At 33.7% G+C, this 288,358-nt stretch overlaps 21 protein-coding genes and 1 pseudogene across 26 annotated transcripts in view; 11 read left to right on the top strand and 11 right to left on the bottom strand.

The window, feature by feature from the left end:
- LOC125818911 (ATP-dependent 6-phosphofructokinase 5, chloroplastic-like) overlaps positions 1-1,944 on the bottom strand; it is an 8,362-nt gene extending 6,418 nt beyond the window's left edge. Inside the window, exons 1-2 of the mRNA XM_049498420.1 lie at positions 1,401-1,944; positions 96-186 (exon numbers count right to left, since the gene is read on the bottom strand). Coding sequence (XP_049354377.1) covers positions 96-186; positions 1,401-1,723 — 414 coding nt within the window. The 5' untranslated portion in view covers positions 1,724-1,944. The remainder of the gene's footprint in view (positions 1-95; positions 187-1,400) is intronic.
- LOC125818922 (uncharacterized) overlaps positions 1-11,425 on the top strand; it is a 196,224-nt gene extending 184,799 nt beyond the window's left edge. Inside the window, exons 2-3 of the mRNA XM_049498432.1 lie at positions 10,162-10,180; positions 10,888-11,425. Of these exons, the coding sequence (XP_049354389.1) occupies positions 10,896-11,396 (501 nt within the window). The 5' untranslated portion in view covers positions 10,162-10,180; positions 10,888-10,895 and the 3' untranslated portion in view covers positions 11,397-11,425. The remainder of the gene's footprint in view (positions 1-10,161; positions 10,181-10,887) is intronic.
- Positions 11,426-20,883: 9,458 nt separating this feature from the next.
- On the top strand, positions 20,884-23,181 carry LOC125818918 (zinc-finger homeodomain protein 2-like). Its single transcript, XM_049498429.1, has 2 exons — positions 20,884-21,435; positions 22,701-23,181. The coding sequence occupies exons 1-2, from the start codon at positions 20,907-20,909 to the stop codon at positions 22,898-22,900; spliced, it is 729 nt and encodes a 242-aa protein (XP_049354386.1). The 5' UTR covers positions 20,884-20,906; the 3' UTR covers positions 22,901-23,181.
- A 7,205-nt stretch (positions 23,182-30,386) lies between these two features.
- Positions 30,387-36,932, bottom strand: LOC125818915 (GLABRA2 expression modulator-like). The gene is made up of 4 exons (XM_049498426.1): positions 36,378-36,932; positions 35,813-35,914; positions 33,628-33,899; positions 30,387-30,880 (listed from the first exon to the last, which is right to left on the bottom strand). The coding sequence occupies exons 1-4, from the start codon at positions 36,715-36,717 to the stop codon at positions 30,692-30,694; spliced, it is 903 nt and encodes a 300-aa protein (XP_049354383.1). The 5' UTR covers positions 36,718-36,932; the 3' UTR covers positions 30,387-30,691.
- Positions 36,933-37,776: 844 nt separating this feature from the next.
- LOC125818720 (mediator of RNA polymerase II transcription subunit 4-like) lies at positions 37,777-38,778 on the bottom strand (annotated as a pseudogene).
- Positions 38,779-43,789: 5,011 nt separating this feature from the next.
- LOC125819017 (ras-related protein Rab11D) lies at positions 43,790-182,625 on the top strand. Of its 3 annotated transcripts, none has more exons than XM_049498529.1 (3): positions 43,790-43,794; positions 176,888-177,150; positions 181,961-182,625. In XM_049498529.1, exons 2-3 carry the CDS (start codon positions 176,924-176,926, stop codon positions 182,400-182,402), a joined length of 669 nt encoding a protein of 222 aa, XP_049354486.1. In that variant the 5' UTR covers positions 43,790-43,794; positions 176,888-176,923; the 3' UTR covers positions 182,403-182,625. The 3 variants fall into 3 exon arrangements, with proteins under 3 accessions (XP_049354486.1, XP_049354487.1, XP_049354485.1); XM_049498530.1 differs by lacking the exon at positions 43,790-43,794 and adding an exon at positions 43,795-43,799; XM_049498528.1 differs by lacking the exon at positions 43,790-43,794 and having other exon boundaries at positions 176,831-177,150.
- On the top strand, positions 55,632-56,874 carry LOC125818884 (protein MIZU-KUSSEI 1-like). The gene is made up of 2 exons (XM_049498395.1): positions 55,632-55,978; positions 56,526-56,874. The coding sequence occupies exons 1-2, from the start codon at positions 55,632-55,634 to the stop codon at positions 56,872-56,874; spliced, it is 696 nt and encodes a 231-aa protein (XP_049354352.1).
- LOC125819010 (RING-H2 finger protein ATL54-like) lies at positions 69,657-70,926 on the bottom strand. The gene has a single exon (XM_049498520.1). It carries the CDS (start codon positions 70,917-70,919, stop codon positions 69,825-69,827), a length of 1,095 nt encoding a protein of 364 aa, XP_049354477.1. The 5' UTR covers positions 70,920-70,926; the 3' UTR covers positions 69,657-69,824.
- LOC125818978 (ATP-dependent RNA helicase DEAH12, chloroplastic-like) lies at positions 75,520-83,740 on the bottom strand. Its single transcript, XM_049498487.1, has 3 exons — positions 82,889-83,740; positions 77,480-80,606; positions 75,520-76,935 (listed from the first exon to the last, which is right to left on the bottom strand). Exons 1-3 carry the CDS (start codon positions 83,738-83,740, stop codon positions 75,725-75,727), a joined length of 5,190 nt encoding a protein of 1,729 aa, XP_049354444.1. The 3' UTR covers positions 75,520-75,724.
- LOC125818885 (probable LRR receptor-like serine/threonine-protein kinase At3g47570) lies at positions 85,597-164,483 on the top strand. Its single transcript, XM_049498396.1, has 5 exons — positions 85,597-87,745; positions 92,928-93,062; positions 104,790-104,866; positions 163,309-163,993; positions 164,137-164,483. Exons 1-5 carry the CDS (start codon positions 85,597-85,599, stop codon positions 164,481-164,483), a joined length of 3,393 nt encoding a protein of 1,130 aa, XP_049354353.1.
- On the top strand, positions 170,040-171,843 carry LOC125818886 (LRR receptor-like serine/threonine-protein kinase EFR). The gene is made up of 2 exons (XM_049498397.1): positions 170,040-171,767; positions 171,835-171,843. Exons 1-2 carry the CDS (start codon positions 170,040-170,042, stop codon positions 171,841-171,843), a joined length of 1,737 nt encoding a protein of 578 aa, XP_049354354.1.
- LOC125818887 (receptor kinase-like protein Xa21) lies at positions 171,921-173,600 on the top strand. Its single transcript, XM_049498399.1, has 2 exons — positions 171,921-173,079; positions 173,254-173,600. Exons 1-2 carry the CDS (start codon positions 171,921-171,923, stop codon positions 173,598-173,600), a joined length of 1,506 nt encoding a protein of 501 aa, XP_049354356.1.
- Positions 182,626-184,947: 2,322 nt separating the features above from the next.
- On the top strand, positions 184,948-194,186 carry LOC125818979 (serine/threonine-protein kinase VPS15). Of its 3 annotated transcripts, XM_049498488.1 has the most exons (11): positions 184,948-185,287; positions 185,643-185,765; positions 185,993-186,038; positions 186,146-186,306; positions 187,100-187,179; positions 188,874-188,979; positions 189,234-189,410; positions 189,494-192,661; positions 193,252-193,499; positions 193,580-193,679; positions 193,791-194,186. In XM_049498488.1, exons 1-11 carry the CDS (start codon positions 185,015-185,017, stop codon positions 193,965-193,967), a joined length of 4,659 nt encoding a protein of 1,552 aa, XP_049354445.1. In that variant the 5' UTR covers positions 184,948-185,014; the 3' UTR covers positions 193,968-194,186. The 3 variants fall into 3 exon arrangements, with proteins under 3 accessions (XP_049354445.1, XP_049354446.1, XP_049354447.1); XM_049498489.1 differs by lacking the exon at positions 185,993-186,038 and having other exon boundaries at positions 185,017-185,287; XM_049498490.1 differs by lacking the exons at positions 184,948-185,287; positions 185,993-186,038 and adding an exon at positions 185,297-185,547.
- A 2,344-nt stretch (positions 194,187-196,530) lies between these two features.
- On the bottom strand, positions 196,531-200,620 carry LOC125819012 (serine/threonine-protein kinase SAPK2-like). The gene is made up of 9 exons (XM_049498521.1): positions 200,360-200,620; positions 199,392-199,466; positions 198,530-198,631; positions 198,256-198,309; positions 198,057-198,149; positions 197,878-197,970; positions 197,679-197,783; positions 197,332-197,430; positions 196,531-197,253 (listed from the first exon to the last, which is right to left on the bottom strand). Exons 1-9 carry the CDS (start codon positions 200,477-200,479, stop codon positions 196,960-196,962), a joined length of 1,035 nt encoding a protein of 344 aa, XP_049354478.1. The 5' UTR covers positions 200,480-200,620; the 3' UTR covers positions 196,531-196,959.
- A 9,135-nt stretch (positions 200,621-209,755) lies between these two features.
- LOC125819022 (54S ribosomal protein L37, mitochondrial-like) lies at positions 209,756-212,417 on the bottom strand. Of its 2 annotated transcripts, none has more exons than XM_049498538.1 (2): positions 212,329-212,417; positions 209,756-210,295 (listed from the first exon to the last, which is right to left on the bottom strand). In XM_049498538.1, the coding sequence occupies exon 2, from the start codon at positions 210,283-210,285 to the stop codon at positions 209,887-209,889; it is 399 nt and encodes a 132-aa protein (XP_049354495.1). In that variant the 5' UTR covers positions 210,286-210,295; positions 212,329-212,417; the 3' UTR covers positions 209,756-209,886. The 2 variants fall into 2 exon arrangements, with proteins under 2 accessions (XP_049354495.1, XP_049354494.1); XM_049498537.1 differs by having other exon boundaries at positions 209,756-210,304.
- A 1,379-nt stretch (positions 212,418-213,796) lies between these two features.
- Positions 213,797-215,350, top strand: LOC125819015 (14-3-3 protein 5). Its single transcript, XM_049498526.1, has 4 exons — positions 213,797-214,349; positions 214,605-214,727; positions 214,848-214,964; positions 215,053-215,350. Exons 1-4 carry the CDS (start codon positions 213,873-213,875, stop codon positions 215,101-215,103), a joined length of 768 nt encoding a protein of 255 aa, XP_049354483.1. The 5' UTR covers positions 213,797-213,872; the 3' UTR covers positions 215,104-215,350.
- Positions 215,351-219,324: 3,974 nt separating this feature from the next.
- On the bottom strand, positions 219,325-222,884 carry LOC125818889 (probable LRR receptor-like serine/threonine-protein kinase At3g47570). Its single transcript, XM_049498401.1, has 2 exons — positions 219,836-222,884; positions 219,325-219,671 (listed from the first exon to the last, which is right to left on the bottom strand). The coding sequence occupies exons 1-2, from the start codon at positions 222,882-222,884 to the stop codon at positions 219,325-219,327; spliced, it is 3,396 nt and encodes a 1,131-aa protein (XP_049354358.1).
- Positions 222,885-225,250: 2,366 nt separating this feature from the next.
- Positions 225,251-227,347, bottom strand: LOC125818890 (receptor kinase-like protein Xa21). Its single transcript, XM_049498402.1, has 4 exons — positions 226,816-227,347; positions 226,657-226,728; positions 225,760-226,587; positions 225,251-225,597 (listed from the first exon to the last, which is right to left on the bottom strand). The coding sequence occupies exons 1-4, from the start codon at positions 227,345-227,347 to the stop codon at positions 225,251-225,253; spliced, it is 1,779 nt and encodes a 592-aa protein (XP_049354359.1).
- Positions 227,348-253,812: 26,465 nt separating this feature from the next.
- Positions 253,813-257,369, top strand: LOC125818891 (probable LRR receptor-like serine/threonine-protein kinase At3g47570). The gene is made up of 2 exons (XM_049498403.1): positions 253,813-256,846; positions 257,023-257,369. Exons 1-2 carry the CDS (start codon positions 253,813-253,815, stop codon positions 257,367-257,369), a joined length of 3,381 nt encoding a protein of 1,126 aa, XP_049354360.1.
- Positions 257,370-262,969: 5,600 nt separating this feature from the next.
- On the bottom strand, positions 262,970-264,327 carry LOC125818892 (BURP domain-containing protein BNM2A-like). The gene is made up of 2 exons (XM_049498404.1): positions 264,280-264,327; positions 262,970-264,199 (listed from the first exon to the last, which is right to left on the bottom strand). Exons 1-2 carry the CDS (start codon positions 264,325-264,327, stop codon positions 262,970-262,972), a joined length of 1,278 nt encoding a protein of 425 aa, XP_049354361.1.
- Positions 264,328-269,486: 5,159 nt separating this feature from the next.
- LOC125818893 (BURP domain-containing protein BNM2A-like) lies at positions 269,487-270,541 on the bottom strand. Its single transcript, XM_049498405.1, has 2 exons — positions 270,494-270,541; positions 269,487-270,401 (listed from the first exon to the last, which is right to left on the bottom strand). Exons 1-2 carry the CDS (start codon positions 270,539-270,541, stop codon positions 269,487-269,489), a joined length of 963 nt encoding a protein of 320 aa, XP_049354362.1.
- Positions 270,542-278,353: 7,812 nt separating this feature from the next.
- Positions 278,354-279,225, top strand: LOC125818894 (transcription factor bHLH104-like; the record flags this gene model as incomplete). The annotated part of the gene is made up of 3 exons (XM_049498407.1): positions 278,354-278,406; positions 278,686-278,842; positions 278,989-279,225. Coding segments are annotated over 3 exons (447 nt in total), but the record flags the coding sequence as incomplete, so codon positions are not given.
- Positions 279,226-288,358: the final 9,133 nt, after the last annotated feature.

Consider the following 288,358-nt stretch of genomic DNA (forward strand, 5'->3'; position numbering starts at 1 on the left):
TACTAGGAAAGGATGCATGTCACCTTCTACTATCATAATCAACAGGAAACTGAATTTGGACGGTGAAAAGCTATGCAGAACTAGTAGAGACTTACTTTTAATAGAACTCTGTCATTATTATTAACGTAACCATGCCATTTTTCATCTGAGGGGTAACCTTCTGCAAACGTTTCAGTTATTGGAGTCCTGTAACAGGAATGATGCATTAATGTTAGTAAAACTACACCTCAAGCAAAAATTTCTGTCCGAAATCTTCATTATATTAAGCAAGGATATTTCTTTCCATTTGATTACCAGACCACCTGGCCAAGTGCATTCACACAAAATATGTGAGAAAACTAGCAATACTAAACTTTGGAGAATCAATAAAGCCAGGCATAGAGACCTGAATGTCGAAGCAGTAGTGGTAGATACAGCAAAGTAACTAATGCTACAAAACAAAAGGATAATCAAATTCGAACTGAATACTCCTCCATTCCAATTTAATGATACTCAACAAAGCATTTGACACAATTCCAATTATATATATATATATATGTATATATATATATATAACTTTCCAACTCATCGAATTATTCGAGATTTTAAACTTTCATATGATATTTGGTCCAACAAAATTTCACTGTTCATATTTAATACAAGTACTTTCTTTCTTCACTCTTGAATGGTGTCTCTCTCTTCTTCTATTTTCCGAAAATCAGGTGATTCTGTCTGAAGCAGCTCAAGTTAAAGTATTTATGTCCAGTTAAATACGTTATGCAAAAGAAATGGATGGAATATCCATATAGCACCTTACTCCTTAGTATCAAATTTAAACTCCTAGAAGTTGCTACAGCCTACAATTCTTCACTAAATAAATCTAAACACTTCACCACTATTACCAGTTCATCTACCAATTCAACACATAGTTCCTTTTTTTCTAACCATAGTGTCCAAGCCAACTTGAGGCACCTCGACTAATTTAATCAAATACCTGACACCTCCTAACTTTGTCCACCAAGTCGCGTTTTTTTGTCTCTGCTAAGAATTGAACCTGAAACTTTACGATGCTCAACGCACTTCATTGATCACTACATACCCACAAAAAGGAGAAAACTATTCCTTTTGCCCCAATTTATGTGACATAGTTGAAATTTCAAGATTCAAAATTACAAGCATTGAAGTAAATTCAGACCTAAGAAACTTCAAGTTTTTTGAAATAAAATTTATATATTTGAAAACTAGTTAAACAATACTATAAATCACCATAATTAACTACCTAAAAATATATAAAAAGCATACCTTAATAGAAAAACTTGATTGACTTTCAAAATTTAAGTGTACCACATAAATTGGGACGTAACTAAGTAAAGTACACTAAAATTTAAAAAAAAAAGGCAATTCTTTAACAAGGACATTACCTCATTTTTAGACAAAAAGTAGAAGGATACGAAACGGCGTCGGGGAATACATCAGTCATATGAGGAATGTTAAAACGAGCTTCAAATTCTCTAGAATACTTTAACTTCCAATCAGGATCACTAAAATCGATGCCGACGCCGGCGGCAGCATTTTTCGATACCCCGTTTCCAGCTTGCACTCGAATTCTCAATCTCCGGCAAGCTCTATTCAAATTCCGTACAGTTCTCAACCTAACGGGACCTGAAAAGAGATCATGATCGGTGTAACCAGTTGTCGACGGAAAAATCGCTTTCTGTCCGATCACCGGCGAAAGCGACTCCATGAATAGCAACAGTATGCGTGTAACTACTGTGTTTGTATATGTGGAAGATATATATAGAGCGATGGAGAGATCGGAAACGGAGAGTGACGGAGAAAGAGAGAAGAGAGAGACAAAAAACAGTAGTAGAATTTAGCAGCCAGCCGGAGAAAAGAGAAAGCAATTATTTTTAAATTTTTTTATTTTTTGGGTTTGACCTTTTTTTTCTTGTTTTCTTTCTAGGTTTCAGCCGTCCAAAATGTATATAATTTTTGAAGTTAAACTTAAAATAGATTAATTTAAAATTTAAGTATTCAAAATTTATACTTCTCATATTAATATATTAAAAATATTTCTTAAAATATTGGTCAAACTTCATACCGTTTGATTTTCAAAAATTGAAATGTAATAAGTAAAAGTGAGAGCAGAGAATAATAGTTAAATTTAGAATTTCAAAACATCAGTTTCACGTTAACTAGAGGTTTCAAGTTCAAGTCTTGGGTATAGAGAAAATCTTGTTAGGAGCGTCACCCCAAATGGATCCTGCAGTGTGCGATTTAAAGTAGTCGAAGCTATAATATGGACTTCAAACACTGAGTGAAAAAATTTAAAAATTTAATAAAATATTATTAATTTTTTCTTAAGAGATAAGTAAGATCAATGAGACTCTATAATACAAAACGGAGGAATTAATCATTAAAATGTTAATATAATGCATGGTACTTTAGCACTCTAATTGCTCAAGAGACTTCCAAACTTTTATTCCAAGGGGTACTTTGGTTCATGAACATTTGGGCAAGGGTGTCCTCCTATCAATCGGATTGGGTTGAATTTGAACGATCGCAAGTGTTATATGAATGAATTGAATTAAATTTAGATGATCAAAATAAATTTAATTAAAGAAGTAATTTGTTCAAAAGTTATTTGTGCTGCAATAAATTGAGCTAAAATAGGTTAGAAATGCGTCATAATTCAATCCATTCAGTTCTTATTAAATTTTAATTTTGTTTTCTTGTTCTTTTATAATGTTTTAGTACATAATAAAATTATTTTTCTTTATTATAGTTATGTATACTATATCAATAAAAATATTATTTTCTTGAAAATATTTTGACAATTTATCATTGATCAATTTAGGCTACATATTAATTTAACAGGAATTACCTATTTTAAAATTATTATTTTTCCTGTTTCTAAATATTCTCAAAAGCAAATTTAGAATTTTTATTTTTTGAATTCTGGATAACAATAATATTTTTGTCAACCGGACCTTAGATAAATTATTTACATATTATATAATTTTTTTAACAAAAATATATGATATCAGTAAAATAATTAGATTATGTCGAACAAAGATAGAGCTAAGATTTCAACTTCATGTGTTAGTAAGTTTTAGACAGCCCATTTTAAGTGCTAATAAAAAAGTTTTAAATTTAATATACATATTTAAATAGCTTCTTGCTACAAATATATTATTTGAGACATTTATAGGTGTAGTCTATTGTCTATAAAGTGAGTTGAGAATTATGAGATATTGAATTAGTTTAAGTGCACGTAAGTTGGCTCGAACATCACAATTATTTAAAATGTATATTTATTCTTAAACAATAATTATCAACTTCAATCAAATCTGTGTATATATAGACCAAGCTCGCGAGAAGCTGGTTAGCTAATTGATGAGACAATAGCTTACTACCTTAGCCCGACCACCCCCAGTGCCATACCCCTAACTTTAACTATGGCTCCGCCACCCCTGAATATTCTTATTTATTTTTTGTTTATATAAATATTCTTATTCCTTATATCATTTGGGGAAAAATGTCTTTTCATGTCATAAAAGCAAACTTTTGATTATAAATCTTATCTATTACGACATAAAAGTAATATCAAGAATTTTACATATTCTACTTCCTTTTCTTGCTTTTAATTAGTCAACTTTAAATTTCATTTTGTAAGGAACAAGAGAGGACAAATCAATACTCTTTTTGTTTTTAATTACTTGTCCATTTTTCATTTTTTAGTTGTTCCTAATTACTTGTTCATTTTGACAAATCAAGAAATGAAAATATTTTTTTACATATTATACATTCAATTAATTACTTTGAAAAAAAGTACTATAACTTTTTGAAAATCTTAAGTTTTTAACTAACCCACTTCATAATTAATAGGGGTAAAATAGTAAACTCGTTATGTCAATAATTGTTTTCTTAATAGATGTGTCAATTCAAAAGTGAACAAGTAATTTGGGACAGATGGAATACAATAAATTCCTAATCACCCTATTAATTAATTAGAAGAAGAAAAATAGCGATGAATGTGACGTGTGTTTTCAATAAACATTTGAAAAATGAATATTTAATAGTTAAAGTGTGTTTCAATAAATATTTTATCAGAGTTCAAGCAAAATACTCATATACTTAATAATTTAAATATCAAAATAAAAAAGGAGATATTTTCAGTAAGTTTTTGACCGTTTATCCAAAAAATAAAATAGTGTTGACATTTCAAGTTGAATAGTTTTTGCATAATTATTAATTGCACTATGTCATGTCGAATAATAATGTGTCGTGGCTGACTCAATTAGTTCTCTTACAAATGGAATATTCAAAAACCAAATATTCGAATCTATTATTTTGTTAGGTTTATTCTTTTATCTCATTTCTAATACTGAATTTCCCTTATTCTGATCCTAATTTTAATAAATTTTATTTTTATACATTGATAATATAAAATTATCACAATATTAATAAAGTTGCAAAAAGAGATAATTACTGATAACTGTTCATGATAAGTTTAGTTATATGAAGAATAAAGTAAATTAAATGACCCGCTATAACTTATTACTATATAGTTATTAAAATAGTATAAAAATCTTTTAAATTGGATAAATATTAGTTATATTAATTTTCGAATTAGTTTTTAAATGAACATAAAAACTTTGACTTTTTGTGTTAATTAATTCCATAACTATATCATCCTTGAACTTTAGAGAGAATGATTACTTACCTATAAATTGTAATAATATTTTAGATTAGACAATGATCCCACATCATAATATCATTAGAATTAATTGATATATCTATGTTGTCAAAATCATAGTCTTAACTTTAAAAGAACCAACAAGAACAAAAAAAAATAAAAAATAAAAAATAAAATATATATATATATGGTACATTGCATGTATAACAATTTGCATCTTCTTGGATGTATAGTATATAAATTGATCAAACAATTTAAGGACGAAAGCTCTTCGTTTATCACTTAGATTATAAAGATGTTATCGATTATCTTCGATTCTTCATATCTTCTGTTCAAATATTGTAGAAGTAATTAAATCGGGGAATTGATGTTCATGAGCTGATGCCCGTCATATTTATTAATATGAGATGAAAAAGGTAATAAGTTTTTTTAATCAAATTTTATTTTATTTTAAAACGAAGAAATAATTACTTTTAGAGTTATAAAAAATTGATTAAGTAATGTGACATTAGAGATATCTTTCAATAAGGATATTAAATAGTAAATTAACACCGTAAGTGAAAGAAATATATAATTTTTCTCTGTTAACTTATGATATTCTGAATAATGACAAGCTAACTCATAATCTACTCGCAGGAAATCAAAAATGAAGGAAATCAAGCAGCCTGCAAATCAAGAAGGCATGAAGATTAAATAAGGAAATGATCCAAGCAGGGGCGGATCTACTCAGGCAGGTGGGGGTGCCATGCCACCCACGAGCTTCGACGGAAATTTTATGTATATAGGTATATATATACACAGTCTATATATAAATAATAAACCCGCCACCCTCGGTACCAAAGTACTTTGTGGTGCCCGTTGTAAAAGGCCAAATGTTTGAGCCTCAGGTCGCGGGATTAAACCCGTTTTGACACATTTTCATTTTTTCTTTTTTAAAACTTAAGGCTCCTCTCATAAATCATACTGTAATAGCTTTTCGACCTTTTTCTTTTGTTCTTTTTTACCATTGTTTCAAATTATTTGCTACTTTCTTTATCTTTAAATAATTTTATAAGTATGAAATTTAGCCTAATTCATCCTACTCCTAACCTTAGATATTATTTTTCTATCCTATATTAATTATTTACATTTTACTAAAATAGTTATTAAAAATTATTTGTCAATTAACAAAATTAAACAACAATTTGTTAATTTTTTTTCATTATCCAAACAAGTAATTTTTCTTGAAAGTGTAAACAGAATTTGTAAAAAAATAACCAAAAATGTTTATCTTAAAGATTAATATAGTAAGCTATCATTTTTATTTATAATTTCCTAAAGAAGTAAAAGAAAAAGTTAATATATAGTTAATAGAAAGAGCTATAAATTGTTTTTTTCTCTTCTCAATAATTTCATAAACACTTAAACGCATCAAATATTCTACAACAAGAAAATATAATAGAAAGATCATCAGTAAATTTAACCAATAATTATATAAGTTTTGGTACTATTTTCATGTAACCCAAAATCGAAAATCATCCATAAACTCCTACATATATACATACTCTCTCAATTTATATGATATTTTTTTATTCTTAAAATTCAAGCTACGTGAAATTTAATTAGAGTATTAGAAAATATTTATTATTATTACATTAGCATGATAAGAATTGCAACTTATATTTGTTCATAAATATTACCTTCTCGCTAAGTTGCAATTCAACCAAAAACATTATTAGTTGTGATTCTTATCATGTTTATATAATTTTAAAAAAAGGAACAAAAAAATACACCTTATAGCTTGACTTTCAAGAACAAAAAATAACCTATAAATTAATGGAGAGAGTAAAATGAAAAAAAGAAAATTTTGGTTAATTATATTTATATTTTGTTGATTGACAAGTAATTTTAAATAACTATTTATGTTATCCTAAAAATAATACAATTGATTTTGTATGAGGTTAAACACAGATATCTTAATTTATCTTAGTTTAACTCTTTTTTAAATACATAATTATTTGACTTTAAATCAAAATTAATATTAATATATTTATCTTTATTTGATTTTTGACAAATGAACATTATGAACCACCATAATTTTTTCGTAAACAACCTACAAGCACTTTTTAAAAAATTTATACATGTTGTTTATTCCTATTTTATTGATTGATTTGTCATATAGATTGAAAAGACGAGTAATTCGAATCAAACATAAAGTTAATTTAGGCGATGAGTCTGTTTGGCACCCAAAGACTCTAAATCTTGGATCCGCCTCTGGATCCAAGTAGAACAACACAAACATGGAATGAGATATGTTCTAATCCTTACAACTCTACAAAAAGGGAAGGGCATAATCAAAAGAATTAAGAATCAATAACAGACAACTTAAAGCTGGCAGCAGATCAATCAAGCAAATTGTGATTGATAGGATCAGATCGAGAAAATCATCAATCAAGCCAAAAGTCAAGATGAATTGCTGGCAAATCATGAAATCATCAAGCAAGCCAAGAATAGAACTAAGCTGTCAAGAGAAGAAAAGAAAGCAGATCAAAGCCAAGAGTCAAGATGAATCCTCCAGCCAAGCACATAATCGAGTCATATCTATTAAGAAGGAGAGAATGTGATTTACCATGCACATATCTGATATGGACATGGATCAATAAATCACCTCAATCAAGGGATTCCTCAAATCCTTGATTGAAGTAAAACTCCCTTGGGCTGTCCTTACAAGAGCACAAATATGTTCATATAAATACCCTCTCAGACTTAGGAGTAAAGTACGCACTTCACTTGAACTTATATTGTAATCTTCTTTTATCTTTCATAAAACTTTGTACACACTTGAGTGAACAATTGAAAAGAAAAGAGAAAGAAAGATCTGAGTGTAGGTTATACAGGTAGAGGTTGTGTCGAAGAAGAAGATCTGATTTGCATATCAGACAGAGCTCTCAATTGTAACATTCTGCAACACCCAAGTTCTCAACAAGCTCTAAAGGAAACCCTTGAAACCCAAGGGGACTGGACTAGGCAGTAGGCACCACATCGGTGTTCCAAACTAGTATAAAAACTATTTGTGTTATTTACTTACTGCAATATTTATTACTGTTTATCTATTCTACTAACGTGCAGGTGAGTCGATTGACCATTACAGGAAGTCGATTGAAGGAAATTTTAATTCACCCCTCCCCCCCTCTTGACTTTCATTCTCAACGTTATTTTTTTCTTCAAGGAGTCGTTTGGTTCAAAAATAGGTTATCACAAGATTATATTTTTATCGTTATAATTAGGGTTTATAACCAATATAGATATAGATAATTCTACCTTCTTTATGAGTAGATAATCTCATGGTTTTGATATACATTTCATTCTTATTTTAGCTAATATCCACAATTAATATTGGATGAATTTAATTTCAAATTTTAAACCGGAATACACACCCTAATACCTATAATCAAACAGTCCCTAATTGAGGGTATAACAATATTTTTTTATATAAACATGTGAAATGTTTACGTAACGTTGACAAAATAAAGGTGCAGGGTACGATGACATAATCCATGAAGTCATTATCCTAACATTTGATAGAGAAGCCAAGAAAATAATGGTATTTTTAATACATAATTTTATTATATGGTATTTTTAATACATAATTTTATTTTTTTATATAAACATGTGAAATGTTTACGTAACGTTGACAAAATAAAGGTGCAGGGTACGATGACATAATCCATGAAGTCATTATCCTAACATTTGATAGAGAAGCCAAGAAAATAATGGTATTTTTAATACATAATTTTATTATATTTGTGTATCTGAATATTTTTATTTTAATAGTGGAATCTATTAATTAAATTTGAAGTTTAAACCTTTCACTTCAACTATGGAAGACAAAGATTTCCATAATATGCACCTTTAGTAATATTATTTCACTAAGATATCTTTATTTTATAATAGTCATTTTCTATAACAATATTTCAATATAATGATCAAGTTCTTTTTAAAATAATTGTTCTTGTTATGTTATGTCATTATAACAATATGCATGTCATTATAACATGTAGCTAAACGATGTTGTTATAGAAAAATTTTATTGTATATATAATTAAGAGTAAATTTTAGGTTTAGCAAATATAAAAATCATATTTGTATGCTATAACTACAGTCTGCATAATTGCGCTCCATAGCAAATTTTATGTTTGCTATGGAGCATCAGATTGTATAACTCGCTGACAAGAGCATATTTGTATAAAATCACTGACCGGCCTCTCGTTTGTATAAAAGCGCAACAATTGTATATGTATATCGGTTAGATAATTGTATATATGTAAGTACTATGTATATGTACCAATTATTGTGTTTTATCTGCATAAAATTTGAATTTGTAGACAATTAAATCGAAATAAAACATTTGTATATCAAATCTCTCTCTCACTTTATACAACACAAATTATACATTGTAATTTGTATAATCTGTGTTTGTATAAAACGAGAAAGAAACGGACTTGGGGGAGAGAACTGGGCAAGGGAAGATCTGTATTTGTATAATTATAAGTGTATAGGATGAAAATATATGTATTTAAAAAAAAGGACTCGGGGGAGAGATTTTAGGAGAAATTGAAAGAAACTGGGAGAGAAAAGATAGTGAAGGAATTTGTATAAAAATAAATCTTCCATTTTTTGAAATGTGTGGGGCCCAACCGATTAAAATAAAACTGATTTGGGGAGAGATTTTAGGAGAAATTGAAAGAAAATGGGAGAGAAAAAATAGTGAAGGAATTTGTATTAAATAAATCTTCCATTTTTTTTTAAAATTCATGGGTCCCAACTGAATGGCAAAAATGGTGTAACATTAGCTGCACGTTTGCTGCGAAATACAAATATATGAAACAGTAGCTATATGATTTATTTTGATTTAAATGTTTGCTATTATGTACAATTTTCCCTATAATGAATAAGTTTTCCTCTACTTAAGGCCCAAAGCATGAATTTCACCAATTAATTCTTGTGAATATTACTTAAATAACTCTAGTAAGAATAATATTTTAGAAAGTGATACATCACCAATTACAAACTAAGCTTGAGACTCAAATTTGTGAATTTCAAAAGCTTCTTTCAATAGTGAAGTGTACATATATTCACAACACCGTGTGATAAAATAGTTTACTACAAAAGAAAAAAAAAACATGATTTTACTTTAAGTTGACACCAAAACAAATGTCTTTCAAGTCAAGTAGTTAGAGAAAAAGATACACAAGCTTTCTAATAAAATCCATAGATTTATTTTTAAAAATCCCTCCAAAATTCCAATTATATCATGAGATATTTGGCACTTAATTTTGAATCATCCAACTGAAATAACTACCTTTAACTGTCATTTCATGTTTAAAAGGCTGGTGGCCAATCAAAACTCTAAAAGTCTACATCAATTTTTAGTCATATAAAAATGTACTAGAAAACCAACAAACTTTATCATAAGATTTTGTATGAACCATTAATGTGTACAGTACTCCAAAAGTTGTCTATGTAAGTGCATTTGGTTCATGTATATATCTAACTTCTCAATTTCTTCACATGGGCTTAATTAGCATATCAGTATCGGTCTATTGTCACAATTTTTCTTATAAGTTGGTTTGGATCTTGATGAGCTTGTTGAGTTTAAATATATTTACTTTAATATATGACATTATTCTATTATCACAATTCGACTTGTAAGTAGATCTGAAACTTAAACGATGAGGTTTTCAACACTTACTTTTTTGTCACAAATTGATATTTACTTTGATATATAGCAATATCGATCTATTATCCTAATCTCACTTGTAAATATATTTCATTGGAAACTTGAACTTGAGGGTTTCAACACTTGCCTTTTGTCTCAAATTGATAGTTACTTTGATTTATATTAGTATCGATCTGTTATCATAATTTGACTTGTAAGTGCGCAATTCTTGAACTTGAACTATGATGGTTTTAATGCTTAATTTCTTGCATCAAATTGATGTTTACTTTAACTTGTACCTTTTTAAAATAGTTATATAATAGCATCGATAGTTTCAAGAATCGTCCGCTTATTTGTCCCTCGAATTATGTTACACTTTTGGTTTCACTTTTTTTATTGCATATTATTTTTGGCATATTAATTGGTGATGGATTTATTTTGTGATTATGATAATAAGCTACGTAACTAATAAGTTATAATTAATACAAACTTTTTTCTTTGTAGCATTTAGTTGAAAAGATGAATTCAATTGAGATGAAGATTAGAGGAGAGCTCGAAAGGGATGTTGAGAGGGATTTAGAGGATGAAATTAAAGAAGGAATTTGCCAATTAGCACTAAGATTACATAGGCTTTATAAACACCAAGAGGAAAGGAACACAAGGAAATCAATTGATGATCATGGTACAAGAGATAAAACGCGAGGTACAAACACTAAAGCACTCTCTGAAGTGAACATAAATATAAAGATGGAAGGAGGGACAAAGATTGAAATAAAAGAAACCAAGAAAGAAGCACGTCGTCCGATTTCTAATAAGGCGTTGAATAACATGCAGAGAATGGTTAGTAGTACTCGTCCACCAAAATTTGACTGGACACAGAGTTTAAGGTCTGGACAGACTCACATCACTGGTTATGATAAGATCGATACTTCCAGAAAGCAGGTTACAAATAAGAATGGTCAACAAAATGTTAAATTCATCGAAAGTGCGGGGAAAAAATCTACTAGAGGTTTGAAGTAGAGGGAAGGGAGTTTAAAATTTGGAAGTCAATAACACAGATGTTTTAAGTTTTATTGTTGTTTGGTTTTTTTCTTTGACCTAACTTTGGGATTTTATTCTTGTTTGATTTAGTAGGGTTACTATAATGTTGTGTTATATAATAAACCTCAAGGAAGGGCATTGACGATGATACATTTGTTGTGGTTTTTATAGGATTTGTGGATTGAAGTACTAATAGGTCTCGAACATAGCGATTCAATATATATTTAAAGTTTATGAGTTTTGAATTTGTAAATTAATAATTCTGAAATTTATTATATGTATATATATTCAGTGAATCTCTCAAAAAAAAAAAATATAGGATTTAGATTAAGATTGTTGTGTTCTACCAAACCATTACTTCTCACGATAGCTCCGAGTCCGACCATAATCTCAAAATATCATTTTCACTTTTTTTTAAAATTAGGTTTGCAATAAGAGAACCCTTGCACTAAAGGAATGTGTATATCAAACTAATAATTGCACGATATGCGTTTGTTTATAAACTTCTACTCTTATCAAAGTTTAATTAATATGTATTTATATATCATTAAATCACATAATCATAATAAGTTGATATCATTTCAACATGTTGATTTTTAGCATAAACAAAACATTTTTTTAAACCCAAAACTTTCTAAAGTTTCCAATTCAGCAGCTAAAATAAGCTCTTGCAAACATAATAAGACCATTTGGGCTTGGAGACACAATTAGGTTAAGTTTTGGGCTTAATTGGTCTATGCAACCAGCCCAATGGGCCTTCACTCTGATGCTGTGGTGGAGGCCGGCTTGAGAAACAATCAACCACCCCTACCAAGTAGAAAAGTTGACAAATAAACTCACTTTATAGAATCGTACATGAGATTTCACTTCAAACGACTCATCGTTTAATTCTTTCATAAAATTGAAATCATTTTCACATTCGAGAACCCCCTTCCCCTTCTTCCACTCCTCCAACCCCCATTCCCCCAACAAACCCTATCTCTTTCTTAAAAAAATAATTTTCTTCTTGTTTTTTTTTTTAACCCCACAACATTCTAGAAGAATCAATAATGTTCTCATTCATTTTCCACAAAACATGAATCTCTAAAGTCAAATTACTAAATTGACATTTAGCGATTTCAGAATTTAAATTTTGTGAATTTTAGTATTATATCTATTGTATTTGTTCAAAATTATGAATTCAGAAATATTATTTGTTGTAAGTTTGCATCCACCCTTGTTGGTTACTTGTGGAGGTCACCCTAGAGCAAACCCGACCCCCACTCATCATGATAACAAAAAATTACTTTTTTATGATTTTATTCGCTTGGTGTTCAATATTTATATTAGGATTATAACTAATTGACTTTTAAATAGCGCCAATAAACCCATTTATCCCGCTACGATTTTGACAGTGCAAATCATCCTACAAACACCAAACTAATTTTATTAAAATAACGTGATGTGATTCATTGGATCAAGCATGTTAGTAATTACTCCTTCCGTTTAAAAAAGAGTGACCTCCTTTCCTTTTTAGTCTGCTTCAAAAAGAATGATGGTAACATTTTAATTTTAGTTTTTCACGTGACATGTTTAAGGCCATAAGATTAAAGGGCAATTTTGTACATTTGACATAACTTTAATTTAGGATCACAAGATTCAATTTTTTTAAATTATTTTCTTAAACTTCGTGTCAAATCAAACTAGATCATTCTTTGTGAAATGAAGGAAGTATTGAATTCTTGTCGTAGCATCCACGCTTAGAGGTCTATAAAGTGATTTCCATGCATAGATAGACCTTAGGGCCTTAGGCTCAAAAGACTATAAAGAGTAAAGCAAACAAGGACACATGTAATCGTTGAAAATTGAGTTTCTTTTTCCTCAGATGTTTGATATACGTATTGAATTTCGATTAAATTTGGATTCGCGTTGAATAATTTAACATTATAAGGTGAAATACTTTCTAACAAAAATAATTTCATACTCAGAGGTTGAACCCGAAATATCTGATTAAGAATTTTAGAAAAATAATGGAAATCCTAAAATAAACATTGTTGTTAACAACCTAACCACAAATTTCTAAATTATTTGATTCATTACCTATTATAGGAGATGGAGCAACAAATACATCCAATTTTTCTTCTTTAAGCTGAAAAGTTTCCTATTTCAAATAACCAAGAAGTCACCTTGGAAACTTTAATTTCTCCAATAGTAATTAACATCACATTCACAAGAATAAATGAAATGATTACAACAACTAGGAGGCACAGTAAAATATGAACTAACACATCAAACTTACTATTCCTTTCAATATAGCAAAATATTACTAATATTAATCAATTGTAGTGTTTTATTTGGTAGTTAGATTTATTTTAGAACTATGTAAAATTGAACAAAAATTTATTCTCCGAAAATAGTTGGGAAAATATGTTCTAATCGTTAACCAATAAATATTTTATCTTAGTTTCAATTTAAGCATGTGATATTCTTTCTTTTTTAGTTCGTTAAAAAGAGATAACACAATTTTATATTTAGTAAATTACACTTTCTATTTTACCCTAAATGAAGTCATGTGTAAGGAAAAGTCACACATTATTTATGATTTGTTTTAGGTCAATAAATTCAAAAACCTTTCTTTCTTTCATTCTTAAATTTATACCCAATCAAATATCATCGCATAAATTGAATCGAACAAAGTATATAACTTAAATGTCTATAAAAATCAAAAGTGCAAATAAAGATAATGGTTCAAACCCTATCCACAAAGAAGTATCCGATATTCATATTCAAACATAATTAAATTTAAATTTATATATTACAAAATTTATTTTGAAGCACAACACTTTTCAACGAGAATTCTTTCATTTCTAAAAGACTAAACTTGAAATCTATAATTAAAAATGACGAAATTCAACTATTTCATCACAGCTTAGATAAAACTATTTACTACTAGAAGACAATAAGTAGAAGAACATTAAATGTAGCATAGCAGTTCGAAAGTAAGTCAACAACTAACCCCTTTTTTCTGTCTTCAATCTCCTACATACCGACACCTTATAATATATCCCTCCGTTTTTATTTATATGTCATCATTTTTTATTTCACTTATATTATAAAATTAAGTAAGTTTATCATTCTATTTTTGTTTAAATTTTTTTTGAAGTCTACGTTTCAAATATGAAATTATTTATTTTGATTAATTAATTTGACCAATGAACATGAATTATTCATTTAATTTTTCTATGTTAATCATATGTATATTTTCAAGGCTAATAACTCACAAGGGTAAAATAGGAAAAATATTATAATTTATGCATTGATTTTATGAAATGATAAATATTATAGTTCAATTATTTATAATAAAAATGACATATAAAAAGAAACAGAGAAAATAATAAAATAATAAATGTCATGAAATATCCGTGTTTATCCATCTCTTTCTTCTCACCTACAAACACATAAAAGAATTAATGCACTTAACATCACATATTATCATGAGCACACACTAACGTGTGTATATTTTTAGTGGACCACAAAATTCGTCGCAGTCGCTATTAGCTTATTCTTTGGATATTATAAAAATATTATTTTACTGTAATAGCTTTTAAATAATTCTAAGTGAGGTAAATATTACACTAGTATAAATTGAAGTATTTACGATTTGGATAAAAATTGATCTAAAACGAAAAATTTAATCAATTACATAAATTAAGTTTATTTGGATTTGGTTTTATATTTTTTTTAAATCGATTGTATGTGGTTTGAATTTGATTTTGTTCGAGAAAATCAAAGAAATAATCGAATAAAATCGACAAATTATATACATATATCTTATCAATACATACATAATATATTATTTATATAAACAATTTTAAAAATCTTATTAGAATTGTCGCAATCTCTTCCTTCTAAGCCAAAATGATGGATTTTGAAGTTGTCCTCACAGTAAATTTAATGATTGAAAGTTCTATAATGTTAGTCGTTCTAACTATTTTTCGTTTTAAATGGATTGTTGTCATAACTTTTTTCTCATTTTGAGTGAATCGTTTCTCTTATTTTTGTGTTTGGTTTATAACTGAATAAACGAACTAAACCAATAAATATATATTATATTTGATTTGATTTTGAAAATTCAAAAACCGTTTATACTGATTTGATTTTGATTTTAACCAATAACCAATTCAAATCGAATCATGAACCCTCCTACTCACAGAGCTTGACAAACTTGATTGAAAGGGCATATGGAGAGTTTTGAACCTTAAACCCCCTTACTCAATCAACTCACATTACCACAAAAAAGCATTTTTTAGCGGAATGAGCATGCTTATTAATAGTGTTAATTTTTTAATCGATACTAATCAATTGTCATTGGGTTCAATGTCACTATATATGTTTTAGCAATATTTACAAAGAGTGCTAAACTTCTAAAATAGCATTATCACTAGTAATTGCCTCTAAAAATATATACTACCTCCGTCCCTATTTAGTTGTCCATATTTCCTCTTTTAGTTGTCTCTATTTAGTTGTCCATTTTGACAAATCAAGAAAGAACAATAATTTTTTTTTCCTATTATACCCTTATTTAAATAAAGTTCTCATAAATAAAGTAAATAAACTTACGAACTTCCCAGCATTGATTAGTTATCTTGAGTGAATTTATTTTGGAATTGTAAATTGTACTATAAGGATAAAATTGTAACTTCCTATGCTAATCATTGTTACCTTAGTTTGTGCGTCATTTCTAAAATGGACAACTAAATAGGGACGGAGGAAGTATTTAATAACAATTAAATTATTATTATTAAAGATTATTTTTAGCGTAGTGTCAACTACTTTTGCGACTACACTAAGATGTGTATACATAAGGGCATAATTCGAGTATATCTAATGGTTTGGTAAAATTTAGTAAGTTTAGTTTGGGTTCATATGTCTTAAAAAATTCAATAATCATTTGTACAAACATTAATTTAAAATCCAATAATAGCTTAATTTTGATTAAATTCCTAAGATTCAAATCTTAAATCCAATTATTATAAATATAATTTCAAATGTAGGGCCGAGTCAAATCTCACAAGAAATAATATCTAAAAATTACTTAATTAGGAAAAGTGAGGAATTGTTGGTTCAAAACTAGGATTATCCTTACTTCTATATTGAACATGCAACTAATAATTCTAATTACCTATCACACCGAATATTTATACTAAATCATATAACAAAATTAAAAGCGACAAAAATGTACTTGCAAATAAACACTTTTATGCCTTTATTAATTCATGGAGGAATAAATTTTTATCAAATAGTGTTTGATTAAAAATGTGGAGTACTCTGCTGCTTTGCAGAAGACACAGTGTACTGCTGTGCTCTTCTTGAGCAACAATATTTATGGCCCCCTACCCAACCCACTCCTATGCTTTTATACTTTTACTATATGGTCAAATTAAATGAACAATTTGTTCGGATGTGCTCGCTCCGTTTTATATTATTTGACTTTAGTTAACTTAATTGTATATAAAATTTAAGTAGAGGTGTATTTTTTTTTTGAATTGTCTTTATTAATAATGTTTTGAAGTATTAAATTTGACGATTATAATTTATATAGTTATTTAATATTAAAAATGATATGAAAAAAATTACTCTTCGAATTTAAAATGAACAGATGAAATATTATATTTATTTTTAATTTAGAGGCCAATAAAACGAAGAGGCCAGTAACAGTTTTTTTGGTAAGAGAGAGAAATTGAAGTTAGAAATATGAAAAAGGTAATCAACACCCATGCAAATTAAAGAAAATAGTACCTTTTTTTTTGCGTTGTGTTTGAATTTAGCGGACACGAATTTGAATTAAGTATTGTGTGAATGAAAAATATAAAAAAAGAACTTTTATTTTATCTCTGAAATAACTAAATAATTTCTTTTAAAAGATAAGGATGATATAAAATAATCAAGATTTGAAGTTTATCAGTTGAGATAGTGATATTATAACTAGATTCTTTTGAACTTGATTTATTTGATATAGAGCATAAATTATAATTTGATTATTGGTTTATCGTGTAAACTCCTCCTATAATGCATGTCTCTATAATCGGATACTTTTCTTGGCACTAGTTTACAATTTTTTTTCGATCGGATCGTTTAATTTGCTTTGATTATTGGTATATTGTATGTCATTGAATTCATAACTCATTTTATTTATTAGAGTCCCAATTAAATATTATTACAAATTTAATATAAATATACAATATCTCAATAAAAAATAGTGAATTTGTCTAAATCTATATGTAATATTATAATTAACAATAACAATAATTACTTATTTAGTATAAGTAAGGTTTGAAGAGAACAAAATCTACGTTATAAACATAGAAAAACTATTTAAAAACCCTCGATTCAAATAAAGCAAATAAAAAATAAGTACGAAAATAATAAAAGTCAAATATATAAATTTGTTGGTATATGAATAACATAATTGGTTTAGATTAGGGATATTTAGTTTGGGAAATTTTAGGTTAAGAAAAGTGTGATAGTTTTACATAGGAAAAAGCCAAAACTTGATAACGTGCATTATTTATTGTGCAAATGGAAGAAAGAAAGAAAGAGGGTTCTTCAAGCTTTGTACAATTGTGCAAAAGGGGAAGAATGTGATTTATCATGAATATAATAAAAATATGTAGACGTAATCATCAAAGATTACGGTGAAATGATAATATTGTAAGAAGTTGAATTTTGAAAATTATTATTTTAAAATATAAAAACTAGTTGAGTTTTAAAGTATAATTCAAATATTAAATATGTAATCCAATAAAAAATAGAAGGCAAAATATATTGCAAAAGTAAATGACTCTTCGCCTCGAGCTGAATTTTATTATGATCTTTAAAAAAAAAAGTCTATGACTTGAATTAAATCATAAATATTATAAATCTAACCTTCTTTTTAAATCAGAGATGGAGTCTAAGATTCTAATAGTTCTTTTAAATTATTAGATCTAAATTAATAGTTGATATATACACTAAATATATTTCTTAAAATAAGTATAAAATTTGTTCAAAATTTAATAGGCATAATACATATATAAATATCTTAATTAGATTTTAACTGACAATTATAAATACCAACGCCAATGTTATATTTATTTATGTAAACACAATTCAACTCTTATTTTTAAATTATGTGTTTAATCAAATATCACGGCATAAATTATATGAGAAAGAATTTTTTTATTAATTAAAACTACTACTACACAACTCAACTGAGAAATTAGTTACTGCGTACATACAATAGTAGTAATAAATAAAAATCCAGAAATTTACAAGGAAAACCGGCATTTCATAGTTGCCGGCAACTTTTTACTCTGTTATGTTTCCTTTTTTGAAAATCAAATTGGAGTATAAATTTTGATTGATATTCTAAAATGCGTCTTTATTGTATTAATATGAGAAAGATTATATTTTTTGTTTAAATTTATATGATTTATTTTTTTTATAAGTCAGTCTAAAAAAATGATATATTTGTATATTTAATATTTTTCTCTATTTCAATTTATGTGATACATTTTCAAATTTCGAGATTCAAACAACTTTATTTTTTTCATATATCTTTTAAATATTTTGAATTGACAATTATTATGACTTATAATATTTTTTACATAGTTTACAAATATATAAATTTAATCTCAAAAAAATTGAAGATTTCATGCACAATTTTCGGTCAAAATTAACTTTTGACTCTCGAAAAAAAATGTGTCACATAAATTGAGACAAAGAGTCAGAGTAACAATTTAACTTTAAAATATTTATTTTATCCTTAGGGCCCGTTTGGCCATGCGGTATGATATCATGATATGAAATCATGATATGGTATCATGATATGGAATCATGAGATGAAATTGAAGGTTTGTTTGGACATGCGATATGGAATTTTTGTGTTGTATATTTTCTCATAAACATAAAAATCTCATAAGTTGTAAAACTATTAAAATAACCCCAATTGTTTATTCAATCTTATCAAATAAACAAAAATTATGAAATCGCATAATAAATGATTACAAAGTTATTTGTTCTTCAGTTAAATAATTGTTTCATCTAACTTTAATTTAATTAAAAAAAATTGAACATAAATTGTACTTGATATGTTCATATCTCTCAACTACTCTTACAAATAACCTATAAAGTAGAAAAAAAACATACATTAGTGAGTAAATATTAACTTAGAAGTTAAATGCACTAAGATAAAAATTAACAAACATCACTAACTTCTAACTATTTACAAGAAAAATCAATAGTTAAATATTATTGAATAACGAAATTTTAAAAAGTTACCACAAGTTTGAGTCAAAAACACTTCTAATAAAATTTAATCAAAAAAATTATAACTAGTCCACTTGACTAAATATTAATAACTAATTGATCAAATTTTCCTAAGTCCTCAATCAATTGGACTTGATATCCTTCAATCATGTGAACGAACATTTTGCAAATACTAAGATTAAGAAAGTGCGGCACCGCCAATGAAAATTGTCTTTTATCAATATTATGCTTAGTCATAAGATTAAGACGTTTTTTTTATTATGAAAAATAAAAAAAGTATTACTCCCTTTGTTCTCATTTATATTCACCAAATGAATTTCTACTTTATCATTTATATTCACCAAATTTAAAGTGATAATAAATTTTATATTGGTGAGAATAATAAATTTTAAAAAGTAATGATGTCATTATAAATTTTATTTACATATGAAACAAATGATTAGTAGATATAAATGTGGGGTTGTTTTAACAAAATATAAACTCATGGATCAATTATTGTATTAAAATATCTCAAATCATGATATGAAATCACATGGTGATTCCATATCATGGTTTTTGGAGAATATGATATCACCTCTCATGATATGAAATCGTGAGATGAAATCAGCGTAAAATCGCATGTCCAAACGCTGATTTCATCTCACGACATCATATCGTGATATGATATCGCATGGCCAAACGCCTACTTAGTAAAATCATTTACGATCACACGAACTGCCAAACATATATGTCTTAATTTAGATTACAAATTTCAAAAATTCTTTTTTTCTTAAACTCCATATACCAAGTAAAATTACATCACACAAATTGAGACACAAAAAATAATACTCTTCATGTAGTTTCTCAAATATCTAAATTTAGCTCTAAAAATCAATCATATTAACTCGTGAAAAGTAAAATATGACAAATAAAAACAATACATACAACAATATTTATTCAGGGAAAAATGACAATTCAATGCACAAAGTATTTTCATCAACCGACTTTGGAAAAGAATCATAGAAATACAATAACAAAAATATATCAAATGAAATCTCATAAGGTAAAAAAAAGATAAATCCATATATGTATTTTTTTTTACTATCTCTTCGAGATAAAAAGACTGTTTTCGAAAAACCTCATAGAAGCTTAGAGATAAGTGATAACCTTCATTATTTATACACTCCATATGATTAAAGTGGTGAAATTTAGCTAAAGAAAGTTATGGAGTTTGAGGATCAAGAGAAGCAAAGAGATGAAGAAATAGCAGCTTCACCGACTCACAACGACAACTCCGACTCAACAACAAAAATGCCGCCGAGTCCTCAACTCGAGCTCGAGCCGTTAACAGCCGTTCAGCTCTGGACCAACAACAAGCCAAAATACAAAGAGTGCCTAAAAAACCACGCCATCGGTGTCGGCGGCCACGCCGTAGACGGCTGCGGCGAGTTTCTCCCCGCCGGCGAAGACGGTTCAATTGATTCACTCAAATGCGCCGCTTGTAACTGTCACCGCAATTTCCACCGGAAAATTGCACCGCCGCCTCTCACCGCCGCCGCCACCGGCGGTGAGCCGGTTCCGTTTGTTTACCACTCACATAATCAGCTGCCGACTTACTACAGAACCTTACCGCCACCTTGTGGGTATTTACAGTACCACGTGGCGCCACATCAGAGGCCGTTAGCTTTACCGTCGACTTCCGGTGGATATCGTGAGGATCAGGAGGACATTTCCAACCCAAATTATAGCGGAGGTACTAATTTTTCTTAGCTCGAAGTTCTATTTTCTTAATTCTCGCTCGATGTTTAATATCTATAATAAAGTTCGATTAAATAAAAATAATTCTACCAAAAATGATTAATTTCGTACACATTTTGTTTCCTATAGTGCAAAAAGGCACTTTGATGAAAGTATAATGTTTAAAGTAACTTAATTATACATTTAAATTATCTACATCGTCAGTATTTTAAAAAAATGTGCACCATGTATGTTACAACAGGTAACTTATCTAATTTTTAACATTATAGAGTTATAATTTTTTTTTATAAGTAAGATGACACGACTAATTAAACTATAATCCTCGATGATAATAGAATTATGTGACTAGTTTGTCTACAAAAATTGTGGTCAGAGGCGTATTCATGATTTCGTAAGAATGGGTGCATTATTACGAAAAGATGTATTTAAGATATAAATTTGATCGATTTAATCTTTACGTTCTTAACACTGAACTGTTAAACTTTAAAAATTATAGGTCCAACATATATAATACTACTAGTTTAAATTTTAATATACACATTTGATTTGATTTAATTATATAAAAATTATACCGTGCTAGTTTTTTTTAGGAATTTTCAATGTTACACATTTGAAAATTTTGAAAGATTAAAGCAAAAAAATAAAAGAAAAATTGATTGAAACACCAAAAGTGCTACCGATAATCACTCTGAGGGGTGTTAGTAACAAAAATAAAATAGATATAAGATTCAAATTTCTATATTTGCCTAAAGAGGGGCACCCAATCTTTATTGTATTAATATATGTTACTTTTAACGTGGGTTCACACTTCTATATTTAAATATTTTTTTAAAAATATAACACTACTATTTTTTATATTTAATCTAGAGAGGGAAGCATGGGTTCGGACCATGGAACCCCTCTAGATACGCCTCTGAATTTGTGGTAGACTACGACTATACTATAATTGTTTGAGTTTGTTGCGTTTTGCACCCCTAACGTATTTAATTTCCTCTGTAGAAGTTTATGATTCGCACCCTAGATAAACTTTGATTTTCGGCTAACCAGCACCCCAACTCTTCAATAGATTCCTTGTTGGAGTTCCATTTTTTTAATTAGGCAAATTGTATTTATTTTAATTGATGATTTCTCATATTCAACCTCTATAAAGTGTGAATCATAAAAGAGGACATATACGTTAGGGATGCAAAATGCAACGGTCCTAATAAGTGGTAATGGTGATAAAAATATTTTTATTTACTTAATTATATCTTTTAATAGGTTCGAAGAAGCGTTTTCGGACAAAATTTAACCAAGTACAGAAGGAGAAAATGCAAGAGTTGGCTGATAAATTAGGGTGGAGGATACAAAGGGAAGATGAAGAATTGGTGCAGCAATTGTGCAATGAGACTGGAATTACAAGGCAAGTGTTCAAAGTTTGGATGCACAACAACAAGCATACACTTGGTAAAAAACCCTAGAACCAAAAAAAAAAAATCCCATTATTTTTAGGTATTTTTGTTAATATTAATGTTAGATATTGAGTAATTAAGTACTTATTTTGTATTTCGGAAACTATGTATGTTAATTAGCTGGGTACAATGATAATATATTTAGTATAATCTCACAAATAAGGTCTGGAGAATGATAGAATGTACGTAGATAGACCTTATTTCTGTCTTGTGAGGTGAAGAGACTTGTTTTCGATGTTTCATATTTCTTAGTAGTAGTAAATTTTAGGCTCTTTTCTTCTAATTCCACTCCACTTGTTTAATTGGAAATTAATTAAAGTGCATGTTAACGGTGGGAATGTCAAATGTGATATTGTCTTTTACTTCTTCTGGAGTTCTTATGTGTGCACAATATATGTCAAAGGGTAATGACATCTAACGATGATTTGCAATTTCTTCATTCTTAATCGGAATAATTTTTGGTTTGATGGTTTCAAGCTCTTAGAAAGTTCTTTTTTTTTTGTTGAAATCGTCACCCTCAAAGTTAAATGCGTGAATTTGAATTTACTTAACCAAAGTTAAAACTTTCTTAAGCTTGTTTCCCATGGCAAATTAAAGTAAGTTCAACTTTTAATCAAGGCCAAACACATGTACAGCCCCTTTAACTTGTTCATATTTTTTTATTTTGGCACTTTATTTTAGCCTTGTTCCATTTTAATCATTTAACTCTATTTTTTATGGACCATTTTAACACGAAATGCTATTTTTATGATTTATTTATTTTTATATATATTCTTCAATTGCAACTTCTTATTTTAAATCGACACGTGTCAGTTAATTTTAGTTAAGAAATTAAAAATTAACAAAAATAATTCTTTTTAAAAAATAATAATTTCTTTTTAAGAGTGTTATGTATTTTGTGTGAAAAATAACCGACGAAATTGTGTTGGTTTTCTTTCTTTAAAATCACTGACAACCTAACAAAGTCAGTCAAGTTTTAACATTGTTTAGTAGTGTTATTAACAATGAACAAGAGTCTTTTTTAGTAGTGTTATTAACAAAGTCAGTCGAGTCTTTTTGAAGATGATTTTTTTATTCGTATTGATTTATATTAAAAATAAAAAATGAGTATTTGCGTTAAATTTAGATAACCTAGATGATAAGAAAAAATAAATAAGTAGTGTTATTTAATTTAATTGAATGTTTAAGAAAGAAAATCAAAGAACTTTCGTCAATTTATTTTCATGCAAAAATACAGAGTATCAAAAAATAATATTATTATTTGAAATTTTTTATGTTCGTTCGCGAATGTTTAATTTTTTAAATTAACAGGCACACGTCTATTTTTTTAAAATAAGAAATTGCAATTGAAGAACTTAAATAAAAATAAATCATAAAAATTAGTATAAGTATTTAAATGGTACAGGAAAAATGGAGTTTAAGGGTTAAAATGGAACAAGACTAAGTTGGAGTGCCAAAATGAAAAATGAGAGCAAGTTTAAGGGGTTATATATGTGTTTGGCCTTTAATCAAAGAAAAGAATGGAACTCAATTGATTATTATTTTTATAATGATGGTGTATGTCTGGTTAGTTTGCGAACACCTCGAATTAATGGTGAAACATATTATGTTTTCTCTCATTATTAGTACATATATCAAATAACTTTATCGATAAAAAAAAATTTCAACTATTTTCTTCTCTTGAAACTTTTTGGCATTCTCAGATTAGTAGATTATTTAAAAGAAAACTTATTATTAATATTTTATTTTGAAAGAATAAAAAATGATTGATTTTGTCATAGATGAAGGAAGAAAGTAGAAAAAGAACAAAAATTGTTTGATCATTCATGAATGTACATGCAGTTTTCCTAGGGAAGGTAAGAGCTGAAATAAGCATAGTAATAATATTAATTGTTTTTTCATTTTATAATAAAAAAATATTTTTTTTTGACATATTTCTTGGAAATGAAAATTTTGGAAATTAATATAATTACAATATATTCTAGAAAGTCGATAGATCCAAAGCTTGATTCCATTTTTTTTAAATAACTTTAATCTTCTTTTTATTCTCCTTTTTTGCTTCTTCTTCTCATTCCTTAATAACTTTTTCTTTTTTATGTTTTAAAAGAAACATGTGGGCACTACTGCAACATATCAGTAGCATGCATTATAATATTCCTACATAATTTAATTTCTTCTTCTTGTACTTTTGTGCATGAAAGATCCCTATATATTGTGGTTTGGGTTATATTTATTTGTCGTAGCAGATAACATATAGAGTTATAACCATCTAAATGTCTTATAGGTCTAATTAATTCAGATGCGTATCATATTAATTTGTTAAAAAAAGTGCTTTTCGTTCGAGATATTTGATTAAAAGTGAATTCATTCCATTACTTTCTTTTATGGTGTAGAAATTTGTCGATAGAGAAATACAAAAGTTGTACGATTCTATAATTGAAGACTAAGTAGGTATTTGGACATGCGATTTCATATCGCGAGATGAAATCAACGTTTAGACATGTGATTTTACGTTAATTTCATATTGTGATAGGAAATTCCAAATTCTTCAAAAATCATGATTTGGAAATTTCAAATCAAGATTTGAATTTTTTCAAATACAAAAATTGACTCACAAATTTATATTTTGTAAAAACAACCCACATTTATATCTACTAACAATTTATTTCATATGTAAATAAAATTTATAATTCATATCATTACTTTTTAAACCATTTATATCTCATATAATGACTACTCTCACGAACATACAAATTATTATTATTACTTAATCAATTCCTACTTTACTATTTATATTCACCAAATTTATTATTTTTATCAAATTTATTTACCAATCAAGTTGACCAACAAATGACTCAGAGTAATAATGTTGGTTTGTCTTCTCTATCATCTAATAGAGAAATGTAAGTTCAACATGAGAAGATTTGTTCATACTATGTGAAATGATTCTATTAAAGAATGTTCAATTTTTTTTATTGAATTAAAGTTTGATCGATAAATGTTGTAATTTTTTTAGAATATCTTTGTGATAGTATATTATGCGATCTTATAAAATTTTGCTTATTTGTTAAAATTGTATAAAGAATTGAGACAATATTAATAATTTTACAACTTATGAAGTTTTATGTTTATGAGAAAAAACATACAACATAAAATGTCCAAACTGCATGTCCAAATAAAACTTCAACTTCATCTCATGATTTTATATAACAGGGCCAAACATGACCTAAATGAGAGAGAGACGAATTCAAAATTTGAAGTTTGTAGATTCAAAATTTTAGTCCATTTAAATTACTGAGTTCTAAATTATGCATATTTTATAAATTTTTCGAGATAAATATAAATTTTTAATCAAAATTATTGAGTTCAATCGAACTCATAATTCGTATACTAGTTCCGCCCCTATATATTAGTATTATCTATTAGATGGTTATTGTCAGTTCCCAATCTTCCCAATTAATTAAGGACCATTTTGTTCATCATTTTTCTCGAATATAAACCCTAATGAATTGTCAACATCAGGCAGGGACACTATTCGAGGACTTTCTTATATGGTTTGAGGAATCTTTCTCCTTTTCGAACTATATTTTTGGGACATGAGTTAAGTCCAAAGTCCATTTAATATAAATTCTTTTGAATTGTGCGAGAAATTATAATATACTCTTAATTCATGATCGTGTATGCTCCAGTCCGTACATTAATTATTTGAACATCAGTGTGTGAGTGATAAGAATGCCCCTTATCTGACCTAGAAATGTAAGATCAATCTCGAAACTCCTAATTATATGATTTGAATAATCCTCTCTTTTTTGAGTTATCTTTCATTTTAATTTGATTGAACCCAAATCATGTGAGGATTGTGAATATACTCATGGTCCACGATTGTACACATGGCTCTAGTCCGGACATTATCTAGTCTAGTGGCGGAGTCATAAATTTCACAAAGGATGTCCAGAAATAGCATAACCAAAACTCTTTTAAAAAAGTAAAACTAGTGAGATTGAACACACAAGTGCTTCCTCATTCCAAGGAGGTGAAACCACGTTATAACAACTTGTTATGTTAAGGGTGTCCAAAATATGTTATTTTATCATTTTGTGTATCATTTTATTTGTATACACATGGTGGTTAGGGTGTCCAAAATATTAATTGGACACCCTAACCACCATGTGGCTACGCCACTGATCTGAACGTGACCCACATGATGTTGGGTTTTAAGGGTGTGAACATGAAATGAAGGATTGTGACTCTTCCGAAGGGTTGTGACCTTTATGAAAACAACACATGCGAAACTCCTTATATGACTTGAATAATACTCTTTTTTCAAATTAACTTTTGGGAGGTAAGTTAAACAAAAAATTACAAATAATTCTCATGTACATGTGCTCTTACATGTCCTTGATTAAATACTAAAGTAGAAGACAACAAATAAGAGTACAAAAAAGCTATAAAGAGGCAGAAAATAATTGTGTAGTATACAAGTCAGCAAGAATTGCAGAACTGCAAAAACAAAAAGTCCTCTAAAGCACTGACGGAATTCATGTGATCCCTTAAAACATGTATAGCCAACTCGGATTGAAAGACACGTGACTAGACAATATGTTCCATCACAAATAATTCGTAAATATTTAAGTCAAATTAATGAATATTACATGCATATAAATATTTATATTCAAGAGTTTAACTAGTAGTTATCGACAGTGTAAATATATTTGCACTATTAAATTATTTTTACTTGTTATAATAAATAATTTGTCTTATTTTTAGGTTAAAAATCTTATGTTTGAAAAATTTCTATTGATATTTTTATTCAAATATCCTTCTGATACTTGTCGCAGAATGGAATACGTAAGGATATTTTATGAAATTATTTATCTCATTTTTTATATGAAATTAATAGCTAGAAATTTCACTGTTTTAATTAAATGGTGGGATAAAATAATTTTGAAATTAGCTAAACCTCAAATCAAATATGAGATAAAGTTAATTCTGATCTCAAATTTATTATCCTTATTCATATGTACCAAACGATTAGGGTAGAAGCTTAGTACTTCGAAGTGTGGTAATGTCCATATATACTAGTAGCTACGTAAGAATGCATTGCCTTGATGTACCAGTAGTAATCGTAGTATTGATCTTATTATTTTCCGTGCTTCGATTTTTCTTATTATATGTAATTTGTGTAGTTTGGTAATAATATTATATTGTTATTGTTTTGTTTTGCTAATATATGTTGTTTTCTGTATTTATATAGCCTTTTTTTTCTAGACCGTTTGTTTTGAACCAAGGATGAGAGAAGTAGTATTGAGAACATCCCTAATTAACTTGATGTAAATTATTAGTTTCGTGTCTAAATTATTGACAACCTTAAAAACACATCTTTATCTTGATTAACTGAACTTAAATACATGTTTGATCTTTCAACATGCGTGAAATACACCTCTAAATTCTCACCAAGTTTAGAGATGTGATTTCAACACTTCTCTCAACTTTTTATTAAGTGCTCCATGCTCCTACAAGAGTTTGAGACCACTTGTTATGTCATGTGACAGATTGAAGGTGTATTTATAATCTTAGTTTAGTTAATCAAGTAGAATGATGTTATTAAGGCAATCAATAGTTCGATGACATAACTAATATTATGTGGCAAGTTCAAAAGTGTTTTCAATACTTCTCTCACTAAAAATCTATCGAAAAACACTCTCTTTATCTATTAATTTTGAATAAGATCTACGTATAATCTACCGTCTTCCAATATTTTATCCAACTTCCAAGTACCAAACAACCTTCCCCACTTCCACTAGTACCTACCCTCTTAGGGTTTGCAGACTCACAAATCATAATTTTCTCAGTATTTCTGTTCTATTGTCAGCTGGAAGGAAACCAATTATACAAGGCATATATTTCTGTTTTTGGAATTGTTGAAACAGATAGAAAATCACATCACTCCTTTTATATTGTTAAGTCACTATTACCCCAGTCCAATATTAGTTGTTCCTATAAATAAAAATAAAAATAAAAATAGTTATGTTTTCTTGTATTTTACTTTTACAATTAATTCTTGTAAAAAGTGTAAATAAATTTTAATGGTACAACTTTTTTAAGGAGTAAATTAATAAATTATTCTTTTTATTATGATTTTTAATGAAAAGTGGAGAAAATAAATATTCACTCTCCGTCTATTTTATGCAGCACCCTTGATTTGATACATGATTAAGTAAAAAAGGAATACTTTTGAAAGCTGTGATCTAAAATGATTCTTAGATATTTGTGTGGTTGTAATTATTTATCAAGGGTAAAAAGAGGAATTTTAAAGTATTTTTTTCTCTAATTATAGTAAAATGATATTCTTTTTTGCGACCAATTTTAAAAGAAAAAAATGTCAAATAAAATAAGACGGAGAAACTAATAACTAAATATAAAACGAAAATACTATTTTTTTAGGTAGTGATGTTAAGTCATTATACTTCACTGTCATACGTTACCCTCTTCACTTCAATAATTACTATTTTTCTCTTTTCCCCTCTTTTCTTGTGCTTGATTTAATTTTAAATTTGCAAGAGAGTTAAGAAAAAACATAAAACTTCATAAATTTACGGCATTAAATATTTGAAATAAGCTTATAATAACATAAATGTAATATACTTATCTTAGATCTACTTATATAGTTATATTAGATCTACTTATCTTTCTTTAACTACATGCCTAATTAAACTAGTTCATAGGGGGATTTCCACAAACTATTTATGCTAATGAGTTCGTAAGTGTATTATATGCGGGGATAGAGCTAGGTCATAAGTGTGTCATTAAGTCTTCTTGTAGTATGAATGTCCACTTATAATATACATAAAATATTTAGTTTTATGGAGAACATGTCTCGCATATTTTTTCCTATAAATTATTCTTTGAGATAGAAAAGACGACTATGTTCGATAAACTCTCCGCTCAAAAGAGATGAAATGAAAGTAATAATAACAAGCTAGATAATAAGATAAAACGAAGTGACTATTCAAGTAATGTACTCCAATTAATGTGAACATGAGTTGTTCGGGGGGGCATGTGAAGGCAACAATAAAATGCTTAGGGTATATAAAGATGACTTCATTGAAGTAGGTTTTGGCCCCACTTTATGCATGGTGTGTAGTAAATGAGTGCTAAAAATAGTATGACAGTGAGAAATGCTTTCCTCCATTAGCCCTCCAGCTTGCACACATACAGAAAAACTACTTTTTTCTTTGACATTTTAATACTATACCCACAAAAAAGAACATCCTAGTTTGATACATCATTACTTTATTGTTTGATGTGAATTTGAATCTTACATACTTAAAAGAGAAAAGGGTTAAAAATACCCTTCAACTAACTAAAGTAAACCTAAGATATCATGATTCTCAACTCACTTCATTGGCCTGAGTCACACCCTCGACTATAGAAACGCAATAGTGATCAATTGTAGACAGCACAAGTATGAGTTAATGACGAGGAATGAGAGAAAGAAAGGCAAATGCAACCTTTAACGTAACACAACAAAAGGTGTAGGTGCTATTATAAGTGTGCTTCACATTCTAAAGCTCGTTAAACCGATAATATTTTTTTCATCAATGGATGTTATACAATACAACAGAGACTAGAGACGGAAGCAAATGATACCATAAAATCCAAATTCACTACCGTTCTTTCTTTTACGATATTTTTCTTCAGTATCTTCAATGGCGACCAGATGGAACTTAAGGGAAGTCCAACTTTCTGTATGATGAATCACGCCCTCTCAGGTAACGCGTTTTAAGACCAACAACAGACTCACACAGAATGTAAGTTGCGTGCTTGTAATGCCTCCTGCAGGCAATTCACTGCACCACTGTAATTTAGAAATCCCATAAACCAAAATTCATGGTTATCGACTGATATAGTCTGGACATATTTTTCAGATGGATTAGTCCTGCTTGATGAAGAATTAATTGCCTTAAGCTGGTGTAATGGGATAACTACCTGCAGATATCATGGTAAAACAGAGCGAAATGTGAGTACAAACATAATTCCTCAAATGAGTAAATTTAGTACAAGATCAAAGATAAATGAAACCTTACAGAACTATTTACAGATATTTATGTTCATTGTTTAAATGAACCACCACTTAATGAATGAGACATGAATGCTCAAAAGTAACATAGCTTAGAGTTCCCATCACCAAAGATAAAAACTGGTGCAGGAAGGAAACATCCAAGGTGCTAATTGATCGTAATACTTGATATCAAATGAACCAAATAGAAAATAAAATGGATACAAATGACACTTCAAGAAGAGAAAGTCCATCAAATATTAAAGGAGATATGCAAAAGAGAAAATAGATATGTGAACACTAATGAATTGACTCTCTGATACACAAACCATGAGTGAAAAACATTGTTTTCCACTATAAAACAGCTTTTGCAAGAGCTACCAATGGAGAATTTTTCACATCTCAACCACTGTATTTATGGCTTCTCAACCAAAGTTTCGGCGTCTCCATGCTTCCTACGTCTTCAAATTAATCATAGCAATCTAACACTATATAGTGCAATAGATGACTTGGGCACTCTAGACTATCTAGATTCTCTAAAATGTTTAAGATAGTACAATCTTCCCAACAAAGAACTGCGGTCAAGAAGAAGAAAGTGAACATTTGCTACACAAGCATTTAGCTGGGTTAAGGACAGGTTTGAGGATATTTTCTTTTACTGAACTCAGGGAAGAGGAGGTTATCCTGATGCACAGTGAGGCCGGTCAAATCAAAATAACATGAACTAGGTAGCATGGCGACACAACTATCACAACCACCCAGTCCTACAGTCTATTAATGGATAACAAGACAAACCCTCCACTCATGAATACTCAATTATTTGATCTTGAAAGATTTCTTATAAGCAATCAGTAAGATATAATTAAAGATGCTATGTCTGTCGAGGATACAATAATGTCTATAACTCTGCTCACTGAATGCAAAATAAAAACTCTGTAAATACCAAATTCATTGCATGGTTATCATCTAAGTTTCAAGAATGTGTATTACTTAAAAGTATATTGGTGGTTCATGTTCAGCAATGTGACTTTAATATATTATTAGGATTACCCAGGAAGAGTTCTCTCTTCAAAATGAAAAGTATGTCCAGATAAATTCACATTATAAAATATGTAATCAGGAATTCTTTGTAAGAAACAAACAATAAACTGGCCCACAGAATGAAGATGTGAATTCACTGTAAGTGTTTTTTTTTTTTTTTTTTTTTATAAGAAAAGAAAATATTAAGAGCAAATGGAACAAAATGCTCTTGAACAACTTCGAGAACAGTAATATGACTAATATCATCCCTAAGCTGCTAACTGTAAACCCCGTAGTTCCAATTACCGCCATTTGGCAGTCCTTTTGCTGCTTGCTTCTTTGTAAACTTGGCCACCAAAAGGGGTGAGCATTAATAATATGATAGAATAAAGGCAGCTTAATGAATTATCTCGTTCAAATTATCTACAGAGAAGCAGCATGTGACCCCTTTTTTCTTTCATTGCCTCGTCAATACTGCATCCTCTCCAATTTCTAACCAAACCTCCCACCCCACTCTGCCATCCTTCCACCTTCCATAGAACTCCTATTGGACCCACTTTCATCTTCCCAGATCATCTTTTCCCTTCTGAAACCTTGTAAGACACTCACATGCAATAACAGTTATTTCCCCTTTCCAAGTAAGTGACACAAGATTCCGGACCCGGTACCTATGTTGGTGGGAGGTAGCAGATACCCGATAGAATAGTCAAGGTGCGCGCAAGCTGCATGGACCCACCCTCATAAATTAAAAAAAGCAAGTGACACAAGATCCATAAAAATGGGTAGAATGATCCTCTGACCCTATCTGATGGTTCTTGTGGCTTCTGAATTGGCAAGAAATCACTAATTGCATGTAAGCTTCTCGTTCTCCAATTAATTTTCAACCAATTTGTTAATGAGAGTAGATGATGATGATTAGTGTGTGCAATAAGCTGCACTCTAGATTATTTGGACCAGTGAATAAGATGATTCATAAACATGTGACAACAATATGTTTTCAAGACCCAAGTGGTGCCAGTACAATGATTGGAAAGTGAAGCTGGGAGATATAAGTGGATTACAAGTTGCAACACAAGAAAAGTATAGTGAGTAAATTATTCTGATCCAAGCTGCAGAAATATCGAACCTATAGCTATGATTGACATCCCATTTACAGATCATCACTGTGTAAGCACGAAGGTATCCTTCAAGCCTATTTGGATTGGCTTATTTTAAGTAGCTTTTAAGCACTTACTATATTCAGAATTACCTGAAAGTCCAAGTTTCTTGCATCATATTTTTAACCATATGACATAAATTTTCAGGCAGATACATTGAACATAAACAGCACCATATTTTGTGCGACAAACTACAACTAGAAGAGATAGGTTAAGTAAAATAAATCATGCTTGCTCATCCTTTCATCCAGGAAGGGATGACCATCGATTTTAGCATCCACATTTTCCGGTGGTTATAGGAAACCTACACCAAGGTGGTATTGAGTGGCGTTCTCCAATCTAGCAATTACCTCTCAAGTTTAGCAGTAACTACTGAAAAGGCTGTATTATGACAATCACTAGTGCTACTAATGGCTGACAGATAACTTATAGAGTCTGAGAGATAACAAATAGACAGAACACTCTTGGAGCTTCAAGTACTGAAAGACAATCTAACATACCTTATAATAGCTCCACTCAGTCTTATCTTCGGCTTTATAGGAGAGAGGGTTATCACTAGAAAAGGCAAGCTTAGCTGTGGAGACATATAATACTCCCATAACTGGACCAGCTGATGTGGACAGGTAACATGCAAATGAATTCTGAAGTTGCTCCTCAGGAACAGTCTCAAATGTTTGCCGAAATATCTTATCATAGCCACCTTCTGCCAGAACCTTCGTTCCCTGAGCAATTCTTCCCAAGGCGGCATCAGCAAGACTAGGACCCGTTTTCACTATATCAGCCAATGAAAGAAACAACAGTTATTGTATGAATGTATTTTTCTTTTTTTGGTTAGGGGGTGAGTGGGTGGGACAGGAAGATAACTTCATTTAAATGTTTATTGTATATGGCATAATGTAGTAACTATAAACAAAGCTTGCAAAATAGGAAACACATTTGAGTTTAGACATATATAAGTCCTCCACATCCTGTCTGCAGCCTTCACCCTCTCACCTCCACAAAGGAAATAAAAAGGTTAAGCTATTACTATCCTATATAGGAGTAGCCCCAAGAGAGAAAAATAAATTGACTGAAGCAGCACAGAATGGGGAGAATACTGCACTTTTGAAATTCAAATCATATATATATATATATATATTGTCTCTCTGTAACAAAAGGATTAGCTAGAAGGCATTTAGAAGGATCATATCCTCAACATAAACTCACATGGAGTTGCACCAAAGTCTGTGCCGGCTCCTGAGAGGTGCTAAACATTGAGGTATCACTCATCACTGTGCAAATGACTTAAAAAAGAAGTCCACATAGACGATGTGCATGTGAAAGACTTCCTAAACTACATTTTAAGTAAAGTGAATAGATTATTTTTTGGTAAATGACTTGTGAATGCACAGGCACATTATCTCCAGTGAAGATGTGAAAAAATTCTGCCAGTACTGTAAGAATGGAGTAGCTTTAAGCTTCACAGCATTGAGCCAGTGATACAAATAGAAGTCTCTTGTTAGACAAAACCTCTTACTTACAACTCATAGTAATACTATTTTTTGTGTGTGATGAGACAAAACCTCCTACTTACAAAAAAAAAAAGATCCGAAAACATCTCATCCATAAGTCCAACTGTGGTTCTTTTCCACTTTGATCCTTTGTTGACTCGAAATTACTCTAACCCCAACTTCACCACACATTCATAGAACCTTTTCTGTTCCTTTCATTTTTTGGGGTAGTTCACTTACACATGCATATCGCTGCTCAAGTATATCCTTAATTGGTGTTATTTTTACCATACTGCACCCATACTTGTCTTCATGTTGTAAGAACCAACTTCTTAATAGAAATAACTAGAGTACGATAACAGTAACTGAATTTTGAGAAAGTAACACTTTCTGATTTCTCCGTATTCCAAGGATAGCCAAAATGAAGAGAATCACAGATAATTCCATCTCAAAAGAAGAGAAGAGAATCACAGACGACGTTCAAGTGAGAGTCTTGGAAAGCATAGGAACTGGACTCCGGAATTCTCGACTATTAGCATGAAATATGTTACTCAAGTACAACTTATGTGCACTATACTAAATGCAAGTTTAAATCTATGAATATAAAATAAAGCCTTAACTTTCTTTGAAGGTCCATTCTAAGTGCACTGCTAGCTTTCCACAAGTTACAATCTTTCTTTCTATATTTTTGTTTGTGAAACTGGTAATGTCAACAAGTTAAAATCTTTTTGAGCTTGAGGGAGCTATGTTTCATATGCATCATCTAATCAAGATAAATTTCAGAACAATATAATCTCAAGTTCATTTTATCATGCACCAAGACTAGGGGATTCTCCACTCCAAAGCTATGGCCACAATTTATTGTAACTTGTGTTACACTCTGCTTGTTAAATGTGAAAAGTGGAAGCATAGGACTGCAGTAAAATTAAAATATTTCAAATGCTTTTTCACTCATGAGATACTTAAAAATTCACATCAGTTCTCTTTTGTGCCACTAGTACAAGTTTTCTCTTACTAAATGCCCAAACAAACAAGGTCTATGTCATCTCTTTAGTTCTTCCAAAGATTCATCCATAGGAGGAGAAAGAATACATAAGCATGGAGGACCACAATACATTACCGTCTACACCTCTTTTCAAACTAACACATACACACAACTCAGAGATCCCCATAAAATGAAAGAGGAAAGACTTACAGTGTTGCCATGTGTTGCCAGCAAAATCCTCAGCTTTCTTAGTTGCTTCACCAACCTTCTTCCCCCATCTACCAAGCACACCTTTGACGCTCTCCATTGTGTCTGTTAAGCAAGTTATAACATTGCATTACTTCCTTTTAATCATTTCCCCCCTCAAATTATGTTCTTTTGCGAGACATTCTAACTTTTAAAAGCTCTCAAATCAAACTTGTTCATGCAAATGAACATACTACACTTCACATCAACCATCCAATTCAAATGAACAGTTTGGTCCGAAGGAAAATGTTCCAATTAACATTTTGAGAGCTATAAGATTGCTCAATTTTTCGAAATTTCAGAGTTGTCGAGTCGAATTCTAATTGCGTTTGCTAATTTAAAAAACAATCCGAGATCGTTTCCCACCTTAGGGTGCAAACCTCTGCCCTATCTGTTCCTGTTCAGTTCAAAAACCTTACGAAAGGCGATAACTAGTATAGAGAAGGATTTCGCAGCTAGAAGAGAAAAACTTTTGTCCAAATAGAAATTAGATCTCTATTTTTACACGAATAAAGAAAAAAATACTGACCTTTCACATTGAAGGAAGACGAATTGTTTTCAGGAGCAGGAGTATAAGCCACATAAGGATTCAAACCACGGTCATCAGACGGCATAGATCTCGGCGCCGGCGATTCCGCCACCAATTCCTCGCTCCAGCTCACCGATTTCCTCGACTTCATCGAACCATTCTCCGACTTGCTACTCTCATTGATAACAGGAGTTTTATCCAGCTGTTGAAGTTGCTCTACATCGGATCTCGGATCCGGTTTCATAACTCGATCCGACTCCTGACCCGAATTCTTCTGCTCTGTCTCTATCTCTATTACTTTCTTCGCCGCATTCTCTTCTACACCGTTTGACTGCTCCATAAAAGAGAAGCGGTTTCCTCGCCGGTAACTTTTTAACGTTGAGTTATCTCAGCCGTGATGGCGGTGGCGCGTGGATTACCTCGGGGAGAAATAACGACTTATGATGTTGAAATGTGTGATCTTCAGATAATCATTGGAGGTTTTATTACGTCGACGGTGTTACCGGTTATGCCGGTCATGTCCGTACGATGGAGCAGTGCGAGGGTGACCGGCTTATTTAAAGCGGGAAGACGCAATATGACAGTTTTGTGTTCACACGTAGGATTTCGCATGGGAAAAAGTGAATAGCTGGGACCCGCTGTAGCCAGAATTCAAATTCTTTTCTTCATATACAGTCCTTCGTTATTTTTACTTGGTTAAAATAGTAGAAAATAGCGATAGATAAATTCTATACTTTATATATAAAATTTGTTAGTAATTTTTTTTACTTGTTATATTTGCTTTAGTTGTTTGATTTGTAGATATAGATGTAAGATTAAATAAAAATACATTTTTCAGACTTTACTCGTAAGATTATACCTAATATATTGTTGTGTTGATATTGACGAAAGCAAAAATCGAGATTAACTTGTTGGTTAAGTATACGGAACTTGTCAATAGTTCTTTATCTTTTGATAAGATATAGTATAATCTCTGAATTGACTTCTTTTATCATTGCTCAAATCACAATACTTGATATTTCCTTCTTCTTTTTCCCTTACTTTACTTTTGTGAAATTTTCAGGGTTATTAAATGAAAAAAAAATTCATGCATAATCTTGACATCACACTTTATAATAGGTTTGAACATGAGATTTAAACAAAACGTTTTCTTCAAAGTGCAAATCAAGGCCTCTTTGACAAGTTTTTGATTATGCAGTCAACACAACAACAACAACGCCACAGCCTTTGAAATCGGCTTATATGAATCATTATTTCCTCATTTAAGCTCATATCTTACAAGTCAGTATCTTGTCTAAAACCAACATATGTTTTTATCATTGATGATAAAATACGAACTATAGAGCTATAGATTCTTGCTGATAACCAAAAAAAAAAAAGTTGACTGGTATGGATAATATCTACTATCATCCTTGATATCCAGTTGCACATATTGAGCCTGTATTAGGTACTCATTAGCAAAACTAGATCAATCTTCACTATCAGAGTTGGCCTCATCAGAACTATAATCGCTACTATCATCCTCAATATCAAGCTGCACGTGCCAAACTTGTATTGGCTATGGCATTCTTGACAATATGTCGGATAATTTCAACTGAGTTGCCACAGTTGTTACTGAAGATTCTTCGGTATCATTTTCCAACTTGGCCTGTTTGGGACGACGGTAATCGAAATAATCATCAACAAGCATGTCAAGAACACGCTCAGCTCCTTTGAGTTTGTTAGCAAAAGCAAGAATTGAAGAATCTTTTGACCTAACTTTGCGGATGAGTTTTTGCTTCTCGTCTTGAAGATCAAGAATTTCTTGCAGTTCAACAACTGCTTCAAACAAATGCGTCTGAAGAGAAGTAAACACATAGAAGATTTCTTTTGATGATGAAGGGCAGGAATCTTGTGGAACCGGTGCCACAGAAGGCAGAAATGTAGGAAGAGAACCTCGAAAAGCACTAATTAAGCCAATGGGACCGATTAGGTGAGACTTCAAAGAGTCTTAAAGCAAGAGATGCCATTTGAATGAGAAGAGACTGAGCTCTCGAGAGAGGCGGGAGAAGAGGAAGGAGTGTCGATGAGGTGGTAGTGGTAGTTAATATATTTGCCTGTTGATGAGGTTGTGACACTTGCGAGGAGAACTTAGGAGCAGTATTTGGGTTCTGAAGAGACGGTGAACTGGGAGTTGGAAGGCCCAGACGGGCTGGCGATTGCAAAGGTTGGTGCGGAACATTCTGTAGCATCTTCAGAACGCCAGGGTGAAATACTAGAAAAGGCATAAAAGAAATGTCAATAAACAACCTTAGCAAGGAAAGACAAACTAATAAACTATAGAAAGAACAACATCCTTTTATTGCCATACACCAAGAGAGGGGGAGAGAGACTAGCAGGGGGAGGGGCAAAGACATAAGCTCATGACACATATGAAAGACGAGAAAAGATTTTTAAAATTCACAACTTAAAGTTAATCTATCAAACATGTAAAATAGTTCATATAAAGAATATATGAATGAACCAATTTGCATGAAACAATGCACTTTAGGACCATGCAATCATTTCCTTATTTAACTAAAACAAGCACTTTTTGGGAAATTAACTAAATAAGCTTTGCATCAGTATGCAACAACAACGGAAATTCTGCCAACTTCATGCATGTGTTATAAGAAAAGAATGACTATAATTTATGAATTATAAAAGAACAAGCATAGCAGAAGGAGAAAAAACATTAAGTGTCATTAGCAGTACTGAAGTCAACTTTGCTCGAATTATTTAGAGGGTTGGATTGGGTGGAGTATTGTCATCAGCAGTGAAGTTAAAATACAGGGTCTGGTAGAATACAACAATGATGTTCACTTGATTTCAACTGATTAATGGAACATTTTGGTAGTCTATTGCCTTCATAAATGTCTCCCCATCTATTGCCTAACCAATAAAGTATAAAAACACACATACATGAAGATCTCATAGGAAAATCGAAAAAATATATAAAAAGCACGATAAGGGAAAGTTTTTAACTGCTACAGCTTATGCACAATCATGATACATGAATAGATACAGCTGCGGCTCTTTTTTCCCCTCTTATCTTCTCCCTTGCCACCATTGCAACTTTTAGCCAAGTATTTTTCATTATTAGGACGAACACGATTAAGAAGAGACTTAAATCTATGTCCTGCTATTATCTTCCAGTAAACAGTGACTTGTGCTTCATATAATCACCACAGTAGTTAGTTTCAGTTTTTCAGCTCAAGATTTAAAAGGGCATGATTTGCCATTAATCCACTTGTTGAAGTGTATTCCCCATCAAGAAACAAAGTGTTGTAAAAAGATCAAATCATCATAAGTTGGAAGAAAAGTGCATCATTTCAATCAATACTTTAATATTTGATATAAATCGAATTAACATACTAAACTTCATTGGCAGTCAAAAACTATCACATAAACAGGACGGAAGGTGTAGTGTACACCCCAACCCCACCCACCCCTCCCAACCAAAGATTTCTGATGCCGAACACACTAAAGCAAAGCAGTTGAAACACCTCAACTCAAAACGAAAAAAAAAATAAAAAATTTACCATATCATATTTCATTTACTCAAACAAACCATAAGTACTGAAACTAAGACAATTGAAGTACGAAAAAACTCAAGAATTTCTGCAAAATTCTCAGTTTCTACTATACACTATATAGAATTGCAAAAACAAACAGAAAACACAACAAGTAAGAGACAGAGTAGAAGAAACCTGCGAGATTTATCGGAAAACGGGCGACGGGGAAATTGAAAAATTGCTAGGGTTTGTGATTTTGAGAAGAACACAAATTATTTTCCCCAATTTCTTCAGTCAATAGATTTTGCGGTTCAGTAACTACTTCAGTTAAACCGCCGGTTCTCCACCCCTAGGGCCTAGAGGTTAATCGGTAAATATTTTTTATTTTTTGGTTTCCCATCCGAGTTCAATGACTACATTAGGGCTCCAACTAAATTCGAATCGTGTAGCCAATAAATAGTACTATAGTTTATATTTGAGGTAAAGGAATATTTTTTTTTTAAGAAAATATTTGTAAAAAAAATATAAGTTGGTGCTTACTTATTTATTTTTTTAGTTTTTAATTAATTTGAACAAAAATATTAACTCAAGGATATTTATAGGTAGAGTGGGATGAGATGGAGATAAGAATGACAATGGAATGAAGCAGATTTGAATCATGTGTGGGCGGGACGGGTGGATCTATACGGGTGGGTGGATCTATTTAGGTGCGGGACGAAACGGGTTAGAATAATATTTTAGAAAATTTATGTAGAGCAAGACGGTTATGGGTTATAAAATTACTTTTAAGTTCAAAATACACTATTTCTTTTCAACTAAAAACAAGTTTTCTTATTTCTTTTCTTTAAATTATTAAGTTATAGTTGCATATTTTATTTTCTTATCAAATTTTCTCTTTAAGTTATTTTGCTTAGTTACTCTGTAACCTATATATTCTAATTTTTTTTTATGAAGATACTGTAAGCTATTCAAAGATTTGCTAGGCTATTGAATAACTTTTGAAAAATGTCATTTGAATTAACTGGATTTTTTTTATAGACGTTTCAATTATCTTAATAGATGAATAAGTTTAACATTGAAAAATGATTATAATTTTTTTTTTAAAAAAAGTTAGGCAATATATTTTCCAAATGATAGTAAATTAATTACGTGGGCGGGTTCATGAAGGGCGGGGCTGGGAGAGTTGAAAAATAAAATAATATGCCTTCCAGGGTAGAGTGCGGCAAGTCGAAGCTTTCATGGGCTTAAGCGGGTTTGACCTGCACTGCCCCACCCCGTTGTCATCTCTAGATGGAGACTGGGGGTTCAGGGTGATGAAGAACGGAATAATCAAGGAATTTGAAGCTCGAGGTGTTGGGTAAACTTAAAATATCATTGATAAAGCTTATTTTCCTACTTATTGGGAAGTCATTTTGCCAAATTTTAAAAAAAAATGTTTTTTAGAGTAAATATTTTAACCAAGAAAATTGTCGGAAGTACTAAAAATTATGTGCAAACACATGTTATGTCTATATTAATTTGACATGAATTCCATACAAGTAAGAATTGATAGTCACTTTTTGAACTGTTAATTTAGCTTTAGGCCTTTAGCCATTTCAAAGCTACTTAAATGTCTAGTCAATCCTTAATATAAAAATATCATTTGAAGGATCATATTTCTAAACTAAAATACGTAAACGTTTAAACGCAAAAACAACTATTAAAAGGTACACCAACTTAGTATCGCAATCTTTATATATTTAATTTAATACACAAATCAAAATTATTTTACAATGTCTTTTTTTTTCTTAAATCTAAAAAGACTTTTGAAATTCTCTGCAAATTGCAAATTTTGTACCGCCCCATGCCCCACTCTATTTTAATTGTCGTTCCTATCTACAACAATGTAGTCGTTGTATTTTTTTATTTTTTTTAATTACATTGTGTAATGCGATAAAATTTATAACATGACAAAACAGATACATCTCAAAATCACAATAGAGCGTAGTGAAATAGTGAAATGACTATATAATCAATATAAAGTACTTCTATTTCGAATATTGGTTACTTTTATCAATTTTATTGCAATATATATGAATTGGATGCGACCATCTATATTATTCAAGATTTTTTTAATCTACATTCATGCAGAAGAAAAAAAAGAGATGAACAATCTAACTAGTGTAAAAGAAATAAAATTATCAAAAGAATATATTCTCTCTATACAAAATTATATAACCCTAAAGGATTACATTGTGCTATTATGTCATGAGAAAGAAATAAAATTATCAATTTGTAAAGAAATCCAAAATATATCATCTTTGAAAAAAGTATTAACTTTCTTCTGTTGTCAATATATGTATGCTATATATGGGTCGAGTCATAATAGTAGCTATAAATTCAATAAAGTCGAATAATTTTGATATAAATTTTATATTTATGGTAAAAAAAAATCATGTAAACAAAAATATATATATACTAAGAATAATTAATGAAATCTTTTGATTCCCTCTATATATTTGCATAGATATTCTGTAAAATAAAGGGCAAATTATAGAAATCACATACTTTTAAGGCAAAATTATAATTTATCCTTTAAAAGTTTATAATTACAGAAATCCCTCAAACGGATACAATAATATAAGCGTTGATACATTAATCTGATGCGTGAGATTCAATAATATAAGCGCTGATACATGCGCGAGATACAATAATATAAGTGATGATACATTAATCTGATGCGCGAGATACAATAATATAAGCGATGATACATTAATCTGATGCGCGAGATACAATAATATAAGTGTTGATACACTAATCTGATGCGCGAAAATGAGGAATTTTGGAAATTTGTAAAATTTATAAGGGATAATGGTAATAAGTAAACTAAAAGGTAGATTTCTATAATTTTTTCTAAAATAAAAGCAGATGTATATCATATGGCATGACCAAAGAAGAAATTAAGCACCAAAATATATATGGACCACATGTGAAATTGTCCAAGAAACAAACCACAAACCACTTTGCTCTCTTTTGTCTTGTTCAACCAATTTCTCCCATCATTTCTACCACAATATAAGGGAATTGTTTTTTCTATCTTGGTTTCATTTCATTAGCATCTTTTTTTTTTGGTGTGTGTAGAGGTGGGGGTGGGTGGGTGGGTAGGGATTTTGGAGTTATGCACAAATGATTTAAAAAAATAATAAGTACATAATGAGTTTATTTATAAGGTAGTTGATTTGTGTTACTTTTTTGTGGGTTCATATTAAATTCATAAATTATAAAGTTGATTATTAACTTTAATATAATTGACGAAACTTTAAATTGAGATTGTTTAGAGGTGATTTCGAGTTGATCGAGTAATCAATGTATACTTCATATATGGTTAAGCTATATATATTTAGTTTTTTGAGTGTATCATAATGTATAGTCAATGTATAACTCATGTATATGTACATTATATTATATAATCAATGTATACTTTCTATGACTTTTGACAAACTATAGTGTATAGTCAGTGTATATACTTCCTATGACTTATGACTATTTTTATGTAAATAAAACATGGCTATATTTGTTATAAACTAATTACTTTATTGTATATATTTAAAACCATCCCATTATTTTATCTCATATAGAAGGTGGGATAACTAATCTTATTATTAGATACAATTAAATCTTTCCATTATAGTCATTCTTTATAATAACATTTCACGATAACAATGACCAAATTCTCTTTGAAAACGACTTTTATATTATGTTATATTAGTAGTATGTTTTTTTATAACAACACTTTGCGATAACAACAAAAAAATATATTCAAACAAACAACAACATTATAATTTTTTTTTTACTCTATATATTGTTTTAAATAATGATTACTTCTCTAGTCTTCTCTTCTCTTCTCTTCTCTTGTCACTTTCTCAAAAAAGTTGACAGCCAAGAAAGGAAAATTTAAAAGGAAAAGGTGAAGGACATTAGTGGAGAAACCAGGCTAGAAAGCAAATATCTGAGAATTTGTTTTTATTTTATTTGTCACTTCTCTGTTTTTTGTCTAAGAGTCAGTCCAAAGGATAAAGCTAGAAATTAATTGCAAGTTTATAATAATTATTTTAAAAAACAATTAAAAATTGTGAAGTAAGTGAGACCTCATTTACAGTTTTGTACGGTATATGATTATTTTATTTTAAAAAAAGGAGCTTCACCCTTTAAATGAGAGGTCCAACAAAAAAGAAATCATTTAATTTTATGTGGCATTGCTTAGTTATAAGAAAAAGCTTAATGATAGAAGAAAAAAGAATTCAAACAAATATCCTCTTGACATTTATTACATTTATATTAAAATATCATGTAAGAATTTTATTTTATATTATTAGATCATGTTACTCACAGTAATATGATCATCCATCTTAATTCTTAGGGACTACTTAGAAATTGATTCGAGAAAAAACTTTCTCGTTATAGTAGATACTTTATCTTTCTTTTTTGTTACACTGAAGTATATAACTTAAACTCAATTGCATCGTAACAAAATATGGAATAATTCGATGCAAAATACGGAATAAGTTCGAATTATGTCCTCGAAAACTAGTTTCTCCTCTATCAAAGTTAATAATAGATGAATGTTTCTAAAAAGGAACGACTAGCATATGTGCAAATTAAAGGTCATAAATAGCTATTTTTAGGAATCTCCAAATTTATAAAGTTTTTATAAATATAACAATTTCATAATCAACTTTTGATCACACATATTAGGTTTGATGTCACGATCCAGACCGTCGTGATTGGCACCCACACTAACTCTCCGGTGGGAGAACCAGTACTACAATCCAAACCAAGCAACTAAAGCAATAACTAAGGCATTTAAGTCAAACACTAAGGAAATAAAAATAAAGTTCTCATAAACTCTAACAAAAGTTTACAATAATAACTAACAATGCGGAAGAATAACCTAGAATCTGAAAGTCAATGTACCAAAACATCTAAAGTTCAACAAGTCTAAACAAGAAGGGATACAACCCCTACTAATGAACTAACTAAAACAAATGTCTAGGTCCGGAAATAGTGGACATAGACGAAAGAGAATTCCATGGTAGCCCGGAAGAATTGGCTCACCCTTGAATTGGAAGCGACGATCACTGATCTTCTAAGCGAGGTCTGTCAATAGCCACTTAAAAATGCTTTGTACTCAACAAAATTAAGAGCAAGTGCAGAATCAGAACATAAGATCATGCAGCTATCACACTAGTGCAACATAAACAAGTCAAACAATATTATAATCACATGCATATATATCAACATATACAATATTATCAACATTCACGAACAACGAACAACTTCACATTTATATGTCAAATCATTAGACCTCTCATGGAATCCAAACCCAAATAGTTAGCATGCCGGAACGTGGCAACCGATCCCATATTTATGTCGAAATGTGGCAACTGATCCCATAGTTATGCCGGAACGTGTCAACTGATCCAAGTTAGTTATGCCGGAACGTGACAACCGATCCCATTCACACACCACAATCACAATTACAAGTATATCATCAAGATCATACATTTAAGTCATGATTTCATGACATTCATCAATTCTCTATCTCATTTACAACAAGTGTGATCAACATTGCAACATTCATACATATACGAGTATCATAATGAAACAAGAACAAGCCTACATCACACAATCATAGAATCACAACAATCACATACCTCGAAACAAGCTTGAAACCCTAAGAAACTTGATCCTTCCCTTTCTGAATTCGTTCCGCTTGTTCTTGATCTACAAACAATCAATATAATACGAGAATCAATAAACAATCATTAATTACCAGGATTACTAATAATTTTAAGAACCCTAGATCAAACCCATGATCCCAATTATCCAAATTAAAGTTGTTTCCACCATATAATTTATAACAAAACCCTCCCCCATCAATATTCACCCATTCTATTACGTTCTACATATCAAAAAATAGATTTGAGGAGTGAAAAACTTACCTTTAGCATCAAGAATGGTGAAAAACGAGTAGGAGTCACCTGGGGTTTGTTCATTAGCTCTAAAAGTTGAAAAGTGCACATAATGAGGTCATTTAGGGGTTTATTAACGACTTTAATCCGCGTCGAGCCCGCCACAACGGCCACCACCGCGCTACAACGTTCCCGCCAGAGCGGTAAAACCCATCGCCAAAGCGGCATTCTCGAGACAGAGAGCTAATTCAAGAATTTCAAAATTTCCATTTCACAACACACCTCTAACCCACGACGCTCAGTAAATACCCTTTACGCTAAGATCGATTTCGAAAGTTTTACTCGCCCGAATTCAATTCCGTAAAGTCGTAAAAGATTCTTTAACGAGTTATCTAACTACTCATTTAATCAAAATCATAATTACTTCACCCGATCGTTACCAGATTTCCCTACACCTCAAGGACTCCGATTTCGTCCAAATCTGGACAAGATTGGGAAAATCCAAATACTACAAAAAAGTTTTCGGCCCCAAATTCCCCCCCGTTGGCTTTTCTATACGATGGAAACATGTCGTTACAATAGATACCAATTTACCCATCACTCGTCCCCGAGTGACAAAACTTAGGAAAATAGGCTAATGAAGGAATGAAGTAGTACCTGAATCGACGAATAATTTGGGGTACTTTTCTCGCATATCCCTCTCAGTTTTCCAAGTAGCTTCCTCAGCTGGACGATGCTTCCATTGAACTTTCACGGACTTTAACTCCTTGGTCCTAAACTTGCGCACATCATGATCAAGAATTGCAATCAGTTCCTTCTCTTATTGGAGGTCATTGTCTAACACAATTGAGTCTCACTTAATGATATAATCCTCATCACCATGATACCTTTTCAACATAGACACATGAAATACCAGATGAACACTTGATAAATTGGGAGGTAAAGCCAATCTATACGCTACCGGTCCGACGCATTCACGAATTTCATATAGACCAATGTATCTAGGACTTAGTTTACCCTTCTTACTAAATCTCATCACCCTTTTCATGGGTGATACCTTAAGAAGAACATTTTTACCGGATTGAAACACCATGTCTCTTACCTTATGATCCACATACTTCTTTTGTCTACTCTGGGCTGCTAGAAGCTTAGCTTGAATACTCCTAACCTTATCTTGAGCATCTTTCACTAAATCCACCCCCAATGGTTTCACATCTCCAGCCATCCTATGAGTGATCTACATCCCCTCCCATATAATGCCTCAAATGGTGCCATATCAATGCTGGAGTAATAACTATTATTATAGGAGAATTCACACAAAGGTAAGAACTTATCCCAATGCCCTCCAAAATCAATCACACATACCATCAACATGTCTTATAACACTTGAATAGTCCTCTATGACTGTCCGTCTGTCTGTGGATGGAAGGCTGTACTAAAAGTGAGTTGTGTTCCCAATTCATCATGCAATTTCCTTTAAAACTTGGATGTGAATTGGGCACTACGGTCTGAGATGATAGAGAGGGACACCCTATGCAACCTCACTATCTCTTTCACATAAACTTTAGCCAATTGTTCATCATTATAATCTATTTTTACCGGAATAAAATGACCGACTTGGTCAATCTATCAACCACTACCCAAAAAGAATCAAACTTTCCAAAAGTCTTGGGAAGACCAACCACAAAATCCATGGCTATTCTTTCCCACTTCCATTCCGGAATTAGTATTCTTTGAAGTAAACCTGCAGGCCTTTGATGTTCATACTTCACTTGTTGAAAATTTTGACATTTCGCCACAAACTCCGATATGTCTTTCTTCATGCCCGGCCACCAATAAATTTGCTTCAGATCTCTATATATCTTGGTCACACCCAGATGAATAGAATACCGCGAACCATGAGACTCTGCCAACAATTTCTCAATGAAGTCATCTACTGTAGGAACACATATTCTTCCCTTGAAATTTAGCACACCATCCGTATCAATCGTGGTCTCTTGTGCCTTACCAATCATAGTCTTCTTTCTAAGTTCCTCCAAATTCTCATCTTTAAATTGTTTGGCCTTGATCTCCTCAATGAATGTAGCTCTCATTTCAACACTAGCTAGCACCCCGCCTCTTTCTAAGATGCCTAATTGCATGAACTTAGACTCTAAGGTCTGAATTTCCTTAGCCAAAGGTCGCTTGGATACACTCAAGCAAGCTAAACTACCCATGCTTATCGCTTTTCGACTCCAAGCGTCTGCCACCACATTAGCCTTGCCCGAATGGTATTAAATGGTCACATCATAATCTTTAAGTAACTCCATCCACCTTCGTTGTCTCAAATTCATATCCTTTTGAGTGAAAACATGCTCCAAACTATGATGATCAGTAAACACTTCACACTTAACATCATAGAGGTAATACCGTCATATCTTGAGAGCAAACACTACCTCTGCCAACTCTAAATCATGCGTTGGATAATTCTTCTCATTTACCTTCAATTGACGCGAGACATAAGCTATAACATTCTTATCCTGTATCAACACAATACCCAACCCAGAATGAGAAGCATCACAATAAATAATAAAATCTTTACCCTCAACCGGTAATGCTAGAATAGATGCGGTGGTCAAAAGAGTCTCGAGCTTTTGAAAGCTCTCCTCAATTTTTCAGTCCATTCAAATGATATCTCCTAGCCTTTTTTGTCAAATTAGTCAAGTGAGTGGCAATAGAAGCAAACATTTTCACAAATCGACAATAATAGCTAGCAAGCTCCACAAAACTCCTAACTTCAGTCACAGAACTTGGTCGGACCCAATTCTTAACCGCCTCAATCTTTTGAGGATCTACCATCACCCCTTCTTTTGAAACTACATGCACCAAAAATACAACCGATTTCAACCAAAATTCACACTTATGAAGTTTAGCATATAACTTTTGCTTTCGAAGAACACCCAAAACACTACAAAGATGGTCGACATGCTCTTTCTCACTTTTCGAATAGACTAAAATATCATCAATAAACACTATAACAAACGAATGAAGGAACGATTTGAACACCCCATTCATCAAGCTCATGAAAGCTGCAGGCGCATTGGTCAAACCAAACGACATAACTAGGAATTCGTATTGCCCATAGCGAGTTCTAAACGCCATCTTGGGCACATCCTCATGCCTAATTTTCAATTGATGGTAACCGGATCTTAAATCAATCTTTAGAGAAAACGGATGCACCATGCAATTGGTCAAAAAGATCATCTATTTGAGGCAAGAGATACTTATTTCGAATAGTGACCATATTCAATGGCCGGTAATATATGCACATTCTCATACTACCATCCTCTTTCTTAACAAACAAAACCGGAGCACCCCATGGGGAAGCAATAAGACGAATAAATCTTTTATCAAGAAGTTCTTAGATTTGAGCCTTAAGCTCTCTTAATTCTGCCGGAGCCAAGCGATATGGAGGGATAGAAATGAGGCGCGTACCAGACTCTAAATCAATGTAAAAATCTATATCTCTATCTGGAGGCATACCAGACAAGTCATTAGAAAACACTTCACTAAATTCAGACACCACAAGAATAGACACAATGGATGGAGCCTCAATCTCAACATTCCTAATATGAGCCAAATAAGCCAAACAACTCTGCTCTACCAGTTTACTAGCCCGAATGAAGGATATAATCTTAGCTTGCTTAGGCATGTACACCCTTCCCACTCTAATTTTTCCCTTCCCGAAATTTCTAGAGTTACAGACTTAGTATTATAATTAAGCACAACATAATAAGGGGACAATCAAGTCATGCCTAAGATTATGTCAAAGTCAATCATATCCAAAATCACTAAATCAGCCTAAGTCTGAAATCCCATAAACAAAATAGGACAAGCACGATAGATATGGGTAACTATGACTGACTCTCCAGTTGGGATAGAAACACGAATATGGGCATCAAGAATATCACAAATCATATCAAAATCTGAGGCAAATCTCACGGATACATATGAATAAGTAGAACCCGGATCAAATAACACATTAGCCATCCGATTAAAGACAAGAATAGTACATGTGATCACCGCATCAGACGCCTCCGCCTCATTCTTGCTTGAAAAAGCATAACACTGAGCCCTATCATCATGACGAACCACTTCCCTGCCTGATTGCTCATTACCCCTACCTCAATTATATTACCATTTCTTCTACCTCCACAACCTCGTTGATTACTTCCTCGTCCACTTTGTGGACGTCCTCGATCATTATTACCATTTCCCGCAGGTACCACTGCTCTAGACTGCTGCTGTACGGAATCTAACACACGTGAGTGTGGACAATCTCTTCTCATATGCCCAGGTTCTCCACAGTTGTAACAAGTACGATCAAAAGATGGTCTGCTGTCGTTGAAGACGCGACTCCCTGGCTATCCTAAAAATTATGAGATGGAGCTTCCGAGTAACTACCTATAGAGACGGGCATAGCAGGACTGAATTGGCTTGGCAACAAGCGTTGGTCTTTCGGACCCCTTGGAATAAGAACCTTGAAAGTTACCCCGAGTTCTTGGCCCTTTTTGCCCATTCCTTAGCTTGATCGTCTTGCCTCACTCCTTCCACTTTCTTAACATAGTCTGTCACCTCATTAAAGCTTTTTTTCTGCAAAAGTCATATGAACAGATAATACTTGCAACTCATAATTTAATCCCTTAAAAAAAAATCAGATTCTCTCTTCCTTAGTAGTCACCAATTAAGTAGTATATCTAGACAAAACATGGAACTTGGCCTCATAAGCAGCCACAGTCATACCACCTTGCTCCAAAGCCATGAACTCATCTTTCTTGCGATCAAGAAAGTGGAGGTAAAGTAGAAGATCTACATTCCATATAAACTCTCCACCACTGCTTAGCCTCACCTTGAAGTTGGAAAGACACAAACTCAACCCCATGCTGATAAACAATACCCAGTTTATAAAGCCTCTCATAACAATCCAGAATGAACTTATAAGCATCCTCATTCTCAGAACCAAGAAACACAAGAAGCTTTAGCTTTAGAATCTTAGTCAACATTTCATGCTCATTACCCGCCATAACAAAACCCAACAAAGGACGGAAGAAAACATCATTACCTCCAATCCCACCCACGTTAGGCGCAATGCTAGCAACATGAAAAATAGTAGGAGCTTGAGTTGCTTGAGCAGAAGGAAGCACTCCAGGACCAACCAACCCTTTCAAGAATGACATGATCTGTTGAGCTAACACTGGATCCAAAGGAGGAACACCTGTAGTCTCAGTCTGCACCTCTCCCTCTTGTCCCAAATCCTCAACATCAACATCAACATCAACATTATCCTCTATCTCTTCATGATGCGCATGAGGGTTTTCATTAATAGGAGCATTCTCAACATGAGCTCTATTTCCAGCATTTTCTACTCTTCCACGACCTTTACCCCTAGCTCTTCCTCTACCCCTGCCTCGACCGCGACCTCTTGCTGCAGATTCCTCAACTGGAGCATTGACAGGAGCTACGGGGCTGACTCCGTTGAATCTAATATTAATCATCTGCGGACAGAAGAGTGAATGAGGTTAAATACTAATTTGAATTGTCAGATACCAATAGGAATTAGGTCATAACACGAAAGGAGACAAAAGAAAACTTAGAGATTTCCTAAAGTCCTATAGCCTATCGAAGAAAATTAAAGGCGTCGCCGTACCGTTCCGCGAGACTCTACTAGACTCGTTTTGGTACATTGAGATCAACAAATTTAGGCTCTGATACTAACTTTGTCACGACCCAGACCGTCGTGATCGACACCCACACTAACTCTCCGGTGGGAGAACCAGTACTACAACCCAAACCAAGCAACTAAAACAATAACTAAGACATTTAAGTCAAACACTAAAGAAATAAAAATAGAGTTCCCATAAACTCTAACAAAAGTCTAACAATGTGAAAGAATAACCTAGAACCTGAAAGCCAATGTACCAAAACATCTAAAGTTCAACAAGTCTAAATAAGAAGGGATATAACACATAATAATGAACTAACTAAAACAAATGTCTAAGTTTGGAAATGGTGGATATAGACGAAAGAGAATTCCATGGTAGCCCGGAAGAATTGGCTCACCCTTGAATTCGAAGCGACGATCACTGATCTTATAAGCGAGGTCTGTCAATAGCCGCTTGAAGATGCCCTGTACTCAACAAAAATAAGAACAAATGAAGAATCAATACACAACCACAGTGTACTGGTAGGATCACGCGACTATCCCACTAGTGCAACATAAACAAGTCAAACAACATTATAATCACATGCATATATATCAACATATACAATATTATCAACATTCACACACAATAAACAACTTCACATTTATATGTCAAATCATTGGTCTTCTCATGGAACCCAAACGCAAACAGTTAGCATGCCGAAACGTGGCAACCGATCCTATATTTATGCCGGAACGTGGCAACCGATCCCATAGTTATGTCGGAACATGGCAACCGATCCAAGTTAGTTATGCCGAAACGTGACAACCGATCCCATTCACATAACACAATCAAGATCACAAGTACATCATCAAGATCATACATTTAAGTCATGATTTCATGGCATTCATCAATTCTCTATCTCATTTACAACAAGTGTGATCAACATTGCAACATTCATACATATACAAGTATCATAATGAAGCAAGAACAAGCATACACCACACAATCATAGAATCACAACCATTACCTACCTCGAAACAAGCTTGAAATCCTAAGAAACTTGATCCTTCCCTTTCCGAATTCGTTCCGCTTGTTCTTGGTCTACAAACAATCAATATAATACGGGAATCAATAAACAATTATTAATTACCCAGATTACTAACAATTCTATGAACCCTAGATCAAATCCATAATCCCAATTATCCAAATTAGGGTTGTTTCCACCATAAAATCTATAACAAAACCCTCCCCCATTAGTATTCACCCATTCTATTACGTTCTACGGATTGAAAAACGGATTCGGGGAGTGAAAAGCTTACATTTAGCCTCAAGAATGGTGAAAAACGAGTATGAGCCACCTGGGGTTCGTTCCTTAGTTCTAAAAGTCAAAAAGTGCATAATGAGGTTGTTTAGGGGTTTATTAACGACTTTAATCCGCGTCGAGCTCGCTACAACCGCCACCACCCCTCTACAGCGTCCCTGCCAGAGCGGCAAATCTAGCGCCAAAGCGGCATTCTCGAGACATAGAGCTAATTCAAGAATTCAAAAATTCCCATTTCACAACACACCTCTAACCCACGACGTTAGTAAATACCTTTTACGCTAAGATCGATTCCGGGAGTTCTACTTGCCCAAATTCAATTCCGTAAAGTCGTACGAATTCCTTAACGAGTTATCTAACTACTCATGTAATCAAAATCATAATTACTTCACCCGATTGTTACCATATTTTCCTACACCTTAAGGACTCTGATTTCGTCCAAATCTAGACAAGGTTGGGAAAATCTAAATACTACGAAAAAGTTTTCCGGCCCCAAATTTTCCTCCAATTGGCTTTTCTATACGACGGGAACAAGTCGTTACATTTGAAAACTGAAGTTATAATCACAATATTTAAATATTTCTATATGAAGTTAAATTATGCTAAAACATAAATACATAATCACTTCAGATCCCATGTTAGAAATTCAAGTTCAGACTTCAGACTTGGAGTATGAAGTAATTAATATTACACTTTGGCAAAATCAATTTCAATTATAACTTTGTTTTTTTAAATATGTGACATTCAAATATGAAGTTAAAGCTTTATCGAAGACCGATTAAAAGTTTGTCAAAACTTGCTAAAAAAATAATTATTTTTTAAAAAACTAGATATATTGACATAAACAATAGCTAATTAATTAATGAAGCCTTATATATTACCTCGATATTATTATTGAATAAGGATATATAGGGTGTTAAGATAGGCCACGTTACATATTGAATAGATAATTTTGTCGATGTTTATGCTAGCTCATGGGAAGCTACTTGATTACAAGTATTATCACTTAAAAAAGTACTCATTTCCTATGTTTATGGTGGTGGGGTTCAGTGAGGTTAGGGTAGATCTATAATTTTGCTTACGAGTTTCGAAAAATTCAATAATTTTAGTTCAAAATTTTATATTTATATTAAAAATATACTTAATGAATATTTATAACTATTAGACAAAATATTTATAAAGCAAGTAAGTAAAGTTCTAAGTATTAAACCAAAATTTATATATATATGATTTCTTAATAAATCTTTTTTTTCAATGTGAATTTGATACGACATATATACCAAGCCATGAGAATAAGAAGTCTTCTCTGTTTTTATTTTATTTGATTGGCTCTTTAAGATTTCAATTGTATAGTCGAGGTAGCGCAGCATTTTTTATTTTTTTAAATTCAAGAAAAGATCATGAAAAGATTCATATATGCAAACTTCTTGAGTTTTGTCATCAAAGACCTCAAATTTAACCATTAGATTTTTTGCATTTGCTTGGCTCTTTAAGATTTCAGTAAAGTAATACAATCGATCGAGATAGCGATAAATATATAAAGTGATAGCTTTATTTTTTTAAAAAATAATCAAGAGAAGAGATCACGAAAAGACTCATAAATGCAAATTTCTTTGAGTTTTATCGTCAAAGACCTCAGATTTTAACCCTAAGAAAGAATATTTGTGGATGTTTTATATTCAAAGTATTTTGGAATTTTTTGCAAGGTTAGCTAGACGAGCACCACAGTAACAGACAATAATAGTTGCAAAATATATAATAGTAATAATACTATATAAGTAGCACTATGTTATATTATAATAATATAAGTTCTTAGATTCCATGTTCCCTACCAAGGCACCAAACCCCATTATAGCTCTTCTATTTTTAATTTATATTTTTATTGACACTTTTAAACACTACTACTATTTAAACAATTGCTTTTCTCATATTTGAGTCCATATTTGAGTCGAGTTTCAAGATATTTCGTAAATAATTTCTGTATCTTTAAAAGGTAGAGATAAGGTGCATATGTACATTCTATTTTTTTTTTATCCACTTATGAGATTATACTGAATATATTATTGTGATTATTATTAAATTTTTTTCTGAAGTTTATCATACTATATATTGATAGTGTGAGAGAAAAAACCTTACAATATATATCAAATTAAATTAATCTAAAATAAAAATTTATATATATATAAGATAACTATATCTATCTAAATAGTGTAAAATAATTTTGACATCCACGATTTATACAATTTAAGTCTATCAAAAACATTCTCTTTGTCTCTATCAATAGGCATAAGTCAATAACGTATGCATATATGTTTTGCTTTCCAAACCTCACTAATAACATTATTATACTCAATGTGTCATTATTATGTATTTATACAACTTAAAATAAACTTTAATAACATTGATTGGGAACCTATAATAAGTCATAAATAACTTCATATAACAAGTTAAATTTTTAGAAGTAGTATAAAAATTCATTCACTATATATTAATGTTTAAAAGCTACTTTGTGATACATTTTTCTTTTTAGTTAATTGAAAAAGAATAAATATCGTTTCATGTTTAATTAGTAATAATTAATTAGTTTCAAACTTTTCATTTTATAAAGGCTTTTTATATTTGATCAAATAGAGTTACATAAATTGAGACAGAGTGGAGTAATTCTTTTAGAGGCCAAAAGTGGTACTTTATGACTCTATATAAACTATAGTCATCCTTCAAACAAATTCGATGAGCCTCAAAATATTTTTCTGACCATTACCAAAATGATCAGTTCATACCCTACAACCGCCGGCACCACCACTATCACCACCGTTGACTGCCATAAACAAGTCCGATCGTGGAGGCTCCTCCGCTCTCTAGTGGAGCTACTCATCCCCACTTGCAACTGCACTTTCATTGATAACTACGAAGAAAACTACAAGAATATTCCCTCCAACTTCAAATACAATCACCGTCATCAGTCATCACTATCATCAATATCCTCGGTTATGACGGGGACAATCTTTGGCTATCGCCGAGGAAAAGTCAGCTTTTGTATACAAACAAACCCTAAATCCACCACCCCGATTATCCTCCTTGAACTTGCTGTCTCCACTTCTACTCTCGCCAGGTATTGAACTGTACTGTGTAATCATCTTATCTGACAACTTAATTAAATGGTTTTAGAGATAATCCTCTTTCAATTATTTGACTATACTATATATGTCTAAACACGTCTCACGTGTGGAGTCTAGTTTTTTTTTATGAGTCAAACACGTGAACTATTTTTTAATTTTGTGGGTGACATTGAGAATTATCGGTGAAATCAAGAATTTTGTTAAGAATATTCAATAAAAAATAATTTTAACCTATACATTGAAGCATGTGAGAGTGACAACAGAATCATAAAACAAACTAGTATTTTAAAAAAATAAAAAAAAGCATGTGAGAGTGACCATCTCGTATACTAATAGTTATAAGTTGTTCGAGAACTCTCATTTACTTATTTAATTATATTATGTCTTGACATATGAGCCTATTTTTTTTTATGAATGCACACATGTGGAATATATTATGCTTTTTGAGTAATGGTATAATTTGAAATTAGATATTTTTGCCTACTATGATCAAGCACATTTATTTAATTAATTTAATAATATTATGTCTTAATATACCAGGGAAATGCAAGGAGGTATTGTGAGAATTGCTTTGGAGAGTGGTAATTATGGTGGAAATCAATCCATTTTGAGAATGTATTGTAATGGGAAAAAAGTAGGATTTGCTGTGAAAAGAAAACCTACAAAAAGTGATTTACAAGTATTGGGACAAATAGAATTAGTAAATATTGGAGCAGGGATTATTCATGGGAAAAAGAATACTAATTGTGATGATGATATTATGTATCTTAGAGGAAAATTTGAGAGGGTCCATGGATCTTATGATAACTCAGAATCATTTCATTTGATTGACCCTGAAGGAAGTATGGGCCAAGAATTAAGTATTTTCCTTCTATCCTCTCGGTGCTGACGTGTTTGGGACTGAGACGTATATAATTGATATAGTCCTCCTCAATTATTGCATATATGTATGAGGATCAGCGTATATATTTTTTTTGGGCGATCACGTTCATTCAAGTATCAAAAGGTTTCAAGTTTGAGCTATGAAAATGGAAATTGACCGATTTGCGTACCCGTTCAATTAGCTTATTCCAACATCAGATGGATAAACAAGAAAAATGTATCAGATTTGGAGTGTTTTGGAGTTTTTCATGCATGGGATATAGAACTATTGCATGGTGTTAATTGTTACTTGTCATTTTGTAATTTTTCTAGTTTATTTTATGTCCTTTATTTGCTCATGAGTTTATCCTGGGTAGCCATGAAAAACCCCTAAATTTTTTTTGAGTTATGCATAATTGCATGACTTTTTCCATGTGGGAATATTTGTATGGGGTGTTTGTCATCAACCTAAGATCAATATTGTAAGAAAAAAATAAAAACAAAAGGAAGGATCTTTTATTTTATTTTGTTTATTCTCATTATTTCTTAGTTTGTCATTAGTTCATTTAGTGTCCTATTAATTATTTTATAAAAAAATAATTTTCTAAGTATTATTGACAAAAGTATTGATAAGAGGGAATTGCCTGGGTGGTAAGCACTCCTCACTTTCAATCCAAAGGTTGTGAGTTCAAATCATCAAACGAGTAAAACGGGTGGGGGAGCTCCTATAATTTTATGTTTGTTTGGATGCTATTATTAATTTACTAACGGAAATTTACACAACATTAAGGCAAAAGCCCATCCCACATTCAGTAGGACACCTTTCTGGTGAACAATTTAAACAAACAACCATTTTTTTCACTTATTGTAACTAGTATTTTCCTATTATATATAGGAACTCATCAAGAAAAAGAAGAGAGGAAAACAGTGGAAAATGAGAAAGAGTAGTTGAAACTCTTGAACTCAAAATGAAAAAGAAGTACTAAAAAAAATACCTTTCTGTACCATCAAAGTGAAGAATCTCTACAAAATTCTCAGTTACATTGTATAGGACTGCAAAAAGAATATTGAGCAAAATTAAATATACCAATCATATAACTAGTTGTTTCCTCTCCTCCTTGACTACAGACAGGGCAACTCAATGCCTTTAAAAATGAGGCATACACCTTAGGCCCTCAAATTTGAAGGGTCTAATTTTTAGTAATAATAAAATTAGGGGAATTTTTGCATATAGCCACTCAGAAATAGCTTAATTATGCTCCATAACTATAGTTTGCTAATTACGATTCGTAGCTACATGTTAGAGACAGAGGAGAGAGGCGAGCGAGATTGGAAGAGGGAGGAGAGAGGCGGGTGAGAGAGGGCAGAGAGTGGACAAAGGCAAATTGTATATGTATATCTTGTCAAAATAATTGTATATATGTAACTGATACACATACGTATTTGTATATCTGGCGAGCGAGATTGGGAAAGGGAGGAGAGAGACGAGCAATATTTAGAGAGGGAGGAGAGAGACAAAAGAGTGGAGAGAGACGAACTATATATATATATATATATATCAGATAAATTGTATATATGTAACTGGTATACATATGTATTTGTATATCTGGCGAGCGAGATTGGGAGAGGGAGAGGGAGGAGAGAGGCAAGCGAGAGAGGGCAGAGAGTGGAGAGAGACTAATTGTATTTGTATATCTGTCATATAATTGTATATTTATATATATGTATACTTTGTATTTGATAATTTGTATTTGTATATGTATAAAAGAGGAGAGAGGAGAGAGGGGAAGAGAGGAGACATACGACGAAAATATAGTTAAAATTAAGCTGCGAGCCGTAATTAATTCAAACTATAGCCATGTTAGCTAATTAACTAGTATATGTTTGCTTATCCGCGTAATTTTCCTATAAAATTATTATAAGCTTTTTTTTAACCAAAAAAATATACTCCCTCTGTCCCAATTTATGTGACACATTTCGCTTTTCGAGAGTCAAACAGTTTAAGTTTGACCGAGAATTTGCTCATGGAATCTTCAATTTTTTTAAAATGAAATTTATATATTTGTAAACTACATAAAAAGTACTATAAGTCACAATAATTGATAATTTAAAATATTTAAAAGATATATGAAAAATTTACGGTCAAAGATAGACTTGTTTGAATCTCGAAATTTGAAATGTGTCACATAAATTGGGATAGAGGGAGTACTATATTTTAAAATTTATTTGTCTTTTTCCAGTTTGTTTCGAAACATTATAGAATATTTCTTTTTTTTGGATCAATTTTTAAATTTAATTCCATATGATATGTTTAATAGAGCCCAATATTAAACATATCAAAAATTAATAGAGCCCAATATTAAAAATTACCCATATCAAAAAATTATAGAGAGATAATGTTTAGCAGAAAACATACACTTTTTTACTTAAGTTTCCTCTCCAGTCTTTTGGGTCAGTGAAAAATTCTCTAGTTTTAACGTGTTGTTCACCTCTTCAAGGCTAGAGCAACAAAACATTAAAATGTTGGTTGGACTCAAATCACAATGTATGAAATCATTTTGATGAACTTGAACTATAAAATTCAAGATTTGATAAGCATATGATGCCAAGTGCACTTGGCTTCCATAATCGACGGTTCCAAGAATCTGAATCTTTTTTTCCAATCTTTGGTCATCTCTCACTTTTCTTTGTTTTCTTTGATAGTTTTCTAGAAGAAGAAACAAAAGAGAAGAAAATAATAAGTTACAGTTTACTAGCGGCACACTTATATACTTTTTTACAACTTCTAAGTGCCAAGTTTATTGATGAACCCATTAGTATTTTAGGATGATAAATTTTAACGGCGGTTAATATGTTTTGGAAAAAACTTAAAGAAAAATTTGGCCTTATAATTTGCCATCATTTTGCAAATATATTTGACAAACATTCCAAGTTCTCAAGTTCTAGAAATAATTAGAATTTGGGTCAAATTCTAGTATTTGATTTTTTTTTTAAAATTTAAGAATTACCCTCAACTTTTATATTTTATAGAAAAAGATAAATATATCACGAGCTATCATATATGGTATATCGATACCCTTCATTATAGTTTAAAGTTATTCACGTTCTTACCGTCAATATTTTAGGTTGTATATACCCTTATGGCAAACGGAAGGACATGTGGCATCATCTAAACAACTTGCCTAAAATTAATCATCTAAATAACTTACCTAAAGTTAATTTAATTTTTACCCTACAAATTAAAATCCACCCCATCTACCCATAATCTAACCCACCCATGACCCGGATAAATTAAATCCTCCGTTTAAGTTTCTTCTTGCGACCTTTTCCTCTATGATTTTGCTAGTTATATTGAAGTGAACGATATATAGACATACAACAATATAATTCTGAGGCAAAATAAATGCATTTCCATAATAAGAATCCTCACAATCTAGTGATTTTCAAATAACATACAATAGAAAGCTTCACTTAACATGACAACATAAGATCATTTCACTTTATCTTTCTGTAAACACCAAGACATAGTATACTCCTGATCTTGATCTAAACAAATACAATATCTTTGAAGATGGGTTTTGAAAAAAAAGAAAAACTTAATACTTGAGTCTAAAATTTTAATTTTGTACCAAATAGATTGAAAGTGTATTTTCCATGAGGGGTAAGCAGCTATCAATACTTGGTTGGATTGATAGCCTATCTTGTAAACTTACTAGCCAATCTTACGAACAGAGGCAAACCTACATGTATAGTTGGGGCTGCACGTGCACCCATTAACTTTAAGAAAAATTCATATGAATATATATATATATATTGAGAAACTAGCAGAAATAGGGAATATAACAAAGAGTGCACCTTTAGAAGGTACAGAGCTGCATTTGGTCCGCTGGTAGAAGTAAGGGAATCCACCCTGCGACTTGGGGTCAATTTCGGCCAACAATCCAGTTTTTACTCTTTTTTATTACAAGTTAAGGGTTTATTTATAATATTAAAATTGCTAAATAGGGGGATTCGAACTCATGACCATCCAATTGCTATTAGTAACTAATCAAATACGACATTATCCGTCAGTGGTCATTAAAAATTTCGCTAATGCTTAAATTAAGATAACTTGATGCACCCAGACTCTTCAAATCCTAAGTCCGCCTTTGCTTATGAACAAAGCTACACGAAGGACAAAAATTTAATACTTGATTGGATTATATACTAAACAATTCAATACTTGATCGGATTTTAAACTGCACATAAAAGAAATATGAAGAGGGAATTGTTAGGGTTTTGTCATGATTTTCTTACCTTATTTGAAGTTTATTTTTTCCTAAAAGAAAAGATAAAACATTACCATAAATGTTTTTAGTTTTCATTGAAAGGAAAATATATTTTTCTTTTATATTTGGTTTATTCTTTCCTTAGAGAAAAAGTTTGGAGATCTATAAATTAAAGATCTCTATTCTCATAGTATAACACAATAGCTTCCACAATGTAGACGCTTAAGAATTTAATTATGGGGAGGTTTATTCTCTCATCAGTTTTAATATTTGGGAAAAGACATAAGCTCCTCGGCCCTGAATTTGTTTTAAAAAGTCAATTACACTCTTAAACTATTGTGATAACCTATTACACACTTAATCTTATTTAAAGTGATATTAATACCCCCTTAGAATGTGACATGACACAGAAAGTGTGTACACCTTCCTTAAGGTGCGTGAGAAGAAGAAAATTTATGTTAAAATGACAAGTTTAAACACGTGGCATTATTTTATTGGTCATTATACAATTAAGTATTATAATTCTAATATATTAATTATGTCATTTTTTTTCTTTTTTATTGGTGACCCTAATTTCTTTAAAGCTTTTACATTTTTAATTTTTTTTTAAAAAGTTTTTCTTCTTTACAAATTCTTTGTCACAATTGATGATTTCTTCAAATATCCATCACTCTATCTTAAAAAGAACTAAAAAAATAGTGGGGAGGATGTTCATGATTTTTATTTGAACTCGCCGGAGGATTCACCGGAGAAGAACACCGAAAAAAAATATGAGAAAGATAATGGCTTATATTGAAAATCCTATGACATTTATGCATAAAATTCATGATTCATTGCCTACATTTTTCAAAAATTCATGGAAGAAAATGATTTTCTATCTTTATCTTCTTTATTCTTGTCGGAGCACCACCCACAACCATCACAATGTTATTTTTGTCTCAAGTCATCAATAGCATATTTGATTTTACAAACAAAGAATGCTAATGAAATGCTTTAGTTTCATCCATAATTATCAAGATTTGAAAAGAACTTTTACAGATCTAAAAGTTCTTATTTGTTTTGCCGGCAACAATCCGCCTATCGCCGCCGCCAACATCACTAAACTTCACAATCGTCTTATTGACTCACGTTCTCTCTTCAAAATTCTTGTTTTCCCTTCAATTTATGAATGATGAAGAAGAAAGAAGAAATGGATTTTAAGAAGAAAGAAATGTAAGGTGAGAGGAGGAAGAAAACCTAGGTTTCTACTTTTTACAAAAGTCTAAGAAAATACTAAGCAAAAATGATTTAAAAAAAATTAAAATAATCTTATTTATGTGTCAAAACGCGTGTATAACACATTTTCACACAAAAACTGATATTGTATTCGAAAGGGGGTATTAATTTCACTTTAAACAAGATTGAGTGTGTAATAGGTTGTCATGATAGTTTAAGCGTGTAACTGACTTTTCGGAACAAGTTCAGGGGAGAGTTTATGTCTTTTCTATTAATATTTTTTCATATGATTTGCAATTGTAAGCTTCCGCGTGATGCCCTAATTACTTTTGAACCCAACAAGTAGTATCAGAGCACATGGTTCAATGATCTAATGGAACGAGGTTGAAAACAGGTTCAACGAGGTTTCAAATGAATTTGCAATAAATTTGATGATAATAAAGATTTTTGTGCTACTACATGTGGAAAAAAATTTCAAGTATATTTTCAACAATATCCCGCTGCTCCATCCTTTAAAACAAAATCAATTTTCAACTCATGCTTATTTTAGATCATGAGCTCCAACTTCCAACCTATGCAAACTTTGATGCTCGGGCTCCACTTTTAACTCATGTATCTTTACTTTTAACGCATGAGCCCCACTTTAAACTCATGCATCTTACTTTTAATGCATGAGCTCCACTTTCAACTCATGCATATTACTTTTAACGCATGCGCTCCACTTTCAACCCTGGTCATAACTTTTAACACATGGCTCCAATTTTTAACCCATATCAATTTTTAAATTATGGTAAGCAGCAGTAATACATGAAGATTTTGTGAAGAACAAGATTATCAAGCATAGGAAGAAGGCAGATCAAGTTTTGTCAAGAAAATTCAGCCAAAAGGGGAGATTTGTTAGGATTTTGCCCTGATTTTCTTACCTTATTTGAAGTTTAATTTTTTCTAAAAGAAAAGATAAAACATTACCATAAATGTTTTTACTTTTCATGAAAGGAAAATATATTTTTCTTCCATATTTGGTTTATTCTTTCCTTAGAGGTAAAGTCTGAAATCTTATAAATTGAAGACCCCTCTTCTCATATCAAGTATAACAATAACATCCACAATGTAGTCATTTAGAGAGTCTTGTTTATGGGAAGATTTTCTCCTAAACATCTTTATGTTTTTCAATATCAGTTTTATCATATGTAGGTCGTTTCACCAAACCATATCAATAATATGTCCTTCGGATACTTTTATTTGTCGTCTGATTTGTTAATCCGCATGATGCCCTAAGCACTTTCGAACCCAACATGAACTTTTATGTTCTTACCTCACTCCAACCACTGATCATGAGATAGAGTTGGTTGGATTTTACACTAAACAATTCAATATTTGGTTGGATTTTTAAATAAAATAACACTAAAACGTTAATGTCAAATACGTTTGTTCTAGTTCTATAAATAAAATAAAATAAAATGTATTAGCCTAGTGAGTTGATTTAAATAATGGCTTACTTCCGTCAAAAAATTATCAATTGATCTTGTTTGATCCACCGAAGATATGTCGGATTGACGACATCTTGTTTGCCATCTTTGCCTGCAATATGAGGGGGAGACATATATAATTTGTAGAAGTTAATTTTATGGAGATAAAGTGATGGACGTTGTTGAGAGGAAAAGGAGATGGGTTGCTTGCTTGAATCATGGTTGTCATTTGAGAAGTGGATGATGAGTCCGAAGTATGGTCTAATACCATGTTAGTTCGTCATATTCATTAGAAGTAAGAACCAAATGATATATTATTTAGGGAAAAAGGACAAATATACCCCCGAACTATCACAAATGGTATATTAATACCCTTCGTTATACTTTAAGGTTGTATATACCCTCACCGTTACTCGTTTGGGTTGTGTATACCCTTAAAACTAACGGACGGACAAGTGCTTCATCTCAGCCATTTACTCGATTTTATTTATTTATTTACCTAAAATAAAAGATTCACCCGACCCACAACCAAATACCCTTCATCTTTTTTGTGAGAGAATATCACTGATTCCTTGCTAATCCAAAAAAAAAGAGAAATAAAAAAAAACTTCATCTACAATAAACTTAATGCATCCTCCTTAAAGTTTAGACAACAACAATGAATCAACCGCTTTCAACAACACAATTTTTTCAACTTTGTGCAAAATTAAAATCAAAAGCTTTCCAACAACAACCACAAAAATATGGTGCACTTGGTTCATTTCATCAAAATCTATTTCAAGAATATTTTTGAACCCTTTTAATCACAACAAATCAATTTGAGCTCAATTTTTTTTTATTCAATTGCAAATTTAATTTAAAGCTTGAAGCTTTATCTGTCAATGGTGGTAGTATTTTTAACCCGTTTCAACAGCAACTAATTAATTTAAGTTAAAATTTTCTTATTTGATTGCAAACCCACTTTTCTTGAAGCTTTGTCTATCAATGGTGATAGTATTTCCAACCCCTTTCAACAACAACAAATCAATTTAAATTCGAATTTTTTATTCTATTGAAGACCCACTTTTAAACTTGAAGTTTCGTCCATCAATGGTGATAGTATTTCCAACCCCATTCAACAACAAATCGATTTGAACAACAAATTAAAATGGGTCTCTTGTTTTTCAATGAAATAACAAGCTACTGTGTCTTTGTTTAATGAGATTTGAAAATGAGCTGAAAATGAAGATGTATTGAAGAACGATTTCTTGTTTTGTTTGATTTAAAAGGTTTTGGGTTATGTTTTAATGGAGGAGGGCTCTTTGTTTTTATTTTAATTTAAAATGTCATGGTGTTTTAATTTGGGTCATGGGTGGGTAAATGAAAGATGGGTGGGTTTTTTAATTTTAGGTAAAAAATAAATAAAATCGGGTGAATTGTTGAGATGAAGTCACGTGTCCGTCCGTTAGTTTTAAGGGTATACACAACCCAAAAGAGTAACGGTAAGGGTATATGCAACCTTAAAGTATAACGAAGGGTATGTACGTACCATTTGTGATAGTTCGGGGGTCCTTTTTCCCTATTATTTATGTCGCTCTTCAATGTGTTATGTCGACTCCTTGTTTATTTTCATTATAATTGATTAATTTCTTGTCATTAGTTCATGTGAAAATTGAACAAATGACATATATAAATATTCTTATTATTAGTCTTAACAGGATTCTTAAGTTTGCAAGTTCTAACATTAGAATACTAACAACATCTAACATATTTAATTTTATTTAAAAAATGTGTAAATAATAAATAAATTAATAATGGGTTGAAATAGTATACACTTTCAATAAATATAGGAGTGTATAATTTATGGAATATTGCATTCCATTAATTTCTCTCAATTAATTTGTTTTTATCTTATTAATCAGGAAATTTTATTTTTCTTCCGTCTATTCTGTTAACATTTTTAAAATATTAGTTTGTTTTTCTCCTATTAATCAGAAAATTTAATTTTTCTTTCATCAATTTTGTTCACATTTTTTGATTATATTTTTTCGTGGTAGATGGGAAAGTGTAGTATGTTTTTTAGTATCTAGATTGATCTTTTTCTTGTTTTTTTTTTTTTTTTTCTGAAATAATAAAATAAACTTTTAAACAAAGCAAAATATACAGAAAATTAAGATAAGGTAATTTTAATGACATTATTGTATATAATTGGTATAATGTGAATGAAAACTGTTTGTATATAATATTAATAGAAATTGTCTCACTAAGTGTATAGTATGTATTATGTAATATAGAGTATGTAATTGATATTAAAATAGGTTTCTTGTAATTCACTAAGTGTATTACTTTGGTATATAAATTGATAACAAATGATGAACTAAATTTAAACAATTTAAATATAATTTTATACACTTTGAGGAGGTGTTAGAAATCTTTTTCAATATAGATTCCAAACATCATACAAATATTTAATACCTATTGAATCTAGTAGTATGATTCACAAATTATGACTTATATGTAATGTGAATGAAAATTGATTTACAAAGGATATGATAGATTATATATTGTAGAGTATATAATTGATATTAAAATAGGTTTCTTAATCATTAATAAATTATATACAGTGTATAAATTTGATACATAAATTGGTGTAACAAGTGATAAATCAAGTTTAATCAATTAGGAGTTAATTTTATACTTATACAATTTGAGAGAGGGTTAGGAGCCTATATTAATATAGATTTCACACATTTTACTAAAATCATAAGTAAAAGTAATAAGAATGCACTTTTCATACCTACTTCATACTCATATCCATCAAATAGTTCACATTGATGTATAAATCAACTTTATTAAAATAAAATAATAAAAATGTACTTTTAATATCTACTTCACATTCACATCCACCAATAATAAATGTGATTTTTATGCCTATTTTGCAAACAGATGAACATAATTGAAGTTCATTAATAATTCGTACAATAAAAATTGCGTGTAGAATATATATCACTTAATAAAATTATAAAACACAACATACAAGTTCTAAAAAATAAAAATCATCAAAAAATGAAGAAAAAAAATTGAACTATTAATACATTTGGAACAACATTTGCTTTTTAGACTTGAAATTCTTCAAATCGTTCTTCACCCAAATACACTTTGACTTTTTTGTTTTGTGAAGTCTCACTGTTCACAAATTTTTTACCTCTTTTGTGATGTATTTCTGGTACAAAATCTAAGTTAGAATCGTCTGACGGAGGAGATACAACATTCTTGCACTTCTTTTCTTGTCGAATTGTTTTGTAGAACTGATTTGAATGATAACATATCTATTTTCATATTATCAAAATCTATGAATACAGAATGAAGATGGTTATGAATTTTTTTAAAGAAGATTATGGGGAGAGTTTTTCGATTTTACCTTTTTTCTTCAAATTAACCTTATGCGAAGAACCTTAACCTTATGCAAAAAACCTTAACTTTAACGATAGTCATTTCTCAAGAACAATAGCTAAAAGGCCTGATATTTACTACTTGGATGTGGAATGTATGAGTTGATGTTCACTATTTCAATTTTCAATAGCACTAGTGATTTGGAGGAAATCTTTAAAAAGTATTTAGGGTACGCTTTGTTCTATTTTCCATCTTTTTTTTTTTTTTTGGCTAAGCAACATGTATTTTCAAGATGCTCATTTTTCTAATTTTGTGTCATTATCCGTTAAATTTCTTTTCTAAATAGATTTTGAGTTGTGGACTTTTTAAGTAGTACTCCATATAATCTTTGTTACTGTTGCTTGTCATGTTAAACATAAGACTTAAATATTATAATTAAAAATCATTTTAAAATATTTTATTTTTAAGAATGTTGAAAATATGATTGAAACTTATTCTATTCATTTATAATATTTTTTCTATTCATATATAGTATTTAGATAAAAATCTTTATTATTATCAAATTGATTGCAACTTGATTTCAACTTACTTCGCTAAATTTTTTGCCTTGTTAAACCATCGACTCTTACCACTTGTTGGGGTCCAAATGATCAGGATGTAATGCGAAAGTTAATACTACATGAAAAGTAGTCAAAGCTGACCTCCGGTAGAAAAGTGCTGGTCAGAAAAATCGTAGATCGGACCTAAAATTGTATATATCGAAAAAGTTCTAAAGATCGATTTTATAAATTATAAAATTATAAAATACTCCATCAAGTGCTGAAACGTTGATTTTCTTGAGGTAGACTCTATTTTTACCACTAGATCATTGATGTTTAAGGGTAAACTATGTTTTTTTTTGGTAATCTTTAAATTTATATTTTCGTGAAAAAAATGGGCCTCACGTCAAACTATTTTATTTGCATACTTTTTTTTCTACATTTTTCAAATGTATATTTTCAAGGCTAATAACTTTCAAAGGGTAAAATATGAAGAATAATATAATTTATGCATTGATTTTGTGAATGACAAATATTAAACGACATGTAAGTGAACATGAAGATCATCTGGAGGTGCTATTTATAGCTTTGTGAAAGAACTTGGACAACTCCTCCAATTATTGGAAGCTCTTACTAATAAGCAAGTGAAATCAGAGGCGGAGCCAAGATTCGAAGCTTATTAATTCTAAATTCTATTGTATTTAAGTTGTTGGGTTCTAAGTTACTAATTTGTACATATTCAAATAGATTTGTAAGACAAATACAAAATTAGAACCAATGTTATTGAGTTCAATCATTTGTAGCCGACACGAATTTTTACTCGACACAAAATTTAATAAAGTAATGAAATTTTTTAAATCTTGTTTAAACTAAAAATACATAGAATATACGCATTTGTTTGTATGATTTTAAGTTGACACAAAATTTAACAAAGTAACGAAGATTTTTAAATCTTGTTCTAAACTAAAAATACATAGAATATACCAACATAACGTTTAATCTTGTGGCCTTAAACGTGTCATCTAGAAAATTAGACTTAAAGAGTTGCCAAAAAAAGAAAGAAATATTTTTTTTAAAAAGGCTAAAAATAATACTCCCTCCGTTTCATAAAGAATGACCTGGTTTGACTTGACACGGAGTTTAAGTAAATAAAGAAGACTTTTGAATCTTGTGGTCCTAAATTAAAGTTATGTCAAATGTACAAAATTGCCCTTAATCTTGTGGTCTTAAACATGCCACGTGAAAAGCAAAAAGTAAAACGTTACCAAAAAAGGAAAGAGGTCATTCTTTTTGAAACTAACTAAAAAGGAAAGGGGGTCATTCTTTGTGAAACGGAGGGAGTAATAAATATAGCAGGTAGATACGGTAAACATTTCCTTAAACATAGCCTAATAGAACAACTAATTCAGCATTGTTAATGCCATATGCATACTATACTCAATGGCGGATCTAGGATTTTAAGGTTGTGGGTGCTCGAGTCAAAAATATAAAAAAGACATGTTAAAAGTGAGATTCGAACTCGGGTTCAGCAACACAAAAAGAGCCTTAAGCACCCACCCAAGAGCCAATGGACTAGTTAGATCATTTGATCATTGGGTGCTCTATGTTAGTTTTATACAAATACCTCTTAATTTCTACATAAATATATATATATCGAGACGAGGTTAATGGATGCTCGAGCAGCCGAAGGATACCATGTAAATGAAAATATTTGCTGTCTAATAAATAAGGAAAGAGCAAAAGAACACTAACACCAACGAAATAATGTGGTAATTAAAACATAATAGACGACAGACGGTAACACACACCTTCATCAGTATCTTTTTCCTTTTAACAAAGTGAAATTCCTGAATTTGATTGTGTTTATGTCAAGAACCTTACATATCTATGCTTGTTAAGTGCATCAACAACATTGACAAATGAAACTTAAAAGACAATTTATAATTCTCTTTTGAAGTTTGTGAATCAGCTCAATTCAGCTGTTCATTAGTTCTTATTATGTGGATACTATTTGCCAATATGATTTCGATACATTTCCAAATGCAAAAACTTGAACTCCTATTGAAATTCAAGAAGGCAAAGTCTTAAACAAGCTTCACTTACATTGATTGATTGTCACTTGTGAATACCACTACTAGAGAAGGACCTCTTCAAACAAATTGGCACTTTTTGCAACGAACGACCAAAGGAAGAACACTTCATCGCTTCATATAACCTTGAATTTCTGTTTCCTCTCTTTGCAGCTGCATCAGAATTTTCAGCCTTCCCTTCAGCAAGTTGATCTTTCGAATTAGAACACCCTTCACCTCTATAATCCAAAGTCATTTGACTCATAGCACGACGAACCACTATAACAGCTGATGGATCCATTGAAACTGACCTCATTTCTGTATGCATTACGTTGTTTCCTTTAGCTCGATGCTCAGCTAAATCACTACATAATCCCTTTGGCTTTTCATCAACAACTTTCTCCAAAAATCCCACAATTTCCCCTTCTTCATTTGACAAGGCAACAATATTTCCCCCCTCATCAAATTCTTGACTTTCCATTTCACTCGCCATACGTTCATTCTCCACCTCATCTCCACTAGAACTATCCACATCAGTTAAAGAAACTTCCACATTATTTATCCCTAATGCAGCATTTAAATCAGACACAATAGGAGCACGACAAACCGGGCAATTCATATGTGAACTTAACCAAGTATCAATACAAGTCACATGAAAAGCATGACTACATTTAGGCAACAACCTAAGACTCTCATCTTCTTCAAATTCACTCAAACAAACAGAACAATCAATCCCATCAATCAAAGAATCAATCTTTATATACTTAAACTCGGGTATCGACTCAATTACAGATCGTGGTAGTCCAACTGTATGTATATACCAAATTGGATGATCCATATCTGACTCATCAACAAAACCATCATCATTTCCACTCAAATTATCACCACTTCTCCTCATATTCATGTTGTACTTCTTAAGAGTAATCATATAACAAATGAACACAAACATTGCCCCAAGAACACAAAGCAAAATAACAAAAAAATAAGGCATAGGATGATTTTCACTTCTAATAGGACTAGAAGGAGGAGGAAAAAATTGACTTATCCTACATTCTTTAGGACAGCTTTCTGCTGAACAATTCAAACAAATAGCCATTCCATCTTTAATTACAACTATCATCTTCCTATTATACCAAGCCATCAAAAATGAAAATCAGTTCACTGAAACTAAACTACCTTAAAAAAATTCAAGAAAAATAACCCCTTTTTGAAAATTTCCAACAAAATCTTTCAAGAAATCAAGAAAAATAACTCCTCCTAGAAAATATTTCAAGAAACCAAGAAAAGTAACCCCTTTTGGAATTATTTTTTAAAAAAACAGAGACAACAACAGAGGAAGATGAAAAAAATGAGTAGAGTGAAACTAAAAGTACCTTAAAAAAACAGAAATTCAAGAAAATATATCAAGAAATCAAGAAAATTATAACCCCTTTTTGTAATTTTCTCAGTTAAGCTACATATGAGCTGTTTAAAGTAAGATAAATTTTTGGGTCTGTTAGTGTTTGTTAGGTTTTTTAATTTTTAAGAGAAGAATTTGCAAGAGATTTAAAAGATTTGTGGTGGATTTGTGAGAGTCAAGAAATGTTTCCCGTACTATGTTGCGTTAAAAATGATATCGTGGAGGTTTACATCACGTAATTAAAGGATTAAGGAGACGAATTGACTATTATTGTTACTATGGATAAAGCTATATTTAAAAAAATTATTAGGATTTTTGTTTATATTTGATTGGTGACACTCCGTTTGGATGATTATTACATATTGTATTGTACGATAATTTTTAATGAATACAATGTTTGAGTAGATTATATTGTTATTCGTCATTATATAATGTTACATATCAATAACTTGAACGATAAAGCTATAAGCAAAATAGGTTATGAGGGTAAACCTACTAAAAAAAAGACAGGACAAAGAATAAAATAACGACTGTTACACAAAATAAGATTTTTCAGTTATATTGCGATAAATTTAAATGATATGATACTATACAATTTAAGTAGCAATCAGGAAAAAATTGTAATTAAACTAACATTCTAACAATATCTTACAATACATGAATAACGATCATTCAAACAAGGTGTTAGAGTAAGATTTTAAACAGATCTGAGAAATGATATTTAAGTGAATGTTAAAAAAAAAAAGAAAAAAAAAGATATTTAAGTGTATGTGTTAATAAGGTATTGTAACACCGTTAAGCAAGTTAGTTAGTAAAATTAAATTAATTAATCAGTGACATATTAGGTATTAGTGGCAAGGGGTGAATCTAGCTACAAGTGTGAATTTGATAGCGTTCAATAATTTTGTACTCAATTTTTATATGTAAAAATTAGGCAAATGACATAGTATAAGAAAGAAATTACTTTCTTTCCCTACTCTTTCATTAATTACCAAAAATCCCTTTTTTTAGTGTTTTTCGGATACATAATATAGCAGTGTGGATACTTAATATAGCAGCGCGGATACTTTAATTAATAACGGGCATATACTTTATTTATTAAGTTGTTAGCAGCACAGATACTTAATTAACGGGCGGATGCATAATATAGCAGCGCGGATACTTTAATTAATAACAGGCGGATACTTAAATTATTAAGTTGTTAGCAGCATACTTAATTAACGGGTGGATGCATAATATAGCAGCGCGGATACTTTAATTAATAACGGGCGGATACTTAAACTAATAAAGTATCCGGTTAAGTTGAATTGGGGGAAAATAAGGGATTTTTGTATTTTAGTAAAAGAGTAGGGAAAAATTGAGAATAAGTAAAGAAGTGTTGTGTATTTAAGTAATTTTTCCTTTTTATATTTGTGTTAAGAAATTTATCGTAGATCCATTTAAAAATCACAAGATCTTGAACTCATAATTTTAAGATCTTAGATCCGTCTTGATGGGTAATTTAAAAGTGGTATGTCTTTCTTTTTGTTTGTTGATTAAGTCGTTATTTTGTTTGTTCTCGAGGTATATATTATATCTTTTTATATTTCAAAATAATTTAATTTTAAAATTTTCATTCAACGCCTAACACTGTACAAATATCAAGATAGATTTAAGATTAGACGTTTCGAATAAAAGAATCAGAACTCGTTGATAGGAAAGACGAAGAAAAAAAAGCAATGTCAAGAGCTCTACATATTGAGACTTTCCTTCTTGGTTTGGGAGGTAAGTTATGTAAGCGTATAACTCTTCTTAGATTATATTTGATCACGAATTATCAAAGAATCAATTAATAATATGCATGTGCCAGATCTTTTATTTTATTTTACTTTCGTATCGAATTAAACTCCGTTAGATAAATTAAAATGGAAAGTGCTAATGACTAAACTCAAGAAGATGCTTATCATAAAATTTACTTTTAGACTAATAAATTTCACATTGAAACGAGAAGGAAATTAGTTAGGGGTAATATAAGAACATTTATGAATTCAATTATTGAGGCTTTCTTTTAAGTTATAAAAATTCGAGTATTCAAAGTTTTGAGACTCAGATGCTTAAAGATGAATTAAAGAGTTAAAATTATATCAAATAATATCTTAACCGTTGAATCAGATTATCAGAAGCATGGACCATGCTGCATGGCCAACATGACTATTCAATCAACAAAAAAACTGGAAAAAATGGCATTCACAGTATCTCTTAGTTTACACTTGGCCTTTGGTCCATCACAAATAATAATACCTACTAAAGGGTAGGTCAACTAAATATAGAAACTAGTGTTTATTTGGTGAAATTGAGCTTGTAAAATGATCTTTATTTAAACACATTCTCCAACAATTTATTTGTTCAATATAAACTTTACATGTCCCTTTAAAAATAATACTAATTGGTATGAGTATTTTATTATAATATCTATATTAATTAATATGCATTAGGTCTTGAAGAATACATATATTAAATAAAACATGATTGGTTTTTTATGATATGTTACAAATGACAAGTAAAAATGAAAATCTATTTTTAGAATAGCTGACAAATAAAAATGAACATAGAAAATATATGGGGAGATTTTGTCTTTTAGTCTCTTTTCAAAATTTATGTGACACACTTTCTTTTTTAGTTTGTCTAGAAAAGAATGTTACATTTCTATAATTAAAATTATTTAAGTTTAATATCTCTTTTTTTTTTACACTTAATAAGATGATTTACAGTCATAAATATTTTAAGGCTTATTTTAAATTATATATTTTAAATATTTTTTAACAAAATATTATGTCTAATCAAATGAGGTCACATGAATTAAGAATGACGGAACAATAATTTGGCTTTTATTGGAAGGGTGGTAGTGGGCGGTGTGGTGTGTAGTGTTGGACTGTGCATTGGTAGGGCCAATTATTCAATCTTTAAAGAAATTCAAACTTATTTTGTTAATTTTAATTTTAGCTTTTCATACAATGAAAGGGAAAAGGAATGTGACATAAAAGGTCCAATTAACATTTTAAAAGTCAATTATTTGACCTTCATATACTTGATTCTTTTGTGTGATTCTAAGAGTAATATAAAATAAAACGAGATTTAGGATGTATTTGGCATGGAGGAAAATATTTTCAAATGTTTTTTTTATATTTAATTGATTAAAATTTTTAAAAAATATTTTCTAGAGGAAATAAATTTCTTAAAAACAAGAAAAATAACAACGGAAAGGAAAAACGAGTTCCACAAGTGACATTTCATTTTGATTGTGTCCTCCACATCCTGCAACACACCTTATCTTCAGCTTCACCCCCTATAGCTGAGTAGCTCCCATCCCCGTCTTCAAAAAAACATATATTTATCTTCGTACTGAACACACCTTAGGTGGTGCGTCTTCCCAAAAACAATACTCCCTCCGTTTCAAAAAGATTGATCTGGTTTGACTTGGCACAAAGTTTAAGAAATTAAAGAAGACTTTTGAATCTTGTGGTCCTAAATTAAAGTTATGTCAAATGTATAAAATTGCCCTTAATCTTGTGGTCTTAAACATGCCACGTGGAAAACAAAAAGTAAAATGTTACCAAAAAAGGAAAGAGGTCATTTTTTTGAAACTGACTAAAAAGGAAAGGAGGTCATTCTTTGTGAAACGGAGGGAGTATTTGTTTTCGTACCAAACACACCTTAGGTAGTGCACATTTTCAGTATCTACATATCAAATTCCTATAATGGACTATGATGACTTTCCAGTCAAAGATATATATATATATAAAAGAATGCTTTTAAAAATAGACTATTGGCCCTACCTGCACCGACTACTGTGATCACCATTCAATGAATTAATGCCAAAATATTAAAAGAAAACAAATTCTTTCTACTATAGAATATAAATATATGCTTTAAAATAACAATTGTTGAAGAATGTGTTCTGCAGAAGCCCATTTCGTCACTTAAAAAAACTAGTTATTAGTTGACCTATTATTTGTGATAGACCAAAGGCCAAGTGTATATATAGGGAAATACCATTTTTAAGTTTTGGAAATAAACCAAAAAGGAAAAGAAAAAAGGTGTGGTGTGGGGTGGGGTGAATGATTAGGATGGCAATATTTGTGGTTATGAACTTCTTAGTCCTTTTTAAAAAGTTTTTATTAGAATTAAACTTGTCACGTCATTAATTCTTCGAAAAATACAATCTGAGGAAAATGACCATGGAAGTGAACTAGGTAAAGTAAGATGACATTTCGAAAAGCAAAAGAAGTAGATGACTTCGATAGCCAATTACTACGAGTTGAGTGACCATTCAAGCAATCAACTCTAAAAGAACAATCAAAGTAGGCAACTAGCTTATCAATGAAAGAAAGTTAAAAAGAGTTAAGTTATGAACACATAATTACATAAGTGTCTATACAAACATACTTATAAGGGGAATATTTAGATGGCTTACTTATTGTATATACTGCATTCATTTGTTTATATATTCAAAGCTCCAGAAATATATACACAAGCAGAATATTTACAGAGTTTTAGTTCTTTGTACCTCACATAATGGCCTGGTGAAGAGACCTCAAATGGTTATAGCAGTCGTCGCTGCTGCTGAAGAATACCAAACAAACCCAGCAAACATGTTTTCCGCACTTGCACTCGATATGATTGCAGCCATCTACCTTCTCTATCGTGAATCCGCAAACAGGACATTTCTTCACATTCTCTTTCCCCTTGGCCCATTCCTCTAGAGAGAAATCCGGGTTGTTCTTGAACTCCTTGTACTTCTCGCATGAGATGTAGGGGTGATACTCCAGGTGGCAACTCGTACATGTCTCCACATAGCATGCACCACAGACAAAAGGTGCACCAACTTCTCCTGATTCAGTAACATGATAAACTGAAGGGCAGTCAGGTGAGGGGCAAAACCGGTAGAGACCCGCACTTGCTGCTACAAATGCCCCTAAAGAAGCCCTGAAAAGTTCCTCCAACTTATCACTCGACAACAGAGACCTCAAATCAGAAACCAGAATATGTGCCCCACAACCTTTATGCATACAGCATAGCGGGAAACCTTCCCGGCTTCTGATTGCAGACTCGCACTGCTCCAGCAAGCACGACCGACAGAAGGTGTGGGTACAACCTTCAAGTCTGTAAGCATCCTCCAGTTCACACAAGCAAATGGGGCAGTCAGTCTCATCGTCCATCATTCTACTTGGAAGACCACTTTGAGCAATTTCGGAAATTATCTCCTCAACTTTTTGCTTCATGTCTTTGGTACCTTTGACAGAGATGCAATGGCGCTTGGTGTTCAGAGAGAATTCTGCATCGGGCACCTTTAGTTTGAGACCACTAAGATCTGGTCCAAAACTCTGAACAACTCTTTTCATCAGGTCAAGAGGCAAAAGTCCTCCACGAAGATGCACTTCAAGCTGCTTGCTTTCATGTAGTGCCAGAAGGGAGTTAACAAACTTCCGCTCAGCCATCTCAATCTTGTCGGAGGAACCAAAGATTCTAACAGAAAGGCTATGCCTGTCAAAAAGAATATAGGTTCCTGTTTCCTGCTGAACCATCTTCATGATATTATTCCCTTCCCTAGAAAATAGAAGTTGAACAACAGTTAGAGAAATTCCCACATGATCCACAATCTTGCCTTTCATCAGTTGCTCCAATGGCCTTCTCAGTTCTGCCACAATCTTTGTAGCACTTGCAGCTATTTTTACCCTATAAGAACCATTCTCATTTCTCTCCAGATTGCACTCCACACCTGCAAAACAATCCCAAAGTCTTCTCAGCAGTCAAGTACCAACTGATCAACTTGTCTCCGAAAATTTTGTACTGTTAAAAGTTTATTAAAAAAATTGTTTTAATAAACCTTGTTCTAATTATATCCTATATATTTCTGCATCACCAGAATGTAACAGGACAGAAATGTAGAGAGGGTAATCCGTAGAATGCAAGAATGTTTTTTTCCAATAACCGTTTAGAATTTCACCAGACAAAAGGTTATTTCTCCGTACAAGGCAAGTAATCCTCAGATCAACATCGAATCTGGGAGATAATTTCATTCTGTTCTAGGAAATAAGGAAACAAAAAAGTGACAGCAGCAATTTGGATCAGTGGAAGTAATAAGGTACACTAACTATGTCACCTAAATTAAATACCATATAAGCCACTGCTCAATAGTTTATTTCCCACTTCGCCATGCCTTTTTAAAGAAGCAATTCAGCAAAGATGATCATTAATTAAATTAAAATTTTCAAAACAAAAAATACACAAAAAATAAAAATAATATAGAGAAGTTAAGATACCATTTCTTCGCTGGAGGCATGGGAGTAAAGAATCCAGCTGGTTCCTAATAACATGGTAAACAGGTGCAGGACAGGAAACAGAGCTGTGGAACTGTTGCTGACATCTTATCTTCTGCCAGGGAAGACATCCAGATAAAACCTTGCCATCAATATGCTCCAAAGCCTTAGCTGCTTCAAGATGAAAACTTCCATCAAACATGATAGATGCTCGCATGTAAGTGTCCTTTGGTTCTGGTTGGAAGACCTGAACACGAATAGACTGGACATTTTTAGGCATGAAGGGGGAGATTTCTCTCCTAAGTGCTTCTTCACAAGCTGCAACTGGAGGATTTTCCACAGCACTTCCTCTCACAAAGAAAAAATCTAGAATTTTCCCATCTGTTACTCCACTCAAAACCTCGAGTACCTCTGCCTCAGAATGATCGGTATTAAGTCCTGATATTACTATGCTGTCAGAGTACTTATTGCTTGGCTTTGAGCGGATGGTGTTTCCACCTATCATTACGACAGAGAAATCTTTTACCATAAAACCAACATCATTTGGCTCACATTTTACAATAGCTACACCGTTACAGCATCTACGAGGCCAATTTACTCTAGTTCTGAGGACAGAGGAGAACTGCTTTTGATCATTACAAAATACACTCCTTGAAGGAACAACTTTTAGAAAGCCACCACTACATTCTAGCTGATTCAACAACATAGCTTGTTTAGCAGCATCAGGGGAAAGAAATGTTACCCTGCCCCATCTGTTCTCCTCATTGTCGTGGCCAGTACCTGAGGACTTGTGCACTGCACAAATATCACCTGATGTGTTTCTCTCCAAAAACATCAGCAGTTCCTTATCATCAACTGCTTTTGTATTTGAATGAAATATGTCAACAGCCAAGATTCTCTTCTTAAGCTCCAAATGTTTAACAATTGCACCAGCTCCAAAGAGGGCAACTGAGGCCGATGCAGCCGATCCACCACTGAATAGGCATTTCTCCAAGCATTCATTCTGCAACAACTTGCTTTCATACTCTAGTGCATCATTCACTTGACCCAAAACACTCTCCATGTCACTGGATGAAGCATATAACAGAACCTCATTCTTACCAACATTAACTTGAATGCCAATCCTTTCATCCGTATATTTAGTTCTAATGCGTGAAACAAGGTTATTGACACTACTGTTAGATTTTCCACAGAATCTTTTCAATAGCATGCTCCCGAAACCTGTCAAAACTTTTTTTTCCAGCTTTTGGGCATCCATCACCAGAAAATTAAACAACGGGGAAGGACTAAGAGCAGAAAGAGAACTAAACTCAAATGCAGTAACACAGACCAGATACTCATTAGCTGCAGAAAGGATTTCACCAAACACTACCCAGGTTGGTCGTCGATCAAAATTTAACAGCGAACAGGACGGATGTAGTTGGATGTACTTTTCACTGAGTGCAACCTCATAACCTAGTTGATCATATCCAGAATACATAGCAACATTCTCTGCAAGTGAAGAAAGTATTATTCTTTTCAAAGTTTCATCATGCTCGGTATGCATCTGAGGATCCCAATGCCAGTAGCTTGCAACAATGATATTAAGTTCGCTCTTAAGGCAAGCTTCCAATTCTTGCACAGTCTCCTGGCATCTTCTCATGGATTTGGCATTGATGCTATTATCCCAACACCAGGCATTCTTTCCTTCCTTAGGCACAGCCTCCCATTCCTTGTAAACAGAAAGTAAAGTGAAGAGATCACCATTTGGATGGCAAAATTGCACCTTCAAGCAATCGGATTTTAGCTTGTCTCCTTCAGAACCAACCCTACAAAAGATGCTGCTGGAACTAGCCATAACAGCAGCAAGAACAACACCTTCTCTACTCAAATGTTGATTAAAACAACTGAGGATCAATTTGCCTAACCGAGGTTCAATACCCAACTTAATTATTTTGTGCCCTTCTATAGTTAATTCATAAGCATCGTCTTTTTTCCAAACAGCTCCTAACTGTACCAGATTTCTGGTGGCCATCTCAATAGCTTTAGGGCTAGGTGCGTCAACAAAATCAAAATCGTGCACATTCTTGATGCCCAAGGCAAGAATCCTCAGCACTGCAACACCAAGATGAACCTTGCGAATTTCAGGTTCCTGATGATGAGACATACCTTCAAAATCACTTTCTGAGTACAGTCGATAACATCTTCCTGGTCCAGTTCTCCCAGCACGGCCAGCCCGCTGCTTAGCTGAGCTCTGGCTGACTTTGCATATCCTGAGAATATTCATGCAAGTGCCAGGCTCAAACCTGCTTTCTTTGACCATGCCAGAATCAACAACATATTTAACCCCTGGAATTGTCAATGATGTCTCAGCAACATTTGTAGTGAATATTACCTTTCTCTTTCCCGGATAGCTGAGAAAAACTCTATGCTGCTCTTCATAGGATAGTTTGCCATGTAAAGGTAAAGAAATAGCTGACAATGTTTGAAACTTCTCACAAGCCCACTCAACTTCAATCTGAGAAGTCAAGAAAGCTAGAATTGTTCCCTCTCCCTCGGTTTCATGGATTTCAGTCACCATCTTGACAACATCATACACATAGGAGGAGATTGGGCCAACACCAAGACATCCAGTGGATTCACAGGGAACATATTCAATATCAACCGGAAAAGTTCTACCAGCCACGTGGAATGTTCCGCAGCCAAAGAAGTAATCCGCAAGCTGGGCTGCATCAGCTGTGGCAGACATAATAACAAGCCTCAGATCAAGCCTCTGAAGGAGAAGATTCTTTATCAATGCTAAAAGTAGATCAGTGTCTAGGCTTCTTTCATGTGCCTCATCAACTATGATACATGAAATCTTGGACAAAGTCTTATCGACCATATAGTGCTGTAGAAGGCAATGATCCGTCATAAATACTACTTTTGAATCAAACTTATGACCAGATGAATATGACGGATAGCAGATGATCGAGGTATCTTCGTAACATCCCTCACTTTCCTGTTTCACCCTTTGTGCCAAAGAATTCGCAGCAAGTTTCCGAGGTTGAGTGCAAACTATAGACCCATTACCAGTTACCCCACAATCAGCAAGGAATTGAACCAATTGCGTACTTTTTCCTGCTCCAGTTTCGCCAATTAAGACAGTCACCTAAAAGATACAACCATTTAGATTATAATAGTAAATATAAAAGAAAAATAAAGAAAGAAGCTCAAACAATTTAACATTAATGACTGGTAAATAATTAATATTACACAAGTATGCTAGGAGTAATTGAAAGATCTTTGGAAATAAGGCATTCAACAGTCTAAAATATCCCTCTTCACAAGGTCAATATCAATAAGGCATTTGTGAAATTAAATGTTAGATTGGACAACAAGAATGAGGAGGGGAATACAGAAAAATAAATACTTCTTCAGAACCCGCAAACAGCAAACAACAACGATTCAACACAATTTAATAAATTTTCTTACTGAGTAATATAGCTACTTCACCTAATGTTCCAGCCAAAATACTACAAAATCAACAATATCTTCATTTCAAATGGTAGCTCAAAATTTCCTATCAAAAAAATCGCCAGAAAAAAGTTTAAGATAATTATTACTCCCTCCGGTCCATATTAAGTGGTGCTTTTAGCTTGGACACACCCCTTAAGAAATTTACACACTCCTAAAAAGTAAAAAGCATTTTTACTAACTTACCCTTAATTAAATAGTACCTATTTAAGACAGTTCCTTGGTAACATAAAAATTCACTTATCTAAATAGGGGTAAATTTGAAAGAAAACAATTCACTTATCTAAACAGGGGTAGATTTGAAAGGAAACAATTCATATCTTCTTGATAATGTGAAACACTACTTGTTTTGGACCAAAATGAAAAGGTAAAAGAACCACTTAATATGTCCCTGAGGGAGTACTATTAGAGACCTCCCCTCAGGTTTCTCTTTATAACACTGACCTCCTTCATGGTTTACAATATTACACTTAGCTAATTTATTTAGATTTTTCTTGTAACAATTCCTCTAATTTATTATTATGAATAATAAGAAATTAAATTTGACTAATTTACCCTTACTAGTATATTTTAAATTTAGTAGATGTTTTTAGAATTAAAAAACTAAATGAATTGGCAATTCGGCTGTCTCCTTACTCTGGGAACAATGTTGCCTTCCACATTTTTCTTCTGGTGGAAACAGTGGAACGAAAAACTTTTATAATGATGATGAAAGACCTAATGTTACTGAGAACAGAATTCCTTGGATTTGTTGGGTTCAGTTGTTCGCACAAAAAAATATCTGGATTGGAACTACAAAAGCATATACTGATAATATAGTCATTATGGTACCTAGTCGGAACTTACCCGTTGACGGTTATATAGCGCTACCAATGCCGATATCTGTTACCACTGAAAACAATAGCTTTAAAGTAGAATAAAAGGCTGCTGCTTCGGTTAGGGCTACCCCTTCTCACTGCTAACCTTTTCATCATTTCATGTGCATAAAGTTGTAATATCCACCTTGATAGTAGGAATTCTTCTCATATAGTAATGGCCTCTTCACAAAAATCAATTACTGGAGAGAAACCAACAAGAATGGGACATTCTGCATCTATGAATCCTCAGGCTTTTTCTTTGCAGAGTAATGGAGAGGACACGCCCTCACACAAGGTATAGTTGCTCTAAGGCATCCTCTATGTCACAAATTTGTGAATTCTCGTAAATGCAAGGGGACGGGGAAGGGAGGGGACCGTTTGGTTGGTTTGCGTACATGTCTGCTCTCCCCGTGCCCAGGAAAAAAAATAATCCGACCTGGTGCATGAACCAACTATGAGCCTGTTTGGATGGGCTTATAACTTATGGCTTATAAGTCAAAAACCATAAGTTAGGATTTCTAACTTATGACTTTCGACTTATTATTGTTATTTTGCCTTAAAAGCAAATGTTTAAGAACACTTTTATATTTCAACCGAACACTACAAAACTGCTCAAAAGCACCTAAAATAAGTCAATCCAAACAGGCTCTATGTTAATTTATCATAGTTAATGGAACAGTTTAAGGATAAAAGTGAGGTAAGAACGCAGATAAACCAATCATGGTTAACTGATAAAACTTATGCACAAAACACATGTCATGCACTTATTACTTTGGCTAATGAACTACGGTGCAAGTAAGTATTCCTGCTCCTACTATTCAACACAGTGATAACGAGAAGATTTTAAGTTTTATACATATTCAACAGGGTAATAATGGATCTACGTACACCAACAATGAAAAGATTTCTTTTTACACCATCAATGATTAAACTGCAAGTTAGTTATCATTTTTTACTTGGTTGCCAACTAATTCTTATAAGGAGATTTACATGTAATCACCAACAAGTGACCTGATTGTCTAAACTCTAATGAGATTAAAAACGTGAATAGATTGAGCACCTGTTGATAATGTATTTGCCTCAGTATCTGCTGCCGGAAAGCGAAAATTGGCAAGCCATCATCAAGCCTGCGACACTCCCTCATCATCAAACAATGCATTTTACTCCAATCAAACACTGTCCCAATCTTAAACACCCTTGAACCACCCTCCTCCTCCTCTAAACTCGTCTCCTCCAACTGTTGAATAATACATTCAATTCCTCTTTTAAACTCCTCTATCCTCTTCCTTATCAAATCACTCTCCTTCTCAAGACCTTCCCTTTTCTTCAGAAACTCATTACACACCCTCAAATTATTCCTATTCTTCAGTAATCTCGACAATTCACAAATTTCATCGCGCAACAATTCCAATTTTTTCTCCCACTTTTGTAACAATTCACCCTCTACTAACAACCCTTTCAACTCCTCCAAAAATACCATTTTTACCCTAGCTTTTAATTCATCCTCATCAGATGGAACCTCAACGTTTCGTTTAACCCATGGGGTAAACGAATGACTGCCTGAAAGCCTCATTCTCCATAATTTCACAATCACTTCAAGCGTTTCGCTCCATTGATCATACATCAGTGACCCAGAAAGGAACCCTTTGCTAAAAACAAACGAACTTCGAGGGGCAAACGGTAATTTCTCAATTAGATCATCTAATGCGTACCGGTTGATTCTCCGGTTACCGGAACGAAGCTGGATTACGAAATTCGGCGACTTGTGCGAATGTCCTGGCGGTCGATCAAGCTCGTAACTCGAAGAATAATAACCCGGACGACATGGCCGGTTATTTGACTGACGATAGCTGTGCTCGTGATATATCGCCGGAGCCGGGAACCGGCGATTGCAGGAGGAAGAATCATGCATTTTACTGTAGAAGGGTTTACAGAGTAGAGTCAGTGGAAAAAGTTTCTAGAAAAAAAAAAAAGTAAGCATGAAAAAGAAAATGGTGAGAAGCCCTATGAGCTCCTTAATTCAAATTAGTCAAATTTTAATATGAATATTATATAATCAATGTAGGAAAATGATAAATATACATTTAGAACTCTAGATGTGATGATCCACATTAAAAAAAAAACAACTAAATATCAGGTTTTGCCATGGGCACACTTGTATATATAACTGATAAAAATGATGTAAACGTTAGTTCTTGCTTAGATAAAGTCGTGAATATAGGAAATCTTCGCCTGTGGCTCTTTTTAGAGATCATACAAAAACAATTATATTTGAATTTGGTTAAATGTATTATATTTTGGAATTAAAACAAAATCATATTATATTTTTTATATTTTATATTAAAAGTAGGAATGTTTTATGTTCAAAGTTGAATTACGAAAATGCCCTTTATTAATATTATTAATTCAAAAATGCCTTTTACCAACTTTTAAAATTATCTTTAATTCAAAACTGCCTTCTACCAACTTTTAAAATTAAAGCAATAATTATGATTAAACTACACTTGATACATGATTAGATGTTACAATTTACCATTTTCCATTTCTCAATGAGCTTTAATTGTTAATCCAAAATACCCTTTTTAAAAGTTGAATAACAAAATTATCCTTTATTTAAAGTAAAAATTCTATGTATTATCCCCGGCTGAATCAATTAAGAATATTTTTTATTGCAGACTATCATGGTCACTTTAAGTTTGTGCTTAGAAAAACATTTCAATGGTTAATGAATTTCTATTAACATGTCAAATAATCGTTGTACTAATTGAAAGGCTTTTTAAATCATACGTTGCAAAATTAGACTATTTGCTTTCAGATGAATATCAATAGGGTATCAAATTTAATGATGTTCTTATTAAATGATAAATAAATGTTGAAGTAAACAATTATGCCTTTTCACTTCCTCTGAGCATTGCAATTTTTTGGTTTTTGTTAAATTATCAAATTAAATAGACGATAAATTATCTTATACTTATACGTCAAAAATATGATCATCACTGGAAAATATAATAGAGGAACAATGTAAATGTACCAGGTATGTTCATTTTTCTGCTAAACTATTTTTAATACAAGTTTATTAATAGATTTATAATATTAAAAATTAAAATATATTATAAGATTCTCCAAATAAATTAGAACGGATTAAAATTGCAATCTTTCTTTTCCCTCTTTGGAACAACGTTTGATGTGTTGTGTATGTGTAATGTATATGCGAGTTACTTGTTGGTAAGTTTCTCTTTTGCGTTTCATCATCTTATAATATTTATGTAATTTTTTAATTTATTTATCAATTATTTATTAATGTATTGGTTTGTTTAACTTTTTTTTTTTTTTTTTCACTTTGTCTGATATGATGACATGTAAATTTTATTACTTTTCATGTTAATTGATTTAATATAAGGAATATTTTTTTTTTAAAAATGTGAAATTACACATATCAGCGCGCGTGTAGCACGCTTTATTTCTTCTAAGAAAATCTTAAAATTTCTTCCAGTTTGTGCTAATTAATTAGTGAATGTGTTTGTGATTTATTTTCTTTTGTGTAACACATCCTTACAAACTTGATTTGCTCTTAACAATATAAAATATAATGAAAATTGATAGCAACATTTCTTCTTTATTTAATTTCTATTATGACTTCTATTTCATTTTGTGAAACACAACCCAACTAGTGTTTTGGTATTAAAACCCAACACTATATATAGTGTAGTAACTTGATCGTTGGAAATACCACACACAAATTAATCCCCTACAAACATTCTATATCATATGGAGAAGCACATTTTCTTATTGATTCTTCTATTTTTTATTCAATTTTCTGTATCATTTGCTACCTCAAATGAGACAGACCAACAAGCTCTACTAGCTTTCCAAAATCTTATTACAAGTCCCAGTCATTTTTTGGCCAATAATTGGACCAAAAATACTTCTTTTTGCTTTTGGTTCGGCGTCACTTGCAGTCCAAAAAGGCAAAGGGTTGTAGCCTTGACTCTTCCTAATTTGCAACTTCAAGGCACAATTTCCCCGTCTTTGGCCAATTTGTCCTTCCTCAGTGTTCTCAATCTCCAGAACAACAGCTTCCACGGTGGCATCCCTTATGGCATTGGCCACATGCCTCGCTTGCGAGTGATTGATGTTAAAAACAATCAGCTCAACGGGAGTATACCAACAAGTCTATTTCAAAACCGTAGAGTTCAAGTAATTTCATTGGCTTTCAATGAACTCAGTGGTGAAATGTGGAGAGGGCCATGGTATGTACCCGAACTCAGAGTCTTAAATCTCACCAACAACAGCCTCACGGGTATGATCCCACCTTCTGTTGGAAATGCCACAAAAATGATGAACTTCAGTTTGTCTGGGAATAGAGTCAGCGGCAACATTCCAAAGGAGATCGGTAATCTGAGCCAACTTGCAGATTTGTACTTGACTGATAATCAATTAACAGGTTCCATTCCAGCAGCACTGTTTAATATCTCGTCACTACTTTCCATACATCTGCGATACAATACACTTTCTGGTCCTCTCTTGCTAGATGAAGGGAACATTGTGTCAAATCTGAAGTTTTTAAGTATATCTAACAACCAAATTTCTGGCTGCATTCCTTCCAACATATGCCAACTCACAGAGCTCAAATGGTTGTCTTTATCTTTCAACAACATAACTGGAGACATACCCAAAAATATTGATTGTTTATCTAAGCTCGAGGGGTTCTATATTGGCGATAATCCAATAAAAGGGACTATTCCCACTTCATTGGGAAATATTTCCACTCTGCAATATCTTTATTGTGGAAACAATCGCATAGTGGGGCAAATTCCTCCGCAATTAGGGAAGCTATCAAATTTGAGGCAATTAAGCTTTGACCATAATTTTAATCTTATTGGTCAAATTCCAGAGGCTATTTTCAACATATCTTCTTTCGAAAGGATTGATTTCAGTTTCAATAACCTCTCGGGGAGAATTCCAACCACTACAGGTCTTCATCTTCCGAACCTTAAAGGACTTAACTTGGGATTCAATCAGCTCGAAGGAGAAATTCCATTGTTCATAACAAATGCTTCCAAGCTTGAGATACTGGAGCTAAATAATAACTATCTGACAGGAACTATTCCTACTAATTTGGGAAATCTTCATGAGCTGCGATATCTGATCCTACATGATAATCAACTTACCAATGAACCAAGAGAGCATGAGTTGCGATTCTTCAATTCTTTGGCGGACTGTAGAATGTTGCGATATCTACAAGTGGGTAACAATCCGTTGAATGGCACTCTGCCCAATTCAATTGGGAATCTTTCATCTACTATTGAAAACTTTAATATAGTAGATGCACACATCAATGGCCTCATCCCCACAAGTATAGGCAACATGAGAGGTCTTACAGTCCTAAGCCTTGGAGGAAACAACTTGATGGGAAATATTCCTCCTGAGATTGGTAAGCTTAAACAACTCCAAGGTCTGTATCTACGTTACAATAAATTGCAGGGACATATTTCTGAGGCAGTATGCAATTTATCTAATTTGGTTCAATTATATCTGGAACATAATAAGCTCACTGGAATGATCCCAGAATGTATAGGAGATCTAAGCATGCTACAACTGCTTTATTTAAATTCTAATAGATTTTCATCAAAATTTCCATTGAGCCTTTGGAAAATGAGTGGTCTTCTCTTACTAGACGTGTCACTAAATTCTATAGAGGGAGAAGTTCCATCAGATATTGTAGGATTGAAAGCCATTGTAGAACTATATCTTTACGGTAACCACTTTTCAGGCATGATACCGACCAGATTGGGAGAACTCCAAAACCTGTTGTCTCTTGACCTATCAAACAATTCATTTTTTGGCCAAATTCCATTATCCATTGTCAACTTGATAAGCTTGGAATTCTTGGATTTGTCTTCAAATGCATTGTCAGGTACTATTCCTAAGTCATTGGAAAAACTCTCTTACCTTGAAAGCATTAATGTTTCATTTAATGATTTAGAAGGTGTAATACCGAGTGGTGGTGTGTTTGCAAATTCCACTCTGCAATCATTTCTTGGTAACAAAGGTCTTTGCGGAATGCACATATTTGGGATTCCTGCTTGTGCTATCAATAATCCTGGAAAACAATCAAAGCTTAAGGAGGTTGTGATAAAAATTGTTACTCCAGTGGTTATTTCATCTTTTATGATATTCTTGTTCATTTCAATTTGGATAATGAAACGACAGAAGAAGGGGAAGTCCAAAGATGTGGAGAAGGTACTGGAGATCAAAACTCATCAATTAGTTTCTTATCACGAGATTCAACAAGCAACAAATAATTTTGATGATGAATCAAATTTAATTGGTGAGGGAAGCTCTGGCTCTGTGTACAAAGGCATTTTATATAGTGGAACTGTAGTGGCCATAAAGGTTCTGGATTTGGAAAATGAGCAAGTATGCAAGAGGTTTGATACCGAATGCAAAGTGATGAGAAATGTTAGACACAGAAATCTTGTTCCAGTGATCACTACATGTTCTAGTGACTATATAAGAGCCTTTGTTATGCCAATTATGCCCAACGGAAGTCTTGAGAATTGGCTGTACAAAGAAGATCGCCACTTGAACCTTCATCAAAGAATAACTGTAATGCTTGATGCAGCTATGGCAGTTGAATATCTACATCATGGTCATGTCACTCCAATAGTTCATTGCGACCTAAAGCCAGCCAACGTTCTTTTGGATGAAGATATGGTGGCTCATGTTGGTGATTTTGGAATCTCCAAAATTTTAGCTATAAGCAAGTCCATGGCCTATACCGAGACATTGGGTACTCTTGGATACATTGCACCAGGTATAAAAAATCTACCCTCTTTGATTTTCTCTTATCATAATTAAGCGTCTCCAAATTCTACAAGTAAGAAAAAGCAAGGATTTATTTATGTAGAATTATTGTTGTATTTCAATTGAGTAACTTTTCTTCAATCCTTTTCTAAGAATATGGCTCGGAGGGAATAGTGTCCGCTAGTGGTGATGTTTATAGTTATGGCATTATGTTGATGGAGGTTTTGACCAAAAGACGGCCAACAGATGAAGATATATGCAATGAAAATCTTGACTTGAGGAAATGGATAACACAATCATTTTCAGGGAGTATGATGGACGTTGTGGATGCCAATCTTTTTTCTGAGGAAGAACAAATTACTTGTAAAAGTGAAATGTGCATAGCCTCCATGATAGAATTGGCTTTAGACTGCACAAAGAAAATGCCAGAATCAAGAGTAACCATGAAAGAAGTAGTCAAGAGGCTTAACAAAATCAAGAACACATTTTTGGAAATGTAAAAGTGATCAGCATCTCATTTGGTGATGTTCTTTCTGAGCTGCAAGTTAACTTATTGCTTTTTGTTTACTGGTTTCTTTAGTAAAGGCGTATGTACTACTCGGAGTCATGTATTGTTTATACTTTAGAGTGTTGCATTTTGGAGAAGAAGGGCATTGTTCTGAGGAAGTGGTAATATATCATCTCTTTATAGGTTGGTTGGTGCAATTGAATTTTTAGATTATTTTCTATAAATTTTGCTCACTTGTTTGGAATTGAGACGTAATTATTATTATTGTTTGAATATTCTGCTCTCAGATATTGCAATATTAATTTATGATCAATGCAAGTTGTGATGTGGTCAGGGGCAGATCTAACTTATGTGATATGTGTTCACGTCAATCCACATAAGTTAGATGGGCTCACAGGAATTACAATGTGCTGAATCAAATCCTCACCAATAAGGTGAAAAAGTTAGTAGAAAGTCAATCAATCGAGATAGTAAGATTCCCCCACCTTTTATTACTTCTCCTTTTTCCCATAGTAGAAAAAATGAATTTCTTTGAAATTTCAAAAAGTAGTACATAGAATTGACAGCATTAAAGAGGGTTGTTAACATATTTATAGCAATAAAGAGGGTTGTTGACATTAGTTGGACTAGGTAAGTTTTAATAATTGCATAATGAACGATTGAAAATATGTGAATAAAGTCAGTTTTTTATAATTTCAAAAAAAGTAACTTACTGTTTGCTATTTTCACTAAAAAAAATGTTATACTAGCTGGAAGATGCATCTCGGACACTATTTTAGTGATGTGAGACCTGTTGAAGGCCGGAAACTTGAAAGAGATAACCAAAAGAACTAAGGATAGATGCAAAATGTGTTTGGATGAAGTGGAAAAGGGAACAGAACTATATAGGAATACAACAGACAGATTTGATGAATCAATTCAATTATATTCTTAGAATCAGTATAAACTTAGCAAAAAATCAAGAGGTAATTGTAAAAAAAACACCTAAATGTATACTTTTCTGCGAGTTTTGTAAAGTAAAGACCTTGAAATAGATTCATGGATATCATTAATGTCTTGGAGGAGCAATAGAGGTAAAAATAAATACATCTTGATATTGAATTTGATTGACACAAAAATGAACTGTCTCTTGTACTTCAAACCCCACATTCTTTAGTGTGTTGAGCGAATGATTGTGTTTTCATTCAAGTCTAATGTAAGGAGGTATGCAAACAAATTCTATATTTGGGGACCACCAAGCAAGAAGAATTGAAGATAAAAGATATATAAAGTATCAATTTCCTTGATATTGAAGCTCGAAAAGTCCATAAAATGTGATCTCAAATTACTAGTTATTTGTATTGAGAAATTAACAAAATAATTATAAACATTTGACTATGAAAATCCATTTGTTATTGTATATTAATTTAAATCACCATAAAAATTTATAAATTTTATATCATGGATCCGCCTCTAGATATGGTTGGTCAAGCAACATGCTTTTTTCCAAACTTGTCTTAGACTGCATGACCTCCCGTTCACTTGGTTCGGTGTGGTTTCTATAAGAGTTCATATGAATTTGTAATATAGTTGCTATATCTTGAAGCAATATAATACATTTGAAAAAAAACAAATCCAAGTGCATAGCATAGTAACAACATGAAGAACATTCTCTTATTGATTCTTCTCTTTCAAATTCAATTTTCTATGTTAACTGCTTCATCAAATGAGACTGACCAACAAGCTCTACTAGCTTTCCAAAATATTATTACAAGTCCGAGTCATTTTTTGGCCAGTAATTAGACCAAAAATATTTCTTTTTGCTCTTGGTTTGGTGTCACTTGCAGTTCTAAAAGGCAAAGGATTGTGGCCTTGGATCTTCCTAATTTGCAACTTCAAGGACAAATTTCCCCATATTTGGCCAATTTGTCCTTTCTCAGAGAGCTGAATCTTAGGAACAACAGCTTTCACGGTGGCATCCCTTGTGGACTTGGCCACTTGCCTCACTTGCAAGTGATTGATATTCAAAACAATCAGCTTAACGGAAGTATACCAACAAGTCTATTTCAACACCGGAGAGTTCAGAAGATTTCATTGGCTTTCAATAAACTCGGTGGTGAAATGTGGAAAGGTCCATGGTATGTACCCGAACTCAAAGTCTTTGATCTCAGGAACAATAGCCTCACAGGTATGATCCCTCCTTCTGTTGGAAATGCAACAAAGTTGCTGAACTTCAGTTTGCATGGGAATAGAGTCTGCGGCAACATTCCAAAGGAAATTGGTAATCTCAGCCAACTTGCATCTTTGTCCTTGGACGATAATCAATTAACAGGTTCCATTCCCGCAGTACTGTTTAATATCTCGTCGCTACTTGAAGTGCATCTGGGAATCAATAGCCTTTCTGGTCCTCTCTTGCTAGATGAAGGGAATACTGTGTCAAATCTGAAGTTTTTAAGTCTATCTAACAACCAAATTTCTGGTTGCATTCCTTCCAACATTTGCCAACTCACAGAGCTCGAAGTTTTGTCCATATCTTACAACAACATAACTGGAGAAATACCCAGAAATATTGATTGTTTATCCAAGCTCAAAAAGTTCTTAATTGGTGATAATCCAATAAAAGGGACTATTCCCACATCATTGGGAAATATTTCCACTCTGCAATATCTTTATTGTGGAAACAATCGCATAGTGGGGCAAATTTCTCCGGAATTAGGGAAGCTATCAAATTTGCAGCAATTATGCTTTAGGAATAATTATAATCTAATTGGTCAAATTCCAGAGGCTATTTTCAACATATCTTCTTTGGAAGTTATTGATTTCAGTTTCAATAACCTCTCCGGAAGAATTCCAACCACTACAGGTCTTCATCTTCCAAACATTAAGGATTTTCTCTTGGGAGTCAACCAGATCAAAGGGGCAATTCCATTGTTCATAACAAATGCTTCCAAGCTTGAGATACTGGAGATAAATAATAACTTTCTCACAGGAACTATTCCTAATAACTTGGGAAATCTTCATGAGCTGCAAATACTGCTCCTACATACTAATCAACTTGTCAATGAACCAAGACAGCGTGAGTTGCTATTCTTCAATTCTTTGGCGGACTGTAGGATGTTGCGATATCTACAAGTGGGTAACAATCTGTTGAATGGTGTTCTGCCCAATTCTATTGGGAATCTTTCATATACTATTCAAAACTTTTATATAGCAGATGCACACATCAATGGCCTCATCCCCACAAGTATAGGCAACATGAGCGGTCTTACAACCCTAATCATTGAAGGAAACAACTTGATAGGGTGTATTCCTCCTGAGATTGGTAAGCTTAAACAACTCCAGGGGTTGTATCTAACTAACAATAAATTGCAGGGACATATTCCAAAGGCAGTATGCCAATTATCTAATTTGGTTAAATTAACTCTGCAAGGTAATGAGCTCTCTGGATTAATTCCAGAATGCTTAGGAAATCTTAGCATGCTACAATATCTTTATTTGGGTTCTAATAAATTTTCATCAAAATTTCCATCAAACCTTTGGAAAATGAGTGGTCTTCTCTTTCTAAACGTGTCACAAAATTCTTTAGAGGGAGAAGTTCCATCAGATATTGGAGAACTTAAAGTCATTATAGCGCTAGATCTTTCCAGTAATCACTTTTCAGGAATGTTACCAAGCAGATTGGGAGAACTCCTAAACCTGCAGTCTCTTGACCTATCAAACAATTCATTTTTTGGACAAATTCCATTATCCCTTGCCAACTTGATAAGCTTGGAATTCTTGAATTTGTCTTTAAATGCATTGTCAGGTACTATTCCGAAGTCTTTGGAAAAACTCTCATACCTTAAAAGCATTAATGTTTCATTTAATGATTTAGAAGGTGTAATACCGAGTGGTGGTGTGTTTGCAAATTCCACTCTGCAATCATTTCTTGGGAACAAAGGTCTATGTGGAGTCCACATATTGGAGATTCCTGCTTGTGCTATCACTTATCCTGGAAAACAATCAAAGATTAAGGAGGTTGTGCTAAAAATTGCTACTCCAGTGGTTATTTCATCCTTGATGATATTCTTGTTGGTTTCAATTTGGATAATGAAACAACAGAAGAAAGGAAAGTCCAAAGATGTTGAAAAGGTACAGGAGATCAAGACTCATCAATTATTTTCTTATCACGAGATTCAACTAGCAACAAATAATTTTGATGAATCAAATTTAATTGCTGTGGGAGGTTCTGGCTCTGTGTACAAAGGCACATTATCTGGTGGAACTTTGGTGGCCATTAAGGTTCTGGATTTGCAAAGTGAGGAAGTATGCAAAAGGTTTGACACCGAATGCGAAGTGATGAGAAATGTTAGACATAGAAATCTTGTTCCGGTGATTACTACTTGTTCTAGTGACTACATAAGAGCCTTCGTTCTGCAATATATGTCAAATGGGAGTCTTGAGAATTGGTTGTACAGAGAAGAGTCCAACTTAAACCTTCTTCAAAGAGTCGCCATAATGCTTGATGTGGCTGTGGCAATTGAATATCTACACCATGGGCATAACACTCCAATAGTTCATTGCGACCTAAAGCCAGCCAACGTTCTTTTGGATGAAGATATGGTGGCTCATGTTGGTGATTTTGGCATCTCTAAAATTTTAGCGATAAGCAAGTCCATGGCTTATACAGAGACATTGGGCACTCTTGGATACATTGCACCAGGTATAAAAAAAATCTATTCTCTTTGATTTTCTCTTATCATAATTAAGCCTCTCTAAGTTCTAGAAGTAAAAAGAGCAAGTCTTTATTTATGCAGAATTATTGTTGTATTTCAATTGAGTAACTTTCCTTCAATCCTTTTCTAAGAATATGGCTTGGAGGGAATAGTGTCTGCTAGTGGTGATGTTTATAGCTACGGCATCATGTTGATGGAGATTTTGACCAAAAGAAGGCCAACAGATGAAGAGATATGCAACCAAAATCTCGACTTGAGGAAATGGATCACACAATCATTTTCAGGGACTATGATGGATGTTGTGGATGCCAATCTTTTTTCTGAGGAAAAACAAGTCACCTGTAAAAGTGAAATATGCATAGTCTCCATGATAGAATTGGCTTTAGACTGCACAAAGGAAATGCCAGTATCAAGAATAACCATGAAAGAAGTAGTCAAGAGGCTTAACAAAGTCAAGAACTCATTTCTGGAAACATAAAAGTTAACATGTTGCTTTTTGTTTACTGGTTTCTTTAATATAGTTGTAATTTGTACTACCAGTAGACATGTACTGTTTGTACTTCAGAGTGTTGCATTTCCCTCATTTTGTGATTTAAGATTTAAGAAGTCTTTAATATGTTCTGAATGCTTGAATAAAATTAAGAAATATTATGAATGTGCTTAGCTGCACTATTTTACTTTTTATTTACCTCTACTTCATGTTATGAATGAGCCACATCGACCATATGCCACATGGGCAGAATGTAGTTGTCTTCATTGATAGCAACCAAAAATCTCGGGTGTATGTATGGTATTCTTAGAATTCATGTACATTAGCTGTTTACTGCAGGAACAGGCCGTATAATCCATTTCTGGTATAGATCTTTGTAGACTTTTAATAAAGTCCCTATGTGAGCTTATATAAGTCAGCAAACAGTAAAATGTGAATTTGACAGATGGTATATTGTAGGACAAACATATATTTTATTTACTATCATCATCAAAAGTATACTCGAAAAACAGAACACAGATACAAGTCATTATTAGTACACGCATAAGCAAGCAATAACAAAGCGTTTCATGTCCATTGGCAATTGTTTTTGGAACCCACACTAGATTATCTGATGGTAAAAAGTGACAGACTGGTGATGTTCCTGGTAATATACCGAGCACTCGGAAGGATACATGGGATGGACTCCATTGAGAGGTATCCAAGTGACAAACAGCAATTGCTTCAACTTTATCACCATTTGCATCATTCCTTAATTCAACCTTCAACACCTTGCTTTTGCTGATTGTGTAATGACAGTAGAAAACTGTGTAAGCAGAAGGCATGGTATGGCACACCACCGTCTTAGGAGCATCCAAAATAGTTTAGTTTTGAGGATGATTCAGGGGAGTAGTTGAGTACTCTTCTGAAAAATCATGAGTCGTTGTGGTGGTGAGGGCTTCGATTTGGGTTTTTTCTCCCATAATTCCATGCACAAAATTGAGCATTGCCTCCACGGATGTGGCACAATACTTTGTCTATCTCTTTATGGGTGAATCTTCACATACTCTTAATGTTTCTTCCATGGCTTTTGCTTGTGGAGAGTCTTTCGAGAAAGTTAGTATTTAAGACTAAAGGAGGATTAAGTGAAAATTAAATTACCAGCAGAATTAGGGATACTAGGCTAATTCTCTAATATTTCCACATAGTATGAACAATCTCCTCACATTGAGCATGCATTTCTCAAAAAATACAATATTTGTTGATTTAACTTTAGTTAAATATAAAAAGGGATAATGCATAAATAACCCCTGAAAACTTCTGACAGAACGGAGAGCGATTGCCACCGCCCGACTTCTGTTGAGAATAGTCTACACTGCTTGTCCTTGCCCTTTTACTCTCCCTCCCACATTTCTTAACTTTCTCTTCCTCAATCTGCTGGGCATGAGTCATCAATCTGGAGATTTCCATCTCCTTAATCAACATAGCAGTCCAACATTCCTTAACCACGGTCTCAAAAACTCCTGAAAAAACTTACTTATACAGGCCCTTGAGTCGGACACTATTGATGGAGCGTACTTAGAGAGTTGAGTAAAACTTAAGAGAATACTCCTTCACAGTCATGTTACCTTGCTTCAGTTTAATAAACTCTTGTACCTTGGCTTCACTTAGCTCAAGTGAAAAGAATCTATCCAGAAATGTTGTCACAAACTTATTCCAGTCCACTGTGCCTGCATCAACACCCCTATCTTCCTTCCATTGTTTGTACCAAACCTTAGCCACTCTATTAAACTGGTAAGCAGCTATGTCTGCACTCTAAACTGGAGAAACACCCATAATCTGCATAACCTTCTGGATGTCATCAATGAATTCCTGCGGATCCTCCTCCACCCTAGAACCATATAATTCAGGTGGATTCATTCAAGTAAAATCCCGGACCCTTGCCGCTGCTGTATTTCCATTTGGGTTAACCTGAGCAACAACTCGTTGATTTGACCTAAGAAGTCATAGCCTGAGCTAGCACCTAGAAAGCAGCCCAGAACTCGACATGAGAGACTTGTTCATTCAAAGGGTGTGTTGGAGCTGGTGGTGCTTGTTGGTTTCCATTTGCGTTTCTTCTTCTATAAACTCTTCTGGGAGGCATAATTCTGTAAATGCGTAGAGCACAAGTTAGAAGGAGGTTAGATAGAGTTCACACTCTTTCGCACGATAAGCATCATGAAAGAAGAGAAATATTTTCTAAAATGTTTCATAGCCTCTCATTCATAAGTGTGGCGCGCTTCACACCTATGAATAAGACTCTACTTAACGTGACTTACAGACATCCTAGGACACTTTAAACCTGAGGCTCTCATATCAATTTTGTCACGATCCGAGACTACCCCTAGTTGTAACACGATTCTTAGAGTCACCAGTGACCCTAAGCAAACCATGGTCTGTCTTGACACTAAGGGCCCGTTTGGCCATGCGATATGGTATTATGATATGGAATCATGAGATGAAATTGAAGTTTTGTTTGGATATGCGATATGAAATTTTTGTGTTGTATATTTTCTCATAAACATAAAAATCTCATAAGCTGTAAAACTATTAAAATAGCCCCAATTGTTTATTCAATCTTATCAAATAAACAAAAATTTATAAAATCACATAGTAAATTATTACAAAGTTACTTGTTCTCCACTTAAGTAATTGTTTCATCTAACTTTAATTTAATAAAAAAAAATTGAACATAGATTGTAGTGTACTAGTCTTTAATATAATCCTCCCACATAGTACGGACAATTTCCTCACGTTGAACTTGCATTTCTCAATTATGTGACCGAGAATATGAACCAACATTGTTACTTTGAGCCGGTCAATATCATCCGCAACTATATTTTCATGCTCATAGACCATAAATATTTCATCACTTTAACAATCGATTGGTGTGAGTTAAAGTGACTATATGTTGGTGAGAATAATAAATTTTATGTCGGTGAGAATAATAAATTTTAAAAAAGTAATGATGTGATTATAAATTTTATTTACATATGAAATAAATGGTTAGTAGATATAAATGTGGGGTTGTTTTAATAAAATATAAACTCGTGGATCAATTTTTGTATTAAAATATCTCAAATCATGATATGGAATTACCATATAATTCCATATCATGATTTTTGGAGAATATGAAATCACATCTCATGATATGAAATCATGAGATGGAAACAGTGTAAAATCGCATGTCCAAACGTTGATTCCATCTCACGATACCATATCATGATATGGTATCGCATGGCCAAACGCCTACTAAGATTCATACATACAATAACTGAATATGATTGTTGTGGAAGCTAAACTGAGATAAATCTAAAACAACTGAATAGTAAAATAGAAATCGTTTGAACAAACCATAAAGCTGAAACTACTGTCTGACTGTCTAAAAACCTTTACTAAGATGAGTTGTTGGGACAAGCCCGCAACTAACTCTAACTGTCTGAAACTGAAAAATTAACATAAAGAAATAACAATAGCTCTTATCCTCGAAAGATGAGGACTTACCAAGCTCAGCTGCTGAGATGATATGAAAATCATACTAACCACGAGATAGATACCGAGGGTCTGAACCTATATTATAAAACAATATGGCATAAAAGAGTATGCCGTCAGTACTTTGAATGTACTGAATATATGAGATAAACATAATAATCTAACAAGTTGAACATGATAAATCTAAGATGCTAAACTGAATATAAAACTGAAACTAATAAGCCGATGCAATGACCAAGTAATAAGCATGTAAGTAATCAACACTGTGCTGAGTAAACTAGAATACAATGTCATCAAATATCTGAGATTGAATTGTGGGAGATACTATTAACCGACTTTATTCCACTTGAGCTAAATGGAGTCCAACCTATACCCTAGCTAGAAAGGCGCTCTGTACTTTACCAGGCTACGAACACTGTCTAACGTGGATCCACTAAGATGATGTCCAAAAAGGACTAAGGTGTCGGTCCTAGTCTGATAGGTGACCCTTAAAATCTATGTTGGCGCGTAATTTTGAGACTTAAAAATTGCTACTAAAGGTGTCAATCCTAACAGACGGGTGAACCTCCATCTCTACGTCCGCTCGGTGCTAAGTTATACTCCCAACTGGATAACTCAATTATACTAAAATCTGAGACTGAAATAATAAATGCTTTATCTGAAAGCATCAAATACATATGGAACTGAGAGATTGACAGTACAACTGATCATAACAAATTATGTCATCCCCAATAAAACATGAAATTTAAGCAATGCAATTTCAAGGACATGAATTTTCCCTATTCTGAATGCTTACGAAAATAACCATATAAGAATATTGAATTTTAGGTTGAGACATATATTCATGGGCTATTCATGAAGAAAAATTGAAATAAGATGCAATTCATGCTTTTCATATGAACCCTAAGTTATGTAGAATTTGATTAACTGAAGAATAAGGTTTTCTTTGGAATTTAATGGATTTAAAGATATTCATCAATGAAATCTCACATGCCTGAAATGGGAAACCTTGCTAAATTTTATGAATTCTTGGAGAAATGCTTTGGACTTGGATCTTTTATAGCTTGAACTTGAGAAACCCTTCTATGGAGTTCTTGGATATGAAATTTTTTGTAACTTATGAAATCTGATTGACTTAGGCTTTTGGGGAAGTTAATATTCATGGGTAAGGGTTATGGGATGAGGAAAAGACAAAAACACCCCTCCTAAAACGTGAAAAAAAAGAGAACTAAAAGAATTCCGAAGAAACGTGCGCGGTTGTGCAGCTGAAAACTACTTCGCGCAACCTTAACAGTAGCACTGCCTGTTAGGACCGAAAATAAGCAGGTGTAGTGCGGAAGCTAGCAAAGCAAACCTCGAAAGACCATGAGTAAGAAGACAAACAAGAAACACACCAAAAGAGACAGATTTAAACGTGGTTCGGTTAATCGACCTACGTCCACAAAGGAGATGAGCAATCCACTATATAAATATGAAAGTACAAAACATAGAGAGAAACAACCTCAACCAATTCACTCAGAATACATGGGAGGTTCACACAAGTGATAACGTATCAAGCTTGTGTCCCACAAATTCTCCCCTAACCAAAACTCTCAAAGCCCTTAAGACTACATTGTGAATGTTGATTAAGTTAGAAGGAACATGTCATTATTTATAGAGTCCTAAACCTTTTCCTACAAGAAAATGACTAGCCAATCCAAAACCTTTTCCTAAAAGGAAAACCTATTTATGGTAAGAAATTCAGGGAAAATAACCCCAACAAATCTCCCGCTTGTCCTGAATTTCTGACAAAATAAATTTGTCCACCTTTTTCACACAATCTTCGACAGCTTGCTTCTCCTCTCCATAATCTCCTCCATCAAATCTATGTATCAACACAGAGAACCTCTCTGAAACAATTTCTCCAACAAAAATCTTCATTACTATCAAAAAAGTTACGGCTAGAACTACACCCGCCAAGATGAACACCCATCTTCTAACCCGGTTCAATCATCGATTATCGAACCACTGAACCTGACTCCATCATTAAATCTGGCTCTGATACCACTTGTTAGGACCGAAAATAAGCAGGTGTAGTGTGGAAGCTAGCAAAGCAAACCTCGAAAGACCATGAGCAAGAAGATAAACGAGAAACACACCAAAAGAGACAGATTTAACGTGGTTCAATCAATCGACCTACGTCCACAAAGGAGATGAACAATCCACTATATATATATGAGAGTACAAAACATAGAGAGAAACAACCTCAACCAATTCACTCAGAATACATGGGAGGTTCACACAAGTGATAACGTATCAAGCTTGTGTCCCACAAATTCTCCCCCTAACCAAAACTCTCAAAGCCCTTAAGACTACATTGTGAATGTTGATTAAGTTAGAAGGAACATGCCTATATTTATAGAGTCCTAAAACTTTTCCTATAAGAAAAGGACTACTCAAAATATTAAAACCTTTTCCTGAAAGGAAAACTTATTTATGGTAAGAAATAAAGGCAAATAAACCCTTGCCGCGCAACGGACATCTACTTTGCGCGCGGATCACACAGAATATGTAGTGCCTAGTAAAATAGGCATAACTTTTAGCATAAAGCTTGGATTGACGAACGGTTGAATGCGTTGGAAAGAAGGCTTCACAACCTTTCATTTTCTTGGTACTAGGCCACAAAAACTCTTCATACACTAGGAATCCCTTATGACCCTTGTTCACATGCATCCAATACACTTTACACACTTATTATTGGACCTTTACACCAAGTCAAACTTAAATTTGGTGGGTTCAAATCGATACACATATGGAGAATGGTACATACCTTTATTTAGAAGTTGCGAGGTATTATAGATGTAGTCAAGAGGCTTAACAAAATCAAGAACACATTTTTGTAAACAGAAGTTTGCATATCTTCCGGTGGTGTTTTTTCTGAGCTACAAGTTACCATGTTGCTTTTTTGTTTACTAATTTCTTGAATAATATAGTCGTTGTTCGTTCTACTTGTAGACATGTACTGTTTGTACTTTAGAGTGTTGCATTTCCCTCAATAAGCTACTTTTATAACGAGAGATATATCAACTTTAAATCGCAAAATTGGTGGCTATATTAGACCCTTTTTTCCTTGTATATATGTATGATTTCAGACTCACTGTTGTGTTCATTGCAACCTAGCTCAGTCTATAGACTATTACATTACTGATGGCGTGATCAAAGGTAAATTCAGGATTACTTTTTAAGATTCCTAATTAACATTAAATACATTATATTTTTAAGGCATAATACATATATTGGACCCTAAACTTGGCTTCAAATTTTAACTTTGACCTCTAACTTTCATAGTGCACAAACAAGCACTTTAACTATCCAACCTTTTACTAAATAAACACGCGAACCCTACTTGGCAAAACGAGTGATGTGCACGTATTCTGCGCGAGTTAGGAGCAATTTTTGAGTCCCACAATAGTAAAAAAATGTTGAAATGACAACTCTACCCCCCCCCCCCCCCCCGGATTCCGGCAACCCAAAACCCCCGTTCATTTTCTTCTTTTTCAGGCAAAACGCCACCACCAAATGACCCCAAACAAGTACCTCCAACCCAGCCGTTCTCCTTCTTCCTCCACACCGGAGCACAACCCATGAAGCGAACGAACTTCGAGCTCACTAAACCCACCAAATACCAGACCCCAAACCCATCAGATTCGCCATCTCCGGCGAGAATCATCACGAAACAACACTGCTGGTTGCAGCAGCTAGAACCAGACACAAAACAGCAACCAAATGACCCCCCAAACCCCATGAAAACAGACCCAACAACCACAAACACCTATAAATTAAAATTAATTTTGATTTTTTTTAGTTCTAAAATGACGTGTAAAATATTTAATTAGTTGGCAACCATTGAGTGGCTCACTAATACACGTTGGAGCGTTTACATTTCACACTCTTTGGCTGCAAAAATTGTGTGTTTATTTATTTAAAAGTTGGATAATTAAAGTGCCTGTTTGTGCACTATGAAAGTTGGAGGTCAAAGTTAAAATTTGAAGCCAAGTTTAGGGTCCAATATATGTATTATGCCTATTTTTAAAGTTATAAATTCATGTTCACTATTTATTACAATCTTAGTAAATTTTTCCACATAAATTTTGTACTGACCCAATAACAAAAGGTCAAGCAATATGCTTTTTTCTTAACTTATCTTACACTACGTGGACTCCCATATTTGACTTGGTTCTAGACCATATAATATATATATATACATACGTTTTTCTATTTCTTTCTTAATAATGCATGTAATTAACTAATCATATTATATAAATATACTTTCTTTCTTGTGTCAATCAATTCACCTGTCTTTTTGTGCTTTTGCCTTTATAAAGTTGGCCAATGTATTCCTCAATTTGATGACATAAAAGGTTGTGGAAATCACCTTTATTAATCTGTTCAAAAAAGTTTAACAACCAATTTACTTTTATCTAAAAGCAAAATTACACTTAAATAATTTATTTCTACTAATTAATGATAACCTTTTCTTTTCTTGAAACATATTGTTTTAACCTCTCATAGTTGAAGAGTTGTTGTATAGGTGGGTAATGAAGAATTTTGTAGTGCCTTTAAGGCTTTTTCATAATCTATAAATATAACAATGAGCTTTTTAATTACCACACATACAAACATTCTATTTCCAATGGAGAAGCACATTTTCTTATTGATTCTTCTACTTGTAATTCAATATTACTCTGTTGGTTCCTCAAATGAGACTGACCAACAAGCTCTACTAGCTTTCAAAAATCTTATTACAAGTCCTAATCATTTTTTGGCCAATAATTGGACCAAAAATACTTCTTTTTGCTCTTGGTTTGGTGTCACTTGTAGTTCAAAAAGGCAAAGGGTTGTGGCCTTGGCTCTTCCTAATTTGCAAATTCAAGGCACAATTTCCCCGTCTTTGGCCAATCTGTCCTTCCTCAGTGTTCTCAATCTCGAGAACAACAGCTTCCGCGGTGGCATCCCTTATGGACTTGGCCACTTGCCTCGCTTGCGAGTGATTGATATTCAAAACAATCAGCTCAACGAAAGTATACCAACAAGTCTATTTCAAAACCGGAGAGTTCAAGTAATTTCATTGGCTTTCAATGAACTCAGTGGTGAAATGTGGAGAGGGCCATGGTATGTACCCGAACTCAGAGTCTTAAATCTCACCAACAACAGCCTCACGGGTATGATCCCACCTTCTGTTGGAAATGCCACAAAAATGATGAACTTCAGTTTGTCTGGGAATAGAGTCAGCGGCAACATTCCAAAGGAGATCGGTAATCTGAGCCAACTTGCAGACATGTCCTTGACTGATAATCAGTTAACAGGTTCCATTCCCGTAGAACTGTTTAATATCTCGTCACTACTGTACATACATCTGCGATACAATAGCCTTTCCGGCCCTCTCTTGCTTGATCAAGGGAATATTGTATCAAATCTGGAGCATTTAATTATATCTTTCAACCAAATTTCTGGTTGTGTTCCTTCCAACATATGCCAACTCACAGAGCTCAAAGTATTGTCCATAGTTTACAACAACATAACTGGAGAAATACCCAAAAATATTGATTGTTTATCCAAACTCGAGATGTTTCTTATTGGTGGTAATCCAATTAAAGGGACTATCCCCACTTCATTGGGAAATATTTCCACTCTGCAATATCTTTATTGTGGAGAAAATCACATAGTAGGGAAAATTCCTCAAGAATTAGGGAAGCTATCAAAGTTGAGGGTATTAGTCATTGAGGACAATTCTAATCTTATTGGTCGAATTCCAGAGGCTATTTTCAACATATCTTCTTTGGAAGTGATTGCTTTCAGTTTCAATAACCTCTTGGGGAGAATTCCAACCACTACAGGTCTTCATCTTCCGAACCTTAAAGAACTTTACTTGGGAGACAATCAGCTTGAAGGGGAAATTCCATTGTTCATAACAAATGCTTCCAAGCTTGAGAAACTGGAGCTAAATGATAACTTTCTGTCAGGAACTATTCCTACTAATTTGGGAAATCTTCATGAGCTGCGATATCTCTTCCTACATCATAATCAACTAACCAATGAACCAAGAGAGCGTGAGTTGTTATTCTTCAATTCATTGGCGGACTGTAAGATGTTGAAATATCTACAAGTGGGTTTCAATCTGTTGAATGGCGTTCTGCCAAATTCTATTGGGAATCTTTCATCTACTATTCAAAACTTTCATATAGGTCATGCACACATCAACGGCCTCATCCCCACAGGTATAAGCAACATGAGCGGTCTAATGACCATATACTTTCAAGGAAACAACTTGACAGGGAGTATTCCTCCTGAGATTGGTAAGCTTAAACAACTCCAGGGGTTGTATCTAACTAACAATAAATTGCAGGGACATGTTCCAGAGGCGGTATGCCATTTATCTAATTTGGTTAAATTATTTCTGAATGGTAATGAGCTCTCTGGATTAATTCCAGAATTCATAGGAAATCTTAGCATGCTACAACATCTTTATTTGGATTCTAATAAATTTTCATCAAAATTTTCGTTGAGTCTTTGGAAGACGAGTGGTCTTCTCTATCTAAGTGTGTCACGAAATTCTATAGAAGGAGAAGTTCCATAGATATTGGAGAATTGAAAGCCATTGTAGGACTATATCTTTGCAGTAACCACTTTTCAGGCGTGATACCAACCAGATTCGGGGAACTCCAAAACCTGCAGTATCTTGACCTATCCAACAATTCATTTTTTGGCCAAATTCCATTATCCTTTGCCAACTTGATGAGCTTGGAATTCTTGAATTTGTCTTCAAATGCATTGTCAGGTACTATTCCCAAGTCTTTGGAAAAACTCTCATACCTTAAAAGCATTAATGTTTCATTTAATGATTTAGAAGGTGAAATACCGAGTGGTGGCGTGTTTGCAAATTCCACTCTGCAATCATTTCTCGGGAACAAAGGTCTATGTGGAATGCACATATTGGAGATTCCTGCTTGCGCTATCAATAATCCTGGAAAACAATCAAAGCTTAAGGAGGTTCTGCTAAAAATTGTTACTCCAGTGGTTATATCATCCTTTCTTGATATTCTTGTTGGTTTCAATTTTGATATTGATACGACAGAACAAAGGAAAGTCCAAAGATGTTGAAAAGGTACGGGAGATCGGGACTCATCAGTTAGTTTCTTATCATGAGATTCAACAAGCAACAAATAATTTTGATGAATCCAATTTAATTGGTGAGGGAAGCTCTGGTTCTGTTTACAAAGGCACATTATCTAGGGGAACTGTAGTGGCCATTAAGGTTCTGGATTTGGAAAGTGAGCAAGTATGCAAGAGGTTTGATACCGAATGCGAAGTGATGAGAAATGTTAGACACAGAAATATTGTTCCAGTTATTACTACTTGTTCTAGTGACTATATAAGAGCCTTTGTTCTACGATATATGCCCAACGGGAGTCTTGAGAATTGGTTGTACAGAGAAGATTGCCACTTGAATCTTCATCAAAGAATCACCATAATGCTTGACGTGGCAATGGCAATTGAATATCTACATCATGGTCATGCCACTCCAATAGTTCATTGTGACTTAAAGCCAACCAACGTTCTTTTGGATGAAGATATGGTGGCTCAAGTTGGTGATTTTGGCATCTCTAAAATTTTAGCCATAAGTAAGTCCATGGCACATACCCAGACATTGGGCACTCTTGGATACATTGCACCAGGTATACTACTTTCTTTCTTTCTCACTTATATAATAACCTTTCTATTTGATTTTTTTCTTATCTAAATCAAGCCCTTGCAAATACTAGAACTAAATAAAAAGAATGTCTTTGTTAGTACGCACACTATTGTTATATTCAAATGAGTAATTCTTTTTCATTTTCATTTGTTTAAGAATATGGCTCAGAGGGAATAGTGTCCACTAGTGGTGATGTTTATAGTTATGGCATCATGTTGATGGAGGTTTTGACCAAAAGAAGGCCAACAGATGAAGAGATATTCCATGGAGATCTTGACTTGAGGAAATGGATAACACAATTATTTTCAGGGACTATGATGGACGTTGTGGATGCCAATATTTTTTCCGAGGAAAAACAGATTACTTCCAAAAGTGAAATCTGCATCGCGTCCATGATAGAGTTGGATTTAGACTGCACAAAGGAAGTGCCAGAATCAAGAATAACCATGAAAGAAGTAGTCAAAAGGCTTAACAAAATCAACAACACATTTCTGGAAACATAGAAATCTCTTTCGGTGGTGTTCTTTCTGTGCTGCAAGTTAGCATGTTGCTTTTTGTTTACTTGTTTGTTGAATATAGTCGTCGTTTGTTCTACCTGTAGACATGTACTGTTTGTACTTCAGAGTGTTGCATTTCCCTCATTTTGTGATTTAAGATTTGAGTAGTCTTTAATATGTTTTGAATGCTTGAATAAAATTAAGAAATATTATGGAAGTGTTTAGCTGCACTAATTTTCTTTCTGTTTGCCTCTACTTCATATTTTTGATTCATTAGCTTCTTCCGATTAATATATTCAACTATTTAATAAATGGAATGCTTAGTTGGACTTGGTGAGTTTTGCAGGTGAATGAAAAACCGGATCCTAATTATCCAATAGTTTTTACACCGTAAGTACACATAATTAAACTCAAGCTTAACTTTGATCGCCCTGTTTTTTAGTATCAGTCAAAGTATAAGCTTAACATATACTGACGATTATCAAGTACTAAAAATGAAAGTGCAAGTAAAGAAGAGATTTATGTAGCTCAATCCGAAAGTTGAAGTGAAGACAAGGATTATAAGCTTCAAAAACTTTATATAGGTTGAAGGAGGTCCTAGTGAAGTGAAAACACTCACTAAGAAATTGTTAATATGTGTGAATAGCAATTTATGTTATTAAAATTGCATATTAAAGATGTGTTCTTGGTCCATTATTTATAGATGTGTTACATTCCCTCATGTTGTAATTTCATATTTGAGTGGTTTCGTATGTATTTTATTTTGATTAATAACTATGATTTGAACTCTTGAATAAATCAACACAAGTATGGAAATGTCTCTTCCACCTCATTTCTTATTTCCTTCATAAATAGGAAAGAAATTGCTAGAGATAAAAGAAAAGAAATCGAAAGAGATAGATTAGAAACAATGTAGACCGTAGAGTAGGAATTTTATGAACATCAAATAATTTAGGTACGAAACTTGTAAAATAATGATGCTTATAAGGTTTTCATGTATTTAAATTTAAATCATTGTTTACATATCCGGTAATTAATCATAATAAACAAAAATTCTTTGTAGTGTTAATAAGAGGGGGAAGGGTTAAAGATATATCAGATGTTTGAGGAACGCTACATGTTGTTGGAGTAAAATATCATCATCAGGGGTGTTTTAATGTGTTGTATCGATTAAGTTCACGAATTGGAGATAAGCAAACTTGAACCGCTAACATTCGCCATAGAGATAAACCATTGCTTTTCAGGTCCCTCGACTAATTCTATTGATCTATAATATTATTTTTGAATAAAAAAGAGTGAAGAGGGGAATAAAGAAAAATAAACACTTCTTCAGAACCCGCAAACAGCAAACAACAGCGATTCAACACAATTTAATAAATTTTCTTACTGAGTAATATAGCTACTTCACCTAATGTTCCAACCAAAATACTACAAAATCAACAATATCTTCATTTCAAATGGTAGCTCAAAATTTCCTATCAAAAAAATCACCGGAAAAAAGTTTAAGATAATTATTACTCCCTCCGGTCCATATTAAGTGGTGCTTTTAGCTTGGACACACCCCTTAAGAAATTTACACACTCCTAAAAAGTAAAAAGCATTTTTACTAACTTACCCTTAATTAAATAGTACCTATTTAAGACAGTTCTTTGGTAACATAAAAATTCACTTATCTAAACAGGGGTAAATTTGAAAGAAAACAATTCACTTATCTAAACAGGGGTAGATTTGAAAGGAAACAATTCATATCTTCTTGATATTGTGAAACACAACTTGTTTTGGACCAAAATGAAAAGGTAAAAGAACCACTTAATATGTCCCTGAGGGAGTACTATTAGAGACCTCCCCTCAGGTTTCTCTTTATAACACGGACCTCCTTCATGGTTTACAATATTACACTTAGCTAATTTATTTAGATTTTTATTGTAACAATTCCTCTAATTTATTATTATGAATATTAAGAAAGTAAATTTGACTAATATACCCTTACTACTATATTTAAATTTAGTAGATGTTTTTAGAATTAAAAAACTAAATGAATTGGCAATTCAGCTGGCTCCTTACTCTGGGAACAATGTTGCCTTCCACATTATTCTTCTGGTGGAAACAGTGGAAAGAAAAACTTTTATAATGATGATGAAAGATCTAATGTTACTGAGAACAGAATTCCTTGGATTTGTTGGGTTCAGTTGTTCGCACAAAAAATTATCTGGATTGGAACTACAAAAGCATATACTGATAATATAGCCATTATGGTACCTAGTTGGAACTTACCCGTTGACGGTTATATAGGGCAACCAATGCCGATATCTGTTACTACTGAAAACAATAGCTTTTAAGTAAAATAAAAGGCTGCTGCTTCGGTTAGGGCTACCCCTTCTCACTGCTAACCTTTTCATCATTTCATGTGCATAAAGTTGTAATATCCACCTTGATAGTAGGAATTCTTCTCATATAGTAATGGCCTCTTCACAAAAATCAATTACTGGAGAGAAACCAACAAGAATGGGACATTCTGCATCTATGAATCCTCAGGCTTTTTCTTTGCAGAGTAATGGAGAGGACACGCCCTCACACAAGGTATAGCTGCTCTAAGGCATCCTCTATGTCACAAGTTTGTGTATTCTCGTAAATGCAAGGGGACGGGGAAGGGAGGGGACCGTTTGGTTGGTTTGCGTACACGTTTGCTCTCCCCGTACCCGGAAAAAATATAAAATCCGACCTGGTGCATGCACCAATTATGACCCTGTTTGGATGGGCTTATAACTTATGGCTTATAAGTCAAAAGCCATAAGTTAGGATTTCTAACTTATGACTTTCGACTTATTATTGTTATTTTGCCTTAAAAGCAAGTGTTTAAGAACACTTTTATATTTCAACCGAACACTGCAAAACTGCTTAAAAGCACCTAAAATAAGCCAATCCAAACAGGCTCTATGTTAATTTACCATAGTTAATGAACAGTTTAAGGATAAAAGTGAGGTAAGAATGCAGATAAACCAACCATGGTTAACTGATAAAACTTATGCACAAAACACATGTCATGCACTTATTACTTTGGCTAATGAACTACGGTGCAAGTAAGTATTCCTGCTCCTACTATTCAACACAGTGATAACGAGAAGATTTTTAAGTTTTATACATATTCAACAGGGTAATAATGGATCTACGTACACCAACAATGTAAAGATTTTTTTTTTACACCATCAATGATTAAACTGCAAGTCAGTTATCATTTTTTACTTGGTTGCCAACTAATGCTTATAAGGAGATTTACATGTAATCACCAACAAGTGACCTGATTGTCTAAACTCTAATGAGATTAAAAACGTGAATAGATTGAGCACCTGTTGATAATGTATTTGCCTCAGTATCTGCTGCCGGAAAGCGAAAATTGGCAAGCCATCATCAAGCCTGCGACACTCCCTCATCATCAAACAATGAATTTTACTCCAATCAAACACTGTCCCAATCTTAAACACCCTTGAACCACCCTCCTCCTCCTCTAAACTCGTCTCCTCCAACTGTTGAATAATACATTCAATTCCTCTTTTAAACTCCTCTATCCTCTTCCTTATCAAATCACTCTCCTTCTCAAGACCTTCTGTAACATCCGACAATTTAAAAATGAATATGAAGAAGCTTGAAATTTGGAAATAGTCTTTTTTTTTGAAAAAATTTAAAATCTGGAAATTTGGCAGTCCAGAATCTGGAAAATTTGGCTAAGTTCAAAAATTTGGAAATTTGGCCAAGTGTGGAAATCAGTGAGTTTTTGGCCAACTTTGAGCAGTCATAACTCCTAGCTCAGGATGAGTTAGGAGTATTTCCAGTTATGGTTTCGAAGCTTGTGGAACGATCTTTCCAACGCCACTGAGTTTGCTCAATTCCGAGTTCGTATGAGCGAGTTATGATCTTTGAAAGTTGGGCAGTTGGCAGGGATTCCGTTCCGGAAATTTAAGGGCGTTTTGGTCTTTTCACAAATCATTTCTTTTGAGCTTATATTGTTGTATTAGGCTGATATTTGGATCATTCTGTCCCATTTTGAAAGAGAAAGAGTTAGGGTTCAAGAGAAGAAGAAGAGAAGAAGGAGAAGAAGAAGAGAAGAAAGAGGAGATCAACAAGATTGGTCAAGATCATTGTGGATTTTCGTCGGGGGTGATCCCTATCAAGGTATGTGAGTCTTTAGTGTGGGTTTATCCTTTCCCCCCACATACCAAGCTCGTTTTTATGATTTGAGAAGAGATTGGATTTGTTGTTGAAGTTGTTGAAGTTGTTAGTTGTTGTTGATGTTGTTAGTTGTGTTGTTGAAGTTATTGTTGGTTGTGGGACAGGATTGGGCTGTGTATTTGAGTTGTGACCTATTGTATATTGAGGGATTTTATGATCCTTAGTGTTGGTTGGTTCATACCCCCACACACCAACTCGTTTTTAAATCCAAGAGAAGATTTATTGGTTGTTGAAGTTGTAGTGGTGTTGTGTTGAAGTTCTTGCTGATTTAGTACAGATTTCTGGCTGTGATTTTTGAGTTGAATCTATTGTATAATAAGGGTCTTTATGGTTCTAAGTGTTGCTGCTGAAACCTTGAGGTTGAGAGGGTTTAGAATTGGAAAGAAACAAGGGGAAAAAGTCGAATTTTTGGGGAAAAAGGGGCTGGGCTGTTGCACCTCTCCTAGTGCCAAGGACACCAATCCTTCCCTTTCATTCACCATTTCTTTTTTCATACATGTTCCTAGGTATTATACCTATGTTTCCTAGTTGTTTCCAACACTCCAAGGTACTTCCAAAAGTCAAGTAAAACTACAAGTCAAGTGAAGTTAGTTTCCAAGTCAAGTGAAGTTAGTTTCCAATTCAAGTGAAGTTAGTTTCCAAGTCAAGTGAAGTCAAGCTTAGAAGTAAGTAAGTCAAAGCAAGTCTTTAAGGTTTTCCAAGAGTCTTCATTGAGCGTTTTAACTTCATTCTAAGGCTCAAGTTCCAAGTTAAGTATTGAGTTTCAAGTCAAGTCAAAAGTTAAGAGTTTCATGTTAAGTTAAGAGTTTCACATCAAGCCAAGAGTTCAAGTAAAGTAAAGAGTTTAAAGTTGAGTTCTTTTCTCAAAGTTATTAGGGAACTATGTATTCCCAAAGAAGTTTTAAAGAAATGTTTTTACATTTAAACAAGGTTGGAAACTGAGATTTCCAAAAAGCCTTCGGGCTAGTTTTTGAGTAATTATCTCATATCAGCAGGAAGAAATATGTTTTAAAAACATAAGAGCCAGTACATTTTTGGGAGTAGTATCGAGCACCGAATTGGGGGAGCGTTCAAAGAACCCACAGCCCCCATAGAACCATGTTAGCCACCATGGGTAGAAAAGGATCATACTTTTTAGATGAATCCTTTTCAGATTAGACTAGTGGATCCATTAGGCAGTTCAGGTCTTATACCTTTGGCCGGGTATAAGATGCTCTGGCAGCGTGAGGTCGATCGCTGTATCATCACTATAGCTCTTATGTGATGGTTGTCGGTTAGAGAAGCTCCCACAGCAGTTATTGTATTTTTCATACACAGAGATTATTGTATTTTTATATACATCAGTTCATTGTATTTCTATATACATTTCAGGCTTATTGTATCTTTGTATACACACAGAGTTTATAGCATGTTTTAAACAGTCTTTCTTTATATCGCACTTGTTTTAAATTGCCTTATATTGAAAGAAGTCAGTCAGGTTGAGTTGAGTTGAGCCAGGTAAGCTATTCAGTTTCTTCCAGATTTCCTTCTAGCCTCTGTTGCTTAGTTTTCCAGCTTGCATACTCGTACATTCCATGTACTGATGCCAGTTGGCCTGCATCGTTTGATGATGCAGATTCAGGTACCCCGGATCAGCATCCTGCACGTCGTTGATCCAGCTGAGCACTCCAGAGTCAGTGGTGAGCCTCCTTGCATTCCGGAGGACTCAATTATTTTGTGTTCTTAGTTTTTGTTTTATTAGGATGTTGCGGGGTCTGTCCCAACATCCATCTCAGTATTTTAGAGGCTTCATAGACAGACAGTCAGTCAGTTAGTTTTGAGTCTCTCATCTATATATATATATATGTAAATATTCTATTTTGAGATTCGAGTTGCCTTTATGGCCATATTTTATAAGTTAAGTTGTTTTGTAATATTGCATTGCATTGAGTTATTCTGTTGAGGTTTCCGCTGAGTTAAGAAAGCCAGGCCAAGGGTTCGCTTGGGGCCAGAAATGGTCTCCGGGTGCCGGTTCCGCCCAGGGTGTAGGCTCGGGGCGTGACACCTTCCCTTTTCTTCAGAAACTCATTACACACCCTCAAATTATTCCTATTCTTCAGTAATCTCGACAATTCACAAATTTCATCGCGCAACAATTCCAATTTCTTCTCCCACTTTTGTAACAATTCACCCTCTACTAACAACCCTTTCAACTCCTCCAAAAATACCATTTTTACCCTAGCTTTTAATTCATCCTCATCAGATGGAACCTCAACGTTTCGTTTAACCCATGGGGTAAACGAATGACTGCCTGAAAGCCTCATTCTCCATAATTTCACAATCACTTCAAGCGTTTCGCTCCATTGATCATACATCAGTGACCCAGAAAGGAACCCTTTGCTAAAAACAAACGAACTTCGAGGGGCAAACGGTAATTTCTCAATTAGATCATCTAATGTGTACCGGTTGATTCTCCGGTTACCGGAACGAAGCTGGATTACGAAATTCGGCAACTTGTGCGAAGGTCCTGGCGGTCGATCAAGCTCGTAACTCGAAGAATAATAACCCGGACGACATGGCCGGTTATTTGACTGACAATAGCTGTGCTCGTGATACATCGCCGGAGCTGGGAACCGGCGATTGCAGGAGGAAGAATCATGCATTTTACTGTAGAAGGGTTTACAGAGTAGAGTCAGTGGAAAAAGTTTCTAGAAAAAAAAAAAGTAAGTATGAAAAAGAAAATGGTGAGAAGCCCTATGAGCTCCTTATTTCAAATTAGTCGAATTTTAATATGAATATTATATAATCAATGTAGAGAAATGATAAATATACATTTAGAACTCTACATGTGATGTATCCACATTAAAAAAAATGACGTATTTATATTGTCATTAATATAAAGCATGATTACTCTTGATTGAAACTGGATAGAGGAACCTAGACAGATAAAAAGTCGGGAGCAAGAAGGGACATGGACGATAAAATTGGCGAAAAGCAAGGAGTAAAGGTTGATATCTTAAAAGTTGTTATTCGCAACCTCAATATACCATATCTAGGTGAAGCATAATAATAGAAGATTTCAAAATATCCAGAGAGCTAGTAAAAATATAATAAAAGAGATTGTTGTTCAGTTACACATCAGAGGGAACCATCAAGCAAAATGTAAGAGCATATTAAGACATTTGAGTAGTTATCTTACCTAGATAATTTTCTAATCTAGCCTATATAAAAAAAGGTAAACCTTGAGGACTAGTTCTGGAGTTTAAAGAACTAGCAGTTTTGTAATTACACACTTGATTGAATGAAAATATTACTTTTCGATCAAAAATAAATAATATCATGTAACCTTTAAAAAATTACCTTATCCACTTTTTTTTATCTCTTCAGGCCCGACTTAATTGAAAAAATCGATGTTCATGTGATAATGAACTTGAATACTCCTTATTAAAAAAGTATTCATATGACAATTTGCATTCATAACAAATAATTTTGTTATTTGTTATTTGTTACTTTGCCTTATCATTGACAATTGCAATTCACATATTAGACCTCTTGAATGAGTTTGCTTATAGAACCAACTTAAATCAGGATAAGATGTTTAGATGGTCACAAGTAAAAGTTAAGGTGTTCAACTATTAGTGAAATCAAAGTTTTATCTAAATAAAAAAAATAAAAAAATACGGATAAAAATAAGATTTCATGCACTCAAAAATGACTTTGAGATACATAATTTGTTACATCAGATACTTGTGCTTAATAGGCATATTGTAATTAAGTTAAGGTGTCCAGATGATCACTAGATGAATTTAAGTATCAAACGGATAGTTAAGATAAAATTTACCAAAAATAAAATATGAGGAGGTTAAAAAAAATCAACTAAATATCAGGTTTTGCCATGGGCACACTTGTATATATAACTGATAAAATTGATGTAAACATTAGTTCTTGCTTAGATAAAGTCGCGAATATAGGAAATCTTCGCCTATGGTTCTTTTTAGAGATCATACAAAAACAATTATATTTGAATTTGGTTAAATGTATTATATTTTGGAATTAAAACAAAATCATATTATATTATATATATTTTTTATATTTTATATTAAAAGTAGGAATGTTTTATGTTCAAAGTTGAATTACGAAAATGCCCTTTATTAATATTATTAATTAAAAAATGCCTTTTACCAACTTATAAAATTATTTTTAATTCAAAAATGCCTTTTACCAACTTTTAAAATTATCTTTAATTCAAAACTGCCTTCTACCAACTTTTAAAATTAAAGCAATAATAATGATTAAACTACACTTGATACATGATTAGATGTTACAATTTACCATTTTCCATTTCTCAATGAGCTTTAATTGTTAATCCAAAATACCCTTTTTAAAAGTTGAATAACAAAATTATCTTTTATTTAAAGTAAAAATTCTACGTATTATCCCGGATGAATCAATTAAGAATATTTTTTATTGCAGACTATGGTCACTTTAAATTTGTGCTTAGAAAAACACTTCAATGGTTAATGAATTTCTATTAAAATGTCAAATAATCGTTGTACTAATTGAAAGGCTTTTTAAATCATACGTTGCAAAATTAGACTATTTGCTTTCAGATGAATATCAATAGGGTATCGAATTTAATGATGTTCTTATTAAATGATAAATAAATGTTGAAGTAAACAATTATGCCTTTTCACTTCCTGTGAACGTTGCAATTTTTTGGTTTTTGTTAAATTATCAAATTAAATAGACGATAAATTATCTTATACTTATGGTAAAAAATATGATCATCACTGGAAAATATAATAGAGGAACAATGTAAATGTACCAGGTATGTCATTTTTCTGCTAAACTATTTTTTAATACGAGTTTATTAATAGATTTATAATATTAAAAATTAAAATATATTATAAAATTCTTCAAATAAGTTAGAACGGATTGAAATTGCAATCTTTCTTTTCCCTCTCTGGAACAACGTTTGATGTGTTGTGTATGTGTAATGTATATGCGAGTTACTTGTTGGTAAGTTTCTCTTTTGCGTTTCATCATCTTATAATATTTATGTAATTTTTTAAATTTATTTATCAATTATTTATTAATGTATTGGTTTGTTTAACTTCTTTTTTTTTTTTTTCACTTTGTCTGATATGATGACATGTAAATTTTATTACTTTTCATGTTAATTGATTTGATATAAGGAATATTTTTTCTTTAACTTTCATTCTCTACATTTTCTTTTCATAATTTCTTTTTAGTTTGTAATTTTCTAATAAATTAATACATATAAAGAACATGTAAGGGTGGATGGAGATTCTTATTATATTGTCCAATTGTTGATGGGACTATACCAACTCGAGAGATGAATTTTACGGACACAATAAGATAAAAGTATTAGCGTATTATCAACATCAGTTTGATTTATAAATTTTATATAATAGACAGGGCGAGACGTGCCACACACGTTTTCAAGACTAGTAAAAATAAAAATATTAAAGTAGATTTAAATTTTTTTTTAAAAATATGAAATTACACATATCAGCACGCGTGTAGCACGTTTTATTTCTTCTAAGAAAATCTTAAAATTTCTTCCAGTTTGTGCTAATTAATTAGTGAATGTGTTTGTGATTTATTTTCTTTTGTGTAACACATCCTTACAAACTTGATTTGCTCTTAACAATATAAAATATAATGAAAATTGATAGCAACATTTCTTCTTTATTTAATTTCTATTATGACTTCTATTTCATTTTGTGAAACACAACCCAACTAGTGTTTTGGTATTAAAACCCAACACTATATATAGTGTAGTAACTTGATCGTTGGAAATACCACACACAAATTAATCCCCTACAAACATTCTATATCATATGGAGAAGCACATTTTCTTATTGATTCTTCTATTTTTTATTCAATTTTCTGTATCATTTGCTACCTCAAATGAGACAGACCAACAAGCTCTACTAGCTTTCCAAAATCTTATTACAACTCCCAATCATTTTTTGGCCAATAATTGGACCAAAAAAATTCTTTTTGCTTTTGGTTCGGCGTCACTTGCAGTCCAAAAAGGCAAAGGGTTGTAGCCTTGACTCTTCCTAATTTGCAACTTCAAGGCACAATTTCCCCATCTTTGGCCAATTTGTCCTTCCTCAGTGTTCTCAACCTCGAGAACAACAGCTTCCATGGTGGCATCCCTTATGACATTGGCCACATGCCTCGCTTGCGAGTGATTGATGTTAAAAACAATCAGCTCAACGGAAGTATACCAACAAGTCTATTTCAAAACCGTAGAGTTCAAGTAATTTCATTGGCTTTCAATGAACTCAGTGGTGAAATGTGGAGAGGGCCATGGTATGTACCCGAACTCAGAGTCTTAAATCTCACCAACAACAGCCTCACGGGTATGATCCCACCTTCTGTTGGAAATGCCACAAAAATGATGAACTTCAGTTTGTCTGGGAATAGAGTCAGCGGCAACATTCCAAAGGAGATCGGTAATCTGAGCCAACTTGCAGATTTGTACTTGACTGATAATCAATTAACAGGTTCCATTCCAGCAGCACTGTTTAATATCTCGTCACTACTTTCCATACATCTGCGATACAATACACTTTCTGGTCCTCTCTTGCTAGATGAAGGGAATATTGTGTCAAATCTGAAGTTTTTAAGTATATCTAACAACCAAATTTCTGGCTGCATTCCTTCCAACATATGTCAACTCGCAGAGCTCAAATGGTTGTCTTTATCTTTCAACAACATAACCGGAGACATACCCAAAAATATTGATTGTTTATCTAAGCTCAAGGGGTTCTATATTGGCGATAATCCAATAAAAGGGACTATTCCCACTTCATTGGGAAATATTTCCACTCTGCAATATCTTTATTGTGGAAACAATCGCATTGTTTAAACAACTTGATGGGAAATATTCCTCCTGAGATTGGTAAGCTTAAACAACTCCAAGGTCTGTATCTACGTTACAATAAATTGCAGGGACATATTTCTGAGGCAGTATGCAATTTATCTAATTTGGTTCAATTATATCTGGAACATAATGAGCTCACTGGAGTGATCCCAGAATGTATAGGAGATCTAAGCATGCTACAACTGCTTTATTTAAATTCTAATAGAGTTTCATCAAAATTTCCGTTGAGCCTTTGGAAAATGAGTGGTCTTCTCTTACTAGACGTGTCACTAAATTCTATAGAGGGAGAAGTTCCATCAGATATTGTAAGATTGAAAGCCATTGTAGAACTATATCTTTACGGTAACCACTTTTCAGGCATGATACCGACCAGATTGGGGGAACTCCAAAACCTGTTGTCTCTTGACCTATCAAACAATTCATTTTTTGGCCAAATTCCATTATCCATTGTCAACTTGATAAGCTTGGAATTCTTGGATTTGTCTTCAAATGCATTGTCAGGTACTATTCCTAAGTCATTGGAAAAACTCTCTTACCTTGAAAGCATTAATGTTTCATTTAATGATTTAGAAGGTGTAATACCGAGTGGTGGTGTATTTGCAAATTCCACTCTGCAATCATTTCTTGGTAACAAAGGTCTTTGCGGAATGCACATATTTGGGATTCCTGCTTGTGCTATCAATAATCCTGGAAAACAATCAAAGCTTAAGGAGGTTGTGATAAAAATTGTTACTCCAGTGGTTATTTCATCTTTTATGATATTCTTGTTCATTTCAATTTGGATAATGAAACGACAGAAGAAAGGGAAGTCCAAAGATGTGGAGAAGGTGCTGGAGATCAAAACTCATCAATTAGTTTCTTATCACGAGATTCAACAAGCAACAAATAATTTTGATGATGAATCAAATTTAATTGGTGAGGGAAGCTCTGGCTCTGTGTACAAAGGCATTTTATCTAGTGGAACTGTAGTGGCCATAAAGGTTCTGGATTTGGAAAATGAGCAAGTATGCAAGAGGTTTGATGCCGAATGCAAAGTGATGAGAAATGTTAGACACAGAAATCTTGTTCCAGTGATCACTACATGTTCTAGTGACTATATAAGAGGCTTTGTTATGCCAATTATGCCCAATGGAAGTCTTGAGAATTGGCTGTACAAAGAAGATCGCCACTTGAACCTTCATCAAAGAGGAACTGTAATGCTTGATGCAGCTATGGCAGTTGAATATCTACATCATGGTCATGTCGCTCCAATAGTTCATTGCGACCTAAAGCCAGCCAACGTTCTTTTGGATGAAGATATGGTGGCTCATGTTGGTGATTTTGGAATCTCCAAAATTTTAGCTATAAGCAAGTCCATGGCCTATACCGAGACATTGGGTACTCTTGGATACATTGCACCAGGTATAAAAAATCTACCCTCTTTGATTTTCACTTATCATAATTAAGCCTCTCCAAATTCTACAAGTAAGAAAAAGCAAGGATTTATATATCTAGAATTATTGTTGTATTTCAATTGAGTAACTTTTCTTCAATCCTTTTCTAAGAATATGGCTCGGAGGGAATAGTGTCCGCTAGTGGTGATGTTTATAGTTATGGCATTATGTTGATGGAGGTTTTGACCAAAAGACGGCCAACAGATGAAGATATATGCAATGAAAATCTTGACTTGAGGAAATGGATAACACAATCATTTTCAGGGAGTATGATGGACGTTGTGGATGCCAATCTCTTTTCTGAGGAAGAACAAATTGCTTGTAAAAGTGAAATGTGCATAGCCTCCATGATAGAATTGGCTTTAGACTGCACAAATAAAATGCCAGAATCAAGAGTAACCATGAAAGAAGTTGTCAAGAGGCTTAACAAAATCAAGAACACATTTTTGGAAATGTAAAAGTGATCAGCATCTCTTTTGGTGATGTTCTTTCTGAGCTGCAAGTTAACTTGTTGCTTTTTGTTTACTGGTTTCTTTAGTAAAGGCGTATGTACTACTCAGAGTCATGTATTGTTTATACTTTAGAGTGTTGCATTTTGGAGAAGAAAGGCATTGTTCCGAGGAAGTGGTAATATATCATCTCTTTATAGGATGGTTGGTGCAATTGAATTTTTAGATTATTTTCTATAAATTTTGCTCACTTGTTCGGGATTGAGACGTAATTATTATTATTGTTTGAATATTCTGCTCTCAGATATTGCAATATTAATTTATGATCAATGCAAGTTGTGATGTGGTCAGGAGCAGATCTAACTTATGTGATATGTGTTCACGTCAATCCACATAAGTTAGATGGGCTCACAGGAAGTACAATGTGCTGAATCAAATCCTCATCAATAAGGTGAAAAAGTTAGTAGAAAGTCAATCAATCGAGATAGTAAGATTCCCCACCTTTTATTACTTCTCCTTTTTCCCATAGTAGAAAAAAAATGAGTTTCTTTGAAATTTCAAAAAGTAGTACATAGAATTGACAGCATTAAAGAGGGTTGTTAACATATTTATAGCAATAAAGAGGGTTGTTGACATTAGTTGGACTAGGTAAGTTTTAATAATTGCATAATGAACAATTGAAAATATGTGAATAAAGTCAGTTTTTTATAATTTCAAAAAAAGTAACTTACTGTTTGCTATTTTCACTAAAAAATTGTTATACTAGCTGGAAGATGCATCTCGGACACTATTTAAGTGATGTGAGACCTGTTGAAGGCCGGAAACTTGAAAGAGATAACCAAAAAAACTAAGGTTAGATGCAAAATGTGTTTGGATGAAGTGGAAAAGGGAACAGAACTATATAGGAATATAACAGACAGATTTGATGAATCAATTCAATTATATTCTTAGAATTCGTGTAGACTTAGCAAAAAATCAACAGGTAATGGTAAAAAAACACCTAAAATATATTTTTCTGCGAGTTTTGTAAAGTAAAGACCTTGAAATAGATTCATGGATATCATTCATGTCTTGGAGGAGCAATAGAGGTAAAAATAAATACTTCTTGACATTGAATTTGATTCGACACAAAAATGAACTGTCTCTTGTACTTCAAACCCCACATTCTTTAGTGTGTTGAGCGAATGATTGTGTTTTCATTCAAGTCTAATGTAAGGAAGTATGCAAACAAATTCTTGATTTGGGGACCACCAAGCAAGAAGAATTGAAGATAAAAGATATATAAAGTATCAATTTCCTTGAAATTGAAGCTCGAGAAGTCGATAAAATGTGAGCTCAAATTAATAGTTATTTGTATTGAGAAATTAACAAAATAATTATAAATATTTGACTATGAAAATCCATTTATTATTGTTTATTAATTTAAATCATAATAAAAATTTATAAACTTTATATCATGGATCTGCCTCTAGATATGGTTGGTCAAGCAACATGCATTTTTCCAAACTTGTCTTAGACTGCATGACCTCCCGTTCACTTGGTTCGGTGTGGTTTCTATAAGAGTTCATATGAAATGTCTTAGACTGCATGACCTCCTGTTCACTTGGTTCTACCACTAGATATGGTCTGGTTGCATTCCTTCCAACATATGCCAACTCACAGAGCTCGAAGTTTTGTCCATATCTTACAACAACATAACTGGAGAAATACCCAGAAATATTGATTGTTTATCCAAGCTCAAAAAGTTCTTAATTGGTGATAATCCAACGAAAGGGACTATTCATAACAAATGCTTCCAAGTTTGAGATACTGGAGCTAAACAATAACTTTCTCACAGGAACTATTCCTAATAATTTGGGAAATCTTCATGAGCTGCAAATACTGCTCCTACATACTAATCAACTTGCCAATGAACGAAGACAGCGTGAGTTGCTATTCTTCAATTCTTTGGCGGACTGTAGGATATTGCGATATCTACAAGTGGGTAACAATCCGTTGAATGGTGTTCTACCCAATTCTATTGGGAATCTTTCATATACTATTCAAAGCTTTTATATAGCAGATGCATACATCAATGGCCTCATCCCCACAAGTATAGGCAACGTGAGCGGTCTTACAACCCTAATCATTGAAGGAAACAACTTGACAGGGAGTATTCCTCCTGAGATTGGTAAGCTTAAACAACTCCAAGGGTTGTATCTAACTAACAATAAATTGCAGGGACATATTCCAAAGGCAGTATGCTAATTATCGAATTTGGTTAAATTAACTCTGCAAGTTAATGAGCTCTCTGGATTAATTCCAGAATGCTTTGGAAATCTTAGCATGCTACAATATCTTTATTTGGGTTCTAATAAATTTTCATCAAAATTTCCATCAAACCTTTGGAAAATGAGTGGCCTTCTCTTTCTAAATGTGTCACACAATTCTTTAGAGGGAGAAGTTCCATCAGATATTGGAGAACTTAAAGTCATTATAGCGCTAGATCTTTCCAGTAATCACTTTTCAGGAATGTTATCAAGCAGATTGGGAGAACTTCTAAACCTGCAGTCTCTTGACCTATCAAACAACTCATTTTTTGGACAAATTCCATGATCCCTTGCCAACTTGACAAGCTTGGAATTCTTGAATTTGTCTTTAAATGCATTGTCAGGTACTATTCCTATGTCTTTGGAAAAGCTCTCATACCTTAAAAGCATTAATGTTTCATTTAATGATTTCGAAGGTGTAATACCGAGTGGTGGTGTGTTTGCAAATTCCACTCTGCAATCATTTCTTGGGAACAAAAATCTATTTGGAGATTCCTGCTTGTGCTATCACTTATCCTGGAAAACAATCAAAGCTTAAGGGGGTTGTGCTAAAAATTGCTACTCCAGTGGTTATTTCATCCTTGCTGATATTCTTGTTGGTTTCAATTTGGATAATGAAACGACAGAAGAAAGGAAAGTCCAAAGATGTTGAAAAGGTACCGGAGATTAGGACTCATCAATTAGTTTCTTATCACGAGATTCAACTAGCAACAAATAATTTTGATGAATCAAATTTAATTGGTGTGGGAGGTTCTGGCTCTGTGTACAAAGGCATTTTATCTGGTGGAACTTTGGTGGCCATTAAGGTTCTGGATTTGCAAAGTGAGGAAGTATGCAAAAGGTTTGACACCGAATGCGAAGTGATGAGAAATGTTAGACATAGAAATCTTGTTCCGTTGATTACTACTTGTTCTAGTGACTACATAAGAGCCTTCGTTCTGCAATATATGTCAAATGGGAGTCTTGAGAATTAGTTGTACAGAGAAGAGTCCAACTTAAACCTTCTTCAAAGAGTCGCGATAATGCTTGATGTGGCTGTGGCAATTGAATATCTACACCATGGGCATAACACTCCAATAGTTCATTGCGACCTAAAGCCAGCCAATGTTCTTTTGGATAAAGATATGGTGGCTCATGTTGGTGATTTTGGCATCTCTAAAATTTTAGCGATAAGCAAGTCCATGGCTTATACAGAGACATTGGGCACTCTTGGTACATTGCACCAGGTATAAAAAAATCTATTCTCTTTGATTTTCTCTTATCATAATTAAGCCTCTCCAAGTTAAAGAAGTAAAAAGAGCAAGTCTTTATTTATGCAGAATTATTGTTGTATTTCAATTGAGTAACTTTTCTTCAATCCTTTCCTAAGAATATGGTTCGGAGGGAATAGTGTGTGCTAGTGGTCATGTTTATAGCTACAACATCATGTTGATGGAGATTTTGACCAAAAGAAGGCCAACAGATGAAGAGATATGCAACCAAAATCTTGACTCGAGGAAATGGATCACACAATCATTTTTAGGGACTATGATGGATGTTGTGGATGCCAATCTTTTTTCTGAGGAAGAACAAGTCACTTGTAAAAGTGAAATATGCATAGCCTCCATGATAGAATTGGCTTTAGACTGCACAAAGGAAATGCCAGTATCAAGAATAACCATGAAAGAAGTAGTCAAGAGGCTTAACAAAGTCAAGAACACATTTCTGGAAACATAAAAGTTAACATGTTGCTTTTTGTTTACTGGTTTCTTGAATATAGTTGTAATTTGTACTACCAGTAGACATGTACTGTTTGTACTTCAGAGTGTTGCATTTCCCTCATTTTGTGATTTAATATTTAAGAAGTCTTTAATATGTTCTGAATGATTGAATAAAATTAAGAAATATTATGAATGTGCTTAGCTGCACTATTTTACTTTTTGTTTACCTCTACTTCATGTTATGAATGAGCCACATCGACCATATGTCACATGGGCAGAATGTAGTTGTCTTCATTGATAGCAGCCAAAAATCTCGGGTGTACGTATGGTATTCTTAGAATTTATGTACATTAGCTGTTTACTGCAGGAACAGGCCGTATAATCCATTTCTAGTATAGATCTTTGTAGACTTTTAATAAAGTCCCTATGTGAGCATATATTAGTCAGCAAACAGTAAAATGTGAATTTGACAGATGTATATTGTAGGACAAACATATATTTTATTTACTTATTATCATCAAAAGTATACTCGAAAAACAGAACACAGATACAAGTAATTATTAGTACACGCATAAGCAAGCAATAACAAAGTGTTTCATGTCCATTGTCAATTGTTTTTGGAACCCACACTAGATTATCTGATGGGAAAAAGTGACAGACTGGTGATGTTCCTGGTAATATACCGAGCACTCGGGAGGATACATGGGATGCACTCCATTGAGAGGTATCCATGTGACAAACAACAATTGCTTCATCTCTATCACCATTTGCATCATTCCTTAATTCAACCTTCAACACCTTGCTTTTGCTGATTGTGTAATGACAGTAGAAAACAGTGTAAGCACAAGGCATGGTATGGCACACCACCGTGTAAGGAGCATCCAAAATAGTATAGTTTTGAGGATGATTCAGGGGAGTAGTTGAGTACTCTTCTGAAAAATCATGAGTCATTGTGGTGGTGAGAGCTTTCATTTGGGTTTTTTCTCCCATAATTCCATGCACAAAATTGAGCATTGCCTCCACGGATGTGGCACAATACTTTGTCTCTCCCTTTATGGGTGAATCTTCACATACTCTTAATGTTTCTTCCATGGCTTTTGCTTGTGGAGAGTCTTTCGAGAAAGTTAGTATTTCAGACTAAAGGAGGATTGAGTGAAAATTAAATTACCAGCAGAATTAGGGATACTAGGCAAATTCTCTATTATTGTTTGTGTGTACGAATATGTTTGTTCTAAAATTGTGTTGTAGTACTGTACTACTCTTAATTGATATAATATTTCCACATAGTATGAACAATCTCCTCACGTTGAACATGCATTTCTCGAAAAATACAACATTTCTTGATCGAACTTTAGTTAAATATAATAAGGGATAATGCATAAGTAACCCCCAAAAACTTCTGATGAAACTGAGAGCGATTACCACTGCTCGACTTCTGTTAAGAATAGTCTACACTGCTTTTCTTAGCCCTTTTACTCTCCCTCTCACCTTTCTTAACTTTCTCTTCCTCAATCTGCTGGGTATGAGTCATCAATTTGGAGATTTCCATCTCCTTAATCAACATAGCAGTCCAACATTCCTTAACCACAGTCTAAAAAACTCCTGAAAAAACTTACTTATACGGGCCCTTGAGTCGGACACTATTGATGGAACATACTTAGAGAGTTGAGTAAACTTAAGAGAATACTCCTTCACAGTCATGTTACCTTGCTTCAGATTAATATACTCCTATACCTAGGCTTCCCTTAGCTCAAGTGGAAAGAATCTATCCAGAAATGTTGTCACAAACTTATTCCAGTCCACTGGGCCTGCATCAACACCCCTATCTTCCTTCCATTGTTTGTACCAAACCTTAGCCACTCCATTAAACTGGTAAGTAGCTAAGTCTGCACTCTAAACTGGAGAAACACCCATAATCTGCTTAACCTTCTGGATGTCATCAATGAATTCTTGCGGATCCTCCTCTACCCTAGAGCCATAGAATTCAGGTGGATTCATTCAAGTAAAATCCCGGACCCTTGCCGCTGCTGTATTTCCATTTGGGTTAACCTGAGCAACAACTTGTTGATTTGACCTAAGAAGTCATAGCCTGAGCTAGCACCTAGAAAGCAGCCCAGAACTCGGCATGAGAGACTTGTTCATTCACAGGGTGTGTTGGAGCTGGTGGTGCTTGCTGGTTTCTATTTGCGTTTCTTCTTCTATAAACTCTTCTAGGAGGCATAATTCTGTAAACGCGTAGAGCAAGCTAGAAGGAGGTTAGATAGAGTTCACACCCTTTCACACGATAAGAATCATGAAAGAAGAGAAATATTTTCTAAAACGTTTCATAGCCTCTCATTCATAAGTGTGGCGCGCTTCACACCTATGAATAAGACTCTACTTAACGTGACTTTCAGACATCCTAGGACACTTTAAACCTGAGGCTCTCATATCAATTTTGTCACGATCCAAGACTACCCCTAGTCGTAACACGGTTCTTAGAGTCACCAGTGACCCTAAGCTAACCATGGCCTGTCTTGACACTAAGATTCATACATACAATAACTAAATATAATTGTTGTGGAAGCTAAACTGAGATAAATCTAAAACAACTGAATAGTAAAATAGAAATCGTTTGAACAAACCATAAAGCTGAAACTACTGTCTGACTGTCTAAAAACCTTTACTAAGATGAGTTGTTGGGACAAGCCCGCAACTAACTCTAACTGTCTGAAACTGAAAAATTAACATAAAGAAATAACAATAGCTCTTATCCTCGAAAGATGAGGACTTACCAAGCTCAGCTGCTGAGATGATATGAAAATCATACTAACCACGAGATAGATACCGAGGGTCTGAACCTATATTATAAAACAATATGGCATAAAAGAGTATGCCGTCAGTACTTTGAATGTACTGAATATATGAGATAAACATAATAATCTAACAAGTTGAACATGATAAATCTAAGGTGCTAAACTGAATATAAAACTGAAACTAATAAGCCGATGCAATGACCAAGTAATAAGCATGTAAGTAATCAACACTGTGCTGAGTAAACTAGAATACAATGTCATCAAATATCTGAGATTGAATTGTGGGAGATACTATTAACCGACTTTATTCCACTTGAGCTAAATGGAGTCCAACCTATACCCTAGCTAGAAAGGCGCTCTGTACTTTACCAGGCTACGAACACTGTCTAACGTGGATCCACTAAGATGATGTCCAAAAAGGACTAAGGTGTCGGTCCTAGTCTGATAGGTGACCCTTAAAATCTATGTTGGCGCGTAATTTTGAGACTTAAAAATTGCTACTAAAGGTGTCAATCCTAACAGACGGGTGAACCTCCATCTCTACGTCCGCTCGGTGCTAAGTTATACTCCCAACTGGATAACTCAATTATACTAAAATCTGAGACTGAAACTGCCACGCCCCGAGCCTACACCCTGGGCGGGACCGGCACTCGGAGACCATTGTTGGCCCCAAGCGAACCCTTGGCATGACTTTCTTAACTCAGCGGAAACCTAACTCAACAGAATAACTCAATGCAATAAAAGGTCATAAAACAGCCTAACTGATAAAATATGGCCAAAAAGGCAACTCGAGTCTCAAAATAGAATATTTACATATATACATAGATGAGAGACTCAAAACTAACTGACTGACTGTCCATGAAACCTCTAAAATACTGAGATGGATGTTGGGACAGACCCCACAACACCCTAATAAAACAAAACTCAAGAACACAAAATAATCGAGTCCTTCGGAATGCAAGGAGGCTCACCACTGACTCTGGAGTGCTCAGTTGGATCAACGACGTACTGGATGCTGATCCTGGGTACCTGAGTCTGCATCATAATAAGATGCAGGCCAACCGGCATCAGTACATTGAATGTACGAGTATGCGAGCTGGAAAGCTAAACCACAACTTAAGCTTGAAAGGAATACAAGAGAACACTTACCTTGGCCTTGTACAACTCCAAAATAACTGAATATATATAAGGCAATAAGACACATGCGATATATAAAGCGTTTAAAACATTGTAAACAACTTAGTTTGTTAATGATTAAAGCAATAACAACTCAACTTTACTTATATGAAAGTAATATAACTTTAGTGGGAGATTCTTTAACCGACAACCACCACTATGAGCCCTAGTCGTGGTACAACGTTTTACCTCACATTGCCCAAGGACCATCCTATACCTGGCCGTGATATAGGAAGCTATCTTTACTAAGTGGATCCACTAGCTTAACTTATGGGATCATCTAAAAAGTATGACCCGTTAAATCCCATGTTGGCCGCATGGTTCTTATGGATAATTGAGTTAATATGAACTCGTGTCCCCAACTCGGTGCTCAAGACTACTCCCAAAAATATACTTTAGCTCATAAGTGTTTTCAACACATCTTTCTTTAGTTTGAGATAATTACTCAAAATCTAGCCCAAAGGCTCTCTTGGAATTGATGTTCCTTTCTTACTTAAATGTAAAAACATTTAGAAACTTCTTTGGGAGATACATAGTTCCCTAATAACTTTTAAGAAATGGACTCGACTTTATGCTCTTGACTTAACTTGAAACTTGGGACTCTTCACTTGGCTTGGAACTTTATACTCTTTACTCGACTTGAGACTTGAACCTTAAAAACGAAGTGAAAACATTCGATAAAGGCCCTTGAACAACTTTGAAAACTTACCTTGACTTACTTAACTTCTAAGCTTAACTCTTGACTTCACTTGACTTAGAAACTAACTCTCCTTGAATTGGATTTTGAATTCAAGGTGTTTGATCACATGTAATGGAGGGATTCTTGATGTTTAGACGTACTTTGGAGTGTCGGAAACAACTATGAAACATAGGTACAATACCAAGGAACATGCATGAGAAAGTGTGAAAAGAAAGGGGGAACTTGGCGTCCTTGGCGCTCTGCAAGGCGTGGGGGGCCAGCCCTCGAAGCTTAGAGAGGCAGCTGTGGCGCACTGCAAGGCGCGGCGCCCCAAGGGGAGAAGGTCAGAACACTTCTTGGGGCGCTCTGCAAGGTGCGACGCGCCACCCCTTTTCTCCTGAAAACTTTGACTTTGCTCCTTCATTTCTCCAACTCTAAACCTCCTCAACCTCAAAGGTTCCAGCCCCAAATACTTAGAATCATAAAACCTCAACATACAATAGATTTCAACTCAAAAATACAATTGGAAACATGTCCCAAATCAACAAGGGACTTCAACAACACAATCAACAACATCAACAACACAACCCAACAACTTCAACAACATAACCAATCTTTTCTCAAAAATAAAACGAGTTTGGCGTGTGGGGGAAAGGATCAACCCAACACTATGAACTCACATACCTAGTAGGGATCACCCCCGACGATATCCACGACGATCTTTGACGGAAACTTACTTGATCTTCTCTTTCTCCTCTTCTCTCAAAAGCCCTAACTCTCACTCTCACTCTTTTAAAATGAGACAAAACTGATCTAAAATTAGTCTAACACAACAATATAACCAAAAGAATTGGGTAGGGAAAAGACCAAAATGCCCCCTTAAAATTTCCGGACGGATTTCCCTGCCACTGCCCAACTTTCAAAAGGACATAACTCACTCATACGAACTCGGAATCGAGCAAAATCAGTGGCGTTGGAAAGATCGTTCCACGAGCTTCGCAAAAGTAACTGGAAGTACTTCTAAATATTCTTGATCTAGGAGTTATGACTGCTCAAAGTTTGCAAAAAACTCACTTTTTCCCATACTTAAACAAATTTTTCCAGATTTTGAATTTTTCCAAAAATGACTATTTCCAATTTCAAGCTTCTTTATAGTTATTTCAAATTGTCGGATGTTACAATATCTACCCCTTGGGAACATTCGTCCTCGAATGAGATTACTCTAACAAGGCTAAGGGTGTAACATCAAACTCAAACACCCAACAAGCAATCATGCAAAAATAACAACAACATGCTCACTACAATTTAAAGAGCACTAAGAAGGAAATTAGTACCTTAATCTGCATTTCCTCCGGACTCAAAGAGATGTGGATATCTCTTCTTCATGTCCTCTTCGGCTTCCCAAGTAGATTCCTCAACAAATTGGTTCCTCCAAAGGACCTTGACTGATGCTACATCTTTCGTTCTCAACCTACGAACTTGACGATCTAAAATCTAAACATGAATCTCCTCATAAGATAAGCTATCCGTGATCCTGATATTCTCAGTAAGCAGGATCAATGAAGGATCGCATATGCACTTTTTCAACATGGAGATATGAAATACCGGATGAACCGTTGCTAGTTCCTGCGGCAACTCCAACTCATAAGCAACATTGCCAATTCTCTTGGCTATGCGTAAGGTCCAATATACTGGGGACTAAGTTTCCCCTTCTTACCAAACCTCATAACCCCTTTCATGGGTGAAACTTTCAAATATACCCAAATCATCTATTTCAAACTCTAACGCCCTTCTCCTAACATCAGTGTAGAATTTCTGACGACTCTGTGCCGTTTTCAACCTCTCTTGAATCACTTTCACCTTCTCCATCGCTTGGTGAACTAAATCTGGTCCTATCAACTCTGCTTCACCAACTTCAAACCATCCAATAGGAGATCTACATCTTCTCCCATAAAAAGCTTCGTATGGAGCCATCTGGATGCTAGAGTGATAACTGTTATTGTAGGCAAACTCAATGAGAGGTAGGTGATCATCCCAATCACCTTTTAAATCGATCACACAAGCCCTCAACATATCTTCTAAAGTCTGAATAGTGCGTTCTGCTTGCCCATCAGTCTAAGGATGAAAGGCAATACTTAAGTTCACCCTCGAACCCAAGCCTTTCTGAAAAAAATTCCAGAACTGTGCAGTAAACTGTGCATCTCTATCTGAAATAATGGAGATTGGGACTCCATGAAGTCTCACTATCTCTTGAATATATAACTTGACATAATCTTCTGCTGAAAGGGTAGTCTTTACCAGTATAAAATGAGCTGACTTTGTCATTCTGTCGACAATCACCCAAATAGCATCATGTTGTCTGCGATACTTTGGAAACCCTGTGATGAAATCCATATTGATCATCTCCCACTTCCATTCTGGAAGTTCTATCCTCAGAGCCAACCCACCGGGCCTTTGGTGTTCAACTTTCACTTATTGGCAATTTGGACACTTAGCAACAAACTCTGCAATGCCTTTCTTCATGCTATTCCACCAATAAACTTCTCTCAAGTCACGATACATCTTTGTGGAACCCGGATGAATGGAATATCTGGAGCTGTGAGCTTCATTCATAATCCTCTCTTGGAGTCCATCTACCCTAGGTACGCACAATCTACTTTGATATCTCAACACACCATCTCCCCCTTGTTCAAAAGCTAATACTTTTTGCTTTTGAATATTTACCTTCAACTCAAGCAAAATGGGATCTTGATCTTGTTTCTCTTTTACTTTTGACACTAGTGATGACTCGGCCCCGCTCGTCACCGTTATTCCTCCTTCTGTGGAATCTGTAAATCTGACTCTCAGGTGTGCTAGGCTGTGCACATCTTTTGCTAACTCTCTCTTCCCTTCTTCAATATGGGCGGTGCTACCCATAGACAACCTGCTTAAAGAATCAGCAACAACATTAGCCTTACCTGAGTGATAAAGAATACTCAGGTCATAGTCCTTGAGTAATTCTAACCACCTCATCTGTCTGAGATTAAGCTCTTTCTGAGTAAGCACATATTGAAGACTCTTGTGATCAGTGAATATGACAACATGCACACTATACAAGTAGTGACGCCATATCTTCAAAGCGAATACTACATCAGCTAGCTCTAAGTCATGGGTTGGGTAGTTCTTCTCATGAACCTTCAACTGTCTGGAGGCATAAGCTATAACCTTGCCATTCTGCATTAAGACACAACCCAAACCAACTCTAGATGTATCACAATACACCACAAAACCTTGAGTACCTTCTGGTAACGTCAAAACTGGAGCTGTAATCAACCTCTTTTTCAATTCCTGAAAACTATTCTCACAAGCTTTAGACCATTGAAATTTCATTGTCTTCTGAGTCAACTTGGTCAAAGGAGATGCAATAGACGAGAACCCCTCTACAAACCTTCTATAATAGCCAGCTAAACCCAAGAAACTCCTAATTTCAGTTGGATATGTGGGTCTAGGCCAATTCTGCACTGCCTCAATTTCCCGAGTATCAATTTTAATTCCATCACCGGACACAATGTGGCCTAGGAACGCCACAGACTTAAGCCAAAACTCACATTTAGAGAACTTGGCATACAACTCCTTATCTTTCAAAGTCTGAAGAACTATTCTGAGATGACTGGCATGATCTTTTTCATTTCTTGAATAGATTAGTATGTCATCAATGAAAACGATAACAAACATATCTAAATAAGGTTTAAAGACTCTGTTCATAAGGTCCATGAAAGCTGCCGGTGCATTGGTCAAACCAAAGGACATGACCAAAAACTCGTAATGACCGTATCTGGTCCTAAAAGCTGTCTTTGGAATATCACATTCCCTTACTCTTAACTGATGATAGCCTGATCTGAGGTCAATCTTCGAAAAACAAGTGGCACCCTGAAGCTGATCGAAAAGATCATCAATCCTCGAAAGAGGGTACTTATTCTTGATGGTAACCTTATTCAACTGGTGGTAATCTATACACATTCTAAGGGAACCATCTTTCTTTCTCACAAACAAGACCGGAGCACCCCAAGGTGAGACACTCGGTCAAATGAAACCCTTTTCTAGGAGATCTTTCAACTGCCTTTTCAACTCTTTCAACTCTGCTGGTGTCATTCTATATGGCGGAATAGAGATATGACGAATATCTGGAATGAGATCTATGCCGAAATCTATTTCTCTCTCAGGAGGAATTCCGGGTAGATCATCAGGAAAAACTTCTGGAAACTCTCTTACTACAGGAACTGACTGGAAATGAGGTATCTCAACACTAGAGTCGTGAACTAGGACTAAGTGATAGATACAATCCTTTAAAACTAACTTTCTTGCCTTAAGGTACGAAATGAAACGACCCTTAGGCACTGCTGAACTACTACTCCACTCTAAGACTAGCTCACTCGAAAACTAAAACTTGACCACTCGAGTTCTACAATCTATCGATGCATAACAAGCATGAAGCCAATCCATACCTAGAATGACATCGAAATCTACCATGTCTAACTCAACCAAATCAGCCATGGTGCTCTTGTGATTGATAGAAACAGGACAATCACAATAGACTCTTTCTACTAGAATAGATTCCCCAACAGGTGTAGAAACACAAAAGGGTTCACAAAGTCTTTCAGGAAGGACCTCAAACTTATTTGCAACATAAGGAGTTACAAAAGATAAACTACCTCTTGGGTCTAGTAAAGCATACACATCAAAAGCAAAGACTTTGATCATACCAGTGACAACATTCCGAGAGTTCTCTTGCTCATGGCGACTGGTGATTGCATAAAGGCGGTTCACTCCTCCGCCTGTACTAGAAGTAGCTCCTCTAGGTGTTGTCCTATCTAGGGGAGCAACTGAAGAAGATTGTGCCCTATTGCCCAAATTTCCACTACCTTGCTTATTCTTATGACACTCCTTCATGAAGTGACCCTCTTGTCCATACTTAAAGCAACATGTCTGACCCTGACGACACTTTCCTGGATGGACTCTACCATACCTAGCACATGTAGGAAACAAACTATTTCCTTGTGCCACACTACCTGAAGACTGTGCTGGTCTAACCTTGAAGTCTTTCGAATTCTGGCCATTAAATTCCCCTCTGAATCGGGGTGCAGGTGCTCTAGCAGATGATGGAGCTGGTCCATTTTGCCTTTGTTGGAAGGACGGACAATTCACATTACTTTTCTGCTGCCTGGACTCATTATCGATCTTGGCTCTCTTACTTCTGAACTCTTCCCTGTCCCTCAGCTTCTCTTTCTCAACCTGCTGTACATAGACCATTAACCTTGATATGTCCATGTCCCCGATAAGCATTGCAGCCCTACCTTCCTTACTCGACAACTGAGACAGCCCAGCAACAAACAAACTTATTCTACTTCTCATGTCTACCACTATCTCCGGAGCATAGCGAGATAGTTGTGTGAACTTCAGACTGTACTCATGAACACTCAAAGACTCCTGCTTAAGTGTGAGGAACTCACGCACCTTGGCCTCTTTCAATTCTCGAGGAAAGAAATGCCCCAAGAAAGCTTCCTCAAAACAGGCCCAACTCGCAGGTGGTGCATTCTCAACTCTGCCCCCTTTCCATTGGTCGAACCATGTTCTAGCAACATCCTTCAATTGATACGCAGCTAGTTCAACCCGCTCAGTATCTGCCACATGCATCACATCAAAAATCTACTTCAACTCCTCAATGAAGTTTTCTGGATCCTCAGTAGTGCTCAAACCCGTGAAACTCGAAAGATTCATCCCCAAGAATTCACGATTCCTTGAAGTGTCGGCTCCTTCATGTCGAGCTCCCCTTTGTTGACCAATCTGATTAGTTACAGCTTGACTCAGAATTCTAATTGCCTCTCTGAACTCGGCATTAGAAACTTTCCCTTGATCTTGCACTCCCGGGGCATAAGGTAACTCTTGCTCATCAACATAATGTCTAGGAAGACACCCTCTGCCAACTCTTCGTAGAGGCATGACTATTTGAAAACACGTGCAAGCACGTATTAGAAAGAAACTCTTTAGAGATAAATTCTAACGCACGAGATGAGTGTGAAAAAAAAGTGAGAAATCTTCCTAAATGTTGTAGCCTCCCAATTATAGATGTGGCGCGCTTCAAACCGATAACTAGGACTATACAGACACGGCTTCATAGACTCCCTAGGACTCTTGAACTCTGTGCTCTGATACCAAGTTTGTCAAGACCCGAGCCTACACCCCAGGCGGGACCGACACTCAGAGACCATTGCTGGCCCCAAGCGAACCCTTGGCATGGCTTTCTTAATTCAGCGGAAACCTAACTTAACAGAATAACTCAATGCAATGAAAGGTCATAAATCAACCTAACTGATAAAATATGGCCAAAACGGCAACTCGAGTCTCAAAATAGAATATTTACATATATACATAGATGAGAGACTCAAAACTAACTGACTGACTGACTGTCCATGAAGCCTCTAAAATACTGAGATGGATGTTGGGACAGACCCCGCAGCACCCTAATAAAACAAAACTTAAAAACACAAAATAATCGAGTCCTCCAGAATGCAAGGAGGCTCACCACTGACTCTGGAGTGCTCAGCTGGATCAACGGCATACTGGATGTTGATCCTGGGTACCTGCGTCTGCATCATAATAAGATGCAGGCCAACCGACATCAGTACATGGAATGTACAAGTATGCGAGCTGGAAAGCTAAACCACAACTTAAGCTTGAAAGGAATACAAGAGAACACTTACCTTGGCCCTGTACGACTCCAGAATAACTGAACTCAATATATATAAGGCAATAAGACACATGCGATATATAAAGCGTTTAAAACATTGTAAGCAACTTAGTTTGTTAATGATTAAAGCAATAGCAGCTCAACTTTACTTATATGAAAGTAATATAACTTTAGTGGGAGATTCTTTAACCGACAACCACCACTATGAGCCCTAGTCGTGGTACAACGTTTTACCTCACGTTGCCCAAGGACCATCCTATACCTGGCCGTGATATAGGAAGCTATCTTTACTAAGTGGATCCACTAGCTTAACTTATGGGATCATCTAAAAAGTATGACCCGTTAAATCCCATGTTGGCCGCATGGTTCTTATAGATAATTGAGTTAATATGAACTTGTGTCCCCAACTCGGTGCTCAAGACTACTCCCAAAAATATACTTTAGCTCGTAAGTGTTTTAAACACATCTTTCTTTAGTTTGAGATAATTACTCAAAATCTAGCCCAAAGGCTCTCTTGGAATCGATGTTCCTTTCTTACTTAAATGTAAAAACATTTAGAAACTTCTTTGGGAAATACATAGTTCCCTAATAACTTTTGAGAAATGGACTCGACTTTATGCTCTTGACTTAACTTGAAACTTGAGACTCTTCACTTGGCTTGGAACTTTATACTCTTTACTCGACTTGAGACTTGAACCTTAAAAACGAAGTGAAAACGTTCGATAAAGGCCCTTGAACAACTTTGAAAACTTACCTTGACTTACTTAACTTCTAAGCTTAACTCTTGACTTCACTTGACTTAGAAACTAACTCTCCTTGAATTGGATTTTGAATTCAAGGTGTTTGATCACATGTTATGGAGGGATTCTTGATGTTTAGACGTACTTTGGAGTGTCAGAAACAACTATGAAACATAGGTACAATACCAAGGAACATGCATGAGAAAGTGTGAAAAGAAAGGGGGAACTTGGCGTCCTTGGCGCTCTGCAAGGCGCGGGGCGCCAGCCCTCGAAGCTCAGAGAGGCAGCTGTGGTGCACTGCAAGGCGCGGCACCCCAAGGGGAGAAGGTCAGAACACTTCTTGGGGTGCTCTGCAAGGCGCGACGCACCACCCCTTTTCCCCCGAAAACTTCGACTTTTCTCCTTTATTTCTCCAACTCTAAACCTCCTCAACCTCAAAGGTTCCAGCCCCAAATACTTAGAATCATAAACCCTCAACATACAATAGATTTTAACTCAAAAATACAATTGGAAACATGTCCCAAATCAACAAGGGACTTCAACAACACAATCAACAACATCAACAACACAACCCAACAACTTCAACAACATAACCAATCTTTTCTCGAAAATAAAACGAGTTTGGCGTGTCGGGGAAATGATCAATCCAACACTATGAACTCACATACCTAGTAGGGATCACCCCCGACGATATCCACGACGATCTTTGACGGAAACTTGCTTGATCTTCTCTTTCTCCTCTTCTTCTCCTCTTCTCTCAAAAGCCCTATCTCTCACTCTCACTCTTGGTTAGGGAAAAGACCAAAATGCCCCCTTAAAATTTCCGGACGGATTTCCCTGCCACTGCCCAACTTTCAAAAGGGCATAACTTACTCATACAAACTCGGAATCGAGAAAACTCAGTGGTGTTGGAAAGATCGTTCCACGAGCTTCGCAAACATAACTGGAAATACTCCTAAATTCTCCTGAGCTAGGAGTTATGACTGCTCAAAGTTGGCCAAAAACTCACTTTTTCCCATACTTAACCAAATTTTCCAGATTTTGAATTTTTCCAAAAATGACTATTGTCAATTTCAAGCTTCTTTATAGTTATTTCAAATTGTCGGATGTTACAGAAACAATAAATGCTTTATCTGAAAGCATCATATACATATGGAACTGAAAGATTGACAGTACAACTGATCATAACAAATTATGTCATACCCAATAAAACGTGTAATTTAAGCAACGCAATTTCAAGGACATGAATTTTCCCTATTCTGAATGCTTACGAAAATAACCATATAAGAATATTGAATTTTAGGTTAAGACATGTATTCATGGGTTATTCATGAAGAAAAATTGAAATAAGATGCAATTCATGCTTTTTATATGAACCCTAAGTTATGCAGAATTTGATTAACTGAAGAATAAGGTTTGCTTTGGAATTTAATGGATGAAAAGATATTCATCAATGAAATCTCACATGCCTGGAATGGGAAACCTTGCTAAATTTTATGAATTCTTGGAGAAAAGCTTTGTACTTGGATCTTTTATAGCTTGAACTTGAGAAACCCTTCTATGGAGTTCTTGGATATGAAATTTTTCTTAACTTATGAAATCTGATTGACTTAGGCTTTTGGGGAAGTTAATATTCATGGGTCAGGGTAATGGGATGAGGAAAACAGAAAAACACCCCTCCTAGAACGTGAAAAGAAGAGAAAACTAAAAGAATTCCGAAGAAACGTGCGCGGTTGTGCAGCTGAAAACTACTTCGCACAGCCTTAACAGTAGCACTGCCCTTGCCGCGCAACGGACATATATTTTGCGCGCGGATCACACAGAATATGTAGTGCCTAGTAAAATAGGCATAGCTTTTAGCATAAAGCTTGGATTGACGAACGGTCGAATGCGTTGGAAAGAAGGCTTCACGACCTTTCATTTTCTTGGTACTAGGCCACAAAAACTCTTCATACACTAGGAATCCCTTATGACCCTTGTTCACATGCATCCAATACACTTTACACACTTATTATTGGACCTTTACGCCAAGTCAAACTTAAATTTGGTGGGTTCAAATCGATACACATATGAAGAATGGTTCATACCTTTACTTAGAAGTTGTGAGGTATTATAGATGTAGTCAAGAGGCTTAACAAAATCAAGAACACATTTTTGCAAACATAGAAGTTTGCAAACATAGACATGTACTGTTTGTACTTCAGAGTGTTACATTTCCCTAAATAAGTTACTTTTATAACGAGATATATATCAACTTTAAGGGTGCGTTTGGTATGAAGGAAAACATTTTCCGGAAAATGTTTTTCAAAAATTTTCTCATGTTTGGTTGGGTAGATTATTTTGGAAAATGTTTTCCAAATCAACTCATTTTCCTCAAATTCAAGGAAAATGACTTTCCTTCAAAAATTAAGGAAAACATTTTCCAAAACTTTTCTACAACTTCAAATTACAATTTTTTTTTGTCGAAAAAAGTAAATTTAAAGCTTTTTTTTTAAAAAAAAATATTTTCAATTTCAATTTTTAATTTTTTTTACCCCACCCTCACTCCCTACCCCTCCCCCCAAAACAAAAATAATTTAATGTTTGTTTTTGAAAAATATTTCCAATTTCAAAATTTTATTTTTTCACCCCATCCCCTACCCGCCCCAAGCCCCCCACCCCCTCCAAAAAAAAATTAAATTTGTTTTTAAAAAATATTTTCAATTTCAAATTTTTATTTTTTCACCCCACCCCTCAACCCTTACCCGCGACCCCCCCCTCTGGTCAGCCCCCCATCCCCTCCAAAAAAACTTTAAGTTTGTTTTTAAAAATATTTTCAATTTCAAATTTTTATTTTGTTACCCCATCTCACCCCTAACCCCCCTCCTCGCCTGCCCCCCCCCCCAAAAAAAAAAATTTAAGTTTATTTTTAAAAAATATTTTCAGTTTCAATTCAAAAATTATTTTCTACTCTCTAGTAAAAATAAAAGATATTTTCTCAAAAATATTTTTCATTCATAAATTAAACACACAAAAATCTTTTTCGGAAAATATTTTCTACTCTCCAACCAAACATGAGAAAATAAGTCCAAAGTCTACTTGTTTTCCAAGAAAACATTTTCCTTCATACCAAACACACCCTAAATCGCAAAATTAATGGCTATATTAGACCCTTTTTTCCTTGTATATATGTATGATTTCAGACTCACTGTTGTGTTCATTGCAACCTAGCTCAGTTTATAGACTATTACATTACTGATGGCGTGATCAAAGGTAAATTTAGGATTACTTTTTAAGATTACTAATTAACAATAAATACATTATATTTTAAAAGTTATAAATTCGTGTTCACTATTTATTACAATTTTAGTAAATTTTTCCACATAAATTTTGTACTCACCATATTTTGACTTGGTTCTAGACTATATAATATATATACATATGTTTTACTACTTCTTTCTTAATAATGCGAGTAATTGACTGATCATATTATATAAAAATATACTTTCTTTCTTGTGTCAATCAATTCACCTGTCTTTTTTGTGCTTTTGCCTTTATAAAGTTGGCCAATGTATTCCTCAATTTGATGACATAAAAGTTTGTGGAAATCACCTTTATTAATCTGTTCAAAAAAATTTAACAACCAATTTACTTTTATCTAAAAGCAAAATTACACTTAAATAATTTTCTTTTCTTGAAACATACTGCTTTAACCAGCAAGTCTATTTCAACACCGGAGAGTTCAAGTAATTTCATTAGCTTTCAATGAACTTGGTGGTGAAATGTGGAAAGGGCCATGGTATGTACCCGAACTCAGAGTCTTGGATCTCACCAACAACAGCCTCACGGGTATGATCCCACCTTCTGTTGGAAATGCCCCAAAAATGATGAACTTCAGTTTGACTGGGAATAGAGTCAGCGGCAACATTCCAAAGGAGATCGGTAATCTGAGCCAACTTGCAGATTTGTACTTGACTGATAATCAATTAACAGGTTCCATTCCAGCAGCACTGTTTAATATCTCGTCACTACTTTCCATACATCTGCGATACAATACACTTTCTGGTTCCATTCCTTCCAACATATGCCAACTCACAGAGCTCAAATGGTTGTCTTTATCTTTCAACAACATAACCGGAGACATACCCAGAGATATTCATTGTTTATCTAAGCTTGAGGGGTTCTATATTGGCGATAATCCAATAAAAGGGACTATTCCCACTTCATTGGGAAATATTTCCACTCTGCAATATCTTTATTGTGGAAACAATCGCATAGTGGGGCAAATTCCTCCGCAATTAGGGAAGCTATCAAATTTGAGGCAATTAAGCTTTGACCATAATTTTAATCTTATTGGTCGAATTCTAGAGGCTATTTTCAACATATCTTCTTTCGAAAGGATTGATTTCAGTTTCAATAACCTCTCGGGGAGAATTCCAACCACTGCAGGTCTTTATCTTCCGAACGATTTACCTTGGGATTCAATCAGCTCGAAGGAGAAATTCCATTGTTCATAACAAATGCTTCCAAGCTTGAGATACTGGAGCTAAATAATAACTCTCTGACAGGAACTATTCCTACTAATTTGGGAAATCTTCATGAGCTGCGATATCTGTTCCTGCATGATAATCAACTTACCAATGAACCAAGAGAGCATGAGTTGCGATTCTTCAATTCTTTGGCGAACTGTAGAATGTTGCGATATCTACAAGTGGGTAACAATCCGTTGAATGGCACTCTGCCCAATTCAATTGGGAATCTTTCATCTACTATTGAAAACTTTAATATAGTAGATGCACACATAAATGGCCTCATCCCCACAAGTATAGGCAACGTGAGCGGTCTTACAGTCCTAAGCCTTGGAGGAAACAACTTGATGGGCAATATTCTTCCTGATATTGGTAAGCTTAAACAACTCCAAGGTCTGTATCTATATTACAATAAATTGCACGTACATATTTCTGAGGCAGTATGCAATTTATCTAATTTGGTTCAATTATATCTGGAACATAATGAGCTCATTGGAGTGATCCCAGAATGTATAGTGAAGGGGTGAATTAAAATTTCCTTTAGTCGACTTCCTGTAATGGCCAGTCGACTCACCTGCACGCTAGAAGAATAAATAAACAGTAATAATAACTTGCAGTAAGTAAATAACACAGAGTGTTTCTATACTGGTTCGGATCACCGATGTGGTGCCTAGTCCAGTCCCCTTGGGTTACAAGGGTTTCCTTAAGAGCTTGTTGAAAACTTGGGTGTTACAGAATGTATCCCCGTCTAATATGCAAATCAGATCTTCTTCTTCGACACAACCTCTACCTGTATAACCTACACTCAGATCTTTCTTTCTCTTTTCTTTTCAATTGTTCACTCAAGTGTGTACAAAGTTTTATGAAAGTATCACGCCCCGAGCCTACACCCTGGGCGGGACTGGCACTCGGAGACCATTGCTGGCCCCAAGCGAACCCTTGGCCTGGCTTTCTTAAATTAGCGGAAACCTAACTCAACCGAATAACTCAATACAATGAAAGGCCATAAGACAACTTAAATGATACAAATCTGGCCAAAAAGGCAACTCGAGTCTCAAAATAGAATATTTACATATATACATAGATGAGAGACTCAAAACTAACTGACTGATTGTCTATGAAGCCTCTAAAAATACTGAGATGAATGTTGGGACAGACCCCGCAACATCCTGATAAAACAAAACTTAAGAACACAAATAACCGAGTCCTCCGGAAAGCAAGGAGGCTCACCACTGACTCTGGAGTGCTCAATTGGATCAACGGCGTGCTGGATGCTGATCCTGGGTACCTGCGTCTGCATCATAATAAGATGCAGGCATACTGGCATCAGTACATGGAATGTACGAGTATGCGAGTTGGACCGCTAAACAACAACTTAAACTTGAAAGGCATACAAAAGAGAACTTACCTTGACTCTGTTCAACTCATGAATAACTGAACTAGATATAAAGCAATAAGACACATGCAATATATAGAAAGCTTTGTAAAACTATTTTAAACATGACATCAAAAATCATATTTATAATATCATGAAAATACCAAGCTTCCTTTCGAACTCTACTTGTGCAATGCATGAATGAAGTCCCATACCCCCATCCACACTAAGTAGAACTTCTCGAGGAACCAAGCTCTTTCTACTGTGGGAGTTTTCTAACCGATAGCCACCACTACATGCTTAAGTAGTGATACAACATTTTACCTCACGTTGCCCAAGGACCATCCTATACCTTGCCGTGATATAGGAAGCTAACTTTACCAAGTGGATCCACTAGCTTAACTTTACGTGATCATCTAAAAAGTATGACCTGTTAAATCCCAGGTTGGCTACATGGCTCTTATGGAGAGTTGAGTTAATATGAACTCGTGTCCCCAATTCGGTTCTCAAGACTACTCCCAAAAATACTTTAGCTCATTAGTGTTTTAAACACATCTTTCTTTAGTTGAGATAATTACTCAAAACTTAGCCCAAAGGCTCTTGAAAACTCTTTCTAAAAAGAACATCTCAAAACCATATTTTTATTATGATCATTGATGACTCGGGATATTCATACTACTTAAACATTGATGGTATATCTAGAGACCATACTGTTTAAACATTGATGACATACTCGATTTGTCATACTAATCATGTTTTAGAAACTCTTTTGCAAAACTCATCTTTTCTCAAAAGAGATAGTACTCAAACTTCTCAAAACTCTTTTGAAAATCTCCGTTTCCTCTCATCTTTAATGTGAAAACATTTGTAAACTTCTTTGGGAAATACTTAGTTCCCTAATAACTTTTGAGAAATGAACTCAACTCTTGACTCTTGACTTATCTCGAAACTCTTGACTTAACTGAAAACTCTTGACTTAACCTGAAACTCGATACTCTTTACTTGACTTGAAACTCTATACTTAACTTGGAACTCTATGCTTAACTTGGAACTCAAGCCTTAAAAAGAAGTTAAAACGTTTAATGAAGACTCTTGGAAAAACTTAAAGACTTGCTTCGACTTACTTACTTCTAAGCTTGACTTCACTTGACTTGGAATCTAACTTCACCTGAATTGGAATTATGAATTCAAAGTGTTTGATCACATGATATGGAGGGATTCTTGATGTTTAGACGTACTTTGGAGTGTCGAAAACAACTATGAAACATAGGTATAATACCTAGGAACATGCATGAGAAAGTGGGGAAGGAATGGGAAAACTTAGCGCTCTGAGAGGCGCGGAGCGCCAGACCAAAAACTTCAGAGGAGGCCTGCAGGCGCTCTGATGGGCGTGCCACGCCAGGGGTAAAACATCAGAACCCCTGTTGGGGCGCGCTGGCTGGCGCGACGCCCCAGCCTTTTCCCCCAAAAATCCGACTCTTCTCCTTCATTTTTCCAACTCTAAACCTCCTTAACTCCAATGGATCCAGCCCCAAACACTTAGAATCATAAACCCCTCAACATACAATAGATTTCAACTCAAAACACAACCGGAAACAAGTCCCAAATCAACAAGAACTTCAACAACACAATTAACAACATCAACAACAACCAACAACTTCAACAACACAACCAATATTTTCTTGAAAATAAAGCTAGTTTTGTGTGTGGGGGAAAGGATCAACCATTCACTAAGAACTCACATACCTTAATAGGGATCACCCCCGACGAAATCCACGACGATCTTGACGAATCTTAGCTTCTTCTTCTCTTTTCTCCTCTTCTTCTCCTCTTCCCTCAAGAACCCTAACTCTCACTCTCACTCTCACTCTTTTAAAATGGGACCAAATGATCCATAAATCATCCTAACACAACCATATAACCCCAAAAGAAATAGCTAGGGAAAAGACCAAAATGCCCTTAAAATTTCCGGACGGATTCCCTGCCAACTGCCCAACTTTCAAAGGGCATAACTCGCTCATACGAACTCGGAATCGAGAAAACTCGGTGGCGTTGGAAATATCATTCCACGAGCTTCGCAAACATAATTGGAAATACTCCTAAATCATCCTGATATAGGATTTATGACTGCTCAAAGTTGGCAAAAAACTCACTTTTTCCCATACTTAGCCAAATTTCCAGAATTTTAAATTCTTTCCAAAAATGAATATTTCCAATTCTAAGCCTCTTCAATTATTTCAAAATGTCGGATGTTACAGAAAGATAGAAGAAGATTACAATATAAGTTCAAGTGAAGTGTGTACTTCACAACTAAGGCTAGGAGAGGACTGCTCTTGTTAAGGAATAACCCAAGGGTATTTCAAATCAAGGATCTTAGCTGAGTCCTTGATTTTGGCTGGTTGATTCATGTCCATATGAGCTAGCCGATTCCTTCCTTCTTTGGAGATGTTTTGGTGATCTTGATTCTCTTCCTTCTCTTGAAGATATATATGTGATCTTGATACTTTGCTGATTTTCCTTCTTTAGCGATCTTCTTATAATCTTGATTCTCTTCCTTCTCTTGAAGATATTTATGTGATCTTGATACTTTGCTGATTTTCCTTCTTTGGAGATCTTTTTGTAATCTTGATTCTCTTCCTTCTCTTGAAGATATTTGTGTGATCTTAATATTCTTCCTTCTTTTGAGGATCTTCTTGTAGTCTTGATACTTGGCTGATTTGAGTGTCTATCTTCTAGATTACTTCATCCTAATCAGACGCTAGGATTGTGACTGCTTCAATTCCGTATCCCTTGAATGATGGAGACGTTGCTTCAATGAGGGAAACTTGTTTCTTTCCTTCTTTGGTGTTCTTCCTTTTTGATTCCTATGCTTGATTTAATATAAATCTTCTTTGATTGAGTTCTAGCAATGGCAGATCTTCTTTGAAAGGCATGGTTATCTTGCAAGATTTGATTTGATTCCTTGAGTTCAGATTGATTTGAATCAATCTTTGGTTAGATTGATTTTAGTGAATCAATCTTCTCCTTAATTGATTGCTGCTGATTTGATTCTTGAAGCATCAATTTGTAGGATTTTCTGTATCTAACACATATACACTAGTTTTGATTTTCCTGCGACACAAGGTAGTTTGTCATTATACAAAACATTATAAGTTAACATATAGGAAATCTAAGCATGCTACAACTGCTTTATTTAAATTCTAATAGATCAACATTTCCGTTGAGCCTTTGGAAAATGAGTGGTCTTCTCTTACTAGACGTGTCACTAAATTCTATAGAGGGAGAAGTTCCATCAGATATTGTGGGATTGAAAGCCATTGTAGAACTATATCTTTATGGTAACCACATTTTAGGCATGATACCGACCAGATTGGGGGAACTCCAAAACCTGTTGTTTCTTGACCTATCAAACAATTCATTTTTTGGCCAAATTCCATTATCCCTTGCCAACTTGATAAGCTTGGAATTCTTGGATTTGTCTTCAAATGCATTGTCAGGTACTATTCCTTAGTCATTGGAAAAACTCTCTTACCTAAAGCATTAATGTTTCATTTAATGATTTAGAAGGTGTAATACCGAGTGGTGGTGTATTTGCAAATTCCACTCTGCAATCATTTCTTGGTAACAAAGGTCTTTGCGGAATGCACATATTTGGGATTCCTGCTTGTGCTATCAATAATCCTGGAAAACAATCAAAGCTTAAGGAGGTTGTGATAAAAATTGTTACTCCAGTGGTTATTTCATCTTTTATGATATTCTTGTTCATTTCAATTTGGATAATGAAACGACAGAAGAAAGGGAAGTCCAAAGATGTGGAGAAGGTACTGGAGATCAAAACTCATCAATTAGTTTCTTATCACGAGATTCAACGAGCAACAAATAATTTTGATGATGAATCAAATTTAATTGGTGAGGGAAGCTCTGGCTCTGTGTACAAAGGCATTTTATCTAGTGGAACTGTAGTGGCTATAAAGGTTCTGGATTTGGAGAATGAGCAAGTATGCAAGAGGTTTGATACCGAATGAGAAGTGATGAGAAATGTTAGACACAGAAATCTTGTTCCAGTGGTTACCACATGTTCTAGTGACTATATAAGAGCCATTGTTCTGCAATTTATGCCCAATGGATGTCTTAAGAATTGGCTGTACAAAGAAAATCTCCACTTGAACCTTCATCAAAGAGTCACTGTAATGATTGATGCAGCTATGTCAGTTGAATATCTACATCATGATCATGTCACTCCAATAGTTCATTGCGACCTAAAGCCAGCCAACGTTCTTTTGGATGAAGATATGGTGGCTCATGTTGGTGATTTTGGAATCTCTAAAATTTTAGCTATAAGCAAGTGCATGGCTTATACCGAGACATTGGGTACTCTTGGATACATTGCACCAGGTATAAAAAATCTACCCTCTTTGATTTTCTCTTATCATAATTAACCCTCTCCAAATTCTACAAGTAAGAAAAAGCAAGAGTTTAGTTATACAGAATTATTGTTGTATTTCAATTGAGTAACTTTTCTTCAATCCTTTTCTAAGAATATGGCTCGGAGGGAATAGTGTCCGCTAGTGGTGATGTTTATAGTTATGGCATCATGTTGATGGAGGTTTTGATCAAAAGAAGGCCAACAGATGAAGATATATTGAATGAAAATCTTGACATGAGGAAATGGATAACACACTCATTTTCAGGGAGTATGATGGACGTTGTGGATGCCAATCTTTTTGTATGAGGAAGAACAAATTACTTGTAAAATTGAAATGTGCATAGCCTCCATGATAGAATTGGCTTTAGACTGCACAAAGGAAATGCCAGAATCAAGAGTAACCATGAAAGAAGTAGTCAAAAAGCTTAACAAAATCAACAACAAATTTTTGGAAATATGTAGAAGTGATCAGCATCTCTTTTGGTGATGTTCTTTATGAGCTGCAAGTTAACATGTTGCTTTTTGTTTACTGGTTTCTCTAATAAAGTCATATGTACTACTCGGAGTCATGTATTGTTTGTACTTTAGAGTGTTGCAGTTTTTGATTTCAGATTTGAGTAGTTTTGAACCTGTTTCACTTTCTTTATTTGTAGCTATGTTTTGAATACTTGAATAAAGAGCGTCTGAACTCGAATTGAGTAAAGAGAATGAGAAGATTACATCATCAAAAGAGCAGAATTCAGAAAGGCCTTAGACGTTATAGCCTTAGCTGTTGAAGGCCGTAAACTTGAAAGAGATAGCCAAAAGAATTAAGTATAGATATAAAACGTTTTTGGATGAAGCGGAAAAGGAAACAGAATTTTATAGGAATTAGAGGCAGAGGAGTCACTTTTGGCTTGGAATGGGAAAGAAATGAGCTTCATCACGTATATAAAAGAAGTTCAAGAAGAACACGATCTTTCTCTACACAAGGCTATTAAGCTCAACGAGTCTCTTAAAATACCGAGCAAACAACTAAAGCAGCAAATCAGGAAAACTTCAGATTGAGAGATTAGGTGATGTGGTCAGGGGTAGATCTAACTTATGTGATATGTGTTCACGTGAATCCACATAAGTTAGATGAGCTCATGGGAATTACAATGTGCGGTATCAAATCCTCACCAATAAGGTGAAAGAGTTAGTAGAAAGTCAATCAATCGAGATAGTAAGATTCCCCCACCTCTTATTACTTCTCCTTTTTCCCATAGTAGAAAAAAATGAATTTCTTTGAAATTTCAAAAAGTAGTACATAGAATTGACAGCATTAAAGAGGGTTGTTAACATATTTATAGCAATAAAGAGGGTTGTTGACATTAGTTGGACTAGGTAAGTGTTAATAATTGCATAATGAACGATTGAAAATATGTGAATAAAGTAAGTTTTTTATAATTTCAAAAAAGTTAACTTACTGTTTGCTATTTTCACTAAAAAAAAATGTTATACTAGCTGGAAGACGCATCTTGGACACTATTTTAGTGATGTGAGACCTGTTGAAGGCCAGAAACTTGAAAGAGATAACCAAAAGAACTAAGGTTAGATGCAAAATGTGTTTGGATGAAGTGGAAAAGGGAACAAACTATATAAGAATACAACCGACAGATTTGATGAATCAATTCAATTAAATTCTTAGAATCGGTATAGACTTAGCAAAAAATCAAGAGGTAATTGTAAAAAAAACACCTAAATGTATATTTTTCTGCGAGTTTTGTAAAGTAAAGACCTTGAAATAGATTCATGGATATCATTAATGTCTTGGAGGAGCAATAGAGGTAAAAATAAATACATCTTGACATTGAATTTGATTGACACAAAAATGAACCGTCTCTTGTACTTCAAACCCCACATTCTTTAGTGTGTTGAGCGAATGATTGTGTTTTCATTCAAGTCTAATGTAAGGAAGTATGCAAACAAATTCTTGATTTGGGGACCACCAAGCAAGAAGAATTGAAGATAAAAGATATATAAAGTATCAATTTCCTTGAAATTGCAGCTCGAAAAGTCGATAAAATGTGAGCTCAAATTACTAGTTATTTGTATTGAGAAATTAACAAAATAATTATAACTATTTGACTATGAAAATCCATTTATTATTGTATATTAATTTAAATCATCATAAAAATTTATAAACTTTATATCATGGATCCGCCTCTAGATATGGTTGGTCAAGCAACATCCTTTTTCCAAACTTGTCTTAGACTGCATGACCTCCCGTTCACTTGGTTCAGTGTGGTTTCTATTAGAGTTCATATGAATTTGTAATATAGTTGCTATATCTTGAAGCAATATAATACATTTGAAAAAAAACAAATCCAAGTGCATAGCATAGTAATAACATGAAGAGCATTCTCTTATTGATTCTTCCCTTTCAAATTCAATTTTCTATGTTAACTGCTTCATCAAATGAGACTGACCAACAAGCTCTACTAGCTATCAAATGGCATAGTGGGGCAAATTCCTCCGGAATTAGGGAAGCTATCAAATTTGCGCCAATTATGCTTTAGGAATAATTATAATCTAATTGGTCAAATTCCAGAGGCTATTTTCAACATATATTCTTTGGAAGTTATTGATTTGTAAAAGTGAAATAGGCATAGCCTCCATGATAGAATTGGCTTTAGACTGCACAAAGGAAATGCCAGTATCAAGAATAACCATGAAAGAACAACATAATTCCATGCACAAAATTGAGCATTTCCTCCACGGATGTGGCACAATACTTTGTCTCTCCCTTTATGGGTGAATCTTCACATACTCTTAATGTTTCTTCCATGGCTATTGCTTATGGAGAGTCTGTTAGCGGAAACGTGAAATTAAAGAACAAGGAAGAACAACAATATTTAACGTGGTTCGGATCAAAATGATCCTACGTCCACCAAAGAACAATTGCACCAATATTTATTTCACTCTGCAAAGAATACAAGTGAAATACTACAAGAGAGAACATCAAATGCCTTAGAAGGTGAGAAGGCAAGTGAAAGGATGATTTGAAAATGAATTAAGAGCTACTTATTTATAGGAACGAATTCTTCCTATTGATGTCATCCATGACATCACTATGTGCCAAAAATGTCAAGGTTAAACATGTGAAACCATTTTATGGTTTACCTAATTTTACCTACCAAGATACTATCTTGACTTTTATTTTGCACTAATTATCTTCCTACCAAATCTTCATATTATTCATCTTCCATTGAGTTTGATTCCACAAGAACCAAACCAACTCTTTCAATCTCCACCTTGGTTTGCATTTCGAGCATACGTATAAACAACTCCGACCAAAACTTCTAAGCTTACTGGGCAATCCCGTTGTAAGAAACAAAAAGAATCAAACATTTGTGGAACATACTAGCTCCACCTAGCAGTTGTTCTCTCAGAGTTGCATCAATTGATGCATACTCCCGCCAAGTCCTTGCAATGTGCAAACTTGGCAAGCGGGACTATCTTGGTCAACATGTCTGCAGGGTTATCGTCTGTGATAACCTTCTCAACCTTGAAAGCTCCCTCTTCTATGAAATCTCGAATAAAATGGAATCTGATATCAATGTGTTTGGTGCGCTCATGAAATCTTTGATTTTTAATCAAATGAATAGCACTTTGACTATCATATCTTAGAGTTGATTCCAGTTGAATCAAACTCAATTCTGCCACCAAACCTTTCAACTAGATAGCTTCTTTCACTGCCTCCGTTGCGGCCATATATTCTGCCTCTATTGTAGACAAAGCGACAATCGACTGTAAGGTCGATTTCCAACTAACGGCACTGCCAACGAAAGTAAATATGTATCCAGTCGTGGACCTCCTCCTATCAAGATCCCCTGCATAGTCAGAATCTACATAACTGAGAATTGAAATACCTTCACTCTTCCGGAAGGTTAGGCCAACATCAGGAGCTCCTTTGAGATATCTCAATATCCACTTCACAGCTTCCCTACGCCTTTTTCCTGGATTTGCCATGTACCTGCTTACCACACTTACAGATTGAGCAATATCTGGACGTGTGCACACCATAACATACATAATGCTACCAACTGCACTCGCATAAAGAATCTTTGACATATGCTCCACCTCATCCATTGACTGAGGCATTTGTAACTCTGAAAGCTTGAAATGAGAAACTAACAGTGTACTTACAGGCTTGCTCATATGCATATTGAATCTAACAAGAAGCTTTTCGATGTACCTCTTTTGAGAAAGATGTACATCACCGTCTTCTCTTGAAATCTCCATTCCAAGGATTTTCTTTGCAACTCGCAAATCCTTCATGTCAAATTCCTTGCTCAATAGTTTCTTCAAAATTTTATGTGATGTTGTTAGCAGCAATAAGCATATCATCAACATACAATAATAGATAAATCATAGAGTTACCAGACATCTTCTTGTGATACTGTAACATCCGACAATTTGAAGTGGCTTTGAAGAAGCTTAAAATTGGAAGGTAGTCATTTTTGGAATAATTTTAAAAAAAAATCTGGAAAAAAAAAATTTGGTCAAGTATGGAAAAAAATGAGTTTTTTTGGCCAACTTTGAGTAGTCGTAACTCCTAGCTCAGGATGAGTTAGGAGTATTTCCAGTTATGGTTGCGAAGCTCGTGGAACGATCTTTCCAATGCCACCGCGTTTTCTCGATTCCGAGTTCGTTTAAGGGAGTTACGCCCTTTAGAAGATGGGCAGTTGGAAGGGAAATCCGTCCGGAAATTTAAGGGCATTTTGGTCTTTTCCCAAATTCTTTCTCTTGAGGTTACATGGTGTGTTAGGCTGATTTTGGATCATTTCTTTTATCCCATTTTAAAGAGAAAGAGTTAGGGTTCTTGAGAGGAGAAGAAGAGAAGAAGAGGAGAAAGGAGATCAACAAGTTTCCGTCGTGGATTATCGTCGGGGGTGATCCCTAATAGGTATGTGAGTTCTTTGTGTGGGTTGATCCTTTCCCCCACACACCAAGCTCATTTTATGATTTGAGAAAAGATTGGAATTGTTGTTGAAGTTGTTGAAGTTGTTAGTTGTTGTTGATGTTGTTAGTTGTGTTGTTGAAGTTATTGTTGGTTGTGGGACAGGATTGGGCTGTGTATTTGAGTTGTGACCTATTGTATATTGAGGGATTTTATGATCCTTAGTGTTGGTTGGTTCATACCCCCACACACCAACTCGTTTTTAATTCCAAGAGAAGATTTATTGGTTGTGTTGTTGAAATCTATCGTATGTTGAGGGCATTATGATTCTAAGAGTTATGACCATTTGGAGTTGATTCACCATCAAATTCGCAGCAAATTCTGGGCTATCGATCCCCATCTACGGGCGTGACCTACGGACCGTAGATCGATTGACGGTCCGTACTGGTCAACCGTCAATCGGGACAGAAGTTGGGTTTTTGGGCATCGATCTACGGGCACGACCTACGGTCCGTAACCTGACCTACGGACCGTAAGTCCGGACCGTAGGTCAACACTTAGTCATTTTATTTTTTATCAAAATTCTGGGGAAGTCTCTGACGCGATCTACGAACCTGCAGGACGGACCGTAAGTCCATCTACGGTCCGTCGATGACGTCCGTAGGTGCCATCTGTGTCGCCAGAAATCTGAAGTCTCAACCAAGTTTCCCCATTTCCTTCCTCCCTTTCTCATGCACGTTCCAAAGTATTATACCTATGTTTTACAGTTGCTTCCGATTCAAGGAAAGATAGTTCCAAGTCGAGTAAGAGTCTCAGTTTCAAGTTAAGTCATGAGTTTAAAGTTGAGTTCGTTTCTCAAAGTTATTAGGGAACTATGTATTCCCAAAGAAGTTTTAAAGAAATGTCTTTACATTTGAATAAGGTTGGAAACTGAGATTTCCATAGGGGCCTTCGGGCTAGTTTTTGAGTAATTATCTCGTATCAGCAGGAATAAATGTGTTTTAAAAACATAAGAGCCAGTACATTTTTGGGAGTAGTATCGAGCACCGAATTGGGGGAGCGTTCAAAGAACCCACAGCCCCCATAGAACCATGTTAGCCACCATGGGAAGAAAAGGATCATACTTTTTAGATGAATCCTTTTCATATTAGACTAGTGGATCCATTAGGCAGTTCAGGTCTTATACCTTTGGCCGGGTATAAGATGCTCTGGCAGCGTGAGGTCGATCGCTGTATCATCACTATAGCTCTTATGTGATGGTTGTCGGTTAGAGAAGCTCCCACAGCAGTTATTGTATTTTCATACACAGAGATTATTGTATTTTTATATACATCAGTTCATTGTATTTCTATATACATTTCAGGCTTATTGTATCTTTGTATACACACAGAGTTTATAGTATGTTTTAAACAGTCTTTCTTTATATCGCACTTGTTTTAAATTGCTTTATATTGAAAGAAGTCAGTCGAGTTGAGTTGAGTTGAGCCAGGTAAGCTATTCAGTTTCTTCCAGATTTCCTTCTAGCCTTTGCTGCTTAGTTTTCCGGCTTGCATACTCGTACATTCCACGTACTGATGCCAGTTGGCCTGCATCGTTTGATGATGCAGATTCAGGTACCCCAGATCAGCTTCCGGCACGTCGTTGATCCAGCTGAGCACTCTAGAGTCAGTGGTGAGCCTCCTTGCATTCCGGAGGACTCAATTATTTTGTGTTCTTAGTTTTTGGTTTTATTAGGATGTTGCGGGATCTGTCCCAACATCCATCTCAGTATTTTAGAGGCTTCATAGACAGACAGTCAGTCAGCTAGCTTGAGTCTCTTATCTATTTATATATGTATGTAAATACTCTATTTTGAGACCCGAGGTGCCTTTATGGCCATATTTTATAAGTTAAGTTGTTTTGTAATATTGCATTGCATTGAGTTATTCTGTTAAGTTAGTTTTCCGCTGAGTTAAGAAAGTCAGGCCAAGGGTTCGCTTGGGGCCAGAAATGGTCTCCGGGTGCCGGTCCCACCCAGGGTGTAGGCTCGGGGCGTGACAGATACACACAACTATCAAATGCACTCCTCAAAAATTCATGTGTAGTCATGAATGCATTAAACCTCTTGTACCACTGTCCAGGGAATCGCTTCACACCATACAAAGACTTCTTGAGTTGGCATACATGATCTTCTTTTCCCTCTGTTAGGAAACCTTCAGGCTGATCCATATATATTGTCTCTTCTAGATCACCATGTAAGAAAGCAGTCTTGATATCAAGTTGTTGAAGTTCTAAATCAAATTGTGCAACCAATGCTAGAAACACAAGAATTGAGTTATGTTTCATGACTGGAGAGAAGATCTCATTGTAGTCAATTCCCCGCTTCTGGCTGAAACCCTTTGCAACCAATCTCGCCTTGAACCTAGCATCTTCTACTTCTAGAATACCCTCTTTCTTTCTGGAGACCCATTGCATCCAACTGTCCTCTTCCCCTTTGGCCTTTTAACTAAGACCCATGTCTCATTTTTGTGAAGAGACTATATCTCTTCCATCATGGCTAACTGCCATTGTGCAGCATCTTTGCAAGAAGCTGCTTCAACATACGAAGAGGGATCGAGATCCTTAATCTCTTCTTCTGCAGCTACAAACACATGTGCAGTCAGATATTCTTGCTCTATAAGACGTTCTGATTTCCGTATCTGCCTTTTGTCCCTTCCCTTCGCAATTGTGTATGGTTCATTGACATGAAGTTCTTCAAGATCTGCATCTTTTGACTTATCAATTTGAGTCTCTTGATCCCGTTCCTTGGTAAGCTCCACCAGTAGCTCCACCTGCTCGTTGTTCTAGTTTCTTAATAACTCCACAGAAACTTTACGAGGATCAAGTATAGAGGATTCATCAAAGGTAACATCTCGACTAACTACAAATTTGAGTAAGGACAAACACCAAAGTTTGTACCCTTTTACTCCATCTACATACCCTACGATATGACCTTCTTAGCCCTTAGTTCAAGTTTTCCTTCATTAACATGATAATAAGCTGGACACCCAAATATTTACAAGTATGAATAGTTAGAGGGTTCACCTGACCAGACCTCATTCGGAGTCTTAAAGTCAATCGTTGATGTTGGAGATCGATTGACAATATGAGAAGCAGTATGAGTTGCTTCAGCCTAAAATACTTTGGACATCTTGGCTTGTAAGATCATATAACGAACCTTCTTAAGAAGAGTTTTGTTCATTTTCTCGACCACTTCATTCTGTTGTGGTGTGTGCCTGACCATCTTATGTCTTGCGATCCCATGAACCTTGCAGAAATCATTGAACTCTTCACTGCAAAACTCCAAGTCATTATATGTGCGAAGATACTTGATTTTTCTCTCCATTTCATTTTCAACCAAAATCTTCCACTCTTTAAATGCTTCAAAAGCATCACCTTTTGCCTTTAAGAAACACACCCAAACCTTTCGTGAAAAATCATCAATGAATGTGAAAAGATACCTCTTTCCTCCCTTCGATGGAAGCTTAGAGGGACCCCATAAATCTTAATGGAAGTAGTTTAGCACCCCTCCCGTCTTGTGTTTGCCAGTGCTGAAGCTGACCTTTTCTTGCTTCCCTAAGACGCAGTGCTCACAAAATTCAAGTATGTTGACCTTCTCACCATTCAAAAGGTTGTGGTTGCTCAACATCTCCAATCCTCGTGCGCTCATATGGCCTAGTCTCATGTGGCATATTTTTGCTTTGTCATCATTAGATAACTGCATAGTAGATGCATTTACAAAGCCAATAATGGTGCTTCCCGCAAGTGTGTAGAGGCCATCTTCCAGCTTGGCCTTCAACATGACTAAAGACCCTTTAGTCACTTTTATAGTTCCTCCTTCATTCATGTACTTGTAGCCTTGTATATCCAAAGTACCCAGGGAGATCAAATTTTTCTTCAGATCAGGAACATGACGGACTTCTGTAATAGTCCCCACGGTTCCATCATGGCAGCGAACACGAACTAAACCAATGCCAACAATTTTACAAGTTGCATTATTGCCCATTAATACGGTTCCTCCACTTGTTTCATAGTTGCTGAACCAATCTCTTCGGAATGTCATATGCAGAGTGCAACCAGAGTCTAAGACCCATTTATTGTCATAAACTTCACTATTGCATGATGTTGTTAGTATATAATCATCATCAGAATAATGTACTTGCTCAACAATGGATGCACTCGTCTTTTCTTTGGACTTCGACATAGGGCAATCTCGTTCAAAGTTCCCCTTCTTGTGACAACCCCAACACTCTGCATTCTTCTTGTTCACACGAGACTTTGATCTGTACTTTGATTTGCTCCTTCCCTGTTGGCTAGTACGGCCTCTCACAAAGAGCCCACTAGCTTCGTCATATTTGCCTCCATCAAAATGCATCCGCACATCACAAGAGTTAAGTGCTTGCCACACTTGCTCATGAGTGATAAGCTATTTGCTATACATCATTGAATTCTCAATATCACAATATTTTGAAGTCAATGAAATTAGCAAAGCACATACTAGCGTCTCCTCATCCTTTTTTATTCCAGCAGTCTGTAAGTCCATCACAAGTTTGTTGAACGCATCTAGATGGTCTTGCAACAAAGTACCTGGATCCATCTTAAATGTGTGAAGACGTCGTTGTAACAACATTCTTATTGTCACTGACCGGTCCTGGCCCTTCCAGCCTTTTCCATAACTCTTTGGTCGTCTCCTCGGTACGTGTACTCACTTCACAAAGTACGTTAGGGGCAAGGGACAGTTGGATTACACTTAATGAATCTCCTTCAATCTTCTCCTTGTTGGAATCCGATGTGTTATCGGGATACTTTCTGTCAATAGCATGGATTGAACCTTCCCTCCGCAGTAACGCCATCATCTGGATCTTGCAGATATTGAAGTTGTTGCGCCCACTAAATCTATCAATATCAAACTTCATAGAACTCATCTTTACTTGTTCTTCCTTTTCTACTACAATGTATTTGGAACACAGAAAACCAAAGTAATTCTTTTCTGATGTGGAAGTTCAGACTGTGCTGCAACCACAGAGCATACTCAGACAGAACCTTGGCTCTGATACCAATTGTTAGCAGAAATGTGAAATTAAAGAACAAGGAAGAACAACAATATTTAACGTGGTTCGGATCAAAATGATCCTACGTCCACCAAAGAACAACTGCACCAATATTTATTTCACTCTGCAAATAATACAAATGAAATACTACAAGAGAGAACATCAAATGCCTTAGAAGGTGAGAAGGCAAGTGAAAGGATGATTTGAAAATAAATTAAGAGCTACCTATTTATAGGAACGAATTCTTCTTATTAATGTCATCCATGACATCACTATGTGCCAAAAATGTCAAGGTTAAACATGTGAAACCATTTTATGGTTTACCTAAATTTTACCTACCAAGATACTATCTTGACTTTTATTTTGCACTAATTATCTTCCTACCAAATATTCATATTAATTCATCTTCCATTGCGTTTGATTCCACAAGAACCAAACCAATTCTTTTAGAGTCTTTCGAGAAAGTTAGTATTTAAGACTAAAGGAGGATTGAGTGAAAATTAAATTATCAGAAGAATTAGGGATACTAGGCTAATTCTCTATTATTGTTTGTGTGTGTACGAATATGTTTGTTCTAAAATTGTGTTGTAGTACTGTAATACTCTTAATTGATATAATATTTCCACATAGTATGAACAATCTCCTCACGTTGAGCATGCATTTCTCAAAAAATACAATATTTATTGATCTAACTTTAGTTAAATATAAAAAGGGATAATGCATAAATAACCCCCGAAAACTTCTGACAGAACGGAGAGCGATTGCCACCGCCCAACTTCTGTTAAGAATAGTCTACACTGCTTGTCCTAGCCCTTTTACTCTCCCACTCACATTTCTTAACTTTCTCTTCCTCAATCTATTGGGCATGAGTCATCAATCTGGAGATTTCATCTCCTTAATCAACATAGCAGTCCAACATTCCTTAAGCACGGTCTCAAAAACTCCTGAAAAAACTTACTTATACGGGCCCTTGAGTCAGACATTATTGATGGAACATACTTAGAGAGTTGAGTAAACTTAAGAGAATACTCCTTCACAGTTATGTTACCTTACTTCAGTTTAATAAACTCATGTACCTTGGCTTCCCTTAGCTCAAGTGACAAAAATCTATCCAGAAATGTTGTCACAAACTTATTCCAGTCTACTGGGCCTGCATTAACACCCCTATCTTCCTTCCATTGTTTGTACCATACCTTAGCCACTCCATTAAATTGGTAAGCAGCTAAGTTTGCACTCTCAATTGGAGAAACACCCATAATCTGCATAACCTTCTAGATGTCATCAATGAACTCATGTGGATCCTCCTCCACCCTAGAACTATAGAATTTAGGTGGATTCATTTAAGTAAAATCTCGGACCCTTGTCGCTGCTGTATTTACATTTGAGTTAACCTGAGCAACAACTTGTTGATTTGACCTAAGAAGCCATAGCCTGAGCTAGCACCTAGAAAGCAGCCCCGAACTCGGCATGAGAGACTTGTTCATTCAAAGGGTGTGTTGGAGCTGGTGGTGGTTGCTGGTTTCCATTTGTGTTTCTTCTTCTATAAACTCTTCTGGGAGGCATAATTATGTAAACGCGTAGAGCACAAGCTAGAAGGAGGTTAGATAGAGTTCACACCCTTTCGCACGATAAGAATCATGAAAGAAGAGAAATATTTTCTAAAATGTTTCATAGCCTCTCATTCATAAGTGTGGTGTGCTTCACACCTATGAATAAGACTCTACTTAATGTGACTTTCAGACATCCTAGGACACTTTAAACCTGAGGCTCTCATATCAATTTTGTCACGATCCGAAACTACCCCTAGTTGTAACATGGTTCTTAGAGTCACCATGACCCTAAGCTAACCATGGTCTATCTTGACACTAAGATTCATACGTACAATAACTGAATATAATTGTTGTGGAAGCTAAACTGAGATAAATCTAAAACAACTGAATAGAAAAATAGAAATCGTTTGAATAAACCATAAAGCTGAAACTATTGTTTGACTGTCTAAAAACCTTTACTAAGACGAGTTATTGGGACAAGCCCGCAACTAACTCTAACTGTCTGAAACTGAAAAATCAACATAAAGAAATAACAATAGTTATTTTCCTCGAAAGGTGAGGACTTACCAAGCTCAACTGCTGAGATGATACAAAAATCATACTAACCACGAGATAGATACCGAGGGTCCGAACCTATATTATAAAACAATATGGCATAAAAGAGTATGCCCACAGTACTTTGAATGTACTCCCTCAGTACTTTGAATGTACTGAATATACGCAATAAACATAATAATCTAACAAGTCGAACATGATACATCTAAGATGCTAAATTGAATATAAAACTGAAATTAATGAGTTGATGCAATGACCAAGTAATAAGCATGTAACTAATCAACACTGTGAGTAAACTGGAATACAAGGTCATCAAATATCTGAGATTGAATTGCGGGAGATACTATTAACCGACTTTATTCCACCTGAGCTAAATGGAGTCCAACCTATACCCTAGCTGGAAAGGTGCTTTGTACTTTGCCAGGGTATGAACATTGTCTAACGTGGATCCACTAAGATGATGTCCAAAAAGGACTAAGGTGTCGGTCCTAGTCTGACAGGTGACCCTTACAACCTATGTTGGTGCGTAATTTTGAGACTTAAAAATTGCTACTAAAGGTCTCAATCCTAACTGACGGGTGAACCTTCATCTCTACGTCTGCTCGGTGCTAAGTTATACTCCCAACTAGATAACTCAATTATACTAAAATCTGAGCCTAAAATAATAAGTGCTTTATCTGAAAGCATCATATACATATGGAACTGAAAGATTGACGGTACAACTGATCATAACAAATTATGTCATACCCAATAAAACATGTAATTTAAGCAACGCAATTCAAGGACATGAATTTTCCCTATTCTGAGTGCTTACGAAAATAACTATATAAGAATATTGAATTTTAGGTTAAGACATGTATTCATGGGCTATTCATGACGAAAAATTGAAATAAGATGTAATTCATGCTTTTCATATGAACCCGAAGTTATGTAGAATTTGATTAATTGAAGAATAAGGTTTTCTTTGGAATTTAATGGATGAAAAAGTATTCATCAATGAAATCTCACATGCCTCGAATGGGAAACCTTGCTAAATTTTATGAATTCTTGGAGAAAAGCTTTGGACTTGGATCTTTTATAGCTTGAACTTGAGAAACCCTTCTATGGAGTTCTTGGATATGAAATTTTTCGTAACTTATGAAATCTGATTGACTTAAGCTTTTGGGGAAGTTAAAATTCATGGGTCAGGGTTATGGGATGAGGAAAAGACAAAAACACCCCTCCTAGAACGTGAAAAGAAGATAAAACTAAAAGAATTCCGAAGAAACGTGCGCGGTTGTGCAGCTGAAAACTACTTCGCTCAACCTTAACAGTAGCAATGCCCTTGCCGCGCGGCAGACATCTACTTTGCGCGCGGATCACACAGAATATGTAGTGCCTAGTAAAATAGGCATAACTTTTAGCATAAAGCTTGGATTGACGAACGGTCGAATGCGTTGGAAAGAAGACTTCACGACCTTTCATTTTCTTGGAACTAGGCCACAAAAACTCTTCATACACTAGGAATCCCTTATGACCCTTGTTCACATGCATTCAATACACTTTACACACTTATTATTGGACCTTTACACCAAGTCAAACTTAAATTTGGTGGGTTTGAATCGATACATATATGGAGAATGGTTCATACCTTTACTTAGAAGTTGTGAGGTATTATAGATGTAGTCAAGAGGTTTAACAAAATCAAGAACACATTTTTGAAAACATAGAAGTTTGCATATCTTCCGGTGGTGTTTTTTCTGAGCTGCAAGTTAACATGTTGCTTTTTTGTTTACTGGTTTCTTGAATAATATAGTCGTTCTTCGTACTACTTGTAGACATGTACTGTTTGTACTTCAGAGTGTTGCATTTCCCTCAATAAGCTACTTTTATAACGAGAGATATATCAATTTTAAGGGTGTGTTTGGTATGAAGGAAAACATTTTCCGGAAAATGTTTTCCAATTTTCTCATGTTTGGTTGGGTAGATTATTTTGGAAAATGTTTTCCAAATCAACTCATTTTCCTCAAATTCAAGGAAAATGACTTCCCTTCAAAAATTAAGGAAAACATTTTTCAAAACTTTCCTCCAACTTCAAATTAAAGCTTTTTTTAAAAAAATATTTTCAACTTCAATTTTTAATTTTTTTACCCCACCCTCACCCCCTACCCCCCCCCCCCCTCCAGCCCCCTACTCCCCTCCTCCCAAAACAAAAATAATTTAAAGTTTGTTTTTGAAAAATATTTCCAATTTCAAAATTTTATTTTTTCACCCCACCCCATCCCCTACGGCCCCCCACCCCCTCCAAAAAAATTTAAGTTTATTTTTAAAAAATATTTTCAATTTCAAATTTTTATTTTTTCACCCCACCCTCAACCCTTACCCCCCCCCTCCCCACCTGCCCCCCCCCCCCAAAAAAAAATTTAAGTTTATTTTTAAAAAATATTTCAGTTTCAATTCAAAAATTATTTTCTTCTCTCTAGTAAAAATAAAAGATATTTTCTCAAAAATATTTTTCATTCATAAATTAAACACACAAAAATCTTTTCCGAAAAATATTTTCTACTCTCCAACCAAACATGAGAAAATAAGTCCAAAGTCTACTTGTTTTCCAGGAAAACATTTTGCTTCATACCAAACACACCCTAAATCGCAAAATTGATGGCTATATATATGTATGATTTCAGACTCACTGTTGTGTTCATTGCAACCTAGCTCAGTTTATAGACTATTGCATTGCTGATGGCGTGATCAAAGGTAAATTCAGGATTACTTTTTAAGATTCCTAATTAACATTAAATACATTATATTTTAAAAGTTATAAATTCCTGTTCACTATTTATATACAATTTTAGTAAATTTTTCCACATAAATTTTGTACTCACCATATTTTGACTTGGTTCTAGACTATATAATATATATATACATATGTTTTTCTATTTCTTTCTTAATAATGCAAGTAATTGACTGATCATATTATATAAATATACTTTCTTTCTTGTGTCAATCAATTCACCTGTCTTTTTTGTGCTTTTGCCTTTATAAAGTTGGCCAATGTATTCCTCAATTTGATGACATAAAAGGTTGTGGAAATCACCTTTATTAATCTGTTCAAAAATGTTTAACAACCAATTTACTTTTATCTAAAAGCAAAATTACACTAAAATAATTTATAAGTTATTTCTACTAATTAATGATAAACCTTTTCTTTCTTGAAACATATTGTTTTAACCTCTCATAGTCGAAGGGTTGTTGTATAGGTGGGTAATGAAGAATTTTGTAGTGCCTTTAAGGCTTTTTCATTATCTATAAATATAATAACAATGACCTTTTTTAATACCACACATACAAACATTCTATTTCCAATGGAGAAGCACATTTTCTTATTGATTCTTCTACTTGTTATTCAATATTACTCTGTTGCTTCCTCAAAAGAGACTGACCAACAAGCTCTATTACTTTTCCAAAATCTTATTACAAGTCCTAATCATTTTTTGGCAAATAATTGGACCAAAAATACTTCTTTTTGCACTTGGTTTGGTGTCACTTGCAGTCCAAAAAGGCAAAGGGTTGTTGCCTTGACTCTTCCTAATTTGCAACTTCAAGGCACAATTTCTCCATCTTTGGCCAATTTGTCCTTCCTCAGTGTTCTCAATCTCGAGAACAACAGCTTCCACGGTGGCATCCCTTATGGCATTGGCCACATGCCTCGCTTGCGAGTGATTGATGTTAAAAACAATCAGCTCAATGGAAGTATACCAACAAGTCTATTTCAAAACCGAAGAGTTCAAGTAATTTCATTGGGTTTCAATGAACTCAGTGGTGAAATGTGGAGAGGGCCATGGTATGTACCTGAACTCAGAGTCTTAAATCTCAGGAACAATAGCCTCACGGGTATAATCCCTCCTTCGGTTGGAAATGCCACAAAGTTGCTGAACTTCAGTTTGTTTGGGAATAGATTCAGCGGCAACATTCCAAGGGAAATTGGTAATCTGAGCCAACTTGCAGAAATGTCCTTGACTGATAATCAGTTAACAGGTTCCATTCCCGTAGAACTGTTTAATATCTCGTCACTACTGTCCATACATCTGCGATACAATAGCCTTTCCGGCCCTCTCTTGCTTGATCAAGGGAATATTGTATCAAATCTGGAGCATTTAAGTATTTCTTTCAACCAAATTTCTGGTTGCATTCTTTCCAACATATGCCAACTCACAGAGCTCAAAGTATTGTCCATAGCTTACAACAACATAACTGGAGAAATATCCAGAAATATTGATTGTTTATCCAAACTCGAGATGTTTCTTATTGGTGTTAATCCAATAAAAGGGACTATCCCCACTTCATTGGGAAATATTTCCACTCTGCAATATCTTTATTGTGGAGAAAATCACATAGTAGGGAAAATTCCTCCGGAATTAGGGAAGCTATCAAAGTTGAGGCAATTAGTCATTTTGGATAATTCTAATCTTATTGGTCAAATTCCAGAGGCTATTTTCAACATATCTTCTTTGGAAGTGATTGATTTCAGTTTCAATAACCTCTTGGGGAGAATTCCAACAACTACAGGTCTTCATCTTCCAAACGTTAAGGAACTTAGCTTGGCAGTCAATCAGCTGGAAGGGGAAATTCCATTGTTCATAACAAATGCTTCCAAGCTTGAATTACTGGAGCTAAATGAAAACTTTCTGACAGGAACTATTCCTACTAATTTGGGAAATCTTCGTGAGCTGCGAGCACTGCTCCTACATACTAATCAACTAACCAATGAACCAAGAGAGCGTGAGTTGTTATTCTTCAATTCATTGGCGGACTGTAAGATGTTGAAATATCTACTAGTGGGTTCCAATCTGTTGAATGGCGTTCTGCCAAATTCTATTGGGAATCTTTCATCTACTATTCAAAACTTTTATATAGGAGATGCACACATCAACGGCCTCATCCCCACAGGTATAAGCAACTTGAGCGGTCTAATGACCCTAGACTTTCAAGGAAACAACTTGGCAGGGAGTATTCCTCCTGAGATTGGTAAGCTTAAACAACTCCAGGGGCTGTATCTAACTAACAATAAAGTGCAGGGACATGTTCCAGAGGCGGTATGCCATTTATCTAATTTGGTTCAATTATTTCTGAATGGTAATGAGCTCTCTGGATTAATTCCAGAATGCTTAGGAAATCTTAGCATGCTACAAAAGCTTTATTTGGGTTCTAATAAATTTTCATCAAAATTTCCGTTGAGTCTTTGGAAGATGAGTGGTCTTCTCTATCTAAGTGTGTCACGAAATTCTATAGAGGGAGAAGTTCCATCAGATATTGGAGAACTGAAAGCCATTGTAGGACTATATCTTTGCAGTAACCACTTTTCAAGCGTGATTCCAACCAGATTCGGGGAACTCCAAAACTTGCAGTATCTTGACCTATCCAACAATTCATTTTTTGGCCGAATTCCATTATCCTTTGCCAACTTGATAAGCTTGGAAATCTTGAATTTGTCTTTAAATTCCTTGTCAGGTACTATTCCTAAGTCTTTGGAAAAACTTTCATACCTTAAAAACATTAATGTTTCATTTAATGATTTAGAAGGTGAAATACCGAGTGGTGGCGTGTTTGCAAATTCCACTCTGCAATCATTTCTCGAGAACAAAGGTCTATGTGGAATGCACATATTGGAGATTCCTGCTTGCGCTATCAATAATCCTGGAAAACAATCAAATCTTAAGGAGGTTCTGCTAAAAATTGTTACTCCAGTGGTTATATCATCCTTTCTGATATTCTTGTTGGTTTCAATTTTGATAATGATACGACAGAAGAAAGGAAAGTCCAAAGATGTTGAAAAGGTACTGGAGATCGGGACTCATCAATTAGTTTCTTATCACGAGATTCAAAGAGCAACAAATAATTTTGATGAATCCAATTTAATTGGTGAGGGAAGCTCTGGCTCTGTGTACAAAGGCACATTGTTTGGGGGAACTGCAGTGGCCATTAAGGTTCTGGATTTGGAAATTGAGCAAGTATGCAAAAGGTTTGATACCGAATGCAAAGTGATGAGAAATGTTAGACACAGAAATCTTGTTTCAGTGATTACTACTTGTTCTAGTGACTATATAAGAGCCTTTGTTCTGCAATTTATGCCCAACGGAAGTCTTGAGAATTGGTTGTACAGAGAAGATCTCCACTTAAACCTTCATCAAAGAGTCACTGTAATGCTTGATGCAGCTATGGCAGTTGAATATCTACATCATGGTCATGTCACTCCAATAGTTCATTGCGACCTAAAGCCAGCCAACATTCTTTTGGATGAAGATATGGTGGCTCATGTTGGTGATTTTGGAATCTCTAAAATTTTAGCCATAAGCAAGTCCATGGCTTATACCGAGACATTGGGCACTCTTGGATATATTTCACCAGGTATAAAAAAATCTATTCTCTTTGATCTTCTCTTATCATAATTAAGCCTCTCCAAATTCTAGAAGTAAAAAAAGCAGGTCTTTATTTATGCATAACTATTGTTGTATTTCAATTGAGTAACTTTTCTTCAATCCTTTTCTAAGAATATGGCTCGGAGGGAATAGTGTCTGCTAGTGGTGATGTTTATAGCTACGGCATCATGTTGATGGAGGTTTTGACCAAAAGAAGGCCAAGAGATGAAGATATATGCAATGAAAATCTTGACTTGAGGAAATGGATAACACAATCATTTTCAGGGAGTATGATGGACGTTGTGGATGCCAATCTTTTTTCTGAGGAAGAACAAATCACTAGCAAAAGTGAAATGTGCATAGCCTCCATGATGGAATTGGCTTTAGACTGCACAAAGGAAACGCCAGAATCCAGAATAACCATGAAAGAAGTAGTGAAGAGGCTTAACAAAATCAACAACAAATTTCTGGAAACATAGAAGTGATCTGCATCTCTTCTGATGATGTTCTTTTCTGAGCTGCACGTTAATATGATGCTTTTTGCTTACCTGGTTTCTTTAGTCGATTGTACTTCCTGGAGACATGTATTACTGTTTGTACTTCAGAGTGTTGCATTTCCCTTATTTTGTGATTTCATATTTGAGTAGTCTCTAATATGTTTTGAATGCTTGAATAAAATTAAGAAATATCACTGCACTATTTTACTTTCTGCTTCTGTTTCCCTCTACTTCATATTTTTGATTCATTAGTTTCTTTCAATTGATATATTCAACTATTCAATAAATGGAATTCTTAGTTGGACTTGGTGAGTTTTGGAGGTGAATGATAGACCAGATACTAATAATCCAATTGTTTTGACACCGTAAATGCATATAATTTAAACTCAAACTTAAATTTGATCTCCCTGATTTTCAGTATCAGTCAAAAGTTTCTTTATATATTGACGATTTACTTTACATACACTGGCAAGTAAATCTTCTTGAATGGTTTTCTAGAAGAGGAGATTTATGTAGCTCAACCTGAATGTTTTGTGGTTCAAGGAAATGAAGGCAAGGTGTATAAGCTTCAAAAAGTTTTATATGTGATTGATGCAGGCTCCAAGTGAAGTGAAGACACTCCCTAATTGTTTCTTTTATATATTGACGATTTGCTTGTTACAAGCAGTGTGAGCAAGAGTTGCTTCGGATGAAGTATTTTTTGTGGCTGGAAGCACATCAATCAGCCAAAGTCTAGGAGATCCTGAAACAATTCAGAATGCAAGTTGCAAAACAGTTCCTATACTATTGAGTTTGAATACAAAATTTTTAAGAAAGATAGAGCCGAAAACTATGATGCTTCGTATTATAGAAGTTTGATTGGAAGTCTCTTGTACTTGACGGCTTCAAGACCTGATTTAATAACGCTAGCAGCTAGTTTACTCTCAAGATTTATGCAAAATCCAGAGGACATTCATTTTGCAGCTTCCAAAAGAGTGCTTAGGTACTTAAAAGGTACTGTACAACTTGGAAATATGGCTTTGTTGATAGTGATTGGGTCGGAAATATAGACGATATCAAGAGAATTACTATCTATTCTTTTCTTAGAATTCAAAGAAGCAAGAAATAGTGGCGCAATCTACTACAGAGCCAGAGTATGTAGCAAAACCTCGTTTTCCATTATTTTACCATCAGTTTTCCTTTGGAAAGGTGAGTGTGAGGCTTCTGCTGTATTGCTGACTTCAATTGCAACAAATATAAAACTTTGATCGCTAGAAATGTCTAGTTTTCTATTTTTTCTATAGGAGGTTACGCAGGATCTTTCATAAACAGTATCACATATATATAAGCAAGCAACAAAAATCTTTAAACAGTCAGGCATGAAGAACACTTTGTATAGCAGGATCATTTCTTTTGAAGATATAAGTATCGAATACATTAGTAATACCGAAACTATTAGTAAATATCCCCGAGGGAGCAGTGTCGCGTGACAGCCTTTACTCAACGTGCATCCGCTCGTGTTTTCATACTTTTCTTGCCACCGAATGCTCTGTTAGTTTAACATAAAGATCAAACCTGAGGGCAAAATGTTCATTGTATATAGGGAAAAGGGTCTTAGACCCCTCAACTCTGTGATGTAGAGCAGATACACCATTCATTATAAAAGTGGCTCACAATATCTGTCACACCCCTTATTTTTCCTCAAAATTTAATGATGTTTTGAAAGAAAGAGTTTTTCCAATTAAAGTGATATTTTGAAAAGAGATTATTTTATTATTCAGATTCGCAACTTGAAATTGAGTTTTGGTGTTTCAAGTCACCTTATTTAAATCTCTAATCAAAAGGAAATTTGACTCTTTATTTTATTGATCTGCGAACCAGAAATTCGGGTAAGGGATCCTGTTGACTGAGGGGAAGGTGTTAGGCACCCCTCGAGTCCCGTGGTTCTAGCACGTTCGCTTTATTGACTATATATGACTTAAATTAATTTTTGGATATTATATTATTAGCTTAATAATAAAAATGTTATTTACCCTCATTCTCTGATTTATTTTAAACCTATTTAAAACTGTCTTATTTATTTTAAATCTATTTAAAATTGTTTTATTTTTTCGGTGTGTGTCCATTAATTTGAAACTTGAAACATCCGTATTTTCTTTTTCCTTTTTTTTTTTTTTACTTTTTTGCTTGTATTTGTATTATTATTTTTTTATGTTATTATGGGTAGAGTATATATTGGTATCTAGTTACTAGGAATTAGAATTTGTGTGGGAAAGAGATTTTTAGAGTTCAAGTTAATTTAGGATTGTATTTTTAAAAAAAAAAATAGGAATTAAAATTTTATGTTTAGGATTTTTTTAATTTTTTTTAGCTACACGTTTTTCTTCTTTATTTATTTTTATTTTAACGTTCTGTTGCTCTTTTTTTTTAATTTTTTTAATCATTTTTTTATATGTTTCTTAACATTCTGTTTCTTTATTTTTTCTTCTTACTTTTTGGTTTAATTTTTTTTTCTATTACGCCTTATTTTCTCTTCTTTTTTAATCATTTTTTATTATTATTCTTTTCTGTTCACGTTTATTCTTTTTTTTATCTTTTTTTTCTTCTTCTTATGCTTTCTCGCCTTTTTTAAAAAATTAGTTTTCCTAATTATTAATTATTTATTTTTTTACCATAAATCTCTAAATAATATTCATATATCCTCTTAATTATATACCTTAATAATTCGAATTAAAGCAATAATCATCTTAATGTTTATTCTAAAGGCAAATTATTTTTATCAAAATAATATATTAAAAAAAAGACTAAAACACATTCCACATAGGTTTTCTAAATCACTAATCAATTAAACTTCAGTTTATATCCTAATCTAACAAGTCTACAAATAATTTCAATAAAATTTTCTTAAGTGAAAACTAAGCTCCAAGAAACATTAACTATTCAAAATTAAATGTCACGAAATTAATTTCAATATTAATTGCATCTAAAGAGCATAAGACAATAAAAAAAAATGTATGATACATCTTTTATTTTTTAGTTTTTTTAGCAAGAAACGTCTTCGGTTCCGTTTTCCTAAGCATTCGTAAATTCTCAAAAATAATCACAACATGCATCACAGATTGATATTATATAAGAATAACATGAGATTCAAAGAACTTCATATTATTGGAATCGAGTTTTCGTACAAATATTCTATTCAAATCATGCGAGAATTTAGAGTTACCTCGCTGCGAAAATTGATACCACAAAACAACTGCTACGATCTACTGATTTCCAAAGTTAATCGCTAATATTAACTTTAAAGAGCCACGAATCCGAAACCTTGAGTGAAACCTCGAACGCTGACTTACTTCTCAAAATAAAAAAATCACTTTTGTTATTTGTCTCTTTTTCTCTTTACTAAGATTGTGTTTTTATAATAGTTTTGGGTGTGAGTCTGGTGCTAATTAAAAGGAACGTGATGGAGTGGGAATGATTTAATTTAAAATTTAGTTGAGAATTTTAGGGTTGAGATAAAGGAGGAAAAAATAAAATAAATGAATAAGTAATACTAATAAAACAAACAAAAAGAAAAGTATAAAACGTGTGGGGAAAGAAGGAAGATTTTTTTTTAAAAAAAATTGTGCAAAGAGAAAAAAAAACTTAATGGGGGAGGATTTTTAGGAAAAAATAGTTATGGAAGTTTGAAGGTAATTAGGATAAAGGGTAAGGTAATTTGAAATTTTTTGGACTCTTCTTTTTGTCTTTTTCTTCTTCTTTTTTTATCTACTTTTTCATAATATATACGATTATTATTATTTTTTAGACTAGATAAAAGTTGAAGAATTAAAACAAATACATTAAATTCACAAACTTTCTTTATTAAACTTTAAACATAAATGAGCTTATAATTTGTTGTAATTTCAGATTTATTTTTTCATTTATTTTTAATATAACCCTACTGAAATAATAATATTTACATATTAAAAATGGTGTAAAACCTTTAAATTTTGGTAAAAAATTAGGTGTTCACAATATCATTACGAAAGTGGCTCACAAATTCAGAATTAATTCTTGAGATTCCTATTCAACATTAAATACATATATTTTTAAAGTTATAAATTCATGTTCACTATTTATTACAATTTAAATTTTTCAGCAAGTAATTGACTGATCATATTATATAAATATACTTTCTTTCTTTCTTTGTCAATCAATTCACCTGTCTTGTTGTGCATTTTCCTTTATAAAGTTGGCCAATGTATTCCTCCATGTGATGATATAAGAGGTTGTCGAAATCACAACCATTCACCTTTATTAGTCTGTTCAAAAAAGTTTAACAACCAATTTACTTTTGTTTAAACCAAAATTTTAAGTACACTTAAATAATTTATAATTTATTTCTACTAATTAATGATAACTTTTTCTTTTCTTGAAACATACATGTTTTAACCAAAATTTTAAGTACACTTAAATAATTTATAATTTAATTGTTCATTTTCTTGAAGAGTTGTTGTAGCTTGTATAGGTGGATAATGAAGAGTTTTGTAATGCCTTTAAGCTTTTTTATTACCTATCATTATTGTATTATTTGAATTAGCTAAATATAGATATATTCTCCACAATACAAATGAACAATTAATAATTTGATAATTACGTGATATAAACATGAGGAGACTAATTTATTTGAGTTAGTAAGTGTGCAATTAATATTATTTCGGTGAATGATTTTAGATGTTGTTTTTTGGCATATAATAATAAATCATGTTGTTTGTGAGAGTACATATATCTTCACAATTTGAAAAAATTTGCGGAGACCTTCATTGTTATGGTGAAGTCTTTTTCGATCAAGTACATGGAATCTTGAATTGGTTGAGAATATCGTTGATGAAATTTTCATTTTCCGGCTTGAAGAATAAGTTGATTAAGTGGCGTTTAGGCTTATTACTTTCTCGTTTTACATCCTAGAAATTCAAATAAGAAAAGTTGGTAGATTTGATGAAGAATATTGAATGCTTACATCTCATATATCTCTCATGGAACTCTGTTTGAGACCATATATATCATTGCATTGTAGTCAACTTTTTTTTTCTCCATTTCAATAGTGATATTAATTAGTGGTATCTTTGATTTAGTTAAAGGCATCAACAAGTGTTCTTCCTCCTTCATCTAACAACCTTCAATTGCCATGCATAAGTTGTATTGGCGATAAACGCTTGATTTGATAAGTATTACGAACAGCATTTAGAAGAAAGATGGATTATCATAGTCGAACATAGAAAACGAGGTGCTTAAACTTAATTTACTCAAGAGTTTACAAAGACCATTTTCTTCTCTTTCTATTATGAGTTACCCGACTTTTATTCTGTTTTGTGAAAAATGGACAGATTCTTTTTCTTATTTTCCTCCTTTTAATCTGTTTTCACATTAATCTTTTTGCTACTTATTTTCCTCCTCCATATGAATCTGTTTTCACATTTTGGAAATTAGAGTCTATCCTTTTCAACATTTTATTTTTTTGGTGCTATAAATATAACAATGAGCTTTTTAAATACCACACGTACAAACATTCTATTTCCAATGGAGAAGCACATTTTCTTACTGATTCTTCTACTTGTAATTCAATATTACTCTGTTGCTTCCTCAAATGAAACTGATCAACAAGCTCTACTAGCTTTCAAAAATCTTATTACAAGTCCTAATCATTTTTTGGCCAATAATTGGACCAAAAATACTTCTTTTTGCTCTTGGTTTGGTGTCACTTGTAGTTCAAAAAGGCAAAGGGTTGTGGCCTTGGCTCTTCCTAATTTGCAACTTCAAGGCACAATTTCCCCGTCTTTGGCCAATCTGTCCTTCCTCAGTGTTCTCAATCTCGAGAACAACAGCTTCCGTGGTGGCATCCCTTATGGACTTGGTCACTTGCCTCGCTTGCGAGTGGTTGATATTCAAAACAATCAGCTCAACAGAAGTATACCAGCAAGTCTATTTCAACACCGGAGAGTTCAAGTAATTTCATTAGCTTTCAATGAACTCGGTGGTGAAATGTGGAAAGGGCCATGGTATGTCCCTGAACTCAGAGTCTTGGATCTCACCAACAACAGCCTCACAGGTATGATCCCTCCTCCTGTTGGAAATGCCACAAAAATGATGAACTTCAGTTTGTCTGGGAATAGAGTCAGCGGCAACATTCCAAAGGAGATCAGTAATCTGAGCCAACTTGCAGACTTGTACTTGACTGATAATCAATTAACAGGTTCCATTCCCGCAGCACTGTTTAATATCTCGTCACTACTTTCCATACATCTGCGATTCAATAGACTTTCTGGTCCTCTTTTGCTTGATCAAGGGAATATTGTGTCAAATCTGAAGTTTTTAAGTATATCTAACAACCAAATTTCTGGTTGCATTCCTTCCAACATATGCCAACTCAAAGAGCTCAAATGGTTGTCTTTATCTTTCAACAACATAACCGGAGACATTCCCAGAAATATTGATTGTTTATCTAAGCTTGAGGGGTTCTCTATTGGCAATAATCCAATAAAAGGGAATATTCCTACTTCATTGGGAAATATTTCCACTCTGCATATTCTTCATATTAGTAACAATCACATAGTGGGGCAAATTCCTCCGGAATTAGGGAAGCTATCAAATTTGAGGAAATTAATCTTAGCCCAAAATTATTGTCTCATTGGTCAAATTCCAGAGGCTATTTTCAACATTTCTTTGGAAATAGTCATGTTCAGTTACAATAACCTCTCAGGGAGAATTCCAACCACTACAGGTCTGCATCTTCCGAACCTTAAAGAATTTTACTTGGGAGCCAATCAGCTGGAAGGGGAAATTCCATTGTTCATAACAAATGCTTCCAAGCTTGAGATACTGGATCTAGCACAGAACTTTCTCACAGGCGCTATTCCTACTAATTTAGGAAATCTTCGTGAGCTGCGAGTACTGTTCCTACATACTAATCAACTTACCAATGAACCAAGAGAGCGTGAGTTGTTATTCCTCAATTCTTTGGCGGACTGTAGGATGTTGAAATATCTACAAGTGGGTAACAATCCGTTGAATGGCGTTCTGCCAGATTCTATTGGGAATCTTTCATCTAATATTCAAAACTTTTATATAGCATATGCACACATCAATGGTCTCATCCCCACAAGCATAGGCAACATGAGTGGACTTACAACCCTAGTTATTGAAGGAAACAACTTGACAGGGAGTATTCCTCCTGAGATTGGTAAGCTTAAACTACTCCAAGGGCTGGATCTGACTAACAATAAATTGCAGGGACATATTCCAGAGGCGGTATGCCATTTATCTAATTTGGTTCTATTATTTCTGCAAGTTAATGATCTCTCTGGATTAATTCCAGAATGCTTAGGAAATCTTAGCATGCTACAAATGCTTTATTTGGGTTCTAATAAATTTTCATCAAAATTTCCGTTGCTCCTTTGGAAAATGAGTGGTCTTCTCTATCTAGACATGTCACAAAATTCAATAGAGGGAGAAGTTCCAACAGATATTGGAGGACTGAAAGCCATTGTAGCTCTAAATCTTTCCGGTAACCACTTTTCAGGCATGATACCAACCAGATTGGGAGAACTCCTAACCCTGCAGTATCTTGACCTATCAAACAATTCATTTTTTGGCCAAATTCCATTATTCTTTGCCAACTTGATAAGCTTGGAAATCTTGAATTTGTCTTTAAATTCCTTGTCAGGTATTATTCCTAAGTCTTTGGAAAAACTTTCATACCTTAAAAACATTAATGTTTCATTTAATGATTTAGAAGGTGAAATACCGAGTGGTGGCGTGTTTGCAAATTCCACTCTGCAATCATTTCTTGGGAACAAAGGTCTATGTGGAATGCACATATTGGAGATTCCTGCTTGTGCTAGCAATAATCCTGGAAAACAATCAAAGCTTAAGGAGGTTCTGCTAAAAATTGTTACTCCAGTGGTTATTGCATCCTTTCTGATATTCTTGTTGGTTTCAATTTGGATAGTGAAACGACAGAAGAAAGGAAAGTCCAAAGATGTTGAAAAGGTACAAGAGATCGGGACTCATCAATTAGTTTCTTATCACGAGATTCAAAGAGCAACAAATAATTTTGATGAATCCAATTTAATTGGTGAGGGAAGCTCTGGCTCTGTGTACAAAGGCACATTGTTTGGTGGAACTGCTGTGGCCATTAAGGTTCTGGATTTGGAAAATGAGCAAGTATGCAAGAGGTTTGATACTGAATGCGAAGTGATGAGAAATGTTAGGCACAGAAATCTTGTTCCAGTGATTACTACTTGTTCTAGTGACTATATAAGAGCCTTTGTTCTGCGATATATGCCCAACGGGAGTCTTGAGAATTGGTTGTACAGAGAAGATTGCCACTTGAATCTTCATCAAAGAATCACCATAATGCTTGACGTGGCAATGGCAATTGAATATCTACAGCATGGTCATGTCACTCCAATAGTTCATTGCGACTTAAAGCCAGCCAACGTTCTTTTGGATGAAGATATGGTGGCTCATGTTGGTGATTTTGGCATCTCTAAAATTTTAGCCATAAGTAAGTCCATGGCACATACCGAGACATTGGGCACTCTTGGATACATGGCACCAGGTATACTACTTTGTTTCTTTCTCACTTATATAATAACCTTTCTATTTGATTTTTTTTCTTATCTATATCAAGCCCTTGCAAATACTAGAACTAAATAAAAAGCATGTCTTTGTTAGTACGCACACTATTGTTATATTCAAATGAGTAATTCTTTTTCATTTTCATTTGTTTAAGAATATGGCTCAGAGGGAATAGTGTCCACTAGTGGTGATGTTTATAGTTATGGCATCATGTTGATGGAGGTTTTGACCAAAAGAAGGCCAACAGATGAAGAGATATTCCATGGAGATCTTGACTTGAGGAAATGGATAACACAATTATTTTCAGGGACTATGATGGACGTTGTGGATGCCAATATTTTTTCCGCAGAAGAACAGATCACTTCCAAAAGTGAAATCTGCATCGCGTCCATGATAGAATTGGCTTTAGACTGCACAAAGGAAATGCCAGAATCAAGAATAACCATGAAAGAAGTAGTCAAAAGGCTTAACAAAATCAACAACACATTTCTGGAAACATAGAAATCTCTTTCGGTGGTGTTCTTTCTGTGCTGCAAGTTAACATGTTGCTTTTTGTTTACTTGTTTGTTGAATATAGTCGTCGTGTGTTCTACCTGTAGACATGTACTGTTTGTACTTCAGAGTGTTGCATTTCCCTCCTTTTGTGATTTAAGATTTGAGTAGTCTTTAATATGTTTTGAATGCTTGAATAAAATTAAGAAATATTATGAAAGTGTTTAGCTGCACTAATTTTCTTTCTGTTTGCCTCTACTTCATATTTTTGATTCATTAGCTTCTTCCGATTAATATATTCAACTATTTAATAAATGGAATGCTTAGTTGGACTTGGTGAGTTTTGCAGGTGAATGAAAAACCGGATCCTAATTATCCAATAGCTTTTACACCGCAAGTACACATAATTTAAACTCAAACTTAACTTTGATTGCCCTATTTTTCAGTATCAGTCAAAGTATAAGCTTAACATATACTGACGATTATCAAGTACTAAAAATGAAAGTGCAAGTAAAGAAGAGATTTATGTAGCTCAATCCGAAAGTTGAAGTGAAGACAAGGTGTATAAGCTTCAAAAACTTTATATAGGTTGAAGGAGGTCCAAGTGAAGTGAAAACACTCCCTAAGAAATCTATATTATTTATATAAAGGAGAAACATGAAGCTGCTGATGTGGCATGTCTCTAAAGCCAACAATAACATTTATCTTCTTTTTTTCAAATTTTTGACATTTATTTTTAATTTTTATCTTATTTTAAATTAATGTGTAACATAATCAAGTCAATGAATAGAAAAAAAAACGATCTATTAGTTTCAAGCGTTTACTCTATGATTTGTAGATGATTTTCTTACATCTCACCTTTATAGAATATCAAATTTGATTATATGAGATTTTGTTGCAATCATAAATGGATAGCTAATTGCACATGTAAGCGGACACCTTATAGTTGATCTATCATAATTAAGAAGGTATGATATTTCATGGTAACTTTTTATACTTGTAAAAGCTTTCTAAATTATTTAAAATATTTCATTGACTAGCTCAAGACGTCAATGCTCTACCAGATTGACCATTTTCTTATCAGCATGGGAGTTGTCTTTCTATTATTCTTGTCAAATACACATTGAGGTTTTATTAAAAAAAAATAGAAAGTAATGATACGTTTTGTTTCATTGTGATGTTGTTTATTATCTTAGGATAGTGTACGATATGCATACTTTATGCACATTGAAAATTATTTATTTTTCTTTTGAAGTTACTAATCTTAATATTGTCATTCACACAGAGTTGGTGGCCACGAGAATTTTACAAAAAAAGTGTTGTACTCAACACTTTTTTATTATAGTGATTCAAGATTTCATGACAATATAATATTATTGTATACTTTCCAAAGTCCTTCTAAAACAATTAATTTGATTGCACATAATTTTCACTTTCTTATTATAGTGGTTCAAGATTTCATGACAATTTATTGACTACTTTTCTTAATTTCATCTAAAAAAAAATTAACTTAGGAGTATGCGATTGCACTTATTTTTCACTTTTTGAATTCATCTAAATTTATATTGTTCTCGCATTTTTCTATATTTATTGCATATTATGGTAAATGCTATAACTTGAAGTTTAAGTTAATTTCTTTAGATTTTGTAAGATATTTTGTAATGTTTTTTTAAATTTATCAAGGCCATGTTAGATGTTGGCTTATGTTGATAATAAATTGGTTTGTGTTTTTTGCTATGCGTTACATGAAGTTAAAATGCAAATCATTTATTTAACATTTCGGAGAAATATCAAGATTGTTTAAATGTAAAAAAAAAAAGGTGAGTTTTTAGTTTTTGAATTCTACTTTTCAAAAGTTTTGATTTTATTTTAGGGTAAAAAAAGAAATGTATGTGAAGATTATCATTTTTTTTAAAAAAACGAAGGCACTATCCACTGATATTTTCCTTTTAACCCATTATTGTGCTATATTTTAATTAATTTCAATTAATTGTATACGGAAAAAAATGGCACCTGGATTTATTAAAGAGATCAACCAATTAACTAATGAAAATTCAATAAAAATATTCATATTTGTAAATGTAATCTAAAAAAATAAAATATATATAGATAATTTTATTTTTTATAAAAACTAAATTTATGAAAATATATATATCTACTCACTAATATTTTGATGATCGCGCGAAGCGCAACTATGTTCACTAGTTGTTAATATGTGTGAATAGCAATTTATGTTATTAAAGATGTGTTCTTGGTCCATTATTTATAGATGTGTTACATTCCCTCATGTTGTAATTTCATATATTGAGTGGTTTCGTATGTATTTTATTTTGTTTAATAACTATGATTTGAACGCTTGAATAAATCAAAACAAGTATGGAAATGTCTTTTCCACCTCATTTCTTATTTCCTTCATAAATAGAAAAGAAATTGCTAGAGATAAAAGAAAAGAAATCGAAAGAGATAGATTAGAAACAATGTAGACCGTAGAGTAGGAATTCTATGAACATCAAATAATTTAGGTATGAAACTTGTAAAATAATGATGCTTATAAGGTTTTCATGTATTTAAATTTAAATCATTGTTTACATATCCGGTAATTAATCATAGTAAACAAAAATATTTTGTAGTGTTAATAAGAGGGGGAAGGGTTAAAGAATATCAGATGTTTGAGGAACGCTACATGTTGTTGGAGTAAAATATCATCAACAAGGGTGTTTTAATGTGTTGTATCGATTAAGTTCACGAATTGGAGATAAGCAAACTTGAACCGCTAACTTTCGCCATAGAGGTAACCATTGCTTTTCAGGTCCCTCGACTAATTCTACCGATCTCTAATATTATTTTTGAATAAAAAAGAGTGAAGAGTCAAAATCACACCTAAAGTATTATTTTATTTTAACGTTCATAGCTGAACTATCAGGTATGCAAATTTTCTACTTGAATTATCATCAATTATATATATATAAATACACATTAACTATCAATTGTTCTCTTTTGTTAACCGAACAGTGATGATATATTAGGTCAGAAATTCACACATCCAATAGTTGAGATGTATTTTGATAAATAATTAGTTAGTACTCACATTTTGAAACTCACACACGTTATGGTAGTTTAAATATGAAACTCAAAATAGTTAAAAATACTTTAGATATGTTGTTGACCCTCGGGTTAATAATTTTATTATTTTACTCTTTTTGAAATAATAAATTGAAAAAGGAAAAGAATAAAGACAGGGGTCCATCAAGACAAAGCAAAGATCTACGTCTCCTCTGTTTCCACCCCCGATCTCTCTTCCATTTTCAGCTGCTGATTTTACAGAGAAATCAATGGCGAGTGGTTATGGGGATTCGAGCCAGAAGATAGATTATGTGTTCAAAGTGGTGTTAATCGGTGATTCAGCTGTAGGAAAGTCACAGATACTAGCTCGATTTGCTCGTAACGAATTTAGCCTCGATTCTAAAGCAACAATTGGGGTTGAATTCCAGACACGAACCCTTGTGATACAGCACAAGTCTGTTAAAGCTCAGATCTGGGATACTGCTGGTCAAGAACGGTATTAATTCTTTCTTTTTTTGACACTTTGATTCTTGTTGTGTTATTGCAAACTCGAGGAATCTTAGTAGCTCAGTTGGTTGAGTAGCTGAACTTTTACTTTGTTGGTGAGGTTTAGATTCCATTTCGTCTCGTTTTGGGTGAGTTTTAAGTTCAATGAAATGAATATATTTTTTTTATGACGAAGGAAACCACAAACACTACCCTTTGGGTGTGCACAGGGTGAATCAATAGTATTTGATTGGTAACCTAGAATAAATGGTATGTAAATTGTTATATTAGGTCAAATTATGATGATGATGTTAAAAAAATCATAATACTGTGTATATAACTTGAATCATTTGTACTACTACTGCTCCTCCCACCAAAAAGAATGTGGGATTAGGAGTAAACGATCAAACTTTTGGGCATGATTTTGATTATGATAGAGTGATGAGCGAGGAATTTTGACAAGGGGTTAAAAGAAGTGAAGGATAGTCACTCCTAGGATTTGAGCACTTGTGACCTTAAGCAAAATTTGATCTCCCTTTGCCAACTTCACTAGAAAATCCCCTGATTTCAGGGGATTCTAAGTTAAATATCTTTAAAAATTTCAACTATTACCCTTTTGCTTGGCATAGTGCAATTTTTTGATGAAAGGGTTTCGATTGAACCCACTTCAAATTAAGTCATATGCATGAATATACTTAAGGTGGGTTGGAAAATCTTTGAAGTGGAGGCACAACTCTATCTTAGGTCTTTGTATGTTTACTAGACTCAGGGTTCTTGAGCGGACAACTTAAGTGAGAAGGCCACATGGTCACACGGATAATTCAGACCCCCTGTGCATATGCCAACTCTTCTAAGGATAAGTTATTCTATCATGTATATGGGATAACTTATCCCATTACTAAGGTATAAAGTGTGGGATAAATAATCCCAGGACTGGTCCTGCATATTATCCCTAGGATTATTATTCCTTATAACGCAGGATAAAATAGTCCTGCATATTATCCCTAGAATTATTATTCCTTATACCTCACACCAAACGATTCTTAATAAATGTAAAGATTCCATGTACTTGTTTACTTTTAAAAGCAATTTCTTGATCTTCTTCCTCCTTGATAGTTCCTTTCCTCTTGTTGTGGTTTCTATGTGTAACTCTTCTCTACAAGTAAATAAGTGAACATGTATATTCTCTAATGTTTCGTTTCCATCTTGGTAAATGCAAAGACGTGAAAACTTATGAATGAAGACATACAGAAGCTTCATAATTTACAAAGGGGAGAAGGAGTTACTCGAACTCGGGTGCGGGTGTTCGATACGGGTGTGGATCCAAATGTCGGATCCTTCATGATCTAATTTTCAAGATTCGGGGATATGGATCCATGTATGGATATGGGTGTGGGGATTTGCCTAAAAATAATTAAAATATCTAAAAATAGAGTTGTAAAACCTAATTATGTGATATTATTAGGAGAACTTGAGGAGAATCTTGGAATGAGATTAAAGAAAAAGAGTGACATAAAAGTTTCTATATAAAAGGTATTCCATTTTCTTCAATTTTACCTTAGTTTTTGTATAGATTACAGAAATCATTAAAATTGTCCTGACTATTCCCATTGATTTTGGTCAAAGTACCCAAAATCGGTTTACCAAATTGGACCTGGATCCCACACCCACACCCATGTCGTGTCGACACGAGTGCGGCACCAAAAGTGAAGAGTCCGAGCAACTTAGTAAATGAGAATGATATAGGAATTATAAACAGTAGGATAGATACAACTTTCCTTTAATCATTGTCATTGTTGTTGGATAATAATATTATAGGGGTCTTAAAAATGGAAGAGCTCTAGTTGTTGGATAAAAAATAAAGGGCTATAACTAAACCTAGATAAAATGTATATATATATAGATAAAATGTACAAAATTAAGAAATGTTATTGTTAATTGAATAAAAAAAATGTGATGCATTTTTCAGAAAGAAAATAAATTAAAATGTTAAAAAATGACTGTTAATGATAATATTAAAATGAGAATAATAATACTCCCTTCGTTTCAATTGGTTTTGACTTGCCATGGAATTTAAGAAACTAAGGAAGTAAAGAAGACTTTTGAATCTTCTATACCTAAACTAAAAATATGTAGAAAGTACAAAAATGTCCTTTTATCTAGTGGTATTAAACATATTAGGTGGAAAGTTAAAATTAAAGAGTTGTCAAAAAAGAAAAAATACTTTCTTTTTTAGACGGATTAAAAGAAAAGCAAGGCAAATAAATTGAAATTCTTTTTGGAACAAATTAAAAAAAAGTAAGACAAATAAATTGAAATGGAGAGAGTAATATTTTGAAGTGATGATGATGGTTGCATAATGAAGGATGATCATATTAGTAATATATATAACGATGATATTAAAAGCCCTTAATTGTAATAGAATAAAAGAATAAGTATTCTTCTGTTATGAAAGGTGTTAGAAGTGCAAACAAATAAGTTGGAAGAAGCATGAGACAAAATTGGATGTCAACATGCGTCTTCTAAACTCACACTCAAGTCAATGAGAAAAAGTGAACTAAAGCAAATAGTTAGTCAAACTTCAAAATTTAAGACTCACTCGTCTATGCATTATAGATGATACTCATAAAAATTACAACTTTCTTTTGACTACTAAAGGACATAAATATATAATTTTCTACGGGTTATTTGGTAAGAAGGATGGTATTGATAGTTGAATTTCAACACTTGTAGAGCCAACTTCTTTTTATTTGCATTACCCACTTGCTTTATGTGTGGTTGGATCTGTTATATCTGGTTTCTCAAGCAACCCAGGCAGTCGTGCATGAACCCTTTCCTTATGCTGGTGGGGTCCTTCTACTCGATGCTCTTTGTTTGCCAAATGTGTTCTCTTGTCTAGCAATTGTTTGATTTACTTCGGGGTGGCCCAGTGGTTTGGGCTTGGAACTTCCATGTTGGAGGTCTCAAGTTCGAAACCCCTTGCCAGCGAAAGCAAGGGGTTTGCCTTCTGGGTCGAGCTCGTCGCACCGGGCTTGCCTAGTGCGGGTTACCTCTCCTATGTGGTTTGCGAGCTATTGCATAGGAGCGGGGGTTTTACCTTGTGCGCACCCAAAGGGTAGCGGCTGCGATTTCCCTTGTCATCAAAAAAAAAAATACAAAAGGTATCTGTCATGGATATGTAGATTAGGTTGATAGATTGCCTTTGTTGTTTTTTGTTTCCATCCAGTTTGATGGTAACCAGATAGCTCTTAATCCACTCTAATTACTATTGTTTTTCTCTTCACTATAATGTGAAATTTTTCTGTCTTTTTGTAACTCAACCTTTGTAAAGCTACCTATCGAGAAATGTATATTACTGAATTTGTAAATAACTGTGAGCTATTATTGTTCAAGTATCATATTGTTGGACAAGAAAGCTTATAGGTTTATCTGCTCCTTTTGTCTTGATTAGTACTAGGCAACTACTTAACTGGTGCAACATAAATTAGATTTTATCCATAAAATAGGCCCCAATTTTTCTGATCTTATCCCACAGTCAACGGGATTAGAAGTCATTGGAATAAAACAGGGATATAGATGCAAAAGGGTTGAGACATTGCTCTCAGAAACAATTTTACACATTCCCAAAATTTTGGTTCTCCCTCAATATCAAAAAGATAAACTTGTTGGTGTCATGACCATTGCAATCCTAGAGGATATGGTTAACCGGAAAGCTTCTAAAGATGTCTGCTGGCCACCCAGTTTTGAACGAAAGTCTATTACCATTTTTTGTCGTCACCGGGATCTCCGGTATTGGCCCAACGCCATCTTCAATTACTTTGCTAGTATTGTATCGTCATCTATCTGTTGAAAAGGATATTGGCCCTCCATGCCTATCCTTGGTCTTCTCCTTCTTTTAACTCGTTTCTACAACACTCTCGTGTATTTCATCAAAAGACCTTGGTGTTAAGTTGAACTTGGCACTGCTCAAGTTCTTGCACTTAGCGTGTCCTATTAGTCATCAAATTGTTCCAGACCAACAGCTTCATTTCAAAATGAAATACAAAGATGAAAACCTCATTTCCAGATTTATCAGTACAGGCTCACTTGTGTGGCTTGAATCTTTGATTTGGTGGTGCGCCTGTCCCTTGCACCAAGTTATGTCTAGGGATTGGCGGGATTGGCATCAGTATCCACATTATGAGTTCACGCTAGTAGCCACATTGTCAAGTCTAACTTTAGAGGAGTCATCAGTTTTCCTTGCCAGCATCCATCTTCTTCTTTTTGTTCAGTCTTCTTAAAAATCACCCCTATATGACAGGTTCCTCTATTGTTATAGTACCCCAAGTTTTGGGAGAATAGGCACATTGAGACGCTTCTTCAAATTGGAGTTGGTCAATATTGTAGGGAAATGAATGGTAACGTTCTAAAATATCAATACCAGTTGAGATTGTGATTAAATGTGACTTTCCTGGTTACTAGTTTCTTCCTACTTTTATTAATGTGCAATGTATTATGTATGCCTGTTATAGACGCCATATTTATTCGAAAGAGACATCTATGCTACTATCCAATTACTATTATACAAGTGCACTGCCAAGTGGTCTATTAGAGTTTAGTAATCAAGTATGCCCTTCTGGGTTCTCACCAGCTCTTATAAATACTTATTACCAAGTGTTGATGTTCGCGTCGCACTGATAAGTGATATCACAATAGGGATTTGATTAACTTGATTCCCACATTTAACGCTTTTCCTTGTCAGGACTGCTTTTAGACTCGATAAGTGGAGGAGAAACTTAACAATTTTGTAACTGATTTACTCATTTCCTTGTCATTTTCAGATATAGAGCTGTCACAAGCGCATACTACAGGGGAGCTGTTGGAGCTATGTTGGTTTATGACATAACAAAACGCCAAACATTTGATCACATACCCCGTTGGCTGGAAGAGTTGCGCGCACATGCCGATAGGAATATCGTGATCATTCTGATCGGAAACAAAACTGATCTCAAAGATCAACGAGCTGTCCCTACCGAGGATGCTAAGGAATTTGCTCAGAAGGAAGGATTATTTTTCTTAGAGACTTCTGCAATGGAAGCGACAAACGTGGAGGATGCATTCTCGACTGTGTTGACAGAGATCTTCAACATCGTAAACAAGAAGAATCTTGCTGCAGATGATAATCCCCCCAATGGGAATCCTGCATCTTTATCTGGGAAGAAGATTCTTGTACCTGGTCCTGCACAAGTCATCCCAGAAAAGAGAGCATGTTGTAGATCTTGAAATATCAGGAGTCGACGTTTCTTTTACTTTTTCAGGTGAAAATTTCTATGAGTATTAAAGCTTCATAGTTTCAGTGAGAGTTATTCTTGAAAATCTCATGTATTTGGTTGTAAATTCATTTTTAGATTGTTCTATGTGAGGACTGAGGACTGAGGACAACAGCAGCAGAGTATATGTGCTTTTACAAGTTTTATAATATGTTTGTTGTTAGCTTCATATTCAATTTTCTTGGGTTGCAATTGATCTAAATGTGTGGTTTGAATTCTCAAGGCCGAAAAAAATATGATGAGGAGCAAAATGTGACTTTGACCCTTAGCAGTCTATTTGGTCAAACTTCAAGAAATATATTTATTTAGAAGAGTGTTTGTTGTCCAAGTGTTTTTTGGGAAAGTAAATTTTGAGAGAACTATACTTATTTTGAAGAGTAGTATTTTTTTTGTTACGAGTGTTCTTCGAAAGTAACTATTTTTGGCGATATTACGAGCAATAATTTGTGTTTGTCGAAGCTTTCGGAAAGTGCTTTTGGGAGAGGTTGTTTTTTCGACTATAAAAAACTAATTTTGTTGCTACTCAGTAACACTTTTTTTTCCGGAAAAGGCTAAAAAGTTTTGTTGAATTCTTTTAACTCTCCAAAATAAGTATTTTAACTTTTATGTCCCGAACCAAGGAGGCATTCTGGCGGACGCATGCGTGTAGGAAGGCTGACGACTACATAAGCTAAAAGACTACGACTACAAGACAGGCCGGAAGCGACTGGCCCAGCCCAGCATTCATTCGCAAATCCTGTAGTGAAATTGAGACTGCTCTTTCCTTTCCTGCATTCCTTCCTAAAGGCAGGACTGGGTGGGTTAAGTTGCTCCCTCTTTCCTCTGTACCGAGCTAAAATAAAGAATGATGAAACCTGTGGCCAGGCATCGCCTTCTTCAGTGGCCAAGTTGAAGCGTTCAACGTCGGCCTACCACCTTTTTTTTTCAAGGTTGAGCTTGTTAAAGGCATAATCATTTGTCAATATTTTAGCAATGTTTTTGTAGTTCAATATTTCAAATCTTGATATTCATGTTTTTTATAACAAATGTAAATCATTGCAAAAAGAATGATTAGTTTATTTGTAATACTATCTTTATTATATGAATTACAAAAATATCACTATTAAATTGCTATTATCCATTTAACAACAAAAAAAAATTTCACGAGTGAAATCTAAAGAGGGAAGAGTGTAAACACATCTTATTCTTGCTTTGATGAAATAAAGTATTTTTCGGATACTCGTAAGGATTTAGAGAGGTTGTTTGTCATAGACATCTCCGTTTTTTTATTTTCTAAAAGGCGGAATGACCTGGGAGACCCCTGTACTTGGCTCCTTTTGTCAGTTGGACCCTCCTACTCATCACTTTGCCAAGCAAACCCTTAAACTCATCAAAACACAATATTTTAAACCCCTCTGACCATTGACCGAGCTTATGTGACATTAATATTGGTGAGTTGGAAATATGCGTGATTACACGCGCTTAAAAGCAAGTTAAAACAATATTTTTCTTTTAAAAAAATCAATTTAACAAAATTAAAAAAAATAAATCATCTTCTTCAACCCTCCTTCACCCACACCCACCCTTTCTTCTTCTCCACCAGCCCTCTCTCCTCTACCCCTCACCACAGCCCTCACCTTTCTTCTTTCTCCAGCCCATTCTTCTTTCTCCACCCCCACATTCACTCTTCTCCGCCTCTTCTTCTTCTTTTTTTAATACAAATCAGTAGCCTCAACTTCTTCTAAAATTTTCGTTTTTTAGGTTTGAAAAATATTAGTATCATTCTTTTATTAGATGGTTTCAACGAGGAGATGCAGATAATGTGAAGGATATTGTGACTATTGAAAATTTTAAAACTTCATTGATAAGTTTGAAAAAGCTTAAAAAATAATAAATAGGTCTTGTGAATTTGTAAAATTACTTAAATTTTTTGATTGGGGTTCATTGAGTTTGTGTTGGTGAACTTGTAGTTGAATTTACAAGTTAAATCAAGAAGAATTTGATCTGATGGGTATGAATCTAGTGTTCAATTTGTGACCAAATATGAAGAAGTTGACTATTTGAAAAGTTAAAGAAATTAAAAAAATTGATTTATTTGATTTTTAAAATTTTTTTAGCACTTAATTTCGCATGTGGCACTAAAAATGATGTGGAATTTCACGTGTAATCGCGTCCATTACACGCACTCTGACCGGAGGAGAAAAGGGTTTAAAATGTTGTTTTCTGATGGGTTTAAGGGTCTAGTTGGCAAAGTGATGAGTATGAGGGTTCAACTGACAAAATGAGCCAAGTACAAGGGTCTTTCAGGTCATTCCGCCTTTTCTAAAATAACCTTGACAGCAAATTAAAGATAAGGATATTTTTGTCCTTTCAGCAGAATTTCTAAATTTCCTTTTCAATTCCTCTTTATTTTTGCTCTTAGATGAACTCCGGCAACACTCAACCCTTAATTTTTACTCTTTCTCCATCTTCGTCTCGCCGGAGCTCCGACGAATTCTCCCCCTACTCCGATTGAACCCTAAAATAATGGACAGGAGCTAAAAACATCTTGAAAATCGTCAAAAAGGAGGAAGAAAGAGTGTAAAAATGGGGAATAAGATCGCAAAAACGACACAAGCGTCGGCAATGGAGTATTACCTCCACGACTTGCCGTCGTCGTATAATCTGGTGCTGAAAGAAGTTGTAGGTAGAGGTCGCTTTTTGAAATCAATTCTCTGCAAACACGATGAAGGACTTGTGCTTGTAAAAGTCTATTTCAAAAGAGGGGATTTCATTGATTTACGCGAATATGAGCATCGTCTCTCCAAAATTCGTGACATATTCACCTCCCTTGATCATCCACATGTTTGGCCTTTCCAGGTCAAGTAAAATTGGCAGACTCTTCAATAATTTTTTACTGATTGACTTCGAATTAGATTTTGTTTAGCAGGTGATCTTATATTTGTAACATATTACTCCTTCCGTTTACTTTAACTTGTCTACTTTCGACTTTGTAGGCCTCTTTAAGAAATAACGATTAATATGAGTATTTTACAGGATACTTGATATATAGTTGGAAAAGATTTGGGAATAAGTAATTAATGTTGTGGGTAAAACATGAAGATATGCTAAGAGTGAAGGTATATTTTGTATAGTGGACAAGTAAAAGCTAATGGAGGGAGTAGTTTCATAGAAATCTAAATATTGAGTCTTTGCTTGATGTGGAATGTTGCAGTTCTGGCTTGAAACAGATAAAGCTGCTTATCTGTTGAGACAATACTTCTTTAACAATCTTCATGATCGTCTTAGTACCCGACCTTTCCTCTGTCTTGTTGAGAAGAAATGGCTTGCTTTCCAGGTAATATTTCTTGTTCTATTATCCCCATTGCTCGGAAGGTCTACCAGAAATAGCCTCTCTACCTCCCTAGGTAGGGTAAGGTCTGAGTACACACTACCCCCACATACACACACCCAGATCTCACTTGTGGGATTACACTGGATATGTTGTCGTCGTCGTCGTCTCCATTGCTATAATTCTGGTTTATCAAGTTGCAATAGTCATATCATGTACATCTACTTTTGCAGTTGCTTTATGCAGTGAAGCAGAGTCATGAGCATGGAGTGTGTCATGGTGAGATGACTCATGATGTGAAATAACTGACATGACATGGAAAATCTATGACTTGCTCAGGCCTTTATTTTTTCTCTTTTTAAAAACTGACATGAACTCGGTTGCAGGTGATATCAAGTGTGAGAATGTGCTAGTCACATCTTGGAACTGGCTTTATCTTGCAGACTTTGCATCGTTCAAACCCACTTATATTCCACATGATGATCCTTCTGATTTCTCCTTCTTCTTTGATACCGGTGGACGAAGACGATGCTATCTTGCACCCGAGGTTCGAATAAGTTGTCTAACATAAGTAAAACACACTGATTTATTTTTTAAAAATTATTTTGTTGGGTTAATACAAAAATGAAGTTTTATTTGAAAATTAGCCAGTCATTTAATGACAGAAAAATTGTAATTTCATGCAAACAAGTTGCACATCTAACCATGGTATTTCGAATTCTAAGTATCTCTCCTATATCTATGATTTTTGTGAGTAGTGAACGCGTGAAACTCTAAGACTCTCTCCTGTATTTTTTATTGTTGTGAATAGTGAATGCTACACATAATGGATATCTTGTGCGTGTAATTGACTGGTGATGTCAGATAGAGTTGATCTTCACTTGCTCCACTGCCTAATTGCATTCTGAACACAGCCACCTATTCACTATTTCTCACTTTGAAGGGGAGGAACTGTTCCTTTATGTCAAAGACTGAACTGTTTGTGATTCTAATATAGTCTTAACCTTTATATTCAGTGGACAACTGTAATGAGATTTGGAGAAGTAGCTTTGTTAGTAGAAACTAAGTGCAAATTGTACAAGAAAAAGAGATTATTAGTTATGAGTGTGTTCAAGAGCTGTTCAGTGTAGGCATTAGAGTGAACTTTGGGAGACACCAATAAGCTTGAATTAGCAACAATATGCTTGAATTGCATGTATCTTAACAAAAAGGGAAGAACTGCACATTTCTCCTGGAGGCAATGGCATCCTTGTCCCACACCATCTCCCCTTTAATAGTTACGTTATTCGTATGCACCATGATGTCAAAGTAATTTTTGCATAAATGTCACTAATTTTCAGAGATTTTATGAGCATGGAGGTGAGATACACGTTTCACAAGATGCTCCTTTGAAGCCATCTATGGACATCTTTGCTGTTGGGTGAGATTTTTCTCGAGTCATTATTTTGGAATGGCCTCTCAAAACTTTACTGTTACTTTTATTCTTCTCCTTCTAAATTTACTATTAAGATACTTGAACTAAAATTTCTTCTAGAATTTTATCATAATGTTTATATGGCAACTCTTTATGTGGTGATTTCCTTCCATCATTATTTGCTAAGTATGTGTCGGATTCTCCAAAAATACTCTACTTTTGGAGAATCCGACACGCACCCATTGACATTTTTGAGAGTCCGAGCAACATAGATTATTTGTGTTGTGCCATTTACCATGTTAGCACTGGTATCATCATGATGGTCACTTATAAGAATCAGAGAAGGTTATTTGCTAATTCGACATTAGGTACAGCAATCGGAAGATCTAGGAAAGTTATGATTGCTCAATAATTTACCTTTTATATTTTATAATCATTTCACATCGAACAAAAAACCTATAGAAAAGACTTGTGGAGAAATCCATTTTCTTCTGTAAGACTTTTTAGTCATATTTAACTTTTTAGGGATCAAAGTGTCGTATACTTCTTTTAGCAACTTCTTTATATATCTTGCATACTATTAAAACTAGATAGTTCTCCAGTTAATTGTCAGCTATTTTTCAGCTATCTCTGCAAGAAATCCTGCTTAAAGTAATTCACGACTATAAAATTAAAGATGTTCCCTTTATCAACTAGAACAGTAATTGTTTTTGATTATACAATTAGAATAATGATTGTCGCAGAGAAATCCTTTTTTTCTTAAGACTTTTGAGTCATATCAAACGTTTAGGGACCTTATCTTCCTACTTTTACTAGCAATTGCTATGTACACCTTACATGCTATTAGCAGCTTAACACTTGCTAGTTCTCCAGATAATTGTCAGCTATTTTCCTGTTGTCTCTTGCAAGACATCCTACTATAGTTCTGCTAAAAAAATAAGAATGTTTTCTGTAAGAACAATAATCAGTCATCCTTTCCCTAAATAAACAGTCATCTTTAATTTAACGGGTGGCTCCTTTCAACAAAATTAGCTCATGCAATTTGGTTCATTTATTTATCTGGTTGATATAGTGTGATGTCACATTTTACTAAATCAAAACGCTGAGATCAGATATAACAATTTAAGTAGCTTTTTTCCCTGGCTTGAATTATAATAACCTTCTTTTGTCTAGCTCAGTTATATTATTAATATCAATGTTAATTTATAGTAAAATCATCCCACTATCATTAATACAATTATTTTTGTTATTTTCATCAGTATTTAGATGAAATGTTGGCAGATTGAAATGTATCTTATATTAAAAGTGTTTTGGACTTCTTGCAAAATTATTAAGAGAAATCCAAATTTTGTTATAATAGGACTTCGAAGTCTTTGACAAGAAGAAATAGGACTTACTGATACAAAGCATCATGTTGTATCCGTTAGCTGCTGCACTAAATTACTTGGGCCAGGATTTATGCCTGAAATTTGGTTAAGTTGCTTGAGTTATCATGAAAAGGGGATTACTGAGCTTACATGAAAACAGAAAATAAATCCTAAAAAGAATTAGATGGAGGCACCCGTAGGTAAGATAATATGTGACACAGTGGTAGGTAAAAATTGATTAAAATATGTAACAGAATTTGCAGAAGTAAGAAACACATGTCATTTTCATGTAATAAGGATTTGAGTATTTGAACATCATCTACATTGCACCAGGTGTGTTATTGCTGAGCTTTTCCTTGAGGGCCAGCCGTTATTCGAATTGTCTCAACTGCTTGCTTATCGCAGAGGACAACACGATCCCAGTCAACTTCTGGAAAAGGTATCTTTTTGTTTTTGTTTTTGTTTTTCTTTCTTAGTTTCTTAGCTAAGCATTTTTCATCTTAATACCTTTCTTATGGTATTGTAGCACCTAGTCTGTCAAATTATGCTCTTCAATGCGATGTTTTGGAACATGACTTATAATTATTTAATTTAAGGTTGTGCATAAAAAATCTTTCTTAAGAGTTTCTTGTGTTCTATTCATCAATTCTTGCAATTTTCTGATAAATGCTTATTTGTATATCTTCAATGCAGATTCCAGATTCAGGAATCCGGAAGATGATTCTTCATATGATTCAATTGGACCCAGACTCACGATATTCTGCTGAAAGCTATCTGCAGAACTATGCAGGAGTTGTGTTCCCAAGCTACTTCTCACCATTCCTTCATAATTTCTATTCCTTGTTGAATCCCCTTAATTCCGATGCAAGGGTAGGATTATAAATGTACATCTTTTGTTTCACTTGGTCACCCGCTTCAACATTTGTACTCAGTAGCCATATCTTTTTTTGTAGGTTCTGATATGCCAGACCTCTTTTAATGAGATCCTTAAACAAATGATGAGTGATAAGCCTGGTGACAGGAACCCCCCTGCTGTGAGTCCACATTCAGTTCCTGTCAGTCAAACACGGCAAGTGAGTGAAATGAACGAAAATCTGAATTTAGTGAAGGACTCATTGAGCAACAGAGAAGAGATTGAGAAGGGCTCAGTTCATGATCGCTTTGATCTGCTTGGCAACGTGAACACTTTGCTCAGGGATGTGAAACAAAATAATCAATGTCCTGTTGTGAAGCCTTTGCTGGAGGATATAGCCAATACAGCATATTCTCAGAAGCAAAGACAATGTCACATCCAATCTCCAGTTGAACAAATCCCAGTGAGCTCCATTTCTTTCAAGAGAATTCACCATCCTTTTTTAAAAAAGATCACCATGGAAGATTTGACTGTGTTGATGTCTGACTATGATAATCAATCGGACACTTTTGGAATGCCTTTCTTACCACTTCCTGAAGAAGTAATGAGCTGTGAAGGAATGGTGCTGATAGCCTCATTGTTGTGTTCCTGCATACGTAATATCAAATTGCCTTTTATGAGGAGAGGTGCTGTATTGCTGTTGAACTCTTGTTCCTTGTACATTGATGACGAAGATCGGTTGCAGCGAGTACTTCCGCATGTGATAGCAATGCTGTCGGATCCAGCTGCAATTGTTCGTTGTGCTGCCTTAGAGACTTTATGTGATATTCTTCCTTTGGTTAGAGATTTTCCTCCAAGTGATGCCAAAATTTTTCCTGAGTATATTCTCCCTATGCTTTCCATGCTTCCTGATGACCCAGAGGAGAGTGTTAGGATTTGTTATGCAAGCAATATATCGAAGCTTGCGCTAACAGCTTATGGTTTTCTGATTCACTCAATAAGCTTGAGCGAGGCAGGTGTTCTGAATGAAACAAATTCATCCCAGAATTCATCAATATCGACCTCAGGCGAGCCAGTACGGCCACAGAATCTAAACAGTGATACACAACTTGGTCAATTAAGGAAGTCAGTTGCTGAGGTTATTCAAGAACTCGTGATGGGCCCAAAGCAAACTCCAAACATCAGGAGAGCGCTATTGCAAGATATTGGTAACCTTTGTTGGTTTTTTGGGCAGAGGCAAAGTAATGATTTCCTGTTGCCCATTCTCCCTGCTTTTCTAAATGATAGAGATGAGCAGCTCAGGGCAGTATTTTATGGGCAAATCATATATGTCTGTTTTTTTGTTGGACAAAGAAGTGTTGAAGAATATCTTTTCCCATACATTGAGCAGGCATTGACTGATACAACTGAGGCTGTAATCGTCAATGCACTAGATTGCTTGGCCATTCTCTGCAAAAGTGGCTTTCTGCGCAAGCGGTTCCTACTTGAAATGATAGACCGTTCTTTCCATTTGTTGTGCTACCCTAGCCAATGGGTAAGGAGATCATCTGTCACCTTTATTGCTGCCAGCAGTGAGAACTTAGGAGCAGTTGATTCTTATGTTTTTCTTGTCCCCGTAATAAGGCCCTTCCTTCGCAGGCAGCCAGCATCTCTAGCTTCAGAGAAAGCTCTTCTCTCATGTCTGAAGCCATCAGTTTCAAAAGAAATGTACTATCAGCTTGTGGAGAATGCAAAGAGTTCAGATATGCTGGAGAGACAAAGAAAGATATGGTACAATTCAACACCTCAGTCAAAACAATGGGAAACTGTAGATTTACTTGACAGAAGCAGCAGTGAGTTGGATCGAATGAAATACTGGCCTGGGAGAAAACATGATTTTCCGGGTTATAAATCTGCTAGTGATTTAACTAAACCAATTGATTTTACTGATTGTGATGATAATCCGACCAAGGTGAAATCAGTGGGAAGCTTAATACAAGATCCTTCGAGCATAATAGATAGCGGTGATCGCCTCCCCTCAGAAAAATTACAGCTATCTGGCTTTGTGTCTCCTCAAGTCAGTGGTATGAGCAGCTTTATTGATAAATCAGCTGATGGCATTCCTTTGTACTATTTTAAGGAGGATAACAAGAGACCAGCAGGCACTGGTGTAGCAGCCTCTGATTCCTCATTTCCATATACTTCATTTGGATTTGGTTCTTCATCCTTGCCTTGGATGGATCCTGTGAACAAATCATTTAACTTGGCTAATTCAGTTCCAGCACCTAAGCTTGTGTCAGGTTCAATAAGCATTGGCAATAGCTCCACACTGTTGCGGAGAGTTGTACATGAAGTGGAAGACAGGGAAGCTGATCAAACAGCATATGTGAATAACAAGTTTCAGGACATTGGGTCTGGTACATCTAGAACGGGTTCCCTAACAATGGAAGACAACACAGCTGCAACAGATAGAACTGATTTGTCATCTTTTGCCAGAACATCCATGATTACCGATTCAGGATGGAGGCCTCGTGGGGTTTTGGTTGCTCACCTCCAAGAGCACCGTTCTGCTGTTAATGATATATCCATTTCAGCAGACCACAGCTTTTTTGTTAGTGCATCTGACGATTCTACTGTTAAGGTTTGGGATTCGAAAAAGCTAGAGAAGGATATCTCATTCAGGTCAAGGTTAACTTATTCTTTAGAAGGAAGCCGAGCTTTATGTGTTACAGTGCTCCAAGGTTCTGCTCAAGTTGTTGTTGGAGCATGTGATGGAACAATACATATGTTCTCTGTTGATTATATCTCCCGAGGACTCGGTAATGTTGTCGAGAAGTACTCTGGTATTGCTGATGTGAAGAAGAATGAAGTGGGAGAGGGTGCTGTTGCAAGCCTTTTGAACTACTGTTCAGATGTTGGTGCCTCAAAAATGATTTTGTACAGCACTCAGAATTGTGGGCTCCATATGTTGGACACAAGAACAAGTTCACATGCCTGGAACACCAAAGTTTATCCCAAAGAGGGCTATATATCATCTCTAGTTGCAGGACCCTGTGGAAATTGGTTTGTATCAGGTTCCTCAAGAGGTGTACTTACACTTTGGGATTTGAGGTTTTGCATACCGGTTAACACATGGCAATATTCTCTTTCCTGCCCAATTGAGAGAATGTCTCTTTTTCTTCCTCCTCCTAGTACCTCATTGTCTGTAGCAGCAAGGCCCCTTGTTTATGTTGCAGCAGGTTGTAATGAAGTCTCTCTATGGAATGCAGAGAACGGGAGCTGCCACCAGGTGATGTGTAATTTTTCTTAAGAAAAGAAGCCCTGACTTATTTGCTTTTAGTTCCAAATACTAGTGGGTAACTTTGTTTTTGTGTTGTCAGTCCTTGGGTCTATTTAACTTGATATTTTCCTTTATTTGTTTATGTGATGTATCCAGTATACATATACTTGGAAGTGGCTACTGCGTCTGGGGATTTGAGATCCTTATTAGGGAAGAGTTCAGTGTCTGAATATTTGTCTGACTCTCTCTCTCTCTCTCTCTCTCGCTCGCTCTGTGCCTTCCATCTTTCTTTCCTTCTATACTGAAAGTGTTTGGATGATAAAATCCTTCGCAGCACGTTGTAATTTCTTGGTGGTATCTGATAGATGCTTAATAAATTGGAAACTTCATGCTAGAATTGTTTGTCTTGGATGTAACTATTGAATTTAAGCTTCATTTACGTTTATGATGGTCTTGTATAAAATATGGATGCTTGACTTGTGTAATCTATCATTTAAGATGAACCATTGTTCTTGGGACATGCTATGAGTTGGTACAAAGTATGTTGTCTACTCTAGTGACTTTTTCCAACTTTGCAATTTTGTATTTTTTTGCTGCAGGTTTTGAGGGTAGCAAACAATGAGAATGAGGCTGAGAACTCCGACTTACCTTGGGCTTTAGTGAAGCCATCAAATAAGGCTAATCCTAAACAAGATCTAAGAAGAAATAATGGTTCAAAGTACCGAGTTGATGAATTGAGTGATCCGCCTCCTCGCCTTTCTGGCATTCGTGCATTGCTTCCATTACCTGGTGGTGATTTGTTAACAGGGGGAACTGACTTAAAAATACGTCGCTGGGACCATTGCAGGTTCTAGACTGTTTCTCTAGCTCTATATTAAATTCACCTAAATTTTTCATATATAACTCAACAAGTCTTGCATATTTCAGCCCGGAACGAAGTTATTGTGTTTGCGGACCATCTATAAAGGGGGTTGTTAATGATGACTTTTATGAGACAAAATCCAGCTTTGGCGTACAAATAGTGCAGGTATGTTTAATTATCAAGCAGGATCCACTTCTTCCTTTTACAGTTGTGACGTATAATTTCTGTCTTATGATTGTTGGACTACTAATATATTGCATTTGCTCGTCATTAAAGGAGGCGAAGAGGCGACCTTTGGCCACCAGACAAACAGCAAAGGCAATCCTTGGAGCTGCTGCCGTTGATGCGGCTGGGTGTCACCGTGATTGTATTCTCTCTTTGGCTTCTGTCAAAATAAATCAGAGACTTGTGATATCAGGTAGCAGAGATGGAGCTGTTAAGGTTTGGAAGTAAAGGAACCTTGAGATACTTGTATATATATTATTGTGTACATATTCAGAGTATATGTAGCCTCTTTACTGTTTAAAAATATTAATTGAAATGTACAGAAAATGGCTTCTTTTGTGTTTAGAGATATATGACAGATAGATTTCTGAGTCATTACCACAAATGTATTAATTTCTGGTAGATGCCGTTCTGGATTACTATTAGATTATGTTTTGGTTATAACTTTATATCATTTTTATTATTTGTAAATACAATATGTTTATGGCCATTGTTCATACCTCTGCATTTGTTCAACCTACATGGCTCTATGAGAAATTGCTAATACAATATGTTCAATCTACCAGACAAGTTCTTCAAATGCAAAAGGCTGTTCCTTGTTCTTAGAGGAATTCAAAACTGATAGGAAATGTTTTGGTTTGTAAGGGGGTTCCTTCGCCAGAAAATTATACGATATTATATGAGGTTGAAGTACTTTTGTTCTACGTTTAGTATATATTGAATTTCCTTGTCTTTCTGGTGTATTGTTCTTATATTTTGGATCTACTTACTGAAGGTGACTTAATTCTTTTAAATCTTTCGAAAACTAGAACAATAGTAGATGTGGATCTTTTAAAGTTACTTTTGATCAATGTATAGTAGATATAATTGAATTCTCTTGTATTTCTTGTATTCATTTTCTTATGTTTTGAATTTCCTTACTTAAGGTGACTCAATTCTTTTAAATCTTGCAAAAACTAGATCAATATATAGTAGATGTTGATCTATGTATAATAGGGGACACAAGGGGGCTCAGGCTCCCCTTCAGCGGAAAGTCATATAGTATATACATGATTGAAGTTATTTTTTATTTATGTGTAATAGATGTTGAATTTTCTTTATCTTTTTAATGTATTTATTTTTGAGCAACTTTCACATATAGCAAACATAAAAATCATATTTGTATGTTTTAGCTATAGTTTGCATAATTGCGTTCCATAGCAAATTTTATATTTGCTATGGAGCTTTTGATTTGTATAATTCGCTAGAAACATCCAATTTTATATAAATTGTTCAGTTTTGTATAGATTCATTTATATATTGTAATTTGTATAGTAAGATCTGTATTTGTATAACTATAAGTGTATAGGATGAAAATATATGTATTTGTATTTGTATATACACTTTTCTCTCGCTTTATACAAACACAAACGCATTTTATACATTTTATACCGAAATGTATAAAATGTTAATTGTATACCCAAAATGGCTAATTGTATATCGAATCAGATGGCAAAAAAATGGAATGTTTGCTGCTAATTACAATTAAAATAAACTATGGCTATAACATTTAATTTAAATTAACAGTTTGCTATTTCATACAATTTTCTCTTTATTTTTTATATTTTTAATCTCTTTATCAAAGACAATTTAATTCTTTTAAAAACTAGATAAATAGATCTATGGCGGGCAAGTCCATTTGCTCTTCTTTCAAAGGATAAGATCAATGACCAATGGCGTGCATACAACATCTACAAATTATTGTATATATATTTTTTTAAATTGTGTCAACTTCACATAAAATAATGATTTTTTTTCCAAAATTAATAAATAATACAATTCTGTTATCAACTTCCATTATATAAACCATTTAAGCAAACATCGTGTAAGTCGGTAAAGGTCAACAACACAATCATGATTTTCTTTATTTTCTCCATCATCATTTCCTTATCAATCTCAATTCATTACCCTAAAGAGGAATATAAAATTAATAGTGTAAAACAATTATTAACATAGAATTCTAAACTTTTAGGCACAAAAAGACATCAATATATAGTGGCCATGAATTATTTAGGCCCCACCAAAATCAAAGAAAGCGTACGCAAAATTTTGCATAAATAATGTCAGCATATTATCATCACTTGGCTCTTATCTAAACTAATAATAAGATATGATATTGTGGGTATTTTCAAAGATTTACTTCTTGTTACAAATAAATATTTACTTTACATTATTTTCAAACAATGTCAGCATATTCTATATGCATATTAAATTTTTAAAAAGAATTATTTACAAATATAGACAGCAAATGTTTTCATCACAATTTATGTGTGCTCAAAGATGTGTGATGCACTTTGATTGAGGTTTAAAAAAATATAAATATTCTGTCTAGCTATAACTTATTTATGGTCTCGTTCACTAAAATTGAATAAGGATAAAACGAAAGTTTAAAGCTCAATTGTTTATATATATAAAAATATATCATTTCTTTGAAAAAAAATAAAAAATATATATCATATAACTCGAAGCGGAGAAAATTATTATTATCTTGAATGACAAGACATTAGATAGAAAATAGCTAAAAAGTCCATGTCTCACCAGCTTGCAAAATCCTTCCATAGAAAGTGATAATGACTTCTACAAATTAAATAATATTAACATTAAAGGGGAAAAAAAACTCAATAAAATCAAAGGTCAATAACCAATGGTTAGCAATTAATCTACTTATTATATGTTCCTTGTACTAATAAAGGTCCAATACTAGGACTTCTTTATGGATTAGTTAATCTAAGTATTTAGTAATATTATCAACTTGACAATGATCTTATATTTAATTTACACTCAAAACTAGTTGCACAATTTTCATTTACAATTTCAAACAATACAAACAAAACTACGTGGAGTCCTTGGTGTCATACATGGTGTACTATATTTGAATATAGTATCTTTAAAAAGGACCTTCAATTTCCAATCAAATTGAAGATTTATGAAACTAAAATACAAAAAGAGTACAAACACTAAAGGGCCAAGTAGAGACTAAAATAGCAACTACTTTTTCATTTTGTCCAAGAAAAGTAGCACTCATAGTAACGGGCAGTCTGGTGCACAAAGCATCTTGTGTTAGTAGGGGAGTATGATGCAAACAGTCTATCATAATGCAAGCATTAGTGACTATTTTCACGACTTGAACGTGTGTAAAAACTTTACCGTTGCTCCAAGACTCCCTGTTTGAAAGTAGCACTCATAATGCACATACAAAATCACCACTTGTGTCAATCTCATCATCTAAATCAGCATCAGTATCAAAATCATCAAGATCCATACTAATGCTGCTATGAACAAAATAATCACTTGCTTTAGACCCCTCTCCTGGTTTTCTTGCTTCTTGAATTATAGCCAATGCTTCTTCAATACTTTGTAATGGCTTTTCTTCACTATTCATTTGTACTAAACTAGCTTCCTCTCCTTTCATAAATTCTTTAGGCAAGTTCTTTAAGAACCATGGATGCTTCTTTATTTCTTCGATCGTTATCCTCTACAAGCATAATATTAGAAGATTAGCATATTCTAGGATCAATGTGCAAAATCAAAACGATTAAGAACTAGTAACAACCTTCTCAGGATCAGCAACGAATATCCGAGATAAGAGGTGATTACACTCCTTGGAGACTCGGACATAGTAAGGGATCGAGTACTGTACGCTTAATATCCTCTGTCACACAAGAAGAATTAGACTAAATAGCTGCCCATCCAACCGCTTAAACTAAAAATAGCCAGCAGATGTATAATATATGTTTTTAACTGTGTATAACCTATGTATACCGGCTAGGAAAAGTAACCAATAAATCAGGCCGGCTATTTGTGTAGAGATCTAGTCAAAGAATGCATATCTTTGAGACAAATTAACAAGCAAATCAAGAAGTCAACTATGGATTTTAAAGAAATGAAGCAGAAGTTTACAGTTATTGTCTTCTTGAAGTTTCTTGGATCATCAGGATCTTCAAACGGATATGCACCAACCAGCATCACATATAATGTGACCCCACAAGACCAAACATCTGCTATCTTCACATCAAAATAATAACATAAAAATCTTGAAGATTAGGTCAACAGATCAATTTATGAATTGAAGCTGTATGTCAAACGTCAATTGGCATACCTTTCCATCATATTCTTTTCTCGATAAGACTTCTGGTGCGATATAGGCCGGAGTTCCAACTGTAGATTTTGGTTGTGAATGCAATGCTGCTGACTAAAACAATGAATTAACACAAGTCAGAAACTGAATCAAGAAACAAAACCAATCAAAAGATTGAACTTATAGTTCTGTTTCATTGCCTTAGAATAGCCAAAATCGCATATTTTTAGACATTGTGTAGAGCTCCCATCTAACAATGTGTTTTCAAGCTTAAGATCTCGGTGGCAAATTTGCTGCAATTCAAGAAAACGATCACATCACAAGCTAATAATCCAAGAGTAAATTAATGTACTCGAATAAAAACAATTTGAAGCGAACTAACATAGGCCTAACTCATACCATTGAATGACAGTAACTCACTCCTGATATAAGTTGTTGAAAGAAAAACCTTGCCTGATGAAAAATAACAACAACTTGGACAGATAAGCTCAACAAATCTAATAAAATTTCGAGATAATAACTGCTACGCGTTGGAATGAGATTGAAAGCAGCTGCTTATCACTTGATTTTCATCAAAAATGAAGTAGTACTAATTTGGTGACTTACTGTTACATGGAGCAATGACAATCACAAAAAACAAACGAGAATTTTAAAATCTTGATTCTTGTGTTACCTCATCTTCGCTGAATCTTCCAGCATTGCATATTCGTTCAAAAAGCTCTCCGCCAGAAGCATATTCCATCACTATAGCTAGATGAGCTGGTGTGAGAAATACCTGCACAATCACGAAAACCTGCATAAGCATTCCGGTCTATACATCTCAATCAAATTAACCACAGTCTTAAGCCCTCTTAGTAACAGAGAATTACAAAATGAATCATGTACAAAGTCAAGAACCTGCGGGATTTTGACCAATCGACTAGTAAAATTAACCAACTCGCAAATCAAACATAATCCAATAAAGCATCTTAGGCCTCTTAAAAAGTTGGTACTAAGGAGACTATAAGATTAATGATAATATCAAATATTAAGGCAATTTGGTTAGAAATATCTTTTTCATTACATGATTCCAAATTCCCACTTAGTGGAAAAATAAAGTGTATGAAAAATATTCAATTCCAACTTTCACTTTGTGTGGAATAAACAGTTGACAGAAGCACTTAGGGAATCCGATTCACAGTGGCCATTTTTTGAGAAATCTCCAACTTTAACTTTCAAATAAGCACAATTTTTTGGCAATCTCAAACGTACTACTAATCGATTATTTTCCCATCGGAACAACCTAGGAAAAATTGTCAGCCTACATAACCAACTTCGCATACCAAAAAAGCCAGGTTATATAACCAAAAGTACGGTGGCAGTTAGTTGAGCGTGACGTTACACGACATTCATAACCAATCTTGAAGTGAATAAACTAGACCGAAGTAAGGAAATGAGACGACTTTTTCTTGAACTATATGATAAACAAATCTTCCCCTCCACACCAATCACGAGTTTTCCTCTATTTCATTATCAATTCAATACTGAAATATTACCTCCTTAAATCGAATGATATTCGGGTGCCTCAAAGATCTGTGATTCATTATTTCCCTTTGAACATGCTCATCAATCTGCAGAGAAAAACCCAAATGAATTAAAAGAAGAAAAAAAATAATCAACAGAGTAACAAAAAATAATCTTTTCAATGAAAAAAAACTCTGTAACAGCCTAATATGAAGAATTCGATATATCCAAATATGTACTTACTCAGGGGCGGAGCTACAGTTTTGCCTACAAGTTCGGTAGAACTCAATAGCTAGGCCCAAAACACCGTATTTCTGTTTAAAAATCCACTTTATACGTATAAATCATTTATCAAGAATCCAGCAAACTTTGTTTTCTATAATCTAAAATCCATAAACTCAAAACTCTAGCTCCGTACTTATTCAGAAGAACTGATCATGAGAAACTTGATCAGGACTTCAGGGGCGGAGCTACAACTTCACCTACAGGTTCTGCAGAACCCAATTATACTAGGCTCAAACACCGTATTTATGATTAAAAATTCACTTAATATGTATAAATAACTGATCAAAAATCCAATAAGTTACATTTTCTACCATCCAAAACTCATAAACTCGAAATTCTAACTCCGCCTACAGAAGAATTGGATGAAAGAGAGATAAAGATCAAACCTTTTCGCCTACAAGTTCGACATAACCCAATAGCTTAGTTTAAAAATTCACTTAACATGTATAAATAACTTATCAAGAATCCAACAAATTACATTTTATACCGTCCAAAACTCATAAACTTGAAATTTTAACTCCGACTTCAGAAGAATTGGATGAAAGAGAGATAAAGATCAAACCTTTTTGTCTACAGGTTCAACAGAACTCAATAGCTTGGTTTAAAAATCCACTTAACGTGTATAAATCATTTATAAGAATCCAGAACTCATAAACTCAAAATCCTAGCTTCGTTTTTGAAAGAATTGGATGAAAAAGAGAGATAAAAATGAAACCTTTTTGCCTCTTTCAATATATTTGACAGCAAAAAGTTCACCACTCCATTTATCTTTCACAAGCTTAGCAACACCAAAATTCCCAGAACCAATGTCTTTCTGAATTTCATATCTTTCCATTTTTTATAAATATTTCAGCTTCAATTAATACCTCAAGTAATAATCATACATAAAAAAATAAAAATATTTTTTTTTTTAGAAATAAATTTTGAAGCTGTCTAAATCTTGCTAACTGGAAAGAAAGAAACTTTTTTTCTTTGTGATTTTTGGTTTTTCCTCAATGACATGCTTCCTATATTTGTAAGGAGCATAAAATGGTGGGACCATGGCGGAGCTAAATTTTTTATTTTTTTTAAAAAATACTAAATGTCATACTTGGAAATTTATAAGAAAACAATTTTGAACATTTTTTGTCATCAATGGACTAGAAGTATTTTTATTTTTTTAATGTGATGACATTTGACCGAACATAAAGTTAAAAAAAATAAATTATGAAACTTGTAATTATGGTTATAAAATCATGTTATTAAAGATAAAATTGAAAATTTTAAAGTTAGATTATTTTAATCATATAAATGTTTATTTTATGTAATAGACAATAAATATTATATTTTTTTAACGGAGGAAATTCGATTGAATCCTTGATATGTCATCGGGACCCAGCCTATTAGGGCACCACCAATCAAATGACTTGAAATTAAAAGGAAGGCAAAAACAAGTTGCACAACTCAAACGTGGTAGTATAATTTAGTTGTCAAATACGAGAATTATAGTCTATACCTTTTTTGGGAGGGCTTCTTGGCGAGTATTCAATATTTATATTAACATCGATTGATTTAAATTCACGTTATATAAGTTTTACTAAGGAAAAAACATTTCATGACATTATTTCTTTTTTCAACTTCAAACTTGCATTCGAACTCGGGATTATTGATTAAGGCGGGAGAGTTTTATTCATTCCACTACAATTTTTATCGATGATAAAAGACTACAACTATTTCTGGTTCGTGAACCGAATGTCTCATCTGGTGATTCCAGATTTGAGTTCCGAAACCACAGTCATTCAACGGGATTCGAAATGAAAAGGCTCTTTATACATAAATAGGCTCTACGTGCAATTTCCTTTGTCATATAGTATTTGTTAAGTGTGATCTACTCATTTGTCCTTACTGAAAGCTACTGAACAGAAAGAACTATTAAAAAAATACAATTAATTTTGTATATTTTTGTTACAAATTTTCAAATTTGGACAGAAAATTAATTTGAGAAAATTAGTGTAGAGTGCCTAAACATGGCTATTTTATGCAGACCAACATTAGAAATAAAAAAAAGATAATTATTTTCTAGGTTTCAATTTATGTGGCACAATTTGAATTTCGAAAGTCAAATTTGTTTAGTTTGATCATAAATTTGAACATAGAATCTTTAAAGTTTTAGAAATAAAATTTACACATCTAGAAACTACGTAAAAGCACTTTAAGTCATAGTAATATAGAGAATTCAAAATTCAAAATTCAAAATATTTGAACGTCATATGAAGAAATTATGGTGAAATTTTTTTTTTTGTTTGAATCTCAAAATCCGAAAAGTATCACAGAGACGGAATATATTAGCTCTATTCAAAAGGAACAAAAAGATTAATTTTTAGGGGAATTCTGTTTTTTTACAAAAAATAAAATAAAAATAAAAATAATTGAGAGGACCACTGAATTTTTGACAATGTATCATTATTTTTGGTTCTGTAGAAAATGATGGAAGTCGGATTTAAAATTTCAAGAAGATATTTTTATTATTATGAAGAACTGTAATAATTATATTTAACGAGTTTAATTTTTAATGTCATATTATCAATTCATTACGATTTTGAACTTAGAAGTTCAATTTTTTTTATTGCAAATTTAATGATTTTTTATGTATATTATTTATACTCTTTTTATTGAAAATGTTGGGATATATAAAGATACTAGTTTTTTAACATAAAGATTTATTTATAACTATATAAAACTTTACAATGCTTTTGGTATGCTTGCCACCTAAAGATACACGATAGGTGGAAATTTTATGCATACTCAATTTTTACAATAAACTATATTAATTTATAATAGTTCAATAATAAATTGAGATATGATTACGTATATTCAACAACTGCCTTTGACGTTACGAAGCATTGTTGATTTAGTCTACTCCTTATGTGTATCAATTGATTTTTAAAAAAAAATGAGAATTTGAACGTTCATCCAATTAAAGAAAACGTATATTGAACGACCATAAAATGAAACATGTTATTATCTTTATGCGTATGCAAACTCACGCAATTCAATAACAAATCAAAATAACAAAATTGATGTTAAATAACAAATTTTTCCCTCCGTTTACTTTTACTTGTCACCGTTTGACTTGACACACTCATTAAGAAAATAATTAATGATATAGGTATTTTACCAAATTATCCCCTATTAAATGATGTCTTGAAAAATAAGTATTTTAATGATGAGGGTAAAATATGAAAAAAAAAATAGCATCTTTTCTTGATATGTCAAAAGTGACAAGTAAAAATGAAAATTTATTTTAGAAATAAGTGACAAGTAACCGTGAATGGAAGGGTATTTTGAAATTAAGATTTTTTTTTGTTCAATATTTGTTAAAATTAATATTTGAGATTACTTAAATATGGATGTCTTTACTCATTTTCATGTGTTCACTCTATAAAAGTAATTTTTTAAATTTTTACCTATTCACTTTAGTATATCAAAAGAGAAATTAAAAAAAATTACTTTCAACATAAATTATTCATCCTCCAAATTATCTATTTCGATTTAACTTTAAAAATAAGTCACCTTAATTTTTTATTTAAAAAAAAAAACTATGACCGCTAATTTGGAACGATCAATCAATGAAATAAATGAATAAAAAAGGTCACATCGTATTCGATTTCTCATATGAAGAATGTATATCATCAATTGATGTTCTTTGAATCAGCACACCGGGCGTCTTCGGTATACACAAAAATATTTTCCAATTTTACCAAAAAAAAATAAAAATAAAATAAAAAAAAATAATAAAAAAAAATAAATATATATATATATATATATTTTATGTTCGATTGATTAATATTTTATTTTAAAAAAAATATAAATACATCCCTTAAAATGAGTGAAGTAATTTTTCTAGTGAAAGTAGGAAAAATAAGTTAAACAAGTGACATTCCACATTAATTGTATCATCTCCACCTTTCAATACACGAGATCTACATCCGTGGATGGAGCCACCTTAAGTGAAGGGTGGTCCAGAGCATACTCATTGTTCAAAATTATATGATGTACGAAGATTAAATATTAATTATTATGATTATATATTTAATTTTGTACATCCTATACTAAATTTCTTGCTCTGACTATTGTCTACTATTTCCCACCCAGTGGCGGAGGCAGGAATTCTATCAAGGGGGTTCAAATAAAACATAGGCGAAATCTTGAACCCCATAAACCATTGAGCTACTCCTTTGACATATGCTCAGGGGGTTCAATTTTAAATATATACACGTACACAAAAAAATTGATCTTATATATATAGTGTAATTTTTTTCCGAGGGGGGTTGAATGACCCCCCTGGACACACTCTACATCCGCCACTGTTCCCACCCCACCCCTAACCCTCATTCCCACCACCTGCGCCCCTACTTTCACATTCTTATTTTGCATAGTATTTATCTAAATTATATGCAAATGTTTTTTTAACACTTTTACTTAAGTATCAAATACAATAAAATAGATAAGAAAATTCATTTTTTTATGATCGTCGTGTGTCAAAGTCAACTTTCATGTCCATCAACTAATTTCATGAGATCTCTGTCTAGAATTTGAACCTCGAACATCATGATTCTCTACCAAATTACCAATTAATGGACCACTAGATTACACTCATTTGCGAACAATTGGACCACCACATTGAAACGACAAGGTCATCAAGTTGAAAACGACGTTGCCGTCACGTAAATTAACCTCGAAATTCTCAATTTGTTTTGAGAATGTGAAGTTAACGATTGGAGAGACAACAGCAAGCAAGGGGAAAAGGAAAATCACAGGAAAATGCAACCTTTGTCCTTTTGTTCCTCTGTAATACTTTGAACAAATCATTGTCTTCCCATCTTATAATGGTAGGTAGGAGGAGTGGATTATTCATCCCTATTAATAGTCGTAGTATTACTTTTATAGTTTGTTATTTTTCGATTTCTCTTATTATATGTTTGATTGTTATATTATTTTGTTGTGGTATTATTCTTTTACTGTCAGTTGTTTTTATTCTATCGGTTAAAATTATGTTCTTGAGTGTTGTTCTTAATATGTGTGCATTGTCTCACAATTTCAGTTAACACTCATTTTGTTTCTATTTATAAGTCGTCCTTACTAAAAATAGATGGTCCTTAATACTCCTTCGTCCAACAATAGTTGTCTACTATACTATTTTGGGATGTCCAACAATACTTATCCACTTTATGAAATCAAAGGATAATTTTACACTTACTTCCTAATTTGCCCTTATCATTAGTTATAGTCATTTTCCTATTACATTTTTCAAGACATTGTATTTATTATATTGAAAGGGTGATATAGTAAAATTATCTTTCTATTTATAATTTCTTAAGAAGTGTGCGAAATAAATAGTGGACAACTATTGTTGGACAGAGGGAGTATTTGTCATTTCACAAAATCAATGCATAAATGACAATATTCTTCCTATTTTACCCTTGTGAGTTATTAGCCTTGAAAATATACATTTGACCAATATAGAAAAACTAAGTAAATGATTTATGTCCATTGGTCACATTAATTAATCAAAATAAATTAATTTATGTTCAATGATTGAAAATTTGAGTACAAAAAAACATTAAATAAGGGTAGAATAGTAAATGCACTTAGTTTCTTAATGCACGTGAAATATAAAATAGGAACATAGGGAGTATTGAATAGAAGGAGTATTGTAGTTTGACTTGGAACGGAGTTTAAGAAATAAGTGATAGATATGTCATAAAAAAAAGAAATAAGTGATAGAGTTTGTGTGAGACTATAAATCATTTCATTAAGGGTAAAATAAACATTTTACAGTTAAATTATTAGGAAAAACTACATAATTAGACATACTTCTCTATCATATATACTATTATTACCTATACTTTCAAAATATTGTATTATTACCATATATTGAAGAAAATACACTTAGATACATGTATTTTTGCTACCAGATACACAAAAATATGAGAAAGACAAGCGAGATTGGAGAGGGAGGTGAGCAAGATTCATATGTATCCAAATACATGGGAGTCACACTAAATACATGTATCTCGATCTATCTGAAGTGATTCACATGTATTTGGGATACCAGATACATGAGAGAGCGGCGAGCGAGATGGGAGAAGAGCTACGGAGGCAAGCAAAATTTGTTGTGTATTCAAATACATGCAAATCTACGTGAATATAATGTATCTAGAACAAATTACACCTAATTTTGATCACATATGTCTGAGAACATATAAGTGCACGTATCTAGAGGCACAAAAATTTGATAAGATACGTAATATTACAAACTAGAGTAAAGTATTTAGCTCCTAAACTAGTGGGATTTATGTAAGTTCCCCAAATTATCACATGAAATAAGGCTCAGAAATTCACTTAATATAAAATAGAGGAAGTATTAAGTATAAAAATGTGTCATTTTTATAGAACCGACTAAAACAATGTAAATTATATAAATTAAAACAACGAGAGTATTATATTATTTGATGCGAGGTAGAATACAAAGTAAACATACAATTACTAATAATACTCCTGTCCAACAATACTTGTCCACTATTGACTTTACACACTTCTTAAGAAACTATAAATAGAACAATAATTTTACTATATCACCATTTGAATATAATAAATACAATGTCTTGAAAAATGTAATAGGAAAATGACTATAATTAATTATAAGGGTAAATTAGGAACTAAATGTAAATTATCCATTGATTTCATAAAGTGGACAAGTATTATTGGACATCCCAAAATAGTATAATGGACAACTATTGTTGGACGGAAGAAGGATATGATTTTAGACACACAAATTAATGACAATAATTATTGTTGTTACTCGTTCAGAAAGGAAAAAAAGATCACAAAATCAATCAAACAAATATAAGCAAGAGAAAATGTCATACTGCATGATTGTTTTATGTGTGTTGGCAGTTCCAATTCAAAATGAAGAAGAAACAAATTAATTAGTTGCTGCAACAACTAAAATTTGGTTCTTTTGTCTATCTTTTATATCGTCCATCTGTCGACTTTTAGCCTTTGAATACATGACTCACTTTTCTTGTTGTGGACATAACATTAAATGTGTGAACAAAGTCTAATATAAGGTGTATATGAATATTCTAATGATGAGATTTTTTAGAAATACCGTATGGACTTGATTCAAAATGGATAACATAAGCTATATCAAGACTAGCTATGTATTTTGGATTTGTTTCGCCCAACAATTGGAATTAATGATTCGGGGGATCGATAAAAAGATGGCAAAGTGATGACATAGGGCTCAATTTATTATCTTTAGTTCTTTATACATGTCGAAAGGTACTTAGAGACTCATGCTCATAAGAAGCTAGACTCTGGGTTATAGTGACCATAAATGTTCGATCATATGAATAATGTAACACATAGTGAATCTCAAAAAAATTGACACGTAAATCACGTTGATGAGTCATGTGGAACTTAGTTGGAGGAGCTTGTTGATGGGCTAATTATTGTGGCGGAATGTTGATATAGGTCATGCATAATTTAGTTCTACGAAAAAGATTGTTGAATGAGCGAACAAAGTTTTAAATCGATAGCTCAAAAGAAAATGAAGCTACATATAGGACGTATTATGAATATTCTAAATAGTGTAATGCCTTTTCAAGGAAATCATACGGACTTGTCAAAATAAATAATATCACATCATATTAAAAATATTCCTACGCTAATTTAGCCTACCAAGTAGACATTTGTCACTCTCCTCATATGGTCATCAAATCATCACTATCCAATGTCTTTCAAAGACATTGGATTTCATCATTATTATATGAAACTATGGAGGATATATGGTGAACACATGTCACCCATTCCATTGCTTTATAATTTGGGCATAGCCTAAAACAAGTTGCACCTGTCAGTTAGGGGTGTACAAAACCGAATCGAATCACAAATTGAGTCAAATTAGAAAAAAACCCGACTAGTGATTTGATTTGACTTGGTTTGGTATTGGAAAAAAAAACCTGACTATATTTGGGTTGGTTTGGTTTTAACTAAAAAAAAACCAACCCGAGACCAAACCAACCCGACATTATATATGTAATTTTAAAATTTTATTTTATACATAAAAGTATTTACTTTGATATAATTTTAAAATATTTCTTATACTATTTCATAGTTTTTATCTTTTAATATATTATTTCAAGTTTAAAACTTAGAATTCGGAATGGTCCAATAAAGATTATAGTTCATAGATGTTGATAATTATAATAAAACTTAAATCAAGATCAAATTAATACTAATGCAAAAAGAAAATCAATTCAACACTAAGAATGACAATAATATTGAATATTTGTTCTTTAGTTTTACATTGGTTTAGACAATTAAAATACATAATCTAATTTTAATTTTCCTTAAATATTTAGTAATGTAACTAATACTTATTAAACTTATTTTAGCATGATTTTGTACTTTTAAATTATGATTATTTTCATTATGACTTTGCAATATTTATTTTATATGATGATTTCATTATTATTTTTTATTGAATATTTTAGTGTCATCAGACTCATCTCATATTGTGTTATTTTCTTAAGAAACACCTTAGATAATTGTATTTTGGTTGGACTAAAGAAATATTTGGAGCACAAGTTAATTATATGTTTGTATGCAAACTTTATCGAAAAAATCCAAAAATCTGAAAAAATCCGAAGTTTATTAGTTTGGTTTGATTTATAAATTTAAAAATTCAACACAATGGTTTGGTTTGGTATTTGAAAAACCGGAATCAACCCGAGGTTGAAAAACCCAAAAAAATCCAAATTTTATTAGTTTGGTTTATAAATTTAAATTTTTTACACAAATGATTTGGTTTGATATTTGAAAAATCCGAACCAACCCGGTCATGTACACCCCTACTGCCAGTGCATTCCCCCCAAAAAAAAGAGTTAAAAATGAAGACTACTAGTTGGGGTAATACATTGTATTTGGCTATATATGCCTTTAGGGGTCGTTTGGTGTGAGGTATTAAAATAAATAGTGATGGGATAAAAAATTTGTATCTTATTTGGTTGCCATGTTTGAGATAACTTATCCCAACATTTATATTATAGTGATGGAATAAGTTATCCCACCATCTGTTATATGTTTGTTATGGACCATAACTTATGGAAGAGTTTCTCATTGTTCAAGTTGTTTATTGGCATAATGCATAAGCAAATAATCAAACTAGATCTCAACTGGCAATAAGCACCTTAACATTATCTTAACTAGCACCTAAACATTCTACTCATCCTCATTGTGTCTCGTGGACATATAAATTTTGGAGGTATCTAAATAATAATTATTTTAGAAGTTGGAGTATTCAACTAACACAATAGAGACGAGTTGAGGTATCTAAATGTGCATACTCAAAGTTAGAGTGTTTACTTGCCAGTTGAGGCCAAATATGAGCGTCTGTTTGTTTGTGTATTATTCCTTATTTAATCATGACTTGATACAATTTTCAAAAAATTAATCTAGATTCTTTGAACTTGCCAAAGTCAAAAAGATGAATAATGATAGATTAAGTGGAATGTAGCAGACAAATCAAGATTTCAATGTCTAGTTATTCTTAGCTTAAAATTAGGTGCTTGAAGTGATCAGAATAGAAAGCAGCTTCCACTCATTGAAAATGTTTGGCATAAAAGTTCAATGGACCATTTCTCCTTATCATGAGCCAGGAAGGCGAAAATTCTGAGACGGATCTAGCATTTTAAATTTATAACGAGTTTTCTTTTCCCCGATAAAACAAAAAACTCGTTACAAAGCTTACTTGAAGTGGACCACCCAATAAGCTGAGAGCTAGGACATTAGGTCTTGCAACATCACTCGACAGTAGCTATACTTTAGGTGCATTTGCTTTAGCTCGATTGAATGCTTTCCATACACTGTAAACAACAACAAAACCCGGCTCAATCCCAAACAAGTTGGTAAATATGATGAAAATTTGAAAGCCAACTAACCAAATCCCATCACCAAGAACTCCATAATTACCGTCTTACAATTGAGTATTCACATTCACTTACAGACTTCAAAAGAAGATTAGAGGTTTGATATCATTCACATGTGCTTGAATAGAAACAAATAGTAAGAAACTAGAAAATAAAAACTTGCATATATATCATAGTAATGTCACTAGAGAAGCCATTATTTAATTGTCAGATATTATACGAGTAAGGGATTAGAGTATGATAAAATACACCACCTTCAAAAGAGATTTCAATTCTTGGCCCTGATTGAGTTGTTTTCCTTGATCCTATCTCGATTATCCAGCTTGACAAAGCGTTTGAGGTCCTCATAAGGGAGAGACTCAATGTCTTTCCTTCTCAATTCGCTCAGTGCAGGACGTTTATCCAGCAGGTGCCACAGCCATCCCGAGTATTCTGAGTCCTGCAATATTTTAGGATTTGCTCCATCCTTGAGGATATTTGCTCCAACAACTGCAGTGGCCTTGACTTCATTGCTGATTGTTGATGCCTTTGAAGCATCAGCAGCTGCACCCCCTTTACCACCTTTCTTTGATTTACTGCCCACAGCAAATGTTCTGCAGCCTCCCATTTGAATTAACTCTTTGGGAATGTTCATGCTTCTCAATGATCTGATATAGGACAATGCCATGTCTTTTAGCCTGCAGCAACTATTATGATTAATATAATATAATCAGTTTCAAACGAAACAAGTTAGATTAAGAGGGCAATACTATATCAAGATTGGACATTTAACATCACAAATTAAGCCAAAAATACATCCTGATATCTGTTATGACCTTGGAATATAATCGATAACGTGCTAGAACAGGAACAAATACAGCAGAAGTCCTTGGACCTTTCCTATTTTTCATTCCACAAAAATCCCACTGCATCCTATGCAGAGGTCCATATAAAGTTCAAGGTTAGTATCGCAGGCAGGCCAGATCCTTGGTGCCAAATAATCTTTGACCATAAGGATTAAGGACTACCGACACATTTTACAGAAGACACACAGATAGGGGACGTAATTTCTTTCATGACTCATTTGAGATCCTTGACTAAAAGAAGCTGTATTGGGCAAGTTGTTCATGCATCAAAGAGCATCTAAAATGCTGCATTCATTTTTAGGATCCTTAGGTTCTCCTTGGATGCAGGGATCTTTTGATATTCTTGTTTTTGCCATCCACAAAGAAGAGATGGAAAAACTTTTGAATAAATAGAAAGGGGCACAACAACAAGGTGAAAGGTTTTAAAACATTGAAGATGTTAAAGAGAAGATAGGCCAAACTAGAAAGAGACATAACGAAGAATGATCATTCACCTTTTGTGCTTTCAAAATTGTGAAACAAAAGTAAAAGTCCCCTGATAAAACATGAATTTACTACATACGAGACCAGCTCGAGCATACAGTAATAAGGACAAGGACATGGATAAGCAATTATGGAATACACTCATTTATCAAGTAATTCAGCATCAATTCTCGCAGAATCCTACAGCTGAAAGGCAGTGTTTTCATATATCTTGGAGATGACATCTGCACTGAACTAGTTTACTCACAGGAATCACTTGTTTATTAGAAATACATGTAGATATGCTGTAAATACATCTAAAGATAGAGGCGGATTCATCAATTGAACAGTATGAGTTCGAGTTTGGGATTCTGACACAGCACAACTGATTCACTATGTTCGACATCTATTAGTTATACTTATTTAGTTGATCTTTTAACAAATATTCATGGTCCAAGCCAAAGCAACTAGGTTCGGATGAACCCATAAGTTACCTTCTACATATATCCTGGTAAAGAGTACTACATCGGTTATTCAGGAAATGCATTCACTTTCCGACTTCACTTTTGGCAATAAAGAGTCCTAATTTGAACATCAGTTAACAAATTAAAACATAAAACCAAGATTATATTTTTACCAATATTAGCACAATTAAGCAAGTGATCAACTACTATACAACATATCCAGTGCACTAGTGCTGTCTGGGGAGGAAAGAGTGCAACCTTAACTTGGAAGGTAGAGTGATTGTTTCCAATAGATCCTCGGCTCAAGAAAAAGTAAATGAAAGCAGTTCGGAAAAGAAAATAATGGAAGTGAAGAAGACATGACAAAAAAGTGATCAACTACTCTTCTGAAAAAGTAAGGCAAAGCCAGTCCTTTACAATGCAAAGCTAGAAGAAGAGCTAAATTTGACACAATTCCAAATGAAATTGCAGATTCTGATGCAAGAGCGATTTGGATTTTTCACTTAAAAATTACTATAACTTTCTCATGTGTTAAAAACCTATGTTGCACCCTCTTTAAAAATGTGGGTGGATGATTACGCATTCTCCAAAAGTAGTGCATTTTTGAATAATCCGACACGGGTGAAACATTCGTTTTGGAGAGTACGCGCAACATAGCTGAAAACTAATAGCAGTAACCAAATGATTATTAAAAAATCATCATTTATGGCCTAATTCAAAAATAAATAATACTATTATTTAGCGGCATATTAGCACAGAATAAAAAATTAAGAGTCAGTAAGCAAAACCAAATTTGCAGATGAAACACACAACACATAGCAAATCCAATTCAGTGTCCGGTATTTTAACAGCTGAAATTCATCGAAAAACGATTACAGAGATTTTGTTTTGTGTGTTAGAGTATAGATCGGAATCGACAGACAAAAGAGGGAAACTTACAACTGAGTTTCGCCGGAGAATGAGACGGCGAAGAGTTCACCGGAGGAAGAACCGGAGATTGTGAGAGCCGAAGAAGCTGGGCCTAATTCAAAAATGGGCCAAAAGTACTCAAAAACATGGGTCCTGTATTTGGACTATCCATGGATAAAATTAAAACAATAGCCACTTTCAAACCATTTAATTGAAATATAGTCATTTGTATAATTAACCACGTTTGTATAATTTGCCACATTTGTATAATTTACAACTAATAATTCTTCGTTTGATTTGTATTTGTATACGATAATTTGTATTTGTATATGATGATGATTTCCTTTGATTTTTCAGTTTTGTCACTATTTACATTCAATATTTTTATGTATAACTTTTTAAAGTTTGTATAAACGTGTAGTTTTTGGATTTTGTATAATATAATTTATATAATATATTTTGTATAATTGTTTAAAGTTCATATGTTTATGTTTGTATCAATTTGTTATTTCGAGTTTTATCATATTTGTATAATTCCAGACTTTATATTACTGAATTATACAAAAAGCGCGAATTATACAAACGTACCCGCAAATTATACAAATTATTTCCCTCTCTTGCTCGCCTCTCTCCTCCCTCTCCCAATCTCGCTTGCATCTCTTCTCCCTCTCCCAATATCGCTCGCCTCTCTCCTCCCTCTCCCAATCTCGCTTGTCATATATATAAATACATATGTATAATATACAATTATCTAACTGATATACATATACAATTCACCTCTCTCCCACTCTCTGCCCTCTCTCGCTCGCCTCTCTCCTCCCTCTCCCAGCCTCGCTCGCCACTCTCCTCCCGATAGCATATAGCTACGAATCGTAATTAACAAACTATAGTTATGGAGTGTAGTTAGACTAGTTTTGAGTGACTAAATGCGAAAGTTTCTTTTTCTTTAGGGGTCGTTTGGTTTGAAAATGAGTTATGATGGGATAAGTTATGTTGGGATAAGTTATGTTGGGATTAGTTATGATGGGATAAGTTGTGTTGGGATTATTTTTTATTGAGTGTTTGGTTTGTTGTATTCAAAATAATAAATTTTAAGAACAATTTATTTGTTTACAAAAATGCCCTTCATTAATGTAAAAAGTGATATAACAAAAGGGTTGAAAGAGACATTTTTGTCATTTACCTATTTTATCCCGGGATAAGTTATCCCGGGATTACTATACCACCCAAGGAGAGGGATAACTTATCTCGGTACTAATTATTAATCCCGGGATAAGTTATCCCGAACTTGCCAACCAAACAACAAAATAAGCGGTACTATAATTTAATCCCGGGACTATTTGTTATTATACCTCACACCAAACGAGCCCTTAAAGTTGAAGTGTGAGTAGTGTAAATGAGGCAAAGACCCCATCCATAAAGATGGCCCAAGTTAACCACCAGCAGCCCGGCCCACATTTGCAGACAAATAAAACCAAAATGAAAGGTGGAGAATTTCCAAAACCGCTCATTCCATTTTCTCAATTTTCTCTCTCTAAAACCCCTCTTTCTCTCTCTAGAACACAGAACCATCAATGGCGTCTCCACGTGAAGAGAACGTGTACATGGCGAAGCTTGCTGAGCAAGCTGAACGCTATGAGGAGATGGTAGAATTCATGGAGAAGGTCGTCGCCGCCTTGGACGGCGAGGAACTAACCGTCGAGGAACGCAACCTTCTCTCCGTCGCATACAAAAACGTGATCGGAGCTAGGAGAGCATCCTGGCGTATAATTTCATCGATCGAGCAGAAAGAGGAGAGTCGTGGTAACGAAGATCACGTTGCCTCCATTAAAAAATACAGATCTCAGATCGAGAATGAGCTGACTTCGATCTGTAACGGCATCCTCAAGTTGCTTGATTCAAAACTCATCGGGTCAGCTGCTACCGGAGACTCCAAAGTTTTCTATTTGAAAATGAAGGGAGATTATTACCGGTACTTGGCTGAGTTCAAAACCGGAACCGAGAGAAAAGAAGCTGCAGAGAATACTCTTTCGGCCTACAAGTCTGCTCAGGTATTTAGACTTTCATTCTTTAACTTTTTTGGAAATGCTGGAGGAAAATCTCATATGAGTTCTGCGAATGGAAATGTTCTATGTGTGTTAAATTTGGAAATTGCATAAACAAGTACTGCAAGTCACAATTTTTATTGAGAAGAGTAACCAAAATCCATCAGAAATTGTTGTCAAAAGGAAAAAAAATGTTTCCTGTGGTGAACCATGTAGTATTATTTAATCGGAGCATGAACGTGACGTCTCTCTCGTTTTCAGGACATTGCTAATGGCGAATTGGCCCCAACACATCCAATCCGATTGGGTCTAGCTCTCAATTTCTCAGTCTTTTACTATGAGATATTGAATTCTCCTGACCGTGCTTGTAATCTCGCCAAACAGGTAACAAATTTATTGTTATCTCTTGTTTCCCAAATGAGCATCCAGGGTAATTTTGGAAAGAAAAATAGATGTTTTTGGGTCTATTCAATGATGTTTATGGTTTGTATGGTTGTGTAAAAGGCCTTTGATGAGGCAATTGCGGAGCTTGACACCCTGGGAGAGGAGTCCTACAAGGATAGCACTTTGATTATGCAACTTCTGCGTGATAACCTCACTTTGTGGACCTCGGATATGCAGGTAAATCCTTGTGTTCTTTTGTTAATTTGATTGTTTTGCTTATTGGATTGTTTGGCTAATCCATCTCTTGTTGACTTTTCTTCTTCAGGATGATGGAACTGATGAGATCAAAGAACCATCAAAAGCTGATAATGAGTAGTAACAACGTGAGTGAAACCTCTTTGCTTAGGATTGAAAACCGATGATGTAATTTTACTCATTGATCAAAATTGGCTGTTTGTAGTCCTTATCCTTTGATTTGTAAACCCTATTACCTAAAGGCGCTGTTTCTTGCCATTTGTTGTTTTCATCAAGATTACTTTTTGTCTCAGTATTTCTTTTGTATTTGGATGCTCTGATGAAGCACTCTTATTTCGTGGAAATGAATATTTATTTTTACCAAGCAAGTAGCACTTTGTATTTCCCTTTTCTCAAAGAAGTAGGGCATTGTGGATTTGATCTTCCTTCAAATTCTGCATTTTGATTGTCTATTCCATTTTGTGTTCACTTGGATATGTGTCTAATAATTTTGTATCAAGTCAAGATTAAATTTTTCTTGTGACACACATCGTTTGTGTTGCATTCACATTTCTTTATAGAAGGCATCAAGTACATATCCATCCATACCTTTAGCTTGGATTTTTTTAAGAAGATTATTACTTTGCGTCCTTAATATTCCATCTGTTTTAATAGAGGCCCATTTTTGGTAGGCATTTACAAAGTATATGATAGATCCGTCTACCTCCATAGGTAGAGGGTAAGGTTTCCGTATACATTACCTGCCACGTACACGTTGTTGTTGCTGCTGCACAATGATAGATCTTGGGAATGACGTTTACTCTGTTTCAGAGTTGGCAAATGCTGTAACTGGTTGTTGACTTTTAGTTTCATTTGTCCAATTTAAAAATGTATTGCCAAGCATGACGTGCACACTAGAACCGTCCTTTTTTGGGTCAATAAAGGGTGGCCGGTCATGGTCCTTGCTTTCTTTGAATAAAGTTCTCAATTTGGGGCGGCAGCATCTCATTGGCTAGCTGTAGTTTATTCAAGATTCTTTGATGAATTTTAGGTTGGAATTTCAAACTTCAAATACATACCGTAAATATTGGTGATAAATGAGTGCTCGTTTGTCTTTACCCTTTAGTATTTATGAAGCTGTTTCCAGCATCAGCACGCAGAAACATTGACTGGCGAAAGGCAACATAACGCCTGATACTAGCCATTACTTTAACTGATATGCTAAAGCATCTTCTTGATGATTAAAGCTGGCACTGGACTCTTTTTGTTCCCCTTTTCCAATCTTCACAGTTTGATTCACGAGTCTTGCAAAGTTGTTGGTCCTTTGGTGTATGTTTCATTGGATCTACTTATTGCTGATAGTGCAACCTACCGTAAAGTGTTGGGGTTCTCAATTGAACAAATTGGTGACACATTGCACCCGCGCTCTCTCCCTTTCTTTCAGTATTATTATTGGGTCACACAATGTGCTTTCAGATAAGTGTCGCTTTGAGCAATGCCATTCAAAGTGATTCCAACAGAAGTGGCTATTTCAACTTTAAGGAGTTGGATTAATGTTGATACCATTGTATATTGGATAGATAAATTAGTCTGGTTTTTCACTTCAAGCCTCATGAAACTAGTAGCTTTTTTTCATGTTTTTGCTTTTATAAACAGTTCTCCTTCTTTCTCTCTTCCACCCCTAACATGCAATGGCTACTAATTTTGTTGCGTGTGCCGTGGATGTCTCCTCCAATATGTATACATGTGTGAATACAGAGTTTTGCAACGCCTTTGAATGTGAATTTGTGCCTGGTTGACTTGCAGAGTTGCAGTAATTTGAAGGCACTATGTCCTTTGACCCTTACAAAAGGGCATTAAATGGGGTTCACACAAAGTAAACGTTCTTTGAAGTTTGCAATGTCTAGTGGGTCCAGATTTTCATCCATCCATACTGTGCAGCAGGTTTATTCCTTCTCAAAACATTTATGAAAGTTGACGACTTTTTTATTATAGTATGTTTAAAAACACACTTGAAGTATCATCTTGTTTTGAGTTTTCTAATTAATCTATCTGGTGTTTGCAAACACCTTTTCTACTTGAACTATCATCTGAACACACATCAACTAGTGTTTGATGGTATGCGGTGTACTCGTTTTATTATTATTTTTAAAATAGTGTCAAATGACACTCCACGTGAGAATAAAATAACTTAACTGGAAAATTGAATCATTAAGAAATAATGGTATAAAAATACATCTGAAGTATCGTTTTCTCCTAGTTTACAATCTGAAGTTAGCGTTTTCTACCTAAACTATAGCCAACTATTTATCAAAACATGTCTCGAATAAGTCATTTGTCATGTGCATGAAATTTTATGGGCAAATTATGTTGTGACGTGCCTTTTAGCGATTGTATTACAATACTTGATCTAGTCAATTTTGAGGTGTGTTTTGATAAATATGTTGATACTTCAAGTAAGAAACGCAAAAAAATGATACCTCAAGTGTGTTTTTGACCATTATCTTTGAGTCAAGTTGCACATTACAATTAATTTCACGAGATAACTACTATGTCATTTTAGCATACAATTACCTATAACTTTATCCACCAAAACTTGAAAAAAAGTGACAAGTTGAATAAATAAAAAATCAACAAGTTTATGCAAAACATTTACCACACAGGTCACCTAAAAGGCAATAATATCCAACTCTCTATTAAAACTTGCGAAGACAAATAGGAAAAAATATTGGATCCTTTCAATTATGTGTACTTGATGTGCATATCAATACAACTCAGCTTTGTGCCGTATAGCATTTAAAAAAAATACAACTTAGAATGATGATTTCAAATTTTGAGCTGTTTGATAGTACCCATGTGAACAGCAAGACACAAGTACATTCCATTACATACAAAGGGCAAATACGTAGATAGCCTCTCTAACTTGCACCAATTTTTCATTCTAACACTCCATTGCAATGAGTCCGGCATCAAAACAGACACTTTTCAAACCCTAAACATCAAAAGGGACACTTTAAAAAAACACACTAAAATGGATAGTTCGCCTATTTATGAGCGAACTATAACTACCATATTTTAATAACGTCATCCTCGTTAACTTCTAACATCCAAAATAATATTACACAAATTTTAAAGATAGTTCTCCCACAAATTGGTGAACGACAATTCTTTTTATTTACTCCTCACGTGAATCTATATCTCTTTATTCAACTATAATAATCTTACTAAAATTGCTCCATTCATACTACATGAAAAATTCAAACTACTAAAATTCTAAAACATACTACATAAAAACTAAAATTAAGTAAAAATAACATAGAACTAATCAACTATAAAATATTTCCAAATCAAATAGAAAATCAAAAGACCACATAAAAACGTCCAACAATTATTTTTTTTCTCTTCTTCATTCAATTTTCTTTCAAAATACAATTCTCATGCTGAGTTTCATTATTCTTAAACTGACTTTGTTTTTCTTCTGATTCTTTTAGCAATGTCCTTATAAGATCTCTATCTTCTACAAATTTCATATTGATGTGGGAAGTTATATAATCGTCGAAAGAGCTGGGTCTCCTCACCCTTGAAAGAATGGTGTTAGTTTCATTTATGAGCATGTTTTCTGCCCACAAAAAATAATCGCATCCATCATTTTCCTAAAATAACAAAACAAGCGAATACCCAAATATTTTGAAGTGAACAACTTACTCTTTTTTTTTTTTTTTACCTTTGAACGAGCACAACTCCAAAACTTACGACGGGAATTTCTTGGAGTCCTCTATGTTTTCATTTTACAATACTCTTTGCATTTACAAACATTTGGTTCAATTGAATATACACACTTTCCGAATTGTTGGGACATGACTATCAAATTTCAAAAATCAAAATATAAAGTATAAAATAGTAGAAGATGAATGAGAAAATGTGGAGTGAATAACTCATACTTATAGTTGAAGAAAGAGAGATAGCTTCACGTGAGGAAAAAAGAGATATAGATTCACGTAAGAAGTTAATAAAAATAATTGTAGTTTGCTCATTTGTAGGCGAACTACCTTTAAAGTTTGTGTAATATTACTTTTGATGGATTTGGAGTTAACGGGGATGACGGTGTTAAAATATGGTAGTTATAGTATGCCCATAAATGGTCAACTGTCCGTTTTGATGTGTGTTTTTAGAGAGTGTCCCTTTTGGTGATCAGAATTTAAAAAGTGTCCGTTTTGCTGTCGAACTCCCATCTAACCATTGTTCCATCTTAATCCCCCAACTTCATTCATTATGAACCATTATTTAAACATAAAAAAACTGATTACAAAAAACATATTAACTTGCCACTAAAAAAGAACACCACTTTAAGAGATGCTAATTTCTATGTTCCTAAAAATGTGTTTTTGATTTTGTTAAGCCTCTTGACTACGTCTCTCATAGTTATCCTTGTCTCTGACATTTCCTTTGTGCAATCCAAAGCCAATTCCATCATGGAGGCTATGCATATTTCACTTTTGAAATTGACAGATTCTTTCTCATGAAAAAGATTGGCATCTACGACTTCCATAATTGTCCCGGGAAATGCTCGTCTTATCCACTGCCTCAAGCCAAGATTTTCGTTGAATATCTCGTCTTCAGTTGGTCTTCTTTTTGTCAATACCTCCATCATCATGATGCCATAGCTGTAAACATCACCACTAATGGACACTACTCCTTCCAAGCCATATTCTTTAGAAGAATGAAAATGAAAAATAAATTACAATCGGAAGATAATAATTGTTTTGTACAATGAAAGACTTGGTTTCTGTTTAGTTCCAGAATTCGGAAGAGCTTAGTTCTGATAAGAGAAAGGGTTAATGATAAGTGAAAAAGAACGAAACTAGTGTACGTACCTGGTGCAATGTAACCAAAAGTGCCTAATGTCTCAGTATGTACCATGGACTTGCTTACAGCTAATATTTTAGAGATGCCAAAATCACCAACATGTGCCACCATTTCTTCATCCAAAAGAATGTTGGCTGGCTTTAGGTCGCAATGAACTATTGGAGTATCATGACCGTGGTGTAGATATTCAATTGCCACAGCCACATCAAGCATTATGTTGACTCTTTGAAGAAGGTTCAAGTGGCAATCTTCTTTGTACAACCAATTATCAAGACTTCCATTGGGCATATACTGTAGAACAAAGGCTCTTATGTATTCACTAGAACAAGTAGTAATCACTGAAATAAGGTTTCTGTGCCTAACATTTCTCATCACTTCACATTCAGTATCAAACCTCTTGCATACTTCCTCATTTTGCAAATCGAGAACCTTTATTGCCACCACAGTTCCACTAGATAATGTACCTTTGTACACAGAGCCAGAACCTCCCGTACCGATCAAATTGGATCCATCAAAATTATTTGTTGCTCGTTGAATTTCATGATAAGAAACCAATTGATAAGTCCTGATCTCTGGTACCTTTTCCACGTCTTTGGACTTTCCTTTCATCTTTTGTTTCATTATTATCCAAGCTGACACAACCAATAATATCAGAAAGGATGAAGTAACCACTGGAATAACAATTTTCAGCACAAGCTCCTTAGACTTTGATTGTTTTCTAGGATTAGTGATAGCACAAGCAGGAATCTCCAATATGTGTACTCCACATAGACCTTTGTTCCCAAGAAATGATTGCAAAGTGGAATTTGAAAACACACCACCACTAGGTATCTCACCATCTAAATCATTAAATGAGACATTGATGCTTTTAAGGTATGAAAGCTTTTCCAAAGACTTAGGAATAGTACCTGACAATGCGTTGAAAGACAAATTCAAGTATTCTAGACTTATCAAATTGGCAAAGGATAAGGGAATTGAGCCTGAAAATGAATTGTTTGACAGGTCAAGAACTTTCATGTTTTGGAGGTCCCCCAATTGGCTTGGTATCATGCCGGAAAAGTGGTTACCAGAAAGATCTAGTTTTACAATGGCCTTCAATCCTCCAATGTCCTGTGGAACTTCTCCCTCTATAGAATTTTGTGACATGAAAAGATAGAGAAGGCCACTCATCTTCCAAAGACTCAAAGGAAGCTTTGATGAAAATTTGTTAGAACTCAATGAAAGAACTCGTAGAGTGGTAAGATTTTCTAAACATTTTGGGATCACCCCAGAGAGCTCATTAACATGCAAAGATAATGTAACCAAATAAGATAAATGACAAACTACCTCTGGAATATTCCCTTGCAATTTGTTGCTATATAGATACAGACCTTGGAGATGTTCAAGCTTACCGACTTCAGACGGAATGGTTCCCATCAAGTTGTTTTCCACAAAAGCTAGCGACATTAGACCGCTTATGTTTCCTATACCTGTGGGAATGAGGCCACTAATTTGTGCATTTCCCATGTGAATTGATTCAATAGTAGATGAAAGATTTCCAATAGTATCGGGCAAAATACCATTTAATGGATTGTTACCCACTGTTAGATATTGCAGCTTCCTACAGTCCACTAAAGAATTAAAGAATTGCAACTCATGATTATTTGGTTCATTGGTAAGTTGATTACCATCTAAATATAAGCGTCGCAGGTCACGAAGATTTCCTAAATTAGTAGGAATATTGCCTGTGAGAAAGTTCCTGTTTAGCCCCAGTATCTCAAGCTTGGAAGCGTTTGATATGAACAATGGAATTTCCCCTTTGATCTTATTGACTCCCAAGAAAAGTTCGTTAAGGTTTGGAAGATGAAGACCTGTAGTGGTTGGAAGTCTCCCCGAGAGGTTATTGTAACTGAAATCGATTATTTCCAAAGAAGATATATTAAATATAGCCTTTGGAATCTGACCTATGAGATTATTATTTTGGACAAAGCTAATTTGCCTCAAATTTGATAGCTTCCCCAATTCTGGAGGAATTGGCCCCTCCAAGTGATTGCTTCCACAATAAAGATTTTGCAGAGTGGAAATATTTCCCAATGATGCGGGAATAGTCCCTTTTATTGGATTGTCACCAATATAAAGCTCCTCAAGATTGGATAAACAACCAATATTTTTGGGTATTCCTCCAGTTATCTTGTTGAAAGATATGGACAACGCTTTGAGCTTTGTGAGTTGGCAAATGTTGGAAGGAATGTAACCAGAAATTTGGTTGTTAGATATAGTTAATGACTCTAGATTTGACACAACGTTCCCTTCATCAAGCAAGAAAGGGCCGGAAAGGCTATTGAATGCTAGAGATGTGACAAGAAGTGAGGAGATATTAAATAGTGCTGCAGGAATAGAACCTGTTAATTGATTATCGAACAAGGAGAAAAATTCAAGTTGGCTGAGATTACCGATTTCCTTTGGAATGTTCCCGCCGACTCTATTCCCATACAAACTGAAGTTCAGCAACTTTGTGGCATTTCCAATAGAAGGAGGTATTATACCTGTGAGGCTATTGTTCCTGAGATTTAAAACTGTGAGTTCAGGTACATACCATGGCCCTTTCCACATTTCACCACCGAGTTTATTGAAAGCCAATGAAATGATTTGAACTCTCTGGTGTTGAAATAGACTTGTTGGAATACTTTCTTGGAGCTGATTGTTTTGAAAATCAATCACTCGCAAGCGAGGCAAGTGGCCAAGTCCGTAAGGGATGCCGCCATGGAAGTTGTTGTTCCGGAGATTGAGCACGCTGAGAAAGGACAAATTGGCCAAAGACGGGGAAATTGTGCCTTGAAGTTGTAAATCAGGAAGAGTCAAGGCCACAACCCTTTGCCTTTTTGGAGTGCAAGTGACACCAAACCAAGAGCAAAAAGAAGTATTTTTGGTCCAATTATTGGCCAAAAAATGACTCGGACTTGTAATAAGATTTTGGAAAGCTAGTAGAGCTTCTTGGTCCGTCTCATTTGAGGAGGCAATTGATATAGAAAATTGAACTAGAAAGAGAAGAGTCAATATAAAAATGTGCTTCTTCATGTTGTTACTATGCACTGGAAAGGGAACTTGAATTAATTTATGTGTGTGGTCTTGCCAAAGATCAAAGTTGCTCCACAATATTTTGAAAATATGAAAACAGATTAAGACGGAGGAGGAAAATAAGTAGTGAGAAGATTAATGTCTGAACAGATCAAATAAGTAGTAAAAAGAGTAATGTGAAAACACATCAAAAGGAGTAAAATAAGTAGCAAAAGGAAAAAGAATCTGTCCACTTCACTTGATAGTTGACAATAGTAGCTAACTCATAACAGAAAGAAGAAATTAATCTTGCTATATTGTCAAGTATAAAAACAGAGATAAGAATTTGATCTGTTATCTCATTACATGAAGGAAGAATATATATACATGAGTTTAGTCTCCTACTCCTAAAATCTCAGAATATTATATTAACATATCCTACAATATCTAATAGAATATTACATCTCTGACAAATACAATATAAACTTACTATATTTACACAGATCTTTACTTAATATTAAGAGTCAATCTTTTAAGTGGGGGTGGGGGGGTCTGTGAACTGACGGTGTAAAAGATATTGAAATAATTATAATGGCCTTGATAGTCCAATCAACTTGCGTTGAGAAAGATAGAATCAGATCTAAGTCAATGAAAATCCATGCAGTTCAGACAAGTTGTCCATAAGCCAAGTCAATGGGAATCAATTTGTAGATACTGTTGATTCTTGATCCAATTTGCTTCAAGGTTCACACCTATTCCACAAGATTCTTCTTCATATCCCATAATAATCTCAATGAAGAAATTCCTTCGTCTATTTGCAATTTGATATCATTGGTAATGCTAGATTTGGCGAGAAACAACTTGAAGGATCAATTCCGCAATGTTTGGGCAATATCAGGGCCTCATGGGCAACTTGCTTTACCTCACAAAACTCTGTTCTTTTCTTCTTCAACAAAAACTAGATGTTCTTCCTCAAGTTTCCCTAATTGCTCAAATGTCTATCGATCCGATTTCACACACATAAAACAAATAGTATTCATTGAAAATCATTTCTCCAAAAAGGAATAAATCAATAATTTTCTTGCAAGCTTCCCAACATTACACTTGAGTTACAAAACTAAAGTCAAAACTCATCATTCGTGCTCAGCACACTAATAAAGAAAAGGGCGTTTGAAGTACGAGAGTCAGTTCATCATTTTTGTGTTGATCAAATTCAATGTCAAGATGTATTTATCATTGCTGCTCCTCCAATGATATTCGTGAGCCTATTTCAAGGCATGGACTTTATGAAAATAATATTGTTTTCGGTGTTATTATTCCTGCTTCTGCAGCTGTAGGTTTACATTTTTACCCAATCTTGTTACAACTTGTGTTTACCATGAAACTACACTTGGAAAGAAGTAAAAATTATATGTTAAAAGTTTGAAATCAATCTATATACAGTAAATACCACTTTCATCCGCAGTTACTTTCGAATATTATGTTTCCAAAAATTAGATTACTTCCCATCTTTTTGTCATTGTCAATTAATACATATTATGAATTTTTTTAATGATAATTTTGGTTGAGTGATTTTGTCGATACAAAGGCTTAAGTTGAGTGATTTTATAAATATAAAACAAAGTTTCTAATGACTCGAATGGCAACTTGTCCGTGGTTGACTTGCAGAATTGCAGTAAATATGAAGACAATATGTCCTTCAGTTGAGGGTTCACATGAAGTAAACGTTCTTTGAAGTTTTTAATGTCCAGTTGGTCCTGATGTTCATCCATACTATGCAGCAGGTTAGTTCCTTCTCAAACATTTATGAAGATTAACAACTTCTTTTTATCAGGCTTGACTAATTTTGCGGGTATCTGCTACATCTTATCACCACACATATATCAATACCGATAATTTTGTCTACCAAAGCTTGGGAAAAGGTGACCAACTTGAATAAACATAAACATCGACTCAAGTTTATGCAAAAGATTTACCACAACCAGGTCACCTCAAGGCAATAATATCCAACTCTCTATAGTAACATGCGAAGACAAATCAGAAAATTATTGGATCCTTTCCTTTATTTATACTTTATTTGCATATCAACACAGCTCAGTTTTGTGCTGTATAACATTTTAAAAATTAACTACAACATGGAATGTATTCAAATTTATAGCTGTTTGATAGAACCCATGTGAACAGCAAGACACACATACATTCGCACAAGGTCAAATACATAGATAGCCCCTCTAACTTACACCAAAATTTCATTTTGGTACTCCATCCCAACCTTGCTCCATTTTAATCCTCGAACTTCATTCCTTATAAACCATTTAAACAGAAAAAGCTGATCAACATATTAACTTGCAACTAAAAAAGAACACCACTTTAAAAGATGCTAATTTCTATGTTCCCAAATATGTGTTCTTAATTTTGTCAAGCCTCTTGACTACGTCTCTCATTGTTATCCTTGACTCTGGCATTTCCTTTGTGCAATCCAAAGCCAATTCCATCATGGAGCCTATGCATATTTCACTTTTTGAATTGAAATGTTCTTCCTCATGAATAAAATTGACATCCACAACTTCCATAATTGTCTTGGGAAATGATTGTCTTATCCACTGTCTCAAGCCAAGATTTTCATTGAATATCTCGTCATCAGTTGGTCTTCTTTTTGTCAATACCTCTATCATCATGATGCCATAGCTGTAAACATCACCACTACTGGACACTCTTCCTTCCAAGCCATATTCTTTAGAAGAATGAAAAAATTATAAATTATAGTCGAAAGATAATAATTGTTTTTCACAATCAAAGACTTGATTTTTATATATTTCTAGAAATCGAAAGAGCTTAATTTTGATTAGAGAAAAGGTTAATGATAAGTGAAAAGGAATGAGACTAGTGTACGTACCTGGTGCAATGTAACCAAGAGTGCCTAATGTCTCAGTATGTGCCATGGACTTGCTTGCAGCTAATATTTTTGAGATCCCAAAATCACCGACATGTGCCACCATTTCTTCGTCCAAAAGAACATTGGCCGGCTTTAGGTCGCAATGAACTATTGGAGTATCATGACCGTGGTGTAGATATTCAATTGCCTGAGCCACATCAAGTATTATGGTGACTCTTTGAAGAAGGTTCAAGTGGCAATCTTCTATGTACAACCAACGCTCAAGACTTCCACTGGGCATATACTGTAGAACAAAGGCTCTTATGTATTCACTAGAACAAGTAGTAATCACTGGAATAAGATTTCTGTGCCTAACATTTCTCATCACTTCACATTCAGTATCAAACCTCTTGCATACTTCTTCATTTTGCAAATCAAGTACCTTTATTGCCACCACAGTTCCACTAGATAATGTACCTTTGTACACAGAGCCCGAACCTCCCACACCAATTAAATTGGATCCATCAAAATTATTTGTTGCTTGTTGAATCTCGTGATAAGAAACTAATTGATAAGTCCTGATCTCCGGTACCTTTTCCACATCTTTGGAGTTTGCTTTCTTCCGTCGTTTCATTATCCAAACTATAGCAAACAAAAATATCAGAAAAGAAGCAGCAACCACTGGAATAACAATTTTAAGCACAAGCTTCTTAGACTTTGATTGTTGTCCAGTTGTAGTGATAGCACAAGCAGGAATCTCCATTATGTGCATTCCACATAGACCTTTGTTCCCAATAAATGATTGCAGAGTGGAATTCGCAAACACACCACCACTGGGTATTACATCTTCTAAATCATTAAATGAAACATTAATGCTTTTAAGGTATGATAGCTATTCCAAAGACTTGGGAATAGTACCTGACAACACATTTAAAGACAAATCCAAGTATTCTAAGCTTATCAAGTTGGCAAAGGATAATGGAATTGAGCCTGAAAATGAATTGTTTGACAGGTCAAGAGTATTCATGTTTTGGAGGTCCCCCAATTGGCTTGGTATCACGCCTGAAAAGTGGTTACCAGAAAGATCTAGTCCTACAATGGCCTTCAGTCCTCCAATATCCTGTGGAACTTCTCCCTCTATAGAATTTTGTGACATGATTAGATAGAGAAGACTACTCATCTTCCACATGCTCAAAGGAATCTTGGATGAAAATTTGTTAGAACTCAATATAATGGCTTGTAGCATGCTAAGATTTCCTAAACATTCTGGAATTAATCCAAAGAGCTCATTACCACCCAGACTTAATTGAACCAAATTAGATAAATGGCATACTGCCTCTGGAATATGTCCCTGCAATTTATTGTTATTTACATACAGACCTTGGAGTTGTTCAAGCTTAACAACATCAGAAGGAATACTTCCCGCCAAGTTGTTTTCTCCAAGGCTCAGGGCTATTAGACCGCTCATGTTGAGTAAGCCCCTGGGGATGGGGTCATTGATGTGTGCATCTTCTATATGAAAGTTTTCAATAGTAGATGAAAGATTCCCAATAGAATCGGGCAGACCGCCATTCAACGGATTGAAACCCACTTGTAGATATCGCAGCATCCTACAGTCCGCCAAAGAATTGAAGAATTGCAACTCATGCTCTCTTGGTTCATTGGTAAGTTGATTATCATGTAGGAACAGTTCTTGCAGCACGAAGATTCCCCAAATTAGTAGGAATAGTGCCTGTGAGAAAGTTATTTTCTAGCCCCAATATCTCAAGCTTGGAAGCATTTGTTATGAACAATGGAATTTCCCCTTCCAGCTCATTGTGTCCCAAGAAAAGTTCTTTTAAGGTTCTGAACATGAAGACCTGATGTGGTTGGAATTCTACCTGAGAGGTTACTGTAGCTGCAATCAATCATTTCCAAAGAAGATAGGTTAAAAATATCCTTTGGAATTTGCTCCACTATGCGACTGTTTCCACAATAAAGATTCCGCAGAGTGGAAATATTACCCAATGAAGTGGGAATAGTCCCTGTTATTGGATTATTTCCAATATAAAACTCCTCGATTATGGATAAACAACCAATATTTCTGGGTATGTTTCCAATCATATTGTTATAAGATATGGACAAAATTTTGAGCTCTGTGAGTTGGCATATGTTAGAAGGAATGCAACCAGAAATTTGGTTCTTAGATATACTTAGATACTTCAGATTTGACACAATATTCCCTTCATCAAGTAAGAGAGGACCAGAAAGGCTATTGCTTGCCAGAGATGCTCTAATTAGCGACGAAATATTAAACAGTGTTGCTGGAATGGAACCTGCTAATTGATTATTGAACAAATGCAACTCTATAAGGTGGCTAAGATTACCAATCTCAGTTGGAATGATACCATTGATTCTATTCCCAGACAAACTGAAGTTCAGCAACTTTGTGGCATTTCCAACAGAAGAAGGGATTATACCTGTGAGGCTATTATTCCTGAGACTTGAGGACTCTGAGTTGGGGTACATACCATGGCCCTTTCCACATTTCACCACTGAGTTTATTGTAAGCCAATGAAATGATTTGAACTCTCTGGTGTTGAAATAGACTTGTCGGAATACTTCCTTCTAGTTGATTGTTTCGAACATTAATCACTCGCAAGCGAGGCAATTGGCCAAGACTGTATGGTATGCCACCATGGAATAAGTTATTCTCGAGATTGAGCTCTCTGAGAAAGGACAAATTGGCCAAAGACGGGGATATTGTGCCTTGAAGTTGCAAATTAGGAGGAGCCAAGGCCACAACCCTTTGCGTTTTTGAACTGCAAGTGACACCAAACCAAGAGCAAAGAGAAGTATTTTTGGTCCAATTATTGGCCAAAAAATGATTCGGATTTGTAATAAGATTTTGAAAAGCTAGTAGAGCTTCTTGGTCCATATCATTTGAGGAAGCAATTGATATAGAAAATTGAACTAGAAAGAGAAGAGTCAATAAAAAAATGTGCTTCTCCATGCTGTTACTATGCACTGGAAATAGAATGTTTTCTGTGTGTGTGGTCTTGCCAAAGATCAAAATTATACTCCACTATATATGTAAATTGTTGAAAAGGATAGACTACATTATTTCAAAAATGTGAAAGCAGATTAATATGGAGGAGGAAAATAAGTATCAAGTAGATTAATGTGAAAACAGATGAAAAGATGGAAAATAAGCAGGTAAAGGAAAAAGAACCTGTCCACTTCACTTGAGTCACTTGCAGCAGTCCCACACTTACCCTTACTTCCTAATACCTTTCCAAAAGAGGGTGGGGTGGGGTGGCCTTGATAGTCAATCAACTTGCATTGAGAAAAATAGGAACTCTTCATATTTACATGGTTCAAGCTTGGAAGCATTTGTTATGAACAATGGAATTTCCCCTTCCAGCTCATTGTGTCCCAAGAAAAGTTCTTTAAGGTTCTGAACATGAAGATCTGATGTGGTTGGAATTCTACCTGAGAGGTTACTGTAGCTGCAATCAATCATTTCCAAAGAAGATAGGTTAAAAATATCCTTTGGAATTTGCCCCACTATGCGACTGTTTCCACAATAAAGATTCCGCAGAGTGGAAATATTACCCAATGAAGTGGGAATAGTCCCTGTTATTGGATTATTTCCAATATAAAACTCCTCGATTTTGGATAAACAACCAATATTTCTGGGTATGTTTCCAATCATATTGTTATAAGATATGGACAAAATTTTGAGCTCTGTGAGTTGGCATATGTTAGAAGGAATGCAACCAGAAATTTGGTTCTTAGATATACTTAGATACTTCAGATTTGACACAATATTCCCTTCATCAAGTAAGAGAGGACCAGAAAGGCTATTGCTTGCCAGAGATGCTCTAATTAGCGACGAAATATTAAACAGTGTTGCTGGAATGGAACCTGTTAATTGATTATTGAACGAATGCAACTCTATAAGTTGGCTTAGATTACCGATCTCCTTAGGAATGTTGCCGTTGATTCTATTAACAGACAAACTAAAGTTCAGCAACTTTGTGGCATTTCCAATAGCAGGAGGAATTATACCTGTGAGGCTATTATTCCTGAGATTTAAGACTCTGAGTTCAGGTACATACCATGGCCCTCTCCACATTTCACCACTGAGTTCATTGAAAGCCAATGAAATTACTTGAACTCTACGGTTTTGAAATAGACTTGTTGGTATACTTCCGTTGAGCTGATTGTTTTTAACATCAATCACACCCAAGCGAGGCAAGTGGCCAAGCCCATAAGGGATGCCCCCATGGAATAAGTTGTTCTCGAGATTGAGCTCTCTGAGAAAGGACAAATTGGCCAAAGAAGGGGAAATTGTGCCTTGAAGTTGTAAATTAGGAAGATTCAAGGCTACAACCCGTTGCCTTTTTGAACTGCACATGACACCGAACCAAGAGCAAAAAGACGCATTCTTGGTCCAATTATTGGCCAAAAAATGATTGGGACTTGTAATAAGATTTTGAAAAGCTAGTAGAGCTTCTTGGTCTGTCTCATTTGAGGGTGCAGCTGATATAAAAGCGGAGAAAAAGACAAGAATCAATAAGAAAATGTGCTCCTCCATATGTTTTACTATATGTTTTGTTGCCAAAGTTACACCATTATATAACAATCCTTGGTGTAGAATATTATTTTTCCACCAGAATCTTTTTTCTCCTCTAATTGGCTACAGTTCCGATGTCATACAATCATATTATTCTAACACAAGTTATTGAGATTCCCTAATTATTAAGCTACATTAAATAATTAGTACTCCTATAAGCAAACTATTATTATATTTCATCCTATATTATTCACAACCTTGACTTAACTACTTACGGGGTGCGTTTGGTTTAAAGAATGTAAAAAATTACTTATTCAATGTCTAGTTTTGAGTGTAAAATTTAGTAACTAACGTATTCTCTGAATAAATAATACAACGTTGATTTCTGATATTAAACTCCGCATAAGTTATGCAAAGTTATTTTAATACCGGAAACCCATAAGAACATACAATGACCTTTCCTGCCCTCAGGTTTGATCTTTAATTATATATCTTAATATTATTCAAACATTCAAAACATATTAAAGACTCTGAAGAACAAACAGTATATGACTCCAAGTAGTATGAACGACTTACGACTATATATATACTAGTTTTGGACTCGTGTATTACACGTGCGTCCCATGTTAATTCATTCAAATATTATATATATATATATTATTTTTTACAATAGTCTAGGTGTTTCATGAGTTGTAATCGGTAGGTTGTTTATGTAAACCTAAAAAATTTAACTTGCTAACTTAGGCTTGCACAATATTTAGAGAGTTTATTGTTTGTATTTTTAAGAACAGATATGTGGTATAGATGCAACAAATATTATGATATATTTATATCTAATATAATATTTATTACGATTATGATTGTATTTAATTTTGTCTTTCACAAAATTATAATATTAGTATTTAATAGAATGATTATTGCTTTTGAAGGCCCTCAATATAATGATGGATTGTTAGAAATTTGGTATTAAAGAATGATATACTTGTGCATATAAGAATAAACTCTTCTTTATCTATAGCAAATCTATAAGTAGTTTAGACATTTAAAATGTGATTTCTCGTATACTCAGATATAAGATAATTCCACATTATTTTAAATTGTCACCCCCTTCTTAATTTCACAAAAATTAAAATCATTAATGAGTGACACCCTTTCAATATTTATGATGTCATGAAGATCAAACACTTGAAAGAGGTAAAATTTATTTAAAACTCTCATCTCAGATTGCAGATTTCTTAATTTGGAGAATTATAGTTAAAGGATGAATTTTAAGAAACTGTTAGATTAGTTTAATTTTTAATTATATTTCTATTTTATAAAGTTTGTATTGAACTACTGATAGATGTTAAATTGGAACATGATTATCGTGTTATATTTTGTAAGAACTATATTTAATCAAATAAAAAAATTATTTATAATGAGATGTTAAGAATAGTAAAAAATTGCAAATTGCACTTGAAAAATTCCTTTCTCAATCATGTATCCGAGCTTACTACTTGAATCACGAAAGGCGATTTTCTCACTGCCTATTCAATAATTGATTCCTCAAATAGAAACTAAAACACATTATAAATTGTGAAGTCTATAAGCTAATAATTTTCTTTAAAACGCAAATTGCCAAACCAACAATAATACAACATGCAACCAAAGATAAACAAAATTAATTAACATTGCATCAAACGGTTGGCTAGATGTGATTTACACTCCTAGCGGTATATTGTGTTAACTGTTGAGTATATATACAGGGGCGGCTCAATGTAATTTGAGGCCTAAAACGAAATTTTAATTGAGGCCTAAAATTTATATAAATATCAAATATAGCTGTTTATTTTTTAAAACTTTTTAAATGCAAATTATAAGTTGATATCTTTTCTTAAAATGATTTTTTTCGAATATCGTTTTTAATTATTAATTTTAAGTAATATTTTATCAATTCAACATTGAAAAATATTATTGTACTGAGGCAATCATTATATAAATTGTTAACATAATACTATAAGTAATAAATTGACAAACTTTACATAAAAATAAGAATTAGAACCATAAAATCTGATACAAGAAATTGATAACTTGATATAACCCTACTTTAATATGTTTATGTAATACTTGAATACTTAAGAAGAAACAAACAAAAGAAAAATTGTAAGTCACTTTGTTGAATTTTTTCGACTATTAATTTATATTTTTGACAGTGTATTACTCTAACTTATCAAAAAAAATTAAAAAGAAAGTGCAAAAGAATTTTAAAAAGATAAATAATACGAGTGTTAGCGAAGAGAAAGTAAACATACAAAATAATGTTTTCTTAATTTCTTCTATTTGAATGGCGTTAAAAATAATAAAATAATATATATTTGTTTAAAATTATACTTTTTAAGCAAAAGTAATTATTTTTTAATTAAAAAAATGAACACATAATTTTTCTTCATGAAAAATTGAGGCCCCCAAAAGGCATGTGCCTTAAATTTATCAAGCAAGAGCCGGCCCTGTATATATATTAGATCAAAACATCTACAATTACAAACTTCGATTGCAATTTCTTAATAATTCTCTTTTGATCTCATGACGTGTTAAAAACAACAGGAAAAAAATATGATATTTAATATGCTAACAAGGAAAAAAATTAAAATAATAATAATTATACATAAAAAATAAAAAATAACTTATCTAAAGCATGAATATAATACGAAAATTAAAATGTTTTTATTTGCAACTTAGATTTTTACATGAATAAATTTATTTTTATTGGTAGGTCATGCAACAACCATTGTTTTATATATATATATATATATATATATGAGCTTCCAATATATATAACCTAGATGTTCAAAGCTTTAAGTATGAAGAAATCACCGGCTTTAGGTCCCAAACAAAGCATTTTCGTACAATAATATCTAATGTCAACATAATATTAAAATAAATTATCATAATGAACAAACCGTTACAGCAAAATTCATTCAAGGATTTGAAATATCAGATCTGATAAAAAAAAAAAAGGAAATAACAAATATAGGTATGATGTAATTTCATAGAACATGAAAATGATCATGGTTATCAATAAAGTTGCTTAAAGTCCAACTTGTTCTTTTACAGATGATTTCAACCTCCGGGAAGATTTCAACATCCCTTCTCTCGTTGTAAACTCCATTAGAAGATCTAACAATTTGTACACATTTCCTTTCTGTAAACAACAAACAAATATAAGGAGAATTAGTGATCAGTGTTATGAACTGAAGCTAAAAGTGATATTAATACTAAAGGATAAAAACAATAGAAATATAGACAATTTTTTTTTAATTTCTTCCAAAGTGTACCTAAGTCTCTTCAAAGTGTATAGATTGTTGTGTCAAATACCACAATTTATAGGACATGATTGAGTAAAATCAAAATGTATCATAATCATGCCATTAATTTCTTGAGAGTGTGGGAAGATTATGAAGGTGTGAAGATTAATGATGAGATAGTGGAGGTGTGGTATTAATACACATTATGATAAAAATTACACCTAAAACTGATCAGATAGAGAAACGAAAAGTTTCTCTAATAGTTTTTCGTAACTTTATAATTAATTATTTTTACAACTCTTCATTCTCCTACTTTATTTTAACAATAAGTGAATCAACTTAGCAATTTAGGCATATTTAGTATTTAATTAATTAGATATTTTATAATATTTTAATTTAGTATAGGGATAAAATTGTAATTCAACTTTTAACTTTTTTGTTCCACTTTTAATAATACTAGTCTTTGGGAACGTGCTTTGCACATTTGTCCCATATTATTATTATTATAAAACTTCTTTATATTTTAAAAATTGAATTATGAAATAGAAATTGTTGAAATTCAAAATATTAATTCACTTTCCATGTTTTCTGATAGGAACACCTAATAGTTTAAATGTGACATAAGCAAGGTTGATTATGTTTTCAAATGCTTCGCGTATTAAAACTTATGTCATGACTTTCAGAAATTGGGAATTCCTCCTCTTATGTATGCATAACAAGAAGTTGTTGTCGAATATATGAAAGTAGTATTTTGTAAATGTTGAACAAAAAGTTGATCAACATATGTCTTCTTTAATATGGCCAGAATATCATTGTCTATAGTATACACCTAGTAAAAAAGTAAGAATTATATTATGACGAAGATAATTAATTATTACTGACATCAAAAAAATTGAATCAATATATATTAATTATCATTATTGCACCTACATGTATCCTTTCTTTGATTCAAGATTAGGATTTCTTTAACATAAGAAAATTATTTGTATGGTTGAAATATAATCGTATTACGAAATATAATAAGAATCAATATCTCTCTATTCAAGAACATTTTCTTTCATTTGAAAATTTGACATAAGAGTATTACTTGTATTGTTTAAGTATAATTGCATTACGAAATATAATAAGAATTGATCCTTAGTAAAGAACAAGGGACTTGATATAAAACGTTAAAATATGTAAAAGATGTTAAAAAGTATAAGATCTAAATATCTTGAAAATTATACAAACAATTTCTCAAATCTCAAAAATCTTATTTCTATATCACGTTTCCTACAAGCTATATTTTATGTATGTGAAATAATAAAATTGATAAAAAGAGAGTTGTAAGTAGCATATCCATTATGTACCTGATGATGAGATGTGAAGAGCGCACAGTTGCCAAATAAAATCTGAAATGTAGAAAAATAAATAAAAATTAGTTAGCAAACTCAAGCAAATCTTCATATATTAATTCTCTTAATTATATATTGCTGAGAACTAAAATGAGCATAAGAGGAATAAAGCAGTTACCAATCAACAATATATATTTATATATTCAAACTTTTATGGCATATAGCTGCTAATCTATATATTATATAAAGCTTAAAGATGAAAGATTAATGTGACTTGAGTTGTAGAAACACTATATATTACTCCAATTCTATTTGACAAGAAACATGAAAAGTTCACATAACTTTTGGAAGCTCAAGGGAAAAACTAGTAAATGTGAGATATGAAATAGTAGGATTGTAAATTGAGTTCAAGTATTCTGTATTAGTTTAATTAATGGGGAGATGAAAGATTTCTATCAATTAAATGTAGTTAAATTACTGATAAATAACTTTTTTTCAAAATGATAAAATGATTGCTCAACTTTTAACTATTTAATATTTTATTATTTACATGTTTTATAATATTTTTATTTAGTCTAGGGGAAAAATGGTAATCCAACTTTGAATGTTGGAGCTTCCCACTTATACTAATACTAGTTATCGCACGTGTATTCTAATATGTTCAATGTTTTTAATCACAAAAAAAAGATATAAAAGTCTGAATGTGTGTGATACATAATATAAAATTCAGAAAAATGCTCAGAACACAACATACAACATAACAACACAAATTAATCAATAGCACTATAGCTACAAACTCCTTTAGGTAAGGATAAAAAATTAGGTTAAATAAATGAAGTAACACAAAATTAATCAAAAAATAAATTGAAACTTAAATAAATCAAAAGCCCTAAATACTAAATAAACAGAAAAATTTCGAAGCTATACACCATAACAAATAATTTAACTAACAATATAATAAGGAAAATAATTTAAAATATGTATCTTTATAAAAGTCAAATTGAATTCTATGAGAGGCTATGAACTTCGCTATCAATCAATTCTTTATTTTTTCCTCTAGTTTGGCCATGAATATCCAAGCTGACAATCTTATATCAAGAATATAATGTAACTCACCACATCAAAGAGTGCATCTAATAAAATATCATTTGAAATTGAAAAAACATGAATGATAGAAAAAAAAAATTATATGTCATCAAACGTAAGAAACCTCCTAATTAAGGTTGAAGATGCATCATAGAAGAAGTTGATACTACTCTATCATATATAAGTAAAATAATTGATTCTTTAAGGAAGAGGAGCCAAAAGTTCCACAATTATTAGGGATAAATGTAAATTTTGGTTTTTCCTCTTCATGTTTTCTTTCTTCTTTGAAGCAATACCCGTAATTTTAAAAACAAGCACTTACTGTAAACAAAAAAAACTGATAATTAAATAACAATGAATTGGCAATAAATGATACCTTTGTAATAACATTTGGAAGATGAAAGTAATTCTGGTTGAATATAATGTGTCATTAAAATGACTTGAAAAGGGTCACTAAAAAGTCTTAAATTGTTAATATAAAAAAATAAAAAAAGAAGTGAGGATAAATTATTAGTTTATTAGTGAGAAGATATACAAATAATCGGTTTTAGTATATTAGTAATTAAATATTGAATAGGAGGTTATCGATAATTAATATTTAATTAATTAGTTATTTTTTAATATTTTGATTGATAATAGGGGCAAAATCATAATCTAAATTTTAAGATAGGAGCTTCCCACATTTAGTATAACTATTACCCCAGCTCTTCATTCTCCTTATTCATCATTATTATTGTTTGAGCAATAAGTGAAATTTTTTCTCATAATTAATACCATGCAACTCTTCATTCACCTTCTTTAATATAATTATTGTAGCAATAATTGAACATTTATAGGTTCTAGAGAGTAATTTAGATTAGGAAGAAAATCAAAAGCCAAAAGTGGATAAATCAAACAAGCTGATTAGCATTAGTATAATAATATAATATAATTTTTATTTAATATTTAATTTATTAAATAGCTTATAACATTTTAATTTAATGTAGGGGTAAAACGGTAATCTAACTTTTACCTAACATTCTTCCAATTTTATAATAGGGGTAAAACCGTAATTCAACTTTTAACTTTTTTGTTCCCACTTATAGTAATAGTAAGTAAATAAAAAATAAAATAAAATAAATATATACAATAATAATATAATATATATATGATGATATGATAATTGATTCAAGAGCAACATGTTAAATTGTAGCTGAGAAAGAACACCACCGGAAGAGATGCTAACTTCTATGTGTTCAGAAATGTGTTCTTCATTTTGTCAAGCCGCTTGACTACTTCTTTCATTGTTATCCTTAATTCTGGCTTTTCATTTGTGCAGTCTAAAGCCAATTCTATCATGGAGGCTATGCACATTTCACTTTTGGAAGTGATCTGTTCTTTCTTAGAAAAAAGATTGGCATCCACAACGTCCATCATAGTCCCCCGAAATGCCTGTGTTATCAATTTCCTCAAGTCAAGATTTTCATTGCATATCTCCTCATCGGTTGGTCTTCTTTTTGACAAAACCTCCATCAACATGATGCCGTAACTATAAACATCACCACTAGTGGACACTATTCCCTCCAAGCCATATTCTTAGAAAAGAATGAAATGAAATAAAATAAATTACTCAATTGAAATATAACAATAATTATGTACTAACAGACACTTTCTTTTATTGAGTTTTAGATTTTGGAAGGGCTAAATTATGATTTGTGAAAATAGAAAAGAAAGAGCCAATATAAGTGAAATAGAAAGAGACTATTATACCTGGTGCAATATATCCAAGAGTGCCTAATGTCTCGGTATGTGCCATGAACTTGCTTGTAGCTAAAATTTTAGAGATGCCAAAATCACCAACATGAGCCACCATATCTTCATCCAAAAGAATGTTGGCTGGCTTTAGGTCGCAATGAACTATCGGAGTATCATTACCATGATGCAGATATTCAATTGCCATAGCCACATCAAGCATTATGGTGACTCTTTGAAGAAGGTTCAAGTGATGATCTTCTCTGTACAACCAATTATCAAGACTACTGTTGGGCATATATTGCAGAACAAAGGCTCTTATGTAGTCACTAGAACAAGTAGTAATCACCGGAACAAGATTTCTGTGCCTGATATTTCTCATCACTTCGCATTCGGTATCAAACCTCTTGCATACTTCCTCACTTTGCAAATCCAGAACTTTAATAGCCACCAAAGTTCCACTAGATAATGTGCCTTTGTATACAGAGCCAGAACCTCCCACACCAATTAAGTTTGATTCATCAAAATTATTTGTTGCTCGTTGAATCTCATGATAAGAAATCAATTGATATGTCCTTATCTCCGGAACCTTTTCAACATCTTTGGACTTCCCTTTGTTCTTTCGTTTTATTATCCAAGCTGACACCAACAAGAATATCAGAAAGGATGAAACAACCACTGGAATAACAATTTTCAGCACAAGCTCCTTAGACTTTGATTGTTTTCCATGACTACTGATAGGGCAAGCAGGAACCTCCAATATGCGCATCCCACATAGACCTTTGTTCCCGAGAAATGATTGCAAAGTGGAATTTACAAACACACCACCATAGGGTATTTCACCTTCTAATTCATTAAATGAAACATTAATGCTTTTAAGGGCGAGTTTTTCCAATGACTTAGGAATAGTACCTGACAAGGCATTTAAAGACAAATTCAAGAATTCCAAGCTTATCAAGTTGGCAAAGGATAATGGAATTGAGCCTGTAAATGAATTGTTTGATAGGTCAAGGGACTGCAGGTTTTGGAGTTCCCCCAATCTGCTTGGTATCATGCCTGAGAAGTGGTTACCTGAAAGATCTAGTTTTACAATGGCTTTCAGTTCTCCAATATCTGATGGAACTTCTCCCTCTATAGAATTTTGTGACACATTTAGAAAGAGAAGACCACTCATTTTCCAAAGACTCAACGAAAATTTTGATGAAAATTTATTAGAACCCAAATAAAGATGTTGTAGCATGCTAAGATTTCCTATACATGCTGGAATTAACCCAAAGAGCTTATTACCTTCCAGATTTAATCGTCCCAAATGAGATAAATTGCATACCGCCTCTGGAATATGTCCCTGCAATCTATTGTTATTTAGATACAGCCCTTGGAGTTGTTTAAGCTTACCAAACTCAGGAGGAATATTTCCCATAAAGTTGTTATCTTGAAAGAATAAGGTTATAAGACCGCTCATGTTGCCTATACTTGTGGGAATGAGGCCATTGATGTGAGCATTGCTCATTTCAAAGAATTCAATAGTAGATGAAAGATTACCTATTGAATTGGGCAAAATGCTATTCAATGGATTGTAACCCACATCTAGATATTGCAACATCCTACAGTCTGCCAAAGATTGGAAGAATGGCAACTCATGTTCACTGGTAAGTTGATTTTCATGTAGGAAAAGAAGTCGCAGATCACGAAGGTTTCCCAAATTAGTTGGAATACTTCCACTGAAGAAGTTGGTTGCTAGCCCCAATCTTTCAAGCTTGGAAGCATTTGTGATATGGGGAGGAAGTTCCCCTTCAAGCTCATTGCCAGATAAGTGAAGTTCTAAGAGGTTCGGAAGATGAAGACCAGTAGAGGTTGGAATTCTCCCTGAGAGTTTGTTCGAAGTTAATGCAATGTATTCCAAAGAAGATACATTAAAAATAGCCTCCGGAATCTGACCTATGAGATTATAAACTTCTTCAAAATCTATTTCTATCAAATTTGATAGCTTCCCCAATTCTGGAGGAATCGGCCCCTCCAAGCGATTGCTTCCACAATAAAGATTTCGCAGAGTGGAAATATTGCCCAATGAAGTGGGAATAGTCCCTGTTATTGGATTATTACCAATATAAAATTCCTCGAGCTTCGATAAACAACCAATATTTTTGGGTATTTCTCCAGTTATGTTGTTGGAAGATATGGACAGTATTTTAAGCTGTATGAGTTGGCAGATGTCGGAAGGAATGTGATCAGAAATTTGGTTTAGAGTTAAACTTAAACGCTCCAAATTTGATAAAAAAATTCCCTCATCAAGCAAGAGAGGACCAGAAAGGCTATTCCTTCCCAGAGTTAGGGAACGTAATGACGAGATATTAAAAAGTGATGTAGGAATGGAACCTGTTACTTGGTTATCAACCAGGACAAAACTGCAAGTTGGCTCAGATTACCGATCTCCTTAGGAATGTTGCCGTTGATTCTATTATAAGACAAGCTAAAGTTCATCAACTTTGTGGCATTTCCAACAGAAGGAGGGATTATACCTGTGAGGCTATTGTTCCTGAGATTTAAGACTCTAAGTTCAGGTACATACCATGGCCCTTTCCACATTTCACCACCGAGTTTATTGAAGGCCAATGAAATGATTTGAACTCTCCGGTGTTGAAATAGACTTGTTGGTATACTTCCTTGGAGCTGATTGTTTTGAAAATCAATCACTCGCAAGCGAGGCAAATGGCCAAGTCCATAAGGGATGCCACCATGGAATGAGTTATTCTCGAGATTGAGAACACTGAGAAAGGACAAATTAGCCAAAGACGGGGAAATTGTGCCTTGAAGTTGCAAATTAGGAAGAGTCAAGGCTACAACCCTTTGCCTGTTTGAACTGCACGTGACACCGAACCAAGAACAAAAAGACGCGGTCTTGGTCCAATTATTGGCCAAAAAATGATTGGGACTTGTAATAAGATTTTGGAAAGCTAGTAGAGCTTGTTGGTCTGTCTCATTTGAGGTAGCAGTTGATATAGAAAACTGAATTAGAAAGAGAAGAATCAATAAGAAAATGTGCTTCTCCATGATGTTGCTATGCACTTGATTTGTGTAGTTGCCAATGTTACTGCATTATATAGAACCACTTCATATGGATTGTTGTGTTTACACCAAACTTGTAAATTTATCTATTGACTAAGTACTAAAAGTCTCGATGCAAATACATATCATGTAACTATTTAACTCATGATAAATATCTAATACAAATAAGTTTTTTATAACTTGTATCATTAGTCATTAGGCACAGGTATCAACTTTAGAAAAACAAGTTAAAGAGCGAGTTAATGTATTTATAACATAAATCTTAATTATAAATGGCATTTCATTGATTAGTCAACTTTAGAAAAACAAGATGAAGGAATTGATTGATCAGATACAAGTCAAAAACAGGAGGAGGAAAATACACCTTCATAGTTGACAAAACTTGCATGCATTATTTCCAAAAAACCAAAGAAAAGTCAGTTAACTTTCATTAAGTTTAATTGTCTACTTGTGCACACTCAAAATTGAAAAATATAGATATCGATTGAGACCAAGTTAAAACACACATTTATATATTATGTCAATTCTATTTAATAACATTCAGACGTAACTCAAACTAAATAATAATTAACTTACTATAACCAATTAAATTACTTAAGTATTAAGAAATTTATTATACTCATGATAAATATCTTATACAAATAAGTTTTTTATAACTTGCATCATTAGTCATTAGGCACAGGTATCAACTTTAGAAAAACAAGTTAAAGAGCGAGTTAATGTATTTATAACATAAATCTTAATTATAAATGGCATTTCATTGATTAGTCAACTTTAGAAAAACAAGATGAAGGAATTGATTGATCAGATACAAGTCAAAAACAGGAGGAGGAAAATACACCTTCATAGTTGACAAAACTTGCATGCATTATTTCCAAAAAACCAAAGAAAAGTCAGTTAACTTTCATTAAGTTTAATTGTCTACTTGTGCACACTCAAAATTGAAGAACATAAATATCGATTGAGACCAAGTTAAAACACACATTTATATATTATGTCAATTCTATTTAATAATTATGGATAAATCTAACTTATATTTACATTTATGTGGCTCAGACAAAGTCAATAGAAATCCAGACAAAGTCAATAGCAATCCAGATGAGTTAAGGAAAATTGTGACCTATGTCACCATCACAGCCCTACATGCATTTATCATCTTTGGACCAACTAACCAGAAATAGATATCACCCATTTTAAGTTGAATTATAGTACTCCCTCCGTTGAGGGAAGCCTTGGTGTAGTTGATAAAGTTATTGTCATATAATCAGGAGAACATAAGTTCAAACTGTGGAAACTACTTCCAACATAAATAATGGAATTAGGTAAGGCTGCATACAATAGACTTTATGATCTGGTCCTTCCTTGAACAGCACGCATAACAGGAGCTTTATATAATAATCCCTCTATTTTATATTAGTTCTCAAAGGTTACTAAATTATAGTTGTCCCAAAATATTTGGTCATTTTATAAAATCAAGTTGAAATTAATTATTTTTTCCCATTTTACCCTTAGTATTATGTGTTGTCAAAAATAGGCAATATTAATTGCATAGCATAGAAATTATTAATTTGAAGAATTCAAAGTAGTGAAATTTATTTAAGAGAGATAAGAGTAACGTAGAGTATTCAAAGCCTTGACCTTTGATGATGCAATCTTCTCATTCTCTTTGCCAATTCGAGTTCAGACTAAAGATTTTCCATTTTATTTCTCTGTTGAATTGACAATTTCCTTTTAGTTAAAATTGTTACTATAACAGGGAAGGGAACACTCTGAAGGACAAACAATACATGACTCCAACTAGTACATACGACTTTATCATTGACCGACTTTGTTTGATCCCAAATATTGTGAATTTATTAGTGATGACCTAGTGAATGATGTTCTTTGGCTCTGCAGAACTGACACTACTTTTTTGAAGTTTTGATGTTACAAAAGAGGAATTCATGATTGTCTAAATTTTTCGTATGTATTTGTCCATGAACTTTCTGGAATATGTTGACTGACTCCGTTTGACACCAAATTTTGTAGGCTCATTTGAAACGACCTAGTGAATGATACTTATTGTTTCTCAAGGAATCGGCGTCGCTTTTTTGGAGTTTGTGGGTCACGAATTAGGAATTCAGGTTTATCTTACCTATTTGTGTGTATTAGTTCATGAATTTTTCAAAAAATGACTGACTGACTCCGTTTGACCCTAAATTTTATGGCTACATTTGTGACGACTGAGTGAACGATACTTTTTGCCTTTACAGGACTGACGTCACTTATTTTGAAGTTTTGGGATCACAAAATACGAATTTAGGATTATCGAAGCTCTTCATGTGTATAATTAGTCCATTAGTTTTCCAAAATTTGTTTGACCAACTCTATTTCACCTCAAATTTTGTGGGTCCATCTATGACGAACCTAGTGAATGATACACATTGCCTCTACATGACTGATATATGCCAATTTTTTGGAGTTTTGAATCACAAAATATGAATTCAGGATTATCTATGTTTTTCATGTGTATTAGTCCAAGAATCTTCTGGAATATGACTATCTGACTGTGCCTGACTCTAAATTTTGTGGGTCTATATGTGACGACTGACAACCTAGTGAATGATACTCCATCTCTGCAGAACAGACGCCATTTTTTAACAAAATTTCGAGGTCATAAAAATATGAATTCGAAATTATCTAAGCTTTATGTGTGTACAAGTCTATGAATTTTTTGGAAATGTATAACATACTCAGTTTGACGCCAAATTTTATGGGTCAATTTGAAACAACCTAGTGAACAATACTCATTGTTTCTCAAGCTAAGGACCGACGTCTCTTTTGGAGTTTTTGGGTCACAAAATAAGAAATTCACGATTATCTCAATTTTTCATATGTATTAATCTATGAATTTTCTGAAATATGACTAATTGATTTCATTTAACCCCGAATTTTTTGGTCTATTTGTGACGACCTAATGAGCGATACTCCTTGTTTCTACATGGCCAATATCAATTTTTTAGAATGTCAGGGTCACGAAACAGGAATTTAGGATTATCTAAGTTTTATGTGTGTATTAATCCATGATTTTTTTTCACAATATGCCTGACTGGCTCAACTTTTGTCATGACTCAATTTATGATCAAGCTGTGATCGGCACCTCATGTCTTAACTTAACCGAGTGAACCATCTTGGCTTTCTATTATATTCTTACTCAAATAAATTTGTACAACTCAATGCAATTCTTTGTAAAGTAAATATAATATTTGGATCTCAAATTCAAGTAAACATTCTGAAAATTTGTATTAATTGTGTTTATGAAATTTCTTATCATTGTGCAATATTTATGCATCATAAGAATGCATAAGCCAAATTCTAAGACTGTCTATAAATCCTCTAAATTGAAGATAATATCAACATAAAAGCAGAGGCGTATCCAGGATTTTGAGATGATGGGTGCACTATTATAAAAAAAATTGATCTATGATATAAATTTGATCGGTTCGACATTTAGGTTCTTACTACTGAAAATCATTAAAATTTTAAAATTATAGGTCTAAAAATTAATATATATATATATTAAATTAATTAAAATGCTAAAAGTGCTATCAATTACCACTTAGAGAAGTGTTATCTAATTTTAGAAAGAAAAATAAAACAAGATAACTATAAAATTCAAATTTATAACCTCTCGGAGAGAGGTGCACCCAGTCATAATCGTGTTATGTGATATTCCAAGTGTGGGTGTGTGGGTTCACACTTCTATATTTCAATATTTTTAAAAAATATAACACTACTATATATAATCTCAGGAGGGGACCATGGGTTCACGTGAACCCGGTGACCCCCCCTTAGATACGCCGCTGCATAAAAGGAATAATTGAAATATGAATATATGTGTCTCCACCAAAAGGAAGAAGTGGAGCTACCAAAGCATGGAAAGTATTGGGGGGTCTTTAGCCTGTAGTCTGCTCATCTGCAAAATTGGCCCCTCCGTTGTACCTAGGGGTGGCAAAATCAAACCCAACTTGTCCAACCCGTTTATGTTAGGGCGGGTTATTGACCCGCCCATATGTGAGTTCAACCCATTAAAAGTTGGGTTGATGTGTAACTCGAATTGCCTCATGAGAAATCTTGTCAAAATATTTTTAAAAACTTTTTATCAATTTGATATGTTATATATGGTCTTAATAAAGAAAAAATATAATTTTATTAGGTACTAAAATAATTTAAAAGACCAAGTAAAACAATTAAGCTTGGTAAAAATTGGGTTGGGTTGGGTCTTGACCCGTTATGTAACCCATTACCTAACCCATTTTGACCCAAGCAGATTTGGGTTGGGTTAGATCTTGACCTAATTGTTGTCTTAATCCATTATGATCTGCCCAAATTTAACTCAACCTGCTCAATTGTCATCCTTAGTTATACAGCAAACCAACGCAAGTTCGTTCACTAAAGTTTAAACGAGGTTTAAATAAACATGTATGAAAAAACATAACCTCTGAAATAGAACGGTTCATAAACCTCATCATGTAAGTAATATTTTATGGGTCTATTTGGAACGATCTAGTGAACAATACCCACTAGTTCTCAAGAAACAACATCACTTTTTTAGAATTTTTGGGTCACTAAGTATGAATTAAGGATTATCTTAGTTTTTGTATGTACTGAAGTCTATGAATTTTCCGAAATAGGACTGACCGACTCTGTTTGACCCAAATTTTTGTGAGTCTATTCATGATGACCTAGTGAGCGATACTCTTTATCTCACTTTTTTTGGAGTTTCAAGGTCACAAATATGGAATTTAAGATTATTTAAATTTTTCATGTATATTAATCAATAAATTTTCTAGAATATGTCAAACCGACTCTATTTGACCCCAAATTTTATGAATTCATTTGAAATGACCGATAAGCGATACTCATTGTCTCTGCAGGACTGATACCATTGTTTTTGGAGTTTTGGGTTAGGTTTGAAATTTCAAAAGGACAAGGTCACTGGTTGGGTCTCCAACAAACAAAATGAGGGCAATAATATCTCATCACATGTGGAGAGATTTTAGTTGATTTTGTTTGACACAAGGGCAATTTGCTTTTTCATAATGAAAATAAGAGAAAAATAAATCAGCAATTTTCTTGTAAGGTTTTTGTTGCATTGTAAAAATGAAATTTCAATTTCGAAACCTCAATTCTAATGAAGGATTGAAAGAGACATATACCTAATTTGTGTTTATTGTGAAAGTGTAACAAATTAAATAGATGCATTGTAGCTTTAGTTTAAATTTAATTGCATATTCAAAAGTTAACATAGTAACAAAACACTTGTGCACACTTTACAAAATAGGACAAACATATTATTATCATCAAAAGCATACTCAACAGCCAAACAAAGATAATTAACACAAATAGGAGTTCATCTTCGATAGACATCGGATTAGATCTCCACTAAAACAGACAAAGAACACCCTAAATTAAAACACATTACTTTGTGTCTAGACGCATAAGCAATAACTAAGAACATGGTGTAGCTAGTTTCCCTGATTGATCCTTCAAAGCGCTGCTACAAGTGGAGTAGTGGCAACTGATTTTGGAATTCACACTAGATCATTACTTGATGTGAAAAAGTGACAGATAGGTGATGTTCCTGGTAATACACCGAGCGAACGGAAAGATTCATGAGATGGATTCCATACAGAAGTATCCAAATGACATACAACCATCACTTCCACTAGTTGATCACCATTTGCTTCATTAATTCTCCCTAATGAAACCTTGGAACACCTTGATTTTATTGTCAATTGTGTGATGACAGTAGAAAACCGCGTAAGGGCAAGACAATAGAAAAGACGCCACCATTTTAGGAGTGGTAATTTGTTGTGGAGTGTCTAAAATTGTATAACGACGAAGCAGGGGAGAAATATCATGAGTTGTTATCGTTGTCAGAGCTTTGATTTGGGTATTTTCTCCCATGATTTCTTGCACAAAATGCAGCATTGCCTCCGCGGATGTGGCACAGTACTTTCCCTCTCCTTTTATAGGCGAATCTTCGCATATTTTCAATGTATTTTCCATGGATTTAACTTGTGAAAATGGAATGGAATCAACTGCTTTTTTCGGAAAAGAAGTTAGATTTCTTCGTGTTTGAAAGGAGAGAGTCATTATTTTCCTTATTTTTAGATCATCCATAAGGAAGAAAAATGAATCATGTTTTTTCACATGCTTATCATTTCCCAGTTTATACAAACTACGAAAGATGTTTCCTAAATCGGAAATCTCCTTCTCATCATTTCCCTGTTTATACGAACTACAAAAGATGTTTCCTAAATCGGAAATCTCCTTCTCATCATTTCCCTGTTTATACGAACTACGAAAGATGTTTCCTAAATTGGAAATCTCCTTCTCATCATTTCCCTGTTTATACGAACTATGAAAGATGTTTCCTAAATCGGAAATGTCACGCCCCGAGCCTACGCCCTGGACGTGGCCGGCACTCGAAGACCATTGCTGGCCCTAAGCGAACCCTTGGCCTGGCTTTCTTAACTCAGCGGAAACCTAACTCAACAGAATAACTCCATGCAATGCAAGGACATAAAACACTTAAGTGATCAAAATCTAGCCAAAAAGGCAACTCGAGTCCCAAAATAGAATATTTACATCTATATATAGATGAGAGACTCAATACTAACTGACTGACTATCTATGAAGCCTCTATAATACTGAGATGGATGTTGGGACAGACACCGCAACATCCTAACGAAACAAAACTAGGAACACAAAATAACAGAGTCCTCCGGAATGCAAGGAGGCTCACCACTGATTCTGGAGTGCTCAACTGGATCAACGGCGTGCTGGGTGCTGATCCTGGGTACCTGCGTCTGCATCATCATAAGATGCAGGCCAACTGGCATCAGTACATTGAATGTACGAGTATGTGAGCTGGAAAGCTAAGCAACATAGGCTAGAAGGAAATCTGGAAGAAACTAAATAACTTACCTGGCTCAACTCAACTCAACCTGACTGACTCATTTCAATATAAGGCAATTTAAAACAAGTGCAATATAAAGAAAAGTTGTTTAAAACCTGCTATAAACTCTGTGTGTATACAAAGATACAATAAGTCTGAGATGTCTATAGAAATACAATTGAACTGATGTATATAAAAATACAATAATTTTTGTGTATGAAAATACAATAACTGCTGTGGGAGTTTCTCTAATCGACAACCATCACTTAGAGCTATAGTGATGATACAGCGATCGACCTCACGCTGCCAGAGCATCCTATACCTGGCCAAAGGTATAAGACCTGAACTGCCTAATGGATCCACTTGTCTATCTGGAAAAAGGATTCATCTAAAAAGTATGATCCTTTTCTACCCATGGTGGCTAACATGGTTCTATGGGGGCTGTGGGTTCCTTGAACGCTCCCCCAACTCGGTGCTCGATACTACTCCTAAAAAATGTACTGGCTCTTATGTTTTTTTTAAACATATTTCTTCCTGTTGATTTGAGATAATTACTCAAAAACTTAGCTCAAAGGCTATCTTGGAAATCTTAGATTCCTCTTTTGCTTCATTTAGAAAGCGATAACTCTTTTTCTGAAAAACTAGCCCGAAAGCTCTTTGGAGATCTCAGTTCCAAAGCTTGTTTAAATGTAAAAACATTTCTTTAAAACTCCTTTAGGAATACATAGTTACCTAATAACTTTTGAGAAATGAACTCAACTTAAACTCTTGACTTAACTTGAAACTCGATACTCTTTACTCAACTTGAAACTCTATACTCTTTGCTTGACTGGAAACTTGAGCCTTAAAATGAAGTTAAAACGTTCATTAAAGACTCTTGCTTGACTTACTTCTTAACTTCTAAGCTTGACTTCTAACTTCACTTGACTTTGATCCTAACTCGCCTTGAATTTGATTATGGATTCAAGGTATATGATCACACGTTTATGGATGAGTTCTTGACGTTTAAACGTACTTTGGAGTGTTGGAAACAACTAGGAAACATAGGTACAATACCAAGGAACATGCATGAGAAAGTATGAAAAGAATGGGGAAACTTGGCGTCCTTGGCGCTCTGCAAGGCGCGGAGCGCCAGCCCTCGAAGCTCAGAAGGGCTGCTGGGGCGCACTGCTAGGCGCGCTGCCCCAAGGGAGAAAACTCAAAAACTCTTTTGGGGCGCGCTGACAGGCGCGACGCCCCACCTCTGACCCCAGAAAACTCGACTTTTCTCCTTCCTTTTTCCAACTCTAAACCTCCTTAACTTCCATGGATCCAGCCCCAAACACTTAGAATCATAAACCCCTCAACATACAATAGATTTCAACTCACAAACACAACCGGAAACATGTCCCAAATCAACAAGAACTTCAACACAATCACAACCAACAACTTCAACAAACATAATCAATCTTTTCTCGAAATTAAATGAGTTTGGCGTGTGGGGGAAAGGACCAACCCAACACTATGAACTCACATACCTTAATAGGGATCACCCCCGACGATATCCACGACGATCTCTACGAAGTTGCTTCTTCTTCTCCTTCTCCTCTTCTTTCTCTCTTCACTCACAACCCTAACTCTCACTTTTTAAAAGGGAAAACTGATCTAAAAATCAGTCTAAATCCCTAATATAACCAAAAGAATTGGTTAGGGAAAAGACCAAAATACCCTTACAATTTCGGGTGAACTGCCCTGTGCCAACAGACCAATTTCGAAAGGTCATAACTCAGTCATACAAACTCGGAATCGAGAAAACTTGGAGGCGTTGGAAAGATCATTCCATGAGCTTCGCAAACATAACTGGAACTACACCTAACTCATCTTGATCTAGAAGTTATGACTGTTCAAAGTTGGCCAGAAAATCACTTTTTCCCATACTTAGCTAAATTCCAGATTTTTAATTATTTCCAAAAAAAAACTATTTCCAATTCTAAGCCTCTTCATAGTTATTTCAAATTGCCAGATGTTACAGGAAATCTCCTTCTCATCATTTCCCTGTTTATACGAACTACAAAAGATGTTTCCTAAATCGGAAATCTCCTTCTCATCATTTCCCTATTTATACAAACTACGAAAGATGTTTCCTAAATCGGAAATCTCCTTCTCATCATTTCCCTGTTTATACGAACTACGAAAGATGTTTCCTAAATCGGAAATCTCCTTCTCATCATTTCCCTGTTTATACGAACTACAAAAGATGTTTCCTAAATCGGAAATCTCCTTCTCATCATTTCCCTGTTTATACGAACTACGAAAAATGTCCCCTAAACCTGAAATCTCTTTCTTATCATTGCCCTGTTTATACCAACTACGAAACATGTCCCCTAAACCTGAAATCTCTTTTTTATCATTCCCCTGAAATCTCTTGTTGATGATGTCATCAACTCCCTGTTTCAATTTATAATAATCGAACGTATATTCGGAACCATAAATCTCTTTTAATGCTTGTTCATGATTGTCTTCATAATTTCCTTGAACAACTTTCCTAGCTCCTGTTCCATAAGCAACCTGACATATATATAATTAATCAGAGTTTTTATATAATAAGTAGCTAATTGTATTTAAGATGGAGGAGAATATTGAAATTACCAGCAGAATTAGGGAGACAAGTACACAAAAACCAAGCTTAACATCCATTGATTTTCTGTTGAGTTCTTAAGAAATTCTACTGAAATAAGAGGTATATATATACTACTAGAAGAGAAGTAAACTCACTAAAGAAAAAGAATCAAAATTGTTACTCATTGTGACGTTGTTTGATATGACACGAAGTTTAAGGAAAAAATAAACATTTTTTAAAATTTTGAGCTAAAATAAGTCCAAAAAAAAAAGTCATATATATTTGTCACTTTTGTGTGGCTATGAATAATCTCGTTAAGGATAAAATTGACATTTTAAAATTAAACTATTATTCTCCTATCTCAGTATATATGATTTATTTTGCTTGTTAGTCCAAAAGAACGACATATTTCTATATTAACTAATGATTTAACTTTAAAATGTTCATTTTACTCTTAATGAAGTGATTCGCAGCCACACAAATATCTATCACAATGTTCAAAGTCACACAATCTAATCAAACAATTCATCACAATAAAATTCTAAAAATAATAACACTCATATCAAACAATTAGAAAAATGGGTCAAATCAACTCAAAAACTCAATTTCGAAATGAAGTTTGGATCCGAAAATCTTTATTTGAAAACGTTACTCAAGGCATTTGGAACTCACTGGTGAAACCATTTCGAAAAGAAAAAAAATCAGTTCACAATCACCATTTTACTTTAGAACTCAAGTTCTTGAAAACCTTGCCAATTGTCAATCAAAAATCCCATTTTTTTAATGTTAAAATCCACAAATGATAAAATGAATTGAAGTTTTAGGGTCACAAAGACTTTACCCAAATGATTTTGCACAAGAGATCTCTTTAAAATTGTCTCCAAGGGGTTTCTAAAACTCAAAATGGGGTACAACCCCGAAATGGCAGGCCAAAACACCTCTCTCAAGTCACTTAAGCAAACACAAGTTTGCTTCAACGGACCCTGCTTAAAATGGGGATCTCGCTTTCGCGAACAAGAGCCTTCCCCCATCATCGCTAAAGTGAGCCCTGATTCGCTTAAGCGAACTCCGCTAAAACGTGTCCTATCGCTTTCTAGACCCGGTATTTGCTAAAGTGAAGGTTGCGAAAGTGGCCAAGTGTTCGTGAAAGTGAGGCTCGCTATAGCGAACAACCTCTTGCTAACATAAGCACACCAGACACCAAAAAAATGGCTAACTATCAATTCATCGAAAGGACCCTCGGGATTCGTTCGGAACCCCTTACACACAAAATAAATATGAAACTTGAATAAACTCGATGTTTCAGACCCAATGAAACCATCGAAACACAAATTCAAAGTCTCCTTGATCCGAAATTCGTGAAAGTCACAAGAAAAAACATAATGCCTAAAAAGGCTAAAACAAGCTCGGGACCTCCGAAAATTCAACTAAGGCCTCATCTAGGCCTAAAATCATCCCCAAATCTAGTGGAACTCTGAAATTCCGATCTAAGCATCTGAACCCCTAATGTTACCCAAAGTCATCCCCCAAAAATATAGCGTCAGTTCTGCAGAGCCAAAATCATCCTCCAAAAAAAATAGCGTCAGTTCTGCAGAGCCAAAGAACATCATTCACTAGGTCATCACTAATAATCTACAAAATTTGGGATCAAACAAAGTCGGACAATCATAAAGTCGTATATACCAGTTGGAGTCATGTATTGTTTGTACTTCAGAGTGTTCCCTTCCCTGTTATAGTAACAATTTTAACTAAAAGGAAATTGTCAATTCAACAGAGAAATAAAATGGAAAATCTATAGTCTGAACTCGAATTGGCAAAAGAGAATGAGAAGATTGCATCATCGAAGGTCAAGGCTTTGAATACTCCACTTTACACTTATCTCTCTTAAATAGATTTCACTACTTTGAATTCTTCAAATTAATAATTTCTATGCTATGCAATTAATATTGCCTATTTTTTACAACACATAATACTAAGGGTAAAATGGGAAAAAAATAATTAATTTCAACTTGATTTTATAAAATGACCAAATATTTTGGGACAAGTATATTTTAGTAACCTTTGAGAACTAATATTGAATAGAGGGAATATTATATAAAGCTCCTATTAATTGTTATGCGTGCAGTTCGAGGAAGGACCAGATCATAAAGTCTATTGTATGCAGCCTTAATTACCTAATTCCATTATTTATGTAGGAAGTAGTTTCCATAGTTTGAACTCGTGATCTCCTGATCATATAACAATAACTTTATCAACTACACCAAGATTTCCCTCGACGGAGGGAGTACTATAATTCAACTTAAAATGGGTGATATTTGTTTCTGGTTAGTTGGTCCAAAGATGATAAATGCATGTAGGACTGTGATGGTGACATAGGTCACACTTTTCCTCAACTCATCTGGATTGCTATTGACTTTGTCTGAGCCACATTAATGTGAATTTAAGTTAGATGCATCCATAATAATAAAATAAATTTCTTAATAATTGGTGTAATTTAATTGGTTATAGTAAGTTAATTATTATTTAGCTATTGACTTTGTCTGAGCCACATTAATGTGAATTTAAGTTAGATGCATCCATAATAATAAAATAAATTTCTTAATAATTGGTGTAATTTAATTGGTTATAGTAAGTTAATTATTATTTAGTTTAAGTTACATCTTAACGTTATTAAATATAATTGACATAATATATAAATGTGTTTATTAACTTGGTTCCGATCGATATCTATGTCATTCAATGTTGAGTGTGCACAAGTAGATATTTAAACTTAACGAAAGTTAGCGGACTTTTCTTTGGTTTTATGTAAATAATGCATGCAAGTTTTGTCAACTATGAAGGTGTATTTCACTCCTCCGTCTTTTGACTTGTATCTGATCAATCAATTCGTTTCATCTTGTTTCCCAAAGTTGACTAATCAATGAAATGCATTTATAATTAGGATTTATGTTATAAATAGATTAACTCGCTCTCTAACTTGATTTCAATTGATATATGTGCCTTCCAATTTTGGATATTCACAAGTAGACACTTAATAGGATGTGAGTGACTACTTGAATAGATGCCAGCTGAGGTAAAATTAAGTGGCATGCTTATGTATTATGCCAATTTAATTTTCTACATCATTTTTTCTATGTTATATATATCAATAAAAACATATTAAATAGAATTACCTGTTAGTAAAATATCTTTTGGTGAAAACATATAATGGTACCTGTACCGAATTGGTTGGTGCAATTGAAGTTTATATTACTGTTTATAATATAAGATGATGCAAGTTATAAAAAACTTAACCGTATCAGATATTTATCATGAGTTCAATAGTTACATGATATGCATTTGCATCGAGACTTTTAGTAGTTAGTCAATAGTTAAATTTACATAGTTTGGTGTAAACACAACAATCAATATGAAGTGGTGCTATATAATGCAGTAACATTGGCAACTACACAAATCAAGTGCATAGCAACATCATGGAGAAGCACATTTTTTTATTGATTCTTCTCTTTCTAATTCAATTTTCTATATCAATTGCTTTCTCAAATGAGACTGACCAACAAGCTCTACTAGCTTTCCAAAATCTTATAACAACTCCCAATCATTTTTTGGCCAATAATTGGACCAAGACCGCGTCTTTTTGTTCTTGGTTCGGTGTCACGTGCAGTTCAAAAAGGCAAAGGGTTGTAGCCTTGACTCTTCCTGATTTGCTACTTCAAGGCACAATTTCCCCGTCTTTGGCCAATTTGTCCTTTCTCAGTGTTCTCAATCTCGAGAATAACTCATTCCATGGTGTCATCCCTTATGGACTTGGCCACTTGCCTCGCTTGCAAGTGATTGATATTCAAAACAATAAGCTCCAAGGAAGTATACCAACAAGTCTATTTCAACACCGGAGAGTTCAAATCATTTCATTGGCCTTCAATAAACTCGATGGTGAAATGTGGAAAGGCCCATGGTATGCACCCGAACTTAGAGTCTTAAATCTCAGGAACACTAGCCTCACAGGTATAATCCCTCCTTCTGTTGGAAATGCCACAAAGTTGATGAACTTTAGCTTGTCTTATAATAAAATCAACGGTAACATTCCTAAGGAGATCGGTAATCTGAGCCAGCTTACATTTCTGTCCTTGGTCGATAATCAATTAACAGGTTCCACTCCTACATCAATTTTTAATATCTCATCATTACTTTCCCTAACTCTGGGAAGGAATAGCCTTTCTGGTCCTCTCTTGCTTGATGAGGGAATTTTTTTATCAAATTTGGAGCGTTTAAGTTTAACTCGCAACCAAATTTCTGGTCGCATCCCTTCCAACATCTGCCAACTCATACAACTTAAAATATTGTCCATATCTTGCAACAACATAACTGGAGAAATACCCAAAAATATTGATTGTTTAACGAAGCTCGAGGAGTTTTATATTGGTAATAATCCAATAACAGGGACTATTCCCACTTCATTGGGAAATATTTCCACTCTGCGAAATCTTTACTGCGCAAGCAATAGCTTGGAGGGGCCAATTCCTCCAGGATTAGGGAAGCTGTCAAATTTGATAGAATTCGATTTTGAACAAAATTATAATCTCATAGGTCAGATTCCGGAGGCTATTTTTAATATATCTTCTTTGGAATACATTGCGTTACCTTCGAACAAACTCTCAGGGAGAATTCCAACCTCTACTGGTCTTCATCTTCCGAACCTCTTAGAACTTCACTTGTCTGACAATGAGCTTGAAGGGGAAATTCCTCTGCACATCACAAACGCTTCCAAGCTTGTAAGATTGGGGCTAGCAATCAACTTCTTCAGTGGAAGTATTCCAACTAATTTGGGAAACCTTCGTGATCTGCGACTTCTTTTCCTACATGATAATCAACTTACCAGTGAACATGAGTTGCCATTCTTCCAATCTTTGGCAGACTGTAGGATGTTGCAATATCTAGATGTGGGTTACAATCCGTTGAATAGCGTTTTGCCCAATTCAATAGGTAATCTTTCATCTACTATTGAATTCTTTGAAATGAGTAATGCTCACATCAATGGACTCATCCCCACAAGTATAGGCAACATGAGCGGTCTTGTAACCTTATTCTTTCAAGATAACAGCTTTATGGGAAATATTCCTCCTGAGTTTGGTAAGCTTAAACAACTCCAAGGGCTGTATCTAAATAACAATAAGTTGCAGGGACATATTCCAGAGGTGGTATGCCATTTATCTCATTTGGGACGATTAAATCTGGAAGGTAATAAGCTCTTTGGGTTGATTCCAGCATGTATAGGAAATCTTAGCATGCTACAACATCTTTATTTGGGTTCTAATAAATTTTCATCAAAATTTCCGTTGAATATTTGGAAAATGAGTGGTCTTCTCTTTCTAAACGTGTCACAAAATTCTATAGAGGGAGAAGTTCCATCAGATATTGGAGAACTGAAAGCCATTGTAGGACTATATCTTTCAGGTAACCACTTCTCAGGCATAATACCAAGCAGATTGGGGGAACTCCAAAACCTGCAGTCCCTTGACCTATCAAACAATTCATTTACAGGCTCAATTCCATTATCCTTTGCCAGCTTGATAAGCTTGGAATTCTTGAATTTGTCTTTAAATGCCTTGTCAGGTACTATTCCTAAGTCATTAGAAAAACTCGCCCTTAAAAGCATTAATGTTTCATTTAATGAATTAGAAGGTGAAATACCCAATGGTGGTGTGTTTGTAAATTCTACTTTGCAATCATTTCTCGGAAACAAAGGTCTATGTGGAATGCGCATATTGGAGGTTCCTGCTTGCCCTATCAGTAGTCATGGAAAACAATCAAAGTCTAAGGAGCTTGTGCTGAAAATTGTTATTCCAGTGGTTGTTTCATCCTTTCTGATATTCTTGTTGGTGTCAGCTTGGATAATAAAACGAAAGAACAAAGGGAAGTCCAAAGATGTTGAAAAGGTTCCGGAGATAAGGACATATCAATTGATTTCTTATCATGAGATTCAACGAGCAACAAATAATTTTGATGAATCAAACTTAATTGGTGTGGGAGGTTCTGGCTCTGTATACAAAGGCACATTATCTAGTGGAACTTTGGTGGCTATTAAAGTTCTGGATTTGCAAAGTGAGGAAGTATGCAAGAGGTTTGATACCGAATGCGAAGTGATGAGAAATATCAGGCACAGAAATCTTGTTCCGGTGATTACTACTTGTTCTAGTGACTACATAAGAGCCTTTGTTCTGCAATATATGCCCAACAGTAGTCTTGATAATTGGTTGTACAGAGAAGATCATCACTTGAACCTTCTTCAAAGAGTCACCATAATGCTTGATGTGGCTATGGCAATTGAATATCTGCATCATGGTAATGATACTCCGATAGTTCATTGTGACCTAAAGCCAGCCAACGTTCTTTTGGATGAAGATATGGTGGCTCATGTTGGTGATTTTGGCATCTCTAAAATTTTAGCTACAAGCAAGTTCATGGCACATACCGAGACATTAGGCACTCTTGGATATATTGCACCAGGTACGTACACTAGTTTCGTTCTTTTTCACTAATCATTAACCCTTTCTCTTATATTTTCTCTTAACAGAACTAAGCTCTTCCGAATTCTGGAACTAAATAGAAACCAAGTCTTTCATTGTACAAAACAATTGTTATCTTTCGATTTTAATTTATTTTTCATTTTCATTCTTCTAAAGAATATGGCTTGGAAGGAATAGTGTCCATTAGTGGTGATGTTTACAGCTATGGCATCATGATGATGGAGGTATTGACAAAAAGACGACCAACTGAAGACGAGATATTCAATGAAATTCTTGGTTTGAGGCAGTGGATTAGACGAGCATTTCCTAGGGCAATTATGGAAGTCGTGGATGTAACTCTTTTTCATGAGGACGAACATGTCAATTTCAAAAGTGAAATATGCATAGCCTCCATGATGGAATTGGCTTTGAATTGCACGAAGGAAATGCCAGAGTCAAGGATAACTATGAGAGACATAGTCAAGAGGCTTAACAAAATCAAGAACACATTTTTGGGAACATAGAAATTAGCACCTCTTAAAGTGGTGTTCTCTTTTAGTAGCAAGTTACTATGTTGTTTTTTAATCAGTTTTTTATGTTTAAATAATGATTCATAATGAATGAAGTTGGGGGATTAAGATGGAACAATGGTTAGATGGGAGTTCGACAGCAAAATGGACACTTTTTAAATCCTAATCACCAAAAGAGACATTCTCTAAAAACACACACCAAAACGGACAGTTGACCATTTATGGGCATACTATAAAATAATGCAATTAGTTTTCTAACAATTCAAGCTTCATTTCATTTCAACAAGTAAAGTTTTATACAAACATAAGACCATTTCACGAGTTTCATCACGTTTCCAACTATACACATTTTTCATAAAAAATATTTTTTCAATTATTGAATCTAAAGTTTTTTTTCTAAAAGTTAGCTTTTATAAATAATTTTTATTTTCTTACACTTACCCTAATTAATTAATTAAGTTCGGCCGGTTAACCATTTTTAATGGATCTTAAAGGATGCCTAACCCCCTCCCTTTAGATTAGTTGAACCCTTACCTAGAATCTTATGTTTAGTAGACCTTAAAATGAAGTTTAACTTTAGACATGACTTTAATCAATCTTAGGTGCCCTAATTCACCATAAATAATTAGGTGGCAACTTCTTATGTTAGTTAATAATTTAGAAATCACCAAAATGGTGTACACTATTTTGACCCGGTTAAAATGGGGTATAACAATCAACGCAAGTTCGTTCACTAAAGTTTAAACAAGGTTTAAATAAACATGTATGAAAAAACATAAACTCTGAAATAAGACGGTTCATAAACCTCATCATGTAAATATTATTTTATGGGTCTATTTGAAACGATCTAGTGAGCAATACCCACTAGTTCTCAAGAAACAACATCACATTTTTAGAATTTTTGGGTCACGAAGCATGAATTAAGGATTATCTCAATTTTTCGTATGTACTAAAGACTATGAATTTTCCGAAATAGGACTGACCGACTCTATTTGACCCCAAATTGTGTGAGTGTATTCATGATGACCTAGTGAGCAATACTCTTTGTCTCACTTTTTTTGGAGTTTCAGGGTCACAAATATGGAATTTAAGATTATCTATATTTTTCATGTATATTAATCCATGAATTTTCTAGAATATGTCAAACCAACTTTATTTGACCCCAAATTTTATGAATTCATTTGAAACGACCGATAAACGATACTCATTGTCTCTGCAGGACTGACACCGCTGTTTTTGGAGTTTTGGGTTAGGTTTCAAAGTTCTAAAGGACAAGGTCATGTTAGGGTTTTGCCCTGATTTTCTTACCATAATTTAAGATTTATATTTCCTTAAAGAAAAGACAAAACATTACCATAAATGTTTTGTCACGCCCCGAGCCTACACCCTGGGCGGGACCGGCACCTGGAGACCATTGCTGGCCCCAGGCGAACCCTTGGCCTGGCTTTCTTAACTCAGCGGAAACCTAACTCAACAGAATAACTCAACGTCATACAAAGACATGAACAACTTAACTAATAAAATATGGCCCAAAGGGCAACTCGAGCCTCAAAATAGAATATTTATATATATATATATATATATATATATATATATATATATATATATATATATATATATATACATATACATGGATGAGAGACTCAAAAATAACTGACTGACTGACTGTCTCACTGTCTATTGAAGCCTCTAATATACTGAGATGGATGTGGGGACAGACCCCGCAACATCCTAATAGAACAAAGCTAAGTACACAAAATAATTGAGTCCTCCAGAACGCAAGGAGGCTCACCACAGACTCTGGAGTGCTCAGCTGGATCAACGACGTGCAGGATGCTGATCCGGGATACCTGTATCTGCATCATAAGACGATGCAGGCCAACTGGCATCAGTACATGGAATGTACGAATATGTGAGCTGGAAAAGCGGAACCACAACTTAAGCTTGAAAGGAGAACAAGAGATCACTTACCTTGACTCTGAACGACTCATATACATAACTGGACTCAAAGTAAAGCAATAAGACACGAGCCACACATATAAAGCTTGTAAAAGAATGTAAACGACTTAGATCGTTAAGGATAAAATGACAACAAACTCCACTTTTCTTTTATAAATATAATACAGCTTTTGTGGGAGGTTCTTTAACCGACAACCACCACTACGAGCCTTAGTGATGATACAACGTTTTACCTCACGTTGCCAAAGGACCATCCTATACCTTGCCATCGATATAGGACCTTACTTTTGCTTAGTGGATCCACTAGCCTAATCTTACGTGATCATCTAAAAAGAATGATACGACAAGTCCCATGTTAGCGCATGGTTCTTATGGGGAGTTGAGTTAATATGAACTCGTGTCCCCAATTCGGTGCTCAATACTACTCCCAAAAATACTTTGGCTCATGCTTTTAAAATAACTTCTTTCTTTGATTGAGATAATTACTCAAAACTTTAGCCCAAAGGCTCCTTTGGGGAAAGAAAACATGATTCCCTTCTTATTCAAATATAATAGCATTTACAACCTCCTTTGGGATTACTTAGTTCCCAAATAGCTTTCTCTTTCTTTTTTTTTTTTTTTTAAAAGAGAACTCAACTTGGAACTCATGACTTAGCTTGAAACTAAGACTCTTACTCGACTTGAAACTTCACTTGACTTGGAACTATCTTTCCTTGAATCGGAATTATGAATTCAAGGTGTTCGATCACATGTTATGGAAGGATTCTTGAACGCTTAGACGCACTTTGGAACGTCGAAAACAACTATAAAACATAGGTGAATTACTTTGGAACATGCATGAGAAAGTGAGAAAAGAAGAGGAGAAACTTGGCTGAGACTTCAGATTTCTGGTGACACAGATAGGACTTACGGACGCCATCGACGGACTGTAGATGGACTTACGGTCCGTACTGCAGGTCCGTAGATTGCGTCAGAGATTTTCCCCAGAATTCATTTAAGAAAAAGACTAAGTGTTGACCTACGGTCCTGACTTACGGTCCGTAGGTCAGGCCACGGACCGTAGGTCGTGACCGTAGATCGATGCCCCAAAAACCAACTTCTGTTCCGATTGACGGTTGACCAGTACGGACCGTCGATCGATCTACGGTCCGTAGGTCAGTCCCGTAGATGGGGATCGACAGCCCAGAAATTTCTGCAAATCGATGGTGGATCAACCTTTAAAAGGGTCATAGCTCTTAGAATCATAATCCCCTCAACATACAATAGGTTTCAACTTAATGCACAACCCAATCAAGCCTCACAACGAACAATAACTTCAACAACCTCAACAACAATATCAACAACAACTAACAACTTCGACACTTCAACAACAATTCCCAATCTTTTCTCAAAGCATAGAATAAACTTGGTGTGTGTGAGGGAAAGGATCAACCCACACGAAAAACTCACATACCTTGATAGGGATCACCCCCGACGAAAATCTACAATGGTCTTGACAAATCTCCTCTTTCTTCTCTTCTTCTTCTTCTCCTTCTTCTCTTCTTCAATCTCAAGAACCCTAACTCTTTCTCTTTCAAAAAAAATGGGACAAAAATGATCCAAAGATCATCCTAATACAACAATATGAGCTCAAAAGAATTGGCTAGGGAAAAGACTAAAATGCCCTTAATGATTCCCGGACGGATTTCCTTGTCAACTGCCCAACTTTCAAAGGTCATAACTCCCTCATACGAACTCGGAATCGAGCAAACTCGGTGGCGTTGGAAAGGTCGTTCCACGAACTTTGCAACCATAACTGGAATTCCACCTAACTCATCCTGAGCTAGAATTTATGGCTGGTCAAAGTTGGCCAAAATTTCACATTTTCCATACTTAGCCAAAATTTCCAAAACTTTAAATTCTTTCCAAAAAATGAAAATTTCCAATTCTAAGCCTCTTCAATTATTTCATATTGCCGGATGTTACATGTTTTTACTTTTCTTGAAAGGAAAATATAATATTATTTCATATTTGGTTTATTCTCTCCTGTTAGGACTCCTTTTCTAGTAAGAAAGGTTTTAGGACTCTATAAATATAGGTTTGTTTCTTCTAACAAAAAAAAAATAACATCCACAATGTAGTCGTTTAAGAGTCTTGTTTATGGGGAGATTTATTCTCTCTAAAGTTTCAATGTTTTTCTTTATATTAGTTTTGATATAATAATATTTTGACTTTTAGTATAAGTTTTTTGTTATTTGATTTATCAACTATATGATATGCAATTGTAAAGCTTCCGCATGACGCCATATTCCCTCATTCAAAACCCAACAAGTGGTATCAGAGCACATGGTCCAACGGTCCCATGGTCCGATGATCCTATGGTTCAACAAGATTGAAGAAAGGTTCAAGTGGTTTCAAATCAATTTGCAACAATTTTGATGATAATGAAGATTTTTGTTGAACTACATGTGGAGAAGAAGTTTCAACCATATTTTCAACATTCTTGTTGCTGCAATTTTTAAAAATAAAAATAAAATATTTTTAACCCATATGTTTTAAATTTTATTTTTAACCATGGCAAGCAACGGTGATGAAGATTTTGTGAAGAACAAGATTATCATGCAATGAAGAAGACATATCAAGCTTTGTCAAGAAAATCCAGCCAAAAGGGGAGATTTGTTAGGGTTTTGCCCCAATTTTTTTACCATAATTTAAGATTTATTTTTCTTAAAGAAAAGACAAAACATTACCATAAATGTTTTTACTTTTCTTGAAAGGAAAATATAATATTATTTTATATTTGGTTTATTCTCTCCTTTTAGGACTCCTTTTCTAGTAGGAAAGGTTTTAGGACTCTATAAATATAGGTTTGTTTCTTCTAATACAAAAAAAAATAACATCCACAATGTAATCGTTTAAGAGTCTTGTTTATGGGGAGATTTATTCTCTCTAAAATTTCAATGATTTTCTTTATATTAGTTTTGATATAATAATATTTTGATTTTTAGTATAAGTTTTTTGTTATTTGATTTATCAACTATATGATGTGCAATTGTAAAGCTTCCGCATGACGCCATATTCCCTCATTCAGAACCCAACAGGTCACGGGTTGGGTCTCCAACAAACAAAATGATGGCAATAATATCTCATCACATGTGGAGAGATTTTAGTTGATTTTGTTTGACAAAAGGGCAATTTGCTTTTTCATCATGAAAATAAGAGAAAAATTAATCAGTACTTTTCTTGTAAGGTTTTTGTTGCATTCTAAAAATGAAATTTCAATTTCGAAACCTCAATTTTAATGAAGGATTGAAAGAGACATATACCTAATTTGTGTTTATTGTGAAAGTGTAACATATTAAATAGATGCATTGTAGCTTTAGTTTAAATTTAATTGCATATTCAAAAGTTAACATAGTAACAAAACACTTGTGCACACTTTACAAAATAGGACAAACATATTATTATCATCAAAAGCATACACAACAGCCAAACAAAGATAATTAACACAGATAGGAGTTCATCTCCGACAGACATCGGAGTAGATCTCCACTAAAACAGACAAAGAACACCCTAAATTAAAACACATTACTTTGCGTCTAGACGCATAAGCAATAACTAAGAACATAGTGCAGCTAGTTTCTCCGATCGATCCTTCAAAGCGCTGCTACAAGTGGAGTAGTGGCAACTGATTTTGGAATCCACACTAGATCATTACTTGATGTGAAAAAGTGACAGATAGGTGATGTTCCTGGTAATACACCGAGCGAACGGAAAGATTCATGAGATGGATTCCATTCAGAAGTATCCAAATGACATACAACCATCGCTTCCACTAGTCGATCACCATTTGCTTCATTAATTATCCCTAATGAAACCTTGAACACCTTGATTTTATTGTCAATTGTGTGATGACAGTAGAAAACCGCGTAAGGGCTAGACAATAGATGACACGCCACCATTTTAGGAGTGGTAATTTGTTGTGGAGTGTCTAAAATTGTATAACGACGAAGCAGGGGAGAAATATCATGAGTTGTTATCGTTGTCAGAGCTTTGATTTGGGTATTTTCTCCCATGATTTCTTGCACAAAATGCAGCATTGCCTCCGCGGATGTGGCACAGTACTTTGCCTCTCCTTTTACAGGCGAATCTTCGCATATTCTCAATGTATTTTCCATGGATTTAACTTGCGAAAATGGAATGGAATCAACTGTTTTTTTCGGAAAATAAGTTAGATTTCTTCGTGTTTGAAAGGAGAGAGTCACTATTTTCCCTATTTTTAGATCATCCATAAGGAAGAAAAATGAATCATGTTTTTTCACATGCTTATCGTTGCCCTGTTTATACGAACTACGAAAGATGTTTCCTAAATTGGAAATCTCTTTCTCATCATTGCCCTGCTTATATGAACTACGAAAGATGTTTCCTAAATCGGAAATCTCATTCTCATCATTTCCCTGTTTATACGAACTACGAAAGATGTTTCCTAAATCGGAAATCTCCTTCTCATCATTTCCCTGTCTATACGAACTACGAAAGATGTTTCCTAAATCGGAAATCTCCTTCTCATCATTTCCCTGTTTATACGAACTACGAAAGATGTTTCCTAAATCGGAAATCTCCTTCTCATCATTTCCCTGTTTATACGAACTACGAAAGATGTTTCCTAAATCGGAAATCTCCTTCTCATCATTCCCCTGTTTATACCAACTACGAAACATGTCCCCTAAACATGAAATCTCTTGTTGATGATTGTCATCAACTCCCTGTTTCGATTTATAATAATCGAACGTGTATTCGGAACCGTAAATCTCTTTTAATGCTTGCTCATGATTGTCATCAGAATTTCCTTCAACAATTTTTCTAGCTCCTGTTCCATAAGCAACCTGACATATATATAATTAATCAGAGTTTTATATAATAAGTAGCTAATTGTATTTAAGATGGAGGAGAATATTGAAATTACCAGCAGAATTAGGGAGACAAGTACACAAAAACCAAGCTTAACATCCATCGATTTTCTGTTGAGTTCTTAAGAAATTCTACTGAAATAAGAGGTGTATATATACTACTAGAAGAGAAGTAAACTCACTAAAGAAAAAGAATCAAAATTGTTACTTGTTATGATGTTGTTTGATATGACACGGAGTTTAAGAAAAAAGAAATACTTTTTAAAATTTTGAACTAAAATAAGTCATATGTGTTTGTGTGGCTATAAATAATCTCGGTAAGGATAAAACTGATATTTTAAAATTAAATTATTAATCTCTCTATCTCAGCATATATGATTTATTTTCCTTTTTAGTAAGTCCAAAAGAATGACATATTTCTTTATTAAATAATAATTCAATTTTAAAATGCTTATTTTGCTCTTAATGAAGTGATTTGCAGCCGCACAAATATTTATCACAATGTCCAAAGTCACACAATCTAATCAAACAATTAATCACAATACGATTTCTAAAAATAATAGTGAAAAGACATAAAGTCACCATTGAAGTTGTTTCGAATTTTCAAAAAAACATCTTAACTTTGCTAGTGTCCTAGTACCCCACAAAACTATATATCTAAATCCACAATAAATATACCTTTTTGACTAATTTTAACATCACTCGTGTTGTCACGAAATATGGGCGTGTGAAGGACTCTTGATACAGCTTCATATCAATGTAAAATTGCCATGTGGCACTCCCAATTTGACTTATTTTAAAAAAATATAAAAACGCATGTATTAATTTTTTTAACTTTATTAGGAATAGTTTTTAATTTTTCAAATCTTTTTTCTCATCTTCCCTACCATCATTAGTTTACGCATATTTCTTGAGCATCCATGGCTTCCTTCAAAAAAATTTCTTTTTCTCTTTTTCCTTTTTGGTCTTTGTTTTTTTAAAACTAATGTTATTGTGTTCATTCTTATTTTTTTATTATTTTTTTTGAAAAACAAATTAGGTTAGTGATTTTTTTCCTCCTACAAATCAAGATTGGGATTTGGGAGTAGTTCAACTATGGAAAACTCAATTTAGGAGTAAGAAGTTGGAGAAGGTGGTGATTTAAATGTCAGATTTTGACTTGGTGATATTTTGAGTATTTAAATTTTGTTTATTTGACGGTGTTTATTTTCATAAATAAATTAATTGGTGATAGTTTGACAAATAATTGGTAATGCTGCCGCGAAATCCGCCCCGCCACAACGGATTTGACATCTGTTGCAGTGGGAAGGGAATGGCAGAAGAACAGAGTTGAGGCGAAGAAGAAAGAGAAAACAGAAAAAAAGAAAAAAAAGCAAAGAAATCAGATAAAAATATTTTAAAATTATTTTTAACACGTGACAAGTGACTATTAGTGCGTAACATACAAGCATTTTGGTATAAGTGGTATTGGGTGAAAAATGGGGTATATGTACTATTTTGAATTTGTTCAATGGGGTAATAGGACACCCGCAAAGTTAAGGTGTCTTTTCAAAAATTCGGGACAACTTCAGTGGTGACTTTATGTCTTTTCTCAAAATAATAACACTCATATCATACACTTTGAAAAATGGGTCAAATCGACTCAAAAACTCAATTTCAAAATGAGGATCCGAAAATCTTTATTTGAAAACGTTACTCAAGGTATTTAGAATTCATTGGTGAAACCATTTCGGAAAAAAAAATCAATTCACAATCACCATTTTACTTTTGAACTCAAGTTCTTGAAAACCTTGTCAATCAAAAATCCCATTTTTTAATGTTAAAATCCACAAATGATAAAAGAGAATTGAAGTTTTAGGGTCACAAAGACTTACCCAAATGATTTTGCACAAGAGATCTCTTTAAAATTGTCTCCAAGGGTTTTCTAAAACTCAAAATGGGGTAAAACCCTGAAATGGCAGGCCAAAACACCTCTCTGAAGTGGCTTAAGCGAACACAAGTGCTTAAGCAGATCCTGCTTAAAATGGGGGTCTCACTTTCGCGAATAAGTGCCTTCCCGATCATCACTAAAGTGAGCCCTGATACGCTTAAGCGAACTCCGCAAAACGTGGCCTATCACTTTCGCTACCCGGTCTTTGCTAAAGCAAAGGTTGCGACAGTTGTCAAGTGTTCGTGAAAGTGAGGCTTGCTATAGCGATCAACTTCTCGCTAACGTAGGCACACCAGACACCAGAAAAATAGCCAACTCTCAATTTATCGAAGGACCCTCGAGATTCGTTCGGAACCCCTTACACACAAAATAAGTATGAAACTTGAATAAAACCGATGTTTCAGACTCAATGAAACCATCGAAACACAAATCCAAAGTGTCCTTGACCCGAAATTCGTGAAAGTCACAAGAAAGAAACATAACGTCTAAAAAGGCTCAAACAAGCTTAGGACCTCTGAAAATTCAACTAAGACCTCATCTAGACCTAAAATCATCCCCCAAATCCAGCGGAACTCTCAGAATTTTGATGTGTAATAATCCATGAATTTTTTGAAATATGTCAAACCAACTATTTACCCCAAATTTTATAATTCAATTCAAAATGACCTAGTGAACGATATTCATTGTCTCGGGTGACACCACTGCTTTTGGAGTTTTAGGTTAGGTTTGAATTAAAGCTCGAAAGGACAAGCTCACGGGTTGGGTCTCCAACAAACAAAATGATGGCAATAATATCTCATATCACATATGGATATATTGTAGTTGATTTTGTTTGACATAAGGGCTATTTGCTTTTTCATCATGAAAATAAGAGAAAAAAAGATCACTGCTTTTCTTATAAGGTTTTTGTTGCATTCTACAAATGAAATTGTTGCATGAAATTTCAATTTCAAAAACTCAATTCTAATGAGGGATTGAAAGAGACATAGACCTAATTTGTTTTTATTGTGAAAGTGTAACAAATAGATGCATTTAGCTTTAGTTTAAATTCAGATAAAATTGACATTAAAATTTAATTATTGCTCCTTCAATTTCAAAATAATTGAATTGCCGTGTTTCACACCCTTTAAGAAAAGAAGATTAGAACATACATTAGACATTGTTTTCCATTTTTACCCTTATAAATTATTGTCAAATTAATCTTTAGAATAATTCAAAGCAATTAAAGTTTCTTAAACTCATCACATCAAAAATTTAAATGAAGGGTAAAAATAGAAGAATATTTTAAAAATAGTCTTGAAGATTGAATAATTAAATTAAGTTGAAATGTGAAAATATTTCAATAATTCAATTATTTTGAAATAGAAAAAATATTAAAGATAGAAATACATCATTTTTTTTTTAGGAACGACACAAATTTTACTTTAACCATGTGGTGTTGTACTATTACTGTCTGCACAAATAATTGAGAAGCATTATGTGCTTTCATAGGAAAAGGCATCAATTAGCTACCACGTTTAACTCGTTTAAATGGAAAAGGGAAGAAATGTTCCTTGATTGTCACAAAAGGTTTAAATATACTTTTCTATCAATTTATTTTGCTAAAACTACTATATGGTTACATTTTTTATTTACTTAACCCACCTAAAAACATGAAATCACTACTAAAAACAACCTCATGTTGCATATTCAATATCAAACCTCTCGTATACTTGCTCATTTTCCAAATCTAGAACCTTTATGGTCACTGTAGCTCCACTAGATAATGTTCCTTTGTACTCGGTCAGAGTCTCTCTCACCAATTAAATTGGATCCATCAAAATTATTTATTGCTAATTGAATCTCATGATAAGAATAAATCAACTGGATAAGTCTTGTTCTGTGGAACCTTTTCGACATCTTTGGACTTCCCTTTCTTCTTTCATTTCATTATCCAAATTGAGACGGACAAGAATATCATAAAGAATGGTATAACCATTGGAGTAATAAATTTTAGCACAAGTTTCTTAGAGACTTATTGTCATCTAGGATTAGTGATAGGGCAAGCGGGAACCTCCAATATAGGATTTCGTGACACATCTAGAAAGAGAAGACCACTCACGAAGCACAAATTAAGGATTATTTGAGTTTTTCATAGGTACTAGACTATGAATTTTACGAATTAAGACTGACTGACTCTGTTTGACCCCAAATTTTGTGAGCCCATTTGTGACGACTTAGTGAATGATCATCTATCTCTGCAGGACTGACATCATTTATTCTCTTGGACTTTGAAGGTCACGAAAATGAAATTTAAGATTATCTAAGTTTTTTGTGTATATTATAATTTATCATTTTTTCAAAATATGTCAAAACAACTTTATTTAACCCCAAATTTTATGAATCCATTTGAAACGACCTAGCTAGTGAACGATACTATGCAAAGGATTGACATCACTATTTTTGGAGTTTTAGGTTAGATTTAAAAGCTCAAAAGGACAAGGTCACGGGTTGGGTCTCCAACAAACAAAATGATGGCAATAAGGCTATTTACTTTCATGAATTTTTCTTGTTATTTTTTGTTTTATTCTACAAATGGAATTGTTACCATATGAAATTTCAATTTCAAAATCTCAATTCTAAGGAGGGATTGAAAGAGACATATATAGACCTAATTTGTTTTTATTGTGGAATGTGTAACAAATAGATGCATTTAGCTTTAGTTTAAATTCATATAATCATTTATATATATATATATATATATATATATATATATATATATATATATATATATATATATATATATATATATAAAATTTTAATTGCATATTCAAATGTTACATAGCCTATAGCTTAATTACAACCTTTTAGAATTAAATATCGGGTTAACTATATTAAACAATATTTGTTAATATAACTTAGTTAAATATCACCACTTTTATCATCCTATGTTTCACTGGATATAATATTTATGGATACTATATTTATTACACTTGAAAAAATTTCTACTAAATTAATTATTACACTAACCATAGAACCGAACATTTTTCATCGTCAAGAAAGCTGGGGATGCTCATCGATCCATGTGACTTAGCTTTTAAGAGTAAATCAAGGCGTTGTTAATGAGACGCAGTGGACTATTTGGGGAAAATGATATATAATTATATCATCAAAAGCATACACAACACGTTTATGGGAAAAACATAAGAGTTTTACCAGACATACAAACATGACAAATAAAGATAGGAGTAGGCATCGGAGCAGATCTCCACTAAATTAAAACACATTATTTTGCGTACGTCTAGACGCATAAGCAATAACTAGGTAGCTAGCTGCTCCGATGAATCGTTCAAATTAAAGCGCTGCAACTGATTTTGGAATCCAGACTAGATCATTACTTGATGGGAAAAAGTGACAGATAGGTGATGTTACTGGTAATATCCCGAGCACTCGAAAGGATAGATGGGATGGATTCCAATCAGAGGTATCCAAATGACAAACAGCAATTGCTTCAATTTTATAACCATTTACATCATTCCTTAATGAAACCTTCAACACCTTGCTTTTGCTAACTGTGTGATGACAGTAGTAAACGCTACGCATGGTATGACACGCCACCATCTTAGTAGCTCCAACATCTTCTGGATCATTCAAAATTGTATAGTTTTGAAGACGATTATGGTTCAGGGGATCAGTACTAGTCGTCGTCATAGTGATGAGAGGTTCGATTTGGGTGTTTTCTCCCAAAATGTGTTGTACAAAATCGCGCATTGCCTCAATAGATGTGGCACAGTACTTAGTATCTCCCTTCATGGGTGAATCTTCACATAGTCTTAATGTTTCTTCCATGGATTTTGCTTCCTTTAATGAAAATGGAAATTTTTTGGGTAACATTTGTAGAGAAGAAGGAAGATCCATTGTTGGAAAGGAGTGAGTTAATGTTTTCCCCAACTTTAGATCATCCATAAGGAAAAAAATTCCTTGAGTCATATGTTCATTCTGTTTTGGCTCTTCACCTCCATATTTATATCTAACATACAGACTCGTAAGGGATTGGGATTTTCCTTGAGCCATATGTTCATTCTCTTTTGGCTCTTCACCTCCATATTTATATCTAACATACAGTCTCGTAAGGGATTGGGAATTACCTTCAGCCATATGTTCATTCTCTTTTGGCTCTTTACCTCCATTTTTATATGTAAGAAACAGTCTCGTAAGGGATTCGGAATTTCCTTCAGCCATATACCTAGCTTCTGTTCCATAAGTAACCTGACATATATATTATGAAGTGAGCAACATATATTTATAATTAAGTACTAATTAATTGTATTAACTAAGATGGAGGAGAATATCAAAATTACCAGCAGAACTAGGGAGACAAGTACACAAAAACCAAGCTTAACATCCATCGTTCTTCTGTTGAGTTCTTATGAAATTCTACTGAAATAAGAGGTATATATATACTACTAGTAGAAATGATGGTTGTTTTACTATTAGAAAGTTAAGATATTAGAGTTGATTTGCATCTCATAATAATTTTTGTATCATTACGTATATTATATATACTTGTATTATCATGTTAGAAGATTTATTTTCTATGAGTTTTCTTAATCATGTTTGTAATTATTTCAAACTATTGATGTATTTTTATAATTTTGTGTTATAATAATATTATACTATATTATAAATTATAAATTTAATTATCCATGGGACTTACGCCCCATATCTCGGGGCTTACACCTCGCCTTGTGCTAAATAATAAAATGTCCCGCCTTACACCCCACCTTTCATAACCTACATATTTTCTTCGCACAAAGGATGGTTTTTACCAGATGAGGCTTCTTAAATGGGAACCTTGGTTTAATCCGGAGGCAGAGACAACTACGGCTCTAGCTTGGATATCATTCCCTGGACTATCACCAAAAAAATTTGTCGAGGAATCTCTATTCTCCATGGCAAGAGCAGTAGGAAAACCCCTTCATGTGGACATGGCAACGAAGAATAAATCTAAACCTAGTTGTGCCAAGGTCAAAGTTTAAGTAGATCTGTTAAGAGATTTTTCGAAAAGGATTAATGTTGGAATAAAAAAGGCAATTTCTGGAGAAATTGTATCAACATGATTAACAGATACGACTATGTGCCTAAATATTGCACAAATTGCAAGTTACGGGGAATAAAGAATCAGAATGTTTTACTCCCTCCGTCCCATTTTATGTGGCAACATTTCCTTTTTGGTCAGTCCCAAAAAGAATGTCACATTTCCTTATATGGCAAGTTTATAAAAGTATAATTCCTCTTTTATTCTTGTTGGTCCCACTTAATCTTAAAATAATACTCCAATACATTTATGAGGAGAGAGAAAAAAAGTCTACTTTTTAAAGGGCAATTTGGTAAACATTTCAAAGTCTTCATTTATTTCTTAAACTCCGTGCCCGGTCAAATGTTGCCACATAAAATGGGACGGAGAGAGTATTTTACATCCTGAATTGAGAGTGTTATGTTTCGAGAAATGTGTTCTTGATTTTGTTAAGCCTGATCTTCACTACTTCTTTCATGCTTATTCTGGTTTTTGGCATTTCCTTTGTGCAGTCTAAGGCCAATTCTATCGAGGCTATGTAGATTTCACTTTTACTAGGGATTTGTTCTTCCTCGGGAAAATGGTTGGCAACGTCCATCATACTCCCTGAAAATGATTGTGTTATCCAACCCTTCGGGGTGGCTCAGTGGTTTGGGCTTGGGACTTCCATGTTGGAGGTCTCAAGTTCGAAACCCCTTGCCAGCGAAAGCAAGGGGTTTGTCTTCTGGGTCGAGCTCGTCGCACCGGGCTTGCCTAGTGCGGGTTACCTCTCCTATGTGGTTTGCGAGCTATTGCATAGGAGCGGGGGTTTTACCCTGTGCGCACCCAAAGGTTAGCGGCTGCGGGTTTCCCTTGTCATCAAAAAAAAAATGATTGTGTTATCCATTTCCTTAACTCAAGATTTTCATTGCACATCTCTTCATCCGTTGGCCTTCTTTTGGTTAAAACCTCCATCAACATGATGAGCCGTACTCTTAAAAGAACGAAAATGAAAAAGAATTACTCAGTTGGATATAACAATAATGCTCGTACTAACAAAGACTTGCTTTTTATTTAGTCCTAGAATTTTCAAGGGCTTGATTTTGATAAGAGAAAAATCAAATAGAAAGGTTATAATTTTAGTATACCTGGTGCAATGTATCCAAGAGTTCCCAATATCTCGGTATGTGCCATGGACTTGCTTACGGCTAAAATTTTAGAGATGTCAAAATCACCAACATGAGCCACCATATCTTCATCCAAAAGAACGTTGACTGGCTTTAAGTCACAATGAACTATCGGAGTGACATGACCATGATGTAGATATTCAAAATTATCTAAATTTTACATGTGTATATATTCATGATTTTTTTTTTGAAATATGTCAAACCGTATTTGTTTGTGTGACTTGAAATAATCTCACTAAAGATAAAATTGTCGTTTTAAAATTTAATTATTACTCCCTCCATTTCAAAATAATTGAATTATTGGGATGTTTCATACCCCTTTAAGAAAAGAATATTAAAACATAAATTAGACATTACTTTCTATTTTTTTCCCTTATTAATTATTGTCAAATTGATCTTTAGAATAATTCAAAACAATTAAAGTTTCTCCATACAAAATCTAAATGAAAGATAAAAATGAAAGAATATTAAAAAAATAGTCTTGAAAATTGAACAATTAAATTAATTTAAGATATCAAAAATATCTCAATAGTTCAATTATTTTGAAACAGAAAAAAATATTAAACATAGAAATGCGTCATTTTTATTTAGGGTCAACAGAGATTTTACTTTAACCATGTGGTCTTGTACTATAACTGTCTGCACAAATAATTGAGAAGCATTATTCTGCTCTCGCAGGTAAAGGCATCAATTAGCTAACACGTTTAACTCGTTTAAATGGAAAAGGGCAAAAACGTTCCTCAATTCTCGCAAAAGGTCTAAATATATTTAGGGATAAGGCATAAATAGCTTAGACTATTATCAAATCTTAGAGACACTCTCTTAATTAGGGTTCTATTATTTCCAAATTCATTTTTTCGTATTTTTGTGCATCTTTTATGCTGATGTGACACTTTCAACCACTCAATTTACTATGTTTGTACACACGCGCTTGCCATGTGTGTAAATATATATTTTTTTATTTTATTTTATAAATTTTTTTCTTAATTCTATTTTTTTAAAATAAAAATTAAAAAAAAAATGAAAAAAATATTCTTATTTTCTTTATCTTATATTTTAATTATTTTTTTAAAAGGTGGGCTCATGCCCTTATGTAAGAAAAATGACGTAAAAGACAATACCAGACCGGGTCCAAAAGTGACTCGGTCCAAAACTCAAATTGTATCTAAATTAAGTTTATACACATAAAAAAAAATTAAAATCAAATAAAACATAAAAAAAAATTAAAACGTTAAAATCAAAAAACACTTTTTAGTTATTTTTTAAAAAAAAATACGCATAATTTTTTTAAAAAATAATTAAAAGTAAAAAAGATAAGAAATTAATGAAAGAAAAAAAATAAAAAATTTAAAGCGAGAAAGCAGTAAGTTTTAATATCATCAAATGTGTACTAACTAATTTTTAGCTTATTTTTAATATCATCAAAGAAATGAAAACAGTTAAATATATATAAGAAATGAAAAGGGCTTCACTTATTTTTAGCTTCTCCGGAGCTGAGGCTGGGAATCCGAGTTAGAGTTGGATGGAGTTGGGACAGTCATACGACGTCGTTAGAGAGGCTTACAAAGGAAGAATTTAACGGAACGGCGCATTTTGATGTGGAAAAGATGGTCAGTATCCCCTCTGGTTAGTTAACGATGACTTGGTTAAATTGGATTTTATAATTTATAATAAAAAAATAAAAAACTATTATTTTATAGTATTTATTTTCGGTAGAAATTTTAACTTTGAGATTAGTAATTTAAGAATTGTTTTTATATGATAAATTGTGTAATTAGTTTTCCATTGATAAAAATGGTCAAAAACTGTCAGTTGTCCGTTAACAAGGTTATTTTAAAGTTTTACAAGCAATTTGGTAACAATTTAATTATGATTTCATAATTAAATATGAGATTATTTTATATTTACTTTTGATAAAAATATTAACTATAAAATTAGCAATTTTAGAATTGTTTTATGTTATAATTGTGGTAATTACTTTACTATTAGAAGCGATCAGACGCAGACAGCTGTCTGTCGATATACCGACATCTGGCAAGGTTATTTCAAAGTTTTAGCGGTGGTTTGGTTATAATTTTATTATAGTCTCATAATAAAACATGGGATTATTTCTTATTTACTTTTAGTGGAATATAACAATTTCAGAATTGTTTTATATTATAATTGTGGTAATTACTTTAGTATTAGAAGCGACCAGACACAGACAGTTATCTGTCAACATACTTGCATCCGACAATGTTATTTCAAAGCCTTAGCGATTGTTTCTCTACAATTGAATTATAATCTCATAATAAAACGTGAGATTGTTTCATATTTAGTTTTAGTAGAAATACTAACTTTAAGATTAGCAATTTTAGAATTGTTTTATACAATTAGCAATTTAAGAAATTTTAAAGACATAAAAAAAGTTTGGGTGACTTGAAATTCTATCACTGTCATATAACTTGGAATATAGGAAGTAACATATGTTATTTAAAATGATGAAGTACTATAAATTACAATAATTAACAACATATAAATTTAAAAGACCGAATAAAAAAATTAATTGATTAAAATTCTACCAGTGACACATAAATTGAAACAGGGATAGTAACATATATTATTTCAAAATTATATATAATGTACTACAAATCACATGATTAACAGCTTAAAAATCTAAAAATCATATTAAAAATTTGATTGACTCTCCAAATTTATTTGAGTTACATAAATTGGTACAACTAAATAACATATATTGAGTATGTGCTAGCGTGAGCTGTTGTATTTAGTATTTTTATATCATAATACTCCATATGTCCAATAATAGTTGTCACTTTTCATTTTTCGAGACTTAATTTGATCAATTTTTAAGTTAATATTACATTAAATCAATTTAAAATTAATTTTTTTATAAAAAAAAAATATTGTAATCTGTAATTTTCCTCGTATCATTATAATGAAAAATATTTTAAGAATTAAACAAAATTCAAGTAGGCTGTCTCTGAAAAATGCAACACAACAGTTATTTTGAGACAAAATGAGTATCATATATATTTCAACGTAATAACAATCCTGGTACAAAATAATAGATAACATTCTTGTCTTTCAAATATTTTCCTCAAAGCTTTTTCAAGACATGAAAGGTTAAAATTGAAAAAAAAAATATTTGGTTTAAATTAAATACAAGGTATATATTATATCCTCTATATCTCATTTTTAATTCATTGAATCAAACATTTATCAATAAAAATATATTTATTTAATAATTGCATCATGATTGAACCTAAAAAAACATGAAATCACTACTAAAAACAAGCTCAATAGGGGAAAACAACTTGTTAATATTTTTTTTCATTTAACAAAATTTATCTCTAGAAATCGGTTTTTGCCAAAAACTTGAAAAGTGCTAACCACCTCCAGAGGTAAAGGATATTGATAGATTTTGTATTTAGATACTTCACATCATACCATATAAAGCCTCAAACAAAGCCATTTAAATGTAGATATTCAATAGTCATAGCCACATCAAGCATTACAGTGACTCTTTGAAGAAGGTTCAAGTGGCAATCTTCTTGTACAGTCAATTCTCAAGACTTCCATTGGGCATAAATTGCCAAACAAAGGCTCTTATACAGTGGCGGAGCTAGGATTTTTAATAAAACTACATCAAAAATGAGCTTTAGCGGCAATTGACACTCTTTGTATATGTCCTTAAAGGCTTTAGCGACATTGGATCTAATAACACTTAACTAATGTCGGTAAAGACTTTAGCACTTTTTATTAATGTGTCTATTTATTGTCGCTAAAAGTTATTTTTGTTGTAGTGTAAGGGGGTTCAAAATCTGAAGAAGTAAACTACGAACTAATCAAAGGGGTTCGACATTTACTATATATACATAAAAAATAATGTTAACCATGTATAAATAGTAATATTTTCCTCCGAAGGGGGTTCGGATGAACCCCTAACTCTATGCTAGCTCCGCCCCTGCTCTTATATAGTCATTAAAACAAGTAGTAATCATCGGAACAAGATTTTTGTGTCAAACATTTCTCATGTCGCCTATTCAATATCAAACCTCTCGCATACTTGCTTATTTTCCAAATCTAGAACCTTTATGGCCACTGTAGCTCCACTAGATAATGTGCCTTTGTACACAGAGTTAGAGTCTCCCTCACCAATTAAATTGGATCCATCAAAATTATTTGTTGCTAGTTGAATCTCATGATAAGAATAAATCAATTGGATAAGTCTAGATCTCAGGAACCTTTTCGACATCTTTGGACTTTCGTTTCATTATCCAAATTGAGACTAACAAGAATATCATAAAGAATGATATAACCATCGGAGTAACCATTTTTAGCACAAGTTTCTTAGAGACTTATTGTCGTCTAGGATTAGTGATAGGGCAAGCGGGAACCTCCAATATAGGCATTCCACATAGACCTTTGTTCTCAAAAAATGACCACATAGAATTTCGTGACACATCTTGAAAGAGAAGACCACTCTCGAAGCTCGAATTAAGGATTATCTCAGTTTTTCATATGTACTAAACTCTATGAGTTTTACGGAATAAGACTGACCTAATTTGTTTAACCCCAAATTTTGTGAGTCCATTGTGACGACTTGGTGAATGATAGTCTGTCTCTGTAGGACCGACATCATTATTTTTTTTGGAGTTTCGAGGTCACAAAAATGGAGTTTAAGATTATCTAAGTTTTTTGTGTGTATTAGTCAATTAATTTTTCAAAATATGTCAAAACAACTTTATTTAACCCTAAATTTTATGAATTCATTCGTAACGACCTAGTGAACGATACTTTGCAGAGACTAACATCACTATTTTTGGAGCTTTAGGTTCGGTTTAAAAGTTAAAAGGACAAGGTCACGGGTTGGGTCTCCAACAAACAAAATGATGACAATATCTCATCACATGTGGAGATATTTTAGTGGATTTTGCTAGACTTAAGGCTATTTGCTTTCTGAACTTTTCTTGTTAGTTTTTTGCTTTATTCTACAAATGGAATTGTTACCATATGAAATTTCAATTTCAAAATCTCAATTCTAAGGAGGGATGGAAAGAGACATAATTGTGAAAGTGTAACAAATAGATGCATTTAGCTTTAGTTTAAATTCATATAATCATGGTGATGAGAGGTTCGATTTGGGTGTTTTCTCCCAAAATGCCTTGTACAAAATCGCGCACTGCCTCAACGGATGTGGCACAGTACTTAGTCTCTCCCTTCATGGGTGAATCTTCACATACTTCTTTCATGGATTTTGCTTGTGGAGAGTCATTAAAGAAATGTTTAACAAGGTTTGGGAGTTCCTTCAATGAAAATGGAATTTTTTTTGGTAACACTTGTAGAGAAGAAGGAAGATCCATTGTTAATGTTTTCCCTAACTTTAGATCATCCATAAGGAAAAAAATTCGTTGAGCCATATGTTCATTCTCTTTTGGCACTTTACCTCCATATTTATATCTAATAACCAGACTTGTAAGGGATTGGGAATTTCCAGAACATTATGTGTTAAAATCTTTAGTTAACATTGTTGACCTTCATAATTCTTGAATAAATAAATTGTACTTAATAGTTTTTTTAATCTATAGAAATAAGAAGATTGAGAGTGAGTAACTCAAATAACAAGTTGTGGTATCGCATTTTTACTATTTGGTAACACTGTGAGTAGAGGTGCCAATATGGGTTGACCACTCCATCCATCTGGACTTTGAAATTTGAGCCTGCACACAAGTATACAAGGGAACAAAGAACCCTGAGGGGTAGCTCAGCTGGTAAAGGCCTGGGACAAAGTCCTTCAGGTCGCCGGTTCGAGCCCCAGCAGGGCCACTGGAGGCATTACAAACCGGCCGCGTCTCCAGGGCCCCGTGGAACTAACCGTGGTGGACCCGCCTTGAAACAGCGGGACCCGATGGGTACAGCTAGTCGGGTTCGCAAAGCGACGCCCGGAAACCACGGTAAAAAAAAAAAAAAAAAAAAAAAAAGGGAACAAAGCTTGCCGTGAGAGATTAAGAAGGGAAAAATTGAATAAAAGGTATTGTCATGCTCAGCCTCATATGATTCAAAATTAGGTTTTGTCTACCATACGCAACAACACCGATAAAGCATGGATGTAGTTCATTGCAATTTTATAGCTGTCTTGTTCTCTGCTGGCTTGGGAAGTCTTACAAGACTTGGAGCTGCCATTGGAAGTTCTTCTAAGTATAGCTAAGAGTATTTAAAAAAGGTCATTATTCGGGTAGCGATTATTAATTGTTACTGAAGAAAGAAGAGAGGTGAAGTAGTATGTTTTAAATCAATCTATTGAATCTAGGTTTTCAGACTTATGCTCTGTTCTGGAACCCATTAGAGCTGTAAAAACAGACAAAATGGCCAAACTTGGTGATCTAAACCAGCTGAAGACTGAATCTGAGGAATACAAAGAGATGAACCAAAAGCTTATTAAGACTTTGAAGGTTAGAAATGATTTTGTTGAAAGGCTAAAGTAGCTTGGTGACTGGCAGTCTTGAGTACTAACTCTTGAATGGAATTAGAAGAAATTTTGGCTTTGATTACTTGAATGAATTCCTATCTCTGATGCCCAGTGTACAATCTCACAGACAAAATGTTTTCGAAGAATGAACTTCGTGAAGAGAAACTTGCACTACAAAGAGAGGATGGAGCAAGAGTTGAAAGTGCAAGTTTTATTCCACCTCATCCAGCAGCATATCAGCCGGATGGCCATGTGCCAATGTGGCAGTATCTACAGCCATCTTCGCTGGACACATCTCAAGATCATAAGCTCTGCTGCTTGAGAATCTTGCAAGATAATGTATGGCAGATAATTTCTCTAGATGGAATTGGATTTGATTGACATCTGCTACTTTTGCCCGCATTTTTGTTTGTCTTGACATTTTAGTTTTTGTGTATCCAAACTATGTGGTACTAGTTATTTATGAGCATTTATGGATTCTATATGATGCTGCAGCCGAGGGAATATCAATCCCAGGGGTAATTCAGTGACGTTTAGAACTAATTAACTGTGCGTAGGACTTTGGAGAGCTCCATTTACTGGTTAGGATGGGTGAACATCTTGATGCTAGTTAGATGAATTATGTGTGATTTGTCTAGTCTCTCTGGACTGGACTGGACTGGACAGAAATATGAATGATATGGGCTGCTGTTTTAACCTGCGACATCTTGCATAACTAATTGAACATCCAAACAAAAAAAAGAAAAAAAGAGTCTTGACTATACTCGAATTATGTCTATTATTGTTTTACTTCTAGCATACTACTTCAGACATAAAGGAGAGGTTCTGCACTAATCTGCACCATAGGGTCTTCGTGATGCACTTCGTTAGTTGTGCAGCATTGCTCTTTCTCTTTCAATTCTGGTTGTGGATCTTCTTTTCCCCACAAAGCAAGTGCAGTCCAATATTTGTGTTGTAGTAAGATTCCTAGTATAACTAGAATAGAACTCTTAAGTGCTTTTTCCTCTCCTATTATATATAGATAGATAGGACTCTTCAACTCAACATTATTTTTCAGACTTGAGATTTTTACAAGTATTGATAGCTATGGGGACTAGCATAGGCACTTACAAGAGGTTCAAGCCTCACATCCTTATGGTTTTGGCTCAAATTGCTTACACTTTTTTGTACTTCATAACTGAAGCTTCCTTCAATCATGGAATGAATCCTCGTGTCTACATAACTTATCGGCATATCGTTGCCGGTCTTGCTATGCTATTTTCTTGAAAGGTAAATCACTAAGTCATCTCCAATGCAGAAATGCAGTTTTTTTGATGTTTCTATTGATTTTTGCAGAAATAGAAGGCCAAAGTTAACTATAACTCTCAAACAATTTGTACTCTCTACTGGGGTAAGATCTATCAAACATCAAATTTTCATATGTTGTTTGAGAGTTATAGTTAACTTTGGCCTTTTATTTCTGCAAAAATCAACAGAAACATAAAAAAAACTGCATTTCTGCATTGGAGATGACTTTGTGATTTACCTTTCAAGAAAATAGGCAAATGGTAGCATAGCAAGACCGGCAACGATATGCCGATAAGTTACGTAGACATGAGTATTCATTCCATGCTTGAAGGAAGCTTTAGTTATGAAGTACAAAAAAGTGTAAGCAATTTGAGCCAAAACAATAAGGATGTGAGGCTTGAACCTCTTGTAAGTGCCTATGCTAGTCCCCATAGCTATCAATACTTGTAGAAATCTCAAGTCTGAAAAATAATGTTGAGTTGAAGAGTCCTATCTATCTATATATAATAGGAGAGAAAAAAGCACTTAAGAGTCCTATTCTAGTTATACTAGGAATCTTACTACAACACAAATATCTATCGAGATGAAAAAGCGATTATGTGTCAGCACCACAAAAATCATATTTTAAAATAATTAAAATATTTAAAAAATTAGTTCCATGTAACTAAAACACTTTTTAAAAATAAAATAAAATTAAAAGTTAAAAAAAATTCCCACAAAAGTTTGATGATCTTTTTTATGAGATTGAGTTTAACACGAGATTATATTCATTCTCATTATAATCAGGAGGAGATGCACAAGAACATGAACTTGAAAGGAAACAAAATTGAATGTATTTAGGGGATAAATATGGCCGCCTTTGTCTGTTGCCAAACCATATGTAGTTATGTACTCTCAACAATCTTTTCGAATCTCTTGTTTCAATTTAAATTTCCTAAAAACTACAAAAGATCAAAAACGAAATATGAAAAGGTAAAGTAGTAAAATAAACAAATTGATCCAAGTTAAAATTGCCAACATATCAATATAAAAGTAGTATGTCTCAATTTATATGATACAATCTTCTTTTTAAATCTGTCTAAATATTTAAAGATAAATTACCTAAATACACAACTTATTTTATTATATTCTCTAAAATTTTCTGTCGTTTGAAAAATTACAAAAACCCCTATTTTCCTATTTTCGAATAAAGAAGAAAGATGAAGCACAAGGAGATAATAATAATAATAAAATATCACAAGCAACAAGAATAATAAGAGGCTCTCCAGCAGTACAATCAAAACCTCCAGGCAAACGTCCTGGTGTTGGTGGTCAAACTGGTTGAAATAATACTTGGAATTAATTCCAATTAATGTTTGCTCATTCTATAAAACCAACTTATGTACACTTGGTTCAATTTATTTAGAGTGTTTTTTTTGTGTGTTTATTTATTACTAGTTTTCCGATACGTGCGTTGCACGTGATTATCAATTCAGAAAATATAAGTGAAGATTTGAATAATAAGGTTTGCACAATATAATATTGCAGATTTTTTTGTGAATGTTCAATGTGGATCGTCATATATATCTCTTATTCACACGAACCTATGTAGATGGTCAATGCAAAATTTTATTAGTTAAATGCAATAATGTATATATTTATTTCAATATGATGAGGTTCAATCATGTAGTTAGTCGTATCTCACCAATATTACCTTATAGACGATATTTGTTGTGCATTTTTCTTGTCATCTAACCATATGTATTTTGGACGTGTATTCCACTTAATTTGTTTAGATCTCATATAAACATGTTGAGAACAACAACATTTTATTTTTTAGAACTATTTTTGTATATTAATTTTATTTATAAGTTATAACATAATAGATGACGTTCTTTTTGTTGGCTCTCATATTTGACTTCTCGATTGACTGTGTACATAAATCAAAGATAGTAATCTAACTGTCCATAGTTAACTGAGAAAGGTTTCCTTTTTTTTTTTTTACTGAAAAACAAACATTAAAATTAAAGAATATATTCTATCTGTGAAATCATTTATATAATCACATGTTTATCTTACACCCAACAAAGATATAGTTTATATACTTGTAAACAATTTTCAATTTATTCAACCAAGCATGATTCGTCCAAGGAAAAATAACAACATTGTGTTATCACATATATATGAGCGGTATAATAATATGAAAAATTATTGGTCAAAAGTTAATATATGGAAAGATGAATGATAGAAATAATTAATGTAATAATTATGAGAATTCATAATACTATAACTAAAGAATGTAAAAGAGTGTGAATGACATTTGCAATAATTAGTAATAACTTATACTTACATAAATAAATAGGACATTTAATTAATGCTACTATTTTTTTTTTATAGTTATTAGATTTTAATTTAGTGTAGAGACAAAATGAAAATGTTTACTCCATATTACTGAATATAAAATTTATTTTGTTAATGATAAATTTTAAATGATTCATAAATATTCACATATTTTCACATTTGTTGTGAGTTTTTTTTTAAAAAAAAGGAACTCGGAAATTTTAATATATTTTGACGTTAGAAGATCTTGTTAACTTGATAATATATTTGTAACATATAAAAATACCTACCCAAATATATATATATATATATATATATATATATATATATATATATATATATATATATATATCATAAAAATTAACTATTAAATAAATAATAAAAATTAACCGAATACAAACTTCAACTGGCGTTATTAGAAGTCATATGAACTTTTCTTAGTCGAAATCACTGAAATATTAAGAAATACTAAATTAGTAAAACAAAAGGACAATGTTTACATAGTAATAACTATTTTGAAACAAACTTCCTGACAATCTAAATCACATAAGTAGCATTTATAAATAAAATCTTCAAAAACTTAAATATACAATTTAACCACCTAAACAACCCCCATATAACAATAATTTAACTTTTCACCTACATAACAATAGAATTTTTACAAAACAAAAAAAATAAATGATAAATTATAAAACAACAATACACGTTCCTATATTCATAAAATTTCATTCCTTAATTTCCTCTCATTTTGTTATTTAGCTTCCACAAATCTCTCAATAATTAATCCCTCAATATTTTTATTTCCTTATTTTTCTCCTTTTTTTTTAAATATTTTCTTAAAATATTGAACCAAACAGGTTCTCTTTTCTCTCTCCACCTTTTTTTTCTGAATTTTTTGTCTCTCATTTTCTTATTTTTCTCTCTCTCTCTCTTCACGTCTCTTTATCCTCTTTTTTTTTTTTTTTTACCATTTCTTACCCCATTTTATTTTCTGAAAAAATTCTTTGTTCTTTTTTATTTTTCTCCCTTCAATTTTTTTTTAAATCATCTTTTCTACCAATTTAGATGGAATATATAATCAAAAATTAAATTTATCATCAATGTATGAATTTATTTATTTTAATTTACTTGGTTATAATTTGGTATAATACACTCATTATGGTAAAATTGAATTAGATTAATTTGAACTTGACACCAAAGTTAAATCATATTGTACACCATGTAAATTAGTTTAATGATACTAAAAAGTTGGTATATATTTTATTAGATTATGGTGTTATGTATTATAGGGTTGTAACATATAACTAAAATTAACTTTACAATCAATTATAAATAAATATCTTTTATAGTTCTAAACCAACATATCACCAAAAAATTAGCCATGCCATACATCAAAGTATTTACACTATAACATATTACAACTTTAAATCAACAAATCACCATTATTTTTCAACTAACAAATCCACCAATTATTTTAAGTTGTTAATTTGTTATAGTTATTAAAATTTGAACTTGACACAAAGATTACACCACATTGTACATCACATAAATTAGTTTGATGATACTAAAAAGTTGGTATATAGTTGATTAGATTATGGTGTAATGCATTTTAGGGTTGGAACATATAACTAAAATCAACCTCACCATCAATTATAAATCAAGTTTTTTTTATTGTTCTAAATCAACATATCACCAAAAAATTAGTCATACCATACATCAAAGTATATACACTATAACATATTGCAACTTTAAATCAACAAATCACCATTATTTTTTAACCAACAAATCCACCATTTATTTTCAGTTGTTATAGTTATTAAAATTTGACTTGACACAAAGTTACACCACATTGTACATCATGTAAATTAGTTTGATGATACTAAAAAGTTGGTATATACTAGATTAGATTATGGTGTAATGCATTCTAGGGTTGGAACATATAACTAAAATCAACCTTACCATAGATTATAAATCAAGTTTTTTTTATAGTTCTAAATCAACCTATATCACCAAAAAATTAGCCACACCCTCCATCAAATTGAAAACAACAAATTATCAATATTTTAACTATATCATCCATTAAAATATATACACTAAAACATATCATAGTTAAAAATCAACAAATCACCAATTATTGTACCAGATCGTCCACCAAAGTATATTCCTTGATACATATCACTATTTAAAATAACATATCATCAATAATTGTACCAAATCGGCCACCAAAGTATATACACTAAAATATTTTTATTAATGGTTAATGGTTATAAATGCCAACTTTAATTTTTCTTGAATTTCAATCCTCCTTGATCTTACAATTGGACTCCATAATTACATAGTTGAGCTTGAGCGTGATCTAGCGAAGGATGATTGCGGATGAGCCCTAAAAAGCTGAATTGCTAATTATGAAAGTTGGAGTTTCATAATCTCTTTGAGAATTAAGAGTTACTGAAAAAAGAGTATAAGGGAACTAAGTATTCCCAAATGTAACACTTTTACATTTAAAAGAGAGAAACGTTGATTTCTAAGTGAGTTTATGAGTTCAGAGATGTTTCCGAGTATCACTTCTTTTGAGAGGATTTTTTGAGTAATTACCTCAAATTGAGAAAGAGTTATGTTTTATACATTTGAGCATGAGTTTATATATTATTGGGAGTAGTATTGCACACCAATATAAAGATGAGTTCAGACAACTCACATTCCTCATAAATCATGTAGCCAGCATGGGTAAATGATCGAACTTTTTAGACGACTCTTTATTGGTTTTAAGCATAGCTTAGTGGATCCACATAGGTGAGGTGTTTTATACCCGGGGAAGTTGTAGGACAGTCCTGGCAGCGTGGGTGAGACGTTGTATCATCACATAGCTCATAGTGATGGTTGTCGGTTAGAGAATCTCTCAAATAAGAATAAAGAGTATGTTATTGTATTTTTATACATTTTGAGTTGATATCTACTTTTAGGGGTGTACATGACCGGGTTGGTTCGATTTTTTCAAATATCAAACCAAACCATTTGTGTAAAAAATTAAATTTATAAACCAAACCAAACAAATAAAATTCGCATTTTTTCGAGTTTTTCAACCTCTGGTTGGTTCGGATTTTTCAAATACCAAACCAAACCATTGTGTCGAATTTTTTAATTTATAAATCAAACCAAACTAATAAACCTCGGATTTTTTTGGTAAAGTTTGCATACAAACATATAATTAACTTGTGCTCCAAATATTTCTTTAGTCCAACGAAAATGTAATTATCTAAGGTGTTTTTTTTTAAAAAAAAATAACACAAAATATGAGATGAGTGCTGATGAAACAAAAATATTCAATAAAAAATAATAATGAAATCATATAAAATAAATATTGCAAATTCATAATGAAAATGATCATAATTTAAAAGTACTAAATCATGCTAAAATAAGTTTAATAAGTGTTTTATTTAGAAATATATTTTGGACTGGATTTAGAGTCGCCACTTAATTTTTGAAGGGAAATTAAGAAAACCGATTTTTAAAAAAAAATTAAAACAGGAAATCAATTGAAAAATATTTAAGGGGGTTCGGGGTTCTTATTAACATTTCGGGAAGGGTTTGAAAGCACCCAAAATATCCGCTAACTTGCGGTTATCCGACAATTAAAATATTTGGCTAACAATAGGCATGCTTGACTAGTTACCGAATGAACGAATTTTATAACTTAAAATCATTTAAAGAGGAAAAAGGAATATATTATCTAAAATCTCCAAGTAGAGAAAAGCTTCTAATTTTTTTAGAAATTAATTTGGAAAAAAAGACAAGTATACTTAGTTATTTTAAGATAAAGTACTATAAGTTAGCCAACTCAAAATGGGTGTCCTTTGGGGAATTATGAGTTAAGAACCTTAAAATTAATTAACAAATAAGCATGTATTAACAATAAAATTAACACGAAATATATAATAAGGAGAGAGGGAGATTTGGGCCCAAGTCTGGTTTCTGTCCGCCTGGGCCAGTACTTGGACCTGCTTTTAGTTTTGGGCCTTTGGCCCATTTAAGTCATTTATACCTGTCCTATTCTAACGTAATAGAAATATTTTCTATTTGGGCCTTAGGCTCAATTCTTCCACCTGTCCTAAATTCTAACAAGATAATAATAAGCAAGACAAGAGGGGCTTAGGCCTAAAGTAACAAAATACAATTTTTGGAATTTGGGACTTGTAGGCCCATTTTCCCACTATACTAGTGTATATGATCCCATAAACCTGTTCCGAACACATGTACGCCGAATTCATGGACTTATTCTTCGGTTCCACTTGTCGGCTGACTCGAAAGGAAAGATTTGAGCCTTTATGGCTCTCTCGAAATGCAAAGGAAGAACATGTGGAGTTCAAATGACTCAATCCGAGGGAGCTCATGCAAGAAAGATGATAAGGATTAGAAAATAAAATAAAATTAGGGAGCAATTAATAACTGACTAACTATTGGCTTCTAAAAATAAAATGGAACAAAGAGAAGTGGCATAAACAGATTTTAGAGTCATTTTTAAAAGGGAAACAAACATGTATTAATTGATTATACATTGAAAGATAACAATTATATGATAACGAACTAGATGTAAACTAATCACACGGACTATATTTTTATTTTTTTTATGGAGCCCAATTCTAACATATTAATTTAAAAATAAGCAAGACACATTATGAACACTTGGTGTAAACAAATCAATTTCAGCAAAGTACTAAAATGAGAACATATACTACACTAGACACAATTACGAGGATTCGACCTTCGAACTAAAAATAATCACAAAGAGAGATAGCATATTTTGCAAATAAAAAAAAAGTTCACATGCATCAATATATAATTTACCAACACAACTTAGCAGATTCTGACTTATATGAACAACAGACAGTTTAAATCATGAAGCAAAAATGAAGCAGTAAAGGGGAAAAACACAAAATTGAAACCAAGATCACCTAAGCTTTAACTTAAAAGAAATGGAAAAGATAACATCTGGTTGACACAATCTCATGGAGGCATAAATGAGTTATTGGAAAACAAAAAAATAAAATAAAATAATAATAATAATAATTCCAACACTTGAAAGACATGGAACTCATTGAGGGAAGCAATAACTACTAATATGATTTTAACTTGAAAGCAAATCTTTTCCAGATAACACAACCCATTAACCCAATTTAAATGCAAAGTTCATGCCAAGCAAATGCCTCATGTATCGCAAACTTAAAGAGAACGAAACACATATTCGAAGAAAAGCAATCTTAGAACACCTAAGGGTCCAATAGGCGTTAACCGCTTATAAAATTGGATTAAGCATGTGAAAGGAAGAAAGAAATGAGCCAGTGATTACTAAAGTAAGTAAAGGAACTATATATTACTTCACAACTGTTGAAAACATGCTTAAAGTTAAGAGGAATTAGAGCTAAATGAGCAGTGTTCAAGTATATAGATAAATACTATGAGATTACGCTAGCATTGGTGAGAGTTTATAATGATGGATCAAACAACAGAAAAAGAGACCCAAGAAAACGAGTAAACAATGAGGAAACCGAACTATATAGCTAATGCATTAGAAGTCGAAATTAAATGATCCCAATTCATATCAAACAAAATGAAGCAGAGATCCAGCTAGCTATACACACATAGCATCGAACCAGCTGATCTATCCACATAATGCCGAAGAGACTTAATCAATGAGATTCATGTTGCAACCCAGAAATTCACAAAATAGGCAACGATAAAGAAAACACTAATACTAGGAACCAAGTACATTTAACATCAGATTCTACACCAAGCATGGAACATACAACACACAACATTGGGACAAAATCCAAAAGGAAGTGAAGTTACCTTTCTTGGGGCAGCGAACTGAACTCGAGCTGTTGAAGGCGATTCCACCACCACTAAAGGA

The sequence above is a fragment of the Solanum verrucosum genome, unplaced genomic scaffold (assembly GCF_900185275.1).
Source record: "Solanum verrucosum unplaced genomic scaffold, falcon-dt-bn FXZP01000252.1, whole genome shotgun sequence".
Classification (NCBI taxonomy): Eukaryota; Viridiplantae; Streptophyta; class Magnoliopsida; order Solanales; family Solanaceae; genus Solanum; species Solanum verrucosum.

What these genes read in the sequence shown, in the direction of transcription:
- LOC125818918 (XM_049498429.1), top strand. Translation starts at nt 20,907, where the DNA reads ATGGAGTTTGAGGATCAAGAGAAGCAAAGAGATGAAGAAATAGCAGCT. An exon ending in CAACCCAAATTATAGCGGAG is followed by an intron (nt 21,436 to 22,700) that starts GTACTAATTTTT and finishes ATCTTTTAATAG; the next exon opens with GTTCGAAGAAGCGTTTTCGG.
- LOC125818915 (XM_049498426.1), bottom strand. Translation starts at nt 36,717, where the DNA reads ATGGAGCAGTCAAACGGTGTAGAAGAGAATGCGGCGAAGAAAGTAATA. An exon ending in GTCTTCCTTCAATGTGAAAG is followed by an intron (nt 35,915 to 36,377) that starts GTCAGTATTTTT and finishes CTTGCTTAACAG; the next exon opens with ACACAATGGAGAGCGTCAAA. An exon ending in TGGCAACACATGGCAACACT is followed by an intron (nt 33,900 to 35,812) that starts GTAAGTCTTTCC and finishes TGGCTGATATAG; the next exon opens with TGAAAACGGGTCCTAGTCTT.
- LOC125818884 (XM_049498395.1), top strand. Translation starts at nt 55,632, where the DNA reads ATGATCAGTTCATACCCTACAACCGCCGGCACCACCACTATCACCACC. An exon ending in TCCACTTCTACTCTCGCCAG is followed by an intron (nt 55,979 to 56,525) that starts GTATTGAACTGT and finishes TTAATATACCAG; the next exon opens with GGAAATGCAAGGAGGTATTG.
- LOC125819010 (XM_049498520.1), bottom strand. Translation starts at nt 70,919, where the DNA reads ATGGCTTGGTATAATAGGAAGATGATAGTTGTAATTAAAGATGGAATG.
- LOC125818978 (XM_049498487.1), bottom strand. Translation starts at nt 83,740, where the DNA reads ATGCATGATTCTTCCTCCTGCAATCGCCGGTTCCCGGCTCCGGCGATA. An exon ending in GGCAAATACATTATCAACAG is followed by an intron (nt 80,607 to 82,888) that starts GTGCTCAATCTA and finishes TGTATCTTTTAG; the next exon opens with GTGACTGTCTTAATTGGCGA. An exon ending in ATGCCTCCAGCGAAGAAATG is followed by an intron (nt 76,936 to 77,479) that starts GTATCTTAACTT and finishes ATTGTTTTGCAG; the next exon opens with GTGTGGAGTGCAATCTGGAG.
- LOC125818885 (XM_049498396.1), top strand. Translation starts at nt 85,597, where the DNA reads ATGGAGAAGCACATTTTCTTATTGATTCTTCTATTTTTTATTCAATTT. An exon ending in AACAATCAAAGCTTAAGGAG is followed by an intron (nt 104,867 to 163,308) that starts GTTCTGCTAAAA and finishes AATCTTAAGGAG; the next exon opens with GTTCTGCTAAAAATTGTTAC. An exon ending in TCTTGGATATATTTCACCAG is followed by an intron (nt 163,994 to 164,136) that starts GTATAAAAAAAT and finishes TCCTTTTCTAAG; the next exon opens with AATATGGCTCGGAGGGAATA.
- LOC125818886 (XM_049498397.1), top strand. Translation starts at nt 170,040, where the DNA reads ATGGAGAAGCACATTTTCTTACTGATTCTTCTACTTGTAATTCAATAT.
- LOC125818887 (XM_049498399.1), top strand. Translation starts at nt 171,921, where the DNA reads ATGAGTGGTCTTCTCTATCTAGACATGTCACAAAATTCAATAGAGGGA. An exon ending in TCTTGGATACATGGCACCAG is followed by an intron (nt 173,080 to 173,253) that starts GTATACTACTTT and finishes CATTTGTTTAAG; the next exon opens with AATATGGCTCAGAGGGAATA.
- LOC125819017 (XM_049498529.1), top strand. Translation starts at nt 176,924, where the DNA reads ATGGCGAGTGGTTATGGGGATTCGAGCCAGAAGATAGATTATGTGTTC. An exon ending in GATACTGCTGGTCAAGAACG is followed by an intron (nt 177,151 to 181,960) that starts GTATTAATTCTT and finishes TGTCATTTTCAG; the next exon opens with ATATAGAGCTGTCACAAGCG.
- LOC125818979 (XM_049498488.1), top strand. Translation starts at nt 185,015, where the DNA reads ATGGGGAATAAGATCGCAAAAACGACACAAGCGTCGGCAATGGAGTAT. An exon ending in CACATGTTTGGCCTTTCCAG is followed by an intron (nt 185,288 to 185,642) that starts GTCAAGTAAAAT and finishes GGAATGTTGCAG; the next exon opens with TTCTGGCTTGAAACAGATAA. An exon ending in GATGCTATCTTGCACCCGAG is followed by an intron (nt 186,307 to 187,099) that starts GTTCGAATAAGT and finishes ACTAATTTTCAG; the next exon opens with AGATTTTATGAGCATGGAGG.
- LOC125819012 (XM_049498521.1), bottom strand. Translation starts at nt 200,479, where the DNA reads ATGGAAAGATATGAAATTCAGAAAGACATTGGTTCTGGGAATTTTGGT. An exon ending in ATATCATTCGATTTAAGGAG is followed by an intron (nt 198,632 to 199,391) that starts GTAATATTTCAG and finishes GTGATTGTGCAG; the next exon opens with GTATTTCTCACACCAGCTCA. An exon ending in GCGATTTTGGCTATTCTAAG is followed by an intron (nt 197,971 to 198,056) that starts GCAATGAAACAG and finishes TCATTGTTTTAG; the next exon opens with TCAGCAGCATTGCATTCACA.
- LOC125819022 (XM_049498538.1), bottom strand. Translation starts at nt 210,285, where the DNA reads ATGGCATTGTCCTATATCAGATCATTGAGAAGCATGAACATTCCCAAA.
- LOC125819015 (XM_049498526.1), top strand. Translation starts at nt 213,873, where the DNA reads ATGGCGTCTCCACGTGAAGAGAACGTGTACATGGCGAAGCTTGCTGAG. An exon ending in CGGCCTACAAGTCTGCTCAG is followed by an intron (nt 214,350 to 214,604) that starts GTATTTAGACTT and finishes TCTCGTTTTCAG; the next exon opens with GACATTGCTAATGGCGAATT. An exon ending in TGTGGACCTCGGATATGCAG is followed by an intron (nt 214,965 to 215,052) that starts GTAAATCCTTGT and finishes TTTCTTCTTCAG; the next exon opens with GATGATGGAACTGATGAGAT.
- LOC125818889 (XM_049498401.1), bottom strand. Translation starts at nt 222,884, where the DNA reads ATGAAGAAGCACATTTTTATATTGACTCTTCTCTTTCTAGTTCAATTT. An exon ending in TTTTGGTTACATTGCACCAG is followed by an intron (nt 219,672 to 219,835) that starts GTACGTACACTA and finishes ATTCTTCTAAAG; the next exon opens with AATATGGCTTGGAAGGAGTA.
- LOC125818890 (XM_049498402.1), bottom strand. Translation starts at nt 227,347, where the DNA reads ATGCTGCGATATCTACAAGTGGGTTTCAATCCGTTGAATGGCGGTCTG. An exon ending in GTCTTTAAATGTGTTGTCAG is followed by an intron (nt 226,588 to 226,656) that starts GTACTATTCCCA and finishes TTAATGATTTAG; the next exon opens with AAGATGTAATACCCAGTGGT. An exon ending in TCTTGGTTACATTGCACCAG is followed by an intron (nt 225,598 to 225,759) that starts GTACGTACACTA and finishes ATTCTTCTAAAG; the next exon opens with AATATGGCTTGGAAGGAAGA.
- LOC125818891 (XM_049498403.1), top strand. Translation starts at nt 253,813, where the DNA reads ATGGAGAAGCACATTTTTTTATTGATTCTTCTCTTTCTAATTCAATTT. An exon ending in TCTTGGATATATTGCACCAG is followed by an intron (nt 256,847 to 257,022) that starts GTACGTACACTA and finishes ATTCTTCTAAAG; the next exon opens with AATATGGCTTGGAAGGAATA.
- LOC125818892 (XM_049498404.1), bottom strand. Translation starts at nt 264,327, where the DNA reads ATGGATGTTAAGCTTGGTTTTTGTGTACTTGTCTCCCTAATTCTGCTG. An exon ending in TTGTCTCCCTAATTCTGCTG is followed by an intron (nt 264,200 to 264,279) that starts GTAATTTCAATA and finishes TATATATGTCAG; the next exon opens with GTTGCTTATGGAACAGGAGC.
- LOC125818893 (XM_049498405.1), bottom strand. Translation starts at nt 270,541, where the DNA reads ATGGATGTTAAGCTTGGTTTTTGTGTACTTGTCTCCCTAGTTCTGCTG. An exon ending in TTGTCTCCCTAGTTCTGCTG is followed by an intron (nt 270,402 to 270,493) that starts GTAATTTTGATA and finishes TATATATGTCAG; the next exon opens with GTTACTTATGGAACAGAAGC.